This window comes from Cydia fagiglandana, chromosome 6, assembly GCF_963556715.1.
Source record: "Cydia fagiglandana chromosome 6, ilCydFagi1.1, whole genome shotgun sequence".
NCBI lineage: Eukaryota > Metazoa > Arthropoda > Insecta > Lepidoptera > Tortricidae > Cydia > Cydia fagiglandana.
In genome coordinates this window covers 11,574,809-11,863,166 of record NC_085937.1, presented here as the reverse complement: position 1 = coordinate 11,863,166, position 288,358 = coordinate 11,574,809, and the positions used below count along the sequence as shown (strand labels likewise).

General features: G+C 38.5%; 18 protein-coding genes and 1 long non-coding RNA gene across 22 annotated transcripts; 12 read left to right on the top strand and 7 right to left on the bottom strand.

Moving 5' to 3' along the window:
* Positions 1 to 25,250: 25,250 nt before the first annotated feature.
* On the top strand, positions 25,251 to 26,569 carry LOC134665225 (malectin-A). The gene has a single exon (XM_063522103.1). The coding sequence runs from the start codon at positions 25,426 to 25,428 to the stop codon at positions 26,245 to 26,247; it is 822 nt and encodes a 273-aa protein (XP_063378173.1). The 5' UTR covers positions 25,251 to 25,425; the 3' UTR covers positions 26,248 to 26,569.
* Positions 26,570 to 26,666: 97 nt separating this feature from the next.
* On the bottom strand, positions 26,667 to 36,864 carry LOC134665226 (cytoskeleton protein RodZ). The gene is made up of 3 exons (XM_063522104.1): positions 36,419 to 36,864; positions 29,475 to 29,851; positions 26,667 to 27,075 (listed from the first exon to the last, which is right to left on the bottom strand). Exons 1-3 carry the CDS (start codon positions 36,575 to 36,577, stop codon positions 26,997 to 26,999), a joined length of 615 nt encoding a protein of 204 aa, XP_063378174.1. The 5' UTR covers positions 36,578 to 36,864; the 3' UTR covers positions 26,667 to 26,996.
* Positions 36,865 to 48,011: 11,147 nt separating this feature from the next.
* On the top strand, positions 48,012 to 49,569 carry LOC134665227 (uncharacterized). Its single transcript, XM_063522105.1, has one exon. The coding sequence runs from the start codon at positions 48,219 to 48,221 to the stop codon at positions 49,542 to 49,544; it is 1,326 nt and encodes a 441-aa protein (XP_063378175.1). The 5' UTR covers positions 48,012 to 48,218; the 3' UTR covers positions 49,545 to 49,569.
* Positions 49,570 to 49,877: 308 nt separating this feature from the next.
* Positions 49,878 to 52,007, top strand: LOC134665224 (A-kinase anchor protein 10, mitochondrial). The gene is made up of 3 exons (XM_063522102.1): positions 49,878 to 50,046; positions 50,139 to 50,243; positions 50,441 to 52,007. The coding sequence occupies exons 1-3, from the start codon at positions 50,022 to 50,024 to the stop codon at positions 51,925 to 51,927; spliced, it is 1,617 nt and encodes a 538-aa protein (XP_063378172.1). The 5' UTR covers positions 49,878 to 50,021; the 3' UTR covers positions 51,928 to 52,007.
* A 6,201-nt stretch (positions 52,008 to 58,208) lies between these two features.
* On the bottom strand, positions 58,209 to 64,388 carry LOC134665223 (G-protein coupled receptor 143-like). Its single transcript, XM_063522101.1, has 7 exons — positions 64,142 to 64,388; positions 63,814 to 63,925; positions 63,629 to 63,723; positions 63,004 to 63,182; positions 62,305 to 62,464; positions 61,682 to 61,849; positions 58,209 to 60,933 (listed from the first exon to the last, which is right to left on the bottom strand). Exons 1-7 carry the CDS (start codon positions 64,292 to 64,294, stop codon positions 60,724 to 60,726), a joined length of 1,077 nt encoding a protein of 358 aa, XP_063378171.1. The 5' UTR covers positions 64,295 to 64,388; the 3' UTR covers positions 58,209 to 60,723.
* A 9,457-nt stretch (positions 64,389 to 73,845) lies between these two features.
* Positions 73,846 to 76,401, top strand: LOC134665222 (uncharacterized). The gene is made up of 2 exons (XM_063522100.1): positions 73,846 to 75,580; positions 76,210 to 76,401. Exons 1-2 carry the CDS (start codon positions 73,914 to 73,916, stop codon positions 76,316 to 76,318), a joined length of 1,776 nt encoding a protein of 591 aa, XP_063378170.1. The 5' UTR covers positions 73,846 to 73,913; the 3' UTR covers positions 76,319 to 76,401.
* A 1,583-nt stretch (positions 76,402 to 77,984) lies between these two features.
* LOC134665249 (MICAL-like protein 1) lies at positions 77,985 to 116,484 on the top strand. The gene is made up of 14 exons (XM_063522135.1): positions 77,985 to 78,355; positions 78,431 to 78,615; positions 78,958 to 79,022; positions 79,693 to 80,035; positions 80,980 to 81,656; positions 82,372 to 82,499; positions 83,107 to 83,184; positions 84,407 to 84,593; positions 85,524 to 85,659; positions 87,329 to 87,505; positions 88,898 to 89,012; positions 108,174 to 108,273; positions 109,442 to 109,580; positions 113,794 to 116,484. The coding sequence occupies exons 1-14, from the start codon at positions 78,204 to 78,206 to the stop codon at positions 113,985 to 113,987; spliced, it is 2,676 nt and encodes an 891-aa protein (XP_063378205.1). The 5' UTR covers positions 77,985 to 78,203; the 3' UTR covers positions 113,988 to 116,484.
* LOC134665242 (nuclear cap-binding protein subunit 3-like) lies at positions 116,387 to 120,055 on the bottom strand. Its single transcript, XM_063522128.1, has 3 exons — positions 119,876 to 120,055; positions 119,501 to 119,795; positions 116,387 to 118,505 (listed from the first exon to the last, which is right to left on the bottom strand). Exons 1-3 carry the CDS (start codon positions 119,972 to 119,974, stop codon positions 117,499 to 117,501), a joined length of 1,401 nt encoding a protein of 466 aa, XP_063378198.1. The 5' UTR covers positions 119,975 to 120,055; the 3' UTR covers positions 116,387 to 117,498.
* A 2,552-nt stretch (positions 120,056 to 122,607) lies between these two features.
* On the top strand, positions 122,608 to 129,535 carry LOC134665221 (polymerase delta-interacting protein 3-like). Its single transcript, XM_063522098.1, has 10 exons — positions 122,608 to 122,832; positions 122,923 to 123,130; positions 123,858 to 123,942; positions 125,293 to 125,418; positions 125,906 to 125,965; positions 126,615 to 126,804; positions 127,127 to 127,301; positions 128,592 to 128,776; positions 128,871 to 128,962; positions 129,400 to 129,535. Exons 1-9 carry the CDS (start codon positions 122,768 to 122,770, stop codon positions 128,959 to 128,961), a joined length of 1,185 nt encoding a protein of 394 aa, XP_063378168.1. The 5' UTR covers positions 122,608 to 122,767; the 3' UTR covers position 128,962; positions 129,400 to 129,535.
* Positions 129,536 to 131,292: 1,757 nt separating this feature from the next.
* LOC134665220 (RNA-binding protein cabeza-like) lies at positions 131,293 to 138,591 on the top strand. Of its 2 annotated transcripts, none has more exons than XM_063522096.1 (7): positions 131,293 to 131,440; positions 131,517 to 131,687; positions 131,785 to 132,091; positions 133,760 to 133,791; positions 136,208 to 136,353; positions 136,677 to 137,353; positions 137,785 to 138,591. In XM_063522096.1, the coding sequence occupies exons 1-7, from the start codon at positions 131,431 to 131,433 to the stop codon at positions 137,810 to 137,812; spliced, it is 1,371 nt and encodes a 456-aa protein (XP_063378166.1). In that variant the 5' UTR covers positions 131,293 to 131,430; the 3' UTR covers positions 137,813 to 138,591. The 2 variants fall into 2 exon arrangements, with proteins under 2 accessions (XP_063378166.1, XP_063378167.1); XM_063522097.1 differs by having other exon boundaries at positions 131,294 to 131,440; positions 131,592 to 131,687.
* A 398-nt stretch (positions 138,592 to 138,989) lies between these two features.
* Positions 138,990 to 140,624, bottom strand: LOC134665587 (tigger transposable element-derived protein 4-like). The gene has a single exon (XM_063522555.1). The coding sequence runs from the start codon at positions 140,537 to 140,539 to the stop codon at positions 139,004 to 139,006; it is 1,536 nt and encodes a 511-aa protein (XP_063378625.1). The 5' UTR covers positions 140,540 to 140,624; the 3' UTR covers positions 138,990 to 139,003.
* A 3,896-nt stretch (positions 140,625 to 144,520) lies between these two features.
* LOC134665240 (mitochondrial Rho GTPase) lies at positions 144,521 to 167,749 on the bottom strand. 3 transcript variants are annotated; one of them, XM_063522124.1, is made up of 12 exons: positions 167,396 to 167,749; positions 167,099 to 167,307; positions 166,827 to 166,979; positions 166,332 to 166,463; positions 165,769 to 165,965; positions 164,974 to 165,163; positions 164,337 to 164,472; positions 163,618 to 163,748; positions 161,941 to 162,165; positions 161,292 to 161,482; positions 148,476 to 148,514; positions 144,521 to 145,867 (listed from the first exon to the last, which is right to left on the bottom strand). In XM_063522124.1, exons 1-12 carry the CDS (start codon positions 167,586 to 167,588, stop codon positions 145,741 to 145,743), a joined length of 1,923 nt encoding a protein of 640 aa, XP_063378194.1. In that variant the 5' UTR covers positions 167,589 to 167,749; the 3' UTR covers positions 144,521 to 145,740. The 3 variants fall into 3 exon arrangements, with proteins under 3 accessions (XP_063378194.1, XP_063378195.1, XP_063378196.1); XM_063522125.1 differs by lacking the exon at positions 148,476 to 148,514; XM_063522126.1 differs by lacking the exons at positions 144,521 to 145,867; positions 148,476 to 148,514 and having other exon boundaries at positions 161,288 to 161,482.
* Positions 167,750 to 168,118: 369 nt separating this feature from the next.
* LOC134665235 (DNA-directed RNA polymerase III subunit RPC2) lies at positions 168,119 to 176,828 on the top strand. Its single transcript, XM_063522115.1, has 12 exons — positions 168,119 to 168,293; positions 168,464 to 168,795; positions 169,067 to 169,179; positions 169,408 to 169,583; positions 169,721 to 169,908; positions 170,218 to 170,602; positions 170,792 to 171,155; positions 171,446 to 171,904; positions 172,410 to 173,204; positions 173,311 to 173,447; positions 175,114 to 175,277; positions 176,580 to 176,828. Exons 1-12 carry the CDS (start codon positions 168,234 to 168,236, stop codon positions 176,794 to 176,796), a joined length of 3,390 nt encoding a protein of 1,129 aa, XP_063378185.1. The 5' UTR covers positions 168,119 to 168,233; the 3' UTR covers positions 176,797 to 176,828.
* A 294-nt stretch (positions 176,829 to 177,122) lies between these two features.
* LOC134665236 (sphingomyelin phosphodiesterase 4) lies at positions 177,123 to 191,100 on the bottom strand. Its single transcript, XM_063522116.1, has 13 exons — positions 190,922 to 191,100; positions 190,315 to 190,617; positions 189,156 to 189,258; positions 188,308 to 188,518; positions 187,812 to 187,989; positions 187,063 to 187,355; positions 184,494 to 184,680; positions 184,199 to 184,320; positions 183,739 to 183,956; positions 183,017 to 183,147; positions 178,243 to 178,347; positions 177,687 to 177,809; positions 177,123 to 177,476 (listed from the first exon to the last, which is right to left on the bottom strand). Exons 1-13 carry the CDS (start codon positions 190,937 to 190,939, stop codon positions 177,147 to 177,149), a joined length of 2,322 nt encoding a protein of 773 aa, XP_063378186.1. The 5' UTR covers positions 190,940 to 191,100; the 3' UTR covers positions 177,123 to 177,146.
* On the top strand, positions 181,492 to 182,248 carry LOC134665586 (uncharacterized). The gene is made up of 3 exons (XR_010098392.1): positions 181,492 to 181,675; positions 181,848 to 181,969; positions 182,211 to 182,248. It is a non-coding gene; the product is annotated as an uncharacterized LOC134665586 (long non-coding RNA).
* A 333-nt stretch (positions 191,101 to 191,433) lies between the features above and the next one.
* Positions 191,434 to 203,215, top strand: LOC134665218 (tRNA-dihydrouridine(16/17) synthase [NAD(P)(+)]-like). The gene is made up of 7 exons (XM_063522094.1): positions 191,434 to 191,727; positions 192,093 to 192,252; positions 192,687 to 192,882; positions 199,856 to 200,104; positions 200,949 to 201,204; positions 202,015 to 202,173; positions 202,957 to 203,215. Exons 1-7 carry the CDS (start codon positions 191,461 to 191,463, stop codon positions 203,125 to 203,127), a joined length of 1,458 nt encoding a protein of 485 aa, XP_063378164.1. The 5' UTR covers positions 191,434 to 191,460; the 3' UTR covers positions 203,128 to 203,215.
* Positions 203,216 to 203,812: 597 nt separating this feature from the next.
* LOC134665216 (palmitoyltransferase ZDHHC11-like) lies at positions 203,813 to 205,964 on the top strand. Its single transcript, XM_063522092.1, has 2 exons — positions 203,813 to 204,092; positions 204,189 to 205,964. The coding sequence occupies exons 1-2, from the start codon at positions 204,050 to 204,052 to the stop codon at positions 205,079 to 205,081; spliced, it is 936 nt and encodes a 311-aa protein (XP_063378162.1). The 5' UTR covers positions 203,813 to 204,049; the 3' UTR covers positions 205,082 to 205,964.
* Positions 205,965 to 206,514: 550 nt separating this feature from the next.
* LOC134665217 (bax inhibitor 1) lies at positions 206,515 to 210,422 on the bottom strand. Its single transcript, XM_063522093.1, has 5 exons — positions 210,250 to 210,422; positions 209,336 to 209,562; positions 208,388 to 208,614; positions 207,627 to 207,797; positions 206,515 to 206,813 (listed from the first exon to the last, which is right to left on the bottom strand). Exons 1-5 carry the CDS (start codon positions 210,294 to 210,296, stop codon positions 206,781 to 206,783), a joined length of 705 nt encoding a protein of 234 aa, XP_063378163.1. The 5' UTR covers positions 210,297 to 210,422; the 3' UTR covers positions 206,515 to 206,780.
* Positions 210,423 to 211,544: 1,122 nt separating this feature from the next.
* LOC134665250 (pre-rRNA 2'-O-ribose RNA methyltransferase FTSJ3) lies at positions 211,545 to 222,043 on the top strand. The gene is made up of 10 exons (XM_063522136.1): positions 211,545 to 211,714; positions 211,824 to 212,581; positions 212,915 to 213,064; positions 213,610 to 213,714; positions 214,154 to 214,315; positions 214,579 to 214,786; positions 218,543 to 218,800; positions 219,169 to 219,390; positions 219,840 to 220,039; positions 221,501 to 222,043. Exons 1-10 carry the CDS (start codon positions 211,648 to 211,650, stop codon positions 221,954 to 221,956), a joined length of 2,586 nt encoding a protein of 861 aa, XP_063378206.1. The 5' UTR covers positions 211,545 to 211,647; the 3' UTR covers positions 221,957 to 222,043.
* Positions 222,044 to 288,358: the final 66,315 nt, after the last annotated feature.

Genomic DNA, 288,358 nt, shown 5'->3' with positions numbered 1-288,358 from the left:
AGGTAAATATAAAAATTAAGGGTATTATATGCTATTAGGCCATAGGTACCCGGCTAAATGTATGTATTAACGTTATAATAATTACTTCATACAAGTGAAACTGCGTTTAATAAATTCGGGCACGTAATTAGCAGTTACCTTCAATTACAGGCAATCTGAGAGCCACAATAGGTACATTGTTAGTGCTTTTAATCGCTGGCAATTATTAATAATGAGAACTTTCCGTGCAATCGCCACATCACGTAACATCGAAATTGCTATAAATATATTGCCTATATGCCTATGTGCATGATATAATGGCTCAGGATTTATTTAGTTATTAACTTTCAAACATACCTAGTTAGCAGGACTGGAAACACATATAAAAATAATGATGTTTTATTGTAACTATGTGATAAAAATACTAATTCTGAGACCCACACTTATATTATATTATTTTAAAGTACCACGTCGGTGGCTGACAAACATACATGAAGATTGCCTGAGCGTTAGCGAGAGGAAATTCCGGAAACATAAATTAAGTTATTTGATTAACTATATATAATACCTAAACCTCTCACAGCACTAACTACTTTGTAAACCTATTTTCTATTCTCAAAGTAGGTATATTAAAAGAAAAAATCTACCTTTCAGAAGGTAGATTTTTTCTTTTTTGAACGAACACTATAAAACTCCTAGCGTTATTGAAATGCCGTAGGACTTTGTGAGTAAAGACGAGTTGCAAAGGAATCCAAAAGTCATGTTCATAATACATCTCCACCACGGATAACAGCCGTAACAGCAGTAGGAAAACCAGTTAAATTCCGAATTTACTGCGCGTGAATACGGTAAACAATTGAATATCTTATTGGTATATTTTTACTCGCGTCACGCTCATTTTATGTATGTATGGTGCGCAGATGTTAGAGCAAGCAATAATATTGCAAACTAAGTACCTATTATTATTCAAGCTAATAGGTACATAACACCAGATGCGTCGCAGTAAGTGTCTGGCCCCATTAGCATGCCACGTTATTGAAAGAAAGCGACGAATGCACCATTTGTCGTTTATCACAAGAAAATCACTGGCTTGTCATACTCACACGCAATTAGAAGTCTTTCGATGAGCATGATACTAATGGTAGGGGATCCCAAGAGGGGATTTTTGTGTTTACTCGAGCGCGTCAGATTAAGATATGAATGTTATCTTGCTACTAGTACCTAGTCTACCTTTACCCCTTTTAGCCATCTATGTTGAGCCCTTGGTTGGTAGGGGGTTCAACAAAAAGTTAAGCAGATTGTGGATTTCGTCATATTAGTCCAAATTAACGCTGTAATTGTGCTATTGCTTAATCTGATAATTATTTGCACGCATTTCCTTAATCTGACGGTTACAATGTAAAAATTAGGCGTCAAACTTGTGTTCGCCAGATTAAGAAAATGTCTACAAATGAGTGTTAAATTAAGTTATAGAAAAAATATAGCATTAAAGTGGACAAAAACGACTAAACCCACAAACTGCTTAACGATTATTTAACCCTCCACCAACCTTCCGAAATTTGAAAAAAATTGTTGGCGCTTTCCGGCTTGCTGGAAAAAAATCTTTATATATATAACTCTTTTTTTTTCTTATCATCTAATATTTCGATTCCAATAGGTCTGTCTGTATGACGCTCGAGTAAATCCCGATTTAGCATCGTGGGCTCCCCTACTATAACTTCATACGCCTGCAAACAGTATTGCCATTCAGATTTTATAATTTTAATTTGTTATAATGCTAATTGCTACGGCGTAACTCTCGTAGCACGATGTGCACCGCAAGGGTCTAAAAATATGTTATTGACGGCCCGATTTGAACTTTAAGATACGTCAGTTAATAGATCTATCACCCTGCTTTTACTTCAATTAACAATTACTTTGTTTAAAAGATGGCAGGTACGAATCTGCTCCCGTTCACGGTAGATAGGCAAGCCAGTTGGTTGCCACACGCGCTCACGTACGCACGTCACCGCGCGCCGTACTGTCAATTTTTACGATAGTTACAAGCTACGTAGTAGGTGCCTACCTAGTACCTACTATTGGATTTCTTTAATTAAACATGTAATGTTTATTATGTATGACAAATGTATAGTTTTAGATATCTATCTATTTGAAATAGGTAGCAAATTTTTAATTTATTTTGGTAAATGTTTATTTTAACGACAGTAAGTTAACTTTACACCGGAAAGTGCCTACTCATTTTTACTCTGGTTAACTTATAATTGCCTGTGTACCCTCCCTTCCCTTATAGTACCTGTATTCATGGGGTTTCTATTATTTTTCTTTATTGTGTAACATTAATCTCTATCTGGTTTTAAATTACACGAAGTTTTAAAACTAATACTTGCTGGGATCATTGCGCGGCTTATAAAACGGCGTAAACACTACGGTTACTGCAGGGACATATGACATTTTAAAATGACTATTTCGCAAACACTAACGTATAATTGGAATATGAAGTATAATTTAAGATTTAGCTTTCCTTTTATTTCACTCCGCTGTTTAAGTAGGTATTTATTTATCATTTCTAAGCGTCAGCAACCCTAGCGTTGTGCCGGTGCACGCGGTGCGAGGAGCGGCGCGTTGAAGGTCACTCCATTGTATTTTTGTGTAGGTATCAAAACGGTAGGTATTTGCGTTTTGTTTGAGAGATAAGTATCTGTTCGTAAGAACTATTATATAATCTGTGAAGATGGCATAATCATACTGGAACGGTGGAGAACACTCGGACGCCTACCTTAACTAACATGAAGTCAAAACTCTAGATTTACATCAAGTAAGTACTTTATCTCTTGAGATAAAACGCCTTTTCTGAAACCTTTTATAATATATTATTAAAACCTGCGTTTCAGTGTGGTTTTAAAATTAAATTCGGTACACAATGCCTGGGGCCCGGTGCCTCGGCACAAGACCGATTACGTCCCATATATCTCAGAATGGGACACGTTACGTACAGCCACACACGCTGCATATTATATTACATTTCTACGCAGGCCAACTGTGTGGAAAATTCTTATACACGAAAGCACGCGTGTTTGGCAAGCATCTGGAATAATAAAAAGTGTTTGTGGAGATAAGTTGAGTAAAGGAGATAGTTGGAAACAGAACTGTAACATATGTAGAGCATAATTATTAATTGTATCTCCTTCGATATCACGGGCCTATAATCCCGGTTTTTTGATAGGCTTGCGTGGGGACACAGATCCAACACGTAGAGGCCCCTTGGAGAGCTTTAATGTCATGTAGAACGCCTGCTGGAACCCGTTCACAGGTGCAACAATAGACACCCATGAACCGGTCTCAGCAGGCATTGGGACTATTGTAGCAAAAGTGAATAGTATACCGGTCTATGGATTGAAGTTTGGGTGGACTATGAGACTGGGCTATTGTAAAGAGTTCGGACACCTGCCATAACAATGCTAACACACGTTATCGAGGCAGGCGGCCTAATAATAATTATTAATTATTATTAAAACGCATGAGGCGCCACGAGTAGGCCTCCAACCCCCGCCCACCTGAGGGAGCATATTTGCACCTGCTGCGTGTGTGGCCGAGGGATACTATCTCATAGACAGGGCTTTACAGCCACGAACCCAAGTGTCGTAACCGGGATGCTGCTTAAAACATCTGACACAGATGATGAAGGCCTATTATTATTAATTATTTGCCATCGTATTTTCACGGTAACTTACGATTACGAACGTGTCAGCTATTTCAGTCAGTCTCGGTACAAAAACTACTGCAGATTGACTGTTAGTATGACAAATTCGAACGTTTCCGAGAAAATACGATGGAAAACAATTATGCATTTAGACGCAACCATATTGTACATTTGCAGACATATTCTCAGAGAATAACCCTGAAGAAGCATATACCAAACGCTAAGAAAATCTTGTTTTAGGGATAGTGCAAGGTATAGGACAGTGATCAGAAAATTAGAAAATTTCAGGTTTCTGGTTAATCAGGAAATATACGAGTATTATTGATATTATTTCCAAAGTTGTGTGCCAATAGGCAAAATAGGCAAAAAAATAATTTAAGCTGTCGTATAAAGTCGTCTCTTCCTAATAAAATGCTATATACTGTACTATTATAATAGTTAGTTAAGGTGTGGCGAAGATAATTACCTATTTCCTTTTACTTAATGGTATTTAGTTTGTAATGAGAACTCTCCATTTATGTGCGCTCTAACACGGACTTTGACGGTTTCATAGAAATCAATACGTTCTCTGATCCTATACGATAATACATATAACAAATGAAAACGATTGAATACTTTTTTTAGCGAATACGTACCTCCCTCTGTAGCGACTTCATTTGGTAAATGGAATTTGATATTAATGGAATTCTATTCAGATTCGACATTCATTTTAGGTGTTTGTTATAAAAATATGCCTTTTGAGTCGTTTTACTCATGTGATATTTTTGTGTGGAATCCTCTAAATTTGTATGGAATTTATTTTCGCTTGTAACTCTTAAGGTTGACTCACGCCGTGCCCAAGGCGAGGCGTCCGACATGTCATTTTCTATGACGGCTGATCGGTGATCACGTGGAGCTTTCCATAGAAAACGAAGCTCCGGAAGCTTCGGCCCGGCCACGACCAGGTCTAACATGACATTAGCGATCTTTGTACTATGTTAATATATGTACAGTACACCAAATTGTATAAACATTTCCCAGAATGTTAAGCCCCCCCCCCCCCCCCACATCTGGCGTCTTTCGAGCGTCGGCGTCTACAATTCTATGGCCGACGTCGACGCAGCGTCGACGCAACTGCGCAGCGACGTCATTTTCCATAGCGCTGGACCGACGCCGACAGACACCGACGCTCGAAAGACGCCAGATGTGGGGGGGGCCTAAAACCCAGAGAGGTAATGCGGTAGAGTAATGTATGTAGAAGCGGTCATCCACTGATATAGTCTTAAAATAATGGAAACGTTCTGCTACACGTTCTGTATATTCATCTATTTTCTTCGAGGACCTATTTTAATCGGAATAACGAACTTTTAATAGCATCCAAAGACCGTTAGGTACATTAAACTACAATGAATAATGCTCCTACATTATTTAGTACTGACAACTCGGTCGCGCGCATTCTGTGCCGTTCTAATAAATATTAGTTTCACATGCAAAAACTGCCCGGATGACGTACTAAAAATTGACAGGCTTGGATTTCTGGTACTTACTGTTTACGCTTGTGTACACTCAGCACTGTGGAGGGTACTTGCGACATCTAAGTAGTTTAATCTCAGATCTGCAAGTCTCACTACTTTGCAAATATTTCATTTATATTCTATGTATTACGTTATTAACCAATCACTTTAAAGCTATTAAAATCCTACGTGTTGAGGGTCCGCCTGATAGGGTAATCAGATGGAAAGCATTAAATAGGTATGCATGCATTCGCCGTTTAGTCTAAATATCTAAAACGCTGCGCCCATATTATTATTCGTCTGCCACAGTGGATTTCCCTCGCGACCCACGCTCATTATTCGTCGTCCATACAAAATGTCTTGTCTCCCTAAAGTCATTACGATATCGACGAAAACATTTTACTAGATTAAATGAAGATACAATAAGGCTGAATTAATTCTAATAGAAATTTCTAACAGTATAATTTTATTTGTTCCACCTTAGCATAGAGAAAAGTAGTAGTACCGATAATTCCGCTACTTAACGCTTTAGTTTGTTTTTTTAGCATTAGAAATAAGGTAAACAATCTTGATATGTTTTTTACGTGAAAAACATATTTTAGAAATAAGTTACGGCAAATATGTAACAATTATGTATCTAATACGATTATTGATATTCTTCTGCTTTCATAAGTAATAGTTACTGATTTTTTTTAATCGTTTTCAATTAAAAGACATGTCTAAATCGCTTATTTCAAGTTCTTTCTAATGCTAAAAAAACGAACTATACCCACTTGACCGTCCGACGATAGCATAGTATCCGAAGAAAATATGCTCTTAACCACAAAACAGATAAGTACAGAAGTCAATCACATGTATGTACTTTACTTTTCATACCTACGCTCGGCGGTCGCTCTAGGGTTGCGATTGTTGCGAACTATGACTTATGCACAAAAAACTATCGTGGTAGTGGCACTCGTATCTATCGTATCGTATCTCGTATCTAGTTGTTTGATTTATTGTTGAGGATGAAACGGGAAGAATGGAAATATAAATTAATAATAACATTAATAACTCAAATAGTTATTTTAATTTTAATGCCATTGTTATATTACAAATTTGCCACAGAAAATATCTTGCGATGATTTCGAGATTGGCGAAATGCACGATTATTATATTTTAAAGTGTAATAAATTCGCATTCTCATGTACAATGTAATTAATTCGCATACGCATTCTCTCTGAAACCACTGGTAGCTTAAAAAACGACAATTCACCGGTTAATGTTGAATTTAAACAACCGTCCACTGTACAGTTATAATAACTTTTTGTTTTGTTTCTCCATTATTGCACAAAAAAGTTCACAGACGCGTGTCTCGAGCGGGATGGCACTCGCGCTCGCAGTGGTCCCAACCGGTCCGAGATATCGTGTCCGTGAGCAGTGTCTATGTGTGCATTGCTCGAGCGCGCTTTGTATGTAGATTGATTTCTGTACCTATCTCTTTTGTGTCTTAACCGTCCGCGGGAACCTTACTATCCAGAGGGGTGGAAGAAAGAATTGATTTCAGAGCCATCTAACGGAATATTTCGGCATTATTTACTAATTCTCTTGATGCGACAACGTAGCCTAAAAAAATTTAGGTGGCAGTGTAGTTATAATTTTTGTAGAAAGTTGTGAATGCGTTGCGCGGGGCGTGCGTCGCTAAAAAAACCCGGACGGTTGACAGGAAAACAGTCTCGCGGGCCGGACGGTTGAGTGGATAAATGTCGACTACACAAAAAAATTGGCGTTTTGGTAACAAAACTGATCTATAGAGTGAACACCTTTGCTTAATTATTACTCTATGACCTTAGGTATAATCTTTAATTCAGTTGAATTCAATTATTTATGTATTTCAAATTCAGAGATCTATTGTGGATCTCTAGTTAGTACAACAAATCTTAAAATTAATTAAGTGACGGTAGACTTAGCATCAAATGGATTTCTTTGCAGCACGAGTACCTACGTTTTCCTGTAATTGAAATTTAAACCTCGAACCGGGGGCGTAACCAAAGCCCAAAAAAGTTATTGGGAAGTTGTATTCATGCCAAATATAAATTAATGAAAAAGACGCCACAATCCTCATATAATGACTGGTACATTTTATGAGGATTGTGGCGTCTTTTCCAAATTGATATTAAAATTTTGGATGTAATTTTACCTACATTGGCGGAGTTATGTTGCTGTCCTTGGTAGCCCGTTCTACATCTGTTTCCTACCCGACAAAATAAAAATATCGTTATTTTTTCTTATAGAACAAATGGTATTTATTGTAATTAGATTTAGTTATTGTGGAACATTTCCATATAAAATTAAGGCCTAGTATAAGTCCGTGTTCTTCTTTCACTCTCACTAAGCGTACCTAAGCGTGAGCGAGATGTATGTGCATGCTCGGGACCGCGGAAGTCATATTTTTTAATTTAAATTTTTTGTTTCTTTTAATAACAATAAAAATATCGCTGAGTTCCCTCAAGCAAAATATTGCTCATATTTAGAAATAATTTTCATATTTCTTATAACTTTTTTATTTTTTATTACTTTTGAAATGCATTTTTGTTTTGTTTGATGTCCTATCGTATCGAATGAAAGTCAAAAACTCAGGATTCGAATCGCTGAAGTCCCTAGAAAAAAAGCTCCAAGATTGCTAATGAGATTTGTGGCAACCGTATTGCGATCTAAAATAGCGCTACGACTTTTCAAAAACTTCGTTCTCTGAGCCTACTTAGACTACATTACTACATTAGTAGATATTAGCATTTAGAGAACGGGAGAACCTCAAAAAAAGGTCTGACTAGACAAGATCATACGCATCGGGGCTCGTAAGTATCCAATACCACAAAAAACATCCCGCATTTAATACAAATTTATGCGTTCATATAGATTTTTATATCCCGTGAAAGAAACCAAAGAGGGAGGAAGAGGTAGAGGAGGAGGTGGATGGAGGTCGATGAGGAATTATAGAGGCATGTGGTTAATGACAGCAGTAACGTTCTTTAAGTTAGGCCCACTTGCACCATTCCACTAACCCGGGGTTAACCGGTTAAACCTGGCGTTACCATGGTTACCAGTACAATTTGACACTAGGTTAACGGTTTAACCGCTTAATCCCGGGTTAGTGGAATGGTGCAAGTGGGCTAATCAATTCCTAGTTCCAATTTCGCCCATTTGACGGTACCTATTTATAGGTAAGTACATCTTTTTTTGGCTATAATATTTAATAGTAGGTGTACGGTATTAATAATACGCATATACTTAATATTTATCCATCGCGTCGCTCAAATTCAATAACACCTCGATTGGCACCGAAAATTGAATTTCTAGTCTACTGCCGTGCTAACAACATATGCAGTAATCGCAGTTGAAAAGTTATTCAATTGTCTACCTTGTTCTCTTTGAATAAGTTCTTTATTTAAACGATGATTTTCATGCAAGTACTGCACATACAATAAGCAGGGCAGTCTAGCAATCACGTAAACCTACCTACTTCATCGATATCCACTCCCGTATACTAAAATATGTACTTAGTAATACATAATTTTGGTATCTTTATATCTAGCCCACGTAATCTAAGCTTGAGTTAACTAAATTGAAAACTAAATAGGTAGCAGTAAAGTTAAACTTTTAAATATGAAACCTTCAACAATATAACATACACATTAGATACGTATACATACATACTACTTACATATATATCATGCAATTCATGCATATACATATAATATATACATATACAAGTTTACAATGCTAAAATTGTAGCAAAGTGTGATTAAAGGATGACTCACTTTAGACCGGGCCGTGTCCGGGCCGGAGCTTCCGGGGCTTACTTTTCTATGACATGACAGGTGGTCACGTGAAGCTTTTCATAGAAAACGACGCTCCGGAAGCTCCGGCCCGGACACGGCCCGGTCTAACGTACCGGGACACTAAGGAAGTAGGTACAGTGTACAGTCACCTGCAATACTATGACACACAAGGTAGGCCGCAAATATATCTGACTTGATCTTATTTGTAGAGCCATAAGAGCGTGTCACATATTTTAGCGGGCTTCGAAGAGTAACATATTATTAAAAATTACATTAAAAAATGCTTACCAAACGGACTAAAATAAACAATGACACAACAACACAACCTACTTACCTTATCTACACAATTGCGTATTTGGATACTTCAGTATTTAGTTATTTCAGAAAATAGCCCGATTTCTAAAAAAAATTATAATACCAAAACAATCTAAAGTTTGAAAATATTCTGTTTCTGAGAAAAATGATTATAATACCAAAACAATCTAAAGTTTGAAAATATTCCGTTTCTGAAAAATGTAATAAGATTTTAAAATATTCATTAATATAAGAAAGTGAAACCTATACAAACTTCTGGACAATCTAAATTCGGTATGACTTTTCAGTACGAAGTCCTACACAAGTATAGGTACATAGGTAGTTACAAGAGTAGCTTTAATATTTAAGATAACTTTTTTGTGGGTTATCCGCAGATGGTCTAGAACGCAAAATGACTAGTGTGTTGTTTTGCCTAAATCGCAATTAGTCTACATCGCAAACGGTCTAGAACGCAAAATGCCCACTTTTTATATCACTACATTTTACATAGGTAGGTTAGGTTCGTTAGGTATCTTCAAATGGCCGAAGGCCAAACAGCAAAGAATAGGAGCCCCGCGAAAGCGTTTTGCGTTATAGACCATTTGCGATGTAGACTAATTGCGATTTAGGCAAAACAACACACTAGTCATTTTGCGTTCTAGACCATCTGCGGATAACCCTTTTTTGTTATTCTTGCGACAATTTTTTTACAAATAATGTGCTGAACATTGGCAGTTAATTTAGCTTATGAGATACCTCTTTATTGAAAAGGAAGTTACAATAAATATATATTGTACATACATATAAGATACTCATAAGATATGAAGGAAAATGTGCTTCACTCATCACAGCCTTTAGCTATAATCATGATATCATGGAAGATTGTTCAATATTTTATGTTAACTTATTACGTCGCTCTTTATGTAAAGTAAATATTAACTGGAACGTTTTTGTGTCCATAAAATAGAAGGCAGAAAATACGATATTTTTAATACTCAAATGAATTAGGTAGGTACCGTAAAACGGGGTGAGTAGGTTTCGCGGGGAGAGTTGGGTTATGAATGGGGAGAGAAGGTTTGAGAGGGGGGTGAGAAGGGATTTTAAGGCAACTGCTACAAAAATAATGTATTCCAATTTAAAATGGGGCTATAGTAATACGCATAATAATAAAAAAATCGATCCAACAATCTTCCAAAATCACCTTTTGTATGAAAAACCCTCTCACCCCAAATACGAGGCACTACGGGGTGAGGTGGGTTTTCCTCTTTATCGTCAAAGTTATGAAATGGAACTACTCAAAATAAAATACAAACTAAAATACTAACGTCCGAACCACTTATTATATACACCATTCAGTTTTCACATGTAAAAATAAAATTTTATCGAGGTTTGAAAGTCAAATTTCACCCATCTCACCCCATTTTACGGTACTATCATATTTTTCGCTATTTAACCAAATTTATGGCTCTGAAATAGTAATATATTTTAGGTTCATAAATATGTCAGTAAATCATTTTTGTTTTCGAGAAAAGAACTGGAAATAAAAATATCCCTTTTTGTATTCATATACAGCTGCATGTATAGCTATATATGAATACATGAATCTTTAAATACAAATTGTATAAATATAATTATAGTTTTGTAAAGGAGTAGGTACCTACGGATTATTGCCAACTTAATCAATTAAATTAATAATACTTTTCTTACGTAAATATGTAGGTACGGTATGTATTAGTTATGTTTTAATACTTTGCTTGGTGGGTTATTTATATATGTAGATATCGATACTAAATTTATACAAAAATATCCAAATTCTGCTGTTTAACCTTATCTACATGATGCGCTTAAGGCAGTAATGATCATTAAAATCCGCAGAATATGTTTAGGTATGCCCGCAAAATAATGGCGAAAAACAAGTCTGTTGGAGAATCACCCCCACCCCGTGAAGGCCGTTTGGTGTCAAGCATGGTATAATAATATACTCCGCCTGGTACTCTCTTCCCGTCTTTTCGTGGTCATGTGACTGACACAAGCCTACGTCATCATGCGACAGCGCTATATGATGATATGCGATAGCGCTATATATAGCGGCCATGTTATTGTGACGTAGGCTTGTGTCACTATGGTGTCAAGTGACAGGGGACGAGTAGGTACCTTGTACCTTAGTACCTTGAAGACAGGTGATGCAATATTAAGTACATAATATTAAATACTGATAGATTCCGATGTTTGAGCTTTCATGTATGTGGCCTGGTGATGGAAATAAATGTATATATATATGTCACCGTTTTTAAAATGTATTCTATTGGCACTAGGTACGTACTTATACTACTTATGAATGCTTATGATACGGACGGATAACATTATGCTTATTCTGAGTAGGAAGTAAATTTACTAGGTTCTAGTTTCCTTGTATTAAGCATAACCCCTAGTCAGGGGAGATTAGGCAAAGTGAGGTTCGGGGCTTCGGGGCAAAACGGAAAATATCGCGAATCTCTAATTCATTTCCTGAATCGCGCCGTAAGTTCGTCACAAATGTCACAATTTCACGCGAATGTCGGTGCCTTAGAATATTGGTACAAATTTCCTTACACTGATCAAATAAGAAAAACGTGTCTAGAGTCTGTGCGGAAAGAGAAGAGTCGTGGGATTTGAGGGCGCGCCAGTGCTATTTTATGGTTTTTGCTATGCTGACAACACTGGTCACGTGATTATAGTACGACACTAAAGGTCATGATACTTGAATCCCTTTTGTTCCGGTTTTTTACCACGGCTTACTAAACGGAGCCTGGTGGTGGTGTCGGCTCGTCAACTCAATCCTCTGATTTAGCGCAGGCACTAGTTTTCTTTTTAAAACACACTTGTTTTTATGTCTCAGATACTAAAAAGTGACTGCGATTGACAAAACTGCTAAAACTAGTTAAGAATATGCCCAATACAACTGTAATTTTAGTACCAAACAAGATAGAGTCTCATTTATGTACTGCCTAATCCGTGCATTCCAACAGTTATTTAAACCGGGTAGCCCGGGCAATAGAACTGTAATTTTATCTGGGATATATTTCACCCATTGTAAACTTGACTTGTAATGTATGTGTACATTATTAATAATAAATATGAATATGAATAAAAATAGTGCATAAGTAGGTAGGCCTTATTGGGATATGTCCGGTTCTCTCATCTCACGATATTACGCCGTCAATCACGATACGAAAAGTCACTGCTAAATATGAAATATAATTTCGTAACTAACATAACCTACAAATAAAGAAATATTTTATTAGAAAAAGTTTTATTCAGAACCTAGTAAACGATCTTACAAATAAAGAAATATTTTATTAGAAAAAGTTTCATTCTTTGTAATCGAAGTCTGAATTAAAATATTCAATGTCACTTATGTTTGAGCTAGCTTCAAAACAACCAGGGACACTCATAGAACTATCTTCATCTGAACTGGATGTGCTTGAATCCGGCACGTAGATTACGAATTCTTGCATATCACCTACTTAGCGGTCTTTTATTCGAGATACCGTAGGTACTTTTACACAATCCTGAAAAAGAAATTACATATAAATATGCATAAAATGGCAAGTATCAAGACTATTTGTCAGTTATTTTAAAGATCATGAATGACCTGCATATTTATGAAAATTAATATATTTTGAATGAATACACTTACCGATTATGTACCGGAGACAAGTTACTTAGGGGGTGTTATGGTCGCGCTGATAACGGAAACACCTTTTAAAACGAAACACAATTTTATTTACAGACAATTACACATATTACACGAAATAGGGTCTTGTTAAGACGAGGCTGTTTGTTAGACTGCTATGGCAACGTAAAATTCTAATTCTTGTAAAGCGACAGGGTTCTAAATCCAAATATAAAATTATGAATATAAAACACAGTATAAAACCTCTTTAACACCTCTTTAACCTCTTTACAAGAGCAGGATACGTCACACTCCCGAGCGGGAAGAACCGGAAGGTTAAGCTACTCTTATTAGTCCAAGATATAATCAAACAGGTGTTGTGGAAACCTCCTGGCTCTTGTTGCTCGTACCTCATTAGTTACATTACAATCATTGCTCTCATTTGTCTCAGTTTGTGTTTGTTCGGTAGAGTCAGTACCAACTAACCTCAAAGACGAGTCAAGTCTGTCATGCGAGTTTAACTCCAGTGGAAAAATGCGTTGAACAGGTCTTACCTTTGTTCCGGCTGCAGTTCTAACACGAACCACTCTACTAACGCCATCAGCACCAGGGTAAACCTCTTCAATTATGGCCAGTGGCCATGACACACGCTTGTCTTCAGTCTCCACCAAGACGACGTCTCCAGGCTGAAGTTGCACAGGTCCATTCCGCTCACGCTTTTGTATGAGTGAACTTATGTACTCGTCCCTGAAACGTTTACGCAAATGTTCACGTAAATCTTGACAATATTGTTGCCGGACGTTGAGAGCTACTCTGTCGACTTCATCAAAGTCGGTTGAATGATTTGACAGCAGCGGCTGAATAAACATTGACGGCGTCAACGGTTGCAGATCCTTCTGACCACCTATGTATATGAGTGGCCTGCTGTTTATGACCGCTTCACAGTCGCAGAGTACCGTTTGCAGCTCCATAAGCGAGATAGATGCCCTTCCTAAGACTCGACGAAGGATTTGTTTTAGGAATCCTATCAATCTTTCGTAGAACCCTCCCCACCAAGGAGCAGCTGGCGGCAAAAAGTTCCATTTAATCCGCGTAATTGAGGAAAACCGCTGAATTTCGTCCCAATCTAGGGAACCAAACGCATTCTCCAGGCCGCGAAAATTTGTACCGTTGTCGCTGAATATCGTTTCTACCCGTCCTCTACGCGCTACAAATCTCCGTAGTGCCATTAAAAACTCACCAGTTGACAGCGACTCCACAATTTCTAGGTGCACAGCACGGTAAGTAGCACAGGTAAATAGAACGATCCACGCTTTAGCACCAGAGCGTAAAGTCAAAGGTCCAGCTAGATCGGCACCTGAATGTTGAAAAGCCATGCTCGCCTCCATTCGTTCGTTCGGTAAAACACCGGTGGGCGCTTGGCATCGTTTTGCTTTAAATCGTTTGCATCTTATACAGCGATGTATAATATTACGAACTAAATTTCTGACGCCGATAATCCAAAATTTCTGACGTAGATTATTGAGTAGCGTTTGTGCTCCAGCGTGCTTAAGCTCGATGTGTCTGTACTCAACAAGACGCCGAACTATCGGGTCAGATCCGGGAAGAATCACGGGGAACTTGAAATTATAATTTTCATTGCCGAGTGACAGTTTCGTGTTTAGACGTAAAATGTCATTTTCATCTATAAAGGTTTGTATGTTGCGATCATTTACTAAAGAGTTTATGCACCTTTTTTGTATTAACCTTATTAATATATTCTCAGCGTATTCGAACTCTTCGTAAGTTAGTTCCTTTGATGTCGATTTTTTCTTGAATCGTAACATCCAGCAAATCATTCTTACTAGCTTGATGTAGCTTGAGAAGTAGGTTAACCTGTCTAGGAAAGATTCTTCTTCGACGTGCATGGCGACAGTAACAGTCTTCTTACGTTCGAGATCAGCTTCTGACGAGTTGAGTGCGAAATTTGCAACCGGCCAATGTTCTTCATCCAATCGTAACCACTCTGGGCCCTCCCACCATCGACTTTCTAGGAGTCCCTTGGGGTTGATACCTCTTGAAGGTAGATCAGCAGGGTTCAGATGACCAGGGACGTGTCTCCAAGCGGAAGTGGGGCTCAAGTTTCTTATCTCCTTCACTCGGTTGGAAACAAAGACGGTAATTATTTAATATTAAATACAACATCAATACCCGCGAATAGCGGAAACACGTTCCGCGAATTTTTGTAAGTCGATAGTCGGCTTTTAGCCGTTTTCTTCCCGCTGACAAAACCGAACAATGTTAAATATAATTTTCCTTGTGGTTTTATGTACGGTTTTATCGTGTTTTGAAAATATTTTATTATTTTACTTGCGGTTTTTGTTAATAAAAATATACATTGACAGAAGTTTGTTTACTTTTTACAAGACAGGTGTCAAAGGTTTGATTGCCATATAAAATTTAAAATGTTAGTTTAGTTCCCGTTTCTGCCACGACTCTTCTCTTTCCGCACAGACTCTAGGCGGTTTCTGCCCATAATCAAAAGGAAATTATAAATTAATCTAGGTCTGCTACCGCCTTGGATCAGTGAAAATATAACTTCTAAGTCGATAAAAACAATTTAATTTTTTTTGGTTGAAATTTATTCATTAGCTATACGGCCATGTAATTTAAATTACGGCTAAATAAACGGCCATTTGTTTTTTCCGTCCCATTTAAAGTGTGGTCTTTAACACTGCTACACACACAGGCAAATCGAGGAAGCCCCTTGGTGTTTTAGCTAATTTTGCGATTTAAAGTATGCAATTTATTGTTATAAATTGCTGATTTTATATCTATTTAACTAGATTCTGCAATAAAATTCAACATGTATGTTGGGTAATAAAATTATCCCTGTTTTGGGTTAGTCTGTAGAAAAACGTTAGGTACGTACCCACTTACTGATAACAGTAGGTAAGTATACCTAATGCTATTTGAGTAAAAGTTATTTAAATAATTGAACAATGTAATATTCTTTATATTATGATCATTGTTTTAGGTATCCCGCTTTTGCGCCGGTCTCCCCTAGTTTTGAGCAAGCAAGCAGTGTGGGGGATGCCCGGAGTATTCCTGCTAACAATCAGTAAACAATAATATTTGATTGCCCAGAGTATGGGAAACTTTTGCTATGCCAAGTATACACGATACACTATGAAGTAAGCAGCAAGCTTTCAAAACACCTTATAGCTTGTAAATAATGTATATACCTACCTAATTCACAAATTTGTATTTAATTTATTTGTATAATGATATCAAATAACCACAGCACAGCTTAATTATTGATTACAAAAATTTCAAAAGTACAGTCAGCAGCAGAAGTTGCTAAGCGGGCGAGGTGTTCAAAATTACCTTAACGCGCTCTTACTCTTAACAATAAAGTCGCGTCCAGATCATTTTGAACACCTCGCCCGCTTAACACCTCGTCATAGAAGCGTCTGAGTGACCGAAAGAGCTCGGGAAATCAGATTTTCTCGATAAGACCGTATGTATGTAGTTGGCAGCAGTGTTTATTGTTTTGGTCTGCAGTCCCAGCTGAGCTGTTTCAAATGTGGAAAACATGCAAATTACGCTGTCTTATCTCACTTATTCCCAAATAACATATACTATATCTAGTACCTAACAAGTCCTACAACTCTTCCATGTATCGAAAATCTGCAGTCGTTGACATTGCGGGATCAAGCCACCACGATTCATCCATCATTAGAGATTTACGACGGCGATATGTATCGAGCCGTCTTAACCAATCGTGCGTGGAAACAAATTCGCCGTATCTACCTTTAGCGCCCTTTAGGTGAAACAAATGTTAATCGATACCCATAGAATTAGATTTGTCGCTGTTAGGGGCAGGGAAATGTTTGTTTAATGCTGGGCAAGGTCGGTCGAAGCGTTTGACGCCAATATAAATGGGGTATTCTAATTCACTTGTAAACATCTAAGGTTAGTCGCTCAGAACGAACCAGGGACCTACCCCGAACATTGAAATTCGATGGTCTATCACACTTTAAACTCTCGCGTTTTGTACACATATTTAATTACACAAACGGGTCTACCGTGATATCCGTACACTTCGATATATCTTCGGACCAGCGTACGGATACTGTGAGTGTTGCGTGTCGTGCCGTGGACAATAAACATTAACGGGTAGTCGCAATTTCTTTGTCTACCCCGAACATTTTTATAAACTAATTTCGGGTAGTTTAGTGGTGTTTTATTAATATCTCCGTTGACATTTGTTGGGACGTCAGTCTTTCCGTGACCACAGCTGGTGCAACTCAGCTGAAACGTCGGAATTAAAGGTAAGAACAATGAAATTATATCGCGGTAGACCCGTTTGTGTAATTAAATATGTCGATGGTCTATCGTTTATTTTTAACGCGCCAGGGATTATTGTGACAGAAATGACACGAATTTCGGTTTTATACTTAATACTCTAACTATAGGTTCACTGTGGCAAGCATATGCATTCGACTTATCCACGCTCAAGCATTGGGAATGTACAGTGTACAGCCACTTTTGGGTTTGTTTTCGTTGACACTTAATCCGTGTTAATGAATGTGTAACCCGTTAGGCAAGCATGTAGGTAAGTTCAATGTAGTAATGTTTTTCTTTCACTTAATGCTGTGTATGCGCGTAGAAAGGACGCCCTAGAAACTCTACAATTTCCCGATGTCAATTATCGGCTTAATATGTATAACCTTATGATATATATATTTTCAGGTACCGTAAAATGGGGTGAGTAGGGTCTAAACTGAAATTCAAACCTCGATAACATTTTATTTTTACATATGAAACTGAATGGTGTATATAATAAGTGTTCCGGACGTTTGTATTTTAGTTTTTATTTTATTTTGGGTAGTTCCATTTTATAACTTTGACGATAAAGAGGACAACCCACCTCCCCCGTAGTGCCTCGTATTTGGGGTGAGAGGGGTTTTCATACAAAGGTGATTTTGGATACATGCTACGCCCGAAAATTATTGATCTTAACACGACTTTATTGTTAAGAAAATAAGAGCGTGTCATTGTCAAGGTAATTTTAAACACCTCGCCCGCGTAGCAACTTCTGCTGCTGACTGTAGAAATGTGCAGTCAAGCGTGGCTCACTCCGCGATTTCGTCGCTTTGCTACAGGTAGCTAAAAGTACATCCATTCCACCCCAATTTTGGGGAAAGCCATAAGCCGCGCGTGGCGCTGTCGCCACCTAGCGGCCATATCTGTGCTGATCGTAACAGACGCGTTTTGTTAGAGAGTGAGTCTTCTGTACCTAGTACTATTATTTATTCTGTGGTATTACCTGAAATAAACATTAACATTCTCTTAACTTTGAGAAAGGTAGCAACAAAGAATAATAAATTTAACAGTTGTACTTACGCAAAATAAAATCCCAAAACAACTTAATTAAATACAAAAGTTCAAGTTAAACACAGTTACCGGCGCACCTTACGGGCGAATGCCAAATCATTTTTTTTTATTAGTTCAGTCGAAACTACGAGTTCAATCAAATAATGGTGTAGGTACTAATTAGACTGTCGTGGAATGAAGTCAAACAAAACAAATGTACCTGTATAATAGACTTCAAAGCTATATTGTCGACGTGTAAATGAGTGGTCTAAGTCTCTAGTGCATAATTTGTAACTTAACGGTCTGGCTGACCTCCAGTGCCGGATTTACCACTAGGCTAAGTAGGCTGAAGCCTAGGGCGGCAGATTTTAGGGGGCGGCAAATTTGGGTAAAAAAAATTTTTTATGTACTGTTCAGATAGGGTCGACAAGAATTTATTTGTAAAATTTAAATAACAAGCATTATTTGTTGATTTTGCCGCCCTCTGTCATGTCAAGACCCTTTATATTGAGACAGACAGACGGCCGGATGGACAGCAAAGTGATCCTATATGGGTTCCGTTTTTTTCCTTTTGAAGTATATGGAACCCTAAAAATGTATCTACCTACTATTTCTCGAAAAAATTTCGCGCTCGCTACGCTCGCGTTCTCATTTCAGTACCTATGTTATTTGTGACCCATCTGACTACAGTGTGAGTTTGGGATGGTCGTCGATTCTTCTATCTTCGTGGTATTATGGGTTCCGTTTTTTTCCTTTTGAAGTACGGAACCCTAAAAATGTACCTACTTACCTACTATTTTCTCGAAAAATTTTCGCGCTCGCTACGCTCGCGTTTTTATTTTATTAACTTCTTTTTTTATGACCCATGTGACCCCCATCTGACTACATTGTGAGTTTGGGCTGCTCGTCGATTCTTGTGTCTTCGTGGTATTGAATCTCCGATCCCATGCCGAAACTCAGGATGGATAGAGTGCTCTCGATATCAGATACTTACAAGCTTTTCATGACTTTCCAGCACCACATAATGAGGGATATTGGCACGGCTTGTGTAATACGTATCCCTACTACTGTTATCTCTGCAATCTGCATAGCAATGATTATCATTGATATGCAGCAAGGATAGCACAGAACCTAGTGGAACGCCAGCGGTAATGTCCACACTATCGGAGCAGCTTCCGTCTACTATACGGCTCATATGCGTCTACCGGACAAAAAGCTAGCGATTCATTTGTATAGCATAGTCCCTTGAGCAGACTCATAGACCTAGGATTCGCTTGCGCTTGACAGACAGCTGAAGTGTGCGAAAGGGAAGCCATCACGTATATGAACATCCCATGAGTGCGAAAGAGTCAGACTACCAATGAGAAAACGTAACCACTTTTGAGTTTGACGACGGCCGCGGACGGCCAAGAGCGTATCACGGTAATTTTCAAATTGAAAAATATACACGGATTAGGACGAAAAGTATTAAATAAAGTAATTCAGTGAAGATGGTGTCTTGTAGTGTGCCGGACTGCAGTGTCACAGGGCCAAATAATCCAAGCAAATACTCATTTCAGAGGATTTATGATATTCCGAACGAAATTTTCATAACGATATTGTGTCAAATTAACAGCGTAAAAAGTGTAAGAAGCCGGTTTATACAGTTCATTATAAGTTTTTCTTCCGTTCCGTGCTAATATTTTATCATATTAGTCAATAATTTAGGATATTTTGTGTAAAAACATAAACTGTTCGTTTACGCTAGGGCTTGACAAAATGTTCATATGACAGTATCGATAACTTGTCGGTATATTAATAGCTATGTAATTATTTCTTCACAAGACATCATTAAGATATTAGTTTTTATAACCGACTTCAAATAATAACGATTGTTATACCTTTTTGAAGGTGTTCATGTTTAGCGTGTCATGATAACTTCACTTTGCAACACAGTAAGAGTTACATTAAGATAAGTCTGTAACGATTTTGATGGCAAACGCAGTGCAATTGTTATTTATACGTCATAATGTCGTAGAATTTTAATGTTTAAAATAACACATTTGAAAAAGTAGTCGATAAAGCAATCAAACATCGACAGATTAGTAATATGTTGTAACATGACATCACTATTTTTGATCTTACATAGACAATTTACGCACACACTTGCATTTCATTTTTGGTCACACTTTTGAAGATTGAGAGTTGTTCTTTGTCATATAATTCTTTGAGCAGACTCGATGCCAGACCCGACCGAACTCCTTAGCTAACATTAGTGACGTCACCTTATATGCATTTTAATATGGCTATGGTGTTGTAGGTACTATAAAATTAAACGCCTCTGATAGGAAAGTACTTAAAAAAACCTATAAGCGAGGCGGATAGGGGCGGCAAAATCGGCATAGCCTACGGGCGGTAAATGTCTAAATCCGGCACTGCTGACCTCGGATACCTTAAGGCACAGGTACCTACTAGTTGCTACATTTAGTAAGGCTTCATTTATTTTTAGTGAGGCTAAAATGTAAACATTAAACCATTAGTAGGTAGATATAATAATTTCCCTGAAGCAATGACGGTGTAATTCTTATCTACTGGCTGATCATGTTAAAGAAGGGATTATAAAAATCACAACCGGTGTATAATCGTTTATTATGCTAAATCCTGAAAAGCCTTTTGTCAGGTTATCATTAAGTATTTCGTATTATAAGTGGTTCCAATTTACTAACCTCGTCGATAATTGTAACACTCGTGGAACCCGATTCTGTATATTCATTTTGTTTAATATGACCTTGCGACCACTCTGATTGCATTACGTCAGCACCAATCAACGTGAGCAGGTCAAGTTCAAATCAGAATCAGCTTCATCACGAGAAGAGTTGAGTGTTTTCACGATTATCTACAGGCGATAATGAAACAAACGCCCGAAACGTCAATGTGAAGACATGTTTTGGACCTACTGGTAAATAACGCCGTTTCGTCAAAACGTAGGTTATATATAAATAGGGTACTTTTACGGATATTAAGTAGATATAGTTTGATAATTCGGATCACAATCAAATTATCTACTAGACCGCTGCTTTCAAATAGAACTCGTATTTACGTAACAAGCAGTCGATACAAAACTTAAAAGCGTTAGCAAAGTGCCCGACAAATCAAAGAAGTGCTCGTACGGCCTATGAAATGAAACTGCTATTTTCACGGTAGGTATATTTGTTCCCTTTGACAATACAGTAGGTACTTATGTATTATTAACTCTCCATTCTCTTGCATCGTTGCCCAATCGTATTTACTGTGCAGTGCAAAAGCGATTGAAAAAGGTTCTCGTCGTCGTATTGAGAGACCCCGTTATCAGTTTAGGGTTGTTGTAGCGGGAAATATTGTACTTTTTATGTATTTTATCCCATACGGAGCGGATATGATTTAAAGCCCCTCATTCACACTCCTACCTTGTATATAGTCCGCCTCGCAGGACTATGGCGTAGGATATAGGATATTATAGCTCACACACGGTACTGAGCGGCTACCGCGAAAACCGAAATTCGCAAATTGCGGGGATCTTTCTCTTTTACTCCAACGAAGACGTAATTAGAGTGACAGAGAAAAATCCCCGCAATCTGCGAACTTCGATTTTCGCGGTTATAGCCCTGTTTTGCCGTCCATCACCAGTACTGCTTCGTTTCTCACAAGTGTCGGTCTACTTACTCCTGAAAATGTTACGTGCAATTAAAAAAAAAAGAAAATAGCTCTTCTGCTATGTATTTTCTTGTTATTGGATAAAAATAAAAAAGAGTGTGGGGAAAGACACTGCTAAAAATTCGCCAGAGAGCGTCATATTTCTTAAGAATAACTGGTAATAATTGTTGCAATGCCTATTCCTCCATTGTTTGTTGGAGTGATTGGGTGATTTTTGGTCACAAAAACAACGATTACCTTTATAAATTTCAAAAAAATGGCGCGCACTGTTGTCATACGTCAAACACGGTAGTCCGCAACGTAAGACGACAAGCCACACATAATCCTACGCGGCGGACTACAGCGGTGGGCGGGGCTTGTAGGATCTGTAGGACCCAAGTGGCATCCTACTTGGGTTTGTAGGACGGCTCGTAGTCCGCAACCCCCATACACAATCCTACCCAACGAGGCGGACTACGAGGCGGACTACAAGGTAGGAATGTGAATGGGGGGCTTGAGGGATTCAAGCAATAAGGACTAGTGTGCAGTCCCCAGGCAGTTATTAAGGCCCCTGTAAGTACATATTGGGCCAGCGTGGGCCAGCCTAAGGGACGCATTTATGCGTTAGGGGGAGCAAGTATTATTGTTACCTCATTCTACCGCACGGCTGCGTCCCTTGGACTGGCCAGCGTTGGTCCAATATGTACAGGGGCCTTTAGGCGTGGGCAACGTGGGGTAGGACTGGTGGGGGTGGGTCACCAGTATTATAAGTAAATATAGGTTAGGGGCCTTCCAAAATTGAAGCGCTTTGTACAAATTGTACTAGTTTCCTTTAGTCGCGCCTAAGCGAGCGGGAAATGAGCACGTGCTACGGTGTCATGTCCTGATAATACGTGGAACGGAAAACTGCTCTTAGGGTGCTAACTAAGATAGTAACATCCGGAGATGTATAATGTCGATGAACCGTCGAGTAGATGGCGATACTTTTTGATGTTTAACATATTTAACACATCAGTGAAAGGATCAAAGTCAAATGGTATTCTAGAAATTTTAATCATTAGTGTCGAAAGATGGCAGTAAATATACTGACTACCGTAAAACGGGGTCAACAGAAATCGCGGGGTGAATAGAGAAATTTTGAACTTTTTTCTTTTAAGTTGTTATATTTAAAAACTTACATCACTAAAATCAGATTTTTTGGAATACGTATATAGTAAACTATTTATTCTCTACATTGATACCAAAAGAAGTTAATCAAACTGCCTAAAAGTTAGATTTTTTTGACTCTAAAGGAAGGCCTCACCGAGGTAAGAAATGAAGCCTGGCTGAACTTTGTTCTAGCGGTAAATCTAGTGACATTAACGTAGTTAAAGTTAGCTAACCTGGTAATATAGTATCTGTAGTACCTAAATAATAAATAATATCGCCAATTTTTTTCTATAATTAAGCATTTTTTTGCAAAAAAACTATCCACAAGCACTTTTACGTGAAAATGGGGTCAGTGGACACGCATATGGGGTGAATAGTTACGTCATAGGGGGTGAATAGTTACGTCATAGGGAGTGATTAGATACCACAAAGGGGTGAAAAAACACGCCTTGGGGGTTAAAAGACACGAAAAAATATGTTTGTATCAAATAACTGTTTAACAGATATATATACTATTTGCCAATAGAGTATCAACATAATAATGACCAAATTCGATGCCTATGACAACTAAAACTTCATATTTCTATTCACCCCTTTCGTGTGTCTATCGACCCCGTTTTAAGGATATGGAGAAAACAGGCAGTTTTCTTTGATTTTCTCTGAATTGGGTGGGTCAAAATTGATTTAACAAATGCAAAATTCAAGAACTAACCAAGACTCATAAAATGATGTGTAAATTTTTACTTTTATCATTTGGATTATTGGTGAAAATCGTCCTTGAAGTTGAAAATCGTGTCTTTTCAACCCGTTTTACGGTACATTATTTACTTTGACAATCCGCCTGTATTTCAATTTCTCTTTGACCATAGCTATGCTCCTACAGTAGACTTTTTTACATTTTTTGATTATTGTAATAATTAGGAACGTAAAACAGATTTCATACAATTTTTCAATGCTCCTAACTCTTATAATAATACCTATAATAATTAAAAATTCAAAAAATATCAAACTTAGGGGCATAGCTGTGGTTGATAAAATTGTGTTGAAATATTTTCAATAAGAAGAAAAATGAGGAGGAAAATGACGACTATGTTTGTATGAATACGCGATTTCGCGCGGCGCGGCGCGGGTCCTCTACTTTCCTCTTTGCATTCACTGCCAGCGCGAGCTACGCGCTACGCTCGTAGGCCTCGTAACCGATGGCGTATATTTTCCGCATTTTCCGCTATGTAGAGAAAAGCACCTACGAAAAGAAAATCCATCTAGGGATTATTAGCAGTGGAATGTGTTATGAGGAAAGGATATTGACATTATGGAAAATATTTTTACATAATTGGATGTATATAACCATGCCATAGCATATATTTATTCTCAGCGGTATGGCGCCATTTTTTTCAAACACTAGAAATTAATGAAACGTCAAATTTAAGCAGCTCTAGCTCCAATAATTACCGTAATAGACTACCGCACCGCGACCTTAGTGCGGTCAAAATATCTCTTTCTCGCTCTAACTTATAGCTGCGTCCTTAACGCACGTACGGCGACCACCTTAAAGTGACATTCCATTTCCAACTGCAGCTGCAATACTGTTCATTTTCTATGGAAATTGACAATGACAGCGACGCGTTTCCATAGTAAAATGAACAGTATTGCAGCTGCAGTTGGAAATGGAATGTCACTCTTACGCGACCTTGGTGCAGTGCAGCGGTGTAAGGTAGTCCCCGTGCGTGCGTTAAAGACGCAGCTAGAGGTTAGAGCGAGAAAGAGATATTTTGACCGCACCAAGGTCGCAGTGCGGTGCGATAGTCTGTTACGGCTTTTAACCAGGCTTTTGTGACTGTGGCTGTATGTTTATGTTATTTCTTTGCCTTATATTAAAAAAAATACAGGTAATGTTACCAGTCATGAAAAGTTCCCCATAAATTGGACCAAATTGGACTCGCAGTAAATACTTTGAGTAGTTCAACGAAACTGCTTATTGAATTACATAATAAAAGCAAAACATTATTTTTTCAATATTCATTAAATTCTTGAAGATATTTCGGTTTTTATTTTATGTATTTATTTCATTATCTCAAAATTGTATTCAACGTATTCAATAATATGAAGTTTTGTTTTTCATCCTTGCAACATTAGTCGTTTGGTTTGGCATTGGCAAATTGCTCGCACGATCGTGTCCGCTGAATAATGCCGGCTCGGCTATTTACCTTTTCTTATCCTTGCTAATTTTAAAGAAAAATGCGGAATAATATATTGACATAATTGTGTACATAGCAAGGAGTGTTTGCACAAGTGACAATCTTAGTGAAGTTAATTTATTCGAACATGAAAGTGTGTGACTCGTCATCAAAAATGAATTATCGGATTTTATGGTTTCTATCTGTACTTTCATTAATAAGAAATGCAACAGGACTCGGCGAAATAATTTACGCAATCAACGCTGGCGGACCTGCGCACACAGACATATACGGCATTCATTATGAGAAAGATCCTTTGCACGGCAGAGTTGGCACCGCTTCCGACTACGGAAAACAGCTGGTAATGATCGGCAGAGCCAACCCGAAGGACGAGATCTTGTACCAGACGGAGCGCTACCACCACAGCACCTTCGGCTACGATATCCCAGCCAACAAAGACGGGGATTACGTGCTGGTACTCAAGTTTAGCGAAGTATACTTCAACGCTCCCAATATGAAAGTATTCGACGTTGTCCTGAACGGAGACCACACCATAGTAGCCGATTTAGACATTTTCGACAAAGTGGGTCGTGGTGTAGCACATGACGAGTATATTCCATACTCTATTAAAAATGGTAAACTGTATTACAATGAGGAAGAATCTGATATTAGAGGAGGAAAAATAAAGGTAGAGTTCATCAAAGGTTACCGAGACAACCCCAAAATCAATGCTTTATATGTGATGAGGGGTACTATAGATGAAGTTCCTAAACTATCACCATTAGTGTGGCCTGACAATGAGGCCGAGGAGACTAGGGAGGAGGTGGAAGAGAAAAGTACCCAGTCACGCCGGGCAAGCGGCCCTAAGCAGCCTGATCCCTACTCCATGGATGAGAGCTCCGTGCTTATACCTGTGTTCATCACCATAGGAGCCTTCGTGCCCCTCTTGTTCTGTCTCTGCAAACTGTAGTTTCTCTTGTGTTTCATGTTGTTCTGTGTGACTAGGATCTTATGCACCATTATTAATTTTCATACATTGTGTATGCTATATGTTCTTAACTTATTGCCAATTATTATTTTACATAATTTTATGTGCATGAAACTATGAATTCACGGGGAATTAATCCAAATGCCTCAAATAGTACAAAAAACTGGAAAAAATATACTAAGGCCCGTCCTATTCAAAGCATAATATATTGAAATAACCATGATTAGGGCACAATGGAGCAGGATGACAAAACTTTATACTTAAAAAGTGCATAGAAATTATGTAAATAAATAATATTCAGTTACATTTTGTTTCCATTCCACACAATGCTATCCTAAACCGCTGATTAAAGCTATGCTATGTAAATGTGTCATTTCCAATACAAGCAAGACATACCATTTTTGCCATAAACATGTTAACATCTTTACTGACAACCAAAACCGAAACTCATAAATGTTATAAGTTATAATAATTACTAACTTTCACATTGCCAGTGCGAGGGATGGCAATTAATAATAAGCACATGTGTCCAAAATAACAATATGCTTGGGAAGAATGACTAGCATACAGTTTTCCTCATACTTATACAGCCCTAAAATATAAAACAATGCAATTCATACTAAAGGAAAATATGTACTAAAAACCCATAGAAGGAATTTTTAACAAAATTTAATTCTTGCAGTCTTTGTCACATATAAGTATATAAGCTATATTAGCAGTAGTCCCGTAGCTTATGTTGAATGATTCTGATTTCTTCGGTTTTCCCTCTTCAGTTTCAACCTCTGGGATAATTTAACTAATTTCAGCAACCTGTGAAAGAATAAAATGTAGTAGATAAGATAAGTAGTTTAATAGTCAGTAGGTACATTTTGTGTATCTATTACAAATAACTAGGATAGCTCTCAATAATATTTCGGTGCTATAAACATCATCATGGATTATAAAAAAAAAACATATTTTGGTGTCAACATACAAAATATGTATAATACTACCATTACCATGTCAGATAGCTATTGATAAAAAATATGTTATCAGGCATTATAATCACGGATTTTCTTATTGGAATTACTGCTGCTTTCCAATTAGTAGATACTTAAGTACAATCAACTGTAAAAATATGGGTGTACAAATCATCTCAAAAATATGTCCCATAACTCTTAAGTCAGTGAATTAAGAACTATGGGAAATATTTTTGAGTAAGTTGTCTACACCCGTATTTTTACAGTTGACTGTACAGTCAGCAATATTATTAGCTTAGCACCCCTGCATACTTATTTTAATTCGGAATCCCGCTAAACCACAATATCTCATCAGAAATGGATGTGGTTGGGTATAGTGTTGGATCTCCAGTATTCACAGAGAAGCGGGAGTTATTTTGATGTCAATGATGCCATTACCAGGGATGCGAAACTCCTCCCTTCGGGCAAACTCGGCTCAGCATTGCTTCGAGCAATTATTAGGGTTGACAGGGACACGGTTCCCTTTGCGTGCACGGCCACAGATAAGATAATGGCTTGTATTTTGACAATCGTAAATAGCCGAAAGGGATAGTGCCATACATTAGAAAGGGAGAGCATGATTCGACACTGAACCGCCTGTCAAACTTTGGTTTTGTAGGAAGTTCCTTTTCTATACGGTAGTACTATTATTAATTATTCTGTGTCATTACGTTGAAGTAGATGACCTGCCCCACCCGCTCCCGGCAGATTTGGGGTCTAAATGCCATGTGTAACTACATACTAAAAGTTAGTAACGGTTACTGGCTCTGAACTATGTTCCCACCAGTGGCCTATTTTATAAAGCTACAAGTTAAGTACAATTTACAAGCGGAAGTCTCGTTCTAACACATAGGGTTAGAAAGAGACTTCCGCTTGTAAATTGTAACTTGTAGCTTTATAAAATAGGCCACAGGAAGGGCACTTTCTAGCCTCATAAGGCAAGGCCCAGCCATACAAATGAAAAATGCATTATTTGCCACAGAAAATTGAACCTGCAATGTAGGAAGTAGAGTTAGTTAACTTTGCGTTGTTCAAAAACTGAACGAAACGAAGCAACTCTGTTCCAATCCAATATGATTTAAATTTAATTGAACTGAATAAGTACTATAGGTTAAGTTAAGTAATTGAACACAAATTGGCACTATTACCGACAGCAACAAATGTTAAGACTAGTGCTTGGGTATGCTTGTATGTATTGTAAATACACATGTACATGTACATTGCAATTACGCTGATAACAGTAATTGCTAGCCGAATCTGTTAATGACATACACACTAGGTAACCATTTTTATCACGTGAAATGTGCCCAATGCTTTACCATCTGGGCTATAACCGCGAAAATCGAAGTTCGCAAATTGCGGGGATTTTTCTCTGTCACTCTATTTACGCCTTCATTGAAGTTCATTGGAGTAAAAGAGAAAGATCCCCGCAATTTGCGAATTTCGGTTTTCGCGGTAGCCGCTCTGAGTTACCAAGAACTCACCCAAGTACTGCAAATATTTCCACCATAAGGGCCTTTAGGGAGACACCCTAGCGACATCTACCGTAGGAGCGAGGTACACTTCTTAACGGCTGCTACCGGATACTCCCATTTTAGTACCTAAATACAAATTTTGATAGCAAAACTTCCGCGAGACTCGGACATAGGTACGAGTATTAAACCGTGTCACTCACGTTTCTTATTTCGGGTTCGTCATTTTGCGTTCTAGACCGTCCGCGACTATACCCGAAAATTGCGAGTCATGTTTCGCTCCATAACGAGGAGCTTCATCGCGATCGACTGCCGCACACCAGACCAACGACCGGTGGTACGAATTCACAGTCCCTAATTCAAATTATTTTGCTTGATTGAAAAATTTATTATAGTGTTAATACCTAGATATATTTTATTTTCTGTAAAAACTAGGTAGGTACTTGTTAATCTACCACTACACGCTCATTCTTCCCAATCGTGGACCTGAATCCAAATTGGATTGGACCTGAAGTCATAATAATTTTCTCATTGCAAATTCCGTCCAGTGCAGAGTTATCTTGATCCGACTCTATGTTATGTTTGTGTAGGTACTCAGGGTACTTCACCCGAGGGCGGCGCGCTCATTCTTTCTTCCGTGACTTTACCAAGTGTCAAAAGTCTCTGTCATATGGCCAACACAGCATAATATACGAAACGACTGCAATATATATAAGTCAGATAATATGTAATTACTTACGCATTTCCGGTGCCTTGCAATTTGAGTTCGCAATCACCTTTGACATTAAGAATAAAGCCTTTTTTACATTCCGTGCTATTTGAGGAAGTCTGTGTTACTGTGATGTTTTTGTCATTATTAGGAATCGGCGGAGACGATGCCGTTGCTTCGGTACTTTTTTCTGTCGACGAAAACGTGTCTTGCTGGCTCGCCACGGTAGGTGCCGGTGTGGTCTCGGCACTCAACCACGTATCATTTTTTATCGTCTCCGTCGACAGATCGGCTACAGTGGTTGAATCATTTTCAGCATCAGTGGTTGCATTTAACGGTCTCGGTGTTGTCGAACCGTTTTGCGGTCTTATCGTCATCTCTGAGTAATCGTAGGCATAGTCGTAATCCTGAAATAAAGATAGGCATTCGTTAAAGATTGAAGATATACTGCGCATAATCCGCTCCGGATTAAGGTCAAGTGATTAAGATGTGTATGAAAAGTAAAACGGAGTTTAAAAAAAAAGGTTTTTCTTAATTTTGGTTTAGTAGGTATTATAAAAGGGAAATATCTTTTAGTAAAACTTTTAACTTGGATCATAATGAAATACCTAACATATAGTGGAGGAGGAGAAAGGAATACGTGGGAATACATAATAAAGTACCTACGTCAATGAGGGGAAAATTTTGAGATAATTTCTTTTTCACCACACCGCTCTCTTTATTCTTCAAAAACTGATGAGACTTGAATTTTATCCGCAAGAGTGGAAAATTAAGTTTAGGTATAGATTTGATTACGCGGTGGTAACGCTACGTCTTACGCTACGTCTTACGTAGGCGAACAACGCGCGAACGCGGCGCGGCGCGGCGCGGCGAAATCAATCCTTTGATGCCCATAGAAGTGTCCTACGTAAGCGATCTCGTTGCGAACGCGGTGCGGCGCGATTTGCACGCGAATGTCAGGCGGCGCGGCGCGGCGCGGCGCGGCGGCGGCCGCTTTCGCCGCGCCGCGCCGCGCCGCGTTCGCGCGTTGTTCGCCTACGTAAGACGTAGCGTTACGTAGGCGAACAACGCGCGAACGCGGCGCGGCGCGGCGCGGCGAAATCAATCCTTTGATGCCCATAGAAGTGTCCTACGTAAGCGATCTCGTTGCGAACGCGGTGCGGCGCGATTTGCACGCGAATGTCAGGCGGCGCGGCGCGGCGGCGGCCGCTTTCGCCGCGCCGCGCCGCGCCGCGTTCGCGCGTTGTTCGCCTACGTAAGACGTAGCGTAAGTATGGTGAAAAATATTGCGATTCACTCGATAGCACAATTTATTGAAACCTGTCTTGAAATACTCGCATCGCTCTAGCTCAGGACTCCACTTTTTGTACCACTCGCTAACCTCGCGCTTCAATTTTGGAGTCTGCCTCGGGTATCAATATTAGCACGAGGAGAGTCAAAAACTTTGCCCCCTTGTAAACCAAATATACCTACCCTACCTTCACGTATATTCGAAAACCTACCGTGTTTACACTGTTATTTAAATGGCATCTATTCTAACGATGTGATGTCATTCTGAACCCCTAGTGTAAATTTCATTCGATATCGTGACGGTCGTACGCTTTTGTGTTAAATCTCATATTTTATATGTAATTTTGAACAGCGCGCGAAGCGGGACGTTTCGGAAACTCATAATCCCATACAAAAACATGAGACTTAACGCAAACGCGTACGTCACGTCACGCTATTGTATGAAATTTACATATTACACTAAGCGGTACAGATATCCGGCGCGATTCGGGAAATGAATTAGAGATTAGCTAGATACGATATATCTTTACTATTTTATATCTACTTATAGTGAATCTCTAATTAATTTCCCGAATCGCGACGCCAGCCGCCATAAGGTACCTTTTGCCGTGGAACGTCACATATTATCTTTACTATTTCATATCTAGTGAATCTCTAATTCATTTCGCGAATCGAGCCGATCGTAGGTACATTTCGCTCGTACTTGTCCGTACATGTATTGGCGCGGGCGAGACGCACGTACGCTCGAATTGGCCTGCGAATTGTTCGAATTACGAAAATGGTTTAAAGTTTTCTTAAGTTAAGGTCATCTTGAGCAAAAAGATTAGTTATAAGTACATATCATTGAGACTGTTCCTACTTAAGGCGATATGATTCGACTCATCAACGAATCTGAGGGGGTGAGGTGCGCGGCAAACCGTGAAGCCCCGCCCGCGCGTCCCGAACCGCTCGACGAGCACGTGAGCGCGCGCTGTGCGCGGCGGCGATAGCAAACGGGTCACAGTATAAGGATCTTATGATGGCAGTATTTTAACCATACCGTGCAAGGGTCACGTTTTTATAGTTTTTATTGTATATGTATATATTTTTTGCATTACGTGTTTCTGATCATTATATTTAGAATTATTATTTTTACAGAGCCATGTGTACTTATTATTTAGTGATCGGTAACAACGTTTTAATTTAATGGCAGCGTAGTAGAATTAAAGTACCGAAAGGAAATAAACATTTTAAGGTGACGGTCAATTAAGGTAAGGTATTGTTCATATAAAGGTAAGGTATAGGTAGGTAGGTAGGTAAGGTAGGTAGGTAAGGTAGGTAGGTAGGTAGGTAGGTAGGTAGGTAGGTAGGTAGGTAGGTAGGTAGGTAGGTAGGTAGGTAGGTAGGTAGGTAGGTAGGTAGGTAGGTAGGTAGGTAGGTAGGTAGGTAGGTAGGAAGGTAGGTAGGTAGGTAGGTAGGTAGGTAGGTAGGTAGGTAGGTAGGTAGGTAGGTAGGTAGGTAAGTAGGTAGGTAGGTAGGTAGGTAGGTAGGTAAGGTAGGTAGGTAAGTAGGTAGGTAGGTAGGTAGGTAGGTAGGTAGATAAGTAGGTAGGTAGGTAGGTAGGTAGGTAAGGTAGGTAGGTAAGTAGGTAGGTAGGTAGGTAGGTAGGTAGGTAGGTAGGTAGGTAAGGTAGGTAAGTAGGTAGGTAGGTAGGTAAGGTAGGTAGGTAGGTAGGTAAGGTAGGTAGGTAGGTAGGTAGGTAGGTAGGTAAGGTAGGTAGGTAGGTATAACCTTAATCAATCGGGGTGAGAGATTAGCATTTTACTCTTAAATACGACAACCTGATAAGAAAACGCAAACATAATCGAAGAGTTTGTATACTACATTGTAAAACACCGGTTGAGTAGAGAGTAATTTTTTTTATATGACAAATGGTATTCGGTTTTTGAGTATCAAGGCATACCTAAATAAAGAACACTATTCAATAAATTTCAGCAAATCGCTTGAATACATCCCGAAAAACAATACATTAAAGAAAAATAATAATAAAATCATAAGTCAAAAACTGTCACTAGTAGGATGTTGATACTCAGCAAAAATATCCTTCATTATAAGAGGTACTCACAAAAAAAATAATTTAATTTTTTTTATCGGGCTTAGGGAAAACTCAGTTAAAGGTCAGATGGAGGAGCGGATGATGGAATTGAATTGATTGGCAGAGCTAGACAAAGATAAGTCTGCAACGATTTTGATTTGGTCTAACTTTTAACTTTTTTCATATTATGAGAAAGCCACATAGTGCTTTCGGTGGGGGGTGTTTAGTATTAATCCTTAATACCTACTGCTATACTGATTTACTTGAGGTAGCGAGGCTACTGGCCGGCGACACACAAGCAATGGTCTAAAAAGTAATAACTAACGGTGTCAGTGTCACCAAAACATCGCGACAGAAAGGATATCTGAATTCGCAAAATATACCATAAAACAGTGCCTTGAAATAACGAGGAAGCCAGCAGCGAGCAATCCACCCGCCGAGGCCTCTGCCAGCTGCAGACCACAAAATCCCGGTAAGCCCTTCTACAATCTGGTAAAGCAGTATAGTGTAGCGAAGGAACTAACTTAAAAAACTACAGTCCACTGGCTTTACGCCACACGTACATACCGTAATGTAACAAATTATTTTCAATATTATGTTTTGTTTCTTCCAAATATCTATTAAATAATTAACTGATTGTTGTTGAAAACCTGTTCAAGGACGCCGAATTAATATCTACTATTCCACGTCCTTGAACAGGTTTAAAACATCAATCATTTTCTTTTTCTACCAGATATGGTTCAGTCAAATTAATTTCTTCTACCTTTCTTAGCTAAACTCTAGTTCTACCTAAATTAGCCAGACTCTAAAACCAGTACAGGCAGCAGCAGATATAGATAAGCAGAATAACATGTTCAAAATGATCGACACAGACCTTATTATCTTGACATTTCCGTGTCATCATTTTGATTACTAGGCCCCGTAGCTATTTCTGCTGCTGACTGTACAATCCAGTAAATTTTAGTGAAACTTTTATATTTTTATTCAGTCTAGCGTATGCTTTATGTTTATTTATTACCATCGACCTGCCCCGGCCTCGCGCGGGTTAACAAATCGCTTAATAATCCTATAAACTTTTGTATAGGATTTTGCTTTGTTCGTCATTCCCGCAGCTCGACTTTCGGCCTCGCCCAAAATTACTGGGGGTGGAGCATGCTTGGACATTCGAGATAAAGCTCCGGGCCTGACGACCCTCCGCGGTGTCGGCCTTCAGCCTCCTTCGGGCTCGCCTAACCTACTTGGAAATTTGAATTTGGCCTGTGTCCGCCGCCATTTTGGATTTTTCCAATTTTTTTTTCACATAGTAATCTTGGGCCTCCAAGCTCGCCGCATGCCAAATCTCAGCGCACTCGGACCAACATGAAAAAATTAAAAAAAAAAGTCGCCCTGTGTGATTTTTTTTAAATGCAGTTTGTTTTGTCTTGGGGCCCTCTATGACATTTGGTCGAGCACCCCCCACCCATCTCGCACCGTTTAAAAGTTGCCATACAAAATTAAAATGACCATTATTTCCGCCATCTTGGATTTTTTCCAAAAAAATTTTTTCATAGGAATTTAGGGGCCTCTATCTTCCGCCATGCCAAATCTCAGCGCGCTCGGACCAACTTGAAAAAAAATAAAAAAAGTCGGCCATTTTGAAAAAAATTAAATGTATTTTGTTTTGTCTTGGGGCCCTCTATGACATTTGGTCGAGCACCCCCCACCCATCTCGCACCGTAATATGAATACTTTTTGAGATATTGGGGAAATTAAAGATCTCTACTTTCCCCCCTTTTTTTGCTTATAACTTTTGATATTTTGTGTGTGCTACTACACGCTTCGAATACATTTTTCTAGGCATTATGACGAATCTAATGAGGTATCACACGTATTTTTAGGAGTATTATCTCTATTTTTCACCGTGTTCAGTTTCTCGAACAAGACTAATACAACCAAGCACAAGATGAACTGCCTGTAGGCACTTGGAACTCTCAATTATATTTAATTCATGTCGACCGTGGTCAAATATTAAAATTAGTGATATGTATTTAGTTCTTAAATAATTGTATTGCGATATGCTTATTATGGTAATTTTTTCAATTAATTCAATTTGACATTTTATATTTATATAAATTTATGATTATGATGATGAATTTGCACGCTTGACGGGCCTGGCACGTTGCATGCGATCCAAAGCCGGGCGCCTTCGGCATCCTCATACTAAAAGCGTAACACTATACATATATTGTAACATCCCCATACTGTGTCAATCCAAATAAATAATTTCTGATTTTCAAAGGAGTCAAAGAGCACGAAGGAATATAATCATTTTGCAGATCGGACGTAGGTATATCAGTAAAGGTGAAATACTGTAAATATATCATACTTACATACTCACAATTATATTATCTAGGAATATAATATGATTTACCTACATTGAAATTGGTTGCTGACCTAGTGAAAATACTGAAATATTTTAACTGTTGATGTAGTAAAGCTAGGCCCTTTCAACCACCTCGTAAAGTATTAGATGCTTCTGTTATCAGAAAGTGTGTTTTTATAGCACTTAGTGACTTTTTCTTACGTTTCATATGCTTTGTTTCCCATTGTTTGTAAACGGTAAAATCACGTGACCGCGCGGAACACACTGACACAGGTCCGTCCTCTACAAGCGCTGCCGCGCGACTGAAGAGGGCGTAAGTGCGTTCGCGAGTGATTGCGCTTGCGGATTTAGTAGGTATTGAAACATAGAAATTATTTTAATGATGTTACCGAGACAAAGTGATCCAAAACATCTAGATTATCTTATTACCTATACATTTGTGTAAAAAACAAGTCTAAAAAGTTTGTATTGTAGATATGGTTTGGATTTATTGTTAAAAAAAGGCGTAACTTTGGAATTTTTTTATATCGAGCAAAGTTTATCTAATCATGTTTTTGAGATCCAAAACGTATCTGCCAGATCCTTAAGTATAAGATATATTTTTTTCACAATTTTAAAACATTGTTTCTTATATTTCTAATGGATTCAAAAAACTGGTTCGCTTAGCTCCTACGGAAAAAGCACGCCTTAAGAGTCACTTGAATAAAGGGAGATATGAAAATGACATTATCAGTCAAATATAATTTTAAAATTGTAACCGACTTTATAAAAAATAGGGCGTTATCAATTCGAACGCATTTTTTTAGGGTTCCGTATTCAACTCTGTCACTCAACCTCAACCGATTACAACGCGTCAAAAAATTTCGAATGTGGACCTTTTCAAAATAGAAACTGTTTAAAATTCTTAACAGCGTTAAGCTTCGTCACGTTTTGTATAAGTAAGTATAGTAAATTGTGTAGTGTAGCTGGTAGGTAGTGTATAGGTACCTATCTACTTGCAATCTAATTTTCTAAAGTGCCGCATGTTTCGGAGAACACATCATGTCATGTCAGTAAACCGCCTACAGCAGAGTACAGCCGACAGCCGCTTTGTAGGTAATAAACTCTAGAGCACTAAAATATGACAAAATATACCTAGTAGCCTAGTAACTAGTATTATTTAGTAGTAAATATACAGTAGATACCTAATAGCTAATAAAGCAAGGCTATGAATAAAATGTTAATATTTTAAATATGAAGATCTCTTACCACATATTCTTCCTTGCCGCCTTTCATCAAAGCAATGATTTGGATGTCCTTCAAATCTACTTGCACGTTCAAGTTTCCAGTCTGACGCTGGTCAAACGAAGCTGAGTCTACGTAAGTCGATAAAATGGAAAATAACAACAAAATAGATTTTGCGCACATTTTGTAAGCTTGTAAAGTGGTGTCTGGTGAAGTGGCCCCGAGTCCCGCGTGCAGGCGACTGGCTGAGCTAAGCCTGCCCTGCGCGCCTCTGGACACCAAGTTATTTCCAACAACATAACAGTTCTTTCAAGTAATCGCGGGAAGGTCGATAGCCTCCGCTAGTGCACTGTGCGTCCTCAGATTGCGTAAGGACCGTGGATAATCTGCCCAATGAACCGTGAGAAACTAACAGAAGTTTTATGGAATCGGCAACACTCATTGGACGAAGGAATAAGTTCACTTTAAAACTTTTTTTAATGTAAGTTTTTGTTTAAAAAATAAACTACAAATACTTTATACACTTTATACACCACTTTGCTTCTTAATTTCTAAATCTCCTTTGTGTCATTATAATATTGGGTCTACCATACATCGGTAGTTAGTAGAAATACTTGGCAAATTAAATTATATCATTTATTTACTAAAGGTTAGATATATAGGTTTATTTTAGTCATAAAAATATAACGCAACATAATTGACCGAGCGTTAGCGAAGGTCTCCATTTCAGTAGTGTAGTGTAGGTCGCTAGAGTCGGACCAAGAAAAGTCTGCAGCGGATTTGATAGCCGGGATAGCCCACGCAGTGCAAATGTTATTTATACGTCATAATTTCATAGAAGTTTGGCGTTTAAAATAACACTTGCACTGCGTGGGTCGTCAAATCCGCTCCAGTCTTTTTTGGTCTGACTCTAATTCTCAACCGATTCGCGTGAAATTTTGTGGGAAGGTTCGATGATTAAATATTTTGTAGATTTAGATTTTTTTAATATAATTATTTTTTAATAGATATGTATAGATGGTCAAGCAAATCTTGTCAGTAAAAAAAGGCGCGAAATTCAAATTTTCTATGGGATGATATCCCTTCGCGCCTACATTTTTCAAATTTGCCGCCTTTTTCTACTGACAAGATCTGCTTGACCAAGTATATATGTCGTAGTCAGATCGTATAATCCGCCGTATTACATTACGGCTAGCCGTTTTCAAAAACAGGGGCGTTTTGAAATGCGGCGGTTCGACGATTAGCCGGATTGTCACTGCGATACGTTCTTCAATAAGGCGGCCCACGTTTAGCCGCATCGTACATTGTAGAGTGACCAGTTCTTTCGGTCGCCTACGTAACCGGAGTTTGACAATGTTTGCAATTTAATTTATTTCTACCATGGTCCCACCGCACTACATGTGTTTGTTTTCCAAAACATTTCCTTCACAACTTAAATAGACGGAGCCCCGCAAGCGGGGCTCCTATTTCTGGGCGGTTTGCCCTTCGGGCATCTGAAGTTACCTAACGAACCTAACCTAATTACCTACCTACGCTTTTTTCCCCAAAGTGTAATGTTTTCACGGACGTCTCACTTAATCAATAGGTAGGTAGGTTAGGTTCGTTAGGTAGCTTCAGATGCCCGAAGGGCAAACCGCTCAGAAATAGGAGCCCCGCGAAGCGGGGCTCCGTCTAGTTAAGTTGCGAAGGAAATTTTTTTTTGAAAAGAAACAGTCCGACAAACTCCAGATTTGATGGACACCCCAGCGTTTGTCAGGCAGCGCCACGAGTGTTAAAAATGGGAACTAAAAACTGTCAAAGCGGCGGCTAATGACTCGCTGTATTACATTACGGCTAGCCGTGTTGAAGAACGTATGGCGCCGAATACATTCCGGCGGATTCTCATTCAGCCGCATTCAATACGGCTAATCGTTAAACCGCCGCATTTCAAAACGCCCCTGTTTTTGAAAACGGCTAGCCGTAATGTAATACGGCGGATTATACGATCCGACTGCGACATATATACCAGACCTTAATTGAGTAATTAATAATAATATTTTCCTAGTCTGGAATGTATAACGTTCCCGAAGGGGACTTAATTGAATATCTACTACTTATATGTTAATTGTTATGTTGTAAATTGCCAAAGATAGGAACTCGTTACAGATACTTGTCGGTCCTATATATATAGCACTAAACCGCGGGCTGTTCTATCCCGACATGACCGACGGGTTTGGTCAAACCTGTTAGGAACCCGAGATGGCATTTAATTGCCTGGCTAGTAATTATCAATTATGTATTAAGTATGTCATTACGTGTACACCTATGCAAATTCAATTCATCCACCTTGTTGCCTAGTTCGTCACAATTCAGCGTTTATTTAACTTGGCTCTTAAAAGTACACAAAGGTGGTCTGGAAGAGATCGCTTTTTAGCGATTAGACCGCCCCAATTCAAACAATTGAAACAATGCTTATAAGATGTCACACCGATACGATACTACTAATCGGTATCGTATCGGTGTGACATATTATAAGCATTGTTTGAATTGGGCCGTATAGCTTATCTAAAACAGAATTTCCGCTAGATTGCAGAATTCCTGATGGCTTTATAACGTTTGTATGCAATTTCTCGGATGGTGTAGCAAACAGGATTGCAATACACGCTTCGCAGGCGTTTCAAACGTTTTATTTATAGAAGAAGGTAATCATCGTTGTACCCATAGGTTGTACAGTCATCAGCAATAGTATCTTACACAATATATGACGCGCGCTTATTGCGCTCCAAATAAGAACGTGTCACATATTTTTGCGGCCCTAGTTGTGTAAGATACTATTGCTGATGATGATGACTGTACCTATGCTATGCACTATACTAAGTACATACCTCGGCGCGTGATAAGGGATTGAAGCCCGGATGCCCCGGATAGGAATCATCGCTACGCTGTATAAATATAGATGGTCAAGCAAATCTTGTCAGTAGAAAAAGGCGCAAAATTCAAATTTTCTTTGAGACGATATATCCCTTCGCGCCTACATTTTTAAAATTTGCCGCCTTTTACTACTGACAAGATCTGCTTGACCTGATGCTATATATTATTATCGTCTCCGTCTATCTAAAGGTACCTATATACCTACTTCAAATGTAGGTACTCTGGCAAACCCACTTTGTCATTAGAAAAAGCTACGAAATTCACATTTTTGGGAGGGCAGAGCCGACAGAGGACAACTCCTTCGTGCCAACATTTTTTAATTTAGCCGTCTTTTTTTACTGACAGAAATGGCTTTCCGTTTCCAGAAATCCCTTTGATTCCTTGACGACGTGTGATATTATTTCCGCCTACGGCCTTGCGGTTGCGGGACAGCACGCCAGCAGAGGGCCTCGCAAAATGTAGGTATAGCCGGTCAAAGAACTTTGTCAGTAGAAAATTCAAATTTTCTATGGATCGCCAACTCTTCCCGCCAACACTTAAAATTTGCCGCTTTTTTCTACTGACGGAAATTATTTAACAGACTATGCCAAGGCATAGTCGCATGTTTTATGCGGGGCAAGGTGCTTGCGCAGCCATTGCATTTCAAACATTGTTAGGTAAGTAAAGATGTTTTGATATTTTGTGAAACGGATAAATTGTGTACGTACTACGTACGCTATAGTCTGTCAAACAACTTTGTCAGTAGAAAAAGGCGAGAAATTAATTTTTTCTATGGGCCGATAACACTACAATAGTACATTACTACAGAGGCCGGGACGAAAGGGGTTGCCGGCCGAAGACATATAGACGGCCGAGCAAAGCGAGGCCGGATAGGTCTGAGCGCGGGCAACCCCATTTCCCGCCGAGGTATGTATAGTGCTTTTCTCAAACATGCAATGAAATAAATAAAATAAAAAATCCACGAAACCCAAGTTTTATTTATAGAAAAAACTAAAAGTAAACTACACCCAAAATATAACCAACACGTACCTATATCATTATCACGCTTATGTTTTACACGAGTCGTGTATTTTTACTACCCGTATATTTTCATGTATCTTTGATTTTTTCGCCTTGTCACATAAGTTTACATAGTCTTTAGCCCCCTCCAGACTATGCGCGTGAATCGCGGGCGAAGCCGCGAACGCGAGTGTGGAGTCCTGAACGCAGACCTGCGAAATCGACTCCACACTCGCGTTCGCGGCTTCGCCCGCGATTCACGCGCATAGTCTGGAGGGGGCTTTTCATGTTGATATCATGTTTCACATACATCGTTGCTTTATGCATGGAGTAAATAAGTATAATTTCCACAGTGTTGACGAATTTGTAGTTACATTCATTTAAAATATGCCACAAAACTGTTTCTAATAAACTGTAAACCATTTTTCTTAGTTTCTCATATAATAAAATTGCCATAAGCAACCATATACACACTTCGTCTTTTACTTGGCGGCAGAGGCAGCAAGTTATTTAAAATCAATTCTGCTTACGCTGCCAATTCCAACACCTAATTAATTTCATTATTTCGTCGGAACTCATATTAAAGTCAAAAAATCAACAACGCACCATAAATCCAATAAAACAGAATGAATATTTTTCAACTTTACCTCCATAACAATTTAAAAAATATAACTACGCGTGTTTGAGTAGACCTTTTTACCGCTAACGTTTAGATGAAATATTTTGAATGTTTTTATTTGTGTAGTTAAATTTATAATTTGAAATTATAAAATTATAGAATGTATTATTTATTAAGTTCATGTTAATTTTATACAAATAAAACTGCAAATTATAGCAAACATTGTTTTTTGTTTTTTTTATAGGCGTAGTGGCAGAGTGTCATTACGAACCATAAAGCAAATACTGCCTCTAGTTTTTTTTTATGGATGAATGCCACGATGCTGTGTCACAAGTATCTGTGAAATGAAAATTAAAAAAGAGGACTTTGCCGGCCTAGGCCTGCAAGATGTGTATGAAATTCCATTAACGACCTTTTGTCCTAGCCGCACCTGAAACGTTATACTTCGCAGCCTATTATAAGGAACATAACATCAATATTTCATTGCATGTTTGAGAAAATACATTTTTTAAATTTGCTGCTTCTTTACTCTGATTGACCGCATTTTTTTTCCTGGTCAAATCAAGAGTAAAAATATTTTTTATACTGGTAGCATTAATCGTCACGTCAAATACGTGATTTACATTACATACTCTGTGGGTTGTCCAGCAAATCAGTCAGAAAAAAAAGGGCGGGAAACCGAAAAGACAAGGCGGATTTTTTGAAAATATTTCAATTAAAGTGTTTAAAGTCCTTTTTTTATTGACAAAACCAAGTTATTTTTTCCTTACTAACTGTAAATAATTGAATTTGTGTTTATATTCAGTGAATGAGCCCAGGACACGGGGGTGCGGGCGGCGGCCCCTCCCCCATGGAAACAGACACCGCCAAAACTACAACAAAAAGGAGAAATAAAGATGTTTCCAATACAGAAGTCACATCATGTAAACAAAAAATGACATACATACGAAGTCGTCGCGGTCTCTTCAAAGACCACAACCCCATATATGAAGATTTGACTAAAAGAGAGTACCCCGTACTACTACAATCTGCTTCAAATGAACTGACTCATAAAGTCCCCTTGGACATCCTCAAAGTGAATGGAATATTAAAAGAGATTACTGGGGTGCAATATGTAAAGGCTGCGGGTAACTTTTTTGTCAAAGTTTATTTCGGATGTGCCAAGGATGCAAATGCATTTTTGCTAAACAAACCACTACTACAAGCAAATACTTGGAAGGCAACAATCCCATATGACAGCATAGAGTGCCAAGGAATTATTCGTGCTCCTGTGGATCTAAGTGAAGAGACATTGCTCGAGGACTTGAAAGCAAGTTGTATGATTCTTGGTGTTAAGCGCTTTACCAAAAAACAGGACAATGGGCAATACAAACCACTCCCAACCGTCCTGGTTACATTTATGGCCTCGTCTAGACCTGACCATGTAATCTATGATCATATATGGATGCCAGTACAGGAATACATCAGACCCCTGCTTCAGTGCTTCAGGTGTTATAAGTTTGGACATGGCAGCGGAGCTTGCAAAAGCACTCAAGTATGTTCCATTTGTTCAGCGGGACATTTTTACAAGGAATGTACCACACCATCGGACTTCAAGTGCTCAAACTGTAGTGGACCCCATTCGGCAGTTTCTTATACCTGTCCAGTTAAGGCAGAAAAAAATGCACAAATTAAGAACAAGATAAATGGCAAATTCTCATATGCAACTGCAGCTGCAGTAGCTGTAACACCTAATAGCAGTAATAATCTAAACAGTAAGATTCCAAAAACTCCTGCTAAAACACCTCATGGACGTGCTATGATTGCTGACATTATTAATTCTGATATTGTTCTTAATGCAATCACCAAAACAATTTTAGAATTAATGAAGAAAAAAGAAGTCAAAAATACTTCCTCCGGTCCTATGCCAATAACGTCCCAAATGATTAAAGAGCTGCTTGTAACAAGTTTTACTACTTAAACTATGGATAGGTTGGGTATCACACAATTAAAAATACTTCATTGGAACTCCAGAAGTCTATTTCCAAAACTAGGTCAACTTGTACATTTTTTGCAAAGCTGTGACGAGAGTGTTGACATCATACTTTTTAATGAAACTTGGCTGACCCCTAGCAAAATTATTAAATTGCCCGGGTTTAGTGTAATTAGAAGAGACTCTAACCATCCGCATGGCGGTGTTGCAATTGCAATTCGTTCCAAATACAAGTTCAGTATTGTCAACACTCTATCACAGTACCATTTTCAAAATATATTAATCAATATTAATATCTTAACTGATACCCTCGTAGACAGCTACCACAAGGCGTGCCCCTTAAAACCACCGGCAAAGACTGCCATAAAGGGTCACCAGTGGTGGGGCCCAGAACTGGAGAGACTCCGGGGGAAAACAAGAAGACTCTTCAACAGGGCCATGAACACAACGGCTGAGGTGGACTGGGAAAACTACTACGAAGCCAAGGCCAGGTACAAAAAGAGATTGCGGTACTGGAGATCCCTGTCATGGAGGAACTTCTGCAGCAGCATTGAAACACTTGACCACGCCAACCGGGTGAGGAAAACCTTAGCGCACAAGCCCACATCACAATTGGGCTCACTGCGTAAACCCGATGGCACATACACATCTAGCCCTGCAGAGACCCAACGCCTTCTCCTGGTAACTCACTTTCCAGGATGCGTAAGTCTCGCCGATGCAGATCAGCAGGACGAGGAATACAGTACAACGGACAACAACTGGCAAATGGCGCACAGAGTCGTCACGGCTGAGAAACTCAGGTGGGCCATAGACAGCTTCCATCCCTTCAAGGCGGCTGGTCCGGATGGAATCTTCCCCGCTCTCCTACAGTGGGGTCTAGGACTCATCCAGGAAACCCTGACCGACATCATGGCAGCCTGCCTAGCCTGGGGGTACGTGCCCAGGAGATGGAGAGATGTGAATGTGGTATTCATACCTAAACCAGGTAAGAACGACTACACAGCTGCCAAATCCTTTAGGCCCATCAGTCTCACATCATTCCTGCTGAAAACTTTGGAAAAACTGTGCGACAGGGACCTGAGGGACCGGGCGCTAAAGAACATACCGATGCACAACAACCAGCACGCGTACAGCTCAGGTAAATCTACGGAGTCGGCTCTTCACATGGTTGTAAGCCGCATTGAGAGAGCCATCCACGGCAAAGAAATGTGCCTCGGCACTTTCATTGACATAGAGGGCGCTTTTGACAAGACTCACTTTTCCAGTATAGGGAACGCCTTGGAAAGCCACGGCGCTGAACCTGGACTAATAAAGTGGATCATGAACATGCTAAATCAAAGGACAATAAGGTATGTAGGTGAACCGCAGGCCGTAGCGGCGGTGCGGGGATGCCCTCAAGGGGGAGTTCTCTCACCTCTGTTGTGGAACCTAGTAGTCAACAACCTCATAACCAAACTGAACGAGGAACACTTCTACACAATAGGCTACGCTGATGATCTGGCAATATTAATATCAGGTAAATTTGCCAGTACAGTATGCGACCTCACCCAGGCAGCTCTTCGGATCGTAGAACGCTGGTGTAGAGATTTTGACCTATCAGTTAACCCCACCAAAACAGAAATGGTAATGTTCACCAATAAAAGGGCACTTGGCAACTTTACCAGACCAACACTCTTCCAGACTGAGCTACAGCTGACCGACGAAGTTAAGTACTTAGGGCTAACGCTCGACAGTAAACTCAACTGGAACAATCACATCAACAAACGCATAGACAAGGCGGGAGTAGTCTTCTGGCAGTGCAGAAGGATGATTGGTAAGAGGTGGGGACTCAACCCGAAAATTACCCTTTGGCTCTATAAGACTATAATCCGCCCCCTACTCTGCTACGGTGCTCTGGTTTGGTGGCCAAGAACAAACCTAGGCAACGTACGAGACAAGCTACAAAGACTCCAGAGGCTCGCATGCGCGGCCACCACTGGCTGCACGAGGTCCACTCCGACTGCAGCCATGGAGGTCATGCTAAACCTTTCACCGCTGCACCTACACATACAACAAGAGGCCAGTCTCTCAGCGGTAAGGTTACGAACCCTCAATATATGATCTAACACCACAGGAGCTCTTCACACAGCATGCCTGGAAAAAGTATACAGCGAATTTCCAGTGCTCATGGCGGGCACGGATCGAATTCACAAACAAGCCATCTTTGACAAAAGGTACAAAATACAATTATTTGAGGACGACAACTACGAAGGACTCAATCCCCGGGAGCTGAGAATCTTCACTGATGGGTCCAAAACAGACAGCGGATCAGGCTCTGGAACCTTTTCAGAAGACCTGAACATGTCAATCACCACTCCGCTAGGAGCCCATAACTCGGTATTCCAGGCTGAGTGCATGGGCATCATTAACGCGGCGGCTGCCATCACTGCAAGGAAGGTAGTAGGATCCTCCATCCGCATACTCTCCGACAGCAGAGCAGTCTTAATGGCCCTAAAAAGCCATATAGTCACATCCAAACTTATACACGAATGCCACGAACGACTAATGGAGGTATGTCAGAACAATAAGATCACCTTACAATGGATCAAAGGACACAGTGGATCCCGAGGTAACGACGCCGCGGACGAGCTCGCCAGACAAGGATCGGGTGCGGGGGCGATAGGCCCGGAACCGATCCTCCCGATACCGTTTAGTAAGGTACGCTCAATGCTGCTGGCACGTACAGGGAAACTACACACAGAACACTGGCTAAACCAAACTGGATGCAGACAGGCCAAGCAGGCCATGCCTAGCATGAACGGTAAGCTCACAAGGGCGCTCCTTCAACTAGGAAAGGTTCGACTGAGTATGGTAACCAGTGTCATAACAGGTCATGGACTTTTTAACAAACATCTTTTTATAACAGGTGTCACAGACAGTCCCCTATGCCGTGGATGCATGGAGGAAGAAGAAACAGCCTCTCACGTGGTGTTGGAATGCAGCGGATTGGCCCCATACAGGGCAAAACATCTCGGATCCCCGAGTGACCTCCCCGAGGTCCTACTCAACATCAAAGGTTTGATAGGATTCCTCGAGGAGCTGGGCTGGCAAGACTAGCCCACCCCCTATCACGCAAAATAGGCGCAAGACGTCGAGTTGCGGAAAATCGCCCGAGCTACAATACAATACAATACAACATTCATAATTTTTCTCTAGATTTGTTATGTGTATATGCTCCTCCACCTCCGAATGGTAAGTTTACTATAGATTCATTGAAAGATTCGTGTTCAAAATTTGTATGTAATAATCGTCTGATAATAGGTGACTTCAACGCACATCACTCATCTTGGAGTTCAAGAGTCAATGATGGAAGGGGTAAAGCTCTTCATGCTTTTGTGGAGAATTCTGATTTAATTTGTTTGAATGATGGCACTATCACCACTTTCGCTCCGTTTGGCCAACAAGGTAATGTTTTGGATTTGGTATTCGCTTCTCGAGCTCTTAGTTCTAGTTGTTCGGTATCTGTTCTTGATGACCTTCTTAGTAGTAATCACTTCCCTTTGCTCATTAATGTAGTTTTTGACTCGCCCACTCCTACATGTTATTCTAATAACTTATCTAATCCTCAACAAGATGATAATTCGCTAACTAAGGTAAATTTTAAAAAGATTGACTGGTGTAAGTTCAACAAGTTATGTGATGATAAATTTGAAGTTTTTGAATTTGTTGACAACCCTCTAGTAAACTATACAAAGTATTTGAGTATTTTACATGACATATTAATGACATTTACAAAAAAAAGTTACCATCATAAAAATAAATGCTTAAAAGCTGCCCCGTGGTGGAATGATGAATGTGACCGTGTAGTTTTACAAGCTAAAATTGCCTTAAGATCTTACAAACAATATCCTTCTATGGAGAATTACATTATATACAAAAAAGTAGATGCTTTAAAGAAAAGAACATTATTTGAAATTAAACGCGTGAGTTGGTTGAATCTTTGTTCCTCATTTAATCGCATGACATCGAGTAAAATTATTTGGGATTATATACGTAGATTTAAACATGCAAAACTGAATTCTGTTTCTTCATCTCCTATTTTTTTTCAAAATCCTGATAATGCGATATCGTTTTTAGACAAAATTGCTTCCGACAATAATCATATATCAAATTGTGACCTTAATGAGTACTTTGAGAGTCGTGGCTGTCCGGAAGCTCAATGGATGGTCAAGCCATTTTCTATTAGTGAGTTTTTAGCTGCATTAGAAAATAAAAAAGAAACTTCGCCTGGTCCTGATTTAATTTCTTACAAAGTAATTAAAAACTTACCTTTTCATGCCAAGGAAATACTGTGTAAAATATTTAATGATTTGTGGCAAAGTAATTGTATTCCCCCAACGTGGAAAACGCAGCATGTCGTTCCGATATTGAAACCCTATAAGGATTCTAATTGTGTTGAGTCATATAGGCCTATTTCCTTAACATCTTGCTTTGCGAAAGTTTTTGAAACCATGTTAAAAAATAGACTAGAGTGGTTTACTGAAAAGAGCAAAGTTATTCCAAGTACTCAATACGGTTTTCGAAAAGGTAAAAGCACAATAGATAACTTAAGCTGTTTAATTGGGGACGTTAAGAACAATTTTCGGTCTAATCAATATACTTTGGCGGTTTTTTTAGACATTAAAGGGGCGTTTGATAACATAGATCACTCATACCTTATTAAAAGTTTGTCTTTATTAGGGTTTCCTGGTCATATTTTACGTTGGTTATTCAATTTTCTTAATAATCGATCTTTAACTCTAAAAGTTAGATCTTCGTTAATAGGTTCTAAAGTTTCTACAAAGGGTACTCCTCAAGGTTCTGTATTATCTCCTCTTATATTCATTCTAAGTTTGGTTTGTTTCATGAAACAAATTCCGGCTTCTGTTAAGCACTTATTTTACGCTGATGATTTGGTGTTATATGTAAATTGTAAAGACATAAAAATTGGTGAATCTATTATGAACAGTTGTCTGCGTAATATTCATAACATATTAACAAATTCACTAAAACTTGAGGTTAATGTTTCCAAATCTTCTGTAATTCTCTTTTCTCAAAATGGCTTACATTATCCTCAAATTTTATACAATTCTAACGTTATTCCTGCTCAGTCTTTTGTCAAATACGTTGGCCTATTTCTTGATTATGATCTTTCTTGGAAAACTCATATTGATACAATTTCTAAAAGAGCCGAATTGGGTTTAAACATATTAAAGTCATTAACTGGAGTAAAATGGGGAGCAGACCCAAAGGTCCTTAAAACGATATATATCGCGACAATTAGAAGTCATTTCGACTATGGTTGTATGTTTTTTGCTGATGCGAATACCCATCTTTTAAGGAAATTAGATATTATCCAAAATAGGGCGCTACGACTTATTACTGGAGCTATGATGTCATCTCCAATTAATTCTCTGGAAATAGAGGCTGGCATTGTTCCTTTATTTGTACGCAGATGTTATATCACTGACAAGTATGGTCTTAAGTTGGTTAGTCGTGATAACGATGTTACTTATAGATACTTAAATAATGTCAATATACCAAATTATAATTTAATACCGTTTCCTAATTCTTCTTCTCTAAGTGATGTTATAACTTATTTAAACTTTGAATTTCAAGATATAGTCTATTGGTCTAATTTGCTTCCCTGTTTTGAACATGAATACAATGATATTATGCGAGACGTGGTTGTTGAACTGGTCAAATTTGAATCGAAATATGACTTTTTGGAGTTTCTTGAAGATAAGACTGATTTTGTTAAATTATATACTGACGGCTCTAAAACTAAAGATAGGACCAGTTTTGCATTTTTTGACTCCTTTTTGAACATAGGAAAAGTTTTCGAATGTAGTAGTTATTTTTCAATATTTTCGGCTGAAGTATTAGGCATAATTTACGCTTTAGAACATATTCATGATAATTACATAACTGAGAATAAATTTTTAATTCTATCTGATTCCATGAGCGCTTTACAAGCACTTAAAAATAAATGTATAAGTGCATCTGTAAATTACTTAATTTATAAGTTAAGAAGTTGTTTAAGTTCTTTATTATATAGAAAAATTACTGTTGAATTTTGCTGGGTTCCGGGACATTCAGGAATTTTTGGTAACGAACTTGTAGATAAGCTTGCAAAATCCACAGAAAATATCCAAATTTGTCATTTAAAAGTACCTCAGTCCGATTTAGTGCCTTTTGTAAAAGAACTTATGATTAGACGGTGGAACAACTCGTGGTCTAAATCCAAAGAAGTCAAAGGGAAATGGCTAGCTGAAATAGTCCCAGCACCTAGCACCAAGTCGTGGTTTGAATACCAAAGAAAATATGTAGAAAGGGCATTTATTACAACTATGTGTAGATTACGTATTGGTCATGCTCGTTTTCCTGCACATCTCTTTAGATTAGAGCTAAGTGAGTCTGCTGTTTGTGCACATTGTAATTTTAATGTATGTGATCTTGATCATATTTTTTTCCATTGTCCTGCATTTAATTTACAAAGGCTATTGTTTGCTGCCATGTGTACGGACACAGGTTTGCAAGTCCTGCCAAACTCCGTACAGGGTCTTTTGAAATATAAACAATTATATCCTGTAATCTATGAATTTGTTCTTCACACTATTGGCAGTTTGTAAATATTTTATAGTATAAGTGATTGAAATAACCATAAAGTTTATCTAATGTAACTTTTAGATTCATATTATAACATTGTATTTTGTAATAATTACAATGTTTGATTAGTAGTTGTTAGATTTTAGGTTCAAGCTGTGCATTGTAATTATTTTTGTGTTTTATGTTTTAAGTTTATGTCTAATGTAACTTTTAGATTCATATTATATTGTATTGTGTATTAGTAGTTAGATTTAGGTATAAGCAATGCATTGTAATTATTTTTGTTTTGTGTTTGAGCTGATGGCCTAGTTGCCAATGCTCATAATAAATTAAAAAAAAAAAAAAAAAAAAGCAAATCAGTCAGAAGTAGAAAATTGTTTTCGTCTTCGTTACATTATTATTGTTTACGTCTACCTGAGAGCTATTAAATCACCTATGAAGAACCCTGTTATTACACCTACTGGTTCTGCTACCACGTCTGACATATTTGAATCAGTAAAATGATTAAGTTTTGGAAGAGCGCAGGTAAACAGTGAAGTGAAACTAGTCACGTAAAGTTTATATTGGTGTTGTATGGGTGTTGTAATAACTGTGCTTTATCATGGCTATTGTTTCAGCAAAAGGAAAAACTGGCTGTCCAGTACGGCCACCTGAAACGAGCGTAATCGACAGTTCCGGTAGTAAAACTTATTTAGACACGCATATAGACAGTGAACTGAAAGGTAGGTAAACATATTTTTTTCTCATTACTAGTATGCGTTTTCTTTTCTTACTGTGTGAATAGTCAAATTATCGGAACACACGGTTTTGCGATCCTTTGTCCTGAACTAACACAACCAGTTTAAATACATGCATTGAATTCTAAAAAATGTGTATCTTCCTACAAAAAAATATTCTAATGCAAAGTTTTTTATTACAGAAAACTCTCGGATATTCCAAAAAAAATCGAAATTGAATTTAAGTGTACATGATATACTTGTAGATAAGAAAGCTATAAAATACTTTATTCAGTTTATGGAAACTATTGGCCAGCATGTGCTTGTCAAATGCTGGTTGGAATTAGACAACTTTAAGGTCCTTGTTTTGCAAAATAGTTCAAATGGTGAAATCGACAATCATTGGAAACTGAGCAGAACAAAAAGTTTTGACCTGCAGTGCAACTCGCAAAGCAAGCCGCCCCCCACGCATGCGTCACAAAGATTCAGCTGGACTGAAGACAGTGCTAATGCCTATAAACAAAATATGCAGGAGTGTTCCACAAGTTCTCTTGGGAACTTGGCAGAACACCCTGCACTAGAAAATGTCTCTAATTATAAATGTAAACATAACCCAACCGAAGAAGCCATCAATTTATTTAAAAAATATGTAGCACTAGAAGCACCACACCAACTAGACTTACCGGATAGTTTAAGAAAAACTGTTATAACTAATATTTGCAATCCTGAGGGGCACATAAAAGAAGATTGCTTTAAGCCGGTTGAAGATGAATTGTTCAATCAAATTGAACAGAGATATTTTAAGGACTTTCAGAACAGTCCACTCTACATTAAGGCACAAATAGATTTATTGACCAGCGGCTCTCTAGGACTGGAAGACATTTTGTATAATGAAGCCATATTATTTTACTTTATGGAGTACTTGGAGCAGGAATCATGCAGTATTTTACTAGAATTTCTTATGGCTGTAATGCATTTCAGGGATAATTTAATTAATGCCAACACTACCAGCCCGGAGCAAGCTCAAACAGATGCAATTGTTCTCTACGACAAGTATTTTTCACTCCAAGCGACAAGTCCTATTGGCTTCTCCACAAATATTAGGTCTACAATCGAAAGTGACATTTGCAGAGAAGGCGGACCTCTTCCAACATGCTTTGATATACCTTATCAAATTGTATTCAATACCCTAACCCGCTATGTAAAAGCATTTTTAGAATCTGAATTATATTATAAGTATCTCTCTGAAATGATTCACTCTGTAGATAATATGTGGTCTGCTAATCATAAGTCACATTCAGATTGCAGCAGTGAATTTAGTATAAGCACTCAAAATACTCTACTTGCAATGGGTGATCCCATCTTCCGCAAAAAGAAACGTAACCATTCCGTGCCTGACATGACAATAGACTCTAACCAGCTTTACAATGCAGACTCATTATGGCAGAGAAAGAGGTATGACGGTTTGATCCTTGGCAGAGTGAATAGTTTGGGACGATTCGAATCAAAATTTGAACCCGATCCAGACAAAAAAGATAAATCGGCTTTTAAGAAAATGGTCAGTCGATTTGTGCCAATTAATACATCTAAAGTCGATGAAGAAATGGCCTGGCAAATTGCTCATATGATTGTAAAAGACGTGACCGACCTGACAATGGCCCCACCAGAAAATGAACGTGATGATGTATGAACATGTGATAGTTATTGTTTTAAAGTATATTTTGTAAATGATTATGTATAGAATACGTATAAAATAAAAATTAACACATATATTTTCGAGGTATAACTTCTCTCTTTTTACGTATAAACGAGTACTTAATCTACGGAATGTCAAAATATCAATATTACGTCATCCTATCAATAAGTAGCTACTTCCAATTTGTTATCTCGGTGAATACCGTCTGAATAGACGAGCACGAAACGTAACACAAAGGAATTTTGACACGTAGTATTTAATTTATTATAACCTTATAATAATTGTATCGAATGTTTGGTGATTAGTACATTTACATTTCCAAGCAAAAGGTCCCACTTTGTCGGTTACCATAAAGACGAGATTCGCTTGTATCTTTATACGAATAACCTGTCAAAGCGTCCTTATGGCGAGCGACAAAGTGCGACTTTTTGCTTGGAAATGTAAATGTACTAATCACCAAAATAATCCTTAAAAAACCGTTTTTTAGTCAAAAAAGCCTATAGTCTTACTAATTATGGAGCTTTTTTGCCGTAACGCTGCATTTTGGGGTGGAAGCAAGCCACTTTGCACGATGATAGTGGAGACCAAATAAAACGATTTTTTTCGAAGCACCCGTAATTTCGTCCCTTAGGAACCGAGAAAAAGCGAGGTCTGTTAAAAACAGAAAAAAAAATCTACAAGTTTCACGGATCGTCCGATTAAGATAAATTTGGTGTCAATCGAAAGAATATATCTTTTCTTGATGTAAAAAAAATATACATAAAATTATATTAAAGAAATATAGTGTTAGAGTAAAATTATTAAAAAAAACCTTTTACGTTTTATTTTTCAATTAGTGTCTTCCACATTAAAAAATGTCTGCAAATAAGTACTTAATAATAAAGCCAAACATATTTCTTATCAGAAACTGAAAACCGCATCAAAATCGGTTAAGTAGTTCATAAGATTCATGTTCCAGAAATTGGCCTAGTTTTATTGACATGATGATTTATAATTAGTGACTACTTTTAAGTACCGTATTAAGTACTAACTATGTTGTGCTTTTCTTATTAATGTAAAACACATCTTTATCTATGTGTTATATAAACATTTATACATATATCTTCAAATTCATTAAACAAATTATGAGGCATTGTTCTTAAAAGTAGGATTAGTACTTTAATAATCCCTACCGAATATTGGACAAATCAAAGTTTTAAATTAGTAGGTACGTTAAAGTACGTATAATAACTTATATAATTTTATAAAAATATTGCTTTTTCAATATAAAGTATATTTACTTATCTGTAAAAAAGATCTACATTTTATTTCATCCTGTAGTTTAACCAGTTTAGCCAGTATGAATGTAGCTGAAGATGAATAATCTTCTTGTAAATATATAATATCATCATATCAGCCTTTAATCGCCTACTGCTGAGCATAGGCCTCTCTTCGAGTACGCCACTTATCCCGGTCCTGAGCCAATCTCATCCAGAAGTGACCCGCAATCTTCGGAATGTCGTCCACCCAACGAGCCAACGGACGCCAGGCACTTCTTTCGTCTGTAAGCGGCCACCATTCCGTTAACATTTTGGCCCACCTGGCATCACTCTGCCTGGCAACATGTCCCGCCCAGCTCCATTTAAGTTTGGTGATGACGCATCCGACATCTTGGTGCGGCGTAGGATTTCGACATTCCTCACTCGGTCTTGAAATTTGATGCCGAGCATGGCGCGCTCCATGGCTCTCGGTGCCACTCGGATTTTATACACAGCCTCTTTAGTGAGCGTTCATGTCTCGGCACTGTAGGTCATGGTAGGTAGGACACATTGGTTAAAGAGGCGAAATTCAGGCATTATGGAATGTTAACGGGTTTGAGGATGTCCGCTTGTATAATGAATGCCGCCCAAGCCAGCTGGCTTCTCCTGGAGATCTCCTTCTGCTGATGTGTTTTGTCAAATGATAGAATATATCCAAGATACACGTATTTCTCGACCACCTCCTGTCTTTCGTTCCCAACCGTAATGGTTGGAATCGATTTACTAGATATGTTCGTCATAACTTTAGTGTTGGACGTATTCAGCTTAAGATCTATTCAAAGAAGCATGGGTTTCAACCATGCCTTGAAGATCTTCCAGGGACTCGGCAAACAAAAAAGGCGGCAGGTGCGACAAGAAGACCCATGGATATTGATACCAGTTCTGTCCCATGCAAGCGTTTTTATGACGTCGTCTAGCACTGTCGTAAAAAACTTGGTTGAAATGGTATCCCCTTTCGATAGATATTGGGTTACTAAGTTTGTAAAGCCAAACTTGTATTTTTGCCGAGGTATATATGTAGCTCCTAGAGCAGATCCACGTAGCGATTGTCGATTGAGCAGCGATGGAGAGAGTCAAACACCGCCCAATGCTCGACACTGTCGAAGGATTTTTCGTAATCTACGAAGGCCATGTACAGGGTCCGGTTGCTTTACCGCATGTATATGGTCGATTGTAGAGAATCCGCTCCAGAAATCAGCCTGCTCGGGAGGTTGGCATTCAACGAGGATACAAGTTAGGCGGTTGCATAAAGCTTTTGCAAATAGTTTATACGTATGGGAAAGGAGGCTTATGGGGGAAAATTCGGCTTCGATATATCTCCTTTTTTATGTAAGATGGTGACTATGGCAGTTTTCCACATATAAATATACAGGGTGGAAAGGCACGACGATCCTTTCCGCAAAAGGCGGATTGTTTAGCCTAAGCTCTATATTTTCGCCATAGAAACTATGTTAATATGGGCAACCGTTTCTAAATTATGGCCTTTTAAACATCCATGCAAAAAACTACTTTGTTATAACCCTAACAGGTGACAGGGTCAATGAACTTACTTGTAAACAATCAGTGTTCGACAGGAAATTGTACTAATTTGTTGCCATCCAACTATTCTTAGGTCTGCTTACAACACGGTAAGAATCGTTGCAGGATTTTCGCTTTCTTAGTAGTTCCACTTGTTCAATACTTGAATGAAGTAGTTATGTTATTCCTTAATATTAATAATACTAATCACAATATTGTTTACAACGACAGTTCAAATTGTGACATTGACAACCACTCAAAAGTACGCAATCGTCTTATATCTCTGGTTTCCTTGACTGATAAAAAGGTTTTAGTTTCTTAACACGTTTCACAAAATTATTTTCGAATAATTGGAAACTATCTAAAATAATAAAAAAATACAAGTAGTTGTGTTTTATGCTCCAAATCAACTTGCAAAAATGAAATACTAAGAATAAATTAAGAATAAATACTTCTTTTTAAATACCTAACTAACAAACCTTCTTGCGTGGTAGGAAATAGACAAGACGTCTGATGTTTGAAATTAAATTGTCATTGAACTTTACTTGTCTAATGTCATATTCTTCAAATAAAAATGCCGTTGTTAGATGCTCGTCGTGGTTAAATTTGTGTGGCTGTGTAAAAGATACCTATGGTGTACCAAACGGAATGTCAAACTGCGGACGAAATAAGACATTAAAAGCTAATTGCTGCTTTTGACAATCTGCGGAGGAAAAATGACGAAGAGCATACATTATCGCATGGGCAATGTGCGCGGGCTCGGGTGCGGGCTGCGGCGTACATTATAAGACACGGAGGTACATTTGAAAACCGTATGTGAAAGTAATTATCTAAGGAAGTAATAAAATTGTTTGTAATATTTTTGCATTCATTTGAATTATTTGTCAATTATGCGTCATTCATACATCATTGCGATTCTGTCAACTGAGATCCTTAACCTAGCCGTCATGTGCACGTGCTATAGGGTTATCACCATACGTCGGACTCCAGCGGGCATTTTCGTGGCATGTCAGAATGATAGGTAAGGTTCGCAAATCAATCAATTCACTTTCGAGTATTTGTACTTAGTATTTGGTATTTTAATTGGTGGTAGTATTTGGTGCTAGTATTTATAATGTGAAATTCCAAATATCATAGCAACTAACTGCGTTATTTGTAAACGTACTTGAACTACACATAAGTCAAAATGGCGAAAAAGTTCGTTTGGCTTTATCCGTCACTCAGACAATAGGCATGTTGACATGAATCGCAAATATATAACATGTTATGTTTTTACCATAGCAGGGAATATTAGAATGCTGAAAATCATATTGTGTAAGTGTAAATATGCGTAATTAATTAATTAAAAATAGTCAAAAGTATTTAAAATAATGCCCAGTATCACGTGACTGCAAACGCCAATCGGAGCGCGTGACGTCATGACATGAGAAACACCACAGACTAGTCGTCAAACCTGACCGTAATCCATAGGACACCGCCAAAGAGTTTGGATGTTCAAACAGTGTATGTATTTTTTATTTCGACAATAGACATTTATTACGTACAAAAAATATTATAACATTATATAAAATATATATTTATTAGTTATTAAATAAATAAAATGTTATATAATACGATATTTCACCAAAATCTTTTTAATAATTTGGCTGAATGGAACTATCATTGCCATGTTGGCTGTCGGAAACAAAAAATAAATAAATTAAAAAGTTATATCTGCGCCACTATATTTGCACTCACAATTTTAGTTGTATCATAATAATTCATCTTAAATTGTAACTGTAAGTATTTTTGTGTGAAATTAGTTATTGTGATTCATTTTTGAAATGGTTTTATCATCGCTGAACGTAATATGTATACATATAGTTCGCAAGTAACAATATCATTCAAGTCAAAATTCGTAACTGCAACGTAAGTATCATGTAACAAATATATTTTTTTATACTCTAGGGTCTTGATTGTTGTTCTTTTACAGATAGGCACTGCATAAGACATGTAAAACTTGTTATTCATTATTTTAGCTTATATATTTACGTAATACTGATCTTTTAGAAAGAGAGATAAATTAAATACTACAGCTTTTGTTCTACGCTAGGACTGACATTTTGGCAGCAGTTTGTTTATTTATCTGTTCGTGACGTCACGTGACAGCTTAGAGCGTTTAGGCTCAAACTTTAAACACTAAACTAATTAAGCTCTATTTAGTATTTAAAATTAATGAATAAAAATTTTAAATATATTTTTTTGTAATAATTACGTGTCTATCTATAAAATGAATACAGTTCTAAAAACTTGTCAACATGCCTATTGCAGCTGTGAGAAAGGAACAAAACAAATGAGTTAACTGGGCATGTCAAGTTCTATGAACACGGCTATGTTACAAATACTATTAGGTACATTATGATACTCGTAAGTTAAGATTTTTTTGTTAACCTTACCTTGCCCTCAAACTGCCCCCTATAGTCCGACGTATGGTTATCACCACAGTTAAAAAGTAGAAAATTTGGTATTTTTATTTTTTACTCAATTAACGATTCTTATCATTACCAATGTGCTCTGTATCACTTAAACGACCTAATACTTCCGGGAAGGATCGTCGTGCCTTTCCACCCTGTATATTATATACATATCTCTAATGTAGATAAATTAAGTACCTTCTAATTTACGTATAATTTACTATGACTTACTCGCCTTTTGGACTATATAAGACGAAAAATCCCATATAAATAAAAGTAAGCCAACTTCTGAAACTTGTATCTCAAAAACTGCCGAACCGATTTTGATGCGGTTTTCGTCATTTAGTAAGAAATATATTTAACTTTAACTAAAAATTTATATTTAGACATTCTTCAAAGTTGAAGACATTATTTGCAAGAATAAAGCGCAAAAGAGAAAAAAAATGGTTTTTAATAATTTGACTCTAATATTCTTTGAAAAGATTTTGTGTTTATTTTTTTTTACGTTAAAAAAAGTGATTTTCTTTCAAATGATATCATTTTTTTCAATATTTGTTGTTCCCTGAAACTTGTAGAATTTTTTTCTTTTTCCTAATAGACCTCGCTAAATCTCGGCTCCTAAGGGGTGAATTTTTGGGTGCTTCGGAAAAAATCGCTTACTTTGTCGTCTACTATCACCATGCAAAGCGGCTTGCTTCCACCTTAAAGTGCAGCTTTGTTTTCATAATACGTATGACTACTAGCCTTCAGGTTTTTTGTGTCGAATACGTACTAATAGTGGCAATAATGCAATAATAGTGGCAGGTCTCCAAGGCTAAGGCCGTATGCTTATTTGCCACGCAGGTAGTATTAAAAAATGTACATCATTTATCGCGTCAACTCCGCTGCCGGTTTTTCTGCGAAAGGGACGAAACCAGAGGGTAGGCTAGGCCAAGATATTTTTGACGCGTTGTAAATTAAATAGGTAGGTATTCTATATCTGCTACAAAATAACAACTCGTAAAAGTACGTAGTTGTATAAAAATGTATTAAATCCGGTATACATTATTAAATAACAAACATTTCTCAAAAAATACACAATTTAATCTTATTTTAAACATTAGGCTCTACAGACGTCACCGATACTATACTTCGGTTTTTTAGCATTAGAAAATACGCTTTTTAAAAATTAGTATCGGTTACATACGAGTATTTGCCGTAATTTTCGAGTATTTTCCAATAAAAAGACACGTCAAGGTCGCTTAGATACCTTCTTCCTTTCTATTGCTAGAAAAAACAAGTACCTATAATTGAATGCCTTTTCAATACATCAATACATTACCGGCTATTGAGATGCAACAAATTCAATTGCCATATCAAACAAGAGAAAAACTTATCAAATATCCCATCCGATATCGGTGAGGTTTGTAGAGCCAATAGTAGTACTTATATTAGGTATTACTTTAAAAAATAACAAATTTACTATGTCCCATATACTTGAAAACATAGTAATAACATGGCAAGAAGTGCTCACTCGAATGCAGTCGTGCGTACACAATGTACGGAAGGCCGCTTGTATACCTACGTCCGTCGTTTTCAGCGGACAATTTTCCATGTTAGGCGACGAGGTTTTAGTTTTCTTGGGTGTAAGTAAGTAGCTGTCGGTATCCACATAAAAAACCAAACGTAGTCGCGTAACACCGTCCGTTGTCCGGTTAAAAGAACGGACGTACCTACCTATACAAGCAGCCTAAGGGTAGGAATAATTATGTACCTACAGTATACTAAATACTAATAACTGGAATGGCATATGTAAATAAGTACCTAAAGTAACAATTGTTCCGCCAAACCTAGCGCGATAGCAAGGCCTGGGCCCGCGTTCCATTTTGAAATATCGTTACCCATGCAGCTCCTAAAGTCACGTAAAGGCTCCTCTTCACGTTGGACCAACGCCAACGAGGAACGCAGCCATCCGGTAGAATGAGATAACAATATCACTTGCTCCCTCTAACGCATAAATGCGTCCCTCGTTGGCGTCGGCGTTGGCCCAACGTGAAGAGGAGCCATAAAGTAGACGTCAAAGATACCCATTATCTATGTTTACATTTTTCGCCTTATTACTAACGAGTATGAGTAAGGTGCAAAAGTGTAAAACAAGAAGGGACCTTAAATATGTGTAGGTACTTATACGAATGTAATATAAGGTTTTGTACACATATTTATACCAAATTGGTCGTAATATCGATATCTTTATCAAATGTATGAGCACAGACTTTTAATGATTAAAGGCCCTAATTATTAATAGAAAACGCCAATCTAAGCCCTCAGTCTTGCTAGCGCGATTGGTCTGGTAGAGCCTATACCTACTCTATATCAGTCATCCTACTCGCGTAGATTTGATGTGACCGAGAAGCTTATAATTCAAGAAAATCTAATTAATTTACGTCACACACTACCAAATGTTACTGCAAGGTGATTCCTTCGAAAGTATCCCAATTTAGACAAACACGAGTTTCACTCATAATTTAAACTGAAACTGGACTTAGGTAGTCGCGTGCACCCAGCGCGCTGCGCGGTGAGTGACACGTGACAGTACGCGACGCGCGACTATCTTGACCGCGACTCAATGTACTGTTAGTGCTTGAAAGTGGAGACCTAGGCTCTCCGAAACATACCGCGCGAGTAAATAAAAATACGTAGCGTGGCAAACCGTATAATTTAGCGGTTTAAATTTGATGATGATGAGAAAACCTTTGTGAAGGCTGTCTCTTTCTAACAAACACTACACACAAGGGACAAGCGATTATCATCAGCTTTTTAGATTTGACGGACATTTATAAATAAAACCATAAGTCCCGTTTCAGTTTCAATTATAACCTGCAGTGTTATCAGTGGCGGATTTCCCATAAGGCACAGTAGGCCCGGGCCTAGGGCGGCAAGATATTAGGGGCGGCAAATTGTGACAAAAAAATCGCTGATGATAACAAAAAATAATTCAAAATTTATTAGGCCAGAGGCAACGAATTCTCAAAAAAAGGTACCTATAGAGGGAAATGCTTGAAACACAATTTTTGACTTTGTACCTATCTTTATTTGGACTATCTAGGATGTGAACATATCAAAAGTCCCCGGCCGTAGCCCTTGAGCCGGGGGAAGAGAGGTGAAGGTCACATTTTTCAGTTTTTCGCTTATATCTCGGAAACTATGCGTTCTAACGACATGATCATAGGAACATAGGTCTTACTTATTCATTTTAAGTGACAGTTTTAAACTTCAACCCCCCTACTTTTGATATGTTCACCTCCTAACGAGTCCAAAAAAGTTACTAAGTAAAAAACGTGTCCCAAGCATTTCCCTCTATAATATATATTTTCGTTGCCTGATCTAAATGTAGTCAATATGATGGGTGCTGATGCTGAGAAAGGGGCGGCTACAAGGCTTGGGGCCTAGGGCGGCAAAGACTGCAAATCCGCCACTGAGTGTTATTATAAGCTTCTTTGATGTGACCGTCACCGGCAGTGTTTATACGAATTGACTAAAGATCACAGGGTAGAATAATTGTTAATACTAGACGGCAATGGATCCAAATGCAGTCGCGGAGGCTCCGAGCCAAGAAGCGGGGACTGCTCGTCACTGAACTGGAAACCTTTGATTGTTGCACTGGACATTGTAGGCACCATGCTGTAGCCAGTAGAACTCCACTTGCGGTAAACCATAGCGTTAAACAGCGCTTGCATTGGGTTCATTAAAGCCTGGAAAAAAAATATGGCTGTCAGTGAAGTCGGTTTACGGACGATAATTTTGCGTGATAACGTCATAAGAAAACGTGGCCGTAACGTGGATAATATGTCTACGACGTGACACTTTTTCGTGCATGCTACCGGTGTTCATCAATTTATAAGACGTTATCACGTCAAAAGAGAAGGAGAATAAAAGCTAGATGCGCTGCCAAAAAAATTTCAGTTTTGCTCTGTTTGATAGCTATACTGCATATTATGGAAAAAATTCCGCGTTTTATAAAGAATAAACTTATTTATTCAGATTTCAGACACACTATGGCTAAAAAACAGATAACTATAGTGTGGATAAAAAAATATAGCAATAATTTTACACAAATGTTATAAGTACTTGATTTAATGATAAAGAGAAGTGTAGATAATTTCCAGGTACCTATACCAGGCGTGTCTCACTCCGCGATTTCGTCGCTTTGCTACAGGTAGCTAAAAGTACATCCGTTCGACCCCAATTTTGGGGTTTGCCATAAGCTGCGCGTGGCGCTGTCGCCACCTAGCGGCCATATCTGTGCTGATCGTGACAGACGCGTTTTGTTAGAGAGTGAGTCTTCTGTACCTAGTACTATGATTTATTCTGTGCCTATACAACGGCTTTCATAATTTACCTACACGTACTTCGATAAATATTGGGACGATTCCCAACATAAGATAAAAAATATGGGACCCTAACTAGAAAACATAATTGCAGATTTTCTGCTTTACTTACCATTACATACCAAATAGATATTATAACTTTTACTGGCATATTGAACCACATAGTCCACAACAGTATTCCGTTCAGGAGATTAGGTAACCAGCAAATGTAGAATACTACATTTATCATAAAAAATTTCAGTCTTAAAGCGTCCACAACCCTTCGCTCCTTACTTGTGAACTGAAATCACGAAACGACAAAGTTGAAAAACAGATAGCTTTAATACGTTTGATTATCTACCTTATCACAATAACCATAAGGACTATATTACAAGCATCATACTAGTGATATCTATTAGTAAGATGATGAATTACTATATACCTACTCAGGACTTGAGCAATTAAGAGAAATAGCAAGAAAATATATTCGTAAGCACAAACACAAAAGAGCAAAATTGAATAAAATAGACCAACATAAAAAGGAGAAAGTGCCGCGAAATCGTCTCATCTCAGCATGTTGCTGGCGACTACCAGAGCCGATCTTTCGAAAGACAAGGAGCTTCCATGAAAAACAATACAGGATTTAAACAATAAGTATGAAAGGACCAAGAGTAAGGACCCTTCATGATTGGTTGGATCAATCAATATGGATTTCCAAGGGGTGGGGTTAGCCGTCGTGAACCACACTTATCGTACCTGAGCGAGCGGCAGCGCAACTGCCATTTCCACGTCTTTGCCAGCGAGCACATACATGATGGGGTTTATTACCATCACAAGTGCTATAGGCACATAAGTTGCACAGTAGTTGGGAAGAATTTTTAGTAGGGCACTTGTGACTGATGTTAAATTGTGACATCTGAAATTAGTTTTTAAAAGATTATGTTGTGTAAAAAAATCAGCAAAAGATGACTATTTCTAGATTTCTACATGTAAGGTAGGCAACTGAATTCTGTACAAGAGCATTTTCTTAGGGTGCCGTCCCTCTAACGGAAAAACGGTACCCTGTTAGGTTCACTTGTGCGTCTGTCTGTCGTAATCTCTTTGCTCCAAAACTACTAGACAAATTGAGTTGAGTTGTTGAATTTAGTATCTACAGCAATGGAAATCTGTGACCAAAACACAAACATGTAACATAAATGAATTTTCAACATAGGTGCATATTTGCCCACTTTTGAGGGGTAAATGAGAAAATAATAAAAATCGTTTTACAAACTATGTTGTATATCAAATGACCCGTTATTTGCCCTTGCTCACTGGGAGAATCTGAGAGCAAAAAAGCGTAAAAAATGACCATAACTGGTTTTCCATTGAACATAACACATAAAACAAAAAACATATAGATTATGCAAAATGACCTTGATTCAATATTGAATTAATGCTTAGCTAGGAACTCACGTTGCATCTGGGTAATATAGAATAGACAGTCCTACTCCAGTAGTGACAGCTGGCAGACCCCAGGCCACCGAGTGGTAAACCATCTGGTGAGAGTCCCTGCCTTTAATAGTAAGCCAAGTGTCGATTGCATAGAATAGAGTCCAGAACCAAGTTGCTGTATAGAAATATTGAGTCCAAGCCTGTAGACGGACAGAACAAGATACATGGTACGCCACAGAATAGAAAAACAAATGAAGTTGACATAGAAGACAATGATAAAGTGATTTTTGATTAGCTAATATTTTTTGTTATACAGGTTGTTTGGTACATTGTTTGCCTAATTAAATTGGCAGATAGGTTATTAGGTTGTCAATTGCAAATTTTTTTTTTCCACTATGTGTGTAAAAATTAGTAATTTACGAAAAACTTGCATAGAGACAGAAAAAATGTGCAGAAATTTTGTAGACATGAGAAAATAGCAATTACGTAACCTATCTGCCATTTTAATTTGGCAACAATGTACCAAACAACCTGTATTACGATACAATGAAATAGTTTATTCACATATTAATTAATAAACTAGCTATACTTGTAACACTTCATCATAGATAAAAGTAAATTTACTCCAGCTAAATCAATTACTTACTGAGGTAATACTGCAGAATAATACACTAAAACCATCATCTGGCATAGGCATAATAGTTTTGTATTTCAACCACAGTGAGGATCTAATTAAGACACCTGAAAAGTAAGATAAAATCTTAAAAAATAATCATTTAAACAAGGAATCTGAACCATCAGGGTCAAAAATAAATATTGCAATATGTTTACCAGAGGATGCCAATAAATCAGCAACAGCGAGCCACATTATAATATTTCGTCCACGACTGGATGTAAAGGTGTTGTACCTTTGTGGTATAGTTTGCCATAAATAATGTACAATCTAAAACAAAAAATGGTCATAATTAAAGTTCCATGTCTACTACAATGCAACTATTTTAGAAACTTCAAACAAAACAGAACTGTGTAGGTATATTTTGAGAAACTTTCCCTTCTTTGTAAAAAAAGAAATTAATAATTAATAGGGACTTTATTTCATTTATAATTTTACTGTGCAGGCATACAATTTAAAGATACTACGCATATTTAGAGTAGGTACCTGGAATAATGCGCCTAAAATACCGATTGTAGAAGAAACCAAACAAACAGTGTTATATGAATCTGTATTAAACTCGTTCATTATTCTCACTGCCATATCCTCATTTTTACCAGAATGATGACAACAAAATGTTTGAATTGTTGGATCAGACATTATGTTTAGTTAGACAATAATAATTCACCGTAAATGTACACTTTTTCATTAAATAATTTAGGGAACCAGCCTCAGGAAGTATCGTATAACATTATCGGATATCTGACACTGACATCCCAATTCAAAACACGGCACACTTACACTGACAGTGCCAAGTGCATGCCAAGTGCACGGATTTAGAATTAATAATCCGGATTGTGTACACTGGCCAAAAAGTGTGTCCACATGAGAGGTTAAACCTGAGCCCTGCATCTCTTTCTAATTAGGGTGACCATAAGTCACATGAATGTGGGATATTAGCAGAAGATGGATTATATAGTTTGGCCAGGTTCTTTTCTCATTCGCACATAATCAGAGAGAATAATACTGTATTTTCCCTATCCTAGTATAATTGCCCCAGAAAAGAGATGGATAGTCATTTTCCCTTCTGTAAAACGCTTCACACAACCTTACTTAATTTAGTCGTTATAAAAGCTTTTAGTCGTTATAAAATCTATTAGAGTCTGTGCGGAAAGAGAAGAGTCGTGGGATTTGAGGGCGCGCCAGTGCTATTTTATGGTTTTTGCTATGCTGACAACACTGGTCACGTGATTATAGTACGATACTAAAGGTCATGATACTTGAATCCCTTTTGTTCCGGTTTTTTACCACGGCTTACTAACCGGAGCCTGGTGGTGGTGGCTCGTTAACTCAATCCTCTGATTTAGCGCAGGCACTAGTTTTCTTTTCAAAACACACTTGTTTTTATATCTCAGATACTAAAAAGTGACTGCGATTGACATTGACAAAACTGCTAAAACTATTTAAGAATCTGCCCAATACAACTGTAATTTTAGTACCAAACAAGATACGAGTCTCATTTATGTACTGCCTAATCTGTGCAGTCCAACAGTTATTAAAACCGGGTAGATCGGGTAGAAATTGGGCAATAGAACTGTAATTTTATCTGAGATATATTTCACCCATTGTAAACTTGACTTGTAATGTATGTGTACATTATTAATAATAAATATGAATATGAATAAAAATAGTGCATAAGTAGGTAGGCCTTATGCTTATGGGATATGTCCGGTTCTCTCATCTCACGATATTTTACTTCGCCGAAAAGTCACTGCTAAATATGAAATATAATTTCGTAACTAACAGAACCTACAAATAAAGAAATATTTTATTAGAAAAAGTTTTATTCTTTGTAATCGAAGTCTGAATTAAAATATTCAATGTCACTTATGTTTGAGCTAGCTTCAAAACAACCAGGGACACTCATAGAACTTCATCTCAACTGGATGTGTGGATGTGTGGTTCATGGGACTTCATCTGAACTGGATGTGCTTGAATCCGGCACGTAGATTACGAATTCTTGCATATCACCTACTTAGCGGTCTTTTATTCGAAATACCGTAGGTACTTTTACACAATCCTGAAAAAGAAATTACATATAAATATGCATTAAATGGCAAGTATCAAGACTATTTGTCAGTTATTTTAAAGATCGTGAATGACCTGCATATTTATGAAAATTAATATATTTTGAATGAATATACTTACCGATTATGTACCGGAGACAAGTTACTTAGGGGGCTTATTAAATAGGTAATTATTTAATATTAAATACAACATCAATACCCGCGAATAGTGGAAATACGTTCCGCGACTTTTTGTAAGTCGATAGTCGGCTTTTAGCCGTTTTCTTCCCGCTGACAAAACCGAACAATGTTAAATATAATTTTCCTTGTGGTTTTATGTACGGTTTTATCGTGTTTTGAAAATATTTTATACATAAAACTTGCGGTTTTTGTTAATTAAAATATACATTGACAGAAGTTTGTTTACTTTTTACAAGACAGGTGTCAAAGGTTTGATTGCCATATAAAATTTAAAATGTTAGTTCCCGTTTCTGCCACGACTCTTCTCTTTCCGCACAGACTCTACAGATGGGATGAGCGTATTGGATCGCGATCAATGCGATCATGGTCGATTGTGAGGAAGGTGGTCCGCCGTACGTCCATCAAAGACACAGCTATAAGAGAGAGCGAGACAGATATCCAGGGTCGGGTAAAACGTTGTAGTTGCACTAGGTAACTAGGTAATTCGCAAATCGTATCGATCAAAAACACTGCCATCGGTCGTGTTTTAATTAATCACCACTCATTGCGAATTTAATTCCTACTTTTAACACTTGTTTCGCAAATAACTTTGTAGTTATTATTACTATGCCGACTGGTTATCGATACTAGTCATTTTGTCAAGCCCTAGCGTTGCGTAACAATTTATGTTTTTACACGAAATTATCTTGATTATTGACTAAAATGATAAAATATTAGCACACAACGAAATAAAAACTTACATTTAACCGTGTAAATCGGCATCTTACACTATTTATGCTCTTCATAATTTAACAAAATACCTATCACTATCAATATCATACTCATGGTGTGTTAATATACGTGATGACTTCCCTTTTGCATACTTTAGCTATTCTTTAAGCGTAAGCGTCATCGTAGATCTGTAATTGCAACAAAATTTTCAAATTTGCCGCCGTTGTATACGGACGGAAATATGTGTTCAACCTATATAGAATCGATTACATATATATAAATAGTTAGAATTAACGTTTCAGTAATTAAATATTATGTATAAATATGAGTCTGTAATGTCTAAGGACTTTGGATTTAATTTTTGGCAATTATTAGCTCTCATTACGTGAACCGAATAATTAAACATGCCGAAATAAGTATAGTTATCTTTATTTATTTATTAGTATACTATTTAGGTACCTAAACTTATTTTTACATTAAGTACGTAATAATAATTCTGTAAGACCGATCTAAATCGTACCGACATCATGGTCACCCTAATGAGTTTGACAATGTTTTCTTGTATTTTTATCGTAAAATTGAATAGTTGTGACCAACCTGTAAAAGATATTCCACAATCAGCGTAGCTTTCACTTCTACAACCCCACACACAACATGTTTTAACCATTTTTTTAAATATTTTACGAATAAATGCTAAGCGGCGCCATTTACGTATTTTGTAAATACACGAAAAATACGTCATCAAGTTGGGGATACCAATTAATATTCAAAGTTATTACAATTTCTACCATATTCAATTTACTGTTTTTTTTGTTGTACACATGCTTGGCTTAATCAGTTAATAATATTAACATCATAATAATTAACAAATTACTTAAAAGATATCAGAACTGTAATCGGAATATAGCACTAAAATATTATAAGAAGACAATGAATTTCAGTAGTATCATGATATAATTTCTACCACAATGGTATCTTTTTAACATTGGCAACATGTGCGAGTGAGACACAGGGCTCGGGTTTTCTATCTCATGTGGACCGTTTTCTCTAGTCTGGTACGAACAACTTTCTGTCTCGGTGATAAGGTTCAAATTAGTGTGGCAAAAAAAGTGACAAATCGCTCCAGTTTAAACAATATAACTTCATGGCCAAGTGTGACAATAGCCACAGAGTATAAATTCGTTGCGTTCAGAAAATATCATCATGAGCACGTTTGATAAAATTAACTATAGTCTGTCAAGCCATTTCCATCAATAGAAAAAAGCGGCAAATTTAATAAATGTATAGTTGGTCAAGCAAATCTTGTCAGTAAAAAAAGGCGGCAAATTTGAAAAGCGCGAAGGGATATCGTCCCATAGAAATTTAGAATTTCGCGCCTTTTTCTACTGACAAAGTAGGTTGACCGGCTATATTATAAAACCTAGTACTCACTGTTCTGCTTGCAATCTTGCGATGCAGTTTATATCTACTGGAGTAAAATGGACTCTTGGATAGATGGATGGAAGTTTGTATTTTATACACAAGAATGGTAAAGTAATTTGATGCAAATTGTGAGTTTATTTATCGCTATGTGTATTGTACGTGAAAAAAACATTCTGCACACTGTATTTATTTATTATTTAACCTTAGGGAAACAAACAGGCAAAAACATCACACAGTAAATCATAATCAGATTACACATTCACAAAAATCACATAAAACACATTTTCCACTAATATGAATATTAACATTTATGTATGTACGGTCAGTACGGTTGCTCAGAGCATTATAAAAACAATTTAAATTATGCAAAAAACAATATTTATATGTACGAACATACACTTGCAAAAAGAAGAGTACTTATTATTTCTATTGAAGTTTTACTTTTTATTGCGGAAACTAACTATTGTATTGCAATGATAAAGGAATACGGAATACATATTAAGTATAGTTATCAATATTTTGTTTTGTTTTTTAGTACGTATAAATTCTACACGTTGTACCTTAAACCCGTTTCATGCCTGTATATAACCCTGTATATATCTTTACATAAAAAGAGAATACATAACAATAAATACATAGTACATATAATAAGGCACACTTAATTAATTTATACCTAACCAAAGAAGTAACTGAAACATTTGAAGATGGGTAGGTATACTTAATCCATTTATGACTTATGCCGCACTGGGAGTAGAATTAACCATGTCACTTGGAACAGTTGGGTTCAAAGGGATCACTGTTAAATTGTGCGCTACGGAGAAACACGGGTTAATGGGATCCCGAACGTCACCCGACTCCACCGTGCAGTTTAATCCGCCATTGTTAGGGTCATTAGCGTCACCGGAAAGCATTAATGCCGAAGGTTGACTCGCAACAGTGACACTTTCGATTGCAATGTCCGTCCCATTATTAAGAACCTCAGGCGGCTCGGTCACATTATTTTCTGCGGCTGTTCTAAGCAAAATAGAACATGGAATTGCCGTCGCAAATTCTCTACCCGCCTTGGTAACAACTGTGACGATGCATTCTGTCTTATCGTCGGCGTTAGCGACTTGTCCCTTTTCCTTTACATCTGCCTCGGGCGTGAAGGAAGTAGCAATTGCACAAGGAATGCCCAGTACTTCCGTTGCATTAGGGCTGCTTACAGTTAGAGTACAATTAACCAAGTCTCCCAGTATCGGGTCTACCACGGGCTCTGTACTATTATTTGGCGCAACCGCCACTGGTTGCCCTCTGTTGTCGTAAATAACTGTATGGTGATGGTGGCCAGTTGATCGCGCCAAATTCCATAGAGCTAAACCGGTTAAAAGTGTTCCCACGCCGGCACCCGCAATACCAACACCTTTAAGTGCACTGCTAGTGCGACTTCCACCGCCGAAACCTCTATTTCCGAAGTAACCAGGCATTTGAGACCCGTATCCGTTGAATCCAGGTCCTCCGTGACCACCATAACCGCCGTAACCTCCGTAATGAGCTCCTGGATTCGAATATGCCGGCGGTGGAGCCTGTGGATGGTAGTTGTTACCGTAATTGTTTGTTCCATAGTTTCCTCCTGGTTTGTATCCAGAATACGGAGGGGGTGCAGCCTGGTATGGGGGTGGAGCTACGCCTGACCCAGGGTACTGTGCACCGCCAGCCGCGGAGTAAGGTGGAGGAGCTACTCCAGAAGCATGTCCACTCCCTTGTGCTGGCGGATAACCATGACCTGACGATGGGCTGTTACCAGAAAGACCATTTGAAGGAGGATAACCGCCATTACCTGACAGCCCAGTACTAGCTGGATAGCCGTTACCAGGTGGCTTATTGGCTTGTTGCGGTGCATTGCTCCTTTGAACACTTTCTTGCGCGGGATAACCATGCCCACTGTTGCCCGACATTCCATTTGCTGGAGGCTGGCCCCCGCTGCCTGATAAACCATTGCCGGCTGGATAACTGGGCTTGTTGTTTGCCGGTTGGGCTTGAGAGCTTGTTGCCTGCTTTGGTTGCGTATTACCGCCAGAAAGACCGGTTTGACTCGATGGGTACGAATGGGTTTTACTACCAGTTGGAGTAGACTGTTGCCTCTGTGTCTGCGTCTTGCGTTGAGCAGGTTTTTCTTGCCATCCGAAGAGTGATGGTTTCGGGGCTGAGGGCTGAGGGTTGCTGAATGAAGTAGGTGCAGGTTGAGGGGCTGTTTTCCCTCTCGACGAACTTCTCGAACCGGAGCCTGATCCCCGGCTTTTACCCGTTTTCTTTCCTTCCACACATATTAACACCACCAAAAACAACGTAATCACTATCGTTATTTTCATTTTCGTCGCATGAGTAATCTTGATTACTGGTTGTTAGTAAGCTACGTGTCACCGAGGACTGTCCAACACGCGGTTACACGAAGCAATGGCCTGACACAATCTGTATTTCGATCGTTACGACTGGGAGGTCATTTGTTGGCACTTGGTAGTTGTTCACAACACCACGCTATCGACCTAACTACGTAGGGAGGTACGAGTGACTTATACCCGTATACAATGTAAGTTCGTATAGATACATGCTGTGTAATGTGTAATAAGAGAGACCCACGCAAAAAAGACAAATGCTTGGAATTATATGACTCTATAATATATATTATACTGGTACTAATAGTACTAATACTTCTCTTTGCATATGGCTGACTTTTATATTGTAAAAGATGGCTTTGGATTTCTTTGATGGATTTCTTTCCATTTATTAGCATCAAGACTTCCTAGTTTTTTAAAATATCTAGGTATGTGTTCCGTAACTGGTACAATGTACGTAGGTACCTATAATATAATAGGATTTATTATTTTATTTTTTTAGATGAAATACGCCAGGTCATAGCAGAGCAAGATAGCCAAATAACACGAGATAAGTAGGTGCAGTACCTACTCAACCTTCTAGTAGTTTTTAGAACCTGAGAACGTTCTATACAATAAGGCTCATCAATCCATTTATCAATTGACACAAGATCTACAAAGTGCCACAACAGGATAACATTCATTACGCCGGGACTGAAGAACTGTATAAGCCACTTTGCACCTTGTGGTAGGTGCAAGAAAAGTATAGAAATGCGTATCGACCGTATCGACGTCCTCATGGTCATCAACCAGACATAATCCGATATGTTTTCTCGGCCGACACATAATATAGCTATAGCTGACTACCTAACATACTTTAAGCATCCAGTTACGCGGCATAGGTACAAGTTGTGTATTACAATAGTATACGCAATTAATTATGCGACTTCTACATTGTTACACGGGCATGATACTTTAGGAGTTACGAGTATCATTATAGTGGCATTGTTATGTATAGCCATCGCAAATTAAATGATGACTCATGCTAGATGTGTCGTTCCGTTCCCGACATGTTAATCTCCATATTAAAATTATATATAAATTAAACTGTATCTAATTATTAGTGTTTCTTGCGAGGTATGTGAGTGCCTCTTGTTCGACAACCATAGAGCAAAGTCATTTTTTGCTGCGAGTTCTCATAATGATGAGAGCTTATTTCGAGTACTTAAGCGATTTGTGGGACTTTTGAATTTAATTATAATATGTTTATTTTCAGTTTTAGGTAGATGGTAGATTAAATAGGAAGGTACATTAAAAAGAAAAATAAACTAACTATTGAATTTAGTAGAGTTAGAAATATAACGAGAAAAGATTTTTCATTAAAGGAGAACCCAGGAGGCAAAGAGAATATTTGTCCACCGATTTATTATTAGAAGCCATAGGGGTCATCCATTAATTACATCACACGTTTAGGGAGAGGGAGGGGGTCAAGAAAATGTGACATATTGTGACATGGGGGAGGGGGGAGACACAAACTTTGTGACGTCACTTTAACTTCATCAGTAACCGAAAATTGATTTAAATTATTTTATTTGCTATACATTTGAATAAAAAGTTTTTAAAACGATAATCGTTTTTATTCGTTTAATTTTCTTTCCTAAGCAGTTTTGGGTTATAAAATTACTAATATTTATATCGTCAAAATATTTTGAAAAAATATTAAGAGGAGCATTCCATGAAATTGTCTACCATTTGTCCCGTACGAACGCGATTTTCTGAAGATTTGCAGGTACAAGAGTTTCTTTTTCTATGCCAAATGGTCAAAATTATGCACAGAAAAATAATTGGCTACTTTAAATGCCGAAAAAAAAGTCGCAACACAGGAAATAAAATGCGTTTGTACGGGACAGCCCGTGGAAATTTATTTAAATTATTTTATTCGCTATACATTTAAATAACAAGTTTTTAAAACGATAATCGTTTGTATTCGTTTTTCTTTTCTTTCCTAAGCAGTTTTGGGTTATAAAATTACTAATATTTATATCGTCATAATATTTTGAAAAAATATTAACTTAGGTACTTACTTAATTCGATTTGGCGATTTCGTAGAAAAAATGTGACGTCACACTAGGAGGGAGGGGTTTGCCAACTGTGACCAAGTGTGACAAGGAGGGGGGAGGGGTCAAAAAACCTAGAAATTCGTGTGACGTAATTAATGGATGACCCCATATTATCGTCAAACTTGGGTTTTAAGACGGCCACAGTACAAGAAGATTTTTTAATAAAGAGTTCGCATTTGCAGAAATTCAGTTCTAAAACAATATTTTCGAAAAGTACAAATAGAGTTTTCCTGCTTTCCTGCATTCTTTTAATTACGAAAATATTATAACGGCTAGACAATATAATTGCGCATCAAATCAAAGAATGCAATCAGATATCTTTGTTGGTGTATTGGCAGTGCTTTCCTTATCGAACATACAAGTGCTTTGTCCATACTTACGATATAAATCGTATGGTAACCGCGGGTAAAACGGACAACTTTAAAAATTGGAACAACTACTTTGTTACATAAACTGCAGTAGGTATGCAAATATACAGAGAATGCGGCAGGCATGTTATATTCGTAGTTATTTTAAACAAATACCTAACTAAACAAACATAGGTGTAACTATTCTATTACCTACCGAAACCAATAAATATACGAGAAAACAGGGTTCACGTAAGCACATAACTTTTTATTTTTTATGAATTTGTAGATCATAATCATACAATTGTAATAGTTAACGAGACTTGACAATTGACATAAGGACCATCAATATTTTCCTAATCTTCGAGCCACTTAATTAGCATTCCTCTACCCTCTACCTAGGGGTCATCCATTAATTACATCACACGTTTAGGGGGAGGGAGGGTCAAGAAAATGTGACATATTGTGACATGGGGGAGGGGGGAGACACAAACTTTGTGACGTCACTTTAACTTCATCAGTAACCGAAAATTTATTTAAATTATTTTATTCGCTGTACATTTAAATAACAAGTTTTTAAAACGATAATCGTTTTTATTCGTTTAATTTTCCTTCCTAAGCAGTTTTGGGTTATAAAATTACTAATATTTATATCATCAAAAATATTTTGATAAAATATTAATGATACTTAGGTACTTACTTAATTCGATTTGGCGATTTCGTAAAAAAAAAGTGACGTCACACTAGGGGGGAGGGGTTTGCCAAATGTGACCAAGTGTGACAAGGAGGGGGGGAGGGGTCAAAAAACCTAGAAATTCGTGTGACGTAATTAATGGATGACCCCCTACCAATCTCCTTATGTATTTACAGTCAGCAATACTATTCGCTTAGCACATTTGCATACAAACTTCTATGCAGGGGGGGTCACTTTGTCCCAGCTGTACCTACCACTGATTATCAGGGAAGATATTTTATCTTAGATTCCCCTCTTATCTCAGACGTCATGTCTGATCAGATAATGTAATTAAAAGTCAATCAGGTTTATTTTCCTGACCAGTATGTTCTTAGCTACTCACCAATACATGTCATATAGCCAAAGTTATAAAATAAATATGTTTTTATATTTCCTCTTTGCGCTTGTGGCAACGAGCGCAGCACGACCGCCTCATTTCGAAGAAAGCTCAGATCTTTCGATAGCTAATGCAAACGCGAGAACTCCTGCTCCACTAAACGTGATAACGGTGCCAACGAATTGCCCTGCTGGTCAAGAATATATCAATGGAGCATGCCGTGATGTTTGGAGAGCAGAAAATATAGGCCGTCCCGTGACCCCATCTCCATTGAACGTGATAACCGTGCCACCAAATTGCCCTGATGGTCAGGAATATATCGATGGTGAATGCCGTGATGTTTGGAGAACAGATATTGGCAGAACCCCTGCTCCACTGAACGTTATAACGGTGCCAACGAATTGTCCTGCTGGTCAGGAATACATCAATGGAGAATGCCGTGATGTTTGGAGAGCAGACAATATTGGCGGAACCCCTGCTCCACTGAACGTTATAACGGTGCCAACGAATTGTCCTGCTGGTCAAGAATATATCAATGGAGCATGCCGTGATGTTTGGAGAGCAGACAATATTGGCCGAACCCCGTCTCCTTTGAACGTGATAACCGTGCCACCAAATTGCCCTGATGGTCAGGAATATATCGATGGAGAATGCCGTGATGTTTGGAGAGCAGACAATATTGACAGAACCCCTGCTCCACTGAACGTTATAACGGTGCCAACGAATTGTCCTGCTGGTCAGGAATACATCAATGGAGAATGCCGTGATGTTTGGAGAGCAGACAATATTGGCAGAACCCCTGCTCCACTGAACGTTATAACGGTGCCAACGAATTGTCCTGCTGGTCAAGAATATATCAATGAAGCATGCCGTAATGTTTGGAGAGCAGACAATACTGGCCGAACCCCATCTCCTTTGAACGTGATAACCGTGCCACCAAATTGCCCTGATGGTCAGGAATATATCGATGGAGAATGCCGTGATGTTTGGAGAGCAGACAATATTGACAGAACCCCTGCTCCACTGAACGTTATAACGGTGCCAACGAATTGTCCTGCTGGTCAAGAATACATCAATGGAGAATGCCGTGATGTTTGGAGAGCAGACAATATTGGCAGAACCCCTGCTCCACTGAACGTTATAACGGTCCCAACAAATTGTCCTGCTGGTCAAGAATACATCAATGGCGCATGCCGTGATGTTTGGAGAGCAGGCAATATTGGCAGAACCCCTGCTCCACTGAATGTTATAACGGTGCCAACGAATTGTCCTGCTGGTCAAGAATATATCAATGGAGCATGCCGTGATGTTTGGAGAGCAGACAATATTGGCAGAACCCCTGCTCCACTGAACGTTATAACGGTGCCAACGAATTGTCCTGCTGGTCAAGAATATATCAATGGAGCATGCCGTGATGTTTGGAGAGCAGACAATATTGGCCGAACCCCGTCACCACTGAACGTGATAACAGTGCCACCAAATTGCCCTGATGGTCAGGAATATATCGATGGAGAATGCCGTGATGTTTGGAGAACAGACAATATTGGCAGAACCCCTGCTCCACTGAACGTTATAACGGTGCCAACGAATTGTCCTGCTGGTCAGGAATATATCAATGGAGAATGCCGTGATGTTTGGATCAAAATTAATTCGAAGTGAGTACCTACAATTTCAAAAATCCCGTTTTCTGTCATGTTTGAGTGTAGAATTGTACATATAAGTTCATTGGATATGGCATTTAAATTAACACTGAAACTTAGGTAGGAACCACAAAGTTATTGACCGATTGATTGACATCGACTTCCCTGTAAGACTTTCATTTTGTTGTGTAATAGATACCTATAACAGCACATACATAACATAATTATGATGCATCATTCTTTCAGCAGGTCTAATGCACCACACTCGTTGCATACAGCTAGGTATATTAGTGAGTCATGCGTAGTCTAACATAAAGACTTCGACTAAATTTTATTGTCATACCTATATTTTATTAAACATACCTATTGCCGATATATTATCGACATCAACATACAAAGTAATCTATGATTTTCCATTGATATTTAAATATTCTTATCATTATCAGCTACATGGAACAATATTAATATCAGTATTACATACCTTGCTGTTTAGCTGTACGATCTATGTTAAGAAAGTAAGTATATCATGATGTTAAGCGAGGCATTATATGAGTCATGTTGACTGCGACACAATATTCGTACCTACACCCTATAGCTATAGCTTGTTTGCCGTTACGTTAATAATAGTTTTCTTATCCTTTTAGACTTTCACTTTTAGAGGAGTCAGCCCCTGAAGTTGAAGATCAGCCAATTCAAGAAATGGTGGAACTAGTCGATTATTCATCGAGAAATGTTATATATAAGTGTGCCTAACCAATGCCCGGCGGGATATGCACCAGACGCGCTAGGAGTTTGTAGAGAGATTTGGGTGCTCTAAGTTAGGTATAATTGATGTAAAACTTAGCGATTCAGTGACTCTGTTGTTAAAATGTAAAGCAGATTAAATAATTATGTACCTCTACCTAACCCAAATTCTAATAAATAATCCTGCAAAAATGACTTTATACGTTATTATTGGTAATATTCGGTTATTTAGGTCCAGTTTAGAATATATTTTACCTTTTCGGTTTTGGATATTACAAAAATTGGCGCGATCGTGGACGGAATATTTAGACCCTTTATCCTATGGGAATAGAACTGATGACAAAGTAAAGCACGTAGCTCACTGGTTCACCTAATTACTCTTCTTCTACCTTGTGTCTCCTCTTACTGGTATTCGGAATAGGTGACATGAGTGTCATGAGTATAGGCTCTTCATGGCAAAGCGAACTTATATCTAGTGTAAGGGAATACCGAATCGAAGTAAAATTTCTTATTTACTATTAGTTAGTTACTTACGAGTACAATTCAAATCCACCAAAAAAATATTAATATCCAACCTATTTTCCCTGACGTCCTCTATCATTACAAAAGCACGGCCAATTTAAAAATTTAATTAAATGACAATAAAGTGGCATGTAATGTAATGACTCGCAACTCGGCAATTTTAAGTGCTCATGCTAACCAATACAGCATCAACACAAAGACTTAATTCAAATTAAAATGTTTTTGATTTTACTTCTCGCAATTGCGGGGATCACAGCACTTCCTCTTGGAGACAATGAAGAGAAATCTCCTGTTCCTGATTTAACATCTAACGCGACCGCTCCTGTCTGCAAGCCTGAAGAATGCAGTGAAGTTCGAGTTCGAAGGGCAGTGAAGGCCATAACGCCACCATCTCGTTCTTGCCCTTGTCGCGGTTAAGGATCCATGGGTTTATATTTAAAAAAATAAAAGAATGATTGCATCACGGCTACAGTTATTTATGTTATTATATCACCAGTGGCAGTGTCTCCGTGTGTGTCGAAAGCCAAATACCTAAGATGCGGCTCGACTACGAATATTCAACGCAGCCACTGATGACTGATTTCCTTCCCGCTTAAAATACTATTTTTTAAGTAAGTAAACATAAACTTATTACGCAAATCCGACTAAATTTTTCTGGGACTGAAGTCCCGGAAATTGGCATTACCTAGTACCACCTAGTACTCATAAATATACTCCGTCATGTAATTTTCGTCAGTAGAAAAGAGTGGTAAATTAAAAAAATGTAGGCGTGTAGGTTTATCGTCCCATTCAAAATTTGAATTTCGCGCCTTTTTCTACTGACAAGCTTGTTTGACCGGCTATACAAATAACTGAAACACACCCAACTTGTCAGTAGAAAAGGCTTGAAATTCTAATTTTCTATGGGAAGTCTGCCCGTGTACATGTTGCCGCCTTTTCCTACTGACAAGGTCACTGTATAATGATGTTGTAAATGAAGTAAAAATTAATAACGCATCCGGTTCCTAGTAAGTGTTACTCTCACATGTGTAACTAGCCTAAATTTCGTTTCTGCTGCGCTATTGGAAAATTAATACACATTGGACCGTCATAATTCAGCTGTCAAATAAAATAACTTTGACATGTCAGAACTGTCAGTTACCGAGTTGCACTCTACTTGTACTTGCACTAAATGCCAACCCAACAATCACTTTTGTTCAACTAAAGATTATTCAAACGGGCTCACAAATTATATCATTAAAGCTAAAATCTTATTGTGTGACATAATCTTCATCGTAACATTAATTGAAGATGCACGGAGACTTATATGAGTCATCGTGTAGATGACCGTTGTGGCTTACTTTCTATATATTCGTAACTAAAATACTCAAAAATGTCTGAGGTAAAAGGGACGAAGGCCTTGGAATTATGGTGTAAACGCTTAATTAAGGATTGTCCTAATGTGCAGATTGATAATATGACTACATCATGGAGAAATGGCATCGCTTTCTGTGCATTAGTTCATCACTTCAGGCCTGACTTAATGTAAGTTATGTTACATTATTTTTACATTTATTGTTTACTGAATACATAATACTAATTGAAGGTGCGTTTTTACAGAGACATATCAAGTTTAAAACCGGAAAACATTTATGAAAACAACCAGCAGGCATTTAGTATTGCAGAGAAACATCTGGGGATTCCCGCGCTGTTGGATCCTGAGGATATGGTGGAAAACGAAGTGCCAGACAGATTGTCTATTCTCACTTATTTGTCGCAGTTTTATCAGCGTCTTGGCCACACAGGTAAATTATTTATGGAACATTTGTGTTGCAGGCTTGCAGGTGCAGGTGTAAAACTGATAACAAATGTTAATACAAATAAATGTCTCTTGTGTTTTTAAATTGACTGATGTTAAGTTTATGGTGTGTAATTGTTAATTTACATTGGTGTACTTTATTTGCATTAAACATGTTTTGACCTGATTCTAAAATGTGGGTGTATGTAATGCTCTTATTTTCTTAACTATTGAGAACAGGAAGGATACATCCCTGTTATCGTCCATGTCACATGTATTATAAATATCTATGCTAGGTACATGAATCATATCTCTGCAAAACAAACATTAATGCTTATTATATTTTCAGTAAACACTAAAGCGTCCGAAAATGAATCGAAGACCCCAGAGCCTCCGTCAACCTCTACAGCAGCGGTGGGTACATTTTACAAATTAACACCCTCACATTATATTTTTTCTTGGTCTTGTTTGCCACAACTTGTATATTCTTTTGGATCTATGACATTTATACTTACTTAATCTGTGAGCGCAGTGGTCCAAAATTAGATTTATGTCTACATCTAAATTATTTCCCTGATTAATGATAACCTCTGGCATTACACAAAGGCCAAAATTGTTCTATTTCTCAACTTATTAATTAGATTAGTTGGGATTATGTTAAATGTAATCTTTAGTTTGTGCTAATTTAAGACAGTTTATGGTGTGAAAACAATATTATAGCCAGCACAATTACATTTTATAATTGCACTTCCATTGCACATAGATTAGATTGGTTGTATATCCTACTTATTTATGACCATACATTTGGTGAAAGCAACAAAATGTATGCAAATGTATTTTTTAGTTTCTATATTGGTGTCTATCTATCATTTTTCTGTGTTGTGTTTGTTACAACAATATAATGTGATGTTTTTCTCTAGTTCAAGTAGTAGTGTGTCATCAATAAATTTAAAAATTAGTCAAGCTAAATAAGCAAATTCATTCCCTATGCATTAATATGATTTGGGCCCTATTCAAATATGTGACGACACACTACTAATTTCTTGCAATCTATAATCTATTCTTTATTTATTTTCACTTATAGGCACCATTCAAATTTGGAAAGACAGGTCTAGACAAGTGTGCTGCATGCGGCCTGCCTGTTTACCTCGCACAGCGTCTCATGGTCTCACACAAGCTCTATCATAGGAGATGTTTCCGTTGCTCCAAGTGCTCGGGTCACTTGAACCCCAAGAATTTCCAAATTATAGAAGGATCTGAATTTTTTTGTGATAGTTGCAAAAATGAAAAGACAATGCCCGCATTTCTTAATAATAATGATCAAATAGGAATGTTAGCATTTCATGAAGACTTGTCTAAACCTAATGAGCTCGCCAGTGAGGAGCCTATTGTCCCAAAACATAAGACAAGGCCTCAGTCAATCTTAGGTGAGTATCTCTACAAAACTTTCCTTAACTACATCTTCTCTATTCCTTCAGAAATGGCTTTGTTGTATGTCAAGTCTATGTTATTTATGTTGATTATTAAATTAACTTTAATTGCAAGCATAGTTAACAATACTTTTCAATTTTGAAAGTAAGTAGATAGCTATTTTAGATTTTGGTATTGAAATGCACCTGTAACATTTTGCTCTTTGGATTAGATTAATTTGATGCACTTTTTAATCAAATCTGTAACTGAGATCAATACATATACCTTAGTGGTATTTTGTTAATTTTGAACATAGTTTGCTCAACATCATAACCAAACTATATTTAAATTAATTGAGTTACTATTTCCTGTAAGAGTACCTACAGTCAGCTAAACTGCTTAGCTTAGCAACCCTGCGTACAATACAAATATGTATCTAATAGTTTTCCTGACTGTCCAATGGATATCAATTGATCTCATCTTCGATTTAATATTTTTACTTGCACTGAAATAGTACATAACGATACAAGTGCGAAAAGTCGGAAATTCGCAACGAGTGGCGATAAATTGAAACACGACCGAAGGGAGTTTAAATCGACACGAGTTGCGAATTACCTTTTCGCACGTGTATTGTACAACGTTTTACAGTACATATGGCCCTTTAATTTTTTGACAGAGGCACGTATTGTCCTCAATCCCGCCCTAGGGCGATAAAGTAGCACAATATCTACTGTAAAAACATGTATTAGTGGTATCAAACAATTTTATTTTATTTTATTTTATTTTATTTAAGATTTTAGGCTTTTAAGAAGCCTGTGTCCCAAAACTTAGTGTAGATGTTTCATAAATATAACTGTGGCTTTCCCATATTAACTTGATGATGGTATTTTACATTACACTTATTACCTAATTGACCATTATTAACGATTAGTATAATAAGACTCATTTGCTTTTATTACAGAGAAAATAAGCATGTTCGAAAAGCAATCAGATAAAGAAGTTAGTCTAGAAGACAAGTTAGTGAATATGTCTTTATCTGACAACTTAGATAGTAAACTTACAGACAGTACGCCTAGTGTTTTAAACACAAGCAAGTTACAATCTCAGATAGAAGACAATATGGAGTCAGTAGTTGACAACTCCGGTGCTAAAGAAAATACCGAATTATTTAAACAAAACCCTGAAAAAGTTTACAAGAGCAATATAAATCAATTTAATTTCTTACAAACACAACTCGCTGAAGATACTAATGGTGACAATCAGTATACTATTGGCGATACTGAGATCCAACATGAAAAATTTAACGATTCGAAAGACGATAACGAAATCAGTGATTCTGGCTTTAAGGAAAAATTTGACTCCATTGAAAGTGTGCGTAAAGACGAGTATAATATCACTGATGATATTAGAATAGCGAAAACCCATTTTAACTCGCCACCTGAAGCTGAATATTCTCCAACAGAAACAAATGAATCTAGTATTATTGAGCCTCAAATATCGATTAGTGTACCCCCACGGAAGAAAAAAAACCTAACGCCGAGTGGAAAAACGACAGTTAAAAAAGCGGAAAATGAGAAAAAAGTCGACACCAAACTTTATCCTGACCATTTAAACCCGTTTTCGGACGATGAAGAAGAGGTATGTAACACAATATGAGTCACTATGATTCTATTGATCAATTCAGATGGTGCGTTTGATTCGCATACTTAAGTGCCTGGACAGAATTTTAACAAATGCCGAACTACGCACCAGTTGTGGTTAAATTTAATCAATAATCGAGCTAGATAAAAAATAATGCTTGGAAATCTATGTAAAATCTAAGCTTTTTAAAGGATAGTAGTTACATATTATGTCACGAATATTAAAGTCTTAATTATTTTACAAACTATAAAACAAGGTAGCGGTTTACTAAAAATTCAATTCCAAATTTACTTAATATTCATCCTTTTTTCTGAATTAAATGCCAGTCACGTAAAGGTAAAGACGGATAAGGAGGCCTTAAGAATACTAAAGTGACTATGTTCCCACTACTTTAGCGGTTTTTTTTTTGTAAGTATATGTCGGCGGCCGATCGTAAGATCAGGCATATCGTGAAATTCCTAGGCATATCGTGAAACGTGAAAATCTTTGACTCGTTCCCTGAGTCGACGGGGCCCCGCGTCTCCTATTTCTGGGCAGTTTGCCCTACGGGCATCTGAAGCAACCTAACGAACCTATCTTACCTATATATTGGTTTAATGTGACTATCCTCAAAACAATACACAGGAACATTACGATCTGCCTGATCTTACGATCGGCCGCCGACATAATATACATTCTTACTACAAACTTATATCGTATGCTAAACTTTTAGGAGGAACCCAGTAAAGAGACATCAAAGCCAGTGAGCACCAATCCTTTTGGCAGCAGCGACGAGGAGGACGACGATGTGCCGCCGATCCATCCTCCGAGGCTGCCCACTGAACAAACCTCTACTCCCACGTATGTATCATAATTGACAATTTGTGAATCTTATTGCTATGCGATAAGGTCTATTAGTGGTCAAAGTTTTCTGCTGTTAAGCCATGTATTCATGGTAAAATTTTGTTGAACCGTTGACCAAATCCATCATCCGAGACTGCCCACTGAATGAAACCTCTAGAAATTCCCACGTATGTATGATAATTGACGATTTATGGACCTTATTGCTTTTAGATAAGGTTTATCACTTAACAAAGTGTATTGCTGTTAAGTTTCGCATTCATAATAAATACGTCGTGCAACACAAGACATGACGAGCAAAGAAAGTTGCTGAAAACAACAAAAAATAGGTACCTACCTAGTTACGCATTGCCATGCGCATTTTGTTAGCAACTCGGCAACAAAAATTCAACTCTGCAATACATTACCAAAGCAGAAAACTATCGACGTATTTGGTAGCAACCCTAGCAACAACGTTTGTTTTATGGACAAAGATGCCCAAACGACACAGCTCTTTTATACCAGAGTCATCAGTCAGTAACATTTCTTTAAAAAGGCATAAGTGTAAGCACACAATATAAACAAAAACAAAAAAACTAGTTAATAAATAAAATGTTGTTTATTACAGGAAACGCCTGATAGCCGCCAACCCCTTTTGGTCTGACGGTGAGGAACCCTCGTCCGATGATGAACCTCACAATGGAAGGTAGATTTATCTCACAAAATTATTATTGTAGCGAAAAGTAGTGCAAACTATTGTACGAGTATATTGTTTTGGCGTTGCAGTGTGTCAATTGGATTTTCACAACAGCATTTGATAATCTATTTAACCGCATAATGTACGGCGCCGTACAAAGCCATCTTTATTATATAATAATATTTCTATGTCTTCTCCATATCTCGGGACCATAGGGTCCCGGACCTTTGGGAGGAGTGCGTGGCGGATACTATCCCCGAGCGCACAATACGATACATCCGGAGGTGGTCCCCGCCAACTGGATAGACTATTAGTGCAGTATTACGACTGCGATGGGAACAAGGACATAGGTTATTGTTTTGTATGCTGGATGGACTGGATAATGGGCTGTGGGAGAAGACTAGAGGACACCTGCCGTGACAATCAGTCTCCGAATTGTGAAATAATGACTCATTGAGTGCCCAACAATGGCCGCTCGCACAGTGTGACAATAGGGCAACACTTTTTGCATTAGGAGTACATCGCAGTGCAGTTATATGGCACCACAGACAAAACATCCTCCAAACTGAGTGAGCATAGTCGCGCTACCCCCTCTGCCACGCATACGGTAATTTTACTCCATGTTCGAGTCGAAAGTGTCTTTGTGTGACGTCCGTGTCTTTGAACGGACCAATCACGGCACGGGACTTCGCTCACCTCGTCCTGCGTACCCCCGTATTTTTGGCATCATCGGTTGCATGAAATAATTGCTCTAAACTCGGTATAGAGGATTTAGAAAAATATGTTACCTATAGATAGTATTCACACTTCCGTCACAACCGAACGCGGCGTCAGTGTGATAACAGCTTAGTAAATGTTACCCATTAATGGGGCAATAAACGCTTTAAAAGTGATTTTCATACTGAAACTTGTCTCATATGTTATGATTGTTATGAATGAATTGCAAAAAAGATTCACGTAACTAAGCGCAGTTAAGAAGCTGTGATTAGTCTTAACTTGTGTTACGAAAATTAACTATGTATATTGTATTGTATTTCTTGTACTTAATTCGTACACATATAAGTCTCTGGCATACGCTAACACACTTTCATGCATCTAACTTTGTAACTTAAATAGAAATGGCTGTGGTAACACAATGGAATCAATTAACTTTAAATTACAGGTGCTTAACTATGTACAATTTTTTTGCAATTCAGTCTTATATGTTCTAAAAAAATGTATTATATTTCAGTACAAACATGTACAAGTCGTCATTGACTACAAGCACGCCGAACCTGCCGAGCGGGCGCCGGAAGAAGGTGAAGGCGCCGCCGCCGCCGCCAGTTCTCAAGGTCACCGAGGTCCCCGCCACGTCCATGGACGATGTCGCGAGCATATCCTCGCTCAGCTCTTACACGTCCACCGTACATTCTGACCAAGTAAGGCATTTGTTAGGGTTCCGTACCCAAAGGGTAAAACGGGACCCTATTACTAAGACTTCGCTGTCCGTCCGTCCGTCCGTCCGTCCGTCTGTCACCAGGCTGTATCTCACGAACCGTGATAGCTAGACAGTTGAAATTTTCACAGATGATGTATTTCTGTTGCCGCTATAACAACAAATACTAAAAACAGAATAAAATAAAGATTTAAATGGGGCTCCCATACAACAAACGTTATTTTTGACCAAAGTTAAGCAACGTCGGGAGTGGTCAGTACTTGGATGGGTGACCGTTTTTTTTTTGCTTTTTTTTTTGTTTTTTTTTTGCATTATGGTACGGAACCCTTCATGCGCGAGTCCGACTCGCACTTGCCCGGTTTTTTTTTATTTTAAGGTAATAAGTGACTGCAGTTAAGAGACGTAGATACCTAAGGTCTTTTGGCAATGTATCACATACGTGTAATTACAACTCATTGAAGAAGGTGAAAGCGCCGCCATTTCTCAATGTCACCGAGGTTCCCGCCACGTCCATGGTTGATGTCGCGAGCATAATATGCTAACGATATTATCGTCACTCAGCTCCTAAACGTCCACCGTACATTCTGACCAAGTGAGTTCTGAATACGGCAAAAAGACTTAAGAGCTCCTTCGTATTACGTTTGCAAATGACCAGTTAGAAGATGCGTCTTTTCGATAATTAGCTTCAACTAGATTGATTTTATATGTGACCAGCGGGTTCAATTTTCATCGACTGTCACTATGTCCGTCACTTTCACACTTACATACTTGTTAGAACGTGACAGGCAGAGGCATGGTAACAAGCGATAAAAATGCTGCCGTACTACCGTCGTAAGTACCAATTTTATTTGCTTATAATTTCGTCTCATTTATTGGGTACCCAAATTCGACTACCTGGAATATCTTGTTGCAGAAATCATATGGCATGTCGACTCCAAGGCTAAAAAAGAAGCGTATGGCGCCAACACCTCCCGACAGCATGTCCATGTCTGGCTGTGGTTCTATGGAGAAAGGCGTCGACCACTCCGACATAAGGAACAACTCTGATGGTAAGTATCAGCATTATCGGCTCCGTCCGGCTCGGCATTGCTCCGACCGAGCAATTATTAGGGTTGGTACAACTTGACGTCCCTTTGAGTGCACCACCACAGATAAGATCATTTTTTTAATAAGATAATTACCTACTTGAATTTTTGAAACCCTAATTAGTCGAAAAGGATAGTGCCATACATTAGAAAGGGACAGCATGATTCGTCCTTAAACCGCTGTCAAACTTGGGTTTTGTAGAAAGTTTCCTTTCTGTACGGTAATACTATTACATATTCTGTGATTATACCTAATTGTTTTGTCCTTCCATATTTTCAAAGATTGATTTTAAGTGATAAATGGATAATTAATCATTATATAATCTGCAATGAAGATTAAAGAAGAATACTTTCGTTAATTATCAATTTACTAGAATTATGATATTATTATCGTTTTCAACATCTCTATTTCTTCTATAAAATTTAAATCTTAGTTAATTAACAACATCCGCTTTGGAAAATTGGAATCTTACGTACAGTTTTTTTATGTTTTTAAGTTTAACTTTGTAGATGTAGATTATAATTTGCTCGTTCTTGGGGACGTGGTTTCTCAGTTTTTAATACAGAATCAATTTAATTCTGCACGGGTGGAGCTGCATCAATATGGATCATAAATCATAATGCAGATAGTAATATACAGTATGTGTCTGACCATGGGGCTTTAATTCCAGTGCTTGATTTTACTCGCTAAACTGAGCTACTTTTATTATGGGACCAACCCTAAAATCGGGGAATTTTTTTTGGCATTTCCATAGAAAACGTCAACATCTGATCAGCTAAAATGTATGAAAAAAGTAAAAACTTTTTTCGTGATTTCGGGGTGGTGCCATAATAAAAGTAGCTCAGTTTAGCGAGTAGAATCAATCCCTAGATTTAAAGCCCCATGGTCAGTAACACCCTGTATATAGAGACATGCTATTTAGTATTTAATGCTATCAAACCTGTATTACGCGAATTTCAGCTAAAACTTAAAATGGGCATTAGGCACTTATTAAAATATGGTTGCTTCTATTCTTGAGTCAATTGATTATTATTACTAGTAACCACTTAAAATATGCGCTCTGTTAAGGTAAATCCCCTCGAACAGGAAAAGGAATCTCTATAGTTCGTTTTTTTTTAGAATTAGAAAAAAGGTAAACAATCTTGGTGTGTCTATTAATTGAAAAACACGTTTTAAAAATAAGTCACGGCAAATATGTAACAATTATGATTCTAATACGATCATTTATATTCTTCTGCTTTCATAAGTCATAGTTTTTCATTTTTAAAAAGCGTTTTTCAATTAAAAGACATGTCAAGATCGCTTACCTTCTTACAAGTTCTTTCTAAAGCTAAAAAAAACGAACTATAAGCTTATAAGTGCATGTCGATATAGGTACATATTCACAATAGCTGTTACTAAGATGTACCCAATGTATGTACCTACGTGTCTCGCTGAACAATGCAGGTGTATGTGAAGTCCCCAACCCGCTTTGAGCTAGTGTGGGGACTGGACACTACAGCCCAATCCATCTCGTCCATGAGTGGAAGCCCTTGCCCAGTTAGGCCACATTCAATCCCATGGACATGTTATAAATAAATACTGGAATAATAGGTATAGAGATTACTTATGTTACTATTATTTGTTTCACAGGCGGACGTCGTCTGAAAGGCCCAGCGCCCGGCCTTCCGCTGCCCGAGCGGCGCGAAGTGAAAATGCAGATGTCCCCCGAAGAGCTGCAGGTGCAACTCGACATGCTGGAGACACAGCAGCTGGGGCTGGAGCGGCAGGGCGTGCTCATCGAGCAGATGATCCGGGACAAATGCGAAGGTTGGTTCAGTAGTGGTGCGAGGTGAAGATACAGATGTCTGGAGAGATGCAGATGCAACTCGACATGCTGGAGACACAGCAGCTGGGCCTGGAGCGGCAGGGCGTGCTCATCGAGCAGATGATCCGGGACAAATGCGAAGGTTGGTTCAGTAGTGGTGCGAGGTGAAGATACAGATGTCTGGAGAGATGCAGATGCAACTCGACATGCTGGAGACACAGCAGCTGGGCCTGGAGCGGCAGGGCGTGCTCATCGAGCAGATGATCCGGGACAAATGCGAAGGTTGGTAATGTAGTACTGGTGGCTACCGCCGCGCCAAGTCATTATGTAGATTTTGTTTACACACTATGCACAGAGGGAAAATACATTCTACGTACCAAATCACTTAGAGGACCTACATATTTATCATTATGAAAAGGTTGAAAAAAATCTGTGATATACGTAATCTTGCTTTACATAATTAGATTAGTGACGAACTAAGTAATAATGAGATTATGTTATTAGGTTTTTATAGTAAATACATTATAAATGCAAATGTAATTAATTTAATGAGGTGGAAAGTTATACTTATTATAATTAGCACATGGTAATTAATTATTGCTGATCTAATAATTGATACTTGAGTGTATTGATTGTTTTTACCGGATCCCTTTGACATAATTATTGAAAGTCGTAATGTAATGATTGTCAGATTATCGTTAGTCATAATTTTGAAACCGTTAACTTTTCAGGATTTTCGTAACGTTATCCTATAGATAGGTTAGGTTGGGTTTGTTTAATGGCAATCCTGAAAAGTTGCTAAATAAAAGACTCCACAGTCAAACTAAATGTAGTTTTGTGGAGCATTGTATGTAATAATAAAGTTGTAACTTCTAGTATAATAAATAACTAAAATAAATAATAATAAATATGACTAACGCAAATGTGGACAAACAATACATTATGACTTAAAACTTTATGGGCAACAATAGAGAGTTAGAGACCCTTGTTTTTACACGTGTTAACTACGCGGCAGTTTTTAGGGTTCCGTACCCAAAGGGTAAAACGGGACCCTATTACTAAGACTTCGCTGTCCGTCCGTCCGTCTGTCACCAGGCTGTATCTCACGAACCGTGATAGCGAGACAGTTGAAATTTTCACAGATTATGTATTTCTGTTGACGCTATAACAACAAATACTAAAAACAGAATAAAATAAAAATTTAAGTGGGGCTCCGATACAACAAACGTGATTTTTGACTGAAGTTAAGCAACGCCGGGCGGGGTCAGTACTTGGATGGGTGACCGTTTTTTTTTGCCTTTTTTTTTGCATTATGGTACGGAACCCTTCGTGCGCGAGTCCGACTCGCACTTGCCCGGTTTTTTGTTTATTTATCGAATGATGTCCGTCCACAGGAGAGGATGCAGTACCAGCGCCGCAGGAGGAGGTGGAGGATCTCGTCATTCAGCTCTGCGAGCTGGTCAACGAGAAGAACGATCTGTTCAGGAAACAGACGGAGCTCATGTACATGTGAGTGATTTAACATTCATCATCATCGTCATCATCTCAGCCCTAAGACGTCCACTGCTGAACATAGGCCTCCCCCTTGGACCTCCATTCGTACCGGTTGGAAGCGACCCGCATCCAGCGTCTTCCGGCGACCTTAACAAGGTCGTCCGTCCATCGAGTGGGTGGACGTCCTACGCTGCGCTTGCTAGTCCGTGGTCTCCACTCGAGCACTAACACACTTTAACCCTTTGACCGCCGTTGGCATGTATACAAGACAACGATAGAACGATACACTGGCGCCGCTGTCGTGTATACAAGACACAAATACAACCGCTCGGTAAATGTGAAAAAACATCAATTGTAGTATATTTTTACACTCGTGTTAATGTTTTAGGTCTTTGATTTTTAAAATAATTGCATTTAAAGCAGATAAATAAATCCATTCTTTTATAATAAGGCAATCAAAAAAATTGCTCCAGTTTTCAACGTTTTTCATGTTCCTCGTCGCCGTTGTCTTGTATACAAGACAGCTAGGGATGGGAATGTTAATTCGATATGAGAATATTAGAGATGCAACGGATAGTTGTTTGGCCGGATACTGGAAATTCGGCCTGACCATCGGCCGAATATCCGGTATCCGGCCGCCGAATATCGGCCAGCAGAGCTGCACCTACATTTCGGTTTTTCAGGTGCGCATTCTGCAGTTTTGACGTGTTTCTAAGTGAACGTTCGCGCGGACACATTTCTAGGTTCGAAATGAGAGCGCGTGCAAGTCAGTTGAATCTCTAAATTGTTTTAAAATAATAAACAAGTACGATTATGACCGTGACTGTTTCTTAAATCCAATTTGTTTACTCCAAAATCAAGCAATGGTACTATCCGGTATTCGGCCGGATAGCAGGGCACTATCCGGTATCCGGCCGGGTATTAAAATACTGGCCAAATAGGGAGGATACCGGATAGTAACCGAATATCCGGTGCATCTCTAGAGAATATTCAAAATAAATATCAAGTGGCCAATCTGGTTTTATTTAAGCATTTGAACACCTGTTAAATGCCAATTGGTGATAACTAGTAACTAGAATACGTTAAACGAGAGAGAGACAGGCATAACTATAGCTGGAGTTCAGGGAACTTGTTCAGCTGTCCATAGTAGAGTCAGACAAGTAAATCTGTCCTTGTGGTCTATTTGCAGAAAAAATGATTCCTTTTGAGATGATAGTGTAGTGGGGAGTGATACCTTGCAGTGACCGCTTCGCACAAGAATGGTACCTACAGGCGGACGCTCGGACTAGTCAGTGTCGCCTAACTATGAGAATGTTATGTATTTGAAATTGACGAAAAATTATTATGGTAGGGAGGGTGTAATACGGGAACTGACAAGCTCTTCTAAGGAACATGTCGAATGTGAAACATGCATTCCCGAACATTTCTGATACCCACCCTTTTCCAATATTATTGTTCTTCACTCATTGACAATTCAACCCACGTGTCATTTTCCCCAATGCAGTTCCGGTACATTTATATTATCGACACACGATGCGCGGCTCTAACCATACGCTTATAAAGTTTACGTACCGACAAGCGCTTACGCCGTTGACCTAGAGACTATTATTACTTAATCCGCGCGGAAACGGTCCTTGTCGGTCTGCACTGCGGGCAGTCCATGCGCGCCGTTGTCATGTATACAAGACTTCTCGTAGAGCCTAGTGCGGTGATATTACGTCATGAATCGATATTGTTTAGTGGTTGTTTTTAATGATAAAGACCTTTATTTTTAACATTGTCGTGTGTAAAAAATATGTTAATTTTTGGCATTCTCGAAATAAATTAAAGTTGGTTAAGAACAAAGCCAAATTGAGAAGATTTTTACCATAGTAGTGTGTTTGTACCGGTTTTGGACCAGAACTTTTCCGCCAGAGGGCGCCAGTATGTATGCGCAAGGTAGTGACAATTTAGTTCACCCTACTCCCCGCTAGATGGCGCCACTGTCTATGCGCAACGTTAGTTCCAAAGGTCTCCGCTAGATGGCGCCACTGGTTAGTTCACTCTACTCCCCGCTAGAGGCGCCACTGTCTATGCGCAACGTTAGTTCCGAAAATATCCGCCAGCCCCGCCGGAGGGCGACAGTATGTATGCGCCGCTGGTTAGTTCACTCTACTCCCCGCTAGAGGCGCCACTGTGTATGCGCAACGTTAGTTCCTAAAATTTCCGCCAGCCCCGCTGGAGGGCGACAGTATGTATGCGCAAGGTTAGTTCTAAAAATCCCCACCAGCCCTGCCTGGGGGCGACAGTATGTATGCGCAACGTTAGTTCCAAAAATCCCCACCAGCCCTGCCTGGGGGCGACAGTATGTATGCGCAACGTTAGTTCCAAAAATCCCCACCAGCCCTGCCTGAGGGCGACAGTATGTATGCGCAACGTTAGTTCTAAAATTCTCCCGCCAGAGGGCGACAGTATGTATGCGCAACGTTAGTTCTAAAAATCTCCACCAGCCCTGCCTGGGGGCGACAGTATGTATGCACAACGTTAGTTCCAAAAATCCCCACCAGCCCTGCCTGAGGGCGACAGTATGTATGCGCAACGTTAGTTCTAAAATTCTCCCGCCAGAGGGCGACAGTATGTATGCGCAACGTTAGTTCTAAAAATCTCCACCAGCCCTGCCTGGGGGCGACAATGTGTATGCACAACGTTAGTTCCAAAAATCCCCGCCAGCCCTGCCTGAGGGCGACAGTATGTATGCGCAATGTTAATTCCAAAAATCCCCGCCAGCCCTGCCTGAGGGCGACAGTATGTATGCGTAACGTTAGTTCCAAAATTATCCGCCAGCCCTGCCTGGGGGCGACAGTATGTATGCGCAACGTTAGTTCCAAAAATCCCCGGCTGAGGGCGACAGTATGTATGCGCAACGTTAGTTCCAAAAAGCCCCCGCCAGAGGGCGACAGTATGTATGCGCAACGTTAGTTCTAAAAATCCCCACCAGCCTTGCCTGAGGGCGACAGTATGTATGCGCAACGTTAGTTCTAAAATTCTCCTGCCAGAGGGCGACAGTATGTATGCGCAACGTTAGTTTCAAAACCATCCGCTATGAAATGAATAGATGTCTCCACTTTGTATGTGAGTTGTTGAATCGCTTAAATGAATAGATATCCCTAGTGGCGCCTTCGTCGGTGGACACCGCTAGTTAGTTCCAAAAATCCCCGCCAGGCCCGCCAGAGGGCGACAGTATGTATGCGCAACGTTAGTTCCAAAAATCCCCGCTAGCCCCGCCTGAGGGCGACAGTATGTATGCGCAACGTTAGTTCTAAACTTTCCCCGCCAGAGGGCGACTGTATGTATGCGCAACGTTAGTTCTAAAACCATCCGCTATGATATGTATAGATGAGCAGCCGTCTGAGTATTTCTAAAAAAGTCCGCAGAGTCAGAGGGGGTTCATGGTAAGTTAATTAATCTTGGTCAAGCAAATCTAGTCAGTAGAAAAAGGCGGCAAATTTGAAAAATCGTGGGCTACCAACACTACGTTTGAATAGTTCGAAAATCGTGTGTCATTTATATCTTATCTGTGGAACTGTTTTCTTTACATTTCATCGCTGTTCGATGTACATTCCTGCCTTTTGTTCGTTTCCTAGGGTTACCATACTTTAGTTTGCTTTACATTGCTTCTGACATATCCGGCTTGACAGACTATCGATTCGCTTAACAATATAGATGTCGCTAGTGGCGCCTCGTCAGTGGACACCGCTAGTTAGTTCCAAAAACATCCGCTATGAAATTGCAAAAAGGCCCATCATGTTTGTTTTAAAATATGAGACATATATCGGCGTTTTTTGTTAATACCACGTCAGTGGCAAACAAGCAGACGACCCCGCCTGGCAGTAAGCAGTCGCCGTAGCCTATGAACGCCTGCGAATTCTATAGTTTACACGGATGCACTTTTATTTGCGGTTGGTTTTGTCGCTTGTGCTTATCAAATGTATGGAGTTTGTAGTTTACCAACCGTAAAGGGGTTTTTCTTTTATTATACCACATTGGTGGCAAATAAGCATACAGTCCGTCTGATGGTAAGTTGTTACCGTAGCCTTTGGACGCCTGCAACTCCAGGGTGGATACAAGCGCGCTGCCGACTGCCCAAAGATTCAATAACTTTGTTTTAAAATATGAGGCTTATATCGGCGTTTTTTTTAATACCACGTCAGTGGCAAACAAGCAGACGACCCCACCTGACAGTAAGCAGTCACCGTAGCCCATGGACGCCTGCGAATTCAATAGTTTACACGGATGCACTTTTATTTGCGGTTGGTTTTGTCGCTTGTGCTTATCAAATGTATGGAGTTTGTAGTTTACCAACCGTAAAGGGGTTTTTCTTTTATTATACCACATTGGTGGCAAATAAGCATACAGTCCGTCTGATGGTAAGTTGTTACCGTAGCCTTTAAACGCCTGCAACTCCAGGGTGGATACAAGCGCGCTGCCGACTGCCCAAAGATTCAATAACTTTGTTTTAAAATATGAGGCTTATATCGGCGTTTTTTTTAATACCACGTCAGTGGCAAACAAGCAGACGACCTCGCCTGACAGTAAGCAGTCACCGTAGCCCATGGACGCCTGCGAATTCTATTGTTACCACGGATGCATTTTTATTTGCGGTTGGTTTTGTCGCTTGTGCTTATCAAATGTATGGAGTTTGTAGTTTACCGACCGCAAAAAGATCCAGATTTTTTTTTTTTTTTTAATATACTACGTCGGTGGCAAACAAGCATCCGGCTCACCTGATGGTAAGCAGCCACCGTAGCCTTTGGACGCTTGCAAGTTCAGACTTTTGAAACCTATACATCATCATCATCATCATTATTATCATTAGACCCTCAGGAAAACCTCGACAGGGGACACCTCCGGCCCCCCTGCTCATGTAGTATTTAGGGTTTCTAGCACACTTATTTACGGTTGATTTTGTCTCTTTTGGTTATCAAATGTAGTTTGTAGTTTGCAGACTGCAAAAAGACCCAGACTTTTTTTTTTTAATAATACGTCGGTGGCAAACAAGCATCCGGCTCACATGATGGTAAGCAGTCAACGTAGCCTATGGATGCCTGCAACTTTAGAGTTGTTACATGCGCGTTGCCGACTGCAAAAAGGTTCAATAAGTTTTTTTCTTTTTTTATATACCACGTCGGTGGCAAACAAGCACACGGCCCGTCTGGTAGTGAGCAGTCACCGTAGCCTATGGACGCCTGCAATTTCGAGATGTTACATGCGCGTTGCCGATCGTTGAGATGTAGACCGTGACGTTCGAAAACAAAAAGTCGTATGTGACTGTAAACTTCCATTCACCGTAGAATTTGACAGATAGAGAGAGTTTGAATTAAGTATTGTAACCTTAGTCAGATAATGAAGCTTATTTGAAAGATTATTAACTCTAAGTACTAGAAATAAAGTAGATTTTACTAATGCTGTAATTCTGTAATGCGACATGGTCATGAAACTCATGCGATGTTGGGGGTATACTCTTCAATCTTTTCAATCGGAATGGTCAGAGGTCAGAGTTCAGAGGTCAGAAAGTCCGTGAGGGACAGAACATACGCAAAGTGAAGAAATTGAAAACACGTTTTAATATAACTGACAACATATCAAGCATAACCTACGTAACTTGGTCGGGTTATTTGTTACCTAACATAAACCATACTAAATTCACTGTGGGGAATAAAAAAAAAATGTGAGTGTGTGACAAGGACAAACAATAATAACGCTTTCTCTGCTACTCCTACTGAAAGATTACATAAGACTATCTCGTTTGGTCATTTCCCCCTCCCAGTCCCTCCCCCCACCAGTTCCAATTATAATATCATAAATGAGATCACAATACCTGCAACCTGTAACTGACGCATACGCTTTCTAAAATTAATTAAAAAATCAGAAAATAACAATGGAGTACGTCATTGAACTCGTTGCGAGGCTGTGGTTTAGTAACAAGGGGTTAGGGTACAATTATAAATGTGGAGATAGCGACGAAACAAATATTGCATTCATCTCATCAATCGAGGCGCTGGCACCTGACGTGGACATTTACAAGTGGGAGGTGGCCCGGATCGATCTCAAGAAGCTGATCAAAGAACTTCTGGAGGAGAGGAGCATCCTTCAGTTACACTCGGGATACCATGCGGAGGGGCTTTTGCTGGAGGTGCTAAGAAAACACAACATTAGATCATTCCTCTCCGTGCCTCTTAAACAGAAAACTTTAATCTGGAAAGACGCGGGGGTGTGGTTCGTAGAGGTGACCAACCCGAAAATCATCAAGAGAACTTATGTGTTTTTTGACTTCGAATAAGTGTACGTCTGTGTATGTCTGAAATAAAAAAATGTTTAAAAGTGAATGACTATTTATTTATTTACCAATCATTTAGATATTTTATAATGTTCCCAATGCGAGTACAAAAAAGAAATGCAAAAGCTGGTTTTTCAAAATTCGTTGTTAAGGGGCTCCTTGGCGCTAATGACATTCGATCTGAATCCTTTAGTTTTCTAATGTTTTTAAAGTGAGAACTTCTTTAGCGGCGTTGGGCACTTTCTGAGACAGCGATCACGTGATCGTAACGTTTAGATGGCCACTCAAATAGATGGCAATTAAATCAATAAAGAAAAACTCAATGACATTACATGAAAAAGGTTCTAATCTTGTACGGGTTGAAATACGAGGATCTCACAGTTACATTCAAACTTTATATCACTCAAATATAATTCAATAAAGCTACATCTTGATGAAATCGCTAATAAAAGTGAACTCTAGTAATGGTGAATAAAACTCAAAATATCATGATCAAATATATTTAGATGCGAGATCTGCAAGGTAACTTTACAATTTCTATTCGAATTTTAAAGAATTAACTGTACAAATTTGAATTTTAAACAAGCTCACTGACCAGCAATTTCGGACTAAAGTTTTTCAATAGAAAGGAGGATACATAGTGCTGCAGACATTTTGGCCTAGTCATTGAGTTTTCACTTCTGTCGGCACTCCCGGACTGCAATCCGTTGTTTTTTTGTAGCTATAATAGCAACGACTTTTAGCAATATAGTATGCCATATTTACTTCAAAGTTCATTGTCTTCGAGATATTCGACATCAAGTTGAACAATTTTAGGCCAACAACCTGGTTTTCAGGCCATAGCTTTTGTGTTAATTATTTTAAAATTGACATTTCTGACCAGTTTTTAGAGACGTCAAAGACAAACCCAAATATGCAGATTTCGTACATGTAAGATCCTTCACAGCAATCCAGCTACGAAAAAAGTGTTATTTTTAGACAATGTTTAAAAAAATCATAAAAAAATAAGTATTCATTAGTTTCAAAATCCGGTAGACAAGAATGGAGATTAAAGATTGAAGAACAGATAGCCATTTGTCTTATAATTCTATCTGTAGTGTAAATGTAGAAGTAAAGGCTTAAAACTTGTCAAATATCGATGAAAACCGCGGGGAGCCCCTTAAGGTGAGGTTGTGTACTGGTAAAAGCTGATTACTGTGGATAATAGTATGTAGAGCAATGTCTCAGAGTTACTAAGCGTGTGTCATCATCGTCGTTAAAAATATATCAAGTCTCGATTTCAAACAAAAACAAGACCTAACCTAATCAAAGCAAGTGCTATACCATCTACATATTATGCATAGTAGGTTCTGCCATCTTGTGGGTCCCATTGGAAGCATAAACGTCACATTTACGTCTCACGCCAAAAATCAGATGGCTCCTATGCTGTATAGTTCATGCATGCTCCCTATTGTCAGTTCAGTACGGTGGCGCTTAAGCAATGTCAATGTGAAAACAAATCCGTTTAAAATTACAAGGAGGGATTTCATATCATCGCTAAGTAGGCGAAAGTGTGTCTGTCTGTCTGTCTGTCTGTCTGTTACCTCTTCACGCTTAAGCCGCTGAACCGATTTAGTTGAAATTTGGTATAGAGATAGTTCGAGTCCTGGAGAAAATCAGGGAAATCATTCCTGAAGAGAGTGCAAAGGCGGGTGGAATTGAAAGAGTTAATGAATTGCCTAATGATTGAAGTAAGCAATGAGCATATTGAATGATTGCTATTAGCATTATCCAGGCGCTATACCTACTTTAGCTGCTGTCACTAATTCCACGCAGACGAAGTCGCGGACAAAAGCTAGTATTTCAATGTTTTCGCTAGGATTTTTTTTATTGTTTAGTACAAAAATCAACTTTACTTAAATGTAATAAGGTTGACATCTATGTTGCGGGGTAGCAGAACTTCTGTCATTGTAGATCAACTATGCAACGCTGATGGGCTACTCGTATCTTCAAAAATAAAAATCGTAGATGCAATTTCGACATAATTTCCTTTACTGTAAAGTTCAAATTATTGTAATGGGCTAGGGCTCATAGGATAATCTCTTTCGAAATAAGAAAATATGGTCAATCATCCTTTAGATAGCGTTGCGTTTGTAGTAGTGTGCATGTTGACGACATAGGTTTCCAGACCGCAGAGAAGCATTATATATTTGTTAATGCCTGGAAGATTGAGGCCTGTCTGCCCATGCTGATGCTCTGAGCTTATTGAATTGCCTTTCTTGGAACTCTTCAACGTACTTTCGGTCATTGGTTCATTTGTCTTAGAGTTTGGTAAAATGACATTCGGTGTATATGTTCAGTGGGCATGCTAAGGGTTATATTTGCAAAAACCCAGGTGTTGAGTTTGGTTAATGCTTGAGAGCTCCATGTGCATTTGGCCTGTTTAGTGTCCATATTATGCAGACGCACTGCTTGCCACCATTTGAATATTGTCTTTAGAGCTCTTTGCATTAGGTTGGATATCGTGTGGAAGAAGAAGTTTTGGGTAGAAACGATGTTAGACTAATAATGGACTGACGGATATAGGCTGTCAGTAGTCCTTTTTCCCTGCTTTTGCTGTGAAGTTTACCTTGACCCGAGTCCAATTATCTGGTACGATTCACCACGTGAAACTTGCACGGAATATTATGGCCAGATGCAGATTGCTGTAAAAGCGCCGCTGATTTAAATCAAAAAGTTTGGTCTAAAGATGTTTGTTGCTATATTCCAGTCGATATTGCGTGCCACTGTGGATTCGAGGATTCCTATGGGCGCAAAGCTGTGTTTATTACTGGTTGAGTATGAACCGGGGAAGTGGGTGTCTCTGAGCAAGTTCCTCTTCCGTGTTCATAAATGTGCCATCTAGTGTTTAAGGAGACCGAGATAGTTGGTTGGTGTCTTGGAGAGTATTATGTAAGTTCATGCTCCTTTATGAGTTTGGGCAATATCAGGAGGCACCCCGTACGATTGCCCTGTCTAGTCGGAACCTTCTCCATTATCTTATTTTTGCCTCCCATATTTGTTTATTATATTCAGTCAATGCTCTATGATACGCGTAGTACCATACCCATTCTGTTAACAATTAAAACAGATCAATTCCAAAACCTGTTCTGTTGTGATCTGTTCTGTTCTATCTTGTTCTGTTCTATCTTGTTCTGTTCTGTTCTATCTTTTTCTGTTCTAACCTGTTCTGTTGAGAGCTGTTCTGTTGTGATCTGTTCTGTTCTAACCTGATCTGTTATGATCTGTTCTGTTGTGACCTGTTCTGTTGTGACTTGTTCTGTTGCCGCGCGCACCCGAGTTGCATACATTGCCATTGTTAGTAGCTCGGTACCACTTACAGGGCTAGCGGGTCTTATTTGAAATGTTCTTTGTCTTATGGGCAGTTGTGTTAAAGTCTGTCACAACCCTACTGTGTTCTTATGCGGTGTCTGCATTAACGCATATATCAAAGGCGTCGGTTCACTGTTACTTTTTATACTGTGGTTCCGTCTAGACAGGGCAATCGTACGGGGTGCCTCCTGATATTGCCCAAACTCATAAAGGAGCATGAACTTACATAATACTCTCCAAGACACCAACCAACTATCTCGGTCTCCTTAAACACTAGATGGCACATTTATGAACACGGAAGAGGAACTTGCTCAGAGACACCCACTTCCCCGGTTCATACTCAACCAGTAATAAACACAGCTTTGCCCCCATAGGAATCCTCGAATCCACAGTGGCACGCAATATCGACTGGAATATAGCAACAAACATCTTTAGACGAAACTTTTTGATTTAAATCAGCGGCGCTTTTACAGCAATCTGCATCTGGCCATAATATTCAGAGCAAGTTTCGCGTGGTGAATCGTACCAGATAATTGGACTCGGGTCAAGGTAAACTTCATAGCAAAAGCAGGGAAAAAGGACTACTGACAGCCTATATCCGTCAGTCCATTATTAGTCTAACATCGTTTCTACCCAAAACTTCTTCTTCCACACGATATCCAACCTAATGCAAAGAGCTCTAAAGACAATATTCAAATGGTGGCAAGCAGTGCGTCTGCATAATATGGACACTAAACAGGCCAAATGCACATGGAGCTCTCAAGCATTAACCAAACTCAACACCTGGGTTTTTGCAAATATAACCCTTAGCATGCCCACTGAACATATACACCGAATGTCATTTTACCAAACTCTAAGACAAATGAACCAATGACCGAAAGTACGTTGAAGAGTTCCAAGAAAGGCAATTCAATAAGCTCAGAGCATCAGCATGGGCAAACAGGCCTCAATCTTCCAGGCATTAACAAATATATAATGCTTCTCTGCGGTCTGGAAACCTATGTCGTCAACATGCACACTACTACAAACGCAACGCTATCTAAAGGATGATTGACCATATTTTCTTATTTCGAAAGAGATTATCCTATGAGCCCTAGCCCATTACAATAATTTGAACTTTACAGTAAAGGAAATTATGTCGAAATTGCATCTACGATTTTTATTTTTGAAGATACGAGTAGCCCATCAGCGTTGCATAGTTGATCTACAATCACAGAAGTTCTGCTACCCCGCAACATAGATGTCAACCTTATTACATTTAAGTAAAGTTGATTTTTGTACTAAACAATAAAAAAAATCCTAGCGAAAACATTGAAATACTAGCTTTTGTCCGCGACTTCGTCTGCGTGGAATTAGTGACAGCAGCTAAAGTAGGTATAGCGCCTGGATAATGCTAATAGCAATCATTCAATATGCTCATTGCTTACTTCAATTATTAGGCAATGCCATTAACTCTTTCAATTCCACCCGCCTTTGCACTCTCTTCAGGAATGATTTCCCTGATTTTCTCCAGGACTCGAACTATCTCTATACCAAATTTCAACTAAATCGGTTCAGCGGCTTAAGCGTGAAGAGGTAACAGACAGACAGACAGACACACTTTCGCCTACTTAGCGATGATATGAAATCCCTCCTTGTAATTTTAAACGGATTTGTTTTCACATTGACATTGCTTAAGCGCCACCGTACTGAACTGACAATAGGGAGCATGCATTAACATGCATAGGAGCCATCTGATTTTTGGCGCGAGACGTAAATGTGACGTTTATGCTTCCAATGGAACCCACAAGATGGCAGAACCTACTATGCATATATAGATGGTATAGCACTTGCTTTGATTAGGTTAGGGCTTGTTTTTGTTTGAAATCGAGACTTGATATATTTTTAACGACGATGATGACACACGCTTAGTAACTCTGAAACATTGCTCTACATACTATTATCCACAGTAATCAGCTTTTACCAGTACACAACCTCACCTTAAGGGGCTCCCCGCGGTTTTCATCGATATTTGACAAGGTTTGAGCCGTTACTTCTACATTTACACTTCAGATAGAATTATAAGACAAATGGCTATCTGTTCTTCAATCTTTAATCTCCATTCTTGTCTACCGGATTTTGAAACTAATGAATACTAATTTTTTTTATGATTTTTTTAAACATTGTCTAAAATAACACTTTTCTCGTAACTGGATTGCTGTGAAGGATCTTACATGTACGAAATCTGCATATTTGGGTTCGTATTTGACGTCTCTAAAAACTGGTCAGAGATGTAAATTTTAAAATAATTAACACAAAAGCTATGGCCAGAAAACCAGGTTGTTGGCCTAAAATTGTTCAACTTGATGTCGAATATCTCGAAGACAATGAACTTTGAAGTAAATATGGCATACTATATTGCTAAAAGTCGTTGCTATTATAGCTACAAAAAAACAACGGATTGCACTCCGGGAGTGCCGACAGAAGTGAAAACTCAATGACTAGTCCAAAATGTCTGCAGCACTATGTATAATTGACCCATCCTCCTTTCTATTGAAAAACTTTAGTCCGAAATTGCTGGTCAGTGAGCTTGTTTAAAATTCGAATAGAAATTGTAAAGTTACCTTGCAGATCTCGCATCTAAATATATTTGATCATGATATTTTGAGTTTTATTCACCATTACTAGAGTTCACTTTTATTAGCGATTTCATCAAGATGTAGCTTTATTGAATTATATTTGAGTGATATAAAGATAGAATGTAACTGTGAGATCCTCGTATTTCAACCCGTACAAGATTAGAACCTTTTTCATGTAATGTCATTGAGTTTTTCTTTATTGATTTAATTGCCATCTATTTGAGTGGCCATCTAAACGTTACGATCACGTGATCGCTGTCTCAGAAAGTGCTCAGCACCGCTAAAGAAGTTCCCACTTCAAAAACATTAGAAAACTAAGGGATTAAATTAACAACGAATTTTGAACAACCAGCTTTTGCATTTTTTTTGTACTCGCATTGGGAACATTATAAAATACCTAAATGATTGGTAAATAAATAAATAGTCATTCACTTTTAAACTTTTTTTTTTGAGACATACACAGACGTACACTTATTCAAAGTCAAAAAACACATAAGTTCTCTTGATGATTTTCGGGTTGGTCACCTCTACGAACCACACCCCCGCGTCTTTCCAGATTAAAGTTTTCTGTTTAAGAGGCACGGAGAGGAATGATCTAATGTTGTGTTTTCTTAGCACCTCCAGCAAAAGCCCCTCCGCATGGTATCCCGAGTGTAACTGAAGGATGCTCCTCTCCTCCAGAAGTTCTTTGATCAGCTTCTTGAGATCGATCCGGGCCGCCTCCCACTTGTAAATGTCCACGTCAGGTGCCAGCGCCTCGATTGATGAGATGAATGCAATATTTGTTTCGTCGCTATCTCCACATTTATAATTGTACCCTAACCCCTTGTTACTAAACCACAGCCTCGCAACGAGTTCAATGACGTACTCCATTGTTATTTTCTGATTTTTTAATTAATTTTAGAAAGCGTATGCGTCAGTTACAGGTTGCAGGTATTGTGATCTCATTTATGATATTATAATTGGAACTGGTGGGGGGAGGGACTGGGAGGGGGAAATGACCAAACGAGATAGTCTTATGTAATCTTTCAGTAGGAGTAGCAGAGAAAGCGTTATTATTGTTTGTCCTTGTCACACACTCACATTTTTTTTTTATTCCCCACAGTGAATTTAGTATGGTTTATGTTAGGTAACAAATAACCCGACCAAGTTACGTAGGTTATGCTTGATATGTTGTCAGTTATATTAAAACGTGTTTTCAATTTCTTCACTTTGCGTATGTTCTGTCCCTCACGGACTTTCTGACCTCTGAACTCTGACCTCTGACCATTCCGATTGAAAAGATTGAAGAGTATACCCCCAACATCGCATGAGTTTCATGACCATGTCGCATTACAGAATTACAGCATTAGTAAAATCTACTTTATTTCTAGTACTTAGAGTTAATAATCTTTCAAATAAGCTTCATTATCTGACTAAGGTTACAATACTTAATTCAAACTCTCTCTATCTGTCAAATTCTACGGTGAATGGAAGTTTACAGTCACATACGACTTTTTGTTTTCGAACGTCACGGTCTACATCTCAACGATCGGCAACGCGCATGTAACATCTCGAAATTGCAGGCGTCCATAGGCTACGGTGACTGCTCACTACCAGACGGGCCGTGTGCTTGTTTGCCACCGACGTGGTATATAAAAAAAGAAAAAAACTTATTGAACCTTTTTGCAGTCGGCAACGCGCATGTAACAACTCTAAAGTTGCAGGCATCCATAGGCTACGTTGACTGCTTACCATCATGTGAGCCGGATGCTTGTTTGCCACCGACGTATTATTAAAAAAAAAAAGTCTGGGTCTTTTTGCAGTCTGCAAACTACAAACTACATTTGATAACCAAAAGAGACAAAATCAACCGTAAATAAGTGTGCTAGAAACCCTAAATACTACATGAGCAGGGGGGCCGGAGGTGTCCCCTGTCGAGGTTTTCCTGAGGGTCTAATGATAATAATGATGATGATGATGATGTATAGGTTTCAAAAGTCTGAACTTGCAAGCGTCCAAAGGCTACGGTGGCTGCTTACCATCAGGTGAGCCGGATGCTTGTTTGCCACCGACGTAGTATATTAAAAAAAAAAAAAAATCTGGATCTTTTTGCGGTCGGTAAACTACAAACTCCATACATTTGATAAGCACAAGCGACAAAACCAACCGCAAATAAAAATGCATCCGTGGTAACAATAGAATTCGCAGGCGTCCATGGGCTACGGTGACTGCTTACTGTCAGGCGAGGTCGTCTGCTTGTTTGCCACTGACGTGGTATTAAAAAAAACGCCGATATAAGCCTCATATTTTAAAACAAAGTTATTGAATCTTTGGGCAGTCGGCAGCGCGCTTGTATCCACCCTGGAGTTGCAGGCGTTCAAAGGCTACGGTAACAACTTACCATCAGACGGACTGTATGCTTATTTGCCACCAATGTGGTATAATAAAAGAAAAACCCCTTTACGGTTGGTAAACTACAAACTCCATACATTTGATAAGCACAAGCGACAAAACCAACCGCAAATAAAAGTGCATCCGTGTAAACTATTGAATTCGCAGGCGTCCATGGGCTACGGTGACTGCTTACTGTCAGGTGGGGTCGTCTGCTTGTTTGCCACTGACGTGGTATTAAAAAAAACGCCGATATAAGCCTCATATTTTAAAACAAAGTTATTGAATCTTTGGGCAGTCGGCAGCGCGCTTGTATCCACCCTGGAGTTGCAGGCGTCCAAAGGCTACGGTAACAACTTACCATCAGACGGACTGTATGCTTATTTGCCACCAATGTGGTATAATAAAAGAAAAACCCCTTTACGGTTGGTAAACTACAAACTCCATACATTTGATAAGCACAAGCGACAAAACCAACCGCAAATAAAAGTGCATCCGTGTAAACTATAGAATTCGCAGGCGTTCATAGGCTACGGCGACTGCTTACTGCCAGGCGGGGTCGTCTGCTTGTTTGCCACTGACGTGGTATTAACAAAAAACGCCGATATATGTCTCATATTTTAAAACAAACATGATGGGCCTTTTTGCAATTTCATAGCGGATGTTTTTGGAACTAACTAGCGGTGTCCACTGACGAGGCGCCACTAGCGACATCTATATTGTTAAGCGAATCGATAGTCTGTCAAGCCGGATATGTCAGAAGCAATGTAAAGCAAACTAAAGTATGGTAACCCTAGGAAACGAACAAAAGGCAGGAATGTACATCGAACAGCGATGAAATGTAAAGAAAACAGTTCCACAGATAAGATATAAATGACACACGATTTTCGAACTATTCAAACGTAGTGTTGGTAGCCCACGATTTTTCAAATTTGCCGCCTTTTTCTACTGACTAGATTTGCTTGACCAAGATTAATTAACTTACCATGAACCCCCTCTGACTCTGCGGACTTTTTTAGAAATACTCAGACGGCTGCTCATCTATACATATCATAGCGGATGGTTTTAGAACTAACGTTGCGCATACATACAGTCGCCCTCTGGCGGGGAAAGTTTAGAACTAACGTTGCGCATACATACTGTCGCCCTCAGGCGGGGCTAGCGGGGATTTTTGGAACTAACGTTGCGCATACATACTGTCGCCCTCTGGCGGGCCTGGCGGGGATTTTTGGAACTAACTAGCGGTGTCCACCGACGAAGGCGCCACTAGGGATATCTATTCATTTAAGCGATTCAACAACTCACATACAAAGTGGAGACATCTATTCATTTCATAGCGGATGGTTTTGAAACTAACGTTGCGCATACATACTGTCGCCCTCTGGCAGGAGAATTTTAGAACTAACGTTGCGCATACATACTGTCGCCCTCAGGCAAGGCTGGTGGGGATTTTTAGAACTAACGTTGCGCATACATACTGTCGCCCTCTGGCGGGGGCTTTTTGGAACTAACGTTGCGCATACATACTGTCGCCCTCAGCCGGGGATTTTTGGAACTAACGTTGCGCATACATACTGTCGCCCCCAGGCAGGGCTGGCGGATAATTTTGGAACTAACGTTACGCATACATACTGTCGCCCTCAGGCAGGGCTGGCGGGGATTTTTGGAATTAACATTGCGCATACATACTGTCGCCCTCAGGCAGGGCTGGCGGGGATTTTTGGAACTAACGTTGTGCATACACATTGTCGCCCCCAGGCAGGGCTGGTGGAGATTTTTAGAACTAACGTTGCGCATACATACTGTCGCCCTCTGGCGGGAGAATTTTAGAACTAACGTTGCGCATACATACTGTCGCCCTCAGGCAGGGCTGGTGGGGATTTTTGGAACTAACGTTGTGCATACATACTGTCGCCCCCAGGCAGGGCTGGTGGAGATTTTTAGAACTAACGTTGCGCATACATACTGTCGCCCTCTGGCGGGAGAATTTTAGAACTAACGTTGCGCATACATACTGTCGCCCTCAGGCAGGGCTGGTGGGGATTTTTGGAACTAACGTTGCGCATACATACTGTCGCCCCCAGGCAGGGCTGGTGGGGATTTTTGGAACTAACGTTGCGCATACATACTGTCGCCCCCAGGCAGGGCTGGTGGGGATTTTTAGAACTAACCTTGCGCATACATACTGTCGCCCTCCAGCGGGGCTGGCGGAAATTTTAGGAACTAACGTTGCGCATACACAGTGGCGCCTCTAGCGGGGAGTAGAGTGAACTAACCAGCGGCGCATACATACTGTCGCCCTCCGGCGGGGCTGGCGGATATTTTCGGAACTAACGTTGCGCATAGACAGTGGCGCCTCTAGCGGGGAGTAGGGTGAACTAACCAGTGGCGCCATCTAGCGGCGACCTTTGGAACTAACGTTGCGCATACACAGTGGCGCCATCTAGCGGGGAGTAGGGTGAACTAAATTGTCACTACCTTGCGCATACATACTGGCGCCCTCTGGCGGAAAAGTTCTGGTCCAAAACCGGTACAAACACACTACTTACCATAAATTGTAAATATCGATATCACATTTTGCAATCCCTAAACTTTTTATTAGTTGTTTACTTAGAATTTACTCTGGCGTGTGAGTGAGCGTCTTTGCGGACTAGGTCCGGCGGCCAAAAGGTTAACATTACTTTATTTTATTACTGTAATTCAGATCAGAGCTCACTGTGTCCCACTGCTGGGCAAAGGCCTCCCCCCGTCTCACTCGTCTCTGTTTTGTGCTATATCTGGCCAGCCTGTCTAAAATCCCGCCATCGCCGATGAGGTCTGCCGGGTCTGCCGGATCCCCGGTTAGACTCGTGGTTAACTTGGCCCACAAGTCGTCAGACATGACCATTGAGCAGCCTAGCCCCATTTCTACATAACCGCTTTCCGAGCTTCGTCTATTATTTGAGCCTGAGCGCATTACTACCTAGTTAAAATACTTAACTATAGTCTATAATCTGCCATGTTATTCGGACAAATAGTTTTTTCAGCATTCAATGTCTCTATGTATTATGATACCTATGGTGCTTTACGCACACTAGTGTCCCATGCCCTCCCCCTGACGCAACCCCCCTTTTAGCATGAAATATGTCCAGGTTGACAGTTTTTTTACATTTTTGATAAAAGTATACTCGGAAACTTAATCCTCAAAATTGGCGCAAGCACTAGTTCTTTCCAACCCCAGAGGAAAACTAAAGTAGGTTTTATTGGGTAATCCATTTTCCTCACAATGTTTTGATTCTCCGAAACGCGATTGGTAAAAACCAAATGATATAGATAAGCTCCGATTCCGAGAAATTCCATTTGTACGAGCCGGGCTTAATACGGAGAAACACATACTACTAACAAGCTTGGTTTTGTTACGGTTTCCCAAACCTCATTTTGCGATGGCTGTGTTACAATTGAATTTATGAGGTAATTAGGTAGCCGATTTCAATACGTGCATGTTCCGCTAAAAGTAAATAAGTAAATAGTTGTAAAATTTTAAAGAGACAATATCGCTTTAAAATAACCTTTAACAAAAAAGATCGGATTTACTACACAGCTAAAAAAATGCCATAATTTTACCATTACATGTGTCTGAGCATATAATTAATACATGTGTCTGAGCTGTATATTGTATTGTTATAAATAATGTTAAAAGTGCTTTATCTTGTTAATGTGTTCCAATTTGTGCCGCTTTGGCATTAGCTGTAAGGTGCAATTTGTTATTTGAAATAATAAATAATAAATAAATAAATAAATAAATTACCTTTACCATTTTACCATAAGTACCATTTTGCGAAGTACTGACGAAGGCACTTCGCAAAATGGTACTTTCTGGGAGGAAATTCACGTGTTAAAGAGACGACGCTTACCAAGAGGAATTTCGTACAATGACCAGCTTGTTCCTATTCCTATCTCTATTGCAATCTTTTAATAATATTGCTGAACCACTCGCTCAGTGTCATTGACCGCCGTCATGATGGGTGGGACAGCATTATTTGCCTGCTTCATTCATGTAGGCATTACAACTATGTAACAAACCAATAATATAATTATATTAAACCCTATGAAACCTTGGGGAGAGGGGCTCCCGACCCCCGCTCTGGATCGTACCTGCTTCAACAGATTTAAAATGCAGTGCAGCGAGGGAATGCTGCAGGCATTATGGGGACTTTTGAGCCGGGTATTAATAGTTTTAAATATTATGTTATTCTTCATTTATATTTTCTTTATTTTTTGGTCTTAGATTAGGGTTTTATAATATGAATATAAAAGTAAAAGTGCCGCCGGCAGCGGGGCAAGGGCAAAATGTGATTTATTATTAATGTTTGTTTGAATAATATTATATACAGTGTGGAAAGATAAGTCGGGCCCTGTTTCTTTTTAAAAATAAAGGAATGTTTCCTTTATGTAAAATGAGCCAGCTTAAGGATTTAAGGTGGTTTCACTCCAGGGCCCAACTTATCTTTCCACACTGTATTCTAATTTGTATTTCAGTCGGCGACAGCAGCGGTTAGAGCAGGAGCAAGCCGATATCGAACACGAAATCAGGGTGATTCAGTCGCGGCCCGCGGTTAATCGCATCGATGCAGATAAGGTAACAACAACAATGCTAATTAATATGTTATCGGACGATCACAATCCGGAAACGTCGACGTGGACGTGCCACTTAAAAAATAAATGTTAGATTATTATTTCATAAATGGTAGTTTTATTATTTTATTGCAGTTTATTATCGCAAATAATGAATTTCAAGCAGTTGTATCTTTTACGACACCGACGTTCTTTGAGGGGTGAGTCGTCATTCTAAATGTATGGGAGGGTTTGAAGTTAATTTTTGGGATATTTCTGCTTTTATTTTAAATTTTTAAATTTATTTTATTTTAAATTATAGTTATTAATGTAATTTTACTCATCTGTTATATTTACGGAATTATCGCCTGGCTACACTTAACGATTACACCCTGTATAATAAGGATACTGGTTTAAACTTTCACGATTTTTACTCATTATTATTTACTAAAACGAGACTTAATCGCGTATAATAAAGTTGTCTCCGTGGTCTCGGAGAAGACTATTTGTCTCTCCAACTTTATTATACGCGATTATTTGGTAAATTATAATGGATGCTGAGGGTCTACCGTGAACCACGTTCGACGTGTCTCCTGAGTCTCCTCCCTGTCACACTTACGTACGAATTTACAAGTGCGACAGAGAGGCAACACGTCGAACGTGATTCGCGGGAGGCCATCTGATCGAATTTTTAGTCATCTTTTTGCATTTTTTTCGTGAACGGTTTTTCTGCTCTAGGCAGCACAACCGAGGTTTGAACCCACGATTTTTGACCACCACACACATTAAAGATTAATGTTTTAATGTTCATTTCTGTGTCATTCCTTGTAAGCCGTGCGTGTGAACATGGAATGAAAGAAAAATGAAACATTCACTCAAGAAAACATTCAGTCGAGTGAACCGTCTGATATCACCTTAGGGCCACTTGCACCAATCCTGGGTTAGCCACTAACACGTTAACCCAGGATTCAATTGTACTAGTAACTCCGGGTTTAACCGGTTAACCCTGAGTTAGCGCCACCCTTCACCAATGCACTAACCGTTAACCCAGCGTCAAATTGTACTGGTAACCATTGTAACTCCAGGTTTAACCGCTTAACCCCGGGTTAGTGAACGGTGCAAGTGCCCTTAGCGGCTAACCCTGGGTAGTGCTAGTGGCCCCTTGTAAAATACATAAAACACTTTCCCGACAGGCCCGTGAAGAGCAGCTGGTTTCGCGGCTGGTGCAGATCGTGCGCATGCGCGACGAGCTGGTGCAGCAGATCGACGCCGAGCGCCGCCGCGAGCGCCAGGAGGACCTGGCCATCGCCTGCTCCATCGCCACCAAGCGGGGTATTGACACACTGACAGAAAGAGAGGGCCTACCGCGAACACCGGGCATCTTTCTCTGCTACACTAATTACGCCTCCAGTAAAAGAGAAAGATGCCCGCAATGTGCGATCCTCGGTGTTCGCGGTAGGCTTTGGCTCCTGAGTATTTCAATTATACCAGGGGTGCGAAACTCCTGACTTCGGCCAAACTCTGCTCAGCATTGCTCCGAGCAATTATTAGGGTTGGCACCACTTGACTTCCTTTTGCGTGCACGATCACAGATAAGATAATCACTTGAATTTTGACAACCCTAAATAGCCAAAAGGGATAGTGCCATATATTAGAAAGGGATAGCATGATTCGACCCTGAACCGCTGTCAAACTTCCGTTTTGTAGGAAGTTTCCTTTCTATACGGCAGTACTATAATTTATTCTGTGACTACAAACCTGATCTCGGACCAATGAGTGCCTAGTTGCTTTTCGGTGAAGGAAAATATCGTGAGGAAACCTGCGTACCCATCGGCGAAAAGATTCAAAAATGTGCTTGTGCCTTGTGCTTTGGCACTTTACTAATATATATTTATGTGTGCTACTCTGCAGCGGCGCCACCATAATGAATACCAATGAATTATATGGTGAAATGATGTACCTAAAAGGTACATCATGTACATATAATGTTTATGGCTGTACCTGTGATAGGAAACGAAATAATCGGCATTGAAAGTGGCGCCGCTGGGGAGCATACTCCCCAGCGGCGCCACACAGTACTCATAGATAGAAATGGTATTAGCTATTGTTTTCTTATGTAAATTGATGTACTAATGCTGTTTATTACGTACCTATTGAAAAAAAGAATTATTTTGCATTGATTAGTGATTTTATTTACATTTTAATTCCGCATTCCGCCTAAACGGTATGAGTTGTAAGAGAGGCGCGCGGGTGAGCGAGATGGAGATAGAAATTCTTCCCGCGGGACCGCGCTCCCGCGGCCCGCTCCTGTTTTCAATAATAAATATTTTTGTTTTTGCTTTCGTTATGTTTCTGTGTCTGTACTTCTGTTTCAAAAGGAAAATTAGATACCTATATTAAGTACGTTGCATTTTTTATGTTTAAAAGTATACACCGTGTTTTCATTGTATTCCGTTAACTTCGGGGTATGGTTAAGAGAACTAAATGGCATAGTTAATTTAAAAAAAAAATTTTTGTTTTTTTTTATAAAAATAATTTAGTGTAAAAATTAATTAATTAAATGTATCAACAGGAAAATTAGATATATTAAGTACGTTGCATTTTTAATGTTTAAAAGTATATTATTAATAGTTATTGGTTTTACAAGGGGGCAAAGTTGTTGTTTAACCGCTCGTGCTGATTTCGATACCCGAGCAAGCGTAAGATCCCAAAATTGAACCACGAGCGTAGCGAGTAGTTCGAAAAATGGAATCTTGAGCGTTGCGAGGATTTCAAAGCACGAGGGTTAAACAAAATTTGCCCCCGAGTGAAACACGATATTTTTCACCACACCAACCCGTACCCGTAGCAAATATTAAACGTAAAATATTAAACGAAATCAAATCCAAATGGATGTTATTAGATATTTATCATACAAAATCATCATTTAAAAGTCAATTCTACCAGCAAACATAAGAAAACAAGTCAAGATATGCAGTTGATTACTTTGCCTCATATGTGAATAACTGATAGAAATTATTAAGTGCCAGTCGGTTTTGTGCAAAGTAAGTCTGTTCTAAGATGGTGTGGTGAAAATATTTAATAACATTCATTAACAACACAAATGATTTTGTTTGATATTTTACACTTCATATTTTCTTGGGTTTGTGTGGTGAAAAATTCTTTTCACACCACCTATTCGGAAAAGAGCTTTTTCTTCCCTGTTAGGAAGGATCAAACTGGTACTTTTCCTCCCTGCAAGGAAGGATCAAAGTAACAGTTTTCTGTTCTAACACACTATTTTTACATTATTAGCCTAAATAATCTGATTAAGCATCGGATTGTCAACACTAAGAATTTTTATTTTCCTCATTTTATGTGAAAAGCAGTATTGTCACATGTCACTATATGTGCGTGACACACGGTATCAAAATTATTTTGTCTTGGGCGTTAATACTTGAATCCTTCATCACGCTCAGGATTCTACTTTAGAAGGTTTGTGTGATGAGCACTTGAGCACTGATATTTTTTTCTGAGTCATGTATGTTTTCTGAACTTTCTCAACTTTGCCCCCTTGTAAAACAAATAACTATTAATTATACACCGTGTTTTTTTATTTCCGATAATTTCAAGATGCATTCCTGAATTTCCTGAGCTTAAACTTTCTCAGACACCGATGTTCTAATTAACTCCATTTCGGAGATAATCAATTTTTTTTCTATAAGGCCTCTACAAGCATGTATATTTGCTTCAGGGCCGGTTTACATATTGATTAGTGTTTAGAATGAGTTCATACATTTGCTACTAAACTTAAGTACAATCTCGGATGATCGATGTTCGAAATGACATTGATATGTCACAGATTTCAATTTTTTGGTTGAGTTAAATGTAATGCTCCTGTTACAACAACGCTATATGCTACATTTAATTACTTAATTTTTTTTATTAAAAAAAACAATATATATTTTTAATTAACTATGCCATTTAGTTCTCTTAAACGTACTCAACCATACCCCGAAGTTAACGGAATTCAATAAAAACACGGTGTATACTTTTAAACATAAAAAATACAACGTACTTAATATATCTAATTTTCCTTTTGATACAGAAGTACAGACACAGAAACATAACGAAAGCAAAAATAAATAGTACATTATTGTCGTGGCTCGGAAGTAGCTACTTGCAGGCTGAGGATTCGTTTTAAACGGACGACCTTGGGAGTCCGTTTAATTGAATCCGAAGCCGGCAAGTAGCCTTCCAGCCGAGTCATATATAGTGCTTTTCTCAAAAATGGTGCAAGAAATATAAATATTATAGAAATATTTTACAAAACCAACGTTCTTACCTATATATTTACACAGAAAAAAGCCCTTGCCGCCTTTTTATTTTTTTAATAATAAAAATAGAAGTGTATTTTTCTGCCGAAAATACGCCAACCCATTTGAGACAGCTAAATAGTCGCGGTAATAATCATCTGCTTCGCTGTTTAATGGGCCTGTGCCTTCATTTGATATGGTCATTTCAACTTTTAAAAAGTTTGGAACTCGACAAATAATGGAATTTGTATGCAAAATTGCAGTCCCAAAATCGAGACTGCAATGTTTTTCACTTTTTTTTTGACTGACTATAAACTACGCGCTTCGCGATCTATTTTTTAGACGGCAAAGTCGACTTTGCCGTCCATTTTTGAGAAAAATATTTATTATTGAAAACAGGAGCAGGGCCGCGCGGCCGGGCCGCGGGAGCGCGGTCCCGCGGGAAGAATTTCTATCTCCATCTCGCTCACCCGCGCGCCTCTCTTACAACTCATACCGTTTAGGCGGAATGCGGAATTAAAATGTAAATAAAATCACTAATCAATGCAAAATAATTCTTTTTTTCAATAGGTACGTAATAAACAGCATTAGTACATCAATTTACATAAGAAAAAAATAGCTAATACCATTTCTATCTATGAGTACTGTGTGGCGCCGCTGGGGAGTATGCTCCCCAGCGGCGCCACTTTCAATGCCGATTATTTCGTTTCCTATCACAGGTACAGTCATACACATTATATGTACATGATGTACCTTTTAGGTACATCATTTCACCATATAATTCATTGGTATTCATTATGGTGGCGCCGCTGCAGAGTAGCACACATATTTATGATTATGACAATGTTGCCACTGGCGACGGATGAAGGAGTGATTTTTAATTATACAATTAGTATTTAACCTTTTGAACGCCACAGACGGCAATTGACGTCAACGCAAAATCGTGACAACGACGCCAAAGACTGCATTTGACGTCGATCGTTTTTTGATGAAAATCTACTGAATAACACCCCACTTTTAGGTTGGCATTATTTATTCACAAACGGCAAATGGATGCGCCGTTTGGCGTTCAAAAGGTTAATACGGACGGATGTGGGAAAGATTTCTAACTATACAATTAGTAATAAAAAAAATTATTTTTTTAATTTAGATTTAGCCCCAAAACTAAGAAAGCCAACTTTACCAACCTACAGACTGACGGTAGACTGTATAGTACGTTCTTTAATTATATATACAACTATATTTTTCAGCTCAAAGGAACAGCGACTCCAACAGCTCTTCGATGAAATCGACGGAGGTTGTCCCGACGCCCAAGAAAAACAAAGTAAAGGACAAAGTTAAAAAGCAACTCAAGAAAGCAAAGCACACTCTTATTTCAAAGAAAAAAGATGATTCAGACAAAAAAGAGGCAAAACCCGAAAAAGAAAAGAAATCGAAACAATAAGATGTATACTAAAAGTGATTAAGTGTAAAAAAAAATAGCAAGAAGAGGAAAATCCAAACAATACTTGGAACAATTATAGCGGTCAATAAACGAAAAGACTTGATACTCGTAACAATGATCAATTATCGTAGTATTTTATAGGTGTATTGATTATTGATACACAAAATGAATAATATACTTTTGCAAAGTTAATAGTGTAGACTAAGACTTGGTCTGTTCAGAAGAATAAATAAATGGCAACTAGTAAAGATACTCAAATATGTTATGTAAAATATCCAAATTTAGTAAATAGCACTGTGATTAGTACTTACGTATTGGTAACAATCTGACTAACAAACTAGTATTAATAGGTAACTCGCTAATTATTATTACTTCTTATATTTAATAATGGACACAATTTCGTACCGTTCGTACGTATCACATTATTTGTATTTATGTTAATGGCCTTCGCTATAAGCGACGCTGTTTTTATGTCCAAGTAAAATGCTTTACATTATTATTAATTTTCATATTTTGATGCTGTTTTTTTATTAAAGCATAAAAGACATTTATAAATACTTAAGTGGCATGGCATACTAAAGTACTTAAGCAAGACTGAAACATTCCACGAACTAAATTATACATAATGAAATAATATTATATTTCATTTAAATATAAATTGGAGTAATAACGTGTCATAAAAATGTTTTAATTTTAATTTATTTTCCACCAGGTATTGTGCCTATATTGGTAATGAATTACGCTTATATATTACTGAAGTTCATGTTTTCGAATGTTCGGTGTTAACTGGAATCCTTTAGATCGGAAAGGAAACCTGCAAAAGATGTGTCAGGTGACATGACAGGGGCAGAAATAAATGGGCTGAATAAACGCCAATATTAGTTATATCTTATATAAAACGAACACGAAGCAATGTGTTGAACTTTGGACTTACTATGGCAAGGAATGAAATAAAATGTTAGTCAATAATATTGTGCCACGCTAAAGTAATATTAAACCTCGTTAAGTTGTATTGTTATAATATCGATATACACTAAACACCACGTATGCAGACAACACAATAGTATTAGTCGAATATAATTATGTTCTCACAAAAAAGCACAAAATAATATTGTTATAATATCTCGAATTACACCATGCCTCGACAATCTGTACGTACGAAACTAAATGCATTTGTTTTTATTAGATTTTTATTATTTTTTTGATGTTATTTGTATGTATGTACATCAAGTAGCAAAATGTATACACGGATGAAGACTTGAGATCTGCATATTACATACTTAAGTAATGTTATTTTTGAAAACTTCTTTCTGGTATATTTTGCTGCACAATATATTAGTAATTATTATTTATTGATTAAGTGAAAAAGCCAGTTTAGCATTAGTACTATAATTCCTTATATTAAAACTTTTTAAATTGATCATTTTGGCCAATTGAAATTAATAATTTTGCTTAGCTTAGGTTTGTTTGACCTTAGCACATATATCTATAAACGATTCCTCTACTTTTCGAAACCAATGTTTCGATTATATGTGTAATGTTTTTTTTTAATATTAATTTAAAAAAAAAGAGATCTTCGCGAATGAATTTCTTGATAGCGGGAGTACCTAAACATAAAGGTAATAAAAGAACTCTTCTTCCTCGCGTTATCCCGGCATTTCGCCACGGCTCATGAGAGCCTGGGGTCCGCTTGACAACTAATCCCATGATTTGACGTAGGCACTAGTTTTTACGAAAGCGACTGCCATCTGACCTTCCAACCCAGAGGGTAAACTAGGCCTTATTGGGATTAGTCCGGTTTCCTCAAGATGTTTTCCTTCACCGAAAAGCGACTGGTAAATATCAAATGATATTTTGTACATAAGTTCCGAAAAACTCATTGGTACGAGCCGGGGTTTGAACCCGCGACCTCCAGATTGCAAGTCGCACGCTCTCACCGCTAGGCCACCAGGTAATAAAAGAACTGTACCAAAAAATGTTTCCTAAATGTATACTTAAAAATCACCTTTATAATAATATACTACCCCGTATTCAAAGTTTTTATAACGTACCCGCCATTCTGACAGCGAGTATAGCGGGTTTTATGATCGTTATTTTTTTATAAGGAAAAGATGTACCTACAACTTGGTAACTTCTTTGAAATTATGGTACTAAATAGTTAAGTAAGGGAGTACATTTTTGGTAGTTCTTTTTGTATATGCACACCCGCCATCTTGATTCTCGGCTTCGCAAATTGTCCCTAAACTGGCAATATACCTACTCATAAGATGTTGAATTAAATACTCCTGTCTTCCGAATTATTACGTGTATGTATATTTGTACGCGTTGAATGCACAGGGTTTTGTTATTACCACAAAATGTACTAATTGTTTTATCTAAATAGAGAAAAAAAAATCGAATAAAGTGGTCACGTTTTTATTATCCTTAATTATTAACATTCTGTTTGTATCAGTGCACTTATCCTTCAAATATGCAAAATAAAGATTTATTTACTACATTATCTCTTTTATTTTGGCTCTAGCTTGCACTTGCAAAACATTGATCATAAGATTCATAAGAATTTACATCAGTAAAAAAGATTTATTATGACAATAATATATTTGATTTATGTATGTAATCAATTAAGAATTAAGAAGTCAGATATTCAATAGAATAAGACTGACACAAAACACGAGGTAAACAAGTAACCTAAACATAAGTAAACATAAACTAATTTCATAATTAAAATACACCTGCAGTAGAATTACTCCAATTAACTAAAACTATGCTGGTTCAGCACTCCAAAGAGGATGATCTTTAACTCCATAGAACACCTTTCTTCACAAGGTCATAACTATAATGATAACAGTAAGCGTAGTAACTGGCATTATTGTGTTTGTGTCCAAAATTTCAGCATCCATCCTCTACTCTACCAGCAACTATCCAAGTGCGAGAAGGACACATGCTTTATGTGTGGCATTAACACAATCGGGCCATTACAGTTTATTTAGCTTTGTTATAAACCCGGTCAAGGACCTTTAGGCACATTCAACGCAACATGCAGGGACTTTGAGGCTCAAAACATGACCTTGAAGGACGTACTAATAATTTTGCATCTCTCTGTGGGTGATTCTCTTGAAAGTAGCTTTATGAAGGAATATAACATCAGAACTACTTTCAAAATAATCACCTCCAGAAAGACGGCATTCCTGCGTGGCGTCATTCAAGCCTCAAAGGAATGTCCAGGAACATCCAGTTTGAATGTCGGAGATGTCAGGTGTCAGGAAAACAATGCTAGAATGCAAGGGCATCCCTCCCTCATAGCCATAGAGTTGTGACGATCTTGAGAGCATTCTCCGTTTTGTATGGGAAACATTCTCGCTCGAGACTATTTCCTATATGTAGAACTGGAGAATGCTCTCGAGGAAAGCCCGACTCTACTCCCTCATCCTTTCCAGGTATCTGAACCAGTATTCGCGTGGCCATCATGATCTCGCCAATCATTCCAACAATTTACCTAAATGATAATTCCCTATTTATTGTCTATTTCAATCCGTAAAGGTGCTCTTTTATATTTACTAATTCTATCTCTTAAATCATCTGTCTTAGTAGAAGATTGTTTCTTTGACTTTAGCATCTGCCTCAAATCATTGTGATCACTTGTAGTGGTAGGCTTTGAATCTAGTCTTGACCATACACTGGAACTCTTTGCAGTAGATATTTTTTGAACTCTACTCATTGTGTTGTGATCTGATTCATCAGAAGAGTACGAGTACTCATCACTTGATGATGGTACATCTTCACGCAGAATTTTTGCACCCAATCTTGACTGGACATTGTTTCTAGCTTTATTTGTAGTTGTTTTATTGTGGTACTTGAATTTATCTGACAACAGTACTGATTCTCTTGGTGTATAATTACTTCTAGAATTTACGACTTCTATAGACAAGGGAGCATAAACATCTTTATCGGCAATAGCTTTAGTCAGTTCCATAGCTTGTCTTTTCTTATTCTGCTTAGATTCTTCGTCATCAGCGTGCATTCTCATTCTAGGCGCTTTAGACTTCTTTTTCCATTCAGTATCTGAATCACTATCTTCATCCTGATCTTCAACATTGTTATGATGTCTTTTGCCGAGGCGCATGGCTAGTCTCTTATTTCTGATTTGTACTTTCGGCACAGGTTCCTCTATCTCATCTTCATAATCATTCTTGGATAATCTGCGCTGAATAACTTCCTGGTTGTCATATACACCCCAAGATTTACATAAATCTCCCCAGGGATTTTTAGTTGGTGGATCCAAAATTTCATCATAATACCCTTCTGGGGCTTTCCTTTCTGGTACCTTTTTTGGCAATTTCTTATCACCATTAGTAGCAAAACGCATCAATATTAAGTCCTTTTTAGGGTGTGGAACACCTTCCCTCCAGTGATGTGAAGATTTCTTGAGCATATCTTTTAAATCTTCATTTTTTATTTCCCGTGAATGCACTAACAATGCCAATGCAGCTGATATATGATCTTGACAAACTATGTTACCTGCGAATGAGTAAAAACAGACATTATTTACTTGAACTCTAATTCAAACACAAGTTAAAACAATCTAATTTACAAATTGTAGCTAACAATTTATAAAGCTAGCATATATTATTGTTCCTACAACTAGAAAAGATAGGTTATATTATTATATAAGCAAAATAAAGACTTACAATCTAAATAACCTTACACAAATGGTAACAGTTGTCTAATACCCGCAACACAAGGTTTCTTGAGCTTACCATCGGGCTTAGTCAATTCACGTAAAAATGTGCTATTTACAATCATTGTAACAACATTTAAAGCTTAAACTTCACCATATCTCGATAACAGATCAAAATTATAATGAAGTACATACATCATGGGAAACAATAGACACTACAGAAAATAAGTACTTGAGAACATGATATTTTCTTTTTCAATTTATTTTATAACTTTACTGAGCCCTATTTCATTATGAATATCAATGATAAAACAAATGATAACTTGTTTCAAAGTTATTTCGTAAAACAATGATCAGTGTTTTGTAACATTTTAGTTAACAAAATATGTAATCCTTTGTCATTAAATTAGACAGTCTTAGTTTAAGTTACATGCATGTAAGATACTTGCCATAAGCTGTAAATTTATGTCTATGAAATAAATAAGTACAGTCAGCGTCATAGAGTAGGTAGCATCCGAAGTAGTCAAATAGTGTGGTATGCCATACAAGTTATGTGGTGTACTGATTTTGAATACTTTGGATGCTACCTACTATATACACAGTCTCCTGGCCGTAGTGGCAAGGAGATGGGACAGTGCATTAGTTAGGCACTAGACCTCCCAACATCTTAGTTTAGGTACTAACATAGTAATTTAAGCCTATTTGTAAGTTTGTTACTAACAACATGGATTGGATCGTCTGAAATAAATGATTTTAATTTTTTTATATATGATTCTGACTGTACCTTTTTATTTCTTAGTGAACAGTAAGAAGATTCAAATGATACAAAACTTACAAGAATTGTCATCAATCCATTCAAGGCTGACTGGTTTATAATCCACAAGGTACTCAAATATATCTTTTTCCTTAAGTCCAGCAACTCCATTTAAATGTAGTGCATCAAAGCGAAAATGTCGTTCATTCCCACTTTCTATCCCAAAATTACAGTACAGCTCATCAATTTGTTTTTGTGTTACTACTCTGTTTCCTGAGAGATTCAACCCAAATCTTTTTGCTCTCTCTTCTAACTTCTTTGCGTCAATCTTTTCTAGTTGTGTGATGATTAATCCTTCCTTTTCTGCCTTATAAAGCTGCAACATAAATTAACTATATATAAGTAAATGTAGCGAAAAATAATCTCAAAATCAGCGTCCACCAACTTGTTACATACCAATGTAGGCTTTACGTCTTCTTCTGGAATACAATCATTATCTTCATCCCCTAGCATCGGATCATCACTCATTTCTCCTTCTTCTTTATCCATTTCCATTGTTGTTGTGTTATTGTATTTCTGCTGACCAAAGTAAATTACCTAAATGATTTCCGTCTGGTGGTAGAGCGAAGTCAAATTGATTTGTCTTGTCACATATTACCACAGATTACTAAAATGCTTGCTTTGATTACGTAGATTGTAGACATTGTAGATAGTAAGTCAGTTGTACACGTGCAATGAAGTAAATGATTATATTTGGATTTTCGACAAATAATGTCAAATAAAATACTTACCTAAGCCCAAATACATTGTAAAGATCAAAATTTGTTAATTTGCCGCCTCTACGTATGAAAATTTCAGCTTCGGGTGTCAGGGTCCATGATACTGATATTATTTGCTAACGTGTATTACTGCCATTACTGTTCTGCACTTTTGTTTTAAACATTGATGTGTCCGTTGTGTCGAAGTTAAAACGAATATGCAGTGTTGCCAGATGGTCACAAAAGTCACATTTTTCGTGAATTTTGGCCTTCTCGTGTGACATGTGCGTGACTTTCGATCATGAGGCAATTTTTGTGACTTTTTAAGCTAGTCGAATTTTGGACAAGTTTAATTCTGCAATTCGTATTATTTAGGTACGCAGTGAACGCACCCAAGTTGACACTTGCACTGGCACTTTGACGTTAAGCCCCCTCCAGACTATGCGCGTGAATCGCGGGCGAAGCCGCGAACGCGAGTGTGGAGTCGATTTCGCTGTCTGCGAAAATCGACGCCACACTCACGTTCGCGGCTTCGCGCCGCGATTCGCGCACGAGTGTGGAGGAGGCTTCACATCCACCATCACGTTTATTATAATAGTCGTGGCAAAATGAGACTTGTTACCTTGACATGACGGTGTTATTTAGTTTGATAGTATACCTAGTAGTTATCTATACGCCTCTGGCGGCCTCTGATTCGATCGGGCTAAAATAAATTTGACTAATCTGAATACGCCTTAAATCGGAGATTGACGCCAAATTTATTATTATTTAAAATACTGGCGTCACAAATTGGTATTCTTGTGCCCGTACTCCGTTTTTTCGGTAATATCGGTCATAAGGACTGTATCGTTTATTATAAATACAGATAAAACCTGGTCTAACTGTTGACGTGTGTATTATTTTGTATTACTATGTTCTTAAGGTATAATCTGGGGGTATTTTTAAGACATATCTGATATAAGAATGTTTTACATTTATTTTATTTTAGGGACTTTATGATGATTTTAATACCTTCTAGCAAATGTAATTCGGACAAGCCTATCGAGCTTAATTTGAGACTATTTCACCGATTCCTTAGTACGATTTAAAGAAACAAAAGGTTAATATGCTGCCAAAATATGCCATCTAAGTGTCCTTTTCATGATTGCTCAATTGAACATCCACAGAATAAATGTGGTGTATTTTATCTTTACATGAAAACGACTTTTTATGCAACATTTTGGATTCCCGTCAATTTCTGACGCCAGGGAAATGACGGAAACAGCTAAAAGAATCTACCGAAATCCAAAGCCTAACGGACATTCATGGCGTTGAACCATGGCTAGAACAGGTCGATAGAAACGCTCCATGATGGTTATATTGTATACCAAAGTCGGGGTTGTCGTAAGTAACATGCCATATTTTCAAAAAGGCCACCAAGCACAGATCCAAAACTTTTTTTCCAACTAAAAGAAATGATTAGACTATGCCCAGATGTTTCGCTTTACGAATCATATGTAATTGCTGTTTACATAGTACGATTTTTTTTGTGTAATACTTATCTTGTTCGCAAACCGTAAATTTTCTTGTAGTATTTGTCCGAAATCGTTGTAGTTACTCGGGAGGATTGGGTAAATATTGTCCAAACCATATGCTTTACGTGATCTCCCAGGACGAAATGTTACTTATTATTAAAGCACTAATTAAACTATATGTGTAATTTTTTAATAAAAACATAATACCAGAAAAAACGGCTAAGTAAAGTTGTATTTATAATAAACGATAAAGTCCTTAATCGGCGATTTAATTCGGCGAGCCAAATTGGCGTTTGCGTCCGCACGTCCTGATTCGATCGGGCAATTTAATCAGATTGGCGAAAAATTTACTAGTCTTAAAATTCATGAAATCGATCACAAATAGCATTAAGTATGAAAATGTGTGTTTCAAAAAGAAAAATCATATAAAGTTAGTAGATTTTTTGTGAAATATATTATTTTCTGAAACTGAAAATCGATTTGTAAGTTGGTCAAACAGATCTTGTCAGTAGAAAAAGGCGTCAAATTTGAAAAATGTAGGCGCAAAGGGATATCGTCTCATAGAAAATTTGAATTTCGCGGCTTTTTGTACTGACAAGATTTGCTTGACCAGCTATACCTACCCATACAATACAATAATATAAAAATGTGACTTAAGCAGCAAAAACGTGACTTTTAGGGAAACGAAACGTAACTTAGGACTCCAGAGCCCTGGCAACACTGCGAATATGTCTAAAAGGCTTGCTACACGGTCGCCGACAAGCCTTCTAACCGTCTGACCTTGGTCTGTCCTTGGTCAGTTTTGGTCAAATTTTGTTGGTAACAACTGTCTACACGGTCCGGGACCGGCCAAGGCCACGCGGTCTGGGGGCTTGTCGGCGACCGTGTAGCAAGCCTTTAATCTGTGGTAGAAATTGCTCCGCGCCGCCTGTCAGTTTATTTCTACATCGGTCGAAGAAATAAAATAATTATAATTACAGTACAGAGAAATCTTATTAGTACTTTTTAACAGAAGTAGGCCGTTGAAGCTGACCTTATTTTCGGAGTTACTCACTTCCTTTTTGCATTGTTTACCAATGACTTCCTTAATTGACATGAGTTTAGAGGATATCATACAAAAACGACGGAAAGAAAATATAAGGTAAGAACTGTTGCTTTATACTGTTGTGCATTGCTATTGAATAGCTTAGATTGCCTATGGTACAATTAATCTTGTTTGAATTTCTTTCAGATCTAAAATCAAGCCTCAAAATGGCAATCCCAAAAGTCAACCCAAGCCTACAACGGCTACAACTAAAAAAAAGATTCCGATTGTTGACGCCAGAAATAAAATTATTTCCAAAAAGCGGACACAAATAACAGACGCACGTGAAAAATTAGCTGAACTAGCTAAACATAAAGATGCACGTCTGAAACTCGAACAAATGAGAAAACAGAGGGTATGTCAAGTTTTGATTATGATTTAAGCCTGACAAATAAAATACTTGTGGTATAATATAATTTTTGTCATATCTTTTATACTGGGCATTATGTCCTTCCTTAACATAAAGTGATAATGTAAGTTATTTAGTGAAAAGGTTTGAATACTTTACCTGGCTATAAGATAACCTAATGGTTATAGATGTAGAGTATGCTACTTGGCCCATTAACACAAATAATCTATTGACAACTTAATCATCAGAAGGCTGGGTAGCTATGAAGCTGCTGTAGAACACTTGGCATATCCTCCTAAGACCCAGCTATACAAATGAAAATGCAAAATTTGAACCTACAACGTAAGAAATAGAGTTGATTTTGCGTTGTTCAAAAAATTAACGAAACAAAGCAAAAGCAACTCTGTTCCAATCGAATATGATTTAAATTTCATTGAACTGAATAAGTACTATAGGTAGGACCTTGGGCCTTAGGAGGATATAATTAGTTAAATTGTAACCCCTCTAAATGTACTGTTTCCATAGTACATATTTCTTAAGGACAGGGAACTTAATAATATAAAAGTACTTTCCTTACGCTTTTAATTATAAAAGTGTCATTGAAAAGGTAAGTACCTAGTTAATGTTGTGAGTGAGTAAATAATCTTTATTGTACCACAAAAGAAAACATAATCAGAAGTAATTAAATAAAAACAATGTACATATTAGTAATAGTATGTATTTTATTTTTCAGATTGCAAAATTGCAAACAAAGGATAGGAACATTTTTAATAGGAATCAGCTGCCGTTTATGAGAACTGTCCAAAATAAAGAAAGAGGTAATTTATTCACATCCTGTAAGATATTTAAAAAAAACATATTGGTGCTGGTGATGCTACTATATAACTCTTTTGTTGTTAAAATAAAGTAGAACTGTTCGTTGTTAAAATAAAGTACACATTCAATTAATTGGCACTTTCACTATAATCAGGTGGAAACCTCTTGTGAAATGGGTCACTTCAATCTATTGACTGTCTACTATTGCAGTTTCACTTATTTCCATAACAAAACAAAGTAATGTTGCTTTCTATAATGTAGATAAGTATTGCTTGGGGTAATATCTTTCAAGAACCAAATGGATAAAGAAATTGAAAAAAGAATAGCATCCGGCTGGAGCAAATATTGGTCACCCAAAGAAATCATGAAAAGCAACCTTGGTATACGGATAAAAAGCAAAACTTTTAACACATGTGTGCTTCCATGTCTAACCTATGGCTGCGAAACTTGGTCTCTTACTAAAAAACAACGAGATAAACTTGCAAAGTGCCAGAGAGCTATGGAGAGGAGCATGCTCGGTGTAAAATTACAGGATAGAAACCGCAGCTCTGACATAAGAACCAGAACAAAAGTGACAGACATCCTCACCCACATAGACATGCAAAAATGGAGGTGGGCAGGCCACACTATAAGATGCAAGACAGAGAAGTGGAGCCAAAGAATTCTCATGTGGCACCCTACAGATGGATCAAGATTGCAAGGCCCTCAAATAACACGATGGGAAGACGAAATTATACTCACAGTGGGACCACTCTGGACAAGGGTGGCAAGAGAGAGGAAATACTGGAAGGAGTTGGAGGAGGCCTTTGCCGACAGGCACACTGAACCAAGAGACTTCATATAAACATTCAAAACTAAAAACCAACAATCATGTTCAGAATAAAGGGCTATATAAATAAATATAAATAAATTGCTTGGGGTAGTATAATTATATCATACAATTTGGTTAAATGGATTAGAGAAAAAAAGAAGTTGCTTGAGAAGAGGAGATTTTTATGATTAATCATAAAGAGAAAATCATTCCTCAAAGTAGCTGAGATTTAATCAAAATATTGTGTTTATATTATTTACTTTATTCACAACTGTATTAAAATGACTATTATTTCATTAACAAATCAATAGAGCTGGTTCTAAGTATTGCAGCATACATACCTAACCTAAGTTAAAAGTGACTCAATAAATAATAACTTAGCAACTAAGCTCTGACTGACTATTTGCCGAGTTAATATTTTATCTGCTCAGTTATATTTTTGGTTGCTTGTTTTATACACACATCTGTACACTGACATGCACAATCTGACAATAAATGATTACTTACTTACATATAATTTTCTGACAAACATTATTTTCAGTATTTCTAGACCCATCAAGGCAAGTGCGTTCCCAGCCCCTCCATAGGGCCAAGATGGCGGTAAATCGGCAGCTAACAACTAGCAAGAGGAATATAGAGACCAGATCTTTTGAAAATAGGTCCATTGGTAAGTTTTTAGGTAGGGGGATTAGGGGAGAACATATATGTATATTTATCAATAAAGACTAGGTTTTAACTAGACATTTATTGACTAATACATATAGCTGGCCCAATATTACAGAGTTCTAAGTTTCACGTTTATCTAACTCAAATTTGAACATTGTCATAGTGACCTTAATTCGAATTTCAACTATCTTGAAAATGTAACATAGAACTTTGTAATATTGAGCCAGCAATATGTTGGACTTGGTATTATGTGCATAGTAGACAAAGAATTTAGCATGTTAAAAGATGGTTTTAGAGTGTACACATTTTCAGAATTATTTTCATATAGCAAGCTTAATCAAGTACCTCTTACACCATGCTTTCCAGAAATTATAGAGATCCTAGAAGACCTACTTTTTTTTTTAATTTAAACCATCACCATGGATATGAATATTCCATTGGTTAATCTTTAGCAATTTATTGTCATTGAAATTAATAAGGTGTTTCAGGTCTTAGGACAAACAAGTTCTCAGTTAATGTATCAAATTGGAAACAATCTAAAAATACTGGTAAGATATCACTTTTATTTTGTATTGTCTTTAAAGTACTATTATAGGTCTACAGTGTAACTCAGGTGTTGGTAAAGGGGGATGCACAATGGTTTTCTAGTAGGTGTCAGGTGGCTTAGTTTAGGGACTAAAACTACTTTAAATATTTAATTCTTATTTACTAAACACAATATAGATAAGGCTCAAGCAGCTGACCCTTGAACCCATCTGTAGTTAACTATAATAACTTCTTAACTCTATTGAGAGGTGAAAACCGCATGAAAATTCGTTCAGTAGTTTTTGAGTTTATCGCGATCAAACATAAAAACACACAAACAGACAGATGCGGCAGGGAACTTTGTTTACAGTACATATGGTCCTACTTTCCCGCACTAGTGCGTAAAACAGGACTTTTCGTGCGTATGTCAAAATTTTAAAGGGCCATATATACTGTAAAACGTTGTACGATACACGTGCGAATAAGTAATTCGCAACCCGTGTCGGTTTAAAACCCTCCGTTCGGTCGTGTTTTAATTTATCGCCACTCGTTTCAAATTTCCCCTTTTTCGCACTTGTATCGTAAATAACTATTTAAAAGGTGTAGTGACATTCTGTATTTATTATAAATCCATTGAATTTTGTAACAATATACTCGTATCTTAAACTACAGGAATTACCAGGAGTGCACCATTGAGACCAATTGTGAGAACTGTTGAAAATGACATTGAAATGTATGATGACCCCATGGATAGTGATGTCGAAATAGAGCCACGGGTTTCTTTGAACCGTAAAGCTAGTCTCCAGCTAAAGATAATAGCACATAACAATGAACCAAGGGAAAGCAGAAGCTCTGTACACAGGTAAATACAAAATCTATGTTGTCTTTACTGTACGCCTAGCACAGGAGCGCCGCGATAGTATCTCGCCCGCGGGATATACTAATACCCACCCATCTCTAATAAATACAGTTAGAAAAAAAGACGGGTAGTCTATCTCGCACGCGAGATATTTTCATAACTGACTAACATTACAAAGGTACGTTCATATAGTTCATAATGTTCATATATCTATAAAAAACCGTTTCAACCTCTTAGAGGTTAAAAAAACCTTTGTATCTCTATGAGCCGCAAATCAAAACTGTTAACAATGTTTATGATTTTTTCAACCATTGTTTTTATTTAGGAGCGCTCCGGTAGAACGCGATATCAGTCCACCTAGACCGCCTTCAATACTAAAGAAGCGGCCGATGGCTGCGCTCAGAACTGAGAAGAAAGTCGAGCGGCCAGAGAAGCCGAACACGGAGTACAGGATCATCGTCAGCAGCTTGGGAAGCACAGTCACCGCTGGGGATATTGAGGTGCGTCAATATTCATAATCTTAACTTCCAGAGTAGCGATTGAATATTTTCTATACAAGTTATACAGCGCGTTTTTTGAACAACTTAGCCATACCTATTGTGCAAGGTGATTAAGTAGGTGATACCGACAACTTTTTCTAAAAAAATTGGCCTTCCCATAGTAAACGTCGACATCCTGTCGACTAAAATGTATGAAACGGGCAAAAAACTTTTGTGATTTCAGAGTTGGCCCCATAGAAAAAGTTGTTCAGTATGGCCTACCTAATCACTACGCACAATATGGCTAGTTGTTCAGAAAACGCCCTGTAGGTATATTGAAATTTTGTGTGAATTATGCCGGCTACACACAACTATAAATCGTAGCGATTAAACTGTGCAGTCCGATTTGCGCAGTTTTATCTACCGTGTGTATGACAAATCGTTGTCGATTATTGTAACGATTTGTCATACACACGGTAGATAAAACTGCGCAAACCGGACTGCACAGCCGGCCTAGCCAAGGTTACAATCGTTATCGCTTCGGCAACGAAAAGCTTTATGTCTCTCTATCACTCTTCCATATTAGTGCGACAGTGACAGTTGCGTTTCGATCGCTACGCTACGGAGCGTAAGCGATTGGCATCTTGGCTACGCAGCCAGTTTAATCGCTACGATTTATCGTTAACGTGTGTAGCCGGGGTAAAACAGTTGCATACCCCTGTATTATAGGTAATTATGTATATCAATTGCTGATTGCTTAGGCGACTACTTTGTCTAAGAGAAAACAGCTATTACTGAGCACCTACGCCTCAAATTTACTCGATTACGAAAGAAGCTGGCCCTCTGCTCAACTGTTAGCCTCATGAGTTAAAAATGCGAAAGTTTATAACGCAATCACGCAAAAACGGCTGATAGGATTTGGATGATTTAGGTATCGTAGACTTGCTCACCTCACCTCTCACACTATTGCTTACCATGTCAAACATTTCCTGGTTTGACAAAAGGGAAAGTGCGATTAAGACATTTAGCAGCCCCACGCCATCCGATGATGCAACGGTAGGCGCACCGCACGTACCCTCAAACCATCCACGCTGAGAACCTTTGAGTTTTTTCTCTTTTTCAGTTCAATCGTTGGCAAAACTAATAGAGCCTAGCTAACTCCACACCGACTTAGCAATCAACCGAGTATGGGAGCGCCACAATAAACGTCAAATTAGCTTGAAAATATAACGTTAATAGTCTCACTTCCACACTCACAAGAAATGTGCAGTTTAGATGGATTCCAATGATTATTACCCACATTTTTTTTAGGAATTGTTTGGTGACGTTGGCGGCATGATAGAGTCCCGTCTTGTCCGTCCGGGCACGGCTGAAGTGATCTATAAGACCTTAGAAGACGCGCAGCGAGCTGTCGACCTCTACCACAAACGGCAACTGGACGGGCAGCCAATGAACTGCTTGTTGGTTACGCCGCGCACCAACGCAGCTCCGGCAAGGTAAGTTTCCAATCACAGATCAAACCTTTTTACCCACTGTTTATATCCGTAATACTAAAATAATATTTAAAGGTACCTATTTATTTTGTTTCAGAAGTGGAAACAAACCCGGATTATACAGCACCAATTCAAATGTTGAACCTGATCTGTCCACTTTCCACAAGGTGTTATTCAGTAATTTGTAAGCAAAGACAATTTGAAGTAAAGAGGTAATACTGTCATGGTAAATTATGTATAGCTACAGTTCATTTACTGCCATCATTCGACAGACGATTAACACTGTTTAAACGCCATTTGATTTTGATCCTTATTCTTTCACTGGTATGAGTGGTATGTGTGAACTTGTTAAATATTTATATTAACGCCATCTACTCGAGCATAGGCTGAAAGTTTAGGCGCCATCGCTCGAAAACATTGCACCATACCTTTGGCCTATAGTCGAATAGCTGGTGTTAATATTAATATTTAATAAGTTAACATATATCAGTGAAAGAATAAGGATCAAAGTCAAAAGGTGTTCTAACAGTTTTATGTTCTGTCGAAAGATGGCAGTAAATTTACAGTGGCTACATAATTTACTTTGACAATCCGTCTCTATAGACTCTATTATCTTTGTTTGTAAGTAAATAATATCCAAAATTTAATTATCAACGCAAGTAAACATTTCAGACAAGTAGTTAAACATTTTTTCTTATGTTTGTATCGACATATTTTGGTGTGCATTATGGTAAGTAAAGTTAAGATATTAAAGCAAACTGACTTCTATTTTTTTATTTTTACCCTTAGATTTTTGTTAAGGTCGCTGTACATATTGGGCCAGCGTGGGCCAGTCTGGGGGACGCATTTATGCGTTAGAAGGAGCAAGTGATATTGCTATCTCATTTTACCGCATAGCTGCGTCCCTTGGACTTGCCTGCGTTGGCCCAATATGTACAGGGGCCTTTAGAATTTAGATAAACCTCGTTTATCTTTAAAAGGTCGGCACGCGCAATGCGCATGTGACATCACGGGCAAGCTTAGAGCATTGTTATAAAATGCTCTAAGCAAGTAAGCAGGCAAGCGGTTATCGGCTATCTGAGAACTTACTTGAACTAGAGATAAGTGGCAATGGGAAACAAATTTAACGGCGAAGGGACGAAAGGGGCTAGGCCAGTTTACAATACTATACAGGGTGTCCCAAACTTATGGGACATGAAGGGGAAGTACCTTAAATATCGTAGATAGTGTATTTTGCTCAAAGAAGACTTTGTTATTTTTAAAAGTTAGTAATTCTGCATTCATAGATTTTCTAAAAATTACTTGCTTCGTCTGGGAATCGAACCGACTTAAATGTCAAAAAAAAATCACCCTACTTTTATGATGCCAATCGAAAGAATAGCTAAAAAATAATAACTCTGCTTAAGTAACATTGTATTTTAAAAGAAAGGAACAACGTAAAATGATTATACTACTCTTTGAGTTGCACCATATGATAAAAAAGTAGGGTGATTTTTTTTGACATTTAAGTCGGTTCGATTCCCAGACGAAGCAAGTAATTTTTAGAAAATCTATGAATGCAGAATTACTAACTTTTAAAAATAACAAAGTTTTCTTTGAGCAAAATACACTATCTACGTTATTTAAGGTACTTCCCCTTCATGTCCCATAAGTTTGGGACACCCTGTAGAGTGCACCCTTAACCCTTCGTATATCTAATGTGCTTCACACTGAAGTGTGCTTAGACATACAAAAGGTTAAGAAACAGGAAAGTTATACACTCTCCCTTTTCTTTTGGGTGCTAGTACTAGCGTAAGACAAAGATAGTAAGATTCCCTATGTCTATGTATAGAGATGTATAGCCTCCTCCACACTCGTGCGCGAAGCCGCGAACGCGAGTGTGGCGTCGATTTTCGCAGACAGCGAAATCGACTCCACACTCGCGTTCGCGGCTTCGCCCGCGATTCACGCGCAGTCTGGAGGGGGCTTTTGAAGTGGGACAGTCCCGGGTGCTCAAAAGGGTGTACCGGACCGCGACCTTGGCCCGGTTTGATCGTGTGGGAGGTGGTCTGTCGTACATGCGTTAAAGCCGTAACAGACTACCGCACCACAGTGCGCCCATAAACAAATATACTTACCGATAAGTGAGAGCGAGAAAGTGATATTTCTTACTCGATCTCAGCCCGTACCCCGTCTACACACGTTAAAATCACTATAAATCATAGCGATTAGTCTGTGCAGTCCGATTTGCGAGATTTTATCTACCGTGTGTATGACAAATCGTTACGATAATCGACAACGATTCTTTATTTTTGTGTCAGTATAATTAGATTAACGACTAATTATACTACTCATATATATAGAATATTATACTATTATACCTACTCTTTGATGTGCGGCTAGGGTTTTTTCTTTAAATTGTGTTTTCACCTCACGACCTCACCAAACTCGCGGTCCGGTGCGGCCGGCCGTCTGTAATGGTTTTAACGCCACGCTTGCGCTTGCTCGGCTTGCTCGATCCCGCCATGACATTTGGTGGGTTGGTAGCATTGACGTTACTGACTACGCATGCCTGCTTGGCGCCCTCCATCTTTTTCATAAAGTCAACGGGAAAGTAGATGCGTGCCGAAACGCGTCTCAAGTGAAATTAAGTGGTCCCTGTTTTATTATCCCTGAAAATGGGCGACCGTGAGTATTTTTAACGTTACTTTTATAGCAAACAGATATATTTTAGTTACTTACATACATCCATGTTTTCTTTTAGATTACGCCTCTGGCGATTACAGCGGCGGCGGATATTCCGCTCAATATTCTGTACCTCCACCAAATTTGTCTTCAGGTGACAATAGTTATGGCGCCGGACAGCAGGGAGGATACAACCAAGGCAGTTACGCTACCCAGAATCCAAGCCAAGAATGGGGACAACAAGCCGCAGGTTAGAATTGATTAGCAATGCGTCTTTAGTAACACGCGGATATAGATTATAGCGTTACAATTACATTTTTACCACTTCTATTACTTTTCTGCTTCAGGTGCCAACAGCTATGCCGGTGGCCAAGCAGGGGGAAATAATTATGGCCAAAGCTATGGAGGCTCCAGTTATGGAGGGAGCGCAAGTGGCAACGGTGGAGGATATGACCGCAACAATGGCGGTGGATATAATGTGAGCGGCGGTGACCGCGGCGGTAGTGGCTATGGCAGTGACCGAGGAAGCTCTGGGGGCTATGGCGGCGGAGACCGCGGCGGGAGCGGTTACTCAGGCGGGGACCGCGGCGGATACGGCGGTGGCGACCGGTCCAGTTACAATCGGGATGGTGGGAGTAGAGATGGAGGATATGGGTAAGCAAGTTTTTGATCTTATAATTCTTTTATCTGTAACACAAGCAGTGTGAATTAGGCTATCTCCTGATCAAGGGTGAGGTGAAGAGCTTATGTGAGAAACTAAAATTGGTTGTAAATGAAGGTCTGAATTATTTTCGGGTAGTTTTATGGGTATAACTATGAACATACATGTCAGTAAGGTTTTATTGGTAACAAAAGTCAGAGGTATAAAGAAGTACTTAGTGTGGGTTATAAGAAGACTAATAGTAATTATGGGGACCGAGTGGAGTGTTTTTATCTCAGAAAAGTCACAATTTAGAGGTTTAATATTTATCAGTTATATAAAAACATGTTATCTGCTTATTGTTAATTAAATGTAACTACTCAGTAGAATCCCCATTTCATTAACAATTGTTGGTTGTTAGATAAAATGTAATGAAGTTTTTGGTACATCGTTTTATTACATTACCTTTGGAAAGCCATGAATTTATTTCATAAAACATCGCAATAAAGTACAAAAAAATACTTAATGTATAATGTAAGAGCACTGTCTGCTGTTACAGAAGCATCCTAAATAGTTGACATGAGGTAATTCACAAAAACCAAATTAGATTTCTAGCCTGTGTGCTCATGGAGGTCTTATAATTTTCACTTGTACTTAAGTTTACATAGGGCTTACCTTACCTAACCAAGTTTTTACCACTGGTAGTGGCTGAGATTTTAAAAAGTAGGTTTTTCCAAAAGGGTTTTAAGACTTTTAACGAACATAACAATCATTTGATCTGAACAATCAACAATTTTTGTTAATGTGTTGTCTACATTTTTAGCCATATCTAAACTGAGTGAGCAGTAAAGTGGTTTTAATAACAAAACATCCCTGACGCACAGACATATGAAATATATATAGAAAGGGTCACTGACATATTTTAAGTCAAAAAACGCTCTACATGTTTCACTATATACCAAGGAGTGTCATCAGGAGTAAAGTGGTGTTCAATAATACTTTATTAGTAGGTTCTGCACTATATACCACAAGGTACTCCTTGGCACTCTGTGGCATAGAACTGGCAGTTTGGGAAATTGCATGCAACAACTACAAACAGACAATCAACAAGACAAGTGGCAGCCGGTTGATTGACACCAGAGCACGGAAAACACTGATCCTGAGTAAATTTGGAAAACCAGGAGGCAAGCAGGATAACTCCAAAGCAGTTGTCAAATGACAACCAAGACAATGCAGATTCGTACTTGGGGAAGAACATAGAATTCACCAGAAGATATCATATTTATTGATTGGCCCTAGAAAATGTACCCATTCAACACTTACTGCTTTCTTAGTCTGGATAGGTGTATTATGTCTATTATTTTTTAAACTCATTATTATTTGACATCAATATGGGGACTCTACTGTTTATACTGTAATAATGCATTCTATTGAAGACATTATTTCCTATGGTGATCATGTCTCATGTGCATGTTTCAAGAATTGTAATCATTGTTTATAATAATTGTCAAAAAATGTTGTTCCAAGATTTTCAAGGTATCAAGGTTTAAACATAACGGTAACGAAAAGGATCCCGAGTATGGTCACTGGTTAAGGTGCGCCTAGGTGAACCAGCGCGGCCCGTTCTGAGTGTCCCCGACCCGCCAGCCCAAGTGTACTAAACGATCTTCTTGTTGTTTTAGTGGCGGCGGCAGGGGGGGTGGTTTTAATAAAGGTAAAGCTCCTCGCGATGCGAGCGGTGCTGTTGTCATATTTTTAATACGTAATTACATAAGGGCTGCCAAATTATTTTACTATTGTCTACTGGTGTGTAATCACTACTTGGCTGTTGACAAATTGCTGCTTCAGACGATATATTTTAAGCCAGGTATTTTATCTAGGATATACAATTATAAAGCATATTTTACGCATACTTTAGGCGGGTATAAAATAGGATTGGTTATAAAGGGTGAATATGGTTTTAAAGGTTTAAATAAGTCGGAAACGTATGTTATAGGGTTCAAAGCTTGAACTGAAGGGGGTTAAAGAAGATATTGAAATATGGGGTGTGATGGTAACTGGTACGTGCAATGGGCGTTGAACGACAGGTGATATTAACAGCAGTATTCTAGCGTCAATGATTCATAGGCGCTTGCCTAGGACCTTAATTTAAATAAAAGTGATAAGGTTTTCAAGTTTTTGGAAATCGGCAAGGCAGCGCATCTATTCGGCATCACATTAATTCTACGGGATGCCTCTCGATACTGGAAACCATTGGGGTCTCTAAAATTATTGTTGTGTTCGTAACAAGGTTTTGTGTAATTTGGTATGCGCGTAAAAAACTTCATGAACATGTGCTTCAAATGTAACAAGAAGACCGGCGTCGTTAAAGGAGCAAAAATATTGTGTATAATCTACAGATATTTGTACGACTAATAATGGGTTGTGCGTAATTGAAGCTGTGTCAGCAGTCTTGTTAAGTGGCTAACAGGTTTTATAAGACGTCAGGATTTCACGCAAACGTGTAGAATATGCAGAGTTATTGTTATCGTGTCCTAGTTTCAGGCGGATTGTTCTCATGATATAGAACAAAACTTTTTTGCTTGTAAACTCACTGATGAGTATAATTTCGAATTAGTGAGTTTTTTGTCAAAATTTAAAAAATGCTATATTTGTGTTAAAATTTAAAGTCAAAGCGCGTGATAATATAGATACTACATATAGATAAGGTAGAAGAAAGTGTCATGGTTATAACTCCCTAAAATTATGGCCGCAAAGATACCAAAAACTCTGTATATTGTTTTGGCAGCCCTATGGTTTGAATGTGCTATAAGATGTGTTTACATATATAATTTAAATTTGCGTATGTTCATCCGCGATTCGATATAATTATAAGTTATTACGTTAGGTAAACGACTTACTGATATAGTAAGAAAATGTTTGATTGGTTACACCGTTGGAGTATAGTGTATTGTATACTTGTAAAGGTTAATCAGATTAATATACGAGTTTCAATAAGTGGTCAAATCTAGCGTCGTGTACTGCATATCACGCCATGGAAAACTGTTTTGATCGATGTTGCTGACTGGCTGCTAAATAGGGATCAATCAAAATTCGGCATTATTTTTATTTCACGAAGGTTTAAACTTTAATAAAACTGGTATCAATGGTGGAAAGAAAATTCAACCCAGGGTGTTTATCGTCGCAGATAATGTAAACAGGTACAACGAAAATTAGGGTGTACAGTGCAAGGATAATTTTAGTATGTATGTCGTGACTTTATCGCAACATAGAGAAGCAAGTGCTGTTCTGGTAAACCAAAAGGGCAACAGTGTGGCGTTATTTAAACCTATGGACAATCGTGACAGCAGCCGGTTAGTTTACAGCTGATTGGTAACATTTGAAGTGGTACTTCTCTTTAACAAGGTACAGCCAGATCTCTGCAATTTTCTCAGATCTTTAAGTCTAATTTAACCAGGTTCCGTAAATGTTTGAACGTTTAATCAGTGTTTATAAATGACCCGGCGTTTGGCTCATAGATTAGGTATCGACATTTTTCATCGTCTACACTTTACAGGCAATGGCCGACGTTTCAGACCGCGTTATTATTTTCAAGATGGTTATCTATCTTGAGGTCTTAAGCTAGGCACAAGCGGACATGTATGTACACTCACTGGAACATACACATTTTACTTATAACAAGTCTCCTTCAAAGGCCGTAACCGTATTATATTAATAAAATGCGAAATATGAGCATTATTAAAAAAGAATGGTACTTACAAAGTTTCATGTATACAACATTTCGCTAAAATTTCAGGAACAAAATCCACTTAGTGGTTGTTAATTGCTCGAGCGATTAGTATAATAAGAAGTAAAATGAGATACAAATCCATGTATAGACAATATTTTAGTACGTCGTCGTTATGGTAATAACTACTTATGATGATTTTCAGAAAAAAGCTTACAGTAAAAAACAAAAATAACCTGAGGGGTTGTATATTTTCATCGTACACACTAGTATGGAATTTTATATCTTCAATAACTTACATATTCATAAGTAGTTACGATCATTGCATATTAAAAACTGAAAGTAGGTGTAATGGAATCCAACCTACGTTATTTTTCAATAAATAACCAGTTATTTCTTATAGGTGGCGGCGGCGGCTTTGGAGATCGGGGTGGAGGGGGTGGGGGTGACATGGTCACCCAAGAAGACACGATTTTCATTCAGGGGATGGATCCCGCTACTACTGAAGACGAATTGTGCCGCCACTTTGGATCAATTGGCATTATAAAGGTAATTTTCGTCAATAGGTACCCGTTCCAATGTCGGACTTTGAAGTGTTTTTTCGACCGTTACCCCTTGGCTTATGCAACGATTCCACGAATGCGGTCTGCTCGGCAACATAATCTCCAGACCAGAATAATCGCAGACACTATTTTTTACGTATGTAGTTCAGATTCCTCGCTGTTTGCCCTCACTGGCTGTGTTCCGAGTTTTCCTTACGAGCTAGGCCCAGCGTTCAAAAGGGTTCAAACTCACAAACTTCTGTTTTTTAGTCCGCTCGCCTGACCACTCGATCTTTGTGATCATAACTCGAAAATACATTTATTTTTCAGACCGACAAGAAGACCCAAAGGCCTAAGGTCTGGATGTATAAAGATAAAGCCACCGGTCAGCCTAAAGGCGAGGCTACCGTGACCTACGAGGACTCCAATGCGGCCACATCTGCCATCGAATGGTTCAATAACAAGGACTTCAACGGAGTCGTTATCAAAGTGTCTCTCGCGCAAAGACAAAACACTTGGGCCGGAGGAAGAGGCGGTGGCGGCGGCGGCGGCGGAGGAGGTGGAGGTGGATTCCGCGGGGGCCGGGGCGGCGGCGGCGGCCGAGGGGGCGGCGGCGGCCCGCGCGGCGGCGGCGGCGGCGGCGGCCCGCCCTCCGGCAACCGAGAGGGCGACTGGCGGTGCCCTAACCCCACCTGCGGAAACACCAATTTCTCATGGCGTAAAGCTTGCAATAGATGTAATGAAGAGAAGCCCGGCGGCAGCGATGGTGGCGGCGGCCCGCCCGGAGGCGGCGGTCGCGGTGGCGGCGGACCCCCCGGCCGCGGTGGGCGCGGGGGCGGCGGGCGCGGCGGCGGCGGCGGCGGCTGGGGCGGTCGCGGCGGGGACCGCGGAGGCGACCGCGGCGGAGACCGTGGTGGTGACCGTGGCGGGGACCGCGGCGGCGACCGGCGCGGATACGGCGGCGGTGGCGATCGCAACAGCGGCGGTGCTATGCGTGGGGATGGAGGGTGAGAACCATTTATTTCTTTCAATTTAAAATGAGGAAAGGTGTTTATTTTATCAGCTCTGTCTGCCATTAAGCCATTATCCATCGAACTGCCCCTATGAAATCAATTTGCCACATAACCAACATTGTAATAATTGTGTTTAAATATTTTTATGGTTTTTATGTGGCTTTGGGTGGTATTCCACTTGTCCAATGTCAGTGCGTCTCACTTTCATTAAAGCAAAATGTGAGACGCAATACACATTGGACAAAGAAATTGGATAGGTGGAATACCACCCTTTCCTAACTATGCTCCATATGTAAGTATACGAAACCTTTTCTGATTGGAAAACCTCTTCATACAAAATATACAAATAGTTACACAATATTTAGGGCAGAGCAACTTGTGGTTTGGTTATTAATATTATGACAAACAACTTTTTCTTGTTACAGGGGCCGAGATCGCCAGAGACCGTATTAAGAATTATTTGTTTATAAATAAGTCTAAATTAGCCATAAGTACTGTATTTCGACTGATTTTACCCCTAAATGCAGAAGAATATCAACAATGATACAACTGTAAGAAACTTAAACAAAACACTAACCCTTTACATATTTGTATGTGATAGACAAGACAATTTATTTTGAATGACTTCATTTTTGATGTTCTGTGTATTTAAGCATTAATTATTTTACTCAATGATGACAATGTTTATATTATTTTACTTTAATGTGAGTTAAAATCTAGCTTGCCTATATAGAATTATTTAGATCTAACCTAAATATTGTAAATGAGGTTTAATAGTTTTGATTTGGGGTTAAAGAAACCTGATTGCACTGGGTTCTATTGTCAATAATTTACTGAACATATGCAGCACCTAGAAATTTACCTAACCAATTAATCGTGTCGAGAATCAATAAAATTGTAATACGGCTTAATATGGATGTCGTAGTATTTGTATGGAGACGGCCGCTATATGACGGCACCGCTATCCTACGAAACCAGAGCATAAAAATTTTAATCACATAGGGTATAAATTGAACCGGTAGTAAAAGGTTACCGTCTAGCCTTTACTAAAGGACCAACATTGATCAAAACACGATGAAAATGTGAGTGGCCACACCATTAATTTGAACATAGTACTAGTGCTAACGCAAAACATTTACTTTATCTCTGTAGACTTAAGTTTCTGTGGAAAAATTAGGTATGAATTGTGGCATACATATTAATTTGCTAAATAAATGAAAAAAGCTGTATAACTCGTTCTTATTTTGCTGAAATAAAATCAATCCTACACCTCAGCCTCGGTAAATAGCCGAAAGGGATAGCATGATTGATGCGTCCACGAATCGCTGTCAAAACTTCCGTTTTGTAGGAAACTAGTACCTACTATCTGCTACTATTATTTTGGGTATACCCCCTTATTCATAAACGCGCTACAAACCTGAATTAACTGATAATAGTAATAATCTGTCATTTTGAACTAAATCTGCCGGCGGATCTTATCCATAAGGATAGCTTTATTCACGTGATAAAATAACTCGCTTTTTACACTGTAGGGAGAGTGTTATTTTATCATGTGGATAAAGCCATCCATAATACGCCGGCAGGCCCGTAAAGTATTATGAAAGGGAGGGGGCTTAATTAGAAATGGTACTAGTTCTTTTTCGATTATTTACTTTGTAGGCAATGTGATTTAGATGCATTATTAATTACAAAATTTTCAATGTAATTCAATTTCGTGATAATGTGTTCGCTATCACATACACACGACACATAGCGTCTTAAATCAGCTACTGCTGTCAAAGCCTGGGCATCTGACATAATTGGAGTTTCCTCCAATTTTTGTGCATCTTCATGATCACTTTCAGTCTCAGTTTGGGTGGTATTCGCGTCATCAAAACGCAAAGGGTCTTCACAAGTTGCGACATTGTCGTCAATATCATATCCCGAAAAATCCTGCAATATTGCAGGTTGTATTACCTCTAACTCTACATTATTTCGAAAACCTGCTTTGTCAAAAGAGTTTTGTATGGTTTCAGTCCTAATAGCTTGCCATGCTGCTGCAATGTAAAGTATCCCGTCATGTAAGTTCAGCGGTGTTTTAGAATCGGGTTTTTCATTTAGATACCGATGTACTACTCGAGATCTATAACCTTGTTTAAAGGCGTGTATTATACCCTGAACCATTGGTTGCCAGCTGCTTGCATTTGGAGGTATGAACTCGAGCTTGATATTTGTTAGCTCAACATCTTTGGGATGTGCAGGACAATCATCAATGAATAGTATTATTTTCCGACCCAGCATGTGGAAGTGATTATCCAAAGTTTTCAACCAATCAGCGAACCGCCTGCCAGTCATCCATGCATGTGATTGTACATCGTAAGTGACCGGTAGAGATCTTACATTTTTCAAACAACGTGGATTTTTCTCACTACCTATGATTAGCAAACGTAACTTTTCTGAACCATCTGAGTTTGCACACGCTAGGACAGTTAGCCTTTCTCCGTTACCGTGGCAGGGCTCCCCATTGAAGGTATAAGATTTATCAGGCATCAATTTGTAAAGCAAACCGAATTCGTCTGCGTTAAAAATGTCCTGAGGCTCATAATTTCGTAATAAGTTCGGAAGAGCGGTCATCCATGTACTAACATTTTGCTCTGCCTCTTCTGCCATAGTTTCATATTTGACGCCGATTTGGTGATCTTCAACGTGTTCTGCCACTGTTTCCAACATTACGTTGACTTGGACGTTGTTTTCGTATACACCGTGATCTGCTGCCGTTTCTGAATCCTCACTAACATGGCGGTATATTAAGCCGTAACGATTTTTGAAACGATTAATCCAACCGTTTGAACCAGTAAAATCGGTTATGTGTAAGCTTTCAGCAATTTCACGTGCTTTTTCGCAAATAATGCGCCCATTCATAGGTTGTTTTAAAGCTCGCGCTTGGTGAAACCATTCTGCTAAAATGTGTTCTAATTTGTAAAATTTTCCTACCTTCTGTCTTTTTCTCTTTGCAGTTCTCAATAAGGCCTTTTCTTGGATTTCTTTTCTGTTTTTTAATATTGTACGCAGAGTAGACACTGGCATCCGCAGTTCGGCAGCTAAGTCCGTTGTTTTTTTCGTCTTCGATTTTTCATCATAAATTTTTAATATCATCGCCTTTTCTTCTAGTGATAATGCTTTCCGCTTTATTTTTAACATATCGTATTATCAATCTACTAGAAAAAAACAAATGAATGTAAAAATAACATCTTTATCGACCCAAAACAGCTGAGTAAGGCACGGCGATGCGATTGGGCCCGGACGGAGGGCGAGCCATCTAGGGTTGCCAGGTGAGTGCAAGTGAATATGAAGTGAATTATCGTGCTTGAGCGTCAAAATTATCGTACCGATAAAAAACGAAACCTACCTACTACATATATCTAAATTGTCTTGAAAAATTTACAAATGTTAAATATACATTTTAAATTAATTCTGTACTAAGCTGCAATGGTCCAGTTAAATTAAGGGTTTCACCTCGGAATGAGAGATAATAAGCTGGAAACTCGTATACACCTTAGTTATGACATTTTAAAGGTTCTCTTAAAATTCGACGCATATATAGTAACAGCACCAGTCATGGGACATTTAAGAGGAAATTTGGAGTATTTATGATATTTCCCGTATACATGTAAATCATCTACAGCTTAGCGTGTTAAAAGATGAAAGTCCTATCCGTCTTTCATGTTTTAGGCGTGTTGTATCAAAGATACAGCAATTAGTTTCCACATATTTAACAAATTAAAACTATGCTTTTTTTCTCCAGTCATGGACACCAAAGCTCCAGTAATGGGCCCCCGGTAATGGACGAGGATCCAGTAATGGGCCCCCTATAATGGACATTGCTCCATCAGTATAAAATATTGAAATGGGGAATAAGTTAGGGAAAAAAAACTATTTTTGGTATAAGCTTTATTGTTGAATGTATTTTTCTTTCCACAGCCAATTATTATTGTATTAGATCCATCGAGACAATTCTAATATACCCAAACACAATTAGTTAGGGTTTATTGCGATAAAGTTCCCATGGCCACCTCCTGTCTCCATCATCAGATTAGGTCCATGTTATCATAATATTGCATTATCATCCGATTTACATACTTAATTACGTACTTACACAAAATTTCAACTGAATCGGAAATCGAAAAGTGGCTCAAACTCAGCTACCAAGATTGGACCCATCACTAACTAACAGGGCAAGTTAAATAAAAGTTTGGAAAAACATATTAATTTATCCGAAGTCCGAGAATACCTCCTGATTGACATATTTCGTAACTACATTTTACTTCTGTATTGTTTAAATATGATATTATGGCATGGCAAGCATCATTCTGTCAATTGTCCCATCATAGGAGGTACGCAGTTTAACAGCTCCTATAATGGGATTGGGCCAAATACCACTATTTTTTTACATCTGTGGAGTCACAACATAGTGTGTTGTATACCTTATATCATGGTAAATGCAATTAACAAAACACATTCTAGTTTTCATCAAGTATTAATTAATTGAAATTTAATAAATTAATTCACCTCTCTTAGCGAAGTTGTTAAGAATTCGTAGTGGTATTTTTTTCAGTGACACGGCAACTTTTGGGTTGACGCCAATTTCTTAAAAAGCAACCAAATTTAATGAAACTTCAAACTGAAACAGCTCTAGGACTCTTATTTATGATAATATATAGCCAGTGTTTATAAACTACTTTTAGATACTTATTTTAGAGGAATTATGTTTTTTTGTCCCATTACTGGTTCCACGTCCATTATAGGGTATACTACTCGTGTGCGCGTCGGAAGTTATTCCAGGTCAAAGGTCATAAAAACTGGTTATTCGCGGATATCAAGTTTCCTATAGCTCCAATTTTATTGACATGTAGGTAAGAATTGTAGGGCATACAATTTGCGACGAGTTAGGTATAAAACGTTTTTTCATGCCATTAGCCATTTTCAAGATATACGGCATAGAAGGCGCAGCGGCACGGGAAACGCACTATAACGCAAGGCGAGCTGGTAATCTGTGTGAATAATACGTTCTATAAAGTTTATTAATCGTTAAAATGACACTTATGGATCACATATAGATTTTAAAACAAAAGTGGCCCCTCCTGTGGACAATAGCTAACAGCTTGTGTGTATGTATGTAATAATTTTATGACATAGTTTACTACAAAAAGGGTACCCCTTTATTGAGGTTTAATCAGGAAATTAAGCTTTATAGCCTTTAACTTAAGGTATTTCTACAGGAAAGAGGTAGATTTTAAGTACTAATAATACATGAAAATGTTTTCACATGCTTTTATTTAACTCCCGAAATCTCTATCTGTAGTTAAAATAACGAGATGAACTAGTTTTAAGTTCATTCTTATTCGTTTTCTTTGTTAGAAAGTACATTGTTTTAGTTCCAAAAATAGATTCCCCATCCATAATTTATCCGGAAATGATATATCACATGTCCTAATATGTATAGATTTAGAGAAATAATGCTTCAATTGAAGCGCGGCAGCGTCGAACTTAACCCCCCTCCCCCCACTAAATGTGCCGTGGCTCTCGACGTCTCCCGGTCAGAATCTACTCAGACCAGCTAAAAATCAACTGTGCCAAGTTTCAGCGCATAGTCACAAAATGTAAGGTCTCATTCACTATCAAACCAACTTATAGTACTTATGTCTGATCACTGCGCTTTCTGTGCCCTATATCTTGAAAACGGCTAATCTCATGAAAAAATGTTTGATGCTTAACGTGTCACAAATTTTATGCTCTACAATTCTTCCCTACATGTAAACAGCGGTGGAGTTATAGAAATCTTGATATTCGCAAAAAACCGATTTTCATGAACTTTGACCTTGATTAACTTGTGACGCGCACATGATATATGCGTCGACTTTTAAGAGAACCTTTAAAATGTCATAACGAAGGTGTATACGAGTTTCCAGCTTATTATCTCTCATTCCGAGGTTGACCCCCTTTTTAGGCTTAAGATGACTGGCCCACAAGCGATATCAAAATTTTAAAGAATTGATCGCTTCGGACAACAAGATTCGAACTCGTATCGGAACATCGGTCAAATTAAACCAATTAATCTACCAAAACTTGTTCCATCCGTGTGATTTTTTCCATTCCTTTCTTGCCTTGTCCACCCTTGTCTGTTTATTTTATATGCCTTCAGGGATGCGCATAGCAATATCCACTATAAGACAAAACTTGCCATAACTGTCTGCCGCTTACAGTCCCTGCAGTTAAATTTAAAAGAAAGAACCTTCGAGCAACACCGGCTTCCGACACGTCGGAAGGGAGGGGCCCAAGCGATATCTCGCCGTACAAATCTTTCTGCCATTTTTCGCGGGGGGAAAGGTGCACACAGTCGCATTTCTCACACACTTACGTACAAAATCCAATCTGTAATGACGACACAAATACATAGAAAATGACACACGTCAAAGACAAATCTTGCAAACCTCGATCTCTTTTTATGTACGGACGAGTGACTAGTGTCACAACACGCACACTAACACATTTTCGTTGAAGTATGTCATTGTATTCTGAGAGATGAGAAGTCGGATTTATCGCTCGACCGATCCGCAATTTGTACTGAGCGAGCAAAATCGATAAATCCAACAATTACTTGAGACTAAAATATAATAATTGTATTTAAATGTAATTTAACGTATGGTATGTAAAAAAAAAAATTACATGTGAAATGTAACATTTTCTTTTTGTAAATTTGATGTCCCCGACCTCTTTTTATAACAAAAAACCGAGCAAACAGGCATTTTTGAGCAGCAGTGTTCACGCGCGCGTCTGGACTCGGTCTAGTGAAAAATCCAAGTGCAACTAGTTTTATTACCCGCGCTAGATTATTTTGACGCGCTAATCTTGTACCTCGGCAGAGGGGAAATAGTGCGAATGCCGCCTCCCTTCCGTGTTGCTCGAAGGAAAGAACCTAACACTTCATGGAAACGACGTGCATGATCGATTCGCTGTATTTCGATACATTCTTTGCAGATTTGGAGAAGTTACAGTGGCGTCGCATCACATATTTAGTAGGCGAGCTTGGCTCTTATTTTCTTATTGAGATGTATTAAGGAAAATATATGAATGCCCGATGCCCACCACTAGTAGATCAACCCATTAAATCAAAAACAAGTACAGGAATAAATAAAACTTTATTTACATTTAAAAAACAAAATACTGTGTATTATATTAAGCTGCAGGAAGCAAATGTAATTAATTATATCTTTGGTGTGAGATGCAATCTATTCATAGATGATCTAATACAACTGTATAGGCAGCTATCCCACCACCGACGAGGAAGCAACCGACTAATGCAGCTAACGCTATTATATCTAACTCAAAAATCGTAGTTTCTCGCAGACGTGAACTCTCTTATTCTATTTCTCCCGACTCTGCCGCGAAATTAATATACACCTACGCACATAAGCACCACTGTGTAACAAAACCGATTTAGGATTGACAAGTTTGCGCGTCACACGCGTCGTCAGCGTAGGTACTAAAGGCAACGCCTTTCGGAGGGCAGTTAGTGATAACACCACAAACCATAATTGATCAAATGCATGTACTTTGCATGTCTTATATCCAGACACCGAACCTCATTTAATCGCGCCCATTCCAAGAATTTGCCAGAGGTTTGTTTCAATTGCCACAATAGAAATGCCTAATTGCGACATAATTTATTGTCCAAAATTTAACCTAAGCTCAAACGAGTAGTTCCCTGTCACTAAAATATTCCCGTGTTCGTGACATCATAACAGGTATGAAAAATCTACACTACTGGTTTTCATACTTAAATTAATTTACGGTTTGTGAATAACGATTTTCGCGTTCAGCGCCATTAGCTGCTCAGAGCAGCACGAGAGAAAAATACCCGAAGAAGTGAGTGTAATGAGGGATTCCACAAAAATGTCTACTGGGACGTGACGCGTATGGCAGCTACCTAATACGTTAATAACCTGCAGAAATCTGTATTATATACCGATTAATTTAAAGCCAAGTTATCAACCGTTATCATGCCAATTATCGGCTTCCTAGTTTTCCCTAAAGTGTTAAAATAAAGTTTCACGTACCCGACACTTTTCTGAACTTTATGCCCCTAACGATGTGCCGCCCGAAAGGTATCCAAAATTGCGATCTACCTACATAGAATAGTTTCGGCAACTTCTCATATACATTATTGTATGGGAAACGTAATTTTCCATTTCCAAATTAAATGTGTTTCACAAGAAATTTTCTTGAAATTTCTGAGAACTTTTCCAAATTTTAGGAAACCTTTCGCATACAAATCTATCTTTAAGTGAATGCCTCTACTCTCTAGGTACTCGTCGGTGGGACAGCGGCCTCAGAGGTGGCAGTTATCGTTTCTGGAAGTTGAACATCTTGAGAAGCACGAGGCCCATGACAGTGGCGGCCGCGACGCCGATCCCCGCCTTCCACCACGAGGAGTTCTCGCCGGCGAAACTTGCGAAGTGCTTCAAGTGTCTGTTGACATTATAAACGGTTTATTCGGCAACTGTTCTTAAAATTACCTAAGGCAGCCATTCTCAAAGTGTGTTCCGCGGAACCCTAGGGTTCCGCAAAGCCTCTGTTGGGGCTCCGCGAAAATATACTTGAAAAATAAGAAAAAAAACCAGCTCTTCTATAGGTATATCTGGTCCACAGTGATGAACGAAAATTTTTAATTTGGGGTTCCGTCAAATATTTCGCTTGCCAAAAGGATTCCGTCACCAAAAAAGTTTGAGAACCGCTGACCTAAGGTATAGGCAAAAAAATCCCTAAAGCAGGTGCTTGCATCTGCAGTTTATAAAAACCAAATAAAAAAGCTTTAAATAATTGAGGTGGCCAGAATTATTGAACCTTTGTAGTTTAGGGTGGTATTCCATCTGTCCAATATATTGGTCCAATGTGTATTGCGTCTCACATTTTTTATTAATGAGAGAGTGAGACGCAATGACATTTGACAAAGAAATTGAACAGGTGGAATACCACCCTTAGTAAAAATGCGTTATACTTCACGCACACAAACAAGGGAGACTTAAGAGATTTTTTTTTAACCTACAGGCAGTGTTGGGCAAAAAGTAATTGAATTACTAATTAACAATTGCAATTACAAAATGTAATTCCAACAAATAATTTCCATTACATGTGGAAAGTAATTAAAATTTTAATTACTAATTACAATTGCAAAATGTAATTAGTAATTAAATTATTAATTACATTTTGTAATTAAAATTTGTAATTTAATTACTTTTTTGAATTACAATTACTTTTATAGAATGCAAGTTTTTGATCATCTTTATTTCCAAAATCAGATGAACATTTTGAATGGTTTTAAATTTGACTAAGCAACATTGTCAATGTTAACTTTGGTTGGACTGTAGCAAAGGGACGGCTGGGACTTAGAATTTTTTTCTGATTAAGTGGTGTCATTAATAATTGAGATACTATTTTTAAATGATTGTAATGTGTAGATCACGTCAAAATAAGCATCTTTTACTGAAAAAACTTTTCTCTAAAATAAAAAATGGCTGAGTTAGACGCCTCCAAAGATTTATTTATTTATTTATTTATTTAAACTTTATTGCACAAAACATAAAAATAATGTACAAATGGCGAACTTAATGCCTAATGGCATTCTCTACCAGTCAACCATCGGGCCAAACAGAGACATGTAAAAATGGTGCAAGGAGAACAGAGGCATTTATTAGAACATTGGAAAACAAGATTGATGTTTTTAAAGGGAGCTGGGACTTAAAAAATTTTCATCGCGAGTGGTGTCATTATGACATATATTTTAAATGATTGTAACGTATAGAACACGTTAAAATAGGCTACTTTTACTTGAAAAACTTTTTTCTAAAATTGAAAATAGCGGACTGTAACAAAGGGGGGCCGTTTCTGGGACTTTTTTGAGAAAATGAAAACAACAATACAAACATAAACTTTAAAAAGTAAAGTAAAGTAAAGTGGTTTTAAAACAGTTCTTGATAAAGTTTTAGAAAAAAGTTTTTCAAGTAAAAGTAGCTTATTTTGACGTGTTCTATAAGTTACAATCATTTAAAATATATGTCATAATGATACCACTCGCGATGAAAATTTTCTAAGTCCCAGCTCCCTTTAAAAACATCAATCTTTGGAGGCGTCTAACTCAGCCATTTTTTATTTTAGAGAAAAGTTTTTTCAGTAAAAGATGCTTATTTTGACGTGATCTACACATTACAACCATTTAAAAATAGTGTCATAATGACACCACTTTGTCAAAAAAAAATCTAAGTCCCAGCCCCCCTTTGCTACAGTCCAACCCGAAAGGCACCTTAGGTTGGCGCTTACGTCATTATTAGCGGCGCCCCAATACTAATGCGGTGCTACGCGACGTAAGCGCCGACCGCCATATTCAACGTGGTTTGTCACATAGTACCCTGTAAAGGTATGATTCCAGGGACAAAAAATATGTTATAACGTTATCCAGCGTATAATGGAATTCATAAAAGTTTTTCTTTATAATTACTCCAAGTAAATTTGTTCATATTTGCATATTATTAAAAAGGTAAATGAAAAGTAATTGAGTAATTTAATTACTAATTAATGTAATTACAATTGCAAATTACACAGAAAATTTAATTACATGTAATTAAATTTTATGTAATTCAATTACATTGTAATTCAATTACATGTAATTCAATTAGTAATTAAATTACACGAGTAATTAATTACGCCCAACACTGCCTACAGGTAGGTACATAGCAATGTAAATATATTGGCCATACTCATTGTAAAGTTGATATTTATTTAGGACGAAAACACCGGTGGGACAATCGCTATGGACATAACTAAATGTGGGTAACAGAGGAAAGTTGTAGGAATGTATTTAAAATAATCTTATAAAATTACACAAACATATTTTTTAAAACGAACTGGCAGTGGGCAAGATCTATCTACTGGCAGTAATTGTAATTTAATTCTATGAAATTGATTAAGTAGATCAAATGTTTACACTGTAAAGTAAAGTAACCATGCAATAAGTGTGTCCAAATGTAAATAAAAATATCGATTCTGTATTAAATATTAATGACCGTATAAATAAAATTACCTGCGTTTGCTGAATAAAATCCAAGCAGCTTGAAATTGACTGACAAAGACAATTAAAATAACAGTGTATGGTTATCTCTCGGTTACAAATTTATTGACGTGGCGAAGGGAAGCGAGAAATTTCATGTATGGGGGTTAAATAGTATACTTATACATTTATTGTCAAGACTTCTCGCTTTACCTCGCTTCGTCTAGTAGGTATATAAAAATACGACATCGATACGGATCCAAAAATCTAGTTGGGTACAGTATATATTACACACACTACGCCTTATTTACAAGGCCAATAATTTTATCCAAAAATGACACTCTTACGGAAACATCGTTAGTGCAAATTCAAACGAGCCTATTTAATTAAGTCAAAAACCCTTTGTCCAAGTTTAACTAAACTGAAAAAAGTCACTTGAAATTAAAACATGAAGGCTATTAAACGCCATAGGCAATGTCCTCATCGACATTGACTTTGGTTCAGTTTTAGTTATTTGGCAAAGGCAAGATAATAATTTTAAATAAAATGTAGGCATTTTATATGTTACAAAAGTCCGGTTTTGTTACAACGTTTTCCTTAAGAGCGCTCTTACAAGAAAAGTCGAAATAATGCAAAATTGATGATACTAGTCGACGAAATTCAGGACTTTGTGCTCATTATTAGAAACAATGAGTACTTGTTCCAGTAAAAGCGTCTTCTTATCTTTTTAAATATCGTTGTAAATATTAAAAAAAGGACTTATTAAATTAGTAATGAATTTTTTTCTGATGGTCGTTTCCGAAAAACCCCGTGAAGCACTGAACGGCAAGCTCTTATTTGGAAATGTTGAGAAGTTTACTCTGCTAAACCTGGCTATTTTGTATTACTAATACCCTGTACTTTAGGCATATCAAACGATATTTTTCCTACATACCTTTGAGAAAGAGAAAATCAAAGTAAAACGAACTCAATTTTCTCTCCGAAACAAGTGTCAATTTCTACGAAAATCTACTTAATATCGAAGTCATTTTCATACTCAAGCAATCTGCAACGTTTGCTTATACTGTTGGTATACATTAGTGTTTATGAAATTCTACTATAATTTTTTGGCAATTTTTTGAAAACTACTCTATATTACCGATGACGCGCGCTCGCCAGCTCAGTGCCGCGGCAGAGCTTGTACAGGCAGGACGTGTGTCGGTCGGCTCCGCACATTTTCAACGGCGACGACGAGGTTTTTTATCATTGTGTGCGGCGGGCGCCGTGTAAAACGCTATACTGTGTGCGTGTAAACCGCAACGAGAGACTTTGATCCTAGCACTGTTTTTATAGTATTATAATTTATAATGGTCCAGTTTAATAAACTACCGGACAGGATTAAAAATATTTGAAACGACCTGACATTCTATATGTATTTATTTGACTCAAGATAGTACTCAGGGTCTGATGATGGAGCCGGAAGGTGGTCACCGGTACCAATCAACCATGCAACTAAACCACTTTGTGTTTAGGCTCGTTTTATTCATCTCAACAAGATCTTTGACACAAGATAGTACTCAGGGTCTGATGATGGAGCCGGAAGGTGGTCACTGGTACCAATCAACCATGCAACTAAACCACTTCGTGTTTGGGCACGTTTGATTCGGCTCAACAAGATCTTTGACTTAAGATAGTACTCAGGGTCTGATGATGGAGCCGGAAGTTGGTCACCAGTACCAGTCAACCATGCAACTAAACCACTTCGTGTTTAGGCTCGTTTTATTCGTCTCAACAAGATCTTTGACACAAGATAGTACTCAGGGTCTGATGATGGAGCCGGAAGGTGGTCACCGGTTCCAATCAACCATGCAACTAAACCACTTCGTGTTTGGGCTCGTTTGATTCGTCTTAACAAGATCTTTGACACAAGATAGTACTCAGGGTCTGATGATGGAGCCGGAAGGTGGTCACCGGTACCAATCAACCATGCAACTAAACCACTTCGTGTTTGGGCTCGTTTGATTCGTCTCAACAAGATCTTTGACACAAGATAGTACTCAGGGTCTGATGATGGAGCCGGAAGGTGGTCACCGGTACCAATCAACCATGCAACTAAACCACTTCGTGTTTAGGCTCGTTTTATTCGTCTTAACAAGATCTTTGACACAAAATAGTACTCAGGGTCTGATGATGGAGCCGGAAGGTGGTCACCGGTACCAATAAACCATGCAACTAAACCACTTCGTGTTTGGGCTTGTTTGATTCGGCTCAACAAGATCTTTGACTTAAGATAGTACTCAGGGTCTGATGATGGAGCCGGAAGGTGGTCACCAGTACCAATCAACCATGCAACTAAACCACTTCGTGTTTAGGCTCGTTTTATTCGTCTCAACAAGATCTTTGACACAAGATAGTACTCAGGGTCTGATGATGGAGCCGGAAGGTGGTCACCGGTACCAATCAACCGTGCAACGAAACCACTTCGTGTTTAGGCTCGTTTTATTCGTCTCAACAAGATCTTTGACACAAGATAGTACTCAGGGTCTGATGATGGAGCCGGAAGGTGGTCACCGGTTCCAATCAACCATGCAACTAAACCACTTCGTGTTTGGGCTCGTTTGATTCGTCTTAACAAGATCTTTGACACAAGATAGTACTCAGGGTCTGATGATGGAGCCGGAAGGTGGTCACCGGTACCAATCAACCATGCAACTAAACCACTTCGTGTTTGGGCTCGTTTGATTCGTCTCAACAAGATCTTTGACACAAGATAGTACTCAGGGTCTGATGATGGAGCCGGAAGGTGGTCACCGGTACCAATCAACCATGCAACTAAACCACTTCGTGTTTAGGCTCGTTTTATTCGTCTTAACAAGATCTTTGACACAAAATAGTACTCAGGGTCTGATGATGGAGCCGGAAGGTGGTCACCGGTACCAATAAACCATGCAACTAAACCACTTCGTGTTTGGGCTTGTTTGATTCGGCTCAACAAGATCTTTGACTTAAGATAGTACTCAGGGTCTGATGATGGAGCCGGAAGGTGGTCACCAGTACCAATCAACCATGCAACTAAACCACTTCGTGTTTAGGCTCGTTTTATTCGTCTCAACAAGATCTTTGACTTAAGATAGTACTCAGGGTCTGATGATGGAGCCGGAAGTTGGTCACCAGTACCAGTCAACCATGCAACTAAACCACTTCGTGTTTAGGCTCGTTTTATTCGTCTCAACAAGATCTTTGACACAAGATAGTACTCAGGATCTGATGATGGAGCCGGAAGGTGGTCACCGGTTCCAATCAACCATGCAACTAAACCACTTCGTGTTTGGGCTCGTTTGATTCGTCTTAACAAGATCTTTGACACAAGATAGTACTCAGGGTCTGATGATGGAGCCGGAAGGTGGTCACCGGTACCAATCAACCATGCAACTAAACCACTTCGTGTTTGGGCTCGTTTGATTCGTCTCAACAAGATCTTTGACACAAGATAGTACTCAGGGTCTGATGATGGAGCCGGAAGGTGGTCACCGGTACCAATCAACCATGCAACTAAACCACTTCGTGTTTAGGCTCGTTTTATTCGTCTTAACAAGATCTTTGACACAAAATAGTACTCAGGGTCTGATGATGGAGCCGGAAGGTGGTCACCGGTACCAATAAACCATGCAACTAAACCACTTCGTGTTTGGGCTTGTTTGATTCGGCTCAACAAGATCTTTGACTTAAGATAGTACTCAGGGTCTGATGATGGAGCCGGAAGGTGGTCACCAGTACCAATCAACCATGCAACTAAACCACTTCGTGTTTAGGCTCGTTTTATTCGTCTCAACAAGATCTTTGACACAAGATAGTACTCAGGGTCTGATGATGGAGCCGGAAGGTGGTCACCGGTACCAATCAACCGTGCAACGAAACCACTTCGTGTTTAGGCTCGTTTTATTCGTCTCAACAAGATCTTTGACACAAGATAGTACTCAGGGTCTGATGATGGAGCCGGAAGGTGGTCACCGGTTCCAATCAACCATGCAACTAAACCACTTCGTGTTTGGGCTCGTTTGATTCGTCTTAACAAGATCTTTGACACAAGATAGTACTCAGGGTCTGATGATGGAGCCGGAAGGTGGTCACCGGTATCAATCAACCATGCAACTAAACCACTTCGTGTTTGGGCTCGTTTGATTCGTCTCAACAAGATCTTTGACACAAGATAGTACTCAGGGTCTGATGATGGAGCCGGAAGGTGGTCACCGGTACCAATCAACCATGCAACTAAACCACTTCGTGTTTGGGCTTGTTTGATTCGGCTCAACAAGATCTTTGACTTAAGATAGTACTCAGGGTCTGATGATGGAGCCGGAAGGTGGTCACCAGTACCAATCAACCATGCAACTAAACCACTTCGTGTTTAGGCTCGTTTTATTCGTCTCAACAAGATCTTTGACACAAGATAGTACTCAGGGTCTGATGATGGAGCCGGAAGGTGGTCACCGGTACCAATCAACCGTGCAACGAAACCACTTCGTGTTTAGGCTCGTTTTATTCGTCTCAACAAGATCTTTGACACAAGATAGTACTCAGGGTCTGATGATGGAGCCGGAAGGTGGTCACCGGTACCAATCAACCATGCAACTAAACCACTTCGTGTTTGGGCTCGTTTGATTAGTCTCAACAAGATCTTTGACACTGAAGATACACAAGGTTTGATTATGGAGCTGAAAGGTGGCCACGGGTACCAGTCTATCATGTAACTGAACCACTTCGTGTTTAGGCACGTTTTATTCATCTCGACAAGATCTTTGACACAAGATAGTACTCAGGATCTGATGATGGAGCTCGAAGGTGGCGACGGGTACCTGTCTATCATGCAGTGTTGGCATCAATCTGAACTAAATCAATCCGGATTGATCAATCGAATTGACGCGTCAATCCGAATTGATCAATCCGAATTGATCAATTCGAATTGATTTAATTCTGATTGACGCGTCAATCCGATTGAATCAATTGGAATTAACGCATCAATCCTCAATTCGGATTAAATCAATTCTCAATCTAGATTAACCTAGGGTCCCTTTCCCTTCCCTAAGATTAGTTTTCAAAGGTGTCCTTTTTAAGCACTTACTTACTGGACTTAAAGTCGATATCTGAGGTTCCCAGAGGTTCGAAAACATGTTCCTGATGTCAGTATTGACTGATGTCCCTTTTAGGGACATTTTTCGAAATTGGCCAATTACGTTCATATTCGTAATCGATGTCGACCATAGGTCCCGAAAAATGTTTCGCGCGTCAGTATTGAAGGATGTCCCTTCCATTTCGGGACATTTTTTTAAATTGATCGTTGGCACTTTAAAACGATATCTGAGATTTCCAAAGGTTCCGTAACATGTTTCCGACGGCAATACAGACGGAGTTTCCTTTTTTTTTCTGGACATTTATGGGACATTTCTTCCAATTAACCGATTGCGTTCAAAATCGATATCTGAGGTGCCCAAAGGTTTCTGACGGCAATACCGAGAAATGACCTTTTTTCAACAGGGTGGTGTAATGCAGGTAGTAAAGTAAGTACGCGGCTAAAGTGTAGAATCTAAATATTGCCGTTGAAACCATATTTTGCACCTCAGATATCGATTTTGAATGCAATCAGTCACTTTCAAAGAATTTCACTAAAATGTCCCAAAACAGGATACCTTTCAATATTGCAGTTGAAAAAATGTTTAGAAACGTCTGTTTACCTCAGATATCGATTTTAAACGCAATCGGGTAATTTCTAGAAATGTCTCAAAAAAGGACATCTCTCAATATTTCCCTCGGAAACAAGTTTCGAAACCTTTGGGCACCTCAGATATCGATTTTGAACGCTATCGGTTAATTTTAAGGAAAGTCCCGAAAATGTTCCAAAAAGGACATCCTTCATATAGCCGTCGGAAACATGTTTCGGAACCTTTGGTAAACTCAGACACCGCTTTTGAACGCATTTGGTCAGTTTCACAAAAATGGCCTAAATAAAAAGGACATTAGGTAGGTACATACAAAGTAATCGTCAATCCGAATTGACGATTGAGGATTGACCGATCAATTTGAATTAACGATTAGTAATCGTCAATCTTCAATCAGTAGATTTAGAATTAGTTTCGTCAATCGTCAATTCGAATTGATCGGTCAATTCTCAATCGTCAATTCGAATTGATTTTTTGCCAACACTGCTATCATGTAACTGAACCACTTCATGTTTGGGCTCGTTTGATTCGTCTCAACAAAACCTTGGACACAAGTTAGTACTCAGGGTCTGATGATGGAGCTGGACTGTGGCCACGGGTACCAGTCTACCATGTAACTGAACCACTTCGTGTTTGGGCTCGTTTGATTCATCGCAACAAGATCTTTGACACAAGATACTACTCAGGGTCTGATGATGGAGCTCGAAGGTGGCGACGGGTATCAGTCTATCACATAACTGAACCACTTCGTGTTTGGGCTTCGTGTTTGGTTTATCACCTAGTGTCGAACATCTTGTTGAGACGAATCAAACGAGCCTAAACACGAAGTGGTTTAGTTGCATGGTTGATTGGTACCGGTGACCACCTTCCAGCTCCATCATCAGACTCTGAGTATCACCTAGTGTCAAAGATCTTGTTGAGACTAATCAAACGAGCCTAAACATGAAGTGGTTTAGTTACATGGTTGATTGGTACCGGTGACCACCTTCCGGCTCCATCATCAGACTCTGAGTATCACCTAGTGTCAAAGATCTTGTTGAGACTAGTCAAACGAGCTTAAACATGAAGTGGTTTAGTTGCATGGTTGATTGGTACCGGTAACCAACTTCCAGCTCCATCATCAGACTCTGAGTATCACCTAGTGTCAAAGATCTTGTTGAGATAAATAAAACGAGCCTAAACACGATGTGGTTTAGTTGTATGGTTCATTGGTAATGGTGACCACCTTCCAGCTCCATCATCAGACCCTGAGTACTGTCTTGTGTCAAAGATCTTGTTGAGACGAATTAAACGAGCCCAAACACGAAATTGTTTAGTTACATGATAGACTGGTACCCGTGGCCACCTTCCAGCTCCATCATCAGACCCTGTGTATCTTCAGTGTCAAAGATCTTGTTGAGACGAATCAAACGAGCCCAAACACGAAGTGGTTTAGTTACATGATAGACTGGTACCCGTGGCCACCTTCCAGCTCCATCATCAGACCCTGTGTATCTTCAGTTTCTTGTAACTTGTTTCTTGTAAATAAGCGAGTACCTATAATTTCTTTCGAGTAATATACGTTCATAAGTACGAGTATGGGGCTATTCATAAATTACGTCGTTTCAAATGGGAGGAGGGGGGGGGGGTCTGGACATCGGATGATGGTAGCATGACGTAGGAGGAAACAGAGTCATCCGAAGCATGATTTTTAGATGATTTGAGGGATGGGGGGGGGGTCAAAAATAGATGACGTAATTTATGAACAGCCCCTATGTACATTTGCACTGCATTTAGTATTTTCGTACTTACCAAATAACAGTTTTAGGACTTTATAAGTTAAGTACAGTTAGTGTTGTTATGGTTGATTTCAATATGCTTCGCGATGGATCAAGAATGTTTAATCCATAATTGTAGTGCGAGTGTGGTAGAAGGGATCGGAATACTGAGCTCGCACGGCCTGCCGCAGCGCGTAAAATACCTAAACTCGCTCAACCCCGAAATGTAATAGCACTCTTAAGAGCGCTCTTACAAGAAAAGTCGAAATAATGCAAAATTGATGATACTAGTCGACGAAATTCAGGACTTTGTGCTCATTATTAGAAACAATGAGTACTTGTTCCAGTAAAAGCGTCTTCTTATCTTTTTAAATATCGTTGTAAATATTAGAAAAAGGACTTATTAAATTAGTAATGAATTTTTTTCTGATGGTCGTTTCCGAAAAACCGCGTGAAGCACTGAACGGCAAGCTCTTATTTGGTAATGTTGAGAAGTTTACTCTGCTAAACCTGGCTATTTTGTATTACTAATACCCTGTACTTTAGGCATATCAAACGATATTTTTCCTACATACCTTTGAGAAAGAGAAAATCAAAGTAAAACGAACTCAATTTTCTCTCCGAAACAAGTGTCAATTTCTACGAAAATCTACTTAATATCGAAGTCATTTTCATACTCAAGCAATCTGCAACGTTTGCTTATACTGTTGGTATACATTAGTGTTTATGAAATTCTACTATAATTTTTTGGCAATTTTTTTAAAACTACTCTATATTACCGATGACGCGCGCTCGCCAGCTCAGTGCCGCGGCAGAGCTTGTACAGGCAGGACGTGTGTCGGTCGGCTCCGCACATTTTCAACGGCGACGACGAGGTTTTTTATCATTGTGTGCGGCGGGCGCCGTGTAAAACGCTATACTGTGTGCGTGTAAACCGCAACGAGAGACTTTGATCCTAGCACTGTTCTTATAGTATTATAATTTATAATGGTACAGTTTAATAAACTACCGGACAGGATTAAAAATATTTGAAACGACCTGACATTCTATATGTATTTATTTGACTCAAGATAGTACTCAGGGTCTGATGATGGAGCCGGAAGGTGGTCACCGGTACCAATCAACCATGCAACTAAACCACTTTGTGTTTAGGCTCGTTTTATTCATCTCAACAAGATCTTTGACACAAGATAGTACTCAGGGTCTGATGATGGAGCCGGAAGGTGGTCACCGGTACCAATCAACCATGCAACTAAACCACTTTGTGTTTGGGCACGTTTGATTCGGCTCAACAAGATCTTTGACTTAAGATAGTACTCAGGGTCTGATGATGGAGCCGGAAGGTGGTCACCAGTACCAGTCAACCATGCAACTAAAACACTTCGTGTTTGGGCTCGTTTGATTCGTCTCAACAAGATCTTTGACACAAGATAGTACCAGTACTCAGGGTCTGATGATGGAGCCGGAAGGTGGTCACCGGTACTAATCAACCATGCAACTAAACCATTTCGTGTTTGGGCTCGTTTGATTCGTCTCAACAAGATCTTTGACACAAGATAGTACTCAGGGTCTGATGATGGAGCTGGAAGGTGGTCACCGGTACCAATCAACCATGCAACTAAACCACTTCGTGTTTAGGCTCGTTTTATTCGTCTCAACAAGATCTTTGACACAAGATAGTACTCAGGGTCTGATGATGGAGCCGGAAGGTGGTCACCGGTACCAATCAACCATGCAACTAAACCACTTCGTGTTTGGGCTCGTTTGATTAGTCTCAACAAGATCTTTGACACTGAAGATACACAAGGTTTGATTATGGAGCTGAAAGGTGGCCACGGGTACCAGTCTATCATGTAACTGAACCACTTCGTGTTTAGGCACGTTTTATTCATCTCAACAAGATCTTTGACACAAGATAGTACTCAGGATCTGATGATGGAGCTCGAAGGTGGCGACGGGTACCTGTCTATCATGCAGTGTTGGCATCAATCTGAACTAAATCAATCCGGATTGATCAATCGAATTGACGCGTCAATCCGAATTGACCAATCCGAATTGATCAATTCGAATTGATTTAATTCTGATTGACGCGTGAATCCGATTGAATCAATTGGAATTTACGCATCAATCCTCAATTCGGTTTAAATCAATTCTCAATCTAGATTAACCCCTTCCCCTTCCCTAAGATAAGAAAGGGTCCCTTTCCCTTCCCTAAGATTAGTTTTCAAAGGTGTCCTTTTTAGGGACTTACTTACTGGACTTAAAGTCGATATCTGAGGTTCCCAGAGGTTCGAAAACGTGTTCCTGATGTCAGTATTGACTGATGTCCCTTTTAGGGACATTTTTCGAAATTGGCCAATTAGGTACGTTCATATTCGTAATCGATGTCGACCATAGGTCCCGAAAAATGTTTCTGACGTCAGTATTGAAGGATGTCCCTTCCATTTCGGGACATTTTTTTAAATTGATCGTTGGCACTTTAAAACGATATCTGAGATTTCCAAAGGTTCCGTAACATGTTTCCGACGGCAATACAGACGGAGATTCCTTTTTTTTCTGGACATTTATGGGACATTTCTTCCAATTAACCGATTGCGTTCAAAATCGATATCTGAGGTGCCCAAAGGTTCCGACATATGTTTCTGACGGCAATACCGAAAAATGACCTTTTTTCAGCAGGATGGCGTAATGCAGGTAGTAAAGTAAGTACGCGGCTAAAGTGTAGAATCTAAATATTGCCGTTGAAACCATATTTTGCACTTCAGATATCGATTTTGAATGCAATCAGTCACTTTCAAAGAATGTCACTAAAATGTCCCAAAACAGGACACCTTTCAATATTGCAGTTGAAAAAATGTTTAGAAACCTCTGTTTACCTCAGATATCGATTTTAAACGCAATCGGGTAATTTCTAGAAATGTCCCAAAAAAGGACATCTCTCAATATTTCCCTCGGAAACAAGTTTCGAAACCTTTGGGCACCTCAGATATCGATTTTGAACGCTATCGGTTAATTTCAAGGAAAGTCCCGAAAATGTTCCAAAAAGGACATCCTTCATATAGCCGTCGGAAACATATTTCGGAACCTTTGGTAAACTCAGACACCGCTTTTGAACGCATTTGGTCAGTTTCACAAAAATGGCCTAAATAAAAAGGACATTAGGTAGGTACCTACATACAAAGTAATCGTCAATCCGAATTGACGATTGAGGATTGACCGATCAATTCGAATTAACGATTAGTAATCGTCAATCTTCAATCAGTAGATTTAGAATTAGTTTCGTCAATCGTCAATTCGAATTGATCGGTCAATTCTCAATCGTCAATCGTCAATTCGAATTGATTTTTTGCCAACACTGCTATCATGTAACTGAACCACTTCATGTTTGGGCTCGTTTGATTCGTCTCAACAAGACCTTGGACACAAGTTAGTACTCAGGGTCTGATGATGGAGCTGGACTGTGGCCACGGGTACCAGTCTACCATGTAACTGAACCACTTCGTGTTTGGGCTCGTTTGATTCGTCGCAACAAGTACTTTGACACAAGATACTACTCAGGGTCTGATGATGGAGCTCGAAGGTGGCGACGGGTACCAGTCTATCACATAACTGAACCACTTCGTGTTTGGGCTTCGTGTTTGGTTTATCACCTAGTGTCAAAGATCTTGTTAAGACGAATCAAACGAGCCTAAACACGAAGTGGTTTATTTGCATGGTTGATTGGTACCGGTGACCACCTTCCAGCTCCATCATCAGACTCTGAGTATCACCTAGTGTCAAAGATCTTGTTGAGACTAATCAAACGAGCCTAAACATGAAGTGGTTTAGTTGCATGGTTGATTGGTACCGGTGACCACCTTCCGGCTCCATCATCAGACTCTAAGTATCACCTAGTGTCAAAGATCTTGTTGAGACTAGTCAAACGAGCCTAAACATGAAGTGGTTTAGTTGCATGGTTGATTGGTACCGGTAACCAACTTCCAGCTCCATCATCAGACTCTGAGTACTGTCTTGTGTCAAAGATCTTGTTGAGACGAATCAAACGAGCCCAAACACGAAATTGTTTAGTTACATGAGAGACTGGTACCCGTGGCCACCTTCCAGCTCCATCATCAGACCCTGTGTATCTTCAGTGTCAAAGATCTTGTTGAGACGAATTAAACGAGCCCAAACACGAAGTGGTTTAGTTACATGATAGACACCAGTCTATCATGTAACTAAACCACTTCGATGGAGCTGGAAGGTGGCCACGGGTACCAACCCGTGGCCACCTTCCAGCTCCATCATCAGACCCTGTGTATCTTCAGTTTCTTGTTTCTTGTAAATAAGCGAGTACCTATAATTTCTTTCGAGTAATATACGTTCATAAGTACGAGTATGGGGCTATTCATAAATTACGTCGTTTCAAATGGGGATGGGGGGAGGGGATCTGGACATCGGATGATGGTAGCATGATGTAGGAGGAAACAGAGTCATCCGAAGCATGATTTTTGGATGATTTGAGGGATGGGGGGTCAAAAATAGATGACGTAATTTATGAACAGCCCCTATGTACATTTGCACTGCATTTAGTATTTTCGTACTTACCAAATAACAGTTTTAGGACTTTATAAGTTAAGTACAGTTAGTGTTGTTATGGTTGATTTCAATATGCTTCGCGAAGGATCAAGAATGTTTAATCCATCATTGTAGTGCGAGTGTGGTAGAAGGGATCGGAATACTGAGCTCGCACGGCCTGCCGCAGCGCGTAAAATACCTACACTCGCTCAACCCCGAAATGTAATAGCACTCTTAATAGAAAAGCGACTGATACAAATATTAAATGTCATTTCGTATCTAGTTTCCGAGAAACTAGGTACTAGCCGGGATTTGAATTAGCCCGAGCTATTGTCCTATTCTATCAGCATTTTAGTGCCAAATTCTATATATAGTCCCGATTTGTCCTTTCCGCTTCCTCTCGCGCATGAAAGGAGGCTTGTGCCCAGCAGTGGGACGTAGCCTATAGGCTGAATTATTTTTATTTTATTTATTCTTGAACCTACCTTCGCATTTATCCACATTGAAAACACAAGCTCTATTTATTAAATCGGATAGAAATATAAAAAGTAGGTGAGTTGACCGTGACGTCACGATGTAATGTTTAATATAAATTCCATATTATAAACCGACCACTTCCAAATGAGTCTTCGCCTGCGCGGTGCGGGGGTGACGGGGTAGGACGCCTAAGGGCGGCGGAGAAGGTGCGGGCGCCGTACGCCTGCCACCCGCACCCCGCACACCGCGAAGGCGAGGACTCATATAAGCGGTCGGCCTATAGCAAAACGTTTTGACAGTTCTAAAAAGTAACTGATTTAACTGGTAGTGATTTGACTAGTAGGAAAATACCGTATACTTACGGAAAGGCGGCCATGGTGGCTAGCTTGACGAACACGTCGCGACGGTTCTCGCGCACGGCGAAGCCCTGCGGCGGCAGCAGCTGATACTTGCTGCAGAACACCTCGGGCTGCAGGATGTACTCCTGCCGGACGGGCGCGTCGCTGCGGGTGCCCACGATCAGCACGGGGATATGGCTCTCCGCGAAATATTTCTGGGACAAGGGAAATATTGGATTGAAATAAGATTATCATATTTCCGTACATGGCGTAATTACATAATTGAAGAAATTTGAACTTTATGTAATTTTATTTTAAGTTCAAATTTCTTCCCTAGAATATCTCGAGTTATCAACTTCTTCCCGACGTGTACGGATTTATATCATGAGCGACATGTACTCGAACGAGCGACTGGCGGATACATCATAAACCAGACAAGCGACGTAGCAGTTGACCTCGCTGGGGTTCAGCGAGTCCGACACACGGGCGATGGGTATCTCTTTGAGCGCGAGGTTCTTGTACAGTCATCAGCAATAGTATCTTACACAACTAGGGCCGCAAAAATATATGACGCGCTCTTATTGCGCTCCAAATAAGAACGTGTCACATATTTTTGCGGCCCTAGTTGTGTAAGATACTATTGCTGATGACTGTACAATAGTATACAACTCACAATGTATATCCTCGCGATGTACTCGAACGAGCGGCTGGCGGATACATCATAAACCAAACAAGCGACATCGCAGTTGACCTCGCTGGGGTTGAGCGAGTCGGACACGCGCGCGATGGGTATCTCCTTGAGCACGAGGTTCTTCTCTTGGCCGTACACTTGGACCGTGTTGATGCAGCAGTTGTCGGTGCTGTCGCCGCTTCCGCGCTCTTGGGTTGGTTTAATTTTCTGAAATTAAACGTCACAGTTATACAGCTTGGCAAAAAAGAGTAGAAATTAAAAAGTGGCATCACTGTAGTGTCGTCCCGTTTTCTTATATAAATTGGTTCGAAAGGGACAACACTAAGCGTATACATCTACAGTTGTGGAGAAAGTTATGTAACTCAAGTCTTATGAGCGAGTATGTAGAAGTTTCACTTGGAAAACTTCTATTATTCTCCCTATTTTCTTTATTTCACAATTTCTAGTAAAAACTATATCAGACATAAATTATGTTGCTTTAATGTTCATGCTAAGTTTTATGGTATTTTTCATTTCGTTTTAAAATGAGAGCGTAACTAATAAAGCCCTTCATTGGTCTCAGCCACACTAATGAAGAACTCATTTCGGTGACACTGTGACTCCGGTTGTGCGTGAGAATTACCTGTCCCTTCCGTTTCCAATGTGCGAATATGGGATTACATATGTATACATATGTAAGATTATTGCATGTATCATCGAGGAAAATAATACCTAATGGCAAAAATAATGAAGATAAAACAATTTCTCAATGCATCAGTTATATGTAATCACTATTGTCGGTAGATAATATTGTTTCCTTCTAAATTATCAATATCAGCAATCTTCGTTAAGTAATCTCTTGATCAGCCATATGAAAATTATCGGCTTTGTGCGTTTAGCCGTACCATCGGCGGCAGGGGAGAGATAGGTCAAACGTAAACTTATAAATAAACTTTGCTCCGAAAAATCGACCTTTTGTTATCGGAAAATTGTCTTGCTTAATAGCTGCCTGTAACACGCATCCGCGCCAGTCAGCGTTGCTCATTCTATTTTTCGCTAACCCGCTCCGTGCAACCAAGTTGGTTGGTTGGTTGGTTGAACCAACCGCTACTGCTAATATCGGACGCCCTAACACTGGCGATTTTTATTGCGATTGACTCTTCTTCTCAAAAGTTGCCGACCCCTCGGTCTTAGATAATCTAGTAACCATATAAAACATTCACAGACTACTTCCAAGCAAAGGCCTATTAGATACAGCTTTGACTTAAACTTTTTTAGGCAACAGGGAATATTAGGCAAAGCTGCGTAGGTGGCACCTTTAGCACATACATCATCACACGTCACGTCAATCACATGGCCTACCGCGAAACACGACAATCGAAGTTCTGTTTCTGCCTCTCTATCACTCTTGCTTATTCGATCGATAGAGAGGCAGAAAAAGAAATCCCGATTTTCGCGTTTCGCGGTAGGCCACCTGTAAACAAACCGCCATCATCATGGCGCATGGTGCATCAATGTCATAGTGAAAACTTGTCAAATAACTGTTTAAGGCCTAGTATGTATAAGTTACTCTATGGTTTACTAAACAATTAGTGTTGCACTCTGGCCGCAAAACATTGCAGTAATACTCCCTATTGTTACACATAATTTTTCAAACACATTGCGATATGTGATAATGACCTTATGTGCGATGCCAAGGAAGCTCCGGCAAATGGCAGTTTTCCCGCACGCCCTCGGGCCGATGACGTGGCACTGGTACACGTTGCGGCTCGACTGTTTCTTGGCAATGTCCACCTTCTTGTCGCGGGTTACTGAAACAGACGTTACGTCAGCTAGATACAACTGCTGTTACTAATAAACAGTTTAAAATAGACCTTATTGTCTATGCAATAAAAATCAAATTACAATAACAAGCTTCGCTAGTTTGATGATATTTTCAACTAATTTCCACCATAATTCACATCCGGCGTTGGATGCGAATCCATGTATGACCTTGGGTGTAATTACATCAACATTTTAAACTAGACTGGATAAAAATTGGACAAGCTAGCATGATCATGTTTTTGCCCGTCTTTCTTCGTTTCCTTGTACGTATGTAATTGTAAGATTTATACAGTCAACTGTAAAAATATGGGTGTATAGACAACTTACTCAAAAATATATCCCATAGTTCTTAATTCACTGCCATAACGAGTTCTGGGACATATTTCTGAGATGATTTGTACACCCATATTTTTACAGTTGACTGTACATTTGAGAGGAGGTTAAAATCAATACCGTTAAAAACGGTAAATAATGATATTTAAGAAACAATATTTATGTTATGATCGAAAGTCGCACAACACCGTCAAAAAACATGTTTACCTATGTACTTAAATGTGTTTTTGAAGATAACTCACTGTGTATTGCAGCTTTTTGTGACTCGTTTTCAAGGAAGTTAAAGCCCAGGTAGGCTAAATAGGCACTTGTGTTCTGTAGATCCATAAGGGTCATCAGTGTCCATCGACACATCCAGCCTTGCAGCGTCAGGTATCCCTAACAATAAGAAAGTTGTAGTACAGTTAGTTATTGTAAGTAACCTTGAAGGTTTAGAGAATCAGGTGCAAAAGGGTACTTATTGTTGGTTGTCAATAAGGTGCTATAGCCATATATCTAAAGTTAGTTTCTTTTTAGCATTAGAAAGAACTCCGCAGAAGCAAGCGTGTAGTTTTTATCAGGCTCGTTAATTGTTAATAATGATTGAATTATCTAATATAGCATGGTTCAATACATATAATTTACTTCAAATTGTTACCGCTAAAAGTGCCAGATATAGAACCACAAGCGAACTTCTGCGAAGTTCTTTCTAATGCTAAAAAAAACAGACTATATAATGTTAAAAGGGCATACTTTTCATATCGAAAATATTTTTAAATGAGCTTCCATGAGAATTTCATTTAATATCACAAGTTTCAAGTGGAAGAATGGAAGGAAACATTGTAGTCATGTAGTCAACACAGGGAATCTGTGTGATTCAAAGATAAAATATTAACAAACCTTTTCATTTGTAGGTACAGTGTATCTCAAATTGTGCCAAGGAATTCTAGGGCAGCTAGAAAACACATTTTTCAATTCATTTGGATTGAGCATGCCATCCTTATCCCTGTCGTATTTTTCAAACAGTTGCGTCAAAAACTGCTGGCCTTTGTATGAGAGCTCTGATGTACAACCAGACGGTACTTTGATGCTGCAAATATATCAAAAAGACAATATAATGTCATATGTGTGTTTTGTATAAGCTTTTCGGTAAAGGAAAACATTGTGAGGAAACCTGCATACATCTGCGAAGAAATTCAAAGGTGTATGTGAAGTCCCCAATCCGCATTGGGCTAGCGTGGGGACTATATGGACCAAGCCCTCTCGCGCACGAGAGGAGGCCTGTGCCCAGCAGTGGGACATATATAGGCTGAATTATTATTTTTATTTTATATAATGTCTTACGCTAGCTAAATGACAGGGTAATAAAATAATTTGTATGATTTTGTGCCAATCAGGTTGAAGTCCATAGTTTGTTATTAAAATTACAGTTAGCTTTAAATTTGACTAAGTTCTGTTGAGCAAATCCCTGGCCATATTATAGGTTCTATGTTACATTTTCAAGATATTTGAAATTCAACTTAATGTCACTATGATAAAGTTCAAATTTTAGTTTGATAAAAGTGAAACATATAATCCTGTAAATATTAGGCCAGCGAAATAGCAAGTCCATTTAATTGCAAATAAAAACAAAACAAAGGCAATCTGTTGTTTGGAAAACATTGAGTCAAATGAATGTCATTGGTATAAACTTACTTTGCATACAAATAGCTGTGCATCAATTCTAAAGATTCATCATATCCAAACTTGCGGAGAACTGTCCAAGTTGTCTCGTTCCTCCCCCGTTGTATGAACAGGCAATGTAAAAATATAAAGCCTTTCATTGTGATGCAATCATTCTCTATGCCCCCAGCAATGTTCTGGGCTATTACAGATTTTACTTCATCTAAAACCTGGAAAAATAAATGTTATCTGTTCTCATGAAGTTTGTAAATTTAAATATTTTTGTACTTTAACCCTGTACACATTTATAAATAGCTTTATATTTGTGACAAAAAAATGACATACAAGGTCATTGTATATTTAATTAACCTTGTTTTATTTACCCTTGAGTTTAGCAATAGCATAAGTTGCAAAATACACAAATACTTGTTATGTTAATGCAACTTATGTTTATTTTATGCAAATAAATACTTACTTACTTAATTTAGATGTATGTGTGAGATTTATGATTTGTAAGATTTAAGAATAACTTACATGTTGTAATTTTTTTTTTTATTTATATCAGAATTGAATGACATAGGCAATTTTTTTCTCACCTGTAATTGCAATGGAGTATCAAAGCATTTTCTTTGGAATAATGTAATCTCATAATCATCCATAAGTCCATCGCCATCTAGATCACAGATCTTGAATATTCTAGAGAGGGCCTTTTTACATTTTTCTGTCAGCTAGAAAAATAAATATCCATGATTCACCATTGATTCATACTTTTGGCAATGGAAGTGGCACATGACCTAATCTACAAAATACAATGTCAATACAACTAAGATTAAATCCCATGATTAGTTCCTAGGAATGTTAGGGCAAACCTGTGTTAGGGCAAACCTGTGTTGTGTACAATAAAGTGATTACTACTACTACTACAAACAGGTTTTTTTTAAACATAAATTTAGTTTTTGAATTTGAATATATTTATGTATATGTAAGTTTCTATAAATTTATCTTAGATAAGATTTCCTGACTTATGGACTCCATCAGTATTACTTATGCTTCTTGTTTAACTTCCCTTGTAGTGAGAATATACTAGTTACCTCTTGTTCCTCAATAGAATAAATGGGTGTGATAGGATGTAGCACCGCTTTTTGTGCATTGTAGAACATTTCCGAGACATTAGTAAGTGTTTTTGCTGAGCATTCTATGCAACGGTCCACTTCTGGATACTCTTCAGCTATGTCCCATATGTGCTAAAAAAAAACGATATATTTTAATGATAACTAATATAAATTATAAAACAATCTGTCCATTTCATATGACAAATATACTTTATATACATTTATATGCCTAGTAGTAAAATAATACTCACATCAATAACAGAGTAGTCAATCAAATCTATCTTGTTCCCAACAAGAATGACTGGCTTCCTGTGGTCGTCTGGGCAATTTTCCCTTACAAACGGTAACCAGTATGAAGCAATCTTATTCAGCGTTTCTTGTTTTTCAACTGAAAACACTATGCATATAACATGGGCCTTTTCAATTTCTTCACCAACTTGCTCTAACGATTGTTCAGCCACTGAAAAAACAAAAAATGCCTTAATTTGACTCAAGTTGTTTATTGTTGCTAGGAGCATGAATATAAGAATTTCAATAAAACTACTTACTGCAGATATCCACAATGTTGGTTGGCACTTGTTCTGGGGTGACATCAGCAGGGATTGTGATTTCTTCAGCTTTAGGTGGTACATGTTCTGAGAATTCTTCAGTCACTAAAGAAAGAATAAGCGAAGTTTTTCCCACTCCAGGTTCTCCAAGCAAGAGTATGCGAACCGTACGGGGTAAAGACTCGAAAACCATTACGAAACGTTAATTATCAATTTGTGAACACATAATTATTATAAACATCCAAGGAAACAGTTGCTGATATTATGTAAACAATTTTAATAATTTTTATTCCAACCGGAATCACAATTCTCTGACCTTTCAGAAATTGACTTTAGCCACAGACAAAAAACCAAAATCCTCACCGAAATCACGGACAAAAATACTGCAACCACAGAATACGTAACAAAACGCATTTTATCTACAATAACCTCTACTCGAAAAAATGAAATAAATACAGGCTGTCCAACATAAAAGACGTAACAGACTACCGCACCGCACCGTAGCTTTAATAGCGTAACACACTACCGCACCCCATCGCCACCTTTGTACGGTGCGGTAGTGTGTTACGGCTATTACATACTTTAAAAACTATTCTAGACATATGTATAAGTGTTGGGAACAAAGCTGACTACATAGATTAAAAGCTTTTAAAAACATAGCTTAAATGAGCAAACTTGACAGCCATTGACTGTCACTCTGACATGCGCGGCTCGTGAAGTTAAAAATGTTTAAATAAAAATAAAAATGTTAAGATATTGTTTTTCTATTAACTAATGATAAATAGGTAATGTATTAAACTCTACATGATATAGTGAACTAACAAATTCTTAGGTAACAATGGGCGACAAAGGCAGTGACTGGGACAAAGGGTTACGGGAGCCAGTCAAAACTTTAGAGGTTAGTGTGTTTACTATTAAATTTTTATGTTACTGATATTATTTGATACCATCGATATATTTATGTAATAAAAGTTACATTTATGTTTTACTTACATAACTACATATGATACTCTTAAACATATATTGCTTAACAAGAGTAACTATGGTTTGATGTATGTAATATTTCAGGACAAATGGAAGTTGGTTCCATCTTTCCTACAAGTCAAAGGTCTCGTAAAACAACACATCGATTCCTTCAATTACTTCATCAATGTAGAGATCAAGAAAATTGTCCAGGCTAATGAAAAGGTGTTTTGTGACTCTGATCCATTGTTCTATGTTAAATATCTCAATGCTTATGTTGGCACACCGGATCTGGAGGAAGGATTTAATGTAACCAAGCCTACAACTCCTCACGAGTGTCGGCTTAGAGATATGACATATTCAGCACCAATCACTGTTGACATAGAGTATATTAGAGGAAACCAGAGGGTGATTAAAAACAAACAGCTGATCGGCAGGTTGGTATTTCAAAATTAAGTTAGGTAATATTCATCTTATGTGAAGCTTTATTTAGTAATTTAACTGATAGAGTATTTCGCATGTATAGATGTAGCTAGAAGTCATGGTTTTAACCCCTTACCGCATACGAAGCCATATATGGCGGGTATGATGATGATGTTTATAAACAATAGTTTTATTTCTAATACTTAATGTGCAGCTACCTTTGTATTTATTTTAAACAATAACAAACTGTTGATTTTGAAATTGAGATGAATCCCTTTTTTTCAGAATGCCTCTTATGCTGAGATCATCAAATTGTGTGCTGACCAACAAATCTGACATTGAATTAGCGCAATTAAATGAATGCCCTCATGACCCTGGTGGCTACTTCATTATTAGAGGTATTTATTATTACAACATTTTATTTCATTTACCTACTAATTGATAACTAAGTTGTACTGTGTAGCTGAATACCTTAGAATGTTTGCTGTTGCAACTAGTGTAACTCATAGTTAACCATACTTCTCATTGGATCTTTTGGTCCAGTACTGCAGTGAATATGTTAACATACCTATAACATTTTTTCATGTCAACTTGTCCAAAACTAATAAATGTGTTTTTTTTCTAAGGTCAAGAAAAGGTAATATTGATTCAAGAGCAGTTGTCTAGAAACAGAATGATAGTGGATGAGTTCAAAGGGGCCATACAGTGTCAAGTTACAAGTTCCACTCATGAGAAGAAAACTAGAACCATTGTCATATTAAAAAACACCAAGTATGTCTTGAGACATAATGCCCTCTCAGATGTAAGTTATTTTTTTATTTATATAAACCTTACACTATAAAATCGAGCCTTTAAATATTATTTTGACAACCAATCTGGCCTAGTGCGTAGTGACAAAAATTTGCTAGAAATGTTTGTCATATTTTAATTAAATTTCAGGACATCCCCATTGCAGTTGCTTTCAAGGCTATGGGTATATGCAGTGATCAAGAGATAATGCAACTTGTGGGCACTGATGATACAACTGTTAAGAAAATGGCTCCTTGCATCATGGACTGCCACAATCTTAAGATATTTACGCAAAATCAGGCACTTGCTTATATTGGCAGCAAATTGAGAGTAAAAAGGTATACAATATAAATTACTATGACAAGTTCCGGACCCTTAAATGTTGTTTGAGTTGAAATTCTATGCTTGATCCAGGTTTTTAGGCAACATAAGTGAACCCACCTGTAGTACCTGTATAAATATAGAGCCAAGGCATAGATTATATAATAGGCCAGGGCTTTTGAAATAACATCTATAATATAAGTACAAAAACCATATAAGTATTTCCTGCAAGCACTGTATCTGTAGAAGTTTCATCTTACCAGTTTATTTAATTTTGCACTTTAGAAACTGCATTGTGTTTTAAAACATTTCTTTTGTAATTGCAGATTCCAGACAGCAAATTCTAAATCCCGAACGCCGATCGACGAAGCCCGAGATCTATTAGCTACAACCATCTTGGCTCATGTGACTGTAGAAAACTTCAATTTCTACGTCAAAGCCATCTATCTTGCTATCATGGTCAAACGCGTCATTGAAGCAGAGACTAACAAGGCGTCCATTGATGACCCCGACTACTATGGAAATAAAAGGCTGGAGTTAGCTGGCTCCTTATTAGCTCTTATGTTTGAGGATCTGTTTAAAAGATTTAATTGGGAGTTGAAGTCTATTGCTGACAAAATAATACCGAAAGTAAAAGCGGCACCGTTTGATGTTGTCAAACACATGCGACCAGATTTGATAGCTAACGGATTGTTTGCGGCGATTTCTAGTGTAAGTACACACTTATTTATGTTGGCTTTATCTTTAGCGACATAATTACGTTGAAATCTTAAAGGGTTAAGAGTGATTTGTGGGATCATTTAAAAATAATGTCTGTATATTCTGGAGTACAAATTTTAGTATTTTCTTTTTTGTTTTAGTTTGTTAGTTATTGAACTTCATAACAAATTAAAATTTTAGGGTAACTGGACAATCAAACGATTCAAAATGGAAAGACATGGCGTAACTCAAGTACTCAGTCGCCTAAGTTACATATCGGCACTTGGCATGATGACAAGAGTAAACTCCCAATTCGAGAAAACTAGAAAAGTGTCTGGACCGCGGTCTCTACAACCTTCTCAATGGGGCATGCTGTGCCCGTCTGATACCCCTGAAGGGGAGGCCTGTGGTCTTGTCAAGAATTTGGCTCTGATGACGCATATTACGACAGAGTGCTCTGAGCACCCTATAGCGAGACTTGCTTGTAATGCTGGCGTAGAAGACGTCAGACTCTTGGGTGGCGAGGAAATAAATCATCCGGCCAATTATTTGGTGTTTCTGAACGGTAAGTCACGTAGCACGAGTCCCAAAAAGGTTTTTTGTGTCTTCATGTCTTGTCTCCTTTTGTAAGCTATAGGCACTAATATACCGGCATGGTGGCACCCTTGAAATATCCGTATCGCATGTACCTTGAAAACCTATAAGTTATTAACGGGATTTGAACTCAGTAGCCTAGGTCTAGGTAATGAGAGTAACTTCCGCCTAAGCGAAAGCATGAAGTAAGTAAATAAGACAAAAGGGACAATTAATATAAAGATATACCATGAGTCACAAGGCCTTATGTTTAATTTCCAGGTAACATCCTAGGAGTTTCAAGACAATACAAGAAGCTTATCAAAGTGTTCCGAATGTTCAGAAGACGCGGCCTGATCTCGGCATTCGTGTCTATCTACCCAAACCACAACCAGAGGACAGTTTACATTTGCAGCGACGGCGGTAGATTGTGCCGACCTTACATTATAGTCGAGAAAGGGTACCCTTTAGTACAACAACATCATATAAACGAGCTGAATCGTGGTATAAGAAAGTTCCAAGATTTCCTCAATGATGGTCTTATCGAGTATCTAGATGTGAATGAAGAGAATGACAGTCATATAGCTACAGAAGAGTCGGAGATAGATCCGTACGTGACGACGCATTTGGAGATCGAGCCGTTCACGATATTGGGCGTGTGCGCGGGGCTCGTGCCCTACCCGCATCACAATCAGAGTCCGAGGAACACTTACCAGTGTGCTATGGGAAAACAAGCTATGGGTAAGTATGACTTGTTATGTTTCACTTTTAATCTTTAGTTAAATTAAGGTATAGTCAAGAAGATGATGAATATGATGATTATATTTTGACTACCAGTGCCACCTCATTCCCGTCAAATAATTGATAGGTACTACTCAAAGTAAGACGTTATTATGACTTGGCCCTTATTTGGCCGGTTTTTATTCTAAATTATTAATCATTTATTTGCTGGAAAAGGGTAAAGTGAACATCCGTTTCACTAAGGAATCAACTTGACTTGAACTGATGTCGACTCGATAAGTCATCTTAAAAAAATACTTAGCTAATTTACATGAAGTTTATAACAGCTAAATTAGCCCTCTAGTGCATGTCATAAAAAATATTTGTTTAAATATCAACTTTAATAGCAGTCAAGAGTTGAATATAATTAACTGCCATGTATAGTTTTGTATGCAGTAGAGGCTTATGCTTGTGGCACTTATTATCCAGAATAATTGCATTTTAGATCTATAATTTGTATTTTCAGGCACAATTGGATACAACCAGAAAAATAGAATCGACACCCTGATGTACAACTTGGTGTACCCGCAATGCCCAATGGTTAAAACTAAAACTATAGAGTTGACACACTTTGACAAACTGCCTGCCGGCCAGAACGCCACCGTGGCCGTCATGAGTTACAGTGGCTATGATATCGAAGATGCCTTGATCCTAAACAGAGCTTCGATTGACAGAGGATACGGCCGTTGCCTCGTCTACAAAAGTGCCAAAACAACAATGAAAAGATACAGTAACCAGACCTCGGACAGAATATTAGGGCCTTCGAGAGACGCAACTACAGGAAAAGTCATCAGGGCGCATGAAATTCTGGATTCCGATGGCATCGCCGCGCCGGGAGAGATGGTAGAGAACAGACAAGTTCTAATCAACAAGCAGATGCCTCCAGCAACCATTAATCCAGTGAATCAAGGCCAGCCACAGCAAGTCGAATACAAAGACGTTCCTATTACATATAAAGGGCCAGTTGAGTCCTATATAGAAAAAGTTATGGTATCTTCAAACTCCGAAGAAGCTTTCCTCATTAAAATTTTGCTGCGGCAAACTAGAGTACCAGAAATTGGAGATAAGTTCAGTTCGAGGCACGGACAGAAGGGTGTTACAGGTCTAATCGTGCAACAGGAAGACATGCCGTTCAACGATCGCGGGATCTGTCCCGACATGATAATGAACCCGCATGGGTTCCCTTCGAGAATGACAGTTGGAAAAACCATTGAATTGCTTGCTGGAAAAGCCGGATTGATGGAAGGGAAATTCCACTATGGTTGGTATTATTATTAAAATTATCTTGCTATTGTCAAGTGAACTAATTAATTTAAAAAAAATGCGCCAGTTCAGTCACGCAATAACTTCTTGATTGTCTTTTGTAGGTACCGCTTTTGGTGGTTCTAAAGTGCGAGATGTTTGCCAAGAGCTGGAGAAACATGGGTTTAACTATCATGGGAAGGACATTTTTTACTCTGGTTTAACTGGGGAACTTCTTGAGGCGTACATTTACTCTGGACCGGTAAGTATTGCATTTTAAATCTATAGATCGTAAAAGTCACCTGCATAAAAAGTTATTGATTAGGTACCTCATTGCCCGAGGCACGTTTGTTTGTTTAAATTTAGACAAAATAGTTTTGCTTTTATAAACCGTACTGTACTGGTTTTAAATGTACATTGTATTAAGGGGCTATTCATAAATTACGTCATTTCAAATTGGGGGGAGGAGGGTCTGGACATCGGATGATGGTAGCATGACGTAGGAGGATTGATTTTAGTCAAAAATATAAATTCGAACAAAAATCGTCAAAAATATATGACGTAATTTATGAACAGCCCCTAAGTATTAGTCACAATTCGCGCTATGCGCCGCTCTATTTAGGATGCGTGGGCAATATCGACACACTTCTTCAGATACTTGAGTTACTTGTTACATTTTTTATAGTTTAGCTAATAGTGTAGTAAATAAAGGTAGTGGACCCCGCAGTAATTCCTCAGCCAGAAAAAGCTTTACAGTATGATAAAGTATCAATAAATAAAAAGTATTGTATAAATTTCCAAAGAATAATAATAATAGTATTTAAGTAAATACCTAAAGTCTTAAATCGTTAATATCTTTTTACAGAAAATTGCTCCGTTTAAACTTTCTTCTCCGGACATGTTCATGTAACGTATTGCAACAATATATGAAATATCAAAAAAAAAATCCCCGCAGAAATACCAATATTAACAAAATATAATTTTTTGGCGTGGCTTGGACCGGAAAATTGCTCAGTCTAATTTTTTCACTGGAATGCCATTTTATTGCCGATTTATACATACAAATTGAAAATCTAAAAAATTTACCACGTAACTATACTTTTTTTCAGAAATTGCCTTTTTACTCGCTGTGGAAAATTTCTCTATCCATTTTATTTATTGAATTAAGTTCACAGTTTTCTTTCCATTCAACTATAAAAACATCCAAAAAAATAACGAGCGTATTCAAAACTAAACATATCGGGAGCAGTGTATAGGGAGCGGGGTGTACAAGGGATGACAGTTCTTTTGGATATTTTGGATTTAAGTATATAACTACTTAGTATATATTTTAAAAGAAATCAGGCTGAGAAATTTTCCACTCTCAGTTTTTTATAGTTCTAAAATACATAAACTTGGGTATGCATTTTTTTTTGGATTTTCTTACCCACTACGCCAAATTATATTCTATCTAAGATCATATAAGAAGTTTCCTTCTTATATGATCTTGGCAGAGCAATTTTCCGATGAAAATGAGCGAAAAAAAAGGAATTATCGTAAAAAAAATATTCTCATGTTTGACAAAAGTTTTAGATTTTTTTCTAGTATCACATACTGATACAAATAACTTATTTGGTAAAATAATTTTGGACGGAGGAATTACTCGGTTCAATATATAAACAGATTTGTATTTTTACGTATAAATACCTAACTTAGGAGTGGTTTTTTTTTTTTGGATATTTATATGTTAGTTTCGGCTCATACTATACAATAACCAAGCAAAATTTCATCGACTGAGGAATTAATGGATGGGTCTCCATACAACAACTTGCTTCGTTTACTACACTATAACTGTAGCGCCGTTTTTCACGGCGAATAAGATTTTAAGCGAAACTTTAGGTAGAAATTAGTACACAAACTGTCATTTAGTTTAGTAACTGTCGTTATAGGTATACTACCAGAAGCTGAAGCACATGGTGCAGGACAAGATGCACGCGCGCGCCCGCGGGCCGCGCGCCGTGCTGACGCGGCAGCCCACCGAGGGCCGCTCGCGCGACGGCGGCCTGCGCCTCGGCGAGATGGAGCGCGACTGTCTCATTGGATACGGCGCGAGGTCAGTAATACCAATCTAATACCTTTAAACGAGCAATTCTTGTTTGTTTATTTATTTATATACCTATACGAATATATATTTCGGGGATCTCGGAAACGGCTCTAACGATTTCGATGAAATTTGCTATATGGGGATTTTTAGGGGCGATAAATAGATTTAGCTGGGTCTTATCTCTGGGAAAACGCGCATTTTTGAGTTTTTATATGTTATCCGAGCATAGCTCGATCTCCCAGATATTGTTTATTAAAACATGAAATCCCATGGCAGGTATCAAAATAAAATCCTAACGGTAGCAAAATACACAAAGGCCCATTGTTGGGCATCACTGCCACTGCCAATGTTGGTAAATGCGATATATGTCATCATTGGGCCAACGATTATTATCGTTGTTTAGCCAACGGTACCAAAATACACAAAGGCCCATTGTTGGACATCTGTGCCACAGCGAATGTTGGTAAATGCGATGGTGGGCCAATACAAAATTAATGTTGGCTACGGAACGAACCTCATCCCAACGTTTTCCCTACCGTTGGCACCGTGGGCCCCTACGAAAATGCTACTAGGGTAGGTATACTACAACATGCGCATGCTTATTGTGTGACAGCTGCCTGCGCTTCGTAAATAGAGTAAATACATAAAATACATGTCTGGAGTTTCTAGAAGCTGAAACAGATAAATAAGGTTCTTTAGAACGACATAATCTGCCTTAAGGCTAGGAATCCTCTAGAACGAGTTTAGAGCAATTATTTCATGCAACCGATGATGCCAAAAATGCGGGGGTGCGCGGGACGAGGTGAGCGAAGTCCCGTGCCGTGATTGGTCCGTTCAAAGACACGGACGTCACACAAAGACACTTTCGACTCGAACATGGAGTAATGGAGTATGCGTGGCAGAAGGGGTAGCGCGACTATGCTCAGTCTGAAGGATGTTATGTCTGTGCCTTCTAGGAGCGTAGCAGGTCTAGCAGCGTTTGTGAACGATGTTACTTTGAGATATTCTATATCCTTTTTTAGCAATATTTAAGCAGTTCAGGGTCTAAAACTAGTTCTAGTTCGGTCTCGGCGAGTTTCATTAGATCCGCGCGTATCGATATTGTGACAGTTTTTGACCATTGACTATATTACTTCGTAAAAACGGGCCTTACGAACACTACGAAGTGAGCCATTTCGTCGGTGCGCAAATGGCGTTTTTGTGCATTTTCGCTCGGCATTGTATGCTAGGGAGGGCTTATCTTTACTTTTGAAATCTCTGTTTAAAACTCAGCTCTAGAACTAAGTATTAAGGCACCGTTTAACCTTCCAGCATGCTGCTAATGGAGCGTCTCATGCTGGCGTCGGATGCATTCAGCGCCGACATCTGCGGCGGCTGCGGGCGCCTCGCGTCGCGCGCCTGGTGCCACGCCTGCCGCTCCTCCGCCGCCGTCTCCACCGTAGAGATGCCCTACGCTTGTAAACTACTGTTCCAGGAACTGGCTTCTATGAACATCGTGCCTAAACTTACGCTTAAGAAATACTGTTGATTTGTATGGAATACAAATACGTATTAAGTAAATTGTTAGTTTTATATGAACCTAACCTTAATTGCCACGAGACCGGCCTGGTGCCACGCTTGCGGCGCTTGCCGCTGTCTCCATCGTCGAGATGCACTTGTTACTTTCTAACCTTAATCGTCACACACGTCGTTGTAGGTATAACTGCGTTGCAAACTCTTCAAACTGCTAGAAAGAGCTATGGTGAATATTTAACTTTTTTGACTCAAAACAAATGCGAAAATAAGATCAGATCAGATATGCCTAAGTTGTAGATAAGTTACCAAACTTATCAATAAAAAATAAAACAACGAATTAAAAAAAAGGATTTTATTTCTACACTACACTCTCATGATTCCCAACTTTTTACAAGTCGCCTTCGTTAAAACAAGGCACGCCCACATTATGAACAGTATAAAAATATAAAACACTCCGCTAGCAGAATAGAATATCCTTAGGAACAAATAGCCTACGACGACCCAGAAAACGAAGGCTTGGGAGCCTAGCTTGCGTAGAGATAACCGCGCAGGTAGGTTTTGGCTGACGATGTTTTGATGGTTGGTGGCGTCGCGCGCGTAACTGTGGACGGTGCATGGCTGCTGCAGTATTTCGCGAGCAACGTGCCCCCAGAAGTCATTTCTATTCCAGAGATTGGTGAATTCGTCTTGATACTGAAAACAGAAAACGGAAATCTTACATCTACACCAAACGAGCGAAAGTTCCGTTTCGTGGGAAGGGATATGCCCTTGCCAATGAAATTTAAACCTATGGCGTAATAGACAGAGTTCATTTTGATTTGTTTGAAAATTGAACGTAACAAAATAAATGCAACTTTGGTCCAGGTGGTCCTGCTCCTTAGGGTATGCGTTTTAAATACTCACCACTTCGTTCAGTCTCGAGGCTATCTGATACAACATCCGTACTAATATTGTACTCTCATACGTTGCTATAGGCATGAGGTCTGGGTCGCCCATGTAAGTAATGCTTCTTGACTTGCCGCGTAGCTAAAACAAATAACTCTTGTCAGGGAAAATGTACGGGTATTTGGTATTTGAGATGGCATTAAATCGTTTTTATTAGCTTTAGTACAAAATATTCGTTATTATCTTCGCGATGGATAACCGTATCCCAATAGTTATCTTAAAAGGAAGGCAACAGTCAATTTGTGTAGTTTTCAACCAAAAGGGTAAGGTATGGTATGGTTGTCAGTTGTCAATAAGGCGATATTGCCATAAAGGTTTAATTAGTAATCAACCTTATGACAACCGATAAAATGGTATATACTTAGCTTTTAAATGAAAACGTCACACTTGAACATCTACGGCCTTGTCAAATTTAAAGAAAGTGCCATCGTCGAGAGCGCCATCTCCGATTGATTAGTTTTTAGTTTACCAGCAATTTCTATTGCCTCTACTTTATTTGTGAAAATAATGTTACCTTGTTTGTGATAGATTGCGAGAATTGTGTTTGGTTTGCAAATGATGAGTGTTCCGTGATATCCTCCGCTACTGGATCAAGGGGCACCAACGACGATTCTTGCAACTATAATGAAAAAAAAATTTCACTGGTCAATTTCAGTTCCTTAGTAAAACATAATTTATTATTAAATTTGTTATTATCATTAAAATAAATTGTTATTAAATCTATGGCGAACTTGATCTTAGAAATCGGACAGGCTATACATCAAAGTTCGCTCGTTGGAATATCAAAAACACCACATATTTCAAATTTATAAGTTGAATAATATAATTTTAGATAACTGTGTCTTTATGCTATTAAAATAAGATAAGATAGTATTACTATTATGTAATTAAAACAACAATGAGGGTAAGGGAAGATAAGATTCTGCCAAATATTCTGCCCCGTACCATATGTCAAAGTTGGGGTAAACACAACGCCAGGTAAAGCAAAGATAAGATTTGGCAATTGGCAACCGTCTCAGGGTTGGAGGTGGGGAAGATTAGTCTCTCATGAGCTGTAAATTGCATCGGACGTGTCTATAACCTTCCGTCGTAACTGTATTGTATTAACTCGTTTTTTATTTAAATAAGTTACACGATTCGCGCTCGTCGGAACTTGCGATATATACCTATTCTTTTTTGGGCTTTCATATAAAAATATGTTCCGACCGTGGGAAGATAACAAAAAAGTGTGCGCCGAAAAATCTTTTGATCTAGATGTGAAACAACTTGTAATAAATATGAACAAGAATGTAAAACTCGAAATAGGGCATCGCGGAGCTATTATACGTACGTGGCAACTTACTGGCGTCCCAATAAGGACGATCAAGAGATATGTTAGCAAAAAACAGCCGACCAGAAACAAAAGAAAAGAATTGTTTTCAAAAATTGACAATTCCACTCGTGATCTTATTAACCGGATTTTAGAGGAGTTCTATTCAAAAAATGAGTCGCCCTCAGTTCACAGGATACATGAAGAATTAAATAAAGTTGCCGTCTTCCCGTATGGCCACTCACATTTGACAAAATATTTAAGAGAGACAGGTCTTAACACAACCCCAAGGATCGCGGATCCGCTGGGATTGTTACAAGTGAACGATGACAAGTCAAAGTTCACCGAGACGAAGAAAAAGTGGTCCCCACAGTGTACTCACTGTGGGGACCACTTTTTCAGGGATAACAGTATTCATGAGATTAATCGAAAGCTATATATGGGAGGCCTTGAATGTCCACAAAGAAAGCTTGACCATATGAACGGATCACCTTGTTGGCACGCGGAGTTTCCGGTACGCCGATGGACAATGTGCTTGTGCACTGAACGCAGATATGCAGCAATTTAATTTGACCATATTGAGACTGCAGTGACATTTAAAAATAAAAAATATTAACCTTATATCTTTTATTTTAATTTTAACCTTATAGTCATTTAACATACATACGCCTTTTGTATAATATGAATTATCTCACATGATTTTTTCGGGCTTGGGCCCTTTGAGATAATTCATACTCGTATAGTCATTACTGTCATTAGCCTCAAAACAGGAAATATATAGTCGTTCTTTTGTAGTTGGCCCCGAACGGCTAATCCTTTGTCTATTGATAAGTAAAAAAGGGTCAGTCAGTCATTCATTGGCTTATTGGCACCTGAGCGCGGGCTAGTCGAACACTCAAAAAGCAGTATGAGTACGCTCACAGATAACGCGCCTTTGTTATGCATCTCGATGACACATTTTAGATTGGTTCTATAGCGTTCGACTCGCCGGCACTGTAACCGTAGTATTTTTCTATTTGTTCATTTTGAATCTTATTGCAATCGCCATAGAGTGGTAATTCAATAACCAGTTAAACGGCCCAACTTTTTTTTATGCAGGTAAGTAGCACGTGCGGTTTCACTTACAATGGACAAAAAGTTATCCCTTAGGGGCCAGCTTGAAAGCTAACGACTATAACCACTGAATAAATAATAGTACTAGGTACAGAAGACTCACTCTCTAACAAAACGCGTCTGTTACGATCAGCACAGATATGGCCGCTAGGTGGCGATAGCGCCACGCGCGGCTTATGGCTTTTCCCTTGGCTTATGGCTTTTTTTTATGGGGTGGAAAGGATGTACTTTAGCAAAACGACGAAATCGCGCTCGCGGAGTGAGCCACGCCTGCTATAACCGCAAATAAGCCGCTGGACAGTAAATGCAACACTAGGTGTCCTGCTCTCACATTTCAAAATTCCACATGCAGATATAATAAACATAATAACACTGTCGGATGTCTTTTCCTGGCCTAATCCACTTGTACGAGTACCCGACAAACCAATCCATTGTTTTCCAAGCGATAAGCGCTCGTACTTAACAATTAATATAATGGTTTTGTTAGAATAGACAGGTATAGATTTTGTATCGAAATGTAATTAACACGCGCGTAAATCTTATACCTACATAGAAAAGTAGTGTAATAATAAACAAAATCATAAACATTCAAGTGATAACGTCGGCATTGTCGGCAGTCCTTTCAACATTTTTGTAAAGGTAAAAGTATTGAGAATGCAGTCAATATTAGAGATGCCACGAATATTCGGCAACTATTCGGTCGAATGTTGCCTACTATTCGGCCGAATACCGAATATCTGTTGCACCTACCTAAAATGAAAAATTACACAAAAAAATAACCAAAAACTAGGTATATTTAATATTTAAAATGTATTCTTGGAAAGTACTTTTAAATACGAAGGCACGTTTTTGAGCATTTGTTGATTACAAAATATTTTATTTCTATCATCGGTCTGATTTTATTGACTGTAACTAAATTCATTAATTCTGTTCAACATAAAAAAATATCTTAGCAAACGTTGTGCTTTGTTGGCGAACAGTTTTCATAATAATAAATTGTGACTCAAAATGTTCGCATGTCATGCCGAATATTCGGTCGCCGAATATTCGGTATTCGGCCGAGAGAGGAGCCGAATATTCGGTATTCGGCCAAATTCACTATTCGGGGCATCTCTAGTCAATAGTGGTATTTTAACTTCACACGTGAGGCATAACCGTGAGAAAATGACGATGACGATCCTCTTGCGCTTTCAGTTGCTTCTACACCGGGCAATATTTGCGAGTTGGTAGCCTAGTGGTAATGAGTGCGAACTTCAATGGGTCAAAATCTGGCTCATATTAAATTTATTGCTCATATTACAGGCCACACCCGGTATAGCGGTTACGTTATTTTTGCAGGTTCCCTCAGAGAAACAACAACCAAGAAGAGGGCAGCACCCACGCAGCACTCGACGCGAGTTTCACACAGTACATCGCCGAGAACTTCCCGGCCTACACCTGCATACTACAGCTGGTGCTGCCGCGGTTCATGGTGCTAGATCTGACTTCTTACAAAAATGCCGTCATGCTGTTCCGATTGGGAAAGGTTCGTAACATTGTTCGAAGTCTACACACCATAAAAGTGCATGTTAGCATTGTTAGATTTTCTTTAAAATATCCTGAATTTTATAGTATGCTATGAACAACTCTTAAGTAACATTTGGATACATTACAAAATTTAATAACTATACCTATGGTTCGGTTTTTTTTTGTTACAGGTTTTTTCTCAGCAACATCTAGTTCCAATATTGAAAGGATTAGAAAAGGCGATAATTGAAAATAATTCAGGGTTTTACGCTAGTCCGGAGTCAAGTTTTAACACCTCTGCACTTGATTCAAGGTATGTTGGTAAATTTATTATATAATTTAACGTTTTATAACGTCAATAGAGGCAAAGATCGCGGTACTGTCCCATGTTTTAAGCGTCCCGTAATCTTGGGACAACCAGTTACTTCATAACATAATGTACTGCAAAGCGCCATCTATATCAGCTGTCTCAAACTCAAAGCACGAATTTGTCTTGGACTTGACACGTCTTACACAATCGGTGAATCATGTGTATAATGTTCTTTTTTTTTCAGTTTTTCATATAACGGCATGGCTCTACACAAATGGGTCGGCTCCTCTCTCGGCCGAATACCGAATATTCGGTCGCCGAATATTCGGTATTCGGCCGAGAGAGGAGCCGAATATTCGGTATTCGGCCAAATTCACTATTCGGGGCATCTCTAGTCAATAGTGGTATTTTAACTTCACACGTGAGGCATAACCGTGAGAAAATGACGATGACGATCCTCTTGCGCTTTCAGTTGCTTCTACACCGGGCAATATTTGCGAGTTGGTAGCCTAGTGGTAATGAGTGCGAACTTCAATGGGTCAAAATCTGGCTCATATTACAACGAACTGCAAAAGTGCATACCCACTTTATGAATGGACTTATAAAGGGGGCAATACACTTTTGCAGTTGAATGTATGTACAAATTACTTTTTCGGAACTTGCCTTTTGTACAGGCACCACATGGGATTGTTGTGCCATTTAGGGTTCTTGCTAAATTGGAAATTCTATAGCCTAAGTATTGAACAACCAATTTAGCTAGAACCCTAAATGGCGCAACAATCGCAGAGCGTGATGGTACTAACTACCACTTGATAATTACCAGTCGCTTTTCGGTGAAGGAAAACATCGTAAGGAAACCCGACTTATCCCAATAAGGCCTAGTTTGCCCTCGAGTTAGAAGGTCTGATGGCAGTCGCCTTCTCAAAAACAAGTGCCTACACCTAATCTTGGGATTTGTTGCTGAGCCCAAGCTCCCTTGACGATAGGAAATGATGATCGATTTCACCCGGCTGCTTAATATTATACTCAAACTACTCAAATAAATCATACCCCAAAAATATCAGCAAAGAAGTGCATGGTGGCATTCAGGTAGTTCGGGACCTTTTTGCATTCCTCCAGGGCCTGCGAATCTTCGTCCTCGGGATTCAGCATGAGCCAGTGCTTGAAACTAGCCCACAAACCTGACAAATCAACGTTATTTATATAAATAATAATTAATAATACCATACACCTTTATTATGCCAGTTTTTTTTATTATTAAGATAAGTTTTTAAGTATGTATGTATACGGTATGAACGCTTGAATTTCTTACGATTTTACACAAGTAGGTTCTTTATTTTAATTTGTAGTAGAGCTAAACTTTTGCGTTTTTCGAGCTTCAACCGTGATCTGTTGAACAAAGGTTGATTGTTCTTTATGCAATGTGGTTGGCTCACAAAAATACAGCTATGGTTCTGAGCAAAAAAAAAATTCGCCCGGTTTTTTATCATGGTTCAAATTCATATTATATAACTCAAGATTAGGGTCAAAGCTTGAAAAATCAGAGTTTAGCTATACTATGCTTCCCACGGCAATCAACGAATACCTGGCATATATGTTAGAGACAAACGTGGGAAGGGAGCTACTTTTATGCCGGCTGTACACATAGGTCGAGAAACTCCGAAACAGACCTTCTCGTCTCGACCTTCTCCGATAGGGTCGGTTTTTGCGGCGAGCGGCTCTCGACGATTGTGTACCTACAGCCGGCATTACATGTAATAAATAAAACTAACCTTTATGTTGTTGATTCATTCGTTTTTCGAGCTCTTCTAAATGTTTTTCACTGGCCAATTTGGCCGCATATATCTTTTTAACAAAATCTAATGAATGTTGTTTCTTGTATTCAGTCCATATGGGCTCATACTCGAAATTAGGTGACATGTTCAATTCGGATAAAGCCTGTCTAGCGATAGCGACCCATTTGTGTAGAGCCATGCCGTTATATGAAAAACTGAAAAAAAAAAGAACATTATACACATGATTCACCGATTGTGTAAGACGTGTCAAGTCCAAGACAAATTCGTGCTTTGAGTTTGAGACAGCTGATATAGATGGCGCTTTGCAGTACATTATGTTATGAAGTAACTGGTTGTCCCAAGATTACGGTACGCTTAAAACATGGGACAGTACCGCGATCTTTGCCTCTATTGACGTTATAAAACGTTAAATTATATAATAAATTTACCAACATACCTTGAATCAAGTGCAGAGGTGTTAAAACTTGACTCCGGACTAGCGTAAAACCCTGAATTATTTTCAATTATCGCCTTTTCTAATCCTTTCAATATTGGAACTAGATGTTGCTGAGAAAAAACCTGTAACAAAAAAAAAACCGAACCATAGGTATAGTTATTAAATTTTGTAATGTATCCAAATGTTACTTAAGAGTTGTTCATAGCATACTATAAAATTCAGGATATTTTAAAGAAAATCTAACAATGCTAACATGCACTTTTATGGTGTGTAGACTTCGAACAATGTTACGAACCTTTCCCAATCGGAACAGCATGACGGCATTTTTGTAAGAAGTCAGATCTAGCACCATGAACCGCGGCAGCACCAGCTGTAGTATGCAGGTGTAGGCCGGGAAGTTCTCGGCGATGTACTGTGTGAAACTCGCGTCGAGTGCTGCGTGGGTGCTGCCCTCTTCTTGGTTGTTGTTTCTCTGAGGGAACCTGCAAAAATAACGTAACCGCTATACCGGGTGTGGCCTGTAATATGAGCAATAAATTTAACTGTAGGCTGTACTCTTCATACTGAGCAACATTTGTTCAGCGAGTTTTAAAAATAACTTGTGGTTTGATTTTTAATACACTTTCAAGTTTATTCTAATAGTTAGGGAGGCGAGGTAGCTAAATGGCGTAATTCAACGGCGCCGTCGAGACCTATCAAAATCGAAAGATAAAATAATTTCGAAAAGAAAAGCTCGTATGGCAAAAACCATTTTAGCGGTGGGTTTGGCGTGTACGGTTTTTCAAAAATGTTAAAAAAAACAGTTACTTGAGCATTCTCGAGCGCGTCAGATATTCATACTACGTATGCCCCGAGTGCCTCTGATAACAACGGTATACTAATCTGCCGGTTTGCGTGGTGGGGGTAGGCATATAAAGTAGTCAAAAATGCAAAAAAAAAAATTTACTCGAGCGCGTCAGATTTTCGGAAGGGGTGTTAAGTAGGCCCCAAGGAAGCTTCCTTTAAAAAAACTGACGATTTCGGCGTGACGATAAGTTACGATGAATTTTTGAAAATGCAAAAAAAAAAGTTTTTTTGAAATACTCGAGCGCGTCAGATTTTCATAGTGGAGGTTTATCTCGGTATCCTGAAAGCATATTTTTTTAATCTGACAAAAATTTTGGTGGGTTCTCTTAATCTGACCGATTTTATGATGCTTCAAGTCAAAAAGTTTTAACTTTGGACAAAAATGTAAAGAGACCTTTTTTGTGTAAAATAAAATTACCTTTTTTGTTTATTTAAACTTTTTTTTTGTAAAATGTATCGTTCGCGACTTATATGCCGCAACGCGTTCTTAGGAAGACGAAATGGCTCCTCCACACTTCCGGTCATGCGGAAACCGGCAGATTTTGTATTTTTAGTAAGTTTTAGATTATATTCTTCAAAATAAAAAAATAAAAAATCGCGCTCGAGAATGCCGGATTAACGTTTTTTTTTTACAAGTTCGCGACCCTATAACTCGGCGGCGTCAAGGACTTATCGTCAGATTAGTTAAATTTAGTCTTTAAACACTAAAATCAACCCCCCAATATCTTAATCTGACGCGCTCGAGTATTTCAGACTATCCATTTTTTTTACTAATCTGATCGTCTATCCTAGGCGCGCGTCACTACATATAGAGCTAAATACTTTACAAGGTTGTTCTATTAGGTCTAAGGTATCTCTCATATCTTAAACTGCCACGCTCGAGTATTGCCGAAAATTCCCCTATTCGCCTCCCTAACTATAAGATGCAATGTATTGCGAATTTCTTTATGTTTAAGGCGTGACAAGCAACGTCAATCACAATGATATGGCGTGGCGATGGCGTCCATTGAAGATAATATTTATATTGTATGAAAAATAGGGAGTCTAAATACTTCATAATTTTTAAAAGTTGTTAAACAAAAGTGTCACCGTGTGAGGAGTACAATCTATGTTTTAATTATTTGCTCATGTTACAGGCCACACCCGGTATAATGGAAGTTGTCCATGCCCAAGAGAATGGTCTCTTGAGCAACATAGGCTCTCAATAGTTAAAAATTATTACGCTTTGCGAAAATGTCGTACTTCGTGCTCCTTTTAGCTATAGGCCATGATGTATAGAGATGACATACAGAGCTGGTTAACATGCATGCACTTTATGTCTGGAATAATCTCAACACGAATAATACAACTTAGTAAAACCTACTGTACTTGGGGGTAGGAAATTATACAGTGTGGAAAGATAAGTCGGGCCCTGGAGGGAAACTACCTTAAATCCTTAAGCTGGCTCATTTTACTTAAAGGAGACATTCCTTTATTTTTAAATGAAACAAAACTGCATTCAAAGATTTTCTAAAACTCGCTTGCCTCGCCCGGGACTCGAACTGACTAAAAATTCCAAGAAATAAAAACTCGCAATTTTATTCTACTAGTCGATACAGTTAATGTTAATGATAACATTTCTCAAAGAAACATTAGGTCTTACCATCGTCTGTCGTAAAAAATATCCATAAAATCTAATATTTAGTACTCAAGATTTTTTTAGACAACCCAAATTGAAGAAAAAAAGAAAAATACTTTGAATGCAGGTTTGTTTCTTTTTAAAAATAAAGGAATGTCTCCTTTAAGTAAAATGAGCCAGCTTAAGGATTTAAGGTAGTTTCCCTCCAGGGCCCGACTTATCTTTCCACCCTGTATATATAGACGAAAAAACATGAGCAGGGGCTAGAAAGATTGAAAGCTTTCTTGCATATAGGTACGCAATGTGCCTAAAAAATAAAGCAAAGCCGGACGCGGTATAGTATTATCTGGTTACGTCCTTAAAATAACTTTTTTGACCTTGGTTTATACATATGACATACCTGTCCTGATTGATAGCATTATCCGTATACCTCCACGGCTGTATAAGGCTCAACCATAGCTCCATAACCAGTCTAAACGAAGCATCTAAAGGCCAAGTCGACACCATATGCTTTATATAATGGTAAGCCCGCGCACACATGAGTTGCCGAGCGTACGTCCTTAGGCCGTCCGACCGACATGCCGGGTCGGATAGGTGCTTCGCAGAGAAGGAGTGGATGTGTTTGACTAGAACACGCACTGTGCGGACACGCTCTGGACTGGAATTAGCGTTTATGTAGTTCTTTTGGTACATCTGGAAGGATATACATAAACACAATTGTAGTCAAGGTTCGGAGCAATAAGAACGGCAATAAATACAAGGCGTTCTCAATGTAACCAGTTGGTGGTCACTGGTCACTGGTTGGATGACCCTTTGTGTGAGTTAAACGAAACGCTAAAAGGTTGTTGTTAGGACAACAGTTGTTTGACTGGCAATTGACTTTCGAACTAATTGCTAATCAAATTATTTATCATAGAGTAAATGAACGGCAGAGCGGGTTATGGGCAGGGATTGGTCATGTTGCCCTAATCTCGACCAGATCATCCACTTTGTTGGCTTGAATCTGTCACTTTGGGGCGTCCAAAGAACTTAACATTGGTTTGCCTAATTTTCTAAAAGCTTTAGGAAAGTTAAAACAAATTAGCCCAGGTTGCCTCACAATTATACGACTATGTTTACGTGTCGCCACTGTTGCTTAAAGTAACTTACTTCAATATTTCTTGCGTTAAACTGCTCCACACTCATCCAAACATCAATGAATACTTGCAGCACAGTCTCCGAGCGCCACACTTCGTTCCGCGTCTGGTTTTGTGGCGGTGTGTGTTGATTACTTATCCCGGGCAGGTCTGGTATTATCAAGAGAGATGGGGAATGTTGGCTGAATGGTCTGAAAAAAACATTTTATAACAAGACATAATAAATGCTTCTGTCACTTCATGAAACCAGGTTTGAATTTGAAAAAAATTTTACCATGTAGTTTTTGATACCATATAATATAGTCTTAAGCATTTTTTTCCCTGGCAGAAAAAAAAAAGTTGTGTTTAAGAGGAAATAATATCCAAAGAGTTTAGCAACTGGAAGAAGGTTTGTTTGTTATATAATGTAGTCGAGTTTATACGAATTTCATATAGTCTCCCATTAATTTACTAATAAAAAATACTATAAGCAATTGTACTAATAATGATGGACAACTTCAGGTACCAACCTGTTAGCTGTTTGCAACGGTGCTGCCATATGTACTTTTCCCGAATAGTTTGGTATGTGAGGCAGCACAGGTGCATTAGGGTCAGAAGGTAAGAAGTGCATCAAGTAATCACAGGCCAATGCGAAATATGCACAGTTCTCCCATGAGCTCTTGTTTGGACTGTAGCTCACCAGGTGAAGGGCAAAGTTGAATATATAGAAGTCAAATGGATCTGAATATTTAGGTTAAGGATTTATTGACAAAGTCATACATGTATAGTGTAGACACCCATAAATGAGGTATGTTCAGCATTTCTTAACAATAAAGTACATTAGTATAATATAAAGTACAATTACCTGTTTCTTTTATGAAAACTGTTTCGAGGGATATTTTTTTCCTTAAGCCTTTTTCAGGCCACCCCAATCTACAAGGTTTTCCCGAAAAATCCAAATATATTAAAATTAATCAGCTTTGACAAGTCACATTGGGGCTGTCCATAAATTACGTCATCGATTTTTGAGGATTTTTTACCCCCCCCCCCCCTATAATAATCCAAAAATCATGCTTCAAATGACCCCATTTCCTCCTACTTCATGCTACCGTCATCCGATGTCCAGACCCCCCCCCCCTAATTTGAAATGACGTAATTTATGAATAGCCCCATTTAGCGAAAATGCAATCTAATTTGAACCTTACAATCGGAATGCTAAAGTTGAAATCCTTTTGGTGCATATGTGGTTGATAAATTGTACTATGCCTGTAAAAAGGGTTAACAATGGTTGGCTTCATAATGACTTAAAATTAATGTGTTATAAATAGGGTCTGATTGTGGATGTATTATGACATATGAATATTTGTATAAAGGATACTGAGAGCTAAAGCCACTGCATTGAGTGACTGTTGGTCGGTTGTCAGCATGTCCATGTAGAACTGCGGACACCTTCCCCTTTCTAATGTCATCTGCAACTCCATCTGAAATTGATACAGGTTAAAAAGATTCTTGAGTGACCACTTGGCAGTTTAAAACAATTCAAGTGTGTAGTAGTCAGATTGGCTAAATAATTAATAAAAATAAATATTTGGGACATCTTACACAAAACTAAGCATAGCTGGTACTATAGGTACTAGGCGACAATATAAATATACTTATATAGATAAATACATAGAAAACAACCATGACTCAGGAACAAATATCTGTGTTCATCACACAAATAAATGGCCTTACCGGGTTTCGAACCCAGAAACATCGGCTTTGCAAGCAGGGTAGACCAGACCGGTTGTCAAACATACTTAAATTAAAATTAAAGTAAATCAAAAAGAGTTTTATAATTTATAACATTATATTCTAATTAAATAGGATTGGCAAGGATCTGTTGCTAATTCCAAACTCCACTATAGCTTTAAAAGGATAGGAGGAGTGGACTGGCCCACGAAAGCAAGAGACCGTGGAACCTTGAAGGACTTGGAGGAGGCCTATGTCGGAAGACAAGCTGAAGTTGTCGATGGGACTTAGAAAATAGTGAATAGTAATATATAATATTGAAAAATAAGGTATATTTTTAAGTAGATAAGTATTAATGTTAATACTTCATAATAAAGGCTATTTTTATTGAGGAGGGATGAAAGTCATGTGACGAGAAAGGTATTACGAATGAATGTGGAGGGAAGTACGAGGAAAGGAAAACCGAGGAAAAAGTGGATGGACTGTGTCAGAGATGATATGAAACGAATGCAAGTGAATGATGAAATGACGGGCGACAGAGAGGTGTGGAAGAGAAAGACATGCTGCGCCGACCCCAAGTGAATGGGACAAGGGCAAGAGAATGATGAATAAAGGCTATTTTTATTTATTTATTTATTTTATTACTATAGCTTTAATCTCTAACCACCCAGACGTTAAAACTAGGATGGAACAGAAGACCTTTTCATAGGTCCCTGGGCGGCAAGAGGTTATGTATGATTTTGTATGGTGTACAATTGTGTGTTTTTCATTATCCATTAAAATACAATAAGTTACAAATGACTTACCGGCAGAGAACTTAATGGCAGGTTGTACTTCAACTGAGGATCCAGCAACAGCTTATAGCACAGCCTGAACATGGGGCCCTGAGGCTCCAAGAAGCTAATCAACAGCTCATATTCATATCTATCAGTGTCCCACGACACAGAGCGCAATCCCCAGCCATTTGAGAAAGAGGAAGCGAATATGTTGTTGATAAGCTGAGGGAATATTGCTTGCAAGTCTTTGCTGGGACTTGATTGGTCTATTATTGTTGTTAGTGCTCTCAGTTTATCCAGCAGTGGGTAGTTTAGGCAGGTGTAGAACCTGGTCTGCAACAAATGATAGTAAAATTAGTGTAAAAGGCTTTTCACATCTTAAAAATTATAGTTAGTTTTGCTGGACATTTTTCGCAAATTAAAAATTATGAGTACATCCAAAACAGATGCTATAACCACTTTGCAGTTAAATCTACTAACCAAGTTTAAAGTAAGTATTGAATTACTTTACATTATATCATTGTTTTTCCACTACTTATTTTGAGATTGTAGGTTATAAAAATGTAAGTTTCCGTATTATAATATGATGTTGTATATTTTAACAATGATTAATAATCATTGATTATGAACAACTCACCATAATGTCGAGAGCCATGGTTAAAAGTTTTCATATAACACCCTTTTATTTTATAAGCAGCTTAATTCATGCTATTTCTAAGTTTGTTTATAATTATTAACTACATTAAAATACAAAAGAAACAAGGTATTCGCCGTTACCGCAGCCGGCGCTTGCACAAAATTTTGACATATAGTTAAAGTTCCATTATAAATTCAGAAATACACGATCGGACCTTTGATCGGACCGCTCATCGGATCGAAAAAGAAGGCATTGGACGTACAAAAATTAAGCTACGGCTTATATCAAAATAATTACGTTATTGTAAGAAACTATTTCAAAATCTTCTTTTGATGTAGGATAAATTTCACTGAAAAAAGAAATGAAGTAATTTCTCTTACTCTATCAAGTAGTGTATTTGCGACCTTATCGAACGATTTGGCAGTTCGATCGTGTGTTAAAGCTTTAATAAAACTTTGACATGCACGTCATGTCAATAGTGTCAATGTCAAATTTGTCCAAACACTCCAAATATTGCCAAGAGTTCGCTCACATGGTGCATGCTGTGTCTATTTACTATTTGCACATTTTCAGTTTTAAACGTATTAATAATGTCGAACGATTGGTATGAATCAATAGAACGCCCACGTTTTGTGGTTGCCCCTATGGTAGATGCTAGTGAATTAGCTTGGAGGCTACTGTGTCGTCGTCACGGCGCACAGTTGTGTTACACTCCAATGTTCCACAGTAATATTTTCACAAAGGACCCTAAATACAGAAGGGACAGTTTACAAACATGTAATGAAGATAGACCTTTGATTGTACAGGTAGGTTATTTATGTTGTGTGCGTTTTTACCTCCTGATAAAAGAGTGATAAAGCCATTCATTAGCGCCGTCAGAATGTCTATCAGGGAAGTGCATCTGGGTCTACAGATTATACTATGTATTACCTAATAAAACCGAGCCAAATTACAACTTACACTATTACACTATAGAATTTCCAAAATGCCCCTCATTTTAGTAATTAGCTAAATATTTTGTACATAAATGCATGTTCCTCAATTTGGATTTTCATATGGAATTAGGTTTTTGTAATAATTATTATTTACACCATTATTCAATAGAGTATGGTCATGGATTAGTGTAAAACTGTGTAAAAAAATTTCATTTCATGATCTTTTATGTCAACAGTTTTGTGGCAATAACCCTGAAACCATGGCTGTAGCAGCAAAGCTAGCAGAAAACTACTGTGATGCCATAGACATAAACCTGGGATGTCCTCAAGCCATTGCTAAAAGAGGAAGATATGGCTCCTTTCTCCAGGATGAATGGGAATTATTGAAAAATATTGGTAACTATTACAAGTACAAACAATAAATATATTATATACTTCTACTGCTGGGCAAAGTGGGACACTAAAGGGTAATAAAAAAAAAATACTTTTACTGTTATTATGAGATTCCTGTTACATGTTTTGTTTCATATGCTAAATATAAAATATATCAATGTTTGTACATAAATAATTCAGTTTGTAAATTTTTACTATAGGAAAATGGTAAAATTAAGAATTAGTTTCCTTACAAGGCAATTCTTTGCTAACTTATAGTCTGGCAAACCAAATTTGTCAGTAAAATAGGAACAAAAAAACTATACTCATGCCTGTCTTTTGGGTACTAGTACCAGCGTAAGACAAAGACAGACGATTCTCTGTCTATGTTTGAAAGCAGACAGTCCCTGGCCAAACTATACATTGTTTGAATGTAACTAATTTACATGTGATTTCAGTTCAAGCCATGTCAAAAGCAGTGTCAGTGCCAATAACATGCAAGGTGAGAATATTTGAAAGTGTTGAAAAATCTGTAGAGTATGCATTGATGTTGCAAAATGCTGGCTGCAAGCTGCTCACAGTTCACGGCAGGACCCGAGAGCAAAAAGGGCCCCTCACAGGAATTGCCAGTTGGGAGCATATCAAAGCTGTTAGGTTTGTATTCTGACTTTCTGACTAAAAGTCTTGTTTCCATAGTCCAGCTTGCTAACCTGCAAGAGTGTGAACCAGACAGATAAAATTATATAAGCAGCAAATACTACCTATACTATACTCTTCCCGGACTGCAATTATGTATTACTAAATACAGGACTTAAACAGTAATTCTGCTCATTAGAAGTAATAAAACCTCCTAGGCCCAGCCATACAAATGAAAAATCCAGAATTTGTCACTGTTCCGTACGAGACCCACAGCGACATCTCTGGTCGGAGCGACTCAGTTGCGTATGTCGCGTCACACATATCGCGGCCAATACGGAGCTCTATATACGCCTTCGTCACCCTACGTCACGACATATTGTCCCCCTCTACCCCAATATCCTCGAATAATGGACACGTAGATTAAGCTTTTAGAATTATAAGAGTAAGCACGTTAAAATTTCGGATTTTTATTTCACCATCCAAGAAAAGGTCGAACTCTCAAAAATACGCAGCGCCTAGTCACGAACATATTGATCCTTCTTCGCCAAATATAATCAACGGTTTCTTCGCCAATCGTTGAGTACGAATTGAGAGGCCATTGAGAAGCAGCACCTTTGGAAGAGAAAGCGCATCGACATTTCTTCTTGGACGGAAGGCGCGTATGCAGCACGAAGACACCCAAGGACGCGCAAATTTGGGAAACTGCGGATAGCTGTAGGACGAGAACTGGACATCCAACGATTTTAAACGCGCATATTTCGGTACGGACATCCAGCCACCCTATACCTAACCCCCTTTGTCTTCAGTTGCTTAATACCGTGCTTAATCAATTCCAGTGAGCCCGTGACGAGTAATTATTGCGTGACCGGTATTGGGACTCCTTTTCGCCGCTACCTACACAACGCGGAGTTGCATCAGGGTCCAAAGTCCACACGTGAGTACTCCAGCTTTCTATACTAAACCTAACCAAAATGGGACTGGGTGATACTGTAGTACCAAATACTAGCAAATCACGCGATAAATCGCCAGCTAGGGTGATCTGTGATGCCGCGATTGAACCTCAAGTTCGCGAATTGGTCAAAAAACGTGGCATTATAAAGGCTAGACTCACAAAGTTCGCAACCCACATTCAAAGCTGTAGCGATAATTTAGACGCTTTAACTGAGCCTTGTAGAATAAATTTAAAACTACGCATACAAGGAGCAGAGACCCTGTACACTGAATTTAACGATATTCAAACTCAAATCGAAGCGAATGTGTTCGAATCGAATCTCGATGACCAGTTAACGCAACGAGAACAGTTTGAGGATAGTTATTTCACTGCGCAGGCCCTCGCCGAGTCTATTTTAAGTCAATTTAATAGTACAGCAAATAAAAGTCCCACTGTTTCGCAAAACACAACAATGAAGGCAATTAAGCTGCCAGTTTTATCACTTCCCTCTTTTGACGGCACGTATGAAAACTGGCTCGCATTTAGAGATATTTACCTATCACTAGTTCACAATTCGAAGGATCTCTGTGACATCCAAAGGTTCCACTACCTAAAATCATCGCTGACTGGTAGTGCTTTGTTAGTAATAGAAGCGCTCGAACTAACGTCAAGTAACTACGCGGTGGCATGGGATCTCCTTCTTAATCGCTACAATAACAATAGGTTATTAATCCACAATCACGTCAAGGCACTATTTACGCTTCAGTCGCTGCCTAAAGAATCGCACATACTTATTAGAAAGTTAATTGACACAACACTAAAAAATTTACGCGCTTTGAAAGTCCTAGGCGAACCTATATCGTCATGGGACACTCTGATCATTTACATCTTGGTGTCAAAGCTCGATAAAACCACTGAACGCGAGTGGGAACAACATAAAAGTAGCCTTACGAGTGGCGACACTCAGATGAAGATTAAATTGGATGATTTATTTCAATTTTTAAGAAACCGTGCAGATATGTTAGAAACATTGCAGGCATCACATTCACAAAGTACGAGTATACGCGATAAGCACGAAGTGAACAAAAAACATATCACTCCTAGCTCCACTCATAACTACAACAATAACAAAGTGCACTGCAATGTTTCTACCAACAGCAAACCACAAAAATCACAGCAAAAACCAAAATTCCCGTGCCCTATGTGTAAAATGAATCATCCACTTTATTCCTGTGTCAAATTTCTTGATACTAACTACGAATCTAAACTTAAGTTTGTTGCCGACAACAAGTTATGCACTAACTGCCTACGAGCGGGTCATTCCGTGGAGTCATGCGTATTCGGCCCGTGTCGCAAGTGTAATAATAAACATAATTCAATTATCCATCCTCCTAGTGATGAGTGCACTCGCGTCCCTGCCCCCGCTGACGTCACGGCCCCCGCTGCATCCACTTCGGCCGCCGCTGCATCTAGTTCGGCCGCCGCCGTGTCGGTCAATGTGCATTGTCAGCGAATTCCTTCGCAGCCGCCGGCCTTGATGCCGGTCTTGTTGTCAACTGCGCTTATCGACGTGATTGATAAAAATAATAAACCGCATACTGTTATCGCTCTTATTGATAACGGCTCTCAACGATCCTTTATAAAAGAATCCTTACGTGATTTATTAGGCACACAATTAGTACAGTCCACTCACGAAATAAGCGGTGTAGGTCGTACTGTGACGCAGTGTACGCAAACCTGCAGTGTCCAAATAAAATCGCGCATTAGCGACTACACAACAAATTTACATTGTTTTGTTTTATCGGAAATAAACACATCAATGCCAGTTGTATATGAACATTGCGCAAAATTCGATTTTCCAGATAATATACAACTGGCAGATCCGCAATTTTTAGAATACAACGATTTCGATATTTTAATAGGTGGTGAAAAGTTTTGGGATTTGTTTACAATGGAAAAATTAAAATTACGTAACGGTCCTTACCTATTAAACACCGAATTTGGATGGGTAGTAGCAGGTCCTGTCAATTTAAACGCACGCATTGAAGGCCAGCACATCCAATGTAATTTTACGCAAACAACAGATTCGCTATTACGGCGGTTCTGGGAGATTGAGGAGGTACCTACCACTCGGGACGCATGGTCTGACGAGGAGAAGGCTTGCGAGGAGCATTTCGTTCGCACCACTACGCGCGACAGCGAAGGAAGGTTCTGTGTTAGCATGCCACTCAAACAGCCACCCGAAGTGCTAGGAGAAACTTATCCTCAAGCCGAACGTCGTTTGCTGGCGCTGGAAAAACGATTACAGCGTTCAGAAACGTGCAAAAAATTATATACTGACTTTATGCATGAATACCTCGATTTAGGGCACATGAGTAAAGTTACGTCATATAACTCACCGCATTTCTTCTTGCCACATCATGGAGTTTTTCGCGAATCCACAACTACACGCTTAAGAGCAGTCTTTGATGCTAGTGCGGCATCTAGTAGTGGTACATCACTGAACGATCTTCAAATGGTAGGTCCCGCGATCCAGGGCGACCTTCTGTCGATTCTTTTACGCTTTAGGCAGCATCGTTACGTGGCATGCGCGGACGTAGCTAAAATGTATCGTCAGGTACTGATGGCAGAAAATCAACGCGACCTTCAGCTGATCCTTTGGCGCGACAGCCCCGACGAACCGATTCAAATTTATCGTTTAAATCGTGTCACTTACGGTATGGCGTCGGCGGCTTTCTTAAGTGTCCGTTGTTTAAAACAGTTAGCCACTGAATGCACCGATCCCGACGTTAAAAGAATAATTAACGAAGATTTTTACGTAGACGACATGATAACTGGGTCACAGGATAAACTTGAATTGTTACGATTATGCAATGAAACCGCGCGAACATTGCAATCAGGTTGTTTTCCGTTACGAAAGTGGGTATTTAACTTTAGCGAGCCGTCTTTAGAGTCTAATTTCGCACTGCTGTCTGACGCGCAAACTAAACTAACGTTCGATAAAGACTGCAATTCAAAGACATTGGGCATAGGTTGGAATAATTACTATGATCAATTTTATTTTAACTCGCAACTTGATTTGATGAAACCTAATGATAAAGTAACTAAGCGTATTATTTTATCACATATCTCGCAAATTTATGACCCTTTAGGTTTATTAAGTCCAACCATTATGCTAGCCAAGGTCTTACTCAAGCGTTTATGGCTGCTTAAACTTGACTGGGACGACGAAGTCCCTTCTGACGTCATGCGCACCTGGAATGATTTTACTAAATCATTAACACTGGCCATAAGTACTATCCGTGTGCCGCGTTATGTAATGGGTAGCAGTAATTATACGCGCATAGAAATGCATATCTTTACAGACGCGTCACAGGTGGCTTATGGCACTTGCATTTATATTCGCACAATAAATGATGATGATGAAGTATGCTCACGATTATTATGTTCGAAAGGAAAATTATCTCCCATTAAAGTCCTAAGTACGCCCCGCTTAGAACTTTGCAGTGCACTTCTAGGCGCTAAATTATATGACAAGGTCATAAATAGTCTTCACTGCAAATTTGATGACGTCGTATTCTACTCTGATTCGACTTGCGTTTTAGGGTGGTTGCGCATGGCACCTAATTTATTAAAGACTTTCGTGCAGAATCGGGTCACTGAGATCCATGAACTGACCAAAGGGCTTCCATGGCGCCACGTCAGCGGTAAAGTTAATCCGGCTGACTTAGTTTCGAGAGGCGTTCGATTGGAAGACCTAGCTGGATCCAGTTTATGGTGGGAAGGACCTGAATTTCTGCAGGATGTTAACTTTGACCCTAAAAACATGCCAAAATTACCGAGTTCGAATGATACGCATGACATACTTCCGGAGGTCAAATCTAACGTAGAATTAGCGCTTACCGCTACCACTGAAGCGTCATTATCATTATTCCCTTTCGAACGGTTTTCTCAGTTCTCGCGCATGATACGCGCCGCATCTTACGTTTTACGCTTTATTCACAACGCGCGCAATAAAAATAATAAGCGTGCGGGCAGTATTAGCGTCGAGGAACTGCGGGAATCAACGAATTTATTAGTCAGGCTGTCTCAACTTGAATCGTTTCCAGATGAGTACAAGCTATTGACTAATAAACAAACAATTAAAACCAAGCATAATTTAAGTAAATTAAATTTGTTTATTGATGAAGATCGTGTCATGCGAGTCGGCGGTCGCATCGGTTATTCGCAATACTTTGCTTATGAAAAAAAGCACCCGATACTAATAACAAGCAAACATCACTTTACGCTTTTATTATTTCGCCACGAACATAAGAAACTTCTACACGCTGCGCCTCAAGCCCTTCTTTTCGAACTGCATGATGCTTGGTGGCCACTAGGTGGTAGGAATCTTGCGCGAAAAATCTTTTATGATTGTATTGTTTGCAAGCGATTAAGAGGGAAAACCCTTACTCCTTTCATGGGAAATTTACCCGAGGAGAGAATTACGCCTACATATCCCTTCTTAACTTGTGGTGTGGACTATGCAGGGCCAGTTTTCATATTAAACCGCAAAGGCAGAGGTGCTCAAACTGTTAAAGCATATATTTGTTTGTTTGTATGTTTTGTTACGCGAGCCATCCACTTAGAGCTCGTCAGTGATCTGACCACCGATGCTTACCTTCTAGCTCTCAAACGCTTTATAGCTAGACGCGGCAAGCCTACCGAAATATTTTCGGATAATGGCAGGAACTTTGTGGGTTTAATGCACGATTTTGCCAGGTTTTTGACCCAATGTAGTCCCGACATCATAGATTACGCTACTAGTAGTAATATTAAATTTCATTTTATTCCACCTTACGCGCCCCATTTTGGTTCCCTATGGGAGGCTGGAGTAAAATCGTGTAAATTTCATATACGCCGTGTTATTGGAAACGCTCACCTCACTTTCGAGGAATTTAGCACGGCGTTAAGCCAAATTGAAGCCGTCCTCAATTCCCGTCCTTTGTACGCCATGTCATCGGATCCGCACGACTTCCTTCCTCTGAGCCCTGCGCACTTTCTTGTCGGTCGCACTTTGACATCGCCCGCCTCAGAGGACCTTCAGCACGCGCCTGCTCATCGACTCAACCGGTACCAGATGGTGGAGAAGATACGGCAGCATTTCTGGACCCGATGGTCCAAGGAGTACGTCTCCGAATTACAGACGCGATCCAAGTGGAGGAGCCACTGCGAAGACCTGAAGCCGAACACACTAGTTCTCATAAAAGACGACAATCTGCCTCCGCTAAAATGGCATCTAGGACGCGTCGTCAAGACTATCCCTGGGCGAGACGGAGTGTCAAGAGTGGCAGACATCCACACCGCATCTGGCATCATAAGACGCGCCTACACCAAAATCTGCCCCTTGGTGTCTCAGCCTGATGAAGAGAGGAGAGAAGACCAAGAATCCTCTTGAAAGCCAGATCTTTCAAGGCCGGGGGCATGTTCCGTACGAGACCCACAGCGACATCTCTGGTCGGAGCGACTCAGTTGCGTATGTCGCGTCACACATATCGCGGCCAATACGGAGCTCTATATACGCCTTCGTCACCCTACGTCACGACATATTGTCCCCCTCTACCCCAATATCCTCGAATAATGGACACGTAGATTAAGCTTTTAGAATTATAAGAGTAAGCACGTTAAAATTTCGGATTTTTATTTCACCATCCAAGAAAAGGTCGAACTCTCAAAAATACGCAGCGCCTAATAGTCACGAACAGTCACTGAAATTGGAACCTATGTGCCAGGGAATAGAGTTGATTTTGGTATTGTTTGAAAATTGAATGAAAACAAATGGGACTATTCCAATTGAATATGATTTAAATTTAATAAATAAGTACTATAGGTAGGACCTTGGGCCTTAGGAGGTTAATTTAAATTTAAATTAATTTAGGTTTTGCTTAAGATTGCTCTTGGTACGTTTATATTTTATTTTATTGACCCTAATGGGTATATTTGTCTTAATCTTATGACACTAATGAAAATTTTGTTGTAAAATGTGTAGGTACTTCATTTAGCATTTTTTTGTTTAAGGGATGCAGTATCAGTCCCCATGTTAGCAAATGGTAACATTCAATGCTTAGAAGATGTATACAGGTGTATAGAGTACACTAATGTTGACGGCGTCATGAGTGCAGAGGGCATCCTTACAAACCCGGCCCTCTTTAGTGGCATCAATTCTGTCACTTGGGAAATGGCAGAGGAATACCTTGATTTGGTAGAGCAATACCCTTGCCCATCATCTTATATTAGAGGACACTTGTTTAAAATATTTCATAAAATGTAAGTTGGAAATATCACAATCATACATTTCATGTAATTATGGATTGTCATTTAAATTGAAAGTAGCACACTTACCCAACTTAATATTTATTTACTCCTTTATTCATATTTCATTCTCATATATTTTGATTGATTCAACCTAACACATATAACACCATGTAGTGAACTGAGACAACCATGGAATGTCTGCTTGACTATAGTTTTTAGCATTAGAAAGATCTTGCAAGAAGGTAAGCGATCTTGACATGTCTTTTAATTGAAAAACGCTATTTAAAAATCAAAAACTATTACTTATGAAAGCAGAGGAATATAAATGATCGTATTAGATTCATAATTGTATTGTTACATATTTGCCGTAACTCATTTTTAAAATGTGTTTTTCAATTAAAAGACGTCAAGATTGTTTCCCTTATTTCTAATGCTAAAAAAAACGAAGTATAATGTGAACAACTTCTAAGATAGCAGTCTTTATTATCTACTCTAAATTCTTTGTTTTGCATGATCAAGTTTTATAAGGTACTACATATAATTATACTTCTAGCCGAGTCCACACAGAACGAGGATACGCGCGCACAAAACGGCCACTGTAGACGTGCCTCGCTCGCGCCGCCTCGGCGTTGTGTGCGAGGAAATTGCCTTGCGCGTATGCCCGCTCTATGTGGACCCCGGCTTTTAACAAACATAACCCTACCTTCAGGAGAAGAGCGTATTCTCATCTCAAAACCGGCAACGCAACAACTCTAGTGTTGCGGGTGTCCATGGGCGTTGGTAGTCGCTTACGATCAGCTAATTTATCTGCTAGTTTGCTATATCTATAAAATAAACTTGCATTTTCTGATTGCAGTTTTACGATAGAAGACAATAATGATGACAGACAACTATTGGCCACTGCTCAGAACCTCCAAGAGTTTAAACAAGTGTGTACAAATATTAAATGTAAATATTTAAATTACCACGAGGGTACGGAATTATTAGAAGAAAATGAAGCAGTAACCAGGATAGGCTTTAACTTAATATTACCTCCATGGATATGCCAACCTTATGTAAGGATGTCACCAGAAGAACATACACAGAAAATGGAGAATTTATGCAGAAATCAGGTAAATGGGCTTAGCGGCTTTTAACAACGTCATAAATACTCTTGTAGATAAAATATGTACTTACTTAGTACTTATTTGGTTGGCGCAATGACCCAAAATGAGTCTTGGCCTCCAACACAAGAGCACGCCACTTTGATCGGTCCAGAGTCGTATCCCGCCAGCTTTCGCCGACGCTCAGCTCACGGAGATCTGCCTCCACTCTATCTGCCCAACGGTAGGTATACAGGACGACCAGCAGGACGGCGCCTAAGTAGTTGGTCGACCCAAGTAGGCCGTTTTGGCTGCCCGATCTTCACCCATCCTTTCGAGGTGGCCAAGCCAGCGGAGACGATGGTAGATAAAATATAAAAAAATCTCAATTCTAGAAATTACTAGCTTCTATAGAATTGATCTTTTCTAAATGCTTTAACCCTTTGAATGCCGCTCCTATCGTGAGGGGCGCATCACGAACTTTGTCAAAATGCGCAGGTTGGCATTGGGCTGTAGCCGCGCGTGTTAGTTGACGTCTTCGGCAGTCAAAGGGTTAATAAGTCTGTTTTATTCCCATTAGTCCCCGCCCCAACTGGCCCCGCCATATATGAGTATGAGGCACATGAATGCACCTATTCCCATCTGTGCCCTTCGGGGATAAATGGGAATATATATCATAAAACTTTATTGTTAAGGGTGGTATTCCACCTGTCCGATTTCTTTGTCCAATGTAATTGCGTGTTACTCTCTTATTAAGCAAAATGTGAGGAAATTGGATAGGTTGAATACCATCTTAACGTATTGACCACTTTGAATATTTACAATCCATAATTTTTTCAGGACAGTGATAACCAATGTAAAAGAAATCACGAAGATACAGATGGAAACACAATATCACGGAAGAAAATGAAGAAGCTCCGCCGTGTCACGAGGAGACCCGGGAAGCCTCAACCGAGGAGCGGCGAGATTTGTATGAACGACAAATGCCCCAACCCTCTTGTAAGTATTTTGTATTATTCCCAATCTAGAATAAGTCAAATCTAGTCTAAACACCAATAATGGTTGTTGCGTATCCTTTTTGGAAACCTGTTAAAAATGTACTTCATTATTTTTTGAGACCTAGTAAAATAACCGATTTGCAAGACCCCATAAGTGTTCCATGAACAAAGTTTTGTACGGAACCTTAAAAAGTAGCTATATTCACAGAATAAACAATAGTACTAGGTACAGAAGACTCACTCTAACAAAACGCGTCTATGCCCACTAACGCAGATATGGCCACGCGCGGCTTATGGCTTTCCTCAAAATTGGTGTGGAACGGATGTACTTTTAGCTACCTGTAGCAAAACGACGAAATCGCGGAGTGAGCCACGCCTGCTAGGTATAACTATGAGCTATGCCACCCTAGCAACAAAAACAAATAATTTGACATTTGATCAAAGTCGGGTAAGAAGTATCGAGGCTATGATGGAACAAACACCCAACCCATCATGAAGCTTTGTTGTATGGTAAAATAAACTTTAATACGTCTCACGGAGGTACAGTCCTCATCAGAAATATTGGAGCGGCCAAGGTGCTCATGAATATTTGAACACACCTCTATTGTCAAAGCGATAAGCCCCCTCCACACTCGTAGTTGTTCCATGGACCATGTGCGCAAACATCGCCGTATGCGTATGACACGCATAAAATATATGTGGCAACGTCTTAATCAGCGCCATCTAGAGGTAGTTTTTATTAAGACGGCAAGTTTTATTTGAATTAATTTACATTATTTTTCAGGGTGGTAAATGTGGTTATAAACTCTGTAAGAAGTGCTGTAAAAACAAATGTTACGAAGAGAACCTCGACTGCATGGGGCACAGGATTCATGTCAAAACAAGACGAGAAATGGCCAGGAAACATGCCAAAGAAAATATTGATGCTACAGAAAATAATGTTGGGACTTTATAGATTTTTTGTTACGTGAATTGTATCATATTTATAAATGTAAGTGAAAATTTATGTTATATTTATATTACATTTTATGTTCAATTAAAAATATGGCAGTTTCATTTAGGCTCATTAGGATCCTTGACTGAACTTGATTTTCCATATTAAGTTTGTCCGGGGCGGTTAATTTCGGAAATTCTGCACTATACATATATTTCATTAGGGGTATCATCAAGTTGCGCGCGTAAAAGATCCAAATTTAAGGTATTGTATCGTCAGCAGCAGAAGTAGGTATGCGGGGGAGATGTCTTGACTATTAGGTAAGGATGGTGTTTAGCAAAAATGTGTCAACCCACATTCATTTCGCAATAAAATGTCAACTTTAAGCATCATTGTTTTGAGTTGACATCTTATTGCGTAATTAATGTGGGTTGACAAATTATTGCTGAACACCATCCGTATATGAATCCAGGAGCCTGTGCAGATCATTATAAATACCTTGCCTGCTTTTCTACTTACATTACATATGAAGCTGACTATAGGTACTAAAAATACATTGTATAATATATGCTCAATGTAATTAAGTCTTTTGTTTATATAGTTCCAATTCAATTGTTTAAGCCTTAAAGGCAAATGTTTTCATAACAATAGAAGGTCAAAGTTTTAGTTGCCATAGTAATTTAGGTCAAACCATATATATTTGCAAGACTAGGTTTCATTTGTATGGGGGCGCCACTAGTTTCATAATTAGTATGAAATAATGTTAGTTCCTTGTTTGGCCACCAGAACATTGTAAGTTTGTGGCCCTAAATCGGCAGGTTCGTTTCCGCTTGCGCGCGCATCGTCCTATTGAACTTTTCCATTTAGGTGCCTAAACAATAAAACTATTCCGTCGATGTCAATTGTATAGGAACATAATTAATACTTATTAAATTATTAACAAATGGCCAAATGTTGCGCTATCGAGCAAACCCCAAGACCTCAGCGTAGGCTACACGGTTTACAACTACCTTTACACTATCAACAAGTTATTGCATGGATCGTATTTGTGGTCACTGCCATAATAAATTTTACTATTTTAGTGAATATCCAGTTTCAAGAGTTAAAAATTATTTCATTGACCATCTTTATCATTTTATACGTAACGCACATCGTGTCACACTGTGCCGCGTTACTATTGGACCCGAGCGAAGAAGACCTGAAGAAACTTAAAGTGAATAATGTGCCAGAATTCGATCGAAGCATCCACACTCACGTCATCGAGAATGGGAGGTGTCACCTGTGCAACATTTACACGAGCAGCAAGAAAACAAAACACTGCAGCATTTGCAACAAGTGCGTCGACCGCTTCGACCACCACTGCAAATGGTTGAACAACTGCGTCGGCCAGAGGAACTATGCTGCCTTCATCACTGCCGCTGCCACCGCATTGTTCATATCCATGTTCACGTCATGTTTGTGCCTTACAGACATTATTCTATTCCTGTCGTACCCACAAAAGTTAAGCGTATCCGCACAGCAATTTATTAACTGCTCGATCTACGAGGCGACCAGTTACAATAAGTATTGTAAAAACTCTATATGTTTTTTAGTGTTTCTTATTGTACTGTGTGTAAGTGCCTTTGCAATAGCATGTGCCTTGTTGCATCTGTGTTGTTTTCATGTTTATATATGGATTTTAGGTGTATCTACGTACGAATACATTGTTAAAAGTGGAACACCCGATGCTCCAAGAATACAATGCATCCCTAACGGGTGCTGTTGCAGAAAGAGATGTACAAAGAAATTGTATCAAATAAAAAAGAATCAGGATACTGAGACGGGTTCAGAAGATCCAGGAAAAACTGTAAATAGCGAAGCAAATGTCAGCAACCTGATTGGTATTTTAATTAATCAGGAATTGGATAAAGCTAAAAAGCTGTTCCTGTATGACAAAAATAAGATACATCCTGAAAGTGATATTGCGGAACGGTAAAAGAGTTTGGGCTGAAGACACTGGGTAGGTAAAGCAGGCCACTTCTGGTTAAGATGACCCCAGGATTAGTGGTGTACTGGAAGAGAGGCAGTGCCAGTTTTAACAGGCTGAAGGTCTTAATGAATCAAATCAGATCGACTACGAAAGTGGGATTTACCCTTGTATAGACCAACCAAGAGTGAAAGAGATGGCATTATGGCGTCAGTCGCCAGTTGGTATTGCGGCTACTATAGTGTAGTCTGACAAAAAAAGAGATGAAATAATAAAGTGGCAATATTGTAGTGTCGTCCCGTTTTCTTATATATATTGATTTGAAAGTGACAACACTATTGTATTGCCACTTTTTAATTTCTACTCTCTTTTGTCAGACTAGGTATAACTAGGAACTTTTTTTTGGATCCTAAGGTCAGAATGCCAGTTGGGACTATATTAAATAACAGGGCCTAAGTAGTCATACACCGACTAGACGACGATACTCAGGAGACACAAATACGAAATGTTAGTATTTGTGGTTGACAGACCTGACATTCCATTTAACTTAATGAGACAGCAATACAATTAGGTATAGATGGTCAAACAAATCTTGTCAGTAAAAAAGGCGGGAAATATAAAAAATGTAGGCGCGAAGGGTTGAAAATTTGAATTACGCGCCTTTTTCTACTGATAAGATTTGCTTGACCAAGTATACTTTTCATTCTAACTACAATTGCGTCTCTGCACGATGCTGATAACTATTAAATACCTATTGGATATTATTATCCCTGTCATTTTACCTATATTTTAAGGTTAAGCTAAAACAATAAATTTAACGGGTTAAAAACCGAGTTTTTGTACTTAGCAATTGTATAATGTGACTTAAAAATAAACGTTGTGCCTTAAAACATTGTCCTGTTTTATTTACACTACATTTATATCTCAGAAAAGATAGTTTTGAGTTCATTGTCGGGTTTATCACGAGCATGATAGCATTTAGTCTAAGTACTTATCAAAAATGTAGATACAAAATGCGTTATCTTTTTCTTGCGATAAGCACCACCATATGCTTTCACTGCATGATCTTGATAATGTATTGCAAATACCACAATACCAGTTTTCGCCTTTTTTAAGACTTATAAATAACGTGCGTCACGAATCGCTAATAGTGTGACGCAAGGTGTAATAATTAAAATTGTATGTTTAGGTGCTATCGACCCTATGTTCATAAAACCTCTAGTTAGAACAAATTATGTACATAATTAAGTGGTTTTTAAATAACTGCAAGTCTTGAATCATATTATTGTAACGAAACGGAATTTAAAATAGATCTTATTGCTTCAACCGTTAAGGCTCATGAAAATTATAAAAGACGGGAGTAGTCTTATCGAAATTGCGATGCTCTCGAAAAGTCGAAAATAAACATATAGATATTGAAAAAAAAAAAAAAAAAAAAAGAGTCCTGTTCCAAATTATTTATTTATTTATTATTTCCGACCTCTTAATTTTATCAACAAAATAAATAAAGTTATACTCATATAAGTTTGAAAGTAACACATTTGTGTTGTTATAATATAAACCAACAATCCCTCTTGCCCAGTTACACTAATACACAAAATGCCACTATGGTGGACTAGAAAAGTGGATGGTTATTAATGAAGTTATCATGCCCATTAGTGCTACTGGGCATTTCAATTCAGCAAAATGCTTATAAAATGTTGATAATTTATTCACGCTTGCGGCGACGATCCTGTTCCTCCTGAAACAATGAAAAACACCTGGATTTAGACAACTCGTAAAAATCATACATTTTCTTTCATAATGGAATAATACGAATTCGACTACTGATAATGATATTTAGAAGACCTCTGCTCAACTGGCAGAAGTAGGTATAAACAGGTAATTAGCGTGCAAAAATATCTGACCACATTTTATTTATGCAGTCATAGAAGTGTCATGTTATACAACTTAATTAACATTATATTTTCCTACGCTCAATTACTATAGGTTAGCGCGGGACGCAAATTGACGTCATTAATTGCACCCATTCGGCACCACTCTTGCCAACCCAAGACAGCTGACACCTCATTCTGAAAAGGTTCATGATAACCCGCCGCATACGATAGGCTTGGCGTTCAAAGTGTTAACGGGCATAAGGATGTCAGGAACTACGCAAAATTGACACCTATCACTATGAGATAAAGTTTAAAATAATTGTGTGAAATATATCCCTTAAGTTAATGTTACCAACGATTTTTAAGTCTTCAGTGATATGAGGTTTTGTGTTGAATTGAACTACCTATGTTGTTCCTGCACACTTGTTTAAATAAGTGTTTCGTGAACAATGTTTTGAACGGAAAGTTAATAAAAAAACGGATTAATTAAATTATTAATGTTACTGCGAAGAATCTGCCAGCACAAAAATGTTTTAATAACTATTTAGAAGTATAACACTTTAAACTCTCACGTTTTGTACACATATTTAATTACACAAACGGGTCTACCGCCGTCTTTTTACCTTAAATTCCGACGTTAGACCCGTTTGTGTATTTAGAAGTAACAGTATGCTAACCTTTTGCGTCAAGATGATGACCAGCCTGCGGAAGATGCCAATGAAGTCGATGAACAGTTCTAGGGCGTGCTGCACGAAGTCCTTGTTGCCGAGGCGGCGCTTCTCGATGATCAGCTGAGTGTCGAATAGCACGAAGCCGCACATCATCAGCAGGCCGAGGTACAGGTGGGTCTGGAAATTACAGGAAATACCCAAGTTTAGTACTAACTGTGACAAATAAAACTGAAGAATAATTTTACCAAGGTATTTTCCTGGCATATACAAAGATTGGTTTAGAAACTGCGGTTACACGAAACCTTAACAAATTACACACTTAAACCTTCCTCAAGAATCACTCTATTGATTGGTGAAAACCGCATGAAAATCCGTTCAGTAGTTTTTAAGTTTATCGGGAACATACATACACACAATCAGACAGACACGGCGGAGGATTTTGTTTTATAAGGTGTAGTGATTTTTGTCCTCTCTTGACATTTAATGTGTGAAGAATCAACTTATAGGTAGTTTCTTACATTTGCATTAGGTTTGCAGGTATGTACTATCAATATTATCACAATTTATAATATACATTGTTGAATGACTGTGCAAAAAAAGGTAATATAAAAAGAAATTCTTGTTTTTCCAGACAGTATTGACAGTAAGAACTAATCTATGGAAATTTATTCAATGCCTTTAGATTTGTTTATGTCAAGCATGTTAAAGGGTAGAATGCAAAATGAACATGACTACTACACATTCATGTCTTAAACTAGAAAACATACCTGGTACAAAATGCGTGACTGCATGAAGATGTTCATAAGGCTCATAATAGCCATAGAAGACACCAGAGTTCCCAGGGTGCCTCCGAGGAAGAGCCAGCTGCCGCGCTCAGCGAGCATAGCGGCGATGGAGAAGCAGACAAACACCAGTGTTGTGCCCAGGAGTGCCGTCACGATGATGGCAGGATTAATTGAATTGACAATGGCCAGCAGTGGACCCAAACCCATACCTGAGATGGAATATTAATTAATATAATTTGATTATACTTTCTACAATATCAGTAGAGGGGTACATTTAAATGTAACACATTTCATTTCAGTATGTAGCTATCAATAGTATTTTTCAACATTGTGTTCAACAGTATGCATATGCATGTTTGGTATAAACCACATGTTTATTTATTTAGTAAAAATTTAAGTAAACAAATCAAAGTGTGAACATTTTTTGATCAGCCCCAACCCCAGTAACAAATTAAGAGTGGTGCAACAGCTACAGTGTTCCTACAATAATTATTTACACCCAACAAGCCTATTAAACCTATTACTACCATTTCACCTAGCTAGAAAATCCATAGAAAAAAGGGGCCCAGCAGTAACACCAGTTTGATCAGTTAAACCAGCTTAATTTTGCAATATATAAGTAGCCCTCCTATCCAATAGGTGTTTTGGCAACAACAACTGTACTGTCCCACTAGGCATACAGCCAGCTGTAACCTTCATTGGAAAACCAGATTGAATTTGGAATTTATTGCACACATATGGTAAACAATTTTTCCAATGACAGTAGTATATAAAACATTGTTGAAAATATTTAATTTTGTATGGAAATTATTCATGAAATCATAACCAATTGTTTAGGCAATGATGAGTCATTTCAGATGTTAAAAGAATGTTCCTGAGAATGGCACAAAAGTAGTTGTGTAGACAAGCAATAATAATATACATTCATACCTGATGTTAAACCAAATCCCAAGAGATATCCGAGGCGCTTGTTTGTGTTCTTGCCATAGTCATCAGGAGTGGCAAGGAGCATCAGCATGAAGCCAATTCCGGCAAGAGCAGAGAGAAGTCCAGCTTGGAATATGGCATAGTCAACATATACTCCTGCACAGGCAGAAGCACATGTCATTGTGAGGGCGCCGTAAACATTTTTCAGATGTTGGCGGACTGGGGGTTCCCTGAAAAATGATACAATGATTTCATTATACACAATAAGTAATAGGAATGGAATAAAATAAAATGCACAATTGAGAAACATCTAATAACACTCTAATACTGTATTTATAGGTAGTTTAAATTAGTACTAATTTATTTATTTAATTTTTAATTCTAGTAATATCTAGTTGATATGTATTGGATTTTGGATTATAACAGATTTACTAAATAAATAACACCTTTACTTGTTAAATATATTATGCTATTTATGCTAAAGAATTAAAAACAGCTAAATCAAGATTTACTATATAAGGTGATGGCATTTCACCTGCTTCAAGTGCTTATTATTGCGCGTCATTTCGTTTATTTATGAACAAGATATTTTACAAAATCTTCGTCTGAACGATTATTTCACGAAGAACGGATATATTATAAAGTCATTAACAATATTCTAAATCCGTCTCTGTACACTTTGTCCTACATTGTTTGTTTTTGTCACTTTCTAGACGTTCTAGAATAATGGAGAATCATTGGAGAATGCATTTAATTTAGCTAATTGCGTCAGTTAAACGGAAAATACAATTGCGAAACCTATTTAATAACAAGTAATTACAACGATGAATAGACACAAATGATGATCTAGAATTCCTGAAAAGCTTTAGCACAAGATGAAACTGAACAACAAAATATGCATATGAGATAATACTCACAGTCGGTTCTGAAAACTATTCACAAATGTTTGAATACTAGGAGCCATTTTGAGATACTCGAAATTTTATTCACTGTAAAATAAATTTCGATAGCTTATCTTGAAATATTACGAAAAAAATACACGTTCACTTGTCTTCACTTCACTCACAGATTAATAAATAGGTTGATACATCACATCACACCACAAAACGATCTGTGACGTAACGTACACAGATAACAGTATAGTATAAAATTATCGATATCGTTAAAGTCGATACCTAATTTTAAGAATCGATTTAATTGTTTTGTTTTATTTCATATTATATTGTTCCGGTGACTTATTAATCGCATTTTTATTCCATTGATCATGCTCTCCAGTAGAGAGTTATTCCCACTAGTTATCATTAAGTTATTACCACCAGTGGCCTATTTTATAAAGCTACAAGTTACAATTTACAAGCGGAAGTCTCTTTCTAACCCTATGTGATAGAGCGAGACTTCCGCTTGTAAATTGTAAGTTGTAGCTTTATAAAATAGGCCACAGAGCGAGTTGTTGGTGGTGACTACAGATGTAGATTGTAGTGCATAATCCTTTACCATCGTATTGACACGGAAACGCACCAACGTGTTAGGTATGCTATATCAGTCAGTCTATACAAAAAGTACTGAGGTTCACTAAAGTAACATGACAAATACGAATGTTTCCGTGAAAATACGATGGCAAACTATTATGCAAAAGGCAATACGTCTGTACTGACTGAGTCTGTACCTATTGAGTTTTTTCTCTTTTTGTTACGACTTATGTTTTCAGTTACCTACTTAAAAGAACAAGCCCATACGCCTTTATACACAGATAAAGGTACTAAGTGCCAATGGGCAAAATCACGGTAAAATAAATGAATATTTCTATCGATGAAATTAATTTATAATCGATTTGAAAGTGCCATCGATTCTTTACGATTATATGACGATGACCAATGGGAGTAAAACACGAATACATGATCTGATTCAATATTGTGTAACTTTATGATGGAATTTAAGGCGGTCTAATATTTCTTTTTCATGTTATTTATATTTTTGGTTATAAGGATTCTTCATTTTGTCATTATTTACATGTATTATTAATAATTTATATAATTTCTATAAAATACATTTCTTCCTCCGAATTACTTTTACCTCATATTGGACCGTTTAAATGTCAGAATACAGTTTAAAAAGAACACGAAAGCTCACGACCGCCTCCAAGCGATTAAAATTACTTGCTGGGGATATATGCCGAAGAACAAGGTTTTTTGAACCCAGCCGTCATGTGGACGAGTTGTCAAATTTTTAACCTACAAAACATTCATGCCTAACCTTAAACCTGGCTGATGTTTGTGGTGTATGGTTTATTTATTTAATGGCAATAAGCAGAAACCATGGGCAAAAAGTCAAAAGTAGGAAAACAACGTAAAGATAAATATTATCAGCTAGCTAAGGAAACAGGTATGTAAATGCTATCAATCTTCTGTACTACATCATACATTGTTTTAGTTACAACAAATTTTGTGTAAAGTCGCATATTGATAATAATTTGGTTATGTCAAAATTACAGGCTATCGTTCCAGAGCTGCTTTTAAGCTTATACAACTTAACAGAAAATTTGGATTTTTGCAAAAGTCTCGAGTATGTCTCGATTTATGTGCCGCCCCTGGTGGGTGGATGCAAGTGGCGCATCAGAATATGCCCCTATCCAGTATTGTTATCGGTGTGGATCTGTTCCCAATCAAACCCGTACCTGGATGCATAGGACTCACTGAGGATATCACCACTGAGAAATGTAAAACTGCCATCAAAAAGGAGATAAAGACATGGAAAGCTGATGTAGTGCTGCACGATGGTGCACCTAATGTGGGTCTTAACTGGCTCCATGATGCATATCAGCAAGCTACTCTTACATTGAGTGCTTTAAAGCTGGCCACACATTTCTTGAGAGAAGGCGGTTGGTTTGTTACAAAAGTATTCAGGTCTAAAGACTATCATGCACTCTTGTGGGTACTGAAGCAGTTCTTCAAAAAAGTCCATGCGACCAAACCGCAAGCATCGAGAAATGAATCTGCTGAAATATTCGTAGTGTGTCAAGGATATATAGCACCTGATACCATTGACCCAAAGTTCCTTGACCCTAAATATGTGTTTGAGGATTTGGAAATTGTAAAGAAGCAGCACACAAACTTGCTGCACCCTGAGAAGCAGAAAAAGGCTAAGGCCGAGGGTTACAAGGAGAATGACTACACAACACACCATAAAGTTCTTGTGTCACAGTTTATGGGTAAAGAGGATCCGCTAGATCTTCTCCAGGGTTGCTCACAGGTATTGTCACTTACCAAATAACACTGCTTAAGTCCTGTGGTGAATCATAATATTCTGCCCTCCTAAGCCGAATAGCGCTATCTCAAAAACAATGATTTTGAAAATGGAATCCTCAGTAATAGAAACTAAAGTATAAGTTAGTAATTAATTTTCTTTTGAGATAGCGCTCTTTGGCTTAGCAGGGCAATATTATACTACAACATAAGTAGTATTGTTAGATAATAAATAATATATTATGCCATATGAATCAAGATTTGAATCATAAATTTGAAACCTAAGTTAACTCTGTAATGAAATTTAAACTGCAACTTGAATTTGTAAATGTTGTTTCAGATTGTAATCGATGATAAAAGTATAGAGGAGCATCCTAAGACAACGCCAGAAATAAAGATATGTTGCCAAGACATTAAGGTTTTAGGCCGGAAAGACCTTAAGGCTCTATTGAGCTGGTTAAAGCATATGAAGGAATTGAAAACATCTCAGGTATGTTGATAAAATGATAATTTATTGTGTGTTCACAGGAGTAAAAAGATATGACATTTTTATGTATATCAATAATATAACATCCATATCATTAAAAACAAATACAAGAATAATGTTTCAGCCAATGGTTTTATTCAATTTCACTTTCTTGACAAAGCTTAAGACAAACATAATTTATGTACCTATAAACATTGTTATTTCTTTTCATGTTACTTATTATATAATTAAGTTCATTTGAAAACTTTAGACAAAGTACAGTTAACCCTAGTCTTAGCCCTTTATATGGGTCTTTCAATCCTTAATGCTATTCTGTGATAAAGCACCAAGAACACTCATTGTTATGGCATACTCCATCAAGGTAACCATTAAAGTAAGGTTAACGTTATGCTATGTTGGCTTGTACCAGTGATGTAGGCGTGTGCTTGATATTTTTGGATTAAAAATATGGCAATCAAAATTTTATGTCATGATTAGAATTTATGTCTTTCTGTAAGATTGTCCCATAATATTTAATAATATTTAATGTTTGATTTGTTGTTATACAGGAGCCAAAAGAGGAAACAGAAGATAGACCCAAAGAGGCAGAGGAAGAGGAACCTGCCGAGGAAAAGGAAGAGGATGCTGTTGACACTGAGATTGCTGAACTTCAGGTAACATACTGATTAAATATTTAACAAGAAAAGATCCATGCTAATCACACCAATAAGTCCCCGAAGGTTTGTGTTCTTCTCTCACTCTCACTGAGCGTAAGCGTGAGAGATATGGATGTGCCCTCTTAGGACTGCGGATATCTTGTTTTTGAATTTCATTTGTTGTATGTTTAATAAAAAAAAGCATGAAAATTTTTAAAGTGCAATTTTGAACTGCAGCATGTTTTTTTTCTCTATTGAGCAAAGTCAAAAAATCAGGACTCTAATTGATAAAATTAAATTTCTAATTAAAAAAGCCATATGATTTTTCAAAACCTCCGCTCTCTGAAGTTATGGCACCATAAGTATTGGATTCATTCATTCTGTGCTCCTGACAATCATGCGATAGGAATATTTATACACTCCGTTAATCAATTAATTGTTATTTGAATGGTTTCAGGATGAGGAGCGTCGCCAGTCAAAACGCAAGCGGAAACAATTGAATAAACAGAGGCAAAAGTTAGCAGAAAAAATGAACCTGAAAATGGTTCTGAAGGGAGATGACGGTCCAATTCTTGAGAGCAATGACATGTTCAGGCTTTCTGACATTAAAAATGCTGATGTGAGTGACATTTTCATTATTCTTATACTGAAGAAACTAACTCAATTTAGGATCATATATAGATTTTTTGTACATTTTATTAATTGGTCATGTTTATAGTGTTTATAGACGGCCGCACCGAATTGCGACCTTGGTGCGGTCAAAATACCTCTTTGTCGCTTTCTTAACGGACATACGGTGGACTACCTTACACACGATCGAACATGCACGGGACCACGAACTTGGTGCGGCCGTCTGTAACGGCTGTATATTTATATTTTCAGGAATTAGCTCGTACAATAGACCAGCAGCCAGATCTTGTGGCAGACCCCGATTCTGATTCCGATGATGAGTTCAAAATGAAACAAAAATACGTGAAGTATGACGTGGAGGCTTCAAAGCTGGACAAGTCGGGACTTTATTACAAGGACTCTGACAGTGAACTGGAGATGGAAAGTGATTCTGATGAGGAAAATGACAAGGAAACATTAGGTAAATTACATTTGATTAAATGTAATGTGTGGGCTGTCATATAGATAGGGTATGCTTCAATAACATAAGCTACGCCGATGACATGGTACTGTTGAGCCCGTCGGTCGGTGGTCTGAGATTGCTTATTGAGAGGTGTGAGTCATATGCCCTAGCGTATAACCTTAAATATAATGTAAGCAAGAGCGAATATATGGTTTTCAAAGCGGGAAGCAAGTGCCCATCACACATCCCACCCATTTGTTTGAATGGCATGCAACTGAAAAGGATTACCTCTTTTAAATACCTTGGGCACTTGGTAACCGACGATTTCCGTGATGACGCTGATATCGAGAGGGAGCGGAGGGCCTTGGCCGTGAGGGCCAATATGATAGCTCGCAGGTTCAGCCGGTGTACAGCGCAAGTAAAAATAACATTATTTCGAGCATTCTGTACATCGCTGTACACCTGCAGCCTGTGGACTCGATACACGCAAAGGGCTTTTAATGCCATGCGCGTACAATATAATGACGCGTTCAGGGTACTGTTGCGGCTGCCTCGGTACTGCAGTGCGTCCGGCATGTTCGCTGATGAAACATCAACATCATCAAAACATCAACATTTATTCAGCAAATAGGCCACAAGGGCACTTTTACACGTCAACATTGAATTTACATAAAAGCAAAAATAATAACATCAACAATTTTATAAAATAAAACTAACAATTCAATCTAACGTATTACAATTACTAAGAGATGTATATGGTCTCTTAATGTCGAATTACATACAAAATACAGATAAAAAAACACACACAAAAAAAATCTATAGAGGTGTAAATGTCTCTAGGTGTCAGAACTATAAGATTATATAGTTTATCAAGTTATCCTTAGAGATGTATAAGGTCTCCAAGAGTCAATATCCTGTATAATTAATACATTCATTAAAAGAAAAGAAACATACGAGAACAGAATGAGGCGTCTCACTGTAATTAATTAATAAAAGTTACTAAGTATAATAGCTCGTGTTAGCTTAACAGACCAGTCTCCACAAACAGCACCCGTTCACGAGTATGACGCGTATCTCAGCCATCGCCTCCCTCAACCTTCATTCGGGAAAGTGGCGACCCGATCAACAACGCCACCGTAAGCAAAGACTTTTAAGCGAGCATGACATGTTCAAGCTACCGGCCTATATTAATATTAAAATAGTAATAACATGTAGCTGTAAGACACGGCATTTTGTGCTCATATGTTACATAAAAAGACATGCTCATGTGGACGGATTCCACGCGACACTGCGCAAGCGCTGCGCCGCGACGCTCCGCAGGGTGCGCGACAGCCGCCACAGTCTCCTGGCCGTCGTGGCTGGCAGATGGGACAGTGGCCTGATAAGGCACTGGTCCTCTCTGCATTTGTCTTTAGTACCTAAGATAGTCATTTATGTTTTTATTTTTAAGTTAACCTTAGCTATAAGTTTTAAATTGTTAAGATGTACTAACAAAATATGGACCATGTTTGTCTGAAATAAACGCATTTTATTTTATTTATTTATATAAAAATCATTTTTCGTGATGAATTATATTGTATGATTTTTTTGCCATTTTAGTAGCAACAAATTTTGAGCCACATATGAGTTGCACATGCGGTTTGGGGCGCCGCCATTTGGATATAAATCGGCATCAGTGTGATAATCACACGCGGTTGCACACTAAAATTTAAGTTGCAGGTTGAACCGAAAGTACCTGTGGTGGTTTGACTGGTTTGCTGCCACAATGACATATACATTTAAACTCCCACTTTTCTAAATCGACCATATTAGATCCTGTCACTAAATCTCATAGTCTCTCTCTCATTTCCGCCCTGCCCTGCCCCTCTAATACAATTTTCTCGTTTACCTTGGCCACTGATGATGAGGTTGCTAAAGTTATTAGCTCTATCAAGTCCAATGCTGTTGGCCACGACGAGGTTAGTAGACTTATGTTAACATGTATCTTGGAATGTATTCTTCCAATTATAACCCACGTTATAAACTTCTCACTGTCAACTGGGGTTTTTCCGTCCTTGTGGCGTAAAGCACATGTCATTCCTTTACCAAAAGTTTCTAATCTCAGTTCATTAAAAGATTTCCGTCCCATCTCTATTCTCCCTTTTTTGTCGAAAGTCTTGGAAGCTATAGTACACAAACAATTATCAGCTCATATCTACTCCAACCTTGTTCTCACTCCATTTCAATCAGGTTTTCGTCCAGGTCACAGCACTACCACGGCATTGCTTAAGATCGTTGAGGATGTGGGGCTAGCTATGGAATCTACGCAGCTGACGGTTTTGGTACTGATCGACTTCTCAAACGCATTCAATGCAGTCAACCATGACCTCTTGTTAGCCGCATTGAACCACTTAAGTATCACGTCATCAACGGCTAAATGGTTCGCCTCATATCTTCGAGAGCGACGTCAGATGGTTCGCGTAGATAGTTCCTCTCTTTCCGACTGGTATGACCTCACGTCCGGTGTTCCACAGGGCGGCATACTCTCTCCTCTTCTTTTTTCCGTTTTTATTAACTTAATTGCATCTCATATTTCATGCTCTTACCATCTTTACGCCGATGACCTGCAATTGTACACCCACAGTAGCATTAACGATCTGGATTGTGCCATAGCAAAAATCAACGAGGATTTGAATCGTATCTCTGTTTGGTCCCGTTGTTTCGGCATTTCTGTAAATCCGTCCAAATGTCAGGCGATTGTACTGGGTAGCCCCCGTTTACTCGCCGTAGCTGACCTCACTCACTTGTCTCCTATCGTGTACGAAGACATTCCTGTGCCGCTGTCATCGCAAGTGAGAAACCTGGGGTTGATTCTTGATAGCGGCCTGACTTGGGAACCACAGGTGTCTGACGTATGTCGTCGGGTAACTAACACCCTTAGAGCCCTATACCGGCTTAAAAATTTCCTTCCGACTGGCACCAAGGTTCTCCTTGTTCAGGCTCTTGTGTTACCTATTATAGACTATGCTGATGTGTGTTACGCGAATATCACAGAAGTCTCTCTGAGCAAGCTGGATCGGCTTCTTAATAACAGCATCAGATTTATTTTCGGACTCCGTAAATATGATCACATATCTGCATATCGCCGTCGACTTAACTGGCTCCCTATTCGTGAACGGAGGTCGTCACGTATTCTGTGCACACTATACACTATCTTATTTGATCCAAATGCGCCAGACTATCTTAGATCCAAATTTCATTTTATTATACCGCCCGAGCAGGTTGCACCCTTCGTGAGTCCCGCAGTCTCAAGCTTTCTTTTCCTTCACATCGTACCGGTTTTATCTCTAACTCCTTCACCGTTCAGGCGATCCGGCTTTGGAATGATCTCCCACTCAATGTCAGACAGGCTCAAACCAAGCTTTCGTTTAAGCGCATGTTACGTAAGCATTTCTTCGACAAACTCACTGGTTAATTGTCCATCGTAGGCATAGTATTCTTTGCACTGGGTACATAAAGTAATATATATGTAAGTTTATTTAATTATAGTATGTATATGTAAGTTTATTTTCGTTAGTATGTATTATATATCGCTATTTTTTTATGTCTTAAGTTACCTATTCTGCGTTTTTTTTTTGTTTAATGCCTGCACCTACTACTGTTTCTGTTTAGCCTGGTGGTTGACTGGTAGAGAATGCCTTTAGGCATTAAGTCCGCTATTTGTACTTTATTTGTTATATTGTGCAATAAAGATTAAAATAAAATAAATAAATAAATAATACATTTTGTTTTCAGCATTTTCTGACGAAGAGAAGGAATCAAAGAAAAGGGACAAGCTAACAAAGCTGAACACATTAAAGAACAGCAAGCCAGTCAGGACAACAATCCCCAAGGATAACCCGCTGCTGACGGACCTGGACAACAGAGACCCGGTGTCTAAGCGGTCCATGAAGGCGGAGCTCTGGTTCCAGAAGGATGTCTTCAAAGATATTGAGGAGGACGATGATGAAGGTGTTGATCTGGATAAACTGGCTGAGACGTATAAGGAGAAAGGTATGTATTTAGCTGGCTTTATATTGCCTTTCATTTTTTGTGGCGTTATAACTAATGAATTCCACGAAAAAAACTGTTTCGTTTCGTACTTTTCGTAGCATACAAAGGAATATTGAAACGCGTAAAGTAATGCAAAATATTGTAGCAGTAAACTTGACAGCTGAAGCAGATGGCGCTGTAGGGTACGTTATGCAATAACTGGAATGTCTAGCGCTAACATTTAAAAACGATCTGCTGATCATAAATGTTGTAGCGTTATCGGCCGACAAATTGGCGGCAATATTTTACATTACAACTTTACGTTTTTTTTTTTACTTTTTGGGTTACTTTATGAAACAAAATTATAACTATCAATTCATTTTTTTAAGGTAAAACAGTTGCCAATGAGCTGATGGAAACTGATGATGCGCCAAGTAGAGGATCGAAGAGGAAACAGTCTGATCTGCAGAGTGGCGATGATGATGATGATGATGACGACGACGAGTCATCAGACAGCGAGTACGAGGTGGAAAAGAACGTGGCGCCCTCGACTGGGAAAGCGGGCAAGGGCGGCAAGAAGGACGGCTTTGAAGTGGTTTCACAGGACCCAGGTAAGGAACCCCGAGTTTGATAATTGAAGTTGATTTGTACCAGAAATACATTGATTGAGTAAGATGCGTAAAATCTAAGACAATTTCGTTCTGCGAAATTAACGATGTAAACGAGATGGCGCTGTACAGCTTCATCGGGTTGGAGTTACCCGATTGTCAAAAGTTGACGTTTCACGATACGTGACCGCAAAACATATGGCGCAGTACAGCGCCAAACTAAGGGGCACGTTTTTCTAAGACTTTACTTCTCTATTATGTACAATCAATTCTCTTTGCTTGTACGGTCCTATATGTTTTGTGGTAACCGAATTGTCAACTTTGGATTACCGCATAATTTACGGTGCCGACTCTTGGTGCTATAGAAACAAAAACGAACGTGGTAACTCATGCTTGATCGCAAAATAATCGTCTTTTCATGTATGTTACCTTAAACTGTTACTACTTTTCAGAACTGAAAAGGCTTAAGAAAACTCTCAAAATGGACGCAGAGACGCTAGCCCTCGGAACGATGATCGCGACGTCCAAGAAGTTCAAGAGAGATCTGATAGACGACGCTTATAACCGGTACACGTTCAACGACAAGAATCTGCCGGACTGGTTCGTGGAAGACGAGAAAAAACATATGAAGAAGGAGATTGTTGTGCCTGAGGTAGGTGCTCTTTTATACTAGATTGACTCTCATAATGGACGCAGAGACGCTAGCCCTCGGCACTATGTTCGCGACGTCCAAGAAGTTCAAGAGAGACCTGATAGACGACGCTTATAACCGGTACACGTTCAACGACAAGAATCTGCCGGACTGGTTCGTGGAAGACGAGATAAAACATATGAAGAAGGAGATTGTTGTGCCTGAGGTAGGTGACCTTTATACTAGATTGACTCTCATAGTGGACGCAGAGACGCTAGCCCTCGGCACGATGATCGCGACGTTCAAGAAGTTCAAGAGAGATCTGATAGACGACGGTTACAATCGATATACGTTCAACGACAAGAATCTGCCGGACTGGTTCGTGGAAGACGAGAAGAAACATATGAAGAAGGAGATTGTTGTGCCTGAGGTAGGTGCTCTTTTATACTAGATTGACTCTCATAGTGGACGCAGAGACGCTAGCCCTCGGCACTATGTTCGCGACGTCCAAGAAGTTCAAGAGAGACCTGATAGACGACGCTTATAATCGGTACACATTCAACGACAAGAATCTGCCGGACTGGTTCGTGGAGGACGAGAAGAAACATATGAAGAAGGAGATTGTTGTGCCTGAGGTAGGTGCTCTTTTATACTAGATTGACTCTCATAGTGGACGCAGAGACGCTAGCCCTCGGCACGATGATCGCGACGTTCAAGAAGTTCAAGAGAGATCTGATAGACGACGCTTACAATCGATATACGTTCAACGACAAGAATCTGCCGGACTGGTTCATATAGAGATAAAACATATGAAGAAGGAGATTGTTGTGCCTGAGGTAGGTACTCTTTTATACTAGAATGACTCTCATAATGGACGCAGAGACGCTAGCCCTCGGCACGATGATCGCGACGTTCAAGAAGTTCAAGAGAGATCTGATAGACGACGCTTACAATCGATATACGTTCAACGACAAGAATCTGCCGGACTGGTTCGTGGAGGACGAGATAAAACATATGAAGAAGGAGATTGTTGTGCCTGAGGTAGGTGACCTTTATACTAGAATGACTCTCATAATGGACGTAGAGACGCTAGCTCTCGGCACTATGTTCGCGACGTCGAAGAAGTTCAAGAGAGACCTGATAGACGATGTTAACAATATGTGACTTTGTGGAATATACTGTGTGTTTGTGGACTGTGTGTGAATATATGGTTTGGTATGTGGTATGCTTGGTTACCAATATCGTGATCGTAATCGCTTGTTTTCAAAACTGGCCCAAGTACTCGACTTAGATATATGACTTTGTTAAATATTGGCTAAGTGCCAGCAAATTCAGCCCTCGGCATGCAATTCGTGACCTAGAACAAACTACGTATTGTTGTTCCTTTTAGCGATAAACGGTGGCAAAACAAATAATAAAATTGATACACTCTTTACGTCATTTGTTAACATAATGGTTAATTAAAGTCTTTTGTTATTACAGAAATACACAGAGGAATACAAAACTAAATTACAAGACATAAACACTAGGCCAATCAAGAAAGTGGTCGAAGCGAAAGCTAGAAAGAAGAAGCGCATGATTAAAAAGATGGAGCGCGCGAAAAAGAAGGTAGAGGCCGTCATTGAAAACGCCGAAATGTCTGAACGGGAGAAATCTCAGCAAATAAGGACGCTGTACAAGAAAGCGCAGACAGATGGCAAGAAAAAGGTCACGTACGTAGTTGCGAAAAAACATACGACGGCCAAACGTATGAAGCGGCCATCCGGGGTGAAGGGCCATTACAAGGTGGTCGACCCTCGCATGAAGAAGGATTTGCGCGCGCAGAAGGCCAAGGAGAAGACCATGGGCCGCGGCAAAAAGGGCAAGTCCATGAAGGGCAACAAGGCTCCCAGAGGTAAACAGAAACAGCAGAAAAAGAAAGGTAAAAAGGCCAAGTGATTTACGTAGTCCTAGTCTGTAGCGTGACGTGAAGTGGAAGCTAAATGATTAAGTATATTATGTTTCGTAATTCGTAAATATACGTTTTAAAATATAATACTGCTTTTATTTTATCTTGCGAAGCTTTAACACTTAGCTTTCATGTTATCCAATGAAATTATAAAGTACGTAATGTAGCTTTTGGAAGTTAGTATACCTAGTATAAGGATAAGGAAGAGTGACACGGACGGTATCTAACAAAGTGGTTTTCGTAACGCAGCAGTTGTACAACTTAACGTAATTAATTATGTATCTACCACGTGGTGCCTAGCATAGAAGGTCACATTCCAGCCACCAGCGACAAGCGAGCTTTAATTTTGATCAAGTTCAATCTATGAACGCCCGCTCGTCGCCCTGTGAGTCCCGTGACCCGCTGCCGTCCAGACCGCGGCCTAAGTATTACAAAGTTACCTTTGTTTGTCAAGAATGACTGGCTTAATATAGAGAGAATTCGTCATCAGCGACTATTTTCTATGAACAGGGGTGCATATACCATAAGGCCGTGGGTGGTGGTCAGCATTAGATATATTTTTATGGGCGGGGGTCAGGGCCGGTGGTATTTAAATCCCCGTGCGTCACTCGCGCTTAACGGCCACAGTTCAGGGACAGACACGGCATATAAATGATAATACTTAACTTCGCTCCGACCTTGGTGCCTGATTCGGATTCGCTCCAACTACGCTGTCTGCCTATTAATTTGCGTTTGTGTGAATAGCCATACGACATCAAACACAGTATTTGTCTCGCTAGTCGGGTTAAACTAGTAACATAAATCTCGGATTTACGCTTGGAATGGATAGATGCCCAGGAAGGTACTTATTCAAGTTGGCTTTCATTTACTCGTAAACGGGTCACCTGTCAATATCAAGCCTGAAATCGGTGTCATTTATATCTAAATCAAACCCGCGAAAATAAACATAGGATAACAAGAAGGAGGGTGAGTGGGGGGTGGTGGGCGGCGGGCGGAGGGGGTGCTATATCGAGCGCGATCACGGCCAAGGTCGGTCCGCGGCGTCATCACCGCTCCCCGCGCCTGTTTATGTACATTGTACGGACTTGTATCTACCGATTCATATTGCTTCCTGGAACTGTTATGTACGAGTATCATCGTCAAAATACAGCGCATATTAAACACCGTTTAACAGCGTAGAGCTAATCCTACTAAGCGATAATAAATAGGTATATTTTTCGTAACTGGAATTATTAGATAATCAGTCTGAAATTAAATGAGGACCTGGAATCACTAGTGCAGCCAATGGGATTTAAATAGGTAATAATAGGTAAAAAGTGGCAATTATTTCGTCAGTGTTATCCTTATAGTGGGAAAAGTACTAACTGGGAATAAATGGGGAAAGGTTATTTGTCGCTGCATGACGCGATGATGACCACTTAGTTGCAATCATATGATTGCATTAGCTACTCATTCTCATATATTTAAAATTAGATATGATTCAATTACATTGCACATACCTACACCTCACACTGTAACATCAAGGAATCTCTTGTGCAATGTATTTTCATTTTATTTCAAATCTTAAGCCAAAAGAGTAATTTAGATGTCTGATATTAATAGGTGACACCCTAGTAATAGTTCGTAGGTATAGTTTTAGTTATTTTTTTTAAATTAGAAATAGGGTAAACAATCTTGATGTGTCTTATTGAAAAATACGTTTTAAAAATAAGTCACGGCAAATATGTAACAATTATGAATGTAATCAGATCATTTATATTCCTCTGCTTTCATAAGTACCTAATAGTTACTGATTTTTAAAATGCGTTTTTAATTAAAAGACATGTCAAGATCGCTTACCTTCTTTCTTATGCTAAAAAAACGAACTATAACTATAACTGATAGCGTTATTGATTGTTGGCGGACTACAATTAGTCCTACAGCTATGACCTTTTAATAAAATTGTACCAACAATATGGGCACTTATTGTGATTACATGCGATGTTAACACCGACGACCTTGGGCCGAAACAAGGTCGCGGCTATAGAACGTAGGTCTATGCCGAGGGCTCCGGTCCCCGAATGACGTCCGCGGAGGCTCAGGTAGCGGGGGCGCTGTGACCTCGCCCCCGCAAGGTCGCGGATTTATTCCACCCGGTCATATTCATGTATATATAGCTCAGACATAATAAGGAATCATTTATTCTGGTTTCTTAATAAAGTTGGTCAAGCAGATCTAGTCAGTACAAAAAGGCGGCAAATTTGAAAAATGTAGGCGCGAAGGGATATCGTATCGTCCCATAGAAAATTTGACAAGACAAGATTTGCTTGATCAGCTTTATATACCTTTATCAGGCCGAAACGTGAGAATTGTGTTAGGTGCTATTTTTTCTTGTTGATATAACTGTTGGTCGACAGCAATAATACATTAGCACTCAGTTTTTATAAAAATGTCACCATTATTGCCTATCCTATAGGATACCTACTTGTTGTTTTTCGTCTGGTAACAATGATGGAAAACTCTTGTACCTATCATGGATTGTATTGAAACTGCTAACGATTACATAAATTGGTTACCCCCCCATTCTGGCCGATGAGACTTGCGTGACCGTGGCATTGGCTGTCGGTCAAGGAGACTAATGGCTGAAGGTTTTAAAATGCCGACTGTGATTCAACCCTGGACTGTTCCCATCGCTTACGTACCAAACCACAAACAGAACCACTGTAACTGAGATTTGCGATTACGAATAACAGTTTCGGTTCTTGAGATCATATTTATTTAGGTTTACCTAAAATGACTCTCCCGGTAGGCCATGGTAATGCCGAGTCTTTGCTGCCATGACGCAGGTAGCGCTAGGTGCCAGAGTGAGTCACAACTGTTTTGTTGCAGCCAGTTCATGGCCGTATATTTTAAGACGACTTTGAAATCATGAAGCCCTTACGACCGACGGTCAATCAGTTAGGTTTAAGGCGTCAATAATTCACAAAGTCATTAAATGGAATTGCTTTAGGTTTACCTACCTATCATACGTGGACTACGTGGTCTACTATAAAATTGATGATACCGTTAGACTACCCAACTATTAGGCCAATAGTACAAATATGGTGCATACGGTAGGTACATCAACTCATTAGTATCAATAGGTACCAATGTTATTTTTGGTTGTCTAGGTTTTTTTTTTTCAAATTTAGTGAAAATATTTGGCTTCAGAACTAAGTATTATTAACTATTACCACACCTACTTAAACGAAAATATTCGAGCTATTTTTGAACTATACCTACGCAGAAGAAAATTTTACTATAAATAGTTAGGTAGTTTTACTATAGGTACTAATTTTAATGAATATTTTCATACATAAGTTGAAAAAAGTAGTTTGTAGACCCGAAGCTTTAACGTAAACGTATCTACGTATAGTCGGCACGACTACAATCCTCAATAGCAGCAACACTAAAAATCTGAAATTTGGGTGTTTTGGTTTGCCTATACCTACTTTTTGTTATGTTAGAGAAATTTCTCATAAAGTAGTTCACATTTTTATTCTTAACTCAATTTGGAACGCAATTGAATAAAGTCACGAGCGTTGGCGCTCATCAATGAAATTACTCGGTAGCAGGAAATCTGTTGGACTGGGTCCTATTTCAGGAAAATAATATTACCTACGCAATACCCCCACGGAAGTTTCCCGCAGGATATAGGTAATGTTGGTATAGAGGCGCATAGCTACCGGTACCGATGCTATAGTGCAATACACGCGTCCCGGCCTCCCGGCGCCACCCGCCGCCCGCCGCCCACGGTCCTACCACGTTCCATGCGCACCTACCGGAGTTCTTCATTAATATAATCCATTATCCAACGTTTTATAAGTGACTTGGGCTGAAATCCAATAAATAACTTGAGTTATTTCGGTTTACCATTAGCTTTTCGCCGAAATAAATACTCGTACCTACTTAAGTAAAGTAACGTGCCATGCGAAAGCGTGCTGTGCTTACTAATTTAATAAGTTTTTTTTTTTGCGATATCTGCAACGTAATTGTAAATAGAACCTGCGACGTACTTCTGTGCTCTGATTAACGGCGCGATTCGAAAAATGCTTATTAGTCACAGCGGAACAAAACCGATCGGTCAGTGTCAAAAGTGATGTTTTTTGCTTGAAGAAATTACACCGACAGATAGAAATCATACCGCTGCGACTTCTTATAAGCATTGTTCGAATCGGGCCGTAACTTTTTAAATAAGTAGGTATTTAGCGTACCTATAATTAAACTGTGAGGGACGAACTTCTGAATTTCTTTATTAATAAATACCTATATTTTATTATTTTTACACCATTTTATATTTGGAACAGCTCTTTTCCCAAGTGTAATGAATGATAAGTACGTTATTTTGGGGGATTTTATGCAGCTTATATAGCTTTTTACTAATCATATTTGACTTGGATCGTGTATATTTTTAACAAGTTGTTTTGATATCATGAAATGTTGTGTTAATAACGTTATACGAATAACATCAACAAGCCTTGTTTACAAGCATTTTGTATTTCATGTTGATAATCCTGGCGTCGTTTATGACTGTGTATGATTTTGACTAAATTTTGAGTATCGCTATTTCGAGTCCGGCGCTCTTATTGAATGATAAAGAATAGTTTTCCAACGAGTAGTATTAGTACATATATATTATATAAATGGTCGAGCAAATCTTGTCAGCAGAAAAAGGCGTGAAATTCAAATTTTCTATGAGACGATAGCCCCCGCGCCTACATTTTTCAAATTTACCGCCTTTTTCTACTGACAAGATCTGCTTGACCATCTATAGCAGCGGTCGGCAATATTTTAGCAGCCAAGGGCCACATAAGGTGGACGCGGGCCGCACTTTGTTAGTATTTATGACTTTATCAGACATGTCGTTTGTCAATATTACATACAAAATAACCAGGGAGGCTCGCGGGCCACGAGTGAGAGGTTCGCGTGCCGCATGCGTTTGGCTCAGGGATAGGCAAATTTTTTAGAAAAAAAGTCACACGCAGTAAATTAGCATCACTGTAGCTCAAAGAGCCACAAGTGTTATTCTGTAGGTCTAAGAATTCTCAATGTATTATTTTTTTGTGTGGCTTAAACCGCGGTTTACCGACCACTGGCTTAGCTGATAGTTGATGCTCTGCTCCTTGCTCCTTGTATGTTTGTTTTGTTTTGCTATACTTACCTATAATAATGCTGGAGTAATGGAAAATATTGAATATCAGACCTAAGAATAGACGGAGATAGAGGAAATCTATCTCGAGATTGCTTTTCAAGAAATAGGTATAGACTATTGTGTCAAGGTTAGGGTGGAACTGTTTTTATACTTAAGCAAATAACCTCGGAGGATGAAAATATAAGGCCGAATTATGGCAACCATAAAATATCTGTTACATATTGATTCAGTTTGATACTTAGGTAGGATTGGTCTTCAGTGAGAATCTAGGAGTTACAACCTTGCGAATTGTAGTTTATATACCTACATATCTTTATCAAACGTCGAGACAACGAAGTGATAAAAAAAAATATATATTTGACATTTATATTTCTCGCTCAAACTTCCGACTTGTTGATGCATTACTGAGATAAAGTGCACCTATTATGCATACTTTTTAGGGTTCCGTACCCAAAGGGTAAAACGGGACCCTATTACTAAGACTTCGCTGTCCGTCCGTCCGTCCGTCCGTCCGTCTGTCTGTCACCACGCTGTATCTCACGAACCGTGATAGCTAGACAGTTGAAATTTTCACAGATGATGTATTTCTGTTGCCGCTATAACAACAAATACTAAAAACAGAATAAAATAAAGATTTAAGTGGGGCTTCCATACAGCAAACGTGATTTTTGACCAGAGTTAAGCAACGTCGGGCGTGGTCAGTACTTGGATGGGTGACCGTTTTCTTTTTGCATTTTTTTCCGTTTTTTTTTGCTTTATGGTACGGAACCCTTCGTGCGCGAGTCCGACTCGCACTTGCCCGGTTTTTGGTATTTTATTTTATAGACGCTGACCTTTGTGGCTTACTGAAAAAATATTTATTTTTAAGTACTTGTATTAATTAATGTTGCCCATGCTATACTTAGGTACAAGAGTTTATAAAAAAATAACGCTTTATCAGGCGGAAGGAGATACATATTTCTCCTACGTACGGCACTTCTAACATAATTATGTTATATTTTCAATGGGAAAGACTGATATCCGATTCTCATTTTAGAAGTATCAGCCTGTTACATAAGTTGTACAAGATCATAATGTTTTTGTGCAAGTTACTTGGCTTAATTCAACTTATATCATATCCATCTCACGCAATTACTTTAAAGTCTAGTCGTACCACTCCCATAAAGAAATATATGTCGAATAAGTTTGCCTTTATACCTCCCTTGTTTGTCTGCGCTAAGTAATTGAGTCGTTACATATACACATAAACAAAACGTAAACAATTACGTACATCAGTAAGTCAGTATCACATGCTAATTCAATACTTCGCCTACGTTCTAAAGTTATAACCACTTTTACCGAATAAATTGCTCGTTTTACTATTAAAGGCGTTTGTTATTTATTCGTGTAACCATAAAAGTATTTCCGGATAAGGAAATCTAGCTAGACCAATTTCAATCGTAGTAAAACCCTTTGCCCTAAATTTTTAATTTAATCGTTTAATTGCCAGTTGACGTTTGACCATCCAGGCATCACAAAGTATATGCCGCCCTAAGGTGCCATTTACTTTAGCTGCTAAACTTGGTGCACAAATGTCTCTTAGACTTTAGGTACTACTCTTCTACAGGTAATAACGACACACACTCCTAGCCTAGTCGATAGTGACCCTGCCTAGAAAGCAGGAGGTCACGGGTTCTTGGTATAAAGGGCATTCATTAGTGTGTTATCACAAATACTATTGTACACATATTGTATATATCGTCATCTAGTATACCTAGTTACCCATAAGTCAAGCTCAAGCTACGGCTTGGCCCATATGACTAGGTCGATCTAATCTTTTGGTTTCTTACAGGTGCCTTATGACTTAGATACCCACTTTCCGATAATGTCTGCAGAAAAACATGCTGTCACATTCCTCTCAGTCCTGGGTCATTTTTAGTTCAATGCATCCCACCTCGGTATGTTTGAGTTCTGCGACCTTGGCCTCACTCTTACTTGGCATGCGGCAGACATGCCCAGCCCAGACCCATTTCAGTTTGGCGGCCTTCTAAGATACGCCTACGGTTGTTGTTCACTGTGTATTGTACAGCAGGCTATTGTTGATTATGCTTTTGACGCATTGAAATTGGATCGGAAAGCTACTGCTTGCTTATAAACTTACTTGCTCGTCGTTCTTAACGCCTCGCCTCCTACGGCATTGCGGCTTATGTTATGGTAAAGCTTTTCACATCGCGGTATTTAAGAAAAATATGACTTTGTGTGTTTTTAGTTTGTGTTGGTACCTTCCTAAATAGTTTTAACTATACTACCTACGTGCCTACGTATACAAAAGAAAAAAAAATCATCATGAATATTTAAGTAAATACAGCGAAGTGAATTAGAATTTCTCAAATCACCAATCACAATCATATCTTATACACGCAATAGCTAAGAAATATTCGTAGGTATTGAAAAAGCTTTATACGCCACTTCTTAAACGCTAACGTTTTCATGAAAATGCATTTCTCATATACTTACTTAAGTAAAGTAACAAGCTTCCCAAAACTTGAACAGAAAAATTGTTAATCAATATCCTTATTGAATAAAGAAAAGTATCCTTAATTCTCGCTATTGTTCAGCTCGAAGCCATCGAGTGGTGGATGGATTGGCTGTTAGAGGGACGTTACACAAATCCCGCGGCAGCCGCCCCCGCCCAATAAAACCGCGATTTTACGCGCGGGTGAGCGACCACGATCACGGTCGCGCGAACCGACCGACCCATAGTAGTGTTGTGCGGAGTAGTTTATCTTCAATTTGAGATATAGTCTGTTCGAGATCCTGAAAACGGTGAAAAATAAAGATAATACTCCTAAAAATACGTGTGATATGATGATATCTCATTAGATTCGTCATGATGCCTAGAAAAATGTATCCGAAGCGTGTATTAGCACACAATAAAAGTTATAAGCAATAAAAACCGGCCAAGTGCGAGTCGGACTCGCGTTCCAAGGTTAAAAATTAAGTAATGTACGGAACACATAACTTAATTTTTAACAATATATTTTTATATATATGTGAAACGCGAGTGAATTGCCTTTAAAAAAACCCGTAGGGGTCGGATCAAAAACAAAGTAATTGGTCCGACTCACGCTTGACTACATATTTCTAATAGGTTTTCCTATCATATATAGGTAAAGAACTATTTTATGTATTTTTTTCAAAATTTTAGACCTAGTAGTTTCGGAGATAATAAAGGGGGGGGGGAATGGTCATTTTTTGCCTATTTTCTTGAATTACTTCGAAACTGTATATTCTAAAATTATAAAAAAAATATGTTTGAGATTCTCACATTGAGCTCTTTCATTTGATACGTAACACGATATAGTTTGAAAAACTTAATTTTTTGATTTTCTCATTTACCCCCCAAAAGTGGCCCCCATGTTTTAAATTCATTTGTTTACGTAACATGTCCGTCTTTGGGTCACAAACTTACATATGTGTACCAAATTTCAACTTAATTGGTCCAGTAGTTTCGGAGAAAATAGGCTGTGACAGACGGACAGACAGACAGACAGACGCACGAGTGATCTATAAGGGTTCCGTTTTTTTCCTTTTGAGGTACGGAACTCTAAAAAGGGGAAAAAGTAGATATCTTTTATTTCCCCAATATCTCAAAAAGTATTCATATTTAAGAAACGAAAATGAATATGACTAAAGAGGAAGATATTTACAATAAAACATTTAATACTTGCAGAACTGTATCTCTATTATTTATACTTTTTATTCAACGCTGAACACAGCCCTCCGCGCTCCATTTTCTTGAAACGCGCGCGGCGTGAAAAAGCAGTTACGTATTACGTAACATTAAATAGTTATAATTTTAAAGGTATTAAATATTAATTGAAAAATTTATAAAACAATATGGTGTGTTAAAAACATGTCAACAAATGTGTTACTTGTAGAAATTTATCTTAAAGTTATTTTTTCAATAAGTTTTCTCAAACTTCCTTCTTTATTTAAAAACGAAATAAAATGTATAAATAACTATTGTAAAATTTTGTCGCCTTCTAGAGCTCTTCTCATGTACCTATATGAGAATATAAGAGCTTAATAAGATTACGTTATAAAAGTGACGAATCTAATGAGGTATCACACGTATTTTTAGGAGTATTATCTATATTTTTCACCGTTTTCAGGATCTCGAACAGACTAATAGAGATGATTTATTTGACAATGCTATGGTTCTTTAACGATTCGTAACACGGGGTAGGAGACGAGGTGATATTAATTTTGAACGAAAAAGAAAAAAATATTAAACTAGATTCATATTAGCACTATACTAGTTCGGAGCCATCGATTGGTGGATGGGTTGGCCGTTAGATGGCACGTTACATAAATCCAGCGAAGGGCCGGGCCACAGTAGTGCTGTGTACAGAAATATCTTCGATCAGAAGTAAAGAAGTAGAGTGTGACTTCTCTACTTCTGATCGAAGATATTACGAAAGCGACTGCCATCTGACCTTCCAACCCAGAGGGGAAACTAGGCCTTTTTGGGATTAGTCCGGTTTCCTCACGATGTTCAATCAGAAGTAGAGAAGTAGAGTGTGACTTCTCTACTTCTGATTGAACATCGTGAGGAAACCGGACTAATCCCAAAAAGGCCTAGTTTCCCCTCTGGGTTGGAAGGTCAGATGGCAGTCGCTTTCGTAAAAAACTAGTGTCTACGTCAAATCATGGGATTAGTTCTCAAGCGGATCCCAGGCTCCTTTGAGCCGTGGCAAAATGCCGGAATAAAGCGAGGAAGAAGAGGAGGAGAAGTAGAGAAGTGTGGTAACCCACTCTTGGAATGGAAGCTAGAACAATTACGGTTTGACGAGACTGGGTACCAACCCATCTAATACAAGAAATACCCGAAATTTGAACGGGAACGGTTCGCAAAGGATATATTCTCAGTTCTCTGTTATTTATTTGCGGTAAACCTAACAATTGTTTTCTATTCTTACCTAACCCTTTTCCAGGCATAGTACGATATATCGACCACATATACAATTTTACACGCCAAAAGAATTTCAAATTTAGCATTCCGAATTTCAACCTTAAGGTGCAGTGAGTTCAGAAAACGGAGTTTTTTAAAAGCCGTAGCTCTTTTTTGGATCACAATACGGCTGCCATACATTCAATTAGCAAACTTGAGGGCTTTTTCTAGTGAGTGGAGTGATTAGAATCCTAAGTTTTTGACTTTTGCTCGATAGAAAACGATCACGAACATAGGTCTAAAACGGACTTTAAAGATCCGTAACAATTTGTGCACAAAAGATAGAAATATGAAAACTGCTTCTATGTACGCGCAATTGTATGCTTGAACGACTACCAGGATTACTTTTTTTTTTAATTTCACATTCACTAAATAAGTTCGAAAATATGATATCAGCGGTTCCGTGCACGCAACTTCTTTGATCAGATGCCCGCTGGGCTCGGATCAAAGCACACGTATCGCGAATTTAATTAAAATGACAGTTGGTTTTCGCATTTATTTCGACATTAAGTCATATACATATACGAAAAAGTATACCAGTAGACAAATAGTATTTAAAAAAACAGGGTAAATAATTATCATCACATGGAGCTCGAGTCTCATCTTAGATTTGATTTGTTGGGGCATAATGGTTGAAAAAGGCAGTAAACTATCTTAAAACAATACGATTCCAATATCATTTAAGTAATTTGCTCCTTGAAACCCGGCTTAGAATGAAAAAAGTTTGAAGACTCATACTTACTGATTGGAATTAATTTTCATTATGCTGGTATTAATATTGCATACCTATTTGACGTACTTTTGTACGTCAACGTTAATGAACTGTTATGACAATGTTGTGATCTTGTATTTATGTTAGAGAACTTTTGATCTTCAAATATTACCTATTAATACGGAACATTATGTAAATATTTCGTGTACTACTTGAAAATCGTGCAGTGGCAAACCTGTTTTGTTGCTGTGAGGTCCGTCTAAGATAGATGTATAATGCGGTTACGTACTGTTCTGCAAACCTTCATGAAATCAAGAATAAATAAACGGCTATGGTCTAGACTCAGTCCTAGCGAGTTTTTGCGGCTTGTGAGGCCGAGATATACCTACTGGTCTACGAGGCTTACAGCCCAAAATCGCTGCGGCCTGGATTGTGATTGCCTGTGTATCGAGTGTTATACTAATTTACTATAAAATAAAACAAAGTTTTTAATTCAATGATATTCTGTGCATATTTAATTTTATTTTTTATACCTCGTCGCTAAAAAACAAGCATACGGCCCGGCCCGTCTGATGATAAGCAATCTTCGTAGCCTTTGGACGCCTGCAACTCCATGCGCGTTGCCGAGTCTAACACTCCGCACCCCTCGTTGATAACTGGCAACCATACTCACCGGCAGGAAGGACACTATGAGTAGGGTCTAGTGCTAGTGTTATTTGGCTGCAGATTTCTGTAAGGTTGAGCTCTGCTCTAGATCTGGAATGACATCCGCTGTGCTGTGCCCTACCCCACAAAGCGAGATGTCATTCTCAGTTCCCATTCCCATACCTCTCTTTGGACGTAGTTCAAGGACCAGAGGTATGTCCATATATCTTAAATATTTTCGTCTTAAATGACTATAGAGATTCAGAGTCTGAACATATAACCGTAAGTTTACCAAAAAATTGCCGTAATAGCTATAGGTACAGTCAGATGCAGAGAGAAAGAATCCGCCAAAATGAAAGTTCCACCCTGCCAGGACTTAATTTATTGATAAAGATAACCATATATTTATTTGCAAAAAATACATATAGTGATGAACATAGGTGGACAGTAATTTTGGATGCGTAGGGTAGAGCGGGGAGAAACGTAACACTTTGTACTTTGACCTTAGTTTCTGGTTAACCCTTATTATTTTGATGAGTTTAATGTAGTCATATATAACGTCAGTGCATGTTCTGTACATTAACGTCTTGACTAACATTATAATTGTGTATTTTGTTTTAAAAAAATCGTCTTTTGTTACTAATCACCCCGTTGGCGTGCAGAAAGTAACACGTTGTGGGTCAAAAGTAACAAGACACAGTGGGCTGTAATTTAATATAATATGACATATCAAATCAAAATAAAAACCGGTCAAGTGCGAGTCGAACTCAAGTCCCAAGGGTTCCGTACTGCACACATTTTTGAACGAGCGAGCAAAGCGAAGTTCTTAAGTACATTCAACTGTTTATTCAATTTGTCCACACACAGCTGGCTATCTTAGGATAGTTAGTTACCCATTTTTTTTTGTTCAAGTATTATGTTAAGCATAGTGCCTACATTTTTTTTTTCATTGTTAGGTGTATCTCTGTTAATTCAAGATAACAGGGCTATAACCGCGGAAATCGAAGCTCGAAGTTCGCAAATTGCTGGCATTTCTCTGTCACTCTAATTACCTACGGTTTCATTGGTGTAATAGAAAAATCCCCGCAATTTGCGAAATTCGATGGTCGCGATATACGGCAGTTCAGCCTTCTCACTTAGCTACTCGTACTTAAACCAGTTATTTGTTCTGTTTGAGCTCTAACCTCCTAAAGGTCATGCTTCGACCTTGCGTGGAGGTGCACCTCTCTCGGATGCGTCAGGCCTTTGGCCCAACGCAGAGCTTGGCCATCAACCTTCGCACTAGCTGTCCGCACCACGTTTCACGTAAACCATTACGGCTGTGTCCTTAAAACAGCCCAACCGCGTTTTCTTTCTTAAGTCCGACTCACGCTTGACTCTAGATTTCTAATAGGTTTTCCTGTCATCTAGAGGTAGAAGGTTGTGTATTTTTTTTTTCAAAATTTTAGACCCTATATTATCGGAGATAAGGGGGGGGGGGGGCGGTCATTTTTTGCCTATTTTCTTAAATAATTTCTTAACTGTTTTATATAAAATTATAAAAAAAATATATTTGAGATCCTCAAAATAAGCCCTTTTAATATGTAACACGATATGGTTTGCAAAACTTGGTTTTATAATTTTCTCATATTCCCCTTAAAATAGCCCCCTATACTTAAAATTTATTTGTTTATGTTACATGTCCGTCTTTGGGTAGCAGACTTCCATATGTGTACCAAATTTCAACTTAATTTGTCCAATAGTTTTGGAGAAAATTGGCTGTGACAGACGTATAGACAGACGCACGAGTAGGCGTCACAAACCCGGTTTCACCGAAATCGAAAAAACCGGAAAAACCGGGTTTACAGCCAATTGTCAAAACCGGGTTTTTACTTTAATAAAACCGGCTTTTTCGAGTTTTTCGATTTTACACTTTTGTAAACATAGTTTCATTATTTTGAAGAGCAAATTAAAAAAACAATACACTATACGCACTAATTGTATAAATGAACAGCTTTTTAGTCTCCAACGTTATATCTATTTGCCCAGTTTTGCAGATAGACTGCTTTGATGGTCCTTGAAGTTAAGGCTTCAATCCAGGATGCTTCGGAGATATTTAGGAAGGAAGTTGTGTCGGAGAAGATTGCCTCTGAATTTTAATATCAGCTCCGTGTTGGCTAGTTTGTTGCACTGGTGAACGCAGAACACCTCGGTCTTGGAAGGGCAGGGGCACAAACGCCACTGAGAGAAATAGTCATCTAATAGATCCAGGTCCTTTTCCAGGATATTTAGTTCAATTTTCAAGCTGTCTTTTTGTGTCACAAGGGCATCATCAGCATAAGCAAACTTCCGCGATGTGGTGTTAGGCAGGATACGACTCAGACCTTTTCAGACCTATGACAACTAATACTAGGCTGTGTTGAGAGTGTGGAAAATCCGCTAGCACGTACAGCTCGGCGGCCACTGGGGTACCGACTATTGCTCTTGTTGTGAAGACTAGGTCCGGGTTCACTTCTCCATCGAGCTGATTTGAACGTTCCTTTGCCTTTGTGAGAAACGACTAAAACAGTGTTGTTTTGTTCCTATCTGCCCAGTCCATGATCGCCTTCTCGTTGGCGTCAGATTTCCTTTATTCCCAGCCGGTATGGTGGCTATTCAAGTCTCAAATGTAAAGGGATGGGTGTTCCAAGTAAGGAAGGCGTGGAGTATGCCAGCAGCTACGTGGAGGATTATATATGCTGCATATCCGCGTTCCGCCGATTTGAATAATCGTGGTGGCGATATTGTTGCCATCGATGTTATTTGAAATCACGTTGACCAGGGCAGTAAGAGAAGACCGGCCGCATGTCGAAGTTCTATATTAATTGTTTATGGTATTATAATGCCGCTACCAAATCAAATCCCGGTATTTTATCTCGTTTAGCGAGTTGGGCATCATCAGCGGTGTATTTCCAGAAGGAGGACTATGTCAACACCGTTGTCATATAATAGGTTGCTTAGGCAAACCGGTTTAGAATTACTTAGTTAAAAACTTTATTGATGGATTTGGATTGATTTATTGATATGGTCTTGGTAAAGTAAATAGAAATGTCGTGGAAGACGTAATATCAAAACATTGAACTTAAAAATAATTGCTTATTTTACAAATTATACGTAAGATCGAAATCACCGAAAAAACCGAAAACCCGGTTTTGCAATCTCACAAAAACCGAAAAACCGGTTTTATAAAATACGCACGGTTTTGTGACCCCTACGCACGAGTGATCCTATAAGGGTTCCGTTTTTTCTTTTTGAGTTACGGAACCCTAAAAGTACCTACTAATCATGTAAATTATTATTGATAACACACTTTAATATTTGCATTTCAACTACATAAACATTAGTATTTTAAGAAAACAAATCAATATTAATTCCTCGTTAGAAATTGTTTTTATTTCAAGTGATGAGATAAACATGTTATCTCATCAGATAATTCAGGGGTCAGAGTTTTTTCACTTACAAATATGGCATACATCGTTTACTAATATGGCATAGATCCAATAGGTATATTGTATGGGATGTAAATGTTACTTTTGTATGGCTTTGTTACTTTTGTACCCGACCGCATTTTTCTGAAAACATGAAAGATATCTTTGAATTTGAAACGCAACGTGTGCGAGAAAAATAAATTGCAATCAATCTAATCAATATCCCTTCGGGTGGCAGGGCCTCCGGTTGAACGGTAGGAAAAATGGCGCGGCCATTTTTAAAACATGCCCCTGCGTGGCAGAGGCCGGGAGCCAGACACTCCCCAATTAGCGGTGAACCGGGAGACGGTTCCGTCACAACAAGCCCGTGTGTGGCAGAGACCGTCTCCCGGCCTCTGTGCGACGCCGTATTTTGCGTCTAAAATAAAACCATTAAAACTATGCCTTGCTTGCTCACTTTTGCAAGATGCATTCTTCATTAAACAAGGATGGTATTCCTTAAAGGTTGAATTCCCGCGTAAAATAATGTTTTTTAGAAATGGCGTGATGTTCATGCCCCACCAGACCTCGTAAGCAACGACCGTCGAGCCGCGAACATTCAGAAACCAGAAATTTATTTGCTAACAACATTGTCCTTACAAAGGTACACAAATGGAATACGCAGTGATAAAAAGTGAAATAAACTGTGTGAATCGTGTTAAATGTAATGTTTTGTCATAAAGACTGCTTTTTTTCAATCAATTGTTTTTTTTTCCTAATTATACATATTTTTATACACGAAAGAAAAAATAATTGGTAATATGAGATTTGATCAAGTCCAGCATAATTCATATAAATATAATGAAATTCATTGGTACCTATACAATCAAATAAGCTATTTTATGCTGAATTCAATTCAATCATACATATTTTTGAGAAATGGTCATATTTCTAGCACACGCCAAATTCGCGATGACCACCCATGGAGGCGCCGCCACTTGACGTATATTTTTCTAAAATGGCCGCACCACTCAACCTCAAGCCACCGTTAAATCTGAGGCGCCGCCATTCAACGGCATGTTATATCTGTCCATCTCCCGGCTCCCCACCACCATAGAGACCTAGCCAGACAATGCCACTCTAGGGGATATGCAAATATTCAGAAAATGTATGAATTTTAATACAACATAAACATCAAATAACTAAAAGTCAAAAAACGTACTTTTGATTCGAAAAATTTTGCGTCACGTTGCGTCCTCTCACACAACCTAATAGCACGTGGCGCTCGTTTCGACTGAATGCGCTGACTGAGTGAAGGGGGCACCACTGTCTATCACTTAATAGCAGCGGAGTGGTATTTTGTCTATTAGATAAACCTACAGAGCAATAGTTACTTTCCACCCGCAGTTACCTTTGTCCCCGCTCTCCCCTATATTTCACTTGAAGAAGCATGCAAATTTTGCTTAGTAGCTAGGTAGTATAACTAAATATATACAAATTGAAGCTAAGCTAAGGTAAGTTATATAATAATAACATCATCGGAATACACATATGATTTTAATGAAATTGTCATTGAATTGATTTGTGCCTTATCGAAAGCCCTATTAATTAGAGTAGTACCTAAATATTTTTTTTCATTTGACGACTTCTGTATTTATTCGGTTTATTTAGTTCGAGTATCTAATGAATTCGATTATTTAGTTAATTTACATTTAAGTACGTCACATGTGACATGAACAGACAAGGAGAGCAAGATAAAATATATTGTTTTGTCTTCCTTCTTTCAATGGAACTTTTTTAGAGTTTCTCTTCCTCAAAGGAGGCTAGTGGTTAAGACGAAACTCAAAATACTCTCTTTTGCATCTTAAAAAAAACAGGATGGGTCACTGACCTGTCCCGGTAAAGTGAGGTAGTGTGAGTGACGTTTGCTTGTGTGTGAAATGGGGTAATTTGACAGAATCTGAAAATTTTCCCCGGGCATACCTCACCTTAAAGGTTCAAATTAGATTGCACTTTCGGGAGATGTCTTCAAATTAATCATCAAAGCCGGATTAATTGGAATACATTTAGATTTTTTGGGAAAACCTTGCAGATGCGGATGGGCCAAAAAAAAACAAAAACACGTTGTAGCATACTGCAGTTTTATTCTCTACTATCGCCGCACGGCGCCCGCGCGCAAACAAAGCAAGCAGCGACAGTTACAGGTAAACGACGATTTACCTCTCGCCGGGGCGGTCGTTAGCCGAAATGACTTCTCAAATAGAATCTCTGAAGGTGACGTGTGACTTTCAGACGTTTTACGGTTACGGTGCGCGATAAAGCCCGAGACAAACTGCCGACGTGCAGCATTGTCCTTTCTTCACCCTTTACTGTTGTCCTGACGATACGGGATGAGGGAATTATTTATTTTCAGGAAGCATGGGAGGTGATAAGTTCTAAGCAGTGAATGTTTGGAGTTTCCAGTGGGAAACTCATATAAGTATATCTCTTCGAGCATCTATGGCATTAAAACATTTGAATTACAATTATAATGGGTACTTAACTACTTTTTATGTTAAAGTAGCATTATTTTGGAATTCCTAACCAAATCCGACCTAAACTACTGTCACTATAGTAAGGTTATTGCGTTAGTTGATTGGCTATGTTTGTTACTCATGTTTTCAAAGAACTAGTTGAGACTCATATAGGTCTCTATAATACTTAACTTTGACGACAACTCGATAATACCATGTCAAAGTTAAGAAAGATTGCTTAACCTTTCTTTGTGTATGGCCGTATGGCGGTCTAAAATCTAAAATCGTGGTTTCAAACCTCGGTCTAGTCGTATAGAGCAGAAAGTATTGTTTTAGAAAAAAAATGCAATATGATTACTATAAATTTGGTTAGGTTCTTTATCATACACAGACAAGAGGTTTAGCGTTCATATGTCTAAAGAAATATGTAATGGTTACTCGTCTACCCCAGCCAGTCAAGATCAAGCTAATTATGTAATTCGGCATTGACAATATGTATTTCGATGTATTTGTATGTAAGAGTTCTTAGCGTAATTGTAGAGTCGGGTCTATTTAAGTCAGGGGTTCGTATAAACCTGCTTTTGTTTAACATAAGTGTTTATTATATAAATCGGAAAACCCTCACGCGCGTCTGTAACCGGTCCACTAACACATAATTACCACACACATGATGCCAATCGTCCAGTGGCCTTATTTGTGCCTCTCCATATAATATAAATCTAATTACAATTTAATATTAAATATTATATATAATATTAAATAAAAGGCGTAAATTTAGATATTTTTTTGAAGGAAGTAAAAAATATAGCGTGTAGCGTGAAACTCACGATGGAAGATATACTTACATTAGCTACCTATTCTATATAAATATACTAAAATTATACTGCTGTATATTGCAGGGTAACGATATACATATTTTCGTGATTGGGAATCTGCCCATGCAAATTTAGTTTCCGTGTGAATTTTTTTATGCCCTTGCCCTTGATCAAAACGTGTAAAAACTCAATACGAACCCCGATGCATATGTTTTCGTCTAGTGAGACCATTTTTTGAGGTTCTCGCGTTTGTTAAAAAATAATGTTTTTGTTTAAAAATTACGAGTACTAATATTGAATGTTTATACTAATGTAATTTAATTTTATATGATAATACTCTGCAATAAATAAATCCAAACACAAGAAATACCGTTTGTACAGAAAGGAAAAAATCATGTTTTTTAATTTTTTTATTGACGGGTACGATTACAACATATGTGAAAAGGGCTATTACTAGGGAAAGCAATAGAGCTCTGCCAATGTACTGACAATTTTGTTTCGAGCCCATGCATGCAGCAGTGCTGTAGGAGAGGACAATATGATTTTTGACAACGTTTTTGAAAAGTCCTTTTTTTCAGCAATAAAAGTCTCATGCAATTTTATTATACGATCAAAATAAACTACATTAAATATTGCTATTATGGTTCCCATTACTGGGTCATTTTATGTTCATGTGTAAAATTTATTAAAATAAACAGAATTGTTGCGTGGAACTAGACGAAATAATTTGCATCGGGGCTCGTATAAAAACTGAGATAGACTGTCACACTTTCGAGGTTTCGCCTTAGTGGAAGCAGTTGCATGAGCACTAGCCCTATGAGCTGAAATCCATAAAATTTTAATCGATAAACTAAGCATAAGGTTAGACATAGACTCATGTAGATTTTCATGCGAACGTGTTTACATCGAAGTCAAATGGTATATTTATCTGCATGACTCTAGTGCCTTTGTTCCTAAGTTTGTAACATCATCATCATCATCATTAGGCCTTGTGCATCTTTACAGATGATTTAAGCAGCATCTACATATGACTTACTTATTATCTAGCGACAGCGTCGCTCGTGGCTATATCACCCGATTCTTGAACGGCAGTCGCCCACAAGTTTGTAACAAATGACAATCAAATCGCTCCATCCCCCTACACCGCAAGCGTATACATTAATTTAATTCTTATTAAAATGGTATTGATTATTGAATCTATTCCGAATAAAGCCTATCAGCTCTATCGCCCTATCCTATTTGTTCGCACGAACGGCGGCGCGTAGCGTACCCTAGTTCGCGGGTTCGACGGCCGGCCGCGACACCGCTAGCGCTAGCTAATACGGATAACGTTCAACAGTGTTTTGATGTTTTCATCCAACTTATGGCTACGTCAACGGTATAATAGTGAATATTTGTTCGAATATCTGCACTGTAAATGGATCAGTAGAAACATTTAAATTAGAGTTGTTGGGTGCAAAGTAAAACAGTGATGCGTTTACATTTTAGACATTATATAAGTAAGACTTATATTTAGGTTTCCTATTTACGGGAAGTAAATAAAAGTTTTACTTCCACATATGAAATTGTAATGCCTAATTCTAGATGCCTTTTAATATTGGCAGAGGTACAGCATATAATACATATCTAGTGGACCCGTGATTCTATTGTAAATAATTATTGATTGTATTGTTCTGATTAAAATAAATTATATAATCCGAATATCGCCAGTAGTACGATGTTACTGCAATTAACCTTTGATAACTATTAAAATCTATAACCCAAATTTTAACTTAAAACATAGAATTATAAAAAGTTAAGTTTTCTGTTGTTATTGTATTGACAATCTTTTTTAAGTATTAAAAAAAAATCTTGTCTGAATTACTTGGTCTTCGATATAAATGCAGAAAATTAACTTTTTGATGTTTTATTTTCATATTATACCTACGAATACTTTTTAGATATTATGTTATGTACTTAAATAATAAAAATATTTTTAAGTTTATGAATTTTATGATAGTAAGCTATAAATAGTGTAGAGTATCAATACCTATAGGTATTAACAAAGCTAAAAGGACACACACATGCGGTACCGGTACTATATACTCGTATTTCTGCATAATTAGATCATTTACATGACACGAACATTACTATCTTAGTCGTAATCGTAAATGTAATATGCACATGATAACTTGCAAGAGCATGATTTTTATAACATTTTAACAACAGCAAAATGACTAAAAGACTTCTTTTCCACCATGTAACTATTACTTTGTGTTATGCATTTGCTTACAAGCGTATCGCAAAATTAAGAAGAAGAACTATTACAACAGATATGGCACGCAAGGAGGCATAGCAGGTACCTGCTCGAAGTGGGCAGTGCTCGGGTTTATGTGTATTATTATTTTGTGTCGAAACGCGGGCCGCGCGGTCGTCGACCGAGGCCCTTGACTCGCTCGAGGTTCGCTGACACCGGCTGACACCGCACGGCGCGCGGCGCGTCCGCCTCCGCCTCCGCTTCCGCGCTCGCTCACCGCCCTTCGCTTCCGCCATACGCTCTCGCTACCGCTTAGTATTTGATTTGTTGTTGTATGTTTTATTAGTTAAGCCGAAATAAATTAAAACAAAAACTTACCTTAAAATACTTTCCTTTCAAATAAAGGAAAGTAACGAAAATTAATATTATCTTTGGTTACGCCTTACGGCGATAGTTATTTCTGTAATTTTGTAACTTTGATAGAGATGATTACGTTGTCTCAGTCAAATCGTAGCTAAGATTAATTTACTGGTAAAGGACTTGAAGAAGGGGTCCCTTTCTTTCCCATAAAGTTTTAAGTCATAATATATTGTTTGTCATATTATCGTTAGTCATAAAACTGAAACCGCTAACTTTTCAGGATTTTCGTAAGGTTATTCTATAGAAAGGTTAGGTTAGGTTAGGTTTATTTTTATGGCAATCCTGAAAAGTTACGCGTTTCTGAGAAAAACCAATTATGACTAACGAAAATTCGGACAAACAATACATTATGACTTAAAACTATTTGGGAAACAATAGAGACCCCTTGAAGAAAGGAATGAGTTTTATTCTGTTTAAATTGTTTTATTTCATAAATCGATCCTGTACAAATATTTCGTTCGTTATGTACCTACGAAATATAAATCATGTAGGAACATTTAAGCAGACTATCTTATATTGGGTTTAGTGCATACATTAGCTATGTACTTAAATACTTATCTAAAAAATATTGACTTGTAAAACAACAAATTTTACCAATAAACATATCAATCATCAAATTTTAAAAGGGTCATAAAAAATTCAAATACCTACTTAAGGTATAGAGTATAGAGAGGTCCTGCCCTCAAACTCGAGTCTTTATAAATTGGGCCACCCACCACCAGGGCGTTCGGCCGCCTGCGTCCCTGAGAATTAAGGAGCCTACATATTGTATACACGTTAATATGTGTTGTGTGTCTCCCGTGATTGGAACCAGTATTTTAGAACCCGATCGTCTGCACAGGTCTTTTATTTAGTTTGATCGATAACTTGTTTGGATACTGAAGAGTCTGCTTCGGTTGATGCCGGTCTTTTGAATCAAATTGAATCTTCAACAGAATCGTACAACCCTAATCAATTGATTGTAAATACAAGTATTATCTACGTTACTTAAATTATACCTACCTAACTAAGTACCTACCTAATCAAAGCTTTGCCTAGTAGACAATGCAATTATATATTTATCTAAGTTCCTATCTTTAAGGGCATCAGCTGTGATTCTGTCATTTTTTACACCCGAATATAAACAGTTCCAGCACTTTTTAACTACAACTGTATTTGTTTTGTAATTTTTGAAATGAAAACTTCTTTAGCGGCGCTGAGCACTTTTTGAGGTGGGGAAAAAATGATAAACTCGATTCAGCGTAACGCGTAACGTAAAGCTGACGTCATGTGTCACGGACAATGTTATTCACCAAAGAACTTTAGTCATAACGTGTCAGAATTGAAAAAACTGGATTTTTATATTAAGCAATAAAGCTCAATGTTCTTATCTTGTACGGGCTGAAATACGAGGATCTCACAGTTACATTCTAACTTTATATCTCTCAAATATAATTCAAGAAAGCTACATCTTGATGAAATCGGTAATAAAAGTGAACTCTAGTACTGGTGAATAAAACTCAAAATATCATGACCAAATATATTTAGATGCGCGGTCTGCAAGGTAACTTTACAATTTCTATTCGAATTTTAAACAATTAACGCTACACATTTAAGCTCACTGGCCAGCAATTTCGGAACTAAAGTTTTTCAATAGAAAAGAGGATGGGTCAATTATACATAGTGCTGCAGACATTTTGGAGTAGTCATTTAGTTTTCACTTCTGTCGGCACTCCCGGATTACAACCCGTTGTTTTTTATTACAAATGAGACGCGCGTGCTGTTGTTTGCTTCCAGGATTGAAAATATTCCATGAAGCCTTGTAGAGAATTAAAAAAGGAAAATACGGAGCCTCTGAAAAAGCTTTCTAAGAAAAAGTTTTTATAAAGCTAACTTAGCCTTTCCACGTGATAGCGGGGGCACGAGAAATGGCTTTTTGTTTACAAGTCTTCTATTATGTTGTTTATTTTTATTAGGTATTTACGTTTTTGCTTACATTTACATCGATTTCCACTTAAAGTTCGTGTTTGAATCCACTTGAAATTGTATATACATACCTACGTGTATACATGTATGTATATGTGATGACATTTGATGAATGAACCCGGCCCAGTGCGAGTCGGACTCGCGCACGAAGGGTTCCGTACCATTACGCCAAAAACGGCAAAAAGAAACACGTTTGTTGTATGAGAGCCTTACTTAAATATTTATTTTATTCTGTTTTTAGTATTTGTTTTTGTAGCGGCAAAAGAAGTACATCATCTGTGTAAATTTGAACTGCCTAGCTATCACGTTTCATTAGATACAGCCTGGTGACAGACAGATGGAGATACAGGCAGACGGAGAGCGAACTCTTAGTAATAGGGTCCCGTTTTTATTTACCCTTTGGGTACGGAACCTTAAAAGAATTAATGTGGTCCATAGTTTAGTTTATTTATTTCATAATTATAAATTAATAAATTATTCTTACGTTAATCTATATTATGATCGTCAATAATTTGGCATCCAAATATAGGTATAATAATAAAATGTCAACAATGATACTTAAAAAAAAAACCGGCCAAGTGCGAGTAGGACTCGCATTTCTAGGGTTCCATACATAAGTCCGACTCACGCTCGACTGCACATTTCTAATAGGTTTTCCTGTCATCTATAGGTAAAGAACTATTTTGAGTATTTTTTTCAAAATTTTAGACCCGGTAGTTTCGGAGATAAAGGGGCGGAATGGTAATTTTTTGGCTATTTTCTTAAATAACTTTGAAAACATGTATTTAAAAATTATAAAAAATAAATTTCCATCTTTGGGTCACTAATTTACATATGTGTACTTAATTGGTCCTGTAGTTTCCGAGAAAATAGACTGTGACGCCTGTGACAGACGGACAGACAGACGCACGAGTGATCCTATAAGGGTTCCGTTTTTCTTTTTGAGGTACGGAACCCTAAAAACAAATAATAGAAACAATAATAAGTTAAAAAGGTAAATAAATAATTATAATATAAGTAATATAAAATCTGTACCTAAATCAAGTTTAAATAACGGATGTAACACGTTTTGTCTTACATTTCTTATTGATTGAATTCCAATAAGTATTATTTCATCACAGTTCTTTAAGTAACGTTCTCAGTAGATGTACCTAAATGCAACTCGTTGATGTCTTTAATAACAACCAGAAATTTTACAGTTAGATAAACCGAGAATAATGATTAATTGATTTTCATTACTAAGCCATTTGCCATTGTCATTACCAAGTCAGCACCAGAGTGTGACTTGTTTGCGTGGAGATGGGCGCCTCGGCGAATGTGTGCCGGCAGTGTCTGAGGTTTTGTGAGTTGATAGATAATAGGCTGGTATCGTCTTGGGTCGTCCCATTAGTTTTTCGTCAAGTTCTTTAATTATTATTAGTCCTATTCTGCTTTCGTCACGCATTCTACATTGAAAGCCACCGACGATTGTGACGAATGTATAGTTCGTTTTTTTTAGCATTAGAAAGAACTTGACACGTCTTTTAATTGAAAAACGTTTTTTAAAAATCAGTAACTATTACTTATGAAAGCAGAATAATATAAATGATCTTAATATGTTCATAATTGTGACATATTTGCCGTAACTTATTTTTAAAATGTGTTTTTCAATTAAAAGACACATCAAGATTGTTTACCTTATTTCTAATGCTAAAAAAACGAACTATAGAATGGGTGACGAAAGCAGAATAGGAGTAATTTAAGAACTTGACGAAAAACGAACGGGACAACCCAAGACGATACCGAAAGGCTTTCCAGCATTTGCATTTGACTTTTAATGACTATCTGTATTATATTTATTGTATGTGTATAAGTACGTAATTAGTCTAATTATTCGGTGTATTGGCATATGTTGTGATGCCGTGTAGGTAAATGTATTTAAATAATAAATAAAATAAAATTTTCATATATTATTTTGCATGAATATCTCTTTCAATCGGTAGATTTTCATGGAAGACGCTATGTATCATACAGTATATATACATAAGTAACCTTCCTTTTCATTAATTTTCGCATATCGAAAACATTCTTCATGTGAAACAAAGAATGAATATAATCAAAAATATATCCACTAAACTGTAAAAAACGATTAAAACTATTAAAATCTCTCGCTTGATCATCATAATCATCTCTTAATAAGGCATATTTTTTGTTGCTGTACTTCTCCCCATAGATGGCGTGTAAAGCGCCAATGGCGACATGCTAAATACTAAACATCTTGAAGACCATCGTACAGTCACCATAAGATATATTAGGGCCTATCCTAACTACCATTTACCATGAAAATATACACTGTATTTATGTCCTAGTCTAAATAAGACTAGCATTATTGTTGTTATAATTTTTTTTATTTTTTTGTTTATTATTTTACGCATTTATAAATATTGTTTTAATCGCACATTATTATGATTGAATGTAACCTATTAAAGAGGAATAGAAGGTTATACGGCGTTTGATCATTTATAATTGTTCGCAGCCGACATTGCTGCTCATTGATCATGCTGACTCGACCGACATTATCCATATTTAATTGTGACTATTAATAGTAGCTGTGACAAAACAAAACCACAATTACCTTTTACAAACTAGATGTTTCTAGATTTGCCAAAAATGTACTAGATCAAATTAAATTAAGCTCCAGAATCAGCTAAACAGACAATAGGAAATTAATAGTAATTATTTATTTTTATTCAATATAAAAAAAAAATGCACTAAGATTAAAGTAAGACGTTAGCGTTTTGGATGTAGCGAAGTGATAAGAACAGTTACGCATTTCAAAACGTCACACTTTCTTTGCGATTTCTTTATTTCACAATTGAAAACCAATCCACGGAGAAAGTCATTTCATTTATTCTGTGTCTAAAAATAACTCTTCTAATAAGCATATTTGGAATGCATTTTACAATTTGACAATTCTAGTTTGTTATGTTGAGTAAATAACTTCCTTTCAATATGCATTTTGAAATTACAGCGACATACCTATAGATTAAAACTAGAGGTAGACCTGTTTGATATATGTAATAACTTTTTTTGTAATATAAACAAGAGAAACTATGTTCATGCTTAATATTAATACTACTGCTTATTAGTATTGGACGCTAACAAAATTTTAGTGGTAACATCTGGGGAAAAAAATCCCAGTAGTTATCACCAACACGATTTGGTTGCAGTTGTTGCTACTAAGGACAGGTGAGAAAAAAATCCCAGTTGTTACTACTGGTGACAACTTGGTTGTAACTAATGGGAATAATCCTCACGAAGATACTATATACCTATTACGCGCACAACATGTCAAAGTTCTCTTATCGTTTTCGAATTATTTTGAGTAGGTTAAAAAGCTCGGCATCACCAGCTGTCAGACTGTCGAGCTAGATTGACAGCGCGATCGTAATTATAGTGTGGCAAAGCCCTAGCGCAGCGCAGGGCGGCCCGAGGGCGCGCGCGCAGCAGTGAAAGTGGGTTAGCAGAAGTTCTAAGGTCCTGTTTTCTAAGGGGACCTTGCATTTTGGAGACAAAGCAAACCGCTTGGAACAGGTGTTTCTGGGGGTGATCTGAGCCGATTAAGCCCGGTTGCCAAGAGGTTCCACCCAGCAGGTGGGCAGGGGAGGGGGGGCAAATGTGGCTCCGGCGCGCCTCACTCTAAGCTATATATCTGCATACATCTAGCAACTATATCAAGTTTGGTGTCTTTTTCGTGTAATTCGAGGATGAAGAATTCATTTCTGTGACTAAATTTTCACTCTTCCATACAAAAAAATCGAGAAATCAAAAATTCCAAAAAAATCTTTTCACTTCTTTTTTCGAAAATCGTCTACAAAATTAAAACTATGAGGATTTGCTCTAGAAAAAAAATACCTGTGAATAGCCCAGTTATCCTACTATATAGAATAGTAAACTTGTTAAACATTTTTTTTTCATAACTCTGATAAAAAAAATGTTTTGTGTCGCGCGGCGTACCTACATTGTAAGAGCGGTATGCAGCGTTTAGGATTTTTAAGTATGTTTCGATGGTTTCTGATAAGTTGTTATTCTTCTGGTTGTAGAAAATTACTTCTGGACGTGATATATATACAAATATAAATTAAACGTATAAATATAGATGTTGGGAAAACTTTCGCCAATAGAGTTATTATAAATGTGATAAAATTAACAAAGCAGATATTTGATTAAAATGCGGGTTAAAATACGAGTAAGATATATATTGTTCGCAATTGCCACTACATGCCCATGGGTCCGTGCATTTTAGTTTTTTCTTAACGCAGTTGCACCTTCCTGCCCATTTTGTTTTGCAGCGGCAACGAATAAGCTCTAAACAAGCAGCAGCCGCCGCAGGTAGGCTTGTACATATGGGCTCCCAATAACCATTTTGTTTGGACCAGCTCCAGTCAGCAGGACACGGAAGCTGTTGCTGAGGGGCTATAATCTGTCCCCAAACATAGCCTCCTTGGTAAACTGCACGGAGAAATATGTTTACGTGGGTAGGGCATCTTCCATTGGATGCAGATTCTCTAACTGAAGATTTTTTTTTTGTAAAAAGTACTTTTCGGCACTCTTTTGCACTCGTACTTGTACCTGATGTACTCGTAAAATCAGTAACAAAATACTATGCATTTTGTTAAAATAACGTCTAGGGGCCAATTCACACCTCGTAATTCAAATCTGTCCATACTTACTATTGTAAGACTCTTACTTGCCATACAAGACAATAACAATTTTTATCAATATTGGCAATGCCTGCTCAATATTGCCTTGTTTGCCGTATTTAAACCCCTCCGTTACGGCAGGATATGCGCTCCAAGCTTGAAATACGCTTTTTTCCCTGTCCATACAAAAAAGAAACAGTGTCGCAACCTGAAAAGGTGTGGAAGAATGACAAGACTTCTGACCTTTCTGGTCCTGTAAAATAAATTATATATCTATGCGTTACAAATAAAATCATATATTTAAAGAAAGTTTGCAGCACTTGACCAATTGCCCTGGTGAGCTGTCTCGTATACTGCGGTGACATATTTATTTTATTTACAATTAATGGAGGATTGGCACAGGAAAGAATCACCTGTTCCTCTCGTGCCATGTTATTGCATTTTCTTAAGCTAACGTTTGTAGTTCTTCCATTAATTGTAAATAAAATAAATAAATATGTCACCGCAATAAGAGACAGGTCAACTGGGCTAATGGTCACGTGCTGCAAACTTTCTTTAAATATATGATTTTATTTGTAACTCATAGATATATGATTTATTTTACAGGACCAGAAAGGATAGTAGTCTTGCCATTCTTCCACGCCTTTTCAGGTTACAACACAGTTTCTTTTGTGTGTGGAAAGGGAAAAAAAGCGTATTTCAAGCTTAAAGCGCATATCCTGCTGTAACGGAGGGCCTTCTTCTTCGTTACACTCTTGATAGAGTGGTCGTGGCCATTATGAAAACTTTTGAGCGACTCATTTAACGACACGTCGCCATTCCTCCCGTAGAGCTGCTTTCCGTAAGCATTCGCTTACTGTGACCGACACACTGATTTGGTTTGGTCAGTACATCTCATTAGAGATCTTCCCCTAGCCCTGTCACCTCCTACTCTTTCTTGCACAACTAGACGTTCTGTAGAGGTTCCGTCTCGACGAGACACGTGTCGAAAGAAGTTGAGTACCGAGTTTTGCCCGTAGAAAGCAACCGCTCTTTAATGCCAAGCTCCTCAATAATTGATGCTCAGTCCATGATATGCCCAGCATTCGTCTCCAGCACCACATCTCTAGTGCATTCACTTTCTGTTTTTCGGATGCCCTTAGTGTCCATGTGAGACATACAGCATACAGAAAAGTGGGAAATATGAGGGATCTGACAATCCTGGTTTTAGTGGTCCTTGTAATGTTCCGGAGGGATTTAAATACGGTAAACAAAACAACATTGAGCAGCCAATTTTGGAAAAAAATGTTATTGTCTTGTATGACAAGTAAGAGTCTTACAATATTAAATCTGAACAGATTTGAATTACGAGATGTGAATTGGTCCTTAGACATTATTTTGATACTATGCATTGTGTTACAGTGTTCGGATCAGGTACAAGTACAAGTGTAAAAGAGTGCCGAAAAGTACTTTTTACAAAAAATAATCTTCAGTTAGAGAATCTGCCTCCAATGGAAGATGCTCTACCTACGTAAACATATTCTCCGTGCAGTTTACCAAGGAGGCTATGTTTGGGGACAGATTATAGCCCCTCAGCAACAGCTTCCATGTCCTGCTGACTGGAGCTGGTCCAAACAAAATGGTTATTGGGAGCCCATATGTACAAGCCTACCTGCGGCGGCTGCTGCTTGTTTAGAGCTTATTCGTTGCCGCTGCAAAACAAAATGCGCAGGGAGGTGCAACTGCGTTAAGAAAAAACTAAAATGCACGGACCCATGGGCATGTAGTGGCAATTGCGAACAATATATATCTTACTCGTATTTTAACCCGCATTTTAATCAAACATCTGCTTTGTTAATTTTATCACATTTATAATAACTCTATTGGCGAAAGTTTTCCCAACATCTATATTTATACGTTTAATTTATATTTGTATATATATCACGTCCAGAAGTAATTTTCTACAACCAGAAGAATAACAACTTATCAGAAACCATCGAAACATACTTAAAAATCCTAAACGCTGCATACCGCTCTTACAATGCAGGTACGCCGCGCGACACAAAACATTTTTTTTATCAGAGTTATGAAAAAAAAATGTTTAACAAGTTTACTATTCTATATAGTAGGATAACTGGGCTATTCACAGGTATTTTTTTTCTAGAGCAAATCCTCATAGTTTTAATTTTGTAGAGGATTTTCGAAAAAAAAAGTGAAAAGATTTTTTTGGAATTTTTAATTTCTCGATTTTTTTGTATGGAAGAGTGAAAATGTAGTCACAGAAATGAATTCTTCATCCTCGAATTACACGAAAAAGACACCAAACTTGATATACTTGCTAGATGTATGCAGATATATAGCTTAGAGTGAGGCGCGCCGGAGCCACTTTTGCCCCCCCTCCCCTGCCCACCTGCTGGGTGGAACCTCTTGGCAACCGGGCTTAATCGGCTCAGATCATCCCCAGGAACACCTGTTCCAAGCGGTTTGCTTTGTCTCCAAAATGCAAGGTGGTGGACCTTAGAACCCCAGCTAGGTTGAATGCGGCGCCATTACTTTCAGTTTCTCTTGCGCGCACGCCCGATCGCAGCTACAATAAACATAACATCCCGTCGATTTCTCGCTCCACTAAATTTCACCTTTTCCACTACACTATCGCACTCCGCAGTATGACCTGACGAGTATAGAAAGTGCCTGCATTTATCGGCAAGTTAGCTACTTACTCGGTTTGTAAAGTCGACAACTTGATTTGGAGTGTTTGTAGATTTACCCACTTGCCTACAAAGTGAGTGAAAATAATTTCGTCGGATTGATAGTTGGCATACTTATGAAGCGGATATTTTCATAAAGGAACGCCTATTTCTTATCCTATATTATTTAATTGGTACCTATAGCGATGTGGAGCGAATTTTGGTATATTTTTGTGTATATTTTGAATGTACATAGTAGCATTAGTTACTTACCATTAAATCAGATTTAGCCGGGGGAAATCAAAATGTATAAATAATAGAAATAAATTCGTATAAATAATGTAGGTACCTATTCAAGAGTCCCTCACGGATAAATTTTGGATCTGTCATATCAATAAAATACGAATTGTAAAATTACTTACAATTAATGCGAAACCAATAATAAAGTAATTAATGTATGTAATATATTTTTGAGTTTATTACACTGGCTTTTCTCAGGTTAGAGCCCTTTTACCGGTGGTGCTTTTAATATATTCACAGGTGCATTATCATAATTGCCTAAATCTTTAATAAAGACTAACTTTTACTTTTATCATACAAATTCTGATATATAAATTATGACGATGCCTGTAATGGCTCTGATTCACCGCGTGTCTGTTGTTTGTCATAGTCTGGAACAAAAATAGAAATTCTCTGTAAATTGTTATTAATCTGTGCCTTTAGACCCCATGCGTAGCAGGCAGATATGATTCATAACACTAGCGATAAATATAGCAGCGACTGCACATAGTTGACCTACATAGTGCACAATCATGTGCTGAAGTTGGGTGGTTCAGTCGTAAATTTTCCATGTCGCGGGTTGCTTTGAATATTATACTATTAGAAAACTGGTGTGATATAAAAGTGCGTGATTAGCGTGCTTGTGAAGGTGCGGCCTAGAAAGTTCTCACTTTCGACAAGCGACGTCTTAGCCATCGCCGTCGGCGCAACGGCGCTGCGTGCCCTGCGCCTGGCTTGTCAACAGTAGTACAACCACGAAATTTTGGCAATCCTCATAGGCCTTATGCTGCTAGTAAAAAGGTTTATTGTTGAATGATTTATATTTGTCTTATAAGTGTAGTTGTTATTGTTGTCTTAAATCCGGTTTACATTTCGTATTTATTAGCCCGTATCGGTTCACGATTAGACAAAGCAAAAGGTATGACGCCTACACCGAAGGACAACAACACAGCACGTTGCACCTAGATGAAAGTTATGTTTCGCAATCGAATCATCACGTTTTACGCTCAGTGCAGTAAGTAGAACGTGACATTGTTTTGGTAGTTAATACGTATTAACCTTTGTAGACAGTTTCTACCTACATAATATCTGCATTTATCAATGACTGAAACAAATTGGCAGTTATGTTCATCACGTAGTAATGCCAGGTATTTATTCAAGGTCAAAAGTGAAACAACACGCCATACAAACAAGTTACACTTGAATAAAATTCTGAAGCAAATTAATCCAGTAACTTTGTCGAATTTTGTAACCTGGCTATTTTGCGCCAAATCCGGTAGTTCTGATTTTTTGCAGGCTTGTTTATGATGTTGGCCCATTGAATAATCCAAGTTTGTGACTTCGAGCGCCGAACGCAACTTTGTCAAAAATCGAATAAACCGCAATTTTTTTAGATTTGGGCGATTATAACCCTAAAGTACTAGTTTTTGGTAGTAACTTCCTAGGGCGTTTTTAAAGTAGACTAAATTTGCTACAATAAGACACTAGAATTGTCTCTGTACATCTAATATTTTCCGAGATAAAGCCTTTCATAATTTTATTATTTTACATTAGTTCTTAGCTATAATATAAGGGTTAGGTAGGTAATTTATATGGAATTCATCACCGCCACGTTCTACAAAATATTTATTTACAATAAAAAAATATTTTGTCAAAATAGGCACTCATACATTTTTTTATGGAATATAAATATTTTGTAGACCGTGGCGGTGATGAATTCCATATAAATTACCTACCTAACCCTTATATTATAGCTAAGAACTAATTTTGGTGCATTATTAGGTTAAACAAAACAACCTATCCATAAAGAAAGGAGGTAATGAACACGCGCTAACCAGCGCGGCAAACGTCAAGCACGATGCATCCGAAAAGAAATGAACGAAAATGAAAGTGACCCAGTTCCCCGCCCGCGCCCCGCTCGCTTTCTCGGGCTTCTTTCAATCTAATCTATTAGTTACAGTTTGTGTGGCAGAGCCGTGCAGCTCCGTAGAAAGCCAGCAGGCCCGGCGCCGGCTCTCAGCAGAGCCAGCCGCTAGAAAGTTATGCTCCTCTATTTTACCAAATACCATGATTAATGGCTGACAGTCGTCCAACTCCAATTTGGTACAAAAGAAACTAAGCGTACATGCCAAAATAAAATACAATCAACAAAGAGAACTTGTTTGTTGTGGGACTGTGGCGACACTTTCACTGTTCTGTGCAACTTTCTGAACTCAATGACTTGGTATTAATTTGATAACTCGAAACGGCATGCAAAAGTATTACTCTAATTATATCTAAATGACATCTCGTTCGTGGTCACTTCACAATAGAGTAAATTTAAGTCCGTTTATTATATGCATTATGTAGTATGTTTCGTTTCGTTAGATTTTCGTTAGACTATTTGCTTAAAAAAACAGTATTGCAAAAACAAGCTTGCATTCAGCAAGCTTATATCCAGATTATCCAGAATAACTTCGATCTGTTAAATAAGTATTCTATGCGCATATGAAGTTTTGCGTAAAATATGTGAAACTAACACTTATTTACTAAGGAGTAAGAATCTGCAGTTGTCATTGAATATCAAGTTGATTATTAAAGTAGGTACGTGAAATGTGAATTTCCCAGGTCTAGTTATGCCGAGGTCTGTGTTTGGAAAGTCAGGGCCCGAAGATGTCAAGAAGGGAAAGCTCGGGCAAGGTTTCGAGATAGTAAATCACGAGGCATAAATGAGAGTAACATGCTTCGGTGTACTAATTAATATCGGCGAGTAAGAGTTAGGGCTAGAATTTGCACGTTTGTAGTTGTTTACGTTTATACAGTGAGTAAATCTAATACGGGCGATAAATTAAATCGGACATAGTATTCATTAGTGTAATCATGAAGTAAAAGGTTTTTTTGAGTTGCAGTTCATTACGACCCCATAATTAATTTTTTAAAAATTTCTCAGCAGCAATGTACTGTAAACATGGTTGCGGTACCGAAATGTCAAATGTTCATTAGCAATACAACAATAGCATTTACAAACTTACCTATCTGGAGGAACATTCACAATACATGTTAGCATTACACTGCTTTTAATGTTTTGTAGTTATTTTGGTAGATAAAAGTACTACTAGGCGTGTTAAAAGATATTAAATCTTATTTATTTATCATGTTTATCAACAAGAAACTGACTTCATTTTAATCAGTCACGATGACAGCACTTGACGTGATTATTTCTAATCTGAGCAATAGACAAGCACCTTTGATAGCATACCCTTTTTGAAAATTCATCTAATATCAGTATCTCATAAGTGATTATTGTGTATTCATTTCGTATTTAATTTGCCTGTTTTTTTATACCAGGATGGCGGAAAATAAGCATACGGCCCGCCTAATAGTTGTACAGTTATTACCAAAATTATTTCGAGAATTAACTAAACCGTCTAAACACCACACAACTTGGTTGGTACATTGTGTGAAAACGTGGCAAACTCTTTGGTGGAATTGCAAGTTTCTTATTTTATTTCAACTCTAATTTGACAATGTCAGTCGTTCGATTCAAAAGTAATCGTATGTTACAAAAATGCCTCGTTTAACAACTTTTACTGCTCCTGAATTAATGGACATGATTTTAATTTATGGTGAAACACTACAAAATGGTCATCGAGCGCTAGCTGTGTACAGAGAGCGATTCCCTCATCGGGTTGTACCAAGAAACGCTCGAGTTTACAATTAAACGCGATACAGCGAGCTCGCGAAGGATTGCCCGTAACTGGAAGGGTGGAGGGGGCAAAACTAAACTCAGGTTTCTCAGAATTTGTATTGTTGTAAATTGTGTTTTTTAGTTTTCTTTTTTAGTTGGTTTTCTTTAGGTAAGTATTTCAGCAACTTCAGTACATTTGAGTTGTAATTTCAATGGGTCGTTATTAAAATAAATGATTGCTTTAATAAGATTTTTTCATGTAATTTGATTTTACACTTGGTAGTAATTTCGTCCGATAAAAAACATCATACTTATTTATTATTTACCCACTCATGACAGTTAATGACATTACATACGCAATAGGAGTTTTTGAAAGTAACTGTCAACGAGCGTTTAACGTGAGTGTGTTTGCATTACATTGCGGGCTGAATTATTTTGTATGGACAAAATTATTGTTGCAACTTTAAGTAAATGTTATCTAATTACCTTTACTTTGTCCTATACTAACCACCGTTAAGAGATTCGCCCGTATTAGATTTACTCACTGTATAGTGTTGGAGATGTCGTTGAGACCTAGTTTCCCTTGTAAGTTGGAAGGTAGACGGCGGTTGATCTCGTTTAAACGAATTCCGACAATTTATTTTTAGAATTAGACTATGATGATTATATGTATATTTATTTTTAGTGCTAAGATGAGGGCGATTTTTATTTTGTTATAGTGAATTGGTTTTCTATGTAATAAAATAGAAAATATATTATAAGATTTAGAACCACTGACTCATAGTTAGAACATGACTTTTACAATGAACGTAATTTATTGTACAATTTATTGTGTGACGGATTACAGACAGGATCACATTTTTGTCGGACTATCCAAATTTATTATATCCAGATTTGGAGTTTATACAACTCGTGTATAGTTTTTATTTAACATTACTTATAAGTACCTAGTGTATTTTCTTCAATATGTTGGGTTGATATTACCTATAATAGAGTTATGACTTTGCAAGAGTAACTTAATTTATATTATTGGGAAATGTTGTTTTCATTTCGCTACAAAATACATTAAGCGCGCGAGTGCGGCCATTAAATTCTCTATTTACCTATCTTCTTCTACCTAGCGTTATCCCGGCCTTTGCCAGGGTCCGCTTTCCTACTTGCTTTCGTCCACTTTGCGCGATCCTGGGCGTCGTCTCATGTGAGCCCGTTCACGCTCATATCTGCTTTCACGACACCCTCTCTATTTACCTATATGTAAAAAAAGTTAACTTGTAAACTATTCTTCGCCTTAATTTTGTTATATGTAATTATGTATTTGTACTGTATTTTGGACATTTTGATCTTTTTATTTCATCAAACTTCATAAATATCTCATTCTTATTTCATTTTCCACACATTCTATGTAACCGCGCATAGATTGCAGTATCTACTTACCAGTAAAGTGAATAGTAGGCACGTCCGCGCGCGTAGATACAAGGCGAAACGAGGTCGACAACCTCGGGTCGAGGGACTCGGCTCTACATTTTCAAAACAGAGCCCGCTTTGTACTTGTATCATAACTATCATAAGTCGTTAGTTCTACAGACAGGCACCGCTATGACACTTTTTGTATATACCGTTTCAAATGTACAAGCCAGCAAGTGGGGATTAGATCGTCAGTGCCATTTCAGTATTAAAATACAGAAATTAATACTGTTTTGCTTTACATCAAAAATTTTCTGAGTCGTCATCATTGTCAATATCGTCATTATTAGATCATTAGACAAGGACAACCTAGACAACACAGTCCGACTGTCTGTTTCATGGCATATACGCAGACAGAGACAGTTGTTTTTAGTTAGCCTTGTGTGTCCCGCTGCTGGATGATAAATTATGATTGATTAAATGTAAAATGTACGAGTATAGTATAGTATAAACTGTAAACTTCTGACCTGAACCTAGAATCCTATATGTAGTACGTAGGCACCAATTAATTTTTGATTATTTTTAAGTAATTTGGCAAAGTTAAATTTAAACTGTCATCTGTGCGATATCTTTTCATAGGAAATGTAAACATAATTAATATAAGTGTCAGGTTTTATAATCTGTATTACTTTTGAATACACGTCTCATGGAGCAACGCCAAGGAATCCAAGAATGAATGCCGTTTGATTTGACTGATGATGTTGATCATACTTATACACGTGCAATAGAGTGTTTAAGACCAAGTTCGGCCTGGCCAGTCACATAAGGGCTCACGCTAGACAGCGTCCATGATGTTTATCTGGGGTCGCCGTCATCGAAAACGATGAGGAGGACTATATATAGGTACAATACAAGTTAATTTACTTTAGCATAACAAAGTGCTCCTCCTTATCTGAGCGTTTTTCCCGAACGCCTATTTCCCGGTTGAATGGAATCCGGGGTTCGCTTTGTCAGCCTAATCCTAACAATTGGCACTGCCACAAATTTTTACGAAAGCTACTGCAATGTTTTTGTGTTTATTTGTAAGATATTGTTCAATATTTATATTAGTTATATAAGTATGAGTAATTTTATTTAGAGGTACAAAATAACGGTATTATGTTTATAATGTATTCTAATGCGTATACGGTACGTACTAGTGTTACGACACAATACATAGTAGGTACTTAGTGGTTTTCGTTACCGATAGTATCGGCAAACAAACAGCCATGTCAACGACCAGCAGCTAGCCGCAACTTAGCCACGTGAAAAAGCGCGGGAACGGGATATTGGCCACTTTATAAGGGACATTTTGGACTAGATGCTTTAACTTTGAGCGCTCATTTGTCATGCCGTTAAATATTTGCAAAACATTTAATTCTTGATTATTACTTCATAAATCAAAATGCACTTAGGACTTGAAATCGCCGTAAGTTAAATATGTACTAAATATACCTAATGGTATATTTCATTCTAAATATGTATGTCCGGAATATATAGGTCCTTGCTTATATGGAATATACCTATTTGGGTAGAGTAGAAATAATGTATAATATTGTAAATATATAAGTAGCGAATTAAATTCACTTTTATAAATAGGATGGATGGATACGATGTTTTAATTATTACTATTCTGAGATAAGATAAGATAAAGATAAATGTTTATTTGCAAGAATATAGGTACATAATTGCAAGATGTCAGGGTGATAATTTAGGTCTCCATTTACATTCAGCCATTTATTGGCGTGCAAAGTTCTGTCACATTTATTTATTTTATTTATTTATTTAAACTTTATTGCACGATAACAAAATGTACAAATGGCGGACTTAATGCCTTAAGGCATTCTCTACCAGTCAACCATTGGGTCAATCAGAAAACTTGTACTTAGTGCAGGATTGTAGACAACGAGAAGAATTATGAATCACAAATCAGGTTATTCTAAACAATATTCTAATTATAAACTACACATATAAAGATAATAGCAATAGACACCTACATATATACAAACATGCATACATACATACATATATAAATAAATATGTTATATTCTGTTATGTACCCAAGAATATAAGTAAAATGCGGATCATTTATCTTTAAGCGAGTTAGAGAGGTGTTTACGTAACTTGCTTTTAAAAGAAAATTTGCTCTGTGCTTGCCTTAAGGGAAGGGGGAGATCATTCCAAAGACGAGCAGCCTGAAGGGCGAAAGAGTTGGAAATAAAGCCAGTGCGGTGATATGGAATAGTCAGTTTAAGACTTCGAGATGTACGCAACTCGCAACCGGGACGCGGTGCTACAAAATTAAATTTAGATTTAAGGTAATCGGGAGCGGCTGGATCAAATAATATAGAATAAAGTGTGCAAAGAGTTCTTAGTGACCTACGTTCACGGATGGGAAGCCAGTTCAGTTTGCGGCGGAAGGCCGATACGTGATCGTATTTACGAAGCCCATATATAAACCTAATACAGCTATTCAGTAGCCTGTCTAGTTTGTTGAGTAACTCCTGGCTAATATTGGAATAACACACATCTGCATAGTCAATCACGGGCAACACCAATGCCTGAATAATAAGTTTTTTTGTGCTAATGGGGAGAAAGTGCTTGAATCTATAAAGAGATCTCAGCATGTTGGTAACTTTGCGACAAACATCAGACACCTGGGGGTCCAAGTCAAACCACTGTCTACGATTAGACCAAGGTTTTTCACATCAGACTGAAACGGGACTACATTATTTTCGAATTTAATCGGATCTATAAGCGTGATGTCAAGTAAGGACAGCAGACGTGGGCTACCCAGTATAATGGCCTGGCACTCGTTGGGGTTGACAGAAATCCCAAAATTGCGAGACCACGCAGATATGCTTTCTAGATCATCATTTATTCTCTGGATCGCTTTATCCAAGTTACTTGGACTTGCTTGGGCATAAAGTTGCAGATCGTCAGCGTATAGGTGATATGAGCATTTAATTCGATCTGTGATTAAGTTTATAAATACAGAGAACAAAAGAGGAGACAAAATACCACCCTGAGGAACGCCGGAAGAAAGCTCACACCAATCGGAGATGGTACTATCAGCTCGAATAGCCTGTTGACGACACTGCAGATAAGAAGCGAACCAATCAGCCACTGATGACGAGATATTCAGGTGTTTCAAGGTGGTAAGTAAGAGCTCGTGGTCGACGGCATTAAACGCGTTTGAAAAGTCCACCAGAACAAGCACAGTTAATTGAGAAGACTCCATACCTTGCCTCACATCCTCAATAACCTTCAGTAATGCAGTAGTCGTGCTATGGCCACAACGAAAACCGGATTGTACTGGTGAGAGAAGACTGTTATTAAAGATGTGTGAAGACAGTTTCTTATGCACAATCGCTTCCAAGACTTTTGACAGAAATGGCAGTATGGAGATAGGGCGAAAATCTTTCAGTGCGGTAGGATTAGAGACTTTCGGTAGTGGAATGACGTGAGCATTTCGCCATAAACCAGGAAATACACCAGAGCGCATGGACAAGTTGACAATATGCGTGACAACAGGTAAGATACACTCTTAAGATGTGGACAATCATCACTCTGCTAATTTTGTCATTACCAACCGCATTTGATTTTATTGACATGATTGCCTTACTAACCTCGTCTTCAGTGGCAGAAGAAAAAGACAATTGAAATTTGGAAGGACAGGGCAGGGCATTAATGCAAGAAATACTTTGAGTTTTAGTTGTGTGGTCCAAAGAAGAAGACTTGGCGAAGTGGGAATTGAGATCATCCAACGAGACAGACAATAGAGAATTTGGTTTGTTGCAAGAATTCCCAATTCCCAGCGTTTTTAGAAATTTCCAGGTGTTAGCCGGAGATGAAGAGGCAATATTATCAAATACGTGTTTACGCTTGGAAGCTCTCACTATTTGATTACAGCGGTTCCTCGCAATTTTAAACGACGCCCAGTGCTCCTCACATCGGTTACGTTTAAATTTACGAAAAGCTCGATCCCGCCTGGTCATTGCCATCCTAACAGCGCTAGTCATCCACGGCGCGGGCGGGCGCTTTAACTTAACGTTTCTAATAGGCGCATGCTTGTCATAAAGTTTTAAAACTCACATTGTATACATATAGTAAAAATGTCAACATATTACTAAAACTAATTGACAACCACAACCCTATCTTATACAAAATATAAATACATCAAAATTAATCTCAATTATGTATATGTCAAAACACCAAAATTCAATTACTGTAATTCTGTTACTGTAATCCATAAATTTCAGTTTATATTCAGTATATCGTAAACGTTGAAATTCATAATAACTCCTCCACAGTGTGCCCTAATAAAAGCATGACGGTAATCTAAAAGTCGATATCTGAAGCAGTTGTTGAAGGGGTGGTAGCGAGGGCTCGTGTTACAGGGTTCTCAGGTTATCGAGGGTACGTCGGTGCGTGAGCCGCGTGCGGTGCGCGCGCGCTAGTGGGGCGTGCGCTAGAGATAGCCGCAGGTCACCGACCGCCGCGAGGCCGATGCCCGCTGACGTAACGTTACGCGAATTCCGTCCCCTCCACCACCCGCAACCAGCACCGACCTAATTCCTACGAGGCCACTTTGTTTCATTTATCCAACACTAATTATAACACGTAAGCCGTAAAGTTCCGCCGAACTAATTCTAATTGCGATTTAATTAACGCATTGACTACATAAGTGCGACTGATTTAGCTGAAGACGTGCATGGCTCGCGTGTCCGGTTGGTTAACCAATTGTTTACTTATATGCAAATTGATTTTCTTACTTCTTATTTAGGGTGGCGATAACCAAATTGTTGAAGGATAAATAAAAATTATTAATTATGTATTGCATTGTGTTATACATAAGTACTTAATGTTTTAATACTTGTTCACTAGGGGTCATCCATTAATTACATCACACGTTTAGGGGGAGGGAGGGGGTCAAGAAAATGTGACATATTGTGACATGGGGGAGGGGGGAGACACAAACTTTGTGACGTCACTTTAACTTCATCAGTAACCGAAAATTTATTTAAATTATTTTATTCGCTATACATTTAAATAACAAGTTTTAAAAACGAGAATCGTTTTTATTCGTTTAATTTTCTTTCCTAAGCAGTTTTGGGTTATAAAATTACTAATATTTATGTCGTCAAAAATATTTTGACAAAATATTAATAACACTTAGGTACTTACTTAATTCGATTTGGCAATTTCGTAGAAAAAATGTGACGTCACACTAGGGGGGAGGGGTTTGCCAAATGTGACCAAGTGTGACAAGGAAGGGGGGAGGGGTAAAAAAACCTAGAAATTCGTGTGACGTAATTAATGGATGACCCCCTACTGCCAATTGAGTAAAATTGTTAACTAAGGATTATATTTGTAGCTAAGCCAGTAATGTATAATTGTATATGTCGACGATTAGCATGTTGTAGATGTTTTATTTACTCTCTCTCTTAAAAGGGCAAAACAAAAGAATAAGGTGCAGGGAGTCATTTAAACTGCGGAGTAAGGGTCTAGCCGTGTTTGTATGGGGCATCGGCCCCAGAAGCCAAATTGATTGCCGTTTTGCCAATTTATTAGGCCAGATGTAAGATGCTATTTCACCAAAAAAATAACCCTAAAATGCAGCAGGTTTTTGAGAAAATTAAAAAAAAAGAAAATTAGTTTTCATTTTTTTTTATCTAAACTACCGAACCGATTTTTTTGTAACTTATACACATTATGTAAGTAATCTAGATGAATTATTAAAAAAAAATGGAGTTCCAAATATCCTTATAATTAGTAAAATTTTCACTTTTAATTTTTCAATTTTTTTTTTTTATATTTCCGAAATAGGGACACCCACCAATTTTGGGTATTTTATGTATAAATTAATGTTCTATAACATATATTTTTTTCAAAAATATTCATTTGGCTCAACAGGGTAAAAATACCGTATGTATGTATGTAATGTATGAACAGACACAACCGGGAGAACTCCCGGTCCCATATCAACCACCGCGCCGCTCTGTACGAATTTGAATTTCGAACGTAACAAATTGCTAAAATTGACTATATTATTATTGCCATTATTGGCTGTATGCGGCTTGGTTGTCGTCGCGTCACGAAATTAAAAAAAACCGGGCAAGTGCGAGTCGGACTCGCGCACGAAGGGTTCCGCACCACAATGCAAAAAAAAAAACAAAAAAAAGCAAAAAAAAAAACGGTCACCCATCCAAGTACTGACCCCGCCCGACGTTGCTTAACTTTGGTCAAAAATCACGTTTGATGTATGGGAGCCCCATTTAAATCTTTATTTTATTCTGTTTTTAGTATTTGTTGTTATAGCGGCAACAGAAATACATAATCTGTGAAAATTTCAACTGTCTAGCTATCACGGTTCGTGAGATACAGCCTGGTGACAGACGGACGGACGGACGGACGGACGGACGGACAGCGAAGTCTTAGTAATAGGGTCCCGTTTTACCCTTTGGGTACGGAACCCTAACAATTAAAAGGCGGGACACGCGGCTCATTAAAAAGTTCCGTTTTAATATGAGCTGCGTTGATATTGATCTTGCAATGGAAAAAAAGGAGATTATACACAAAATATTTTCAAAATCTCCAAGATCGTTACATTACTAAAGTCGCACCAAACAAAGTCTGCAGCGGATTTGATAGCCCACGCAGTGTAAGTGTTAAGTATACGTCATAATTTCATAGAAGTTTGACGTTTAAAATGACACTTGCACTGCGTGGGCTATCAACATCGCTGCAGACTTTTTACGGTCTAACTATACGTTTTTAGCAATATCTGCAAACGGCTTCGAGAATATGCGATTGATTATATAGAAAAAAGCCCGCTGTCCTGAGGAAAACGTAAGCCCTTATAGGATCACTCGTGCGTCTGTCTGTCTGTCCGTCTATCACAGCCTATTTTCTCGGAAACTACTGGACCAATTAAGTCGAAATTTGGTACACATATGTAAATTCGTGACCCAAAGATGGACATATTTTTATATAATTTTAAAATACATAGGTTCGAAGTTATTTAAGAAAATAGCCAAAAAATGACCATTCCCCCCCTTTATCTCCAAAACTACTGGGTCTAAAATTTTGAAAAAAATACTCAAAAAATCATGAATTAATATTTAAATTAATATTAATACTCAAAATAGTTCTTTACCTATAGATGACAGGAAATCCTATTAGAAATGTGCAGTCAAGCGTGAGTCGGACTTATGTACGGAACCCTAGAAACGCGAGTCCTAATCGCACTTGGCCGGTTTTTTAATTTCGTGACGCGACGACAACCAAGCCGCACACAGCCAATAATAATTTAGTCCATTTTAGCAATTTGTTACGTTCGAAATTCAAATTCGTACAGAGCGGCGCGGTGGTTGATATGGGACCGGGAGTTCTCCCGGTTGTGTCTGTTCATACATTACATACATACATACGGTATTTTTACCCTGTTGAGCCAAATGAATATTTTTGAAAAAAATATATGTTATAGAACATTAATTTATACATAAAATACCCAAAATTGGTGGGTGTCCCTATTTCGGAAATATAAAAAAAATATTTTGAAAAATTAAAAGTGAAAATTTTACTAATTATAAGGATATTTGGAACTCCATTTTTTTTTTATAATTCATCTAGATTACTTACATAATGTGTATAAGTTACAAAAAAATCGGTTCGGTAGTTTAGATAAAAAAAAATGAAAACCAATTTTCTTTTTTAATTATTTTCTCAAAAACCTGCAGCATTTTAGGGTTATTTTTTTGGTGAAATAGCATCTTACATCTGGCCTAATAAATTGGCAAAACGGCAATCAATTTGGCTTCTGGGGCCGATGCCCCATACAAACACGGCTAGATCCTTTAAAGTAATCGAAATATCTTCCATGTTTTACATTATTAACTCTAGTTAATATGTAATGTAAAACAAATGAATATATATGGCACTCTAGTGCCATATATATTCAATTAGCGAAAAAGATGTATTGTGTGGCTCTAGTTAATAATGTAAAACATGGAAGATATTTCGATTAAGAAGTTTAAATTACCCCGCAGTCTTAATTGCCCCCCTGCACCTTAACCTAATCAATAGACTCGGACCAGTGTAACTCTGCATACCATTTGCAACGACAAAATCAAGCAAAATATGACGTTTATTTTATAATGACACTTCCTCAATTTGTTATTTTCAACTATTCAAGTCGTTGCAAAGTTAGCTTAGACGGACTCCAGTCAAGTATAGAGTTCGTCAATCATAACGGTAATTACTGTTTACGGCTCTGAGGGCCTACCGCGAACCACGTTCGACGTGTTGCCTCCCTGTCATACTTACGTACGAATACAAGTGCGACAAAGAGGCAACACGTCGAAAGTGGTTCGCGGTAGGCCCTCTGGCTGAACCTCGGATCACGTGTGTGAGTTGTGGCGCTAAACAAACATACCTTTAGTGAAATTTATAAGATATTTAATAGAAAAGTAATTATTAAGTCGTGCTCTACTTCATTTTATGCTTGTAGCCGCGTTCCAATAACAGTTTTTTTATGCATTTAAATTAAGATTGAAAAAAGAGTTGCGTTCAATTTACTTTCTTTCTACTCGACTGTCGAAGAACGGAGGGTAAGGTTTTTCAAATGTAATATTCATATCTTTTAGTAAAAAATGTCTGCTATGGAAATAACATTATGCCGCATATACGTAATCAATCAGATTTTTAAAAATGGTTTGCATATGTCGGCGGCCGATCGTAAGATCAGGCATATCGTGAAATTCCTAGGCATATCGTGAAACGTGAAAATCTTTGACTCGTTCCCTGAGTCGACGGAGCCCCGCTACGCGGGGCTCCTATTTCTGGGCAGTTTGCCCTTCGGGCATCTGAAGCAACCTAACGAACCTATCTTACCTATGTATTGGTTTAATGTGAAATACACAGGAACATTACGATCTGCCTGATCTTATGATCGGCCGCCGACACATACACGTTCCAACATTTTGTTCATTGTTTATAGCCGCGTTATCAGTAACGCGTGACGCGTGCAGCGAGTACGTGCGCAAACGCAAGTGCTAATCACTATATCGCGCATTCATGCCGCGGCCGCTGTAGCCGCCTCGGAGAACCTCGATAACGAAGCTCTTATATACAATAACGTATTATTTATTCCATATTACCTATTTTCAACTCAAAACTCAAATCGGGATCTGGCAGACCATGCCGGCGATGGCGGGATGAACTAGACTCCTTCTTAAAGGAGTGGCCAGACATAGCACTTGACAGAGATTTGTGGAGAAATTGGGGGGAGGCCTTTGCCCAGCAGTGGGACACGACAGGCTCCAAATAATAATAATAATACCTATTTTCAAGTCCTAGCAGCCCTAGCAGGTGGATTAAGTAGTCGAGTACATTAGTCGAGGTACTTACCTACATTAAAATAGGTCTAAATATCAGAGATTAGGGCTTAAGAACTGAATTCATAAACAAAAATACAAATTATGTGATAGACCGATAAATTATACTTGTTAAAATTAAAATTAAATTTATTTAAGACCAACAAAGGATCAATTTCGTTAGCGGCACATTTTAATCTTACAACAAATGTTAGTAGGTACACACACAAACTTATTTACTACCTATCTAACTAAATACAGATTTACATATTTATTTAGCAAAGCACATGTGGAGTGTAACCTGTCCGCATACATGGCTAGGCTGCTGTTGGTGTTATTCCTCACCCTGCATAACAATGAAGTGGCTCTTTTGCGCAGCTTTACCACTTATGTATAGTGGTAAAGCTTTTGAACCGGAAGGAATTATTATTTTTATTACGTTTTAACAAAAACAAAAGCAATCGATGAGTTCAATCAAAAATAAAATTCCGCATTTTCTTAGAAGCAACTTTCATGTTTACAGCTTTTCTCAAATTACAAATTTTATAATAAAAAAAAAAACTTTCGTGTTACCTAAATCAGGTTTCGAATCGATGAAATTAATAGAGAAAGATTGCTATTTATAATTTTTTATCTAAACTAAAATAGCCACGCAATCGCCTAACCTTCCGTCGCAAGTTTCGCGCAGCCCGCCATATCTATTCCTTTCTAATTTCCTGGCTTTACGCCCCCTCTCGACAATAAAATCCACTGTTAGTGTAATGTCAAAAACAGTCGTCTGTATGATAATTGTACAGAGGTACAGAGAGAGGGAGATAAGTAAGTAAATAAAGAACAATTAATTCAACGTTGGCATTGTAAAAAGAGGTTTAAACTCCAGTCCGAAATGTACTGAGGTCCTTGATCTTTGCATCAACGTGTAACAAAGCTGTTATTTTCAACTCAAATTCATACAATCGAAAAAATCTCCAAAATTCTTTTGACATTATAATATTTTATGTTCCATTAGTCTTTCTATAACAATTTTAGTTAATGACCTTCAGTATTTTAATCAGTACTTGTTTTTTTTGGCGTTTTAGGTATTTATGGGGAAATTTGTGAATAACATATTATTCATGTGGACAATAATAATTGCACATTGAGTATAGGTTGACCGATAACTGAAACCGCAATGACTGAAATAAATGGCGACCAATCATTCCTTTGTTCCGTTCAAGGTTATATCGTTTACTCATTGTTGACAACCAATGTGGAAAAATTGTATCTATTGATTTAGTTTCTAATATATTTATTATAATATATTTTCTACACAAGTAATTAAATTAACATTTTTTTGCTGAAAGGCCAGGTCAAGAGCCCCCTAAACCGGCGAGCGTGTATGAGGAATGTTATGAAAGCGAAGGAAGCGAAAGAGGTATGTTCAGGATCATAGCAAATGGAAATCCGTGGTCTCTGCTTACCACTCCGGGAAATAGGCGTGATTATATGTAGGTATGTATGTTTTTGCTGAATGTTAATAATTGAAAGAAAGTATGTTCTTCTAACTAAACCTTTTAATACAATATACCTAGTACTGTACTATAGGTAGACAATAAGTACCTAATAGTAAGTATTTAGTTATTATCGACGCTGGTAATAAAACGGACGACCATTAGGAGTTTGTTAAATATGTATGTACTTAATACCAAGGTATAGTGCTTTTGTCCTGCAAAAATAAAAAATAAAATTGACGCTTTATTCTACTGACAAAACTGGCGATTACATATGATACAGAACATTTTTGACAAAAAGTAGTAACTTGTACCAATGTACAAACACATGCACATGCACATGTACAGTAAGGTACAATTACCTTACCTACTGGATTCTTGCTTATTGTACTTCTTCGTTACTTGAGGTAACACAGGCGACGCGACGCTGCACGCTGTACCTATATCTCTCTGTTTCTGAGACTCAGTTTGATATCATCATAAACTCGCAAAAAATTAATTAAGTAATTAATTTATTGCCATTGAATCTAAATTTAGTTTGACCACATCCTTCCTCATCATAATCGCTTGGTGCGGGTTGACGCAAGTTACCTACCTATTATGTGTCCAAGCAATGACTCAGTGGAGCACCCTCTCGGGGAGTTTAGAGACCCCAGCACTTCCAAATACGAATACTAGCATGAGTAGGTACATGCCATTGATGAAAATGTGACCTCAATGTTTTCCTCAATGGACAGTTTAAGGTTCTCCTACAGTGGCTACACTGGTTGCCATTTGGAAAAAAAGCCACATAGGTATTTCGAATTTTCGACTAGTTAAGGTATAGAGCTTGTGAAGTAGGGCTTGGCTCTAAATGAGATCTGATAACTTTTGGACAGTGCGAGCTATATGGTTTCGTCTTGGCAACTTTATATATGAAAATGTTTTTGGTAGTATTGTCAATTTTCGCTCGTTTTCTTTTCAAATCGGTCGGTCCAGTAGTATCGGAGCAAATTGGGTGTGACAGATGTGACGGACGACCGGACCGACAGACACGAGTAATCCTCTTTCGTTTTCAATTTTTAGGTACACAACCATAAAAATACTTATAAAACATTCTCAATCTCAATTACTGCGGGTTTACGATCAATAACACCGTCATGGAAAATCCAAATGTGGCTGTACTGAATTGCTTTGACTCACTTTTTCATACTGTCAGCGAGCGCATATTTCAGGAGCTTTACTGTTTACATCTGAGGTCTGAAACATGTGAGTAATTGTTTTTGGAACAATGCATATTCGGCCTGATAAAGGTTTGGCTAGAAGACATATATGTTATGCGCATAATATGTTGATTTGTATTCTAGAATATTGTTCTTCAGTATTTTTTAACTATTGTATTGTTTTATTAAACTGAAGTAAGGTGTAAGCGTGCCACAAAAAGTAATGAAAATGAATTAGGAATAATATATAAATATTATAGTACGTAGTTACAAACTCATAACAAACGTGCAGTCTTACATTCTTCGGTGCTGACGGCTGATATGACCAACTTCCTTGTATTTCCAATCTGACTCACCCTATCAACTATCAAGTGCGTAACTGATCGATAGAAAACTCAAGTTTTCCTCAACAAGTACCTATGCCAGACGCAAAGAGACACAAACATCCAAACTTAACAATCAAAGGCCATACGCAAAGCAGACGCCTGCGTCACAGCATCAACGAGCAGCTTTATTCCAACCACATAACGAGCTACTTCCTAAGGCTGATCAATATAACTGTGGTCTTGGATTATGTATAGTTGTCATGAATCATCAGTTGTCACTATACTGGTTAGCATATGAAGCGAGTTAGTAAGTGCTGAAAATAACAGCCCAGCTGTGTAAAAAACTCAGCGGGCGCTCAATGTCACCCCCCTTCCGGCAGGGACGCGACGCCCGCGCAACAAAACAACAATACAACATTTCGACCTGTGTGTCCTCAACATAAGTCTTTAATACTCCACCTACTCTGAAAACATTTTGTCCTTCATATTGTTTGTCGTAGCGAAATTGTTCTTGAAGCCGACGCGATGAGACGTCATCATGAACGTCGTAGGTAATATAAATAGGGTACACAATACAAATCGGTCATATGAAGGTAAGAAAACTGGTCAAGTGCCTGACGGTCCAGACATAATGGAGGGTTCCGTAGTTTCATATAATATAAAGCTATACCAGCAAAAGGGCGTATTCTTCCAGCAGAAGAGGAGTAATTAATTAATTTCAGTTTAGAAGAGGAGTTTTTTGGAAAAACTCGTTTACTATAAATTCCGACGTTTCAGCTGGTGTAACTCAAAGACTTCCGGTCTCGGTCTTTCCGTGACCACAGTTGGTGCAATTCAGCTGAAACGTCGGAATTTAAGGTACAACAAGTAAGGTAACTAAAACAATGAACTTTATATCGCGGTAGACCCGTTTGTGTAATTAAATAATATGTGTACAAAGCGCTCGCGTTTAGTGTTATGACACGAATTTAATAAGTATTATAAAGCACAACGTAAATTGTTACGATACGTTAGCAACCAGGGTTGAAGTAGGTAATTTTTATCAGCTTTTATTCTTATCGAAACCACTTTATTTTGCCTACAAAAGCTGGCATTAATTTCGCTCTATGTTATCGCAAGTGTCCCATGGTCGTAGAGCTCAAAACAGGTCAAGGTGTTACGGATGATTGGCAGAATGTTTGGAACTCTGAACTATACAATGAAGTCGGGATTTAGAACTAATGACATGGGAATACGGTTCAGATTTGTGTAATGTCTTGTAACTCTTGTAAACTTTACATACACATGTCATCACTATTTTGTACAAACACGAAAAATTTATACAAGGTTGAGCAACGTTATGGTAGAGGAGCCCAAGAGAGGATTTTTGTAGTTACTCGAGCGTTTCAGATTATATGATATGAGTGATATCTTGCTACCCATGGCGTCTACCTACAAATGGATAATCTGTTTCGAACTTGTAACCGTCAGATTAAGAAAATCCAAATATTTGTCAGATTAAGTATTAGCACAAAAATTATAGCATCAACGTGGACCAAAGCAAACTAACCAAATCCACAATCTTTTTTAACTGTCTACCAACAGTACCAACCACCCCAGCAACCAACGGACCAATATAGACTGCTAAAAGTGGTTAAGGTCGACCACGGGTAGCAAGATCTTAATCTGACATGCTCGAGTAACTACAAAAATCCCTTCTTGGGCTACAACCATTAAGTTCATAGAAACTAAAGCCCGCTAGCTTGCTGGCCACTTAAATAAACTGTAGGATACGCAAGTATGTTCAATTTACTTAACCTTATCTATGAAAATTAATTATAATAGGTAATTGGGTACACATGCTAATATTAATACGATGACGCATTCATACACTCAGTAATGAAGCATGAGCAATCCCTTCAAGCTAATCTAATACTACATAAATAAATTATTCATTTCCTGTTACTGTTATCCAATGGTTATGTGGAAGAGATCGCTTTTAACGATAAGCCGTCTTGTTTTACCTAATTTGAGTTATTACTGCACTGTTAAGAGTATTTTACTTACTCTTACGCTCGTATTTACATAGGTACGTTATTGTAAGTGCAGTACGCAAATAGAGTATTATAGGTACATATTCTGAAGCTGTAAGTACGAGTAGGTATGCTTTTTTATAGTTTTATAGTAGATATTGGAGTAGCATGGCGAATGTAGTTAAAGTTCGACCTTGCTTTGGTCAGCGACACGTGGCTGCAGCCTTGCGATAAGACATCCGCTGATAAGGGCCGGTAGGTATAGTGCGCATTTCTCGTGATACTCGTATCAGACCCTCGGAAATATTCGCTATTCATCTTTTATCAGCACTCTTCTGCATTACTTTTCTAAGAAGTATACGTCCGTCGTAAGTTTTTATCCTCCAAACAGCATAGAACCTTTTGGACAGACAAAACATTCGGTTAAAATAAATTGGACTCTTCATTTAGGAGCTGCATGTGATACCCCAGATATATGCACATAACATTAAACTTGCAACATAGACATACAATCGCCTGCGCTCGCGGTGTTCGACCACTTCCATCGTTAGGGCGATACTCGTTTGAACGCCTTGCAGGTAGCCAGGTAGCCGCTCGGTTGCAAGGATGAAGGCAATTTTTTCTTAACTGGACACCGCGAGCGCTGGCGATTGTACCTCTTTTGGCGTCAGGGGCCGAATAAAAAATTCACTAGGTACACATAACACAATAAAAACCGTTGATGCGTTATTTTACGAGAGAATGAGTGCAATAAAATAAACATTACGAGTACAATAGTAGTAATACAGGAAGGAGGATGGAACATTTCTAGGGACTGAGCTGAAATGATAGTGTTATCTAAGTGATCTACAATTGAGGCATTGTAATCGTGAAGCTGAATTAAAAAGTAAAACAAAATCATTAAAATGAAATATTTTTATATCAGTGACAACCCTACAAAGTTATTTACATTTAAAATTGACACATGTCATTAATATGATCTCCAGGATCTTCTTGCTAGGCTTGCTAGGGGTGTGGGTTAGTGAGTCGAATTCTTGGGTGAACTGTTTAACTCGCTTTGAAGTTCCGTGTCCAAACATGCTCTGATCGCTCTGTAATGGTTCGACTTTAGTTTCGACTAGTGTGACTAGAGTGTGTAATCGGTAAACGATACCACTGCTCATGCGTTGCTCACTGCACCCACAAGGTCGCTCGCGCATGCGCCGCGCTCCCTACACCGCCGCGCCGCTGCAATAAAATTACACGTGCACTATGCCGCTGCAACACAACCCATGTAAATGCGATTGCAGTGAAAAACATGCCATTTAACATTCAACATGATTTCAAAGGTTATCATTTTCTTGATACCTACTTAATCCGATCGTAGATTTGAACTCGTGGTTTTTGGACCTTGCACATCTTGCATAACGAAGCGAGCAAAAACATAAAATATGATATGATAGTATTTTATCTCTACAAATATAGAGTGTGGTGTGTAGGCCATATATTAAGTCAAGGTCCTCAAAGATATCTGACACGCGTATTCGGGAAACGAGATAATCACAAGATCTAGAGACGATGTAGAGATCAACTAGATTTACATTAGATATCGACTAGATGTGACTTGGATATCTAAGTCATAACTTGTCGAAATCGTTCAAGAGGACCTCCAGAATCGCGGAAACGTCAAATTTGACATATCTATCTTACAAGTATCTTTAAATTATCCATATCGTAACTTGTTGAGGTCTAGTAGAGATCTAATTCATTTTCCGAATCGAGCCGTGAGACTCTGAGACCATTCTATTTCTAAATTACATAGATAGAATTAAAAAAAATTGAAATAAAACCGGATCATATATTTTAAATGCCTTTGCTTTTAGAATAATTTTCTTAGAGGTGCATAAACTTACTATAGTGTTACTTAAATAGTGTTTCAGTTTGAAGTTTATAAAATACATATGTATGTTATAGTCTGTAAGGTAGTTGTAATAAGGGCCTTGTTGCCTGAATTAAATTTCTAAATAAATAAATAAAAAATAAACTTACAATATGTAAGTATATAACAACGCACAGGACACTAAAACGAGTATGAAACAATGATTAACGCAGATAACGTACTGTTAGCAAAACTAATAGCTTAGCATTAGCACCCCTGCATGTGCATCCTCGTAATACTTATATTTGTTACATGCAGAGGTTTTTGCTGCAAATTAAAAAATAAGTTATTGGTTTAATTTCTAGTAGCGCATTCAGAACCGAAATATATAATAACTGCGTTCGAAACCGATTTATTCTTATAATAATTTTGTGCCATATATGTATATACTTTATTTATTACTTATTAGGTTCCTGAATCATACGCTCGTCTTTCAGTGGATATTCGTTGGGCGGGTGACGGGTGAGTGAGTCATTGTTGTGGTTTGTACAGGTACGTCAATTATGTGTTTAGGGCTGGAGATGAATGAGCCCTCGTACGTTCGACAGTCACAAGGTTGTGACATGACGAGACTAGATAGCGACCTACGCAAAGGGAAACAATTACTGTCTACATTTTTTCTTTACAGCTCGTTCGTCAATCTGTTATTTGTTACATGGCCGTGATTGTGAAATTTACTTATACAGTGAAACCTGGATAAGTGAGATCTCAAGGGACGAGCAAATTTGTCTCACTTAAAGAGGTTTTCCACTTACCCAGGCTCCCAGTTAGCCAGGTACAGATAAATTTCTGTCTCATTTACAGAGGTTTCCATTAATAGAGGTGAAAATAGAGTATATTTCAGTTATAGAGGTGGTTAATAAGGTATTTAGTAATTAATATATTAAAAACTAAATAAGGTAAAATAATCCTTGTCCCAAAATATGTTTTAAGCCTGTTTAAATATTTCTTTGAATTTATTTTGAATGATTCTCCAATGGATAGATATGTCAAAATTAAATTAAATTTGATACGGACTTCAGTGCGTATTAGAAATTTAATAAATGAAAATTAATTCTTTCTTGTTACTTATCAAAATTTCAGCTTTCGTTTCGGTAGTTTTAGCTACTTAGATAAATTAACTAAATCAAAGTTTGAAGTTGTTTAGACACAATTAGGCAAATGCGGAATTTGTGGATAGACTAAAAGTTAGTAAGAATACGGAAATCGTTCAATGAAGTCCAAGTTAGAGAGGTCATAGATTGACGTTATCTCAGATACAGAAGTCAATTCCCTATAAAATTCAAAAAAATAATTAGGAAAATGTAATCTTATAAATATAGTCTCAGTAAAAGAGGTAAAATACACTCTCCGTCTCACTTATAGAGGTAAATGTGACTATAAAATCACAACAACGAATCCCAGTTATAGAGGTTCGTTTTTTCTCAGTAACAGAGGTAATTCAGTGCTAAAGTGTCGGGACCGCACCACGAGTCCCAGCTATAGAGGTTTCTCACTTATCCAGGTCCCACTTAACCAGGTTTCACTGTACTTACTTAAAACTTCTTATCAATAGGTATTTTCTCGAAAAGTAAAGTTGAGTCAGTTCACCGGTGACATTGCTAATTTTGGTCGCTAAGCAACAAATCACATTGAGCTTTTTCCTACCTACAATTTGGATTCGCTGACTTGATTTACGTTACGTGCGCGTTAGTACCTAAGCGCGCGCATAAATTACGTTCCGGTGTTTGTTAACTCCGTCGACCGTCATCAATAGATATTTCGTCTATAACCTATTAGTTACACTACGTATCGGTAACTATTATTTGTTACCAAATGCTCCAATAGGTGTCGACACTGTCGACGTCAATGATGCCGTAGCGGAGTCGCGGGCGCTCAGCGGCGGTCGTTTCAAGATCAAGGTTGCGCGGCAGACGCGCCGCAAGGTCACCCAGCGTCCCGCGCCCCGCCCCGCCCCGCGCCGCGCCGCGCGCAAATATTTGCGACCGTCTGTCCTCCGCGACCGATACGTCGAGGTCAGCCTGTCAAGCGGACCTTGAAATAATATTAGTACGACCTCTTAAAGACCACGTTGATAGGTGATTTATGTATCGGCTTCTGTGTTAGGTTAGGAATAAAGGTGACTTGATGTTACAATATGAACAAAATTTTCTGACGGTTGTAGGTACCTACAAAGTAGGTATATACCAACCTACTCATGTCTACACAAGCTTTAAATTTATGTACTTACACGGAATTATTTCTTAAGCTAAGCTATGTACCTAAATTAAGTACATATCTTGATTTGTATTTGGGTCTCAATAATTGTATATTTCTCTGATACAAGTAAGTATGTAATAGGACTTAGATAGGTAGGTGCAAAGGCTTCGGTGGCTCGGCCATCTTGAGCGAATGGAAGATGATCGGGCGCTGAAAAGAGCGTTTGAGGGAAAACCGATAGGACGCCGCCCGGTCGGTCGACCTAGGTATCGATGGGCGGATGTGGTGGACGCTGATCTACGCGAGCTCCGGGTTGAAAACTGGCGAGAAACGGCACAGGACCGGGATCAGTGGCGAGCAGTCGTGTTGGAGGATAAGACACACTTTGGGTCGCTGCGCCAGAGGAGTAATAAGTAAGTAAAAAATGTTTGGCCATTGTGTAAAGATACTTTTTCCTAATGAACGCGATACCGAATATGCTCATTTTTGTTTACATCCTGCATAAATAAAATAGTATATATGTACTTAGAATCTTAGATTAACCAAGTTAACAGGGGGATGAAATGGTTGCTTTCACCCAAGTTAAACACTCTACTTATTATTTAGAATAGTAGCGAGAAAAGTAGTATATTATGTATGTATGTGTAATATTTTACAAAACACGACTATAGTACCTAACTACTTTATACCTAGTAATTCTCGAAGTAACTTTCACTGAACAATTGATGTGAAAGAAAATTATCCTTATTTATGAAATCCATTTTGAACTAAATCTTAATTAATAATCGAAAAAAAAATCGTAATATATAAAATAGGGGTCGGAACGGAATAGGAGAGACAATATTTTCTAGACGCGCGCTTATATTGTGAAATAGTTACCTTAATACCTATAATAAAACGAAGAAGTCTGAGTAGTCTGCAGAATGTGACCGGACTAAAGTTAGGTAGTAACCAATTTCGATGACTAAGTGGGACAACCTCCAGACGAGTGACCGGTCACACCCAACTTCTGTGAAAACTTGCCATGCATCCGTCCCGCGTCCTATTGTTTGCCAGTTTATTTTCAATATATTGATATGACTTCCTTTTTGGTTCCTTGGTGGATATTAGGTACCTAAGTATTAAGAGTATACCCGCCTTAGGATGTTTTCTACTAACCTACAGTTATTATATATAGTTATTATATACCCTATAAATTCACTAAGCTAATTGTGTCACACACTCAATACTCGGGTAAATCCATTCGACCCTCTCAGCAAATAAACTCAATATCTATATATCTACCCTGTTACCTTTTCTTAATAGGTACCAAGATCGCATAATTTGACTGATGAGTTTACCCGAGTTTAAAGTTTAGCGATTCAATTATACGGTTTAACTCACGTAGGTACCTATTTTAGTCTATCGCGCGACATCTTTCGGAGAGCCTAGGTCTCCATTTTCAACACATTTTTTCTATGCTTATAACGATATTGCAAATTATATGTCTTGTTTTTTTACACCAATTTAAAATATTATCTTCAATTAGGTACTTGACTACCTTAAAACGCAGACACGTATCTTGTGACAACAGGCTCAAAGCTCAAAACATTAAATGTGATCATGTAATGGACGGGCTAGAGCGATTAAATGAGTAAACTCAATTTCGGAGCTGACAACGGCCTGTCAAGTTCACTCTACCAGATGAATTTACATAGGATTAGTCATCGCGCTACACTGACCATATTTTTGTTATAGTCGGAAAATGCTATTGTTACAGGACATTTAGTTATCATTAATTCGGAGTCAAGGCTGATAGAGTAATCAAATTAATAACTGGAATGGAGTTGATATCATCGGCCTTCACTCCTTTTTGGATCGGGAACACTGTGCGACAACTCCCCGCCTTACATTATCTAGATAGGAAAAACCTTGACACTTTTTCATTTGCTCTATTTAGTGCTCCTAAATATTTTTATCAAAGTATACTATTAAGAGAAATACTGCCGTATTCGAACTTCTAGATATTCACAAGAGACGACACGTACTAGATCCATTCTAGATACGTTATAGTTTAGATTCTAGTTCTCTTTTGCAGCGCATTTCGGGCAAGCAATGTCACTTTTACGTTAGATAGAGTAAGATATCTATTAGATGTGAATGGGATCTCTAAGTCATATCCTGTGGAAATCGTTCAAGAGTATCTCCAGAATCGCGCAAATGTCAAATTTGACAGGTTAGATCATCGTTATCGTATCTTGGTGATGTCTAAAATATATCTAATAGATGTCTATTTCAAAATCCGAATCGGGCCCATAGTACCTATAATTATGTATCTACTTACAATTGGAGTATTTGTGTTTTTGTAAATAAACGTAGCGCGTAGTATCAATATTCATATGCAATATATGCATAGTAATTTAACTTATTTAAAATCTGTGTATGAACAAAGCGACGCATAGTAATTGTGATGGTATAAAACATAATTATAATATCTAAGAGAACATAAAAAAATACATTAAAATGTTGATTATGAATTTTACTTTGTTATTGTATAATTTATCTATGGCCTGAAATAAACATTTTGATTGATTGATTGATTAAGTTTATTTACATTTGATGAAATGCATCTATGCTAATCATTTTCTCTTTTATCGTGGTTCAAATATACTGATAGGAACATTCTTTTCCGTCAGTATTAATAACAAGTAACATTAATGTAAATATTATACACAGCGGTAGGCCGCTGCGTACTTTATTTTAAATAAATGTTCGTTTGTATTCCAAAGGACACGAGTTCATTATTCACAAGGATTTTGAACACAAAACAATGAACGTCCGCAGGTAAAGGTCAAAACACGTGTACGACGAAATGCATTCACTAATTACCTTGATCTACGCTCAGCCGATAACGAATCGGCCTTTGTTATTGTTATTACATAACCTAATTTTAGGTGATTACTGATTAGAAATATTTCTAGATTTTCTCACGGTACACTGGAACCTTAAATCATTATGTGATACCTACTACTCTTTGAAGTCGGACCAAGATAACTTTGCATGGCATTTGCAATGACAAAGTGTGGTGGCTCATTAGTGATGAGATTTCTATTAAAATAGAATGACGGCTGTAACGACACTCCATCACTTTGTTGCATTAAAATCGGCGTAAAACTTTGCATGCTAGTTAGCTTAGACTATACCTATTCATATTTCTGTGGCTTACCTTAAACGGACTCTAAGACAGTTAATATTAACAATTAATTATAACAAAGCAATAACTTTGTACTGCAACAGATTTTGAAGCATTTAAAGATCCAAAATGGAAAAAAGAGCCATATTATGTGTAAATAATAGAGTGCCGAGCAATAGTAACATTGATTCATAGTTTTATTTGAAATTATAAAATCTTAATAATCACATTGAAAATGATAAAGGCGCACTGGTTCAAGATAGTACTTTATTACATGAATCCTAAGAGAAGACTGAACAGAAATATGGTGTCAAAAAGAACATAAAATTATAAGAACAAAGGAATTCAAAAATACAATAAAATTATAAAAAGTAAACGTATAAAAAGGTGCGTCGTCCACATTCCCCCCTTTTTTATTAAAGGGGGAGCTTGATCAGCTTCTTCAGGGGCCGCCGCATAACACCTCCAAACTGTGCACATCCGCAACTCTTATGATGCCATCAGGGCCTGGGAAGACAGCAGTAATGCGTCCACGGGGCCAGGAACCTCTCGGAGAATTACCGTCCGCAATGAGCACCAAGTCTCCGACTGCTAATTGGGGAACCTCACCTCGACCACGTCTGGGTGTTAACGTCGGAAGATATTCTTTTAACCAGCGGCGCCAAAAATGCTCTGATAATCCGACAGCCTTACGCCAGCTGGTTCGTGATAGGAGGTCCGTTTCTGATGATGTGACTGGAAGTGGGCGTCCCGAAGACGAACCCAACAAAAAATGCATGGGTGTTAGTGATTCCTCACTCTGAGGGTCAACGGAAACATGAGTTAGTGGCCGCGAATTTACCAAGGCCTCCGCCTCAGCCAAAAGTGTACGTAGCACCTCGTCAGTTGGGGCTCGCTCAGTGAGAGTCACCTTGAGTGCAGTTTTCACGCTCTTCACAAGCCTCTCCCAGCAGCCACCCATAAATGGCGCCGCCGGTGGGATGAAACGCCAGTTGATTCTCTGCGCGGCAGCGAACTGGGACGTAGCGTCGTCGTATAAGCGTCGAAGCTCCCGGCTGGCACCCACAAAAGCAGTTCCATTGTCCGACCACAGCTCGGATGGGGTCCCTCTTCGAGCAGTGAATCTGCGGAGGCTCATGATCGCAGAGTCGGTTGTGAGACTGTCTACGATTTCTAAGTGGACTGCGCGTACCACAAGGCAAGTGTACAGGGCGACATATCTTTTTTCTCGTCTTCGGCCAACGGTAACTTGTATTGGGCCGAAGTAGTCCAGCCCTGTGAACGTAAACGGCCGTCTGTGGTGTCCAAGGCGTGCTTCCGGTAAGTCTCCCGTCACGGGTTGAAACTGCTTGGCCCGGCGTATTCGGCAAAATAAGCAGTTATAAGTGATATTGCGGACGGTACTTCTTAGCGACAATAGGTGGTATTCTTGTCGCAGCTCGTTTACCACGGTCTCCGTATTGCCGTGGGCAGCCCTGCGATGGTGGTTCTGAACAAGTAGGCGCACAGCTAGGTCTTTGCCATCAAGCACAATGGGGTTTTTCATCTCATCCCGTACTTGCGACGCTGCCCTTATACGGCCAGACAAACGCATAAGTTTGTCGTCTCCGATGGTCACTGATAGCTTGGATAAACGGCTGGTGCGTGGCATAAGCTGTGCGGGATGGCTGTGTAGGCTGGCCATCTCGTCTGGGAATGTGTTCAACTGTGACTGGCGCAGGATGTGAACTTCGGCCAGGCGAAGATCTGTGGCGGTCAGGCCCGCGGCAGATTCGCACACAGAGCGCGGAGCAGCGAACTGTTGCCATTGGTTGGCTGGCTGAAACACAAAACTACACAAGCCCCCCTCTAAGCGAATTAAATTGTTTACACCTAGACCCCTTCTAGCTAGGCAACGGATTCTAAGTAACGTCAAATACTTATGAGCTATGGCTGTTGCGCGTACCAGCCTCACCCAAGAACTGAACCGTTTAGGATCGGCTGAGACTGGCTCGTGCCTTTCAACGTCACTAATGAGATGAACTAAATCAGGACGCGCTGCACGTTTGCTCTCTTCTTCCATGCCTGGATATTCAGGTGAATTGGGCTCGCTGGGCCACTCCGAAGAGAGCAAAAATTCAGGACCCGAAATCCAGCGCGATTCTGGAGATAACGTCACTCGCTTGATGCGTGTAGCATCGTCAGCTACGTTGAGTTGACTTGGCACCCATCGCCATTCTTTTACGTCGGTTATCTCCATAATCTCGGCTACTCTGTGAGAAACAAATGGTTTAAATAAGCGCGCCTCGCTTCGAAGCCACCCCAAAACGGTCATAGAATCGCACCAGAATACGGGATTTATAGGCTTGAATCTGTGTGCTTCGCAAATCGTAGAAGCGAGACGGGCTGCGATCAACGCTCCTTGGAGCTCTAAGCGATTTATGGAGATTTGTTTTAAAGGAGCTACACGGACTTTGCTGCATATAAGAGCCAGCTTCACTTCACCATTTTCTAAGACGAACCGCCAATATGCAACCGCAGCGAAAGCAGACTCGCTCGCGTCACAAAACAAATGAAGCTCGCACTTATCAATTTTTAATTCGCTAAGTAAGTAACAGCGTGGAATCTGTAAACCAGAAATTGCGATTAAATCGTCAAACCAGAGTCTCCATGCTGCACTGTCACTTTGCGACAGCTCCTCGTCCCAATCGATCCCCTTACGCCACGCATTTTGGAACATGATGCGACCCGTAATCACAACTGGCGCCAGGATACCGAGTGGATCGAAAACCCGCATAACGTGAGCTAACACTTCGCGCTTAGTGAGCCTATTCGGCAACGAACGTTCTCCTTTTATTCCGATATTAAACCCAATCTTATCAGAAACGGGTTGCCAAATAAGTCCCAGTGTGCGCACAGGAGCAGTGAGGCGTCCAAGATCAACATCTACGTCATTTCTAGCTACTGAGACTTCAGCCAAGCTCTCTTTGGGCAGTAGACGCAGCGCAGAGGGATTGTTTGAAGTCCAAGAACGCATCTCAAAGCCAGCATGTTTATGGATGTTGGTGATCTCGGCGGCAAGTTTTGCGGCCTTGTCAACACAATTTAAGCTAACTATACAGTCATCCATATAGTGGTCAGCTATGATGGCTTGAGCTGCGTCTGGAAAGCGCTCCTGCCATTCCACTGCGTTCTTGTTTTTTATATAAATGGCAGTGAAAGGGCTGGAAGCGGCACCGAAAATCATAGATGACATACGGTATGTCATGATAGGGTCTTTAGGCGAGTCGCGCCACAAAAACCTCTGAGCGTCGCGATCCTCTGCTCGGATCTTAACTTGAGGAAACATCTCGCGAATATCACCAGTCAGGTCAGGGCAATTTTTCCCTCTCTAAATCGCAATAAGATTCCGAGCAGGGGCTGCAACAAATCTGGGCCGGTTAATAGAAGTGAATTTAGCGAAACACCGTGACTTTTAGCAGCAGCATCGTGCACGACTCTTAATTTGTTCGGTTTGTTTTCACGGTAACGCTCTGCATACTGAAAATCACGGGCCATCTTTTTCTCGAGACTAAAAAACCTAGATAAGGCAAGCTTGCGACTATCAGGCACAGATAAATTGTCCGATTTCCAAAGTAAACCGACTTCAAAATGCCCGTTAGGCAGGTGACGCGCAGTACGTTCGAGAATTTGGATAGCGCGATCATCATCAACGCTGCGCGCTTCGTGTTTCGAAATGCCGATTGAGTCTAAACTATATTGCTCGCGAATCAACTGCTCTAAAACTGCGCGATCGCTGACATCCGCGGCCGCGGGCTCGCTCACTATAGCGTGGTTGACAGTTTCGGCAGGAGCGGTTTTACTGCAACCAAAGGCGAATAGGACCCAACCTAACGCGGTGTTAATCGCGACTGGTTCTGCCCTAGTGCCCTCGCGTATAGCCCTGGGAATAGTGAGGTGCCAGTTATCGAGACCGACTATAATCGACGGCTGAATGTTTCCATAACAAAACTCATCCGCGATGTCTGCGAGGTGAGGAAATTTAAGTACGCTCGACCCGTCGGGGGTTTGAGTAGCAAGACCTAAACCTTTCATAGCCCGCGGTTTGCTAATATAGTGCGTATCCTTACCATGGCGACCTTTCATTTGGAAATCGACATATTGCACAGACGTATGCTTTCCTAACCCGCCGACACAGTCTAACCTCATGCGTCGCTCGGGTCCACAGGCACCTATTTGCGCGGCGATATCTTGCTCAATAAACGAACCTGTGGCCCCGTCGTCTAACATAGCGTACGTATTCACGGAACCTAACGGGCCGGACACGGTTACGGCTACGATCTTCAAAAGCGGGCGAGCAGGCAACGTCTGAGCTGGAGATCCCGTGGCAACCGATGTCGATGTGTGGGTCAGAATCTCCTTTGATTCGACATCACACGCGGAGTCGCTCACAACAGTAGATGCCGCGGCGTTGTCAGCAGAAGATCGCGGTGCAGTGCCAGAAGTTCCCGCTACCGGCTCATCATCTTCCACCTCAAAATGCGCAGCTGCGGAACGCTCGTAAGTCGGGTTGTGCATTAATACGTGGTGACGGAATGAACATCCGTCAACGTCACAAACTTTCTTCGCCTTACAAAAATTAAACCTATGCCAACCTACTTTGAGACATCGATGACAGACTCTTTTCTTTTTAATCAAATTCCATCTGTCATCGACAGACATTGACTTAAATTTGTCACATTGAATTAAATCATGCGATTTTTCACACACGACGCATGATTTAATTTTAGGTGCAGTCGCCGATGAATTCAATTTAGCGTTATTTCGCGATGTTGAATTTGAATTCACAGAATGATTTTCAGCGGCAACGTGCACATTATCCCTGGCCCGCCTACTATCTACCGCTTGTGACGCAGTAGCCGGCTCAGGTATTATGCCGAACCGAGACTGCAGGTCGACTTCGTTAGCGAGGAAACCAGCTAGGTTTTCTAGCTTTGACAGACCGGTAGCCTCATAACGAACGGCATAGTCTAGCCATTTAGCTCGCAACAGTGGAGATATTTTAGTAATTAAGGCCTGAAATAGTTCAGGCGAGGCCAGATATTCCGTATGACCCAATAAACGTATTATTTCGACACAGTTGCGAACTCGACTGGCAAACACAGCTAAATCCTTACCTTCAGCGCTGACGCGCGGCAATGCGCGCACCGCAGCTACTTCGTGCGCCACCACCATCTCGGGGCGGCCGAAGCGCGCGTCGAGAGCGCGCACCACGACGCCGGGGTCGCGCGCAGACACAAGCAGCGCGGCGACTGCCTCGCGCGCCGCGCCCGTTAGCGCAGTATTCAGTCTTGATAGATTATTCGCGGCTGTGTAGGAACCTTGTGTGTTTTCAAAGGCTTTTTTCAAACTAAGCCAATCTAAATGCGACCTGCCATCGAAACGGGGTAACGGAACACGATTTATTGCGTGGCCAATGCCTTTATTTACACTGTCAACTAAAACACCCAGACTCCTAACCAACTGTGGAACTTCTCCGCTCTCGGGCCGCTCGGGATGGGCCGCAGTCATCGCAGCACCATAGTCGCGGCGTTCAGGAATGACCGCTGACATCGCGACACCACAGTCGCGGCGTTCGAGAGGAGCCGCCGTTGTCGCGGCACCACAGTCGCGACGCACAGTCACTGTCCGCACAGGGGATATGACATGCGCGCGAGGGGCTTTAGCATCCAGATCCCTGAAAAAATCATTGTTCGTTAATGTTTCTTCATGATTAAAAGCAGCTTCAGACTTACTGAGCCATTGGTCTATATTAATATGGCTGCTCCTAGAGCTATGACGACTCGCGTCTACGTCGATGGCGGCGATTTCCGCTTTTAACTCTAGGTCGGCGGTCACTCGTTCCAAATCGGCCAGCCGGCGTGCATCTAGCTCGGCCGCTTCAGCAGCCTCGCGCTCACGCTCACGGCGGCGGCTTATTTGCTGTGTCTCTAGCTCGACGAGGCGACGCGCGTGCTGCGCTTCAGCCGCCAACCTCCTGGCCACTACCGTGGATGAAGAGCGAGATGACATACTTACGGGACGGGATTGTGAAGGCGCCGGTGGTGCGGTTGTCGGGTCGACAAGAGGGGTTGAGGGCACGGTTGACGGCCCAGCCTCACTCTCCGCAACGGTCTTACCTTCGTTACCATCCTTACCCGCTTTCACGGATCGTGTGACGACCATATTTACCAATAATAATACAGCTTGCACTTAATGTTGATTCATGATTTACTATCAGACTATCACTTTTAAATCCACGAAGGATCACAATGTAAATGATGAAGGATGAATGAAGAATGGATGAAGAGCGAGATGGTACTTTATTACATGAATCCTAAGAGAAGACTGAACAGAAATATGGTGTCAAAAAGAACATAAAATTATAAGAACAAAGGAATTCAAAAATACAATAAAATTATAAAAAGTAAACGTATAAAAAGGTGCGTCGTCCACACACATGCTTGTACAAATTAAAACTAAACTTATCTTAACCCATGGGGTCTAAATCATAACTACAAATATCCCAAAATAAATATGTCTAAATTATATAGTAGTGTACCCTATGATGGGCGTGGAACCAGTAATGGGACAAAAAACCACAAATCCTGTAAAATAAGTGTCTAAAAGTAGTTTATAAACACTGCCTGTATATTATCATAAATAAGAGTCCTAGAGCTGTTTCAGTTTGAATTTTTATTAAATTTGGTTGTATTTTAAGAAATTGGCGTCAACCCAAAAGTTGTCGTGTCACTGAAAAAAAATACCACTACGAATTCTTAACAACTTCGCTAAGAGAGGTGAGTTAATTTATTAAATTTTAATTAATTAATACTTGATGAAAACTAGAATGTGCTTTGTTAATTGCATTTACCATGAGATAAGGTATACAACATACTATGTTGTGACTCCACAGATGTAAAAAAATAGTGGTATTTGGCCCAATCCCATTATAGGAGCTCTAAAACTGCATACCTCCTATAATGGGACAATTTACATAATGATGCTTGCCATGCCATCATTTCATGTTTAAACAATACAGAAGTAAATTTAGTTACGAAATATGTCAACCAGGAGGTACGCTCGGACTTCGGATAAATTAATATCGTTTTTTAGTGTGGGTCAAATCTTGGTAGCCGAGTTTGAGCCACTTTCCCGTTTTCCGATTGAGTTGAAATTTTGTATTCGTAATTAAATATGCAAATCGGATGATAATGCAATATTATGATAACATGGACCAGATCTGATGACCTATTTCACTATTTTATACTGATAGAGCAGTGTCCATTACTGGGGGGCCCATTACTGGAGCTTTGGTGTCCATGACTGGAGAAAAATAGCATAGTTTTAATTTGTTAAGTATGTGGAAACTCATTGCAGTATCTTTGATACAACACGCCTAAAACATGAAAGACGGATAGGACTTTCATCTTTCAATACGCTTAGCGGTAGACCATTCACATGTATTAGGGAAATATCACAAATACTCCAAATTCCCTCTTAAATGTCCCATGACTGGTGCTGTTACTATATCAAATTATAAATGGCCTTGTAAAACGGGATGCTAACTTAACAAACAGTGTTTTCTTTAAATTTTGCTGTTTATTGCAAGATCTCAAGCAAAAACGATACTGAAATTAAGAGCTTATTTTCCTCCAAATTTAAATTGTGGTATTATGTATCTGAAGGCGGGTGAACAAAAGTGAATCGTTAAGCCGAGGCGCGAGCCGCGGGAGACAAGGAAGTGGGACAAGGGTAAGCAAGCGCCATTAAGTTTCGGTAGTCTATTTAGCGGTAGGCTATTCACAAATGTTTACCTTTGTCGCCGGGAGCGGGCTGGTGAGCCTCGCACCTCACGCAGCATCGGGGCCAAGGTCTCCATGAATTATGGAGTAGATGGTATTATTCAGATGTATGTCAGCGCTCTGATTTCGCGGCCGAAACGTTAATAATAGCTGCTGAAGGTTCCATTCGACAACAGGAGGTCGCCTCTCCCACGACCAGTTTCCGGATTTTCATTGTAACTTATTTATTTTTGTTAGCAATGCCAGCTGCTGTTTGGTATCTTCAATGCCTTACTACGACCACACTGTTCAATTAATGTCTGAGCGAAACTGTACTTTTTTATTGTGTCCTTATTTCCTTTGACTTGTGCACCGCCCGTGCATAAGTAATTAAAAAAAAAACAGAAAATAAAGCTCAATAAATACCATTAATTATGATTTTGTTTTGTTTTTGTTTATTATGAATATGATCGGTTGAGTCCTCAAATAGGTACTACATTACTGACCAATAAAGTCACTCAATTCACCTGTGAGTCTCAGGCGGAAGAAATAGGTACACATGCCCCACACTAGGATAATCTGTGCCCACACTTTCAGATGGATAAACTTTCTGTCTTCGTTGCCAGACAGTAAACAAAGATAAGCTTAGATTAGAACTAAACATAGGTACTATATAATATATGTACAATTGTACATACCTATTTTTGGCTTTACAAAATACCTAATAGTACCTAATATGACACAAAATACATAATGTAAGTAGTTGAAACAGGGGATCTTAAGAGAGTAGATGAAGATGAATCTCTATATAAATTCGATATACTTAAACGATAAGTAATTTCTACAAATAATGGTTTCGTAGAAACTTGTTGCAGCGTGATATAATTTATATGTATTAAATAATAAAATATAATAGATGGACTCATTAATAGAAGACCTCTGTTTATTTCTATTCATATTCCGACACCTGTTTAATTACACTTTCTGAAAATATATTCTGCACATTTTGCTATATTGACGTACGAACGTATCTATATGTATCAGGGTGCGTAGCCAAGGTGGCAATCGCTTGCGCTACGACAACGAAATGTCAACGAAATGTATGTGTTCCTATAAATATCAGTCTTCCATGTAAGGTTGTGTTTCGTTCGCTACGGAGCGTAAACGATTGGCATGTTGGCTACGCATCCTGGGCTGTATGTGTATATCTGGGCTCAGCACGATAGTAATGATAGTGTCAAAATATACATGGTCATTCAATTT

What these genes read in the sequence shown, in the direction of transcription:
- LOC134665227 (XM_063522105.1), top strand. Translation starts at nt 48,219, where the DNA reads ATGTTTTTTGCTGATGCGAATACCCATCTTTTAAGGAAATTAGATATT.
- LOC134665225 (XM_063522103.1), top strand. Translation starts at nt 25,426, where the DNA reads ATGAAAGTGTGTGACTCGTCATCAAAAATGAATTATCGGATTTTATGG.
- LOC134665220 (XM_063522096.1), top strand. An exon ending in AGTAGAGATGGAGGATATGG is followed by an intron (nt 132,092 to 133,759) that starts GTAAGCAAGTTT and finishes TTGTTGTTTTAG; the next exon opens with TGGCGGCGGCAGGGGGGGTG. An exon ending in GATCAATTGGCATTATAAAG is followed by an intron (nt 136,354 to 136,676) that starts GTAATTTTCGTC and finishes TTTATTTTTCAG; the next exon opens with ACCGACAAGAAGACCCAAAG.
- LOC134665218 (XM_063522094.1), top strand. Translation starts at nt 191,461, where the DNA reads ATGCTGTGTCTATTTACTATTTGCACATTTTCAGTTTTAAACGTATTA. An exon ending in GGAATTATTGAAAAATATTG is followed by an intron (nt 192,253 to 192,686) that starts GTAACTATTACA and finishes ATGTGATTTCAG; the next exon opens with TTCAAGCCATGTCAAAAGCA. An exon ending in ACAAATGCCCCAACCCTCTT is followed by an intron (nt 202,174 to 202,956) that starts GTAAGTATTTTG and finishes ATTATTTTTCAG; the next exon opens with GGTGGTAAATGTGGTTATAA.
- LOC134665226 (XM_063522104.1), bottom strand. Translation starts at nt 36,577, where the DNA reads ATGTGCGCAAAATCTATTTTGTTGTTATTTTCCATTTTATCGACTTAC. An exon ending in GCGGCAAGGAAGAATATGTG is followed by an intron (nt 29,852 to 36,418) that starts GTAAGAGATCTT and finishes TCTTTATTTCAG; the next exon opens with GATTACGACTATGCCTACGA. An exon ending in TTGCAAGGCACCGGAAATGC is followed by an intron (nt 27,076 to 29,474) that starts GTAAGTAATTAC and finishes ATTCTTTCACAG; the next exon opens with GTTGCTGAAATTAGTTAAAT.
- LOC134665235 (XM_063522115.1), top strand. Translation starts at nt 168,234, where the DNA reads ATGGGCGACAAAGGCAGTGACTGGGACAAAGGGTTACGGGAGCCAGTC. An exon ending in GACATAATGCCCTCTCAGAT is followed by an intron (nt 169,584 to 169,720) that starts GTAAGTTATTTT and finishes ATTAAATTTCAG; the next exon opens with GACATCCCCATTGCAGTTGC. An exon ending in AGCAAATTGAGAGTAAAAAG is followed by an intron (nt 169,909 to 170,217) that starts GTATACAATATA and finishes TTGTAATTGCAG; the next exon opens with ATTCCAGACAGCAAATTCTA.
- LOC134665217 (XM_063522093.1), bottom strand. Translation starts at nt 210,296, where the DNA reads ATGGCTCCTAGTATTCAAACATTTGTGAATAGTTTTCAGAACCGACT. An exon ending in AGTCACGCATTTTGTACCAG is followed by an intron (nt 207,798 to 208,387) that starts GTATGTTTTCTA and finishes TGTAATTTCCAG; the next exon opens with ACCCACCTGTACCTCGGCCT. An exon ending in TCATCATCTTGACGCAAAAG is followed by an intron (nt 206,814 to 207,626) that starts GTTAGCATACTG and finishes TCATTGTTTCAG; the next exon opens with GAGGAACAGGATCGTCGCCG.
- LOC134665222 (XM_063522100.1), top strand. Translation starts at nt 73,914, where the DNA reads ATGTTCTTAGCTACTCACCAATACATGTCATATAGCCAAAGTTATAAA. An exon ending in TGGATCAAAATTAATTCGAA is followed by an intron (nt 75,581 to 76,209) that starts GTGAGTACCTAC and finishes TTATCCTTTTAG; the next exon opens with ACTTTCACTTTTAGAGGAGT.
- LOC134665249 (XM_063522135.1), top strand. Translation starts at nt 78,204, where the DNA reads ATGTCTGAGGTAAAAGGGACGAAGGCCTTGGAATTATGGTGTAAACGC. An exon ending in CATAAGGAACAACTCTGATG is followed by an intron (nt 85,660 to 87,328) that starts GTAAGTATCAGC and finishes TTTGTTTCACAG; the next exon opens with GCGGACGTCGTCTGAAAGGC. An exon ending in CTCCATCGCCACCAAGCGGG is followed by an intron (nt 109,581 to 113,793) that starts GTATTGACACAC and finishes TATATTTTTCAG; the next exon opens with CTCAAAGGAACAGCGACTCC.
- LOC134665216 (XM_063522092.1), top strand. Translation starts at nt 204,050, where the DNA reads ATGGCCAAATGTTGCGCTATCGAGCAAACCCCAAGACCTCAGC. An exon ending in GCAAACCCCAAGACCTCAGC is followed by an intron (nt 204,093 to 204,188) that starts GTAGGCTACACG and finishes TTACTATTTTAG; the next exon opens with TGAATATCCAGTTTCAAGAG.
- LOC134665250 (XM_063522136.1), top strand. Translation starts at nt 211,648, where the DNA reads ATGGGCAAAAAGTCAAAAGTAGGAAAACAACGTAAAGATAAATATTAT. An exon ending in TCAGCTAGCTAAGGAAACAG is followed by an intron (nt 211,715 to 211,823) that starts GTATGTAAATGC and finishes TCAAAATTACAG; the next exon opens with GCTATCGTTCCAGAGCTGCT. An exon ending in AGGAGATTGTTGTGCCTGAG is followed by an intron (nt 220,040 to 221,500) that starts GTAGGTGCTCTT and finishes TTGTTATTACAG; the next exon opens with AAATACACAGAGGAATACAA.
- LOC134665224 (XM_063522102.1), top strand. Translation starts at nt 50,022, where the DNA reads ATGATTAAGTTTTGGAAGAGCGCAG. An exon ending in TAAGTTTTGGAAGAGCGCAG is followed by an intron (nt 50,047 to 50,138) that starts GTAAACAGTGAA and finishes CTATTGTTTCAG; the next exon opens with CAAAAGGAAAAACTGGCTGT. An exon ending in TATAGACAGTGAACTGAAAG is followed by an intron (nt 50,244 to 50,440) that starts GTAGGTAAACAT and finishes TTTTTATTACAG; the next exon opens with AAAACTCTCGGATATTCCAA.
- LOC134665236 (XM_063522116.1), bottom strand. An exon ending in TGCCATTAAGTTCTCTGCCG is followed by an intron (nt 189,259 to 190,314) that starts GTAAGTCATTTG and finishes TATCAATTTCAG; the next exon opens with ATGGAGTTGCAGATGACATT. An exon ending in TGCTGTTCCGATTGGGAAAG is followed by an intron (nt 184,321 to 184,493) that starts GTTCGTAACATT and finishes TTTTTGTTACAG; the next exon opens with GTTTTTTCTCAGCAACATCT.
- LOC134665587 (XM_063522555.1), bottom strand. Translation starts at nt 140,539, where the DNA reads ATGTTAAAAATAAAGCGGAAAGCATTATCACTAGAAGAAAAGGCGATG.
- LOC134665240 (XM_063522124.1), bottom strand. Translation starts at nt 167,588, where the DNA reads ATGGTTTTCGAGTCTTTACCCCGTACGGTTCGCATACTCTTGCTTGGA. An exon ending in ATACTCCATTGCAATTACAG is followed by an intron (nt 165,966 to 166,331) that starts GTGAGAAAAAAA and finishes TTATTTTTCCAG; the next exon opens with GTTTTAGATGAAGTAAAATC. An exon ending in CACAGCTATTTGTATGCAAA is followed by an intron (nt 165,164 to 165,768) that starts GTAAGTTTATAC and finishes ATATATTTGCAG; the next exon opens with CATCAAAGTACCGTCTGGTT.
- LOC134665223 (XM_063522101.1), bottom strand. Translation starts at nt 64,294, where the DNA reads ATGTCTGATCCAACAATTCAAACATTTTGTTGTCATCATTCTGGTAAA. An exon ending in TTTTAGGCGCATTATTCCAG is followed by an intron (nt 63,926 to 64,141) that starts GTACCTACTCTA and finishes TTTTTGTTTTAG; the next exon opens with ATTGTACATTATTTATGGCA. An exon ending in TGATTTATTGGCATCCTCTG is followed by an intron (nt 63,724 to 63,813) that starts GTAAACATATTG and finishes CTTACTTTTCAG; the next exon opens with GTGTCTTAATTAGATCCTCA.
- LOC134665221 (XM_063522098.1), top strand. Translation starts at nt 122,768, where the DNA reads ATGACTTCCTTAATTGACATGAGTTTAGAGGATATCATACAAAAACGA. An exon ending in AACAAATGAGAAAACAGAGG is followed by an intron (nt 123,131 to 123,857) that starts GTATGTCAAGTT and finishes TTTATTTTTCAG; the next exon opens with ATTGCAAAATTGCAAACAAA. An exon ending in TTTTGAAAATAGGTCCATTG is followed by an intron (nt 125,419 to 125,905) that starts GTAAGTTTTTAG and finishes AAGGTGTTTCAG; the next exon opens with GTCTTAGGACAAACAAGTTC.
- LOC134665242 (XM_063522128.1), bottom strand. Translation starts at nt 119,974, where the DNA reads ATGGAAATGGATAAAGAAGAAGGAGAAATGAGTGATGATCCGATGCTA. An exon ending in AAGACGTAAAGCCTACATTG is followed by an intron (nt 119,796 to 119,875) that starts GTATGTAACAAG and finishes TTTATGTTGCAG; the next exon opens with CTTTATAAGGCAGAAAAGGA. An exon ending in ATGGATTGATGACAATTCTT is followed by an intron (nt 118,506 to 119,500) that starts GTAAGTTTTGTA and finishes ACTCATTCGCAG; the next exon opens with GTAACATAGTTTGTCAAGAT.